Raw genomic sequence first — 288,358 nt, forward strand, 5'->3', positions numbered from 1 at the left:
ATCCTTATAGGACACAGCTATCTCCCAGCCTGCCATTGCATCCAGGCTGATGATCCATCCTGTGGCTCCCTCCAAATGCATCTCAGCACTCCCCCATTTTGTTAAGGCACGTTGCTGCGGTTCCAATAGAGAACTATAAGTTGTTTTTGTTCAACGTCTGCCTCCGTCTGGTCCCTGCTACTACGGCTGTCACCATCACGGGCACCCTGTCCACCACACAGAGACTCATACTCTAGATACAAAAGGGTTGCCCCAGGGAGATTCGCTATAGCAGCCTCTCCCTCATCATTTCCAACACCACCCTGCTGGAGACCTGCCAGGCTGTAGGACAGCCCTCCGGTTCCCCATACCAAGCACCGTGACAATAGCCTGCCTACGCCGCAACCGCCAGCCACTCAGGTACTGCGGGCCCCGTCTGTCTCTAGGCCCCAAAGAAAAAGGCTAGGCCCCGGTGGGGGATGTTGCAAGTGGCGTCACGAACACAGGATCATTACTTCTGTGCCTTATTCTGGCACTAGAGACTATCCTTTATTGAAAAACTACTGTGCTGCCTAACCCTGCTGCCCTTCGGGTATAGGCCCAAGTGATTTTGTGCTATATTTCACATTGACTTTTTACTGCTGCCAAGCGCTGTCAAGCATCGCTCCAGCAATCAGTTGGTTAATCCCTGCCAACGGACTCTGTTAGCTCAACTACAGTTGGTGCAGAGCGGTTGAAGCATTTACCTCACAAGGCTGTGGCGCAGCAAGTATTTCCAGCCTGCCAAATCCTCACTGGCGGGAACTCCAGAGTCGTCACCAGGCTCCACCCCCTGCGCGAGTGGCGCGAAGTACTGTGGAGGAGGAGCTGGAGCGTGTGCGGCCGGCAACGAAGAGGGGTAATCGGCCATCTTGGATTTCGACGCAGGCCACGCCTGAAGCCTGCCAGCAGCGTGCGCCTCATCCGGAGTTCCGGCGCACGTGTCCTGCGACTGGAGGAGAGCACCGCTAAGCATCACCGAGCCCCTGCTACCTGCCGGACATCGGGAACGGAATCCTTCGTGCACCGGAGCTGTCCTGTCACCGCGGCTGATCCTGCGTGAGTACCGCTGGGGAAGTTAAAGGGGGGTAGAGATTGTTTCCGATGCTAGGTTATTGGCTCACCTCCCAGTGAATAGTGACTGTGACTTAAAGTGCCCACGTCCCATTCTAGCCATCGCCCATAGCAACGGATATTGTGTAACCCTGCAGACTTCCCTCAGCTAGGCCAGTCATGTCCTTCCAGGACGAAGATACTGGACTGGGGCAGGTCCCGTCCCCTGGTCCCTCCTCAGGGTACCGGAGCATGTTAAGCCCACCAGAGAGTTCCTTCAGCCCTGCTACAGCCAGTGTCCCCGGGACTCCCATCGTTATGCCTCTGACTATGCCATACTATCTGGGGGCCCCCTGGTTACCCCACTACGAGGGAGAATTGCACACTCTCCCTGAATTCAGAGCCAAGTTGTTAGCTACCTTCGCCCTGTATCGGCTCACAGAGGAACAGAAAGTGGGCATCCTAACCGGGCAGTTGAAAGGACCCGCTCTCCGGGAAGTCAAGTCTTGGCCCCGAGAACAGCGCCAGAATGTGGCCCAAGTTCTTGATAGGCTGCGCAACACCTTTGACAAGTGTACTGCCTCAGAGTTGAAGCAGCAATTCTTCGGGAAAAGACAGAAGCCCCAAGAGTCCCTCCGAGACTTTGCCCTCTCCCTACAGGAGACGTGGAAGGCCATAACCCGTCTTGAGCCCAAAGACGCTGAAACCTCTGATCAGACCCTGAGGGAACAATTCATTAATGGACTTGTTGATAGAAATCTAAGGTGTCAACCAAAGATCATCTCTTCTCAACATGCCCAGACCTCCTTTCTTGAGTTTAAGGAAATTGCCATTGACATATTAGGGGACCAACCGCCTACTGGACCGCAGAAAGAGCCTGAATCCGTGGAAATAGAAGACTCTGCTCTAGCTTGCCGTCCAACGCAGCCAACATCACCTACTCCTACGGCTACGGAAGTTGCTGGCTTAGCAGGACAGGTCCCTAATCTGGCAGACACCCAGCATAGAATACTCGACCGGTTGACCCAATTGGAAGTGACTGTCTCCGCTATGAGGAGGAAACCTCCAGAGAACTCTGTACGGTCAGCTACCCCTTGTGATTCCCCGGAAAACAGCGCTCAAGGGAAGCGAAGTCGTTAAGCACCTGGAGTCAGAAGGAACCCCGCCAGCGGTGCAGCTACTGCCGTAAATACGGGCATGAAGAGGATGGATGTCGTCAGTTAAACGACAAACCCTTGGAGCTAAGGGACGACCCCCAAGGGAAGAACCTCTAAGTCCCCGAGATACCAACTGGATGCCCAGGTTCGTGGGGACTCGCCCCATGGTTCATGTAACCATCAACGGAGTTACCCTACCGGCCTTAATTGATACCAACTCTCAAGTGACCACCCTCCGGAGTGCTACCTTCAAGAAATGCCGAGGAGGAGCATCCTTAGTCCAGCCTCCCAGGGCTTATTTGAACATTATTGCTACGAACGGAAAACCCGTACCCATCCGCGGCTACTGGGAGCCCACACTAACCATTGGAGACACTGGTGGTCATTTACTAAGGGGCCGATTCGCGTTTTCCCGACGTGTTACCCGAATATTTCCGATTTGCGCCGATTGTACCTGAATTGCCCCGGGATTTTGGCGCACGCGATCGGATTGTGGCGCATCGGCGGCGGCATGCACGCGACGGAAATCGGGGGGCGTGGCCGAGCGAAAACCCAACGGATTCGGAAAAACCGCCGCATTTAAAAAAAAATTGTGTCGCGAAAATTTCACTCACCTTCATCCAGGATAGGCCGGTGTATTTCGAGGCATTCCAGCGGACTTCAGCGCAGCAGCGCCACCTGGTGGACGGCGGAGGAACTACCATCATAAATCCCGGCCGGACCCGAATCCAGCGCAGAGAACGCGCCGCTGGATCGCGAACGGACCGGGTAAGTAAATCTGCCCCACTGAGTTAACCAGACAGGGCGTAGTGGTGACACGAGTGCCCAAAAACGGTAACTTCCCCCTGGTACTGGGTACCAATGTCCTCCGCAACTGCTACCCTGAAGTGCTGAAGGCTCTCCACGGCTCTCTGCCAACAGTGCCCAACAGTTCCCGAAAGGTAATTCAGGAGACTATGCAGGTTCTAGCGGCGCAACAGAAGTTTGCTGGCCCTAATGGAGAAATCTGCAGAGCCCGGATCAAAGATCCCCAACCTGTCCGCCTTCAACCTGGGACCGAGACGTTAGTATGGTGCCGAGCCTGCATGGGCGTCCAAGGTCAAGACTACCAGGCTATGGTAGAACCTCTACCAGCTGACGAAGACCTGCCCATTTTAGCCGCCAGGAGCCTAGTCACTGTATCCCGAGGACAAGTACCCATTCGACTACTAAATGTGGGAGACTCCCCAGTAGATCTGAGAAAATACCAAGCTGTAGCCACTCTCTTCAGAGTCCATCCTGAAGACTTAGTGGAAACCTCTCTGTCTGCCTCCCAACAGTTGGAAGTGAAGCAAAGTGCTGAAGGTGAGCCTGCCGAGCAATCCTGGTGGCTTGAGCTCAATATTGGAGACGACGATTTTACTCCTGCAGACCAAGTACAAGGTGTCCTGGATGTCGATATGAAGCACCACCAGGCCTTCAGCAAGCACCCACTGGATTTTGGACAGACTACTCTGATCCAACATACCATTCCTACTGGCTCTCATCCTCCTATCAAAGAGCGATACCGGCCCATACCTCCAGCCCGCTACCAAGAGGTGAAGAAGCTGGTACAAGAGATGAAGACAGCCAATGTTATCCGGGAGAGCCACAGCCCATGGGCTGCCCCACTGGTCCTTGTGAAAAAGAAGGATGGAACCCTTAGATTCTGTGTTGACTATAGGAAGATCAACAATATCACCCACAAGGATGCCTATCCGCTGCCTCGAATCAAGGAATCCCTCGCAGCCCTAGGGTCAGCTGCCTACTTCTCCACCCTGGATCTGACCAGTGGCTACTGGCAAGTGGCCATGGCGCTGGAAGACAGAGAGAAGACGGCTTTCACCACCCCAATTGGCCTGTTCGAGTTCAACAACATGCCGTTCGGGCTATGCAACGCCCCGGGCACATTTCAACGGCTGATAGAGAGATGTTTGGGTCATCAAAACTTCGAGACAGTCCTGCTATACTTGGACGACATCATCATCTACTCCAAGACTTATGAAGACCACCTCCACCATCTGGCTGAAGTCTTCCAAATCCTGACCCAACATGGGTTGAAGGTTAAGCCATCCAAGTGCCACCTGCTACAACCTAGCGTCAAGTACCTGGGACATGTGGTGAGCACTCATGGAATTGAGCCAGATCCAGAGAAGATTGCAGCTGTCCATGACTGGCCTACCCCGTCAACCATACGGGACATCAAAAGCTTCCTGGGATTTGCCAGTTATTACAGGCGTTTCATCCCGAAGTTTGCCCAGCTGGCGGCTCCCCTGCAAGAAATTCTAAGGGGCCTGCCAAAAGAGAGCCAACGTTCCCGAGTATCCATTGAGTGGACAGCTGAACGAGAAGCTGCCTTCCAGATGCTCAAGCAACGGTTGACTGAGCCTCCGGTGTTGGGATATCCAGACTACAGTCTGCCTTTCACCCTCTACACCGATGCCAGCAAGCAAGGCCTAGGGGCTGTACTATCCCAGCTCCAGAATGGAACTGAAAGGGTCATAGCCTATGCCAGTCGTTCCCTACGAGAACCGGAGCAAAACGACCAGAACCACAGTTCCTTCAAGTTGGAGTTTCTGGCGTTAGTCTGGGCTGTGACCGAAAAGTTCAAGGACTACCTGGCTGCATCCTTCTTCACTGTCTTCACAGACAATAATCCCTTGGCGCATCTGAACACCGCTCGTCTTGGAGCACTGGAACAACGGTGGGCCTCCAGACTTGCCAACTTCAACTTTACCATCAAGTATCGGGCTGGCAAGACCAATGACAACGCCGACACTCTGTCCCGTCTCCCTGACCAGTGGGAGGGACCCTCCACGGATGCTCAATGGGAAGATGTGGAGATGCCAGCGTTCTATGCCCGGTTTGTGCGCCAAGATGCCCAAAGAGTTTACTCCTTACCGACAGAGGCAGCACCAGCTACTCCTCAAGAAGAGTCAGAGCGGAAAAGGAACTCTGGATGAATCTTCAGGCTGATAGCCGCGCTATAGGGGAAGTGATGGACTATCTCTCGTGGGCGAGTGCCTGAAAGAATCCGCCGGAGAAGAGCTGATGGAGAATTGTCTCAATTGTGGCGCCAGAGAAAGACTCTGAACATGCATCAGGGCCTGGTGAAGAGAAGAACTCTGGACCCTATCACTTATGACCGGCTGTACCAGATTGTGATTCCCAGGAGGGACGCCAAGATAGTACTGGATATGTACCATGACCAGTCCGGACACTTTGGTGCTCAGAAGACTGAAGCCACCCTCCGAAGGCGCTTCTACTGGGTCAACATGAAGCCCGACATCGAAGCCTGGTGTCGGAAATGCCCAGCCGGCGCTATTGCTCGAGGAGAGCGGCACAATCAAAGGGCCCCTCTACATTCCATTGTGAGCCAATGTCCCTTAGAGATCCTGGCCTTGGATCATGTGAAGTTGGAGCCCAGCAGATCCGGTCACACTTATGCTCTCATGATCATCGACCACTATACCAAATTTGTGGTTGCAGTACCTGTCAGAGACCTATCTGCAAGGACCACCGCAACGGCCCTGTGGAAGAGCTTCATCCTCCCCTATGGCTGTCCGGACCAGATCCTTACGGACCAAGGAACAGCATTTGAGTCCCCAGTCTTTCAAGAACTGTGCACTCTATATGGCTGTAAAAAGCTGAGGACCACAGCCTATCATCCCCAAGGCAACGGGCTTTGCGAAAAGATGAATCAGACTCTAATCAACATGCTGAGGACTCTGACCCCTGCAAAAAGGGCTGACTGGCCAAAACTGTTACCCGAATTAGTGTACCTGTACAACAACACTACTCCACAGGATACACCCCGTATTATCTGATGTTCGGGAGGCACGGCCATCTCCCTGCTGATATGACCTGGGACATGGAGTCCCCTGATTCCCAGTCTTTGCTCCCTCAGACTGACTGGGTTCACGAACACCAGAGGCGCCTGGCGGATGCCAGAGAAGTTGTGGATCTGCGGTTGGAAGAGGCCCGGGAGAAACAAAAAAGGGACTTTGATCGTAATGCCTGTGCTGAGCCTTTTGCCCCAGGAGATCGATTGTGGCTGCGCAACAACCATCCTACCAGTAAGCTAGATGGGCGTTGGGAGCGTGAGCCATACATAGTTAGGGACAGTCTCTCCCCTGAAGTCTACGAGATTTCGAGAGGAGACCGTCCACTACTCTGGGTACATAGGAACCGCCTGAAGAGATGTCTTTGTCCTTTTGCCCCTATGTCCGCACCTCTCACCTCGACCCCCAACTTACAGACCTCATTGTGTTCACCTACCCCCAGTTTCTTAGAACTTGTGACTGTGCCTCAACTCTGTTTTGTTGTTTCCACTCCAGTAAGAGGTACCCCGGAGAGACCATCATCCCCACCGCAGTCTCCAATACTGCTACCTGTGGAGGATGATCCGGCTCCAGAGTCTGCAGCCCCTGAGGCATCAGAGGCCGCTGAGACTCCGACTCCAGCGCCTGACTCAGAGGAGGACGATGAGGAGGTTGTTATCTTCTCCCAACCGGAACTTCGAAGGTCTCAAAGGGAGACGAAAGGTAAAGCTCCTGCGTACCTGCAGGAGTACCAACTGGTGTCACACAGACGGAGGAGGCAGGTACACTTTTCTGACCTCACCACCGAAGAAGATACTGAGTAACCCCTGATGGGCTGAAAGCCTTCTTCAGGTACTGTGTATATTGTACATATGCTTATTTCTGCTATCCCAGTTGGGCTGAATACCCACCTATCCTATAGAGCCAGAAACTTTCCTGGGACTCTCCCCCCATATTTATCTCAGTCAAGAGACATACCTTGAACTGCCCACTATCATGTGCACCTCTTCCTCTGCCACAGCAGAGATTCCTACAAAGGACTCTGTCCCTCTACATAGAGGAGACCCTTTCTTCTTGTATTGCACTTTTCCTCACCTCAAGGGCTGTACCCAGAAGATGGACTTTGCTATTAAAGACCTTCTGTGAGACTTTTGCCAGATACTCCAAGGAAAAGTTGCTACTTTATTGACTATTATATTGCACTTAATGCCTTGCTTTTTAGGTACGGATATTGTGCCTGCATTTTCCTATGCCTTTTCTTTTCCAGGTTAAGAGACATTTTCTTCTGCTACCTTGAGTAGCCTACCTCTGTAACGTTTGTAGCGTTCAAGATGTGTACCCATTGGGCTCCTAAGCCACTGAGAGTTAACCAAAATGTTTGCACCCTTTTAATGTTATGCCAGTAGTTTGCACTAACCTTTTATAGGCTTTTCAGATTGTAGTGTGGCTGTGTCGGACAGTTTTCATGTAAAGCCTGACCGCTATCTTATGCCTCAAACCGAAGCTTCGTAAGTGAGGGTAGTCCATAAACTGTGGGTCCTTAGGGGACCGGGGGTGTTAAAGATGTAGCACCTGGATACCACTCATACAGGGGTAAGAATGTCAGTCGGCAGGTACTTGTACCTTGTACAGTGTCTTATTGTGTCACATATGCTAATGTAATGCATATTTACTAGAGATGAGCGAACATACTCGTCCGAGCTTGATGCTCGTTCGAGCATTAGCGTACTCGAAACTGCTCGTTGCTCGGACGAATACTTCGCCCGCTCGAGAAAATGGCAGCTCCCGCCGTTTTGCTTTTTGGCGGCCAGAAACAGAGGCAATCACAAGCCAGGAGACTCTGCACTCCACCCAGCATGACGTGGTACCCTTACACGTCGATAGCAGTGGTTGGCTGGCCAGATCAGGTGACCCTGGGATAGACTAGCCGCTGCCCGCGCTGCTCGGATCATTCTGTGTCTGGATGCCGCTAGGGAGAGAGCTGCTGCTGGTCAGGGTTAGCGTTAGTGTGCAGGTAGATTACTGTTAGGCAGGAGTGATTCTCCAAGAACCCAACAGCCCTTCTTAGGGCTACAATAACGTTATACTTTTTTTTTTTTTGTTTGCTTGTGGCTGGGCTTGCTGGCATTAGTAGTGCAGCTAGTACCATATTGTGAGGAATTTGCAGGGGGACTTGCTACCGTTGTGTTTAGCTCTTAGTGACACACATATCCACCTCAAACACCAAAGTGGGAAAATTTATTAGGGGTTTGATTTCAATTAGGCACAGTCTGCCATTTCCTTTTTATTTTACGTTTATTTTTTCATAACTCAGCGTCATCTCATCAGTGTGCTTTCATACTTGGCTAGAAAATAGCCAAAGGAGAATCCAAACGGCTTACTTACGCCTACAATAGCGTTATATATATTTTATTTCTGGTTGATCTGCTGGTGGCTGTCCTTGCTGCAGTGCATATACTAGCCAATTGTGAGGAATTTGGAGTGAGACTTGCGACCGCTGTGTTTAGCGCTTAGTGACGCACATATCCATCGCAAAGACCGAAGTGGGATAATTTATTAGGGGTTGGATTTCAATTAGGCACAGTCTGCCTGTGAAGGAAACCGCAACGTTCCGGACCCCTGGAGGGTACGTAAGGTCACTCAGTTATCCTTTTACAGACACTCCCAGAACGCACGGGTTCTGAGAGGCGCAGGAAGTAATTTAAAGTTGTCCACACAACTTCCGGATATGGCACAACCCTAAAGCAAATCCCTGAATGGCTATAAGATCCCTCTCACTAGCCGCAGCGAGACGGAATATTATCAGCCTTATGCTGCCACCAGTTCTCCTTTAATATAAGCCCGGTCCGTAACGGGATTATATAGGGTGAGGAACCAACCCGGTAGCATGTATATAAGAGAGAAACCCGGACGTAAGATTCGTGATCGAGATAAAAGAGCAACACAGATTAGATTTTATATTTAATTGCCTTAAGGGCACACTAGACAATACAGTACACACAATAGATATATACAGTAAACAGAGTACAAATTACACAGGTAGCACCACAAGTCTAAGCAGTTTAGTTAGTTACCTTTGTGTGTGGCCTAATGGGGACGGATAGTCCACACCTTTAGATCCTCCCTGCGCTTAGTTGATGTAAGTTTCCCCCAGGGCAAAGACAACCTGCCCCTTCAATGGTGCCCGATTATATCAGGTGTGGACACACTTCTGTCCACCCTAAGGGTGTGGTCAATGGTCACTCCTACCTGATATTACATCCAGAGCCCTGGAGAAGCCACAGCTACCCCAGGGGAGGTCCTGGGGTCATGGTTCTGATATCATTGGATCCGGTAGAATCCCAGGATCGCATTGATACCAAACCTGACCCATTTGCTATGGTCCTATCCAGAGATATTGATATCTCAGGATCTGAGTATCCTAGAGCAATGAACAATGGGTTGTTATGATTTATGGAGAATAACCAATCCAAAAATGTATTTGGCGTTCTGGTGAGACGGACCATAACTTCATAACTGTCTCTATTCAACCTGGTGATGTGAAAGTTTTAATGGCTCTTTGTTTGAGACTGGGGAGACGAGGGGGGGTTAGGCCTGGAGTCGGTTTGTCTGTATAGGTCTTTGAAGCCCAGCCACATGCTGGTTTTGTCAACAAACTGGCTCAATTAGGTAAATTTATGGTGGTGAATACCAGCAGGCCTCCCCTCCCCCTGGTCCCATCATCACACCTCCCTCCTATAGAGGGCGCTAAGGGGTAATACCTTTGTGTTTCCCCATGCGCCCACTCACTACCTCTCTATGCCTGAGAGATACCCAGCTTCAGCATCACGTCAGTCACCCAGCTGTGGCACTGTTGCACCTCAGGAGGGACCCGGTATGCTGAAAACTGGGATGGGGTTTGGTCCCCGGGGTCCATGTGATAGACTCCCAACGGGTTCCTCCCAGGTTGGTTGCTGAGCAACTCCCGGAAGGGGTGAAGGGTTGCCCGCAGCTGGGAACTTTGGTCCACCCGGAGCTGCGGGCAAGCCTCTACATCCGCAACGGGTTCCTCTGCCCAAACTGGACAGAGTACCATTGCAGGTGGGTCACTGGGCCATACCTCTGATGTACCCTGCTGAATTGTCCTCTGGTACAGTCGCCCTTGCTCCCAGGCCCGCTTGGAGTCGGAGTCCAAGGGAGACTCTACCACCTGCTTCTCCTTAATTTTCAGGCAAGCGTCAGCGTCTAACGCTGCCGGAAACTCCTGGCTGGACGTGGCAAGAATTGGTGCAGCTGCCCCATCTTCTGCTGACTTCCCAGGATCGATCTCCTGGCCTCTGTCTGACTTGGCAGCCAATTGGTCGGAAGGGAGGAAGGCAGTGGACCTCCAAAGGGCCTCGACGCTACGCCTGCACGTCACCGCGGCGATGGTCGCCGTGACCGCAGGTAGTGTCTGCTTCCTCTCAGCTTCCCACCCAGTCTCCAAGGCAGACAGACTGACCTGGTGCTGTGACATTCCAGTTGGGGATGGGTCATGTAGCGAGTCCTTGCCGTGAAGACCTACCTCTACCGGCACTTTCCCGTCCTCGCTGACAGGCCCTCCCTCCTGAGACCACTGACTCGACGTGGTGAGAGTAGAAGAAACCCCCACGCCTTCTGCCAGTTCCCCCGGATCTGTCTCCTGGCCTCCATCTGACCTGGCAGCCACTTGATCAGAAGGGAGGAAGTCGGCGAGCCCCCGAGGGGCTACAATGCTCCAGCTGCGCGGCCCAGCGGCGATGGTCGCGGTGACCGCAGGTAGCGTCCGATTCCTCACTGCCTCTGACCCAGTCGCCAGGGCAGACAGGTGGGCCCTGTCCTGAGACAGTTCAGTTGGGGATGGGCCATGTAGCGAGTCCTTGCCGTGAATACCTACCTCTCCCGGCACTTTCCCGTCCTCGCTGTCAGGCCCTCCTTCCTGAGACCACTGGCTCGATGTGGGGAGAGTAGAAGAAACCCCCACATCTTCTGCCAGCTTCCCCGGATCTGTCTCCTGGCCTCCATCTGACCTGGCAGCCACTTGATCAGAAGGGAGGAAGTCGGCGAGCCCCTGAGGGGCTACAACGCTCCGACTGCGTGTCCCAGCGGCAACAGTCGCTGTGACCGCAGGTAGCGTCTGCTTCCTCTCCACCTCTGACCCAGTCGCCAGGGCAGACAGGTGGGCCCTGTCCTGAGACAGTCCGGTTGGGGATGGGCCTTGTAGCGAGTCTTTGCCGTGAAGACCTACCTCTCCCGGCACTTTCCCGTCCTCGCTGACAGGCCCTCCTTCCTGAGACCACTGACTCGACGTGGTGAGAGTAGAAGAAACCCCCACGTCTTCTGCCAGTTCCCCCGGATCTGTCTCCTGGCCTCCATCTGACCTGGCAGCCACTTGATCAGAAGGGAGGAAGTCGGCGAACCCCCGAGGGGCTACAACGCTACGACCGCATGTCCCAGCAGCGATGGTTGCTGTGACCGTCCACTTCCTCTCCACCTCTGACCCAGTTGCCAAGGCAGACGGACAGGCCCGGTCCCGAGACAGTCCGGTTGGGGATAAGCTCTGCACAGAGTCCTTACCTGGGCACTTCACTAGTCCCGGTATTTTCCCGTTCTCCCCTGCAAGCTTTTTCCCCGCAGCTGTTAGCCCCCTGTCTCCCCCTACTCTAGGAGTGTCAGAGGACAACAGGTATCCAGAGAATGACAGGCCACTTCCCATAGTAGCCTGACCCTCTGCTTGGATGGTCCCCTCCCCCGAGGGCAAAGTGGGACCCATGACCCTACCCACCCCCACATTCCTGGCAGTAGGTAGGTCACACACATCAGTATTATCATTGACAATATCAACATCAGAGTCATAACAATCAATCTCAATAACAGTTACAGCGGCCGGCTGCATATTGCTGTCTGAACGATCAGTCCCTGATGATTCTGGGGTCACATACTGTGACACTAGTCGGCCCAAGTCTGTTCCCAGCAGAACACTCACAGGAAGGTCAGGTGACACGCCCACCTCCCTCATGCCCCTCCCCGCACCCCAGTCCAAATACACCTTGGCAATGGGCAGTGCCGGTTCTGTTCCTCCAATTCCAAAAACCGTGAGGGTTTTCCCAGGTATCAAATCCTGTGGTGACACCAGTTCAGGCCGTACAAGGGTCAATCCAGCACCAGTGTCTCTCAGTCCCATGGCCCTAGCCTGGCCTATGGTGACGGGCTGCAAATTATCAGGTGACCTTTACAAGGCTTTTGCCAGCTTTATGTCACCCCAGCAAGACACTGTCACCTGTCCCCAGTCTCGGCAGAGTAGGGCTGATCTTTACAGAAAGATGGTGAGGGAGTACGTAGCTGACCATACCATCGTCCTAAATGATCACACAGCTTCCTACAACTACTGGGTTTCAAAGCTGGACATGTGGCACGAACTGGCGCTGTACGCCTTGGAGGTTCTTGCCTGCCCTGCCGCTAGCGTGTTGTCCGAGCGGGTTTTCAGTGCAGCTGGTGGCATCATCACCGATAAGCGTACACGCCTGTCGACTGACAGCGCTGACAGGCTGACGCTTATTAAGATGAATAAAGCCTGGATTTCTCATAATTTCCAATCTCCACCAGGAGAAGGAAGCTCAACCTGAATAATTTATGCACTCCTCCTCCTCCTCATTTTCATCCTTCTCCTCCTCTTTGTACACTAAAGCAGAGGAAACTGGCTATTTTTTGACAGGGCCCACTGGCTCTAGCTATAGTACTTTATGCATTTAATTTTTCTGGAGGGCCACCTACCCGGTCCTCTGTTTTAAACAATTTTTGGGAGTGCTACATACAGGCACTCAATCTATTCAATTTTTCTGGAGGGCCACCTACCTGCTCCTCTGGTTTGAAAACTTTTTTGGACTGCCACATACAGGCACTCAATCTATTCCATTTTTCTGGAGGGCCACCTACCTGCTCCTCTGGTTTGAAAACTTTTTTGGACTGCCACATACAGGCACTCAATCTATTTCATTTTTCTGGAGGGCCACCTACCTGCTCCTCTGGTTTGAAAACTTTTTTGGACTGCCACATACAGGCACTCAATCTATTCAATTTTTCTGGAGGGCCACCTACCTGCTCCTCTGGTTTGAAAACTTTTTTGGACTGCCACATACAGGCACTCAATCTATTCGATTTTTCTGGAGGGCCACCTACCTGCTCCTCTGGTTTGAAAACTTTTTTGGACTGCCACATACAGGCACTCAATCTATTCAATTTTTCTAGAGGGCCACCTACCTGCTCCTCTGGTTTGAAAACTTTTTTGGACTGCCACATACAGGCACTCAATCTATTCAATTTTTCTGGAGGGCCACCTACCTGCTCCTCTGGTTTGAAAACTTTTTTGGACTGCCACATACAGGCACTATCCAAATTAAATTGTCTCCATAGCAGCCTCCACACGTTGTCTCCATTGCTACCTCCAAAAGTCGTCCATATAGCTGCCTCCATACATCGTCCCCTTATCAAACGAGGTGTGTCACTTGATCTTATACAAAAGGTTCTTAGAAGTGCTGTTTGGGGAGTAGCCTAGAGACAGGGGCTTGGATTGGCGAAAGCTCGCCTGGCAGCGGAGCGCCAGCTCCATGCCAAGATTCAACTAACATAGTTTTAACTGCAGCACCTTTAATCTACTACTAGTTCACTGCCTCCACACATGGTCCCCTTATCAAACGAGCTGTGTCAGGCAGAATTTTGGGTTGTTTTCATGGCTTCCACATCAAACTTGTTAACTTTGTCGCCACCCTGCTGTGTTATCCACAAAATATACTGGCAAACTTTTATCATTTACCGATATTATTTCAGCGCTTCTTGCGCATCTGTTTACATTCCCCTCACCCGCCATATCCCAAACTTATAAGAACGCTACTACACTTGATCTTATACAAAAGGTTCTTAGAAGTGCTGTTTGGGGAGTAGCCTAGAGACAGGGGCTTGGATTGGCGAAAGCTCGCCTGGCAGCGGAGCGCCAGCTCCATCCCAAGATCCAACTAACATAGTTTTAACTGCAGCACCTTTAATCTACTACTAGTTCACTGCCTCCATAATAATAATAATAATAATCTTTATTTATATAGCGCCATCATATTCCGTAGCGCTTTACAAATCATAGGAAACAAATACAAATGTAATGTAACAGAGCACAACATTTGTATGGAACAACAGGAGTGAGGTCCCTGCTCGCCAGAGCTTACGGTTTATGAAGATGATGGGGTAACACGAGGTAAAAGAATATTTAATGGTCAAGCCATTCTTCTTAGGGAATAGAACAAAATATAATAAATGGAATTGCTGTCGCTTGAACCACTCAGCCGTCATCTTATATACCAGGTCCAGGGTGAATGGGACTGCAGAGAAGTCTGGTGCCTGTTGGTTGCTGGATAACAGATGGGAGGACGACACAGGACGGGTTAGTAGAAGAGTTAAAACTTCATGCAGTTAATGAGTGTTATAGGCTTGCCTAAAGAAATGGGTTTTAAGACCACGTTTGAAACTTTGGAGGTTAGGTATTAGTCTGATAGTCCGGGGCAGAGCATTCCATAGAATTGGTGCAGCTCTAGAGAAGTCTTGGAGACGCGAGAGGGAGGTCCGCACTAGGGTAGAGGTTAATCTAAGATCACTGGCGGATCGAAGAGCACGGGTTGGGCGATAGACTGAGATAAGAGAGGAGAGGTAGGGGGGTGCAGCATTATACAGAGCTTTATGGATGAGGGTTATTATTATTTTAAACTATTCGAAAGGAGACTGGCAGCCAGTGCAGCGACTGGCATGAACTGTAAGCATACATGGTCCCCTTATCAAACGAGCTGTGTCAGGCAGAATTTTGGGTTGTTTTCATGGCTTCCACAACAAACTTGTTAACTTTGTTGCCACCCTGCTGTGTAATCCACAAAAAATACTGGCAAACTTTTATCATGTACCGATATTATTTGAGCGCTTCTTGCTCACCTCCTTTGGTTCCTCTCTGCCACCCATTGGTTTGAAGCCTGAGTCCATTTAGGGTATGTCGCCATGCCACTCTCTAGCCTGCTGCCGCTGCCTCTGCATGCCGTCCCCTATAGTGTCAGGGTCAATTATTGGATGTTTTAGATGCTATCTAGCTTCATTCTGTCACTCTGTCATGGCCATGCTGTTGCCCATAATTTTGGCATAATGGTACGTTTAAGCAGCCTCAGAGGCATCCATGCATGCTGCCCCTGCTGTTTCCTGTCCATTTCCGTGGTGTTTCCATCCTTTTCTGAGGTTCCCAGGTGTTTGGCCAAGCTTCCCTGTGCAGAGCCTTGGTCCCCTTGAAAAATGCTTGAGTCTCCCATTGACTTCAATGGGGCTCGTTATTCGAGACGAGCACTCGAGCATCGGGAAAAGTTCGTCTCGAATAACGAGTACCCGAGCATTTTAGTGCTCGCTCATCTCTAATATTTACTATATATTTGTCGCCAGGGAAGAAGTGTTTATATAACAAATATACAGGCCCCGGTGCAAGGAGTAGATTACAGTACATGACACCACACCTTTCCTACTGTACAGTTTGGTTTAATGACGTCAGCAACCAACTGTCACACATGTCCTTGTCTTAGTCCGACACCAACCCAGGTGCCTGTCTCCAGGACCATGGGCGGTTTGTCCCTACAGATCATGTAGCCTGCACTTCACCAGTTATATCTACCTCTACCAAACAGTCCGTAGTCGAGCCGAGGGCGGCTCTTTCAATTGCCCCGGGGGTATGCAACACCCTCGCCGATGCAAGGCAGAGGAGTGGTTGTGAATACGTCCCACCATGTAGCTTGCAACCTGTGTTGAGTCTGATCAACCCCACAGCAGGTCACTACACAACACAGGGAACACTGCAGTGGTAGGTTCTGCCTGGAAAGGCAGGAGTTAATTGTTTTAATGTGATGTCTTTCCATCAGCCAACCACACCTGTTCTTATGTATTGTATTGTATTGTAAGCTGGGATGTAATTGGAGGAGTAACCACCACCTGACCAAGAGCTGAGGAGAAGTGACGGTTGGAGATTTCCAACGGTCAGTTCAGTCAGAGTAGTGAGGAGGGACAGACAGTTCAGTCAGAGAAGCGAGTCTGACAGGATTTTAGTCAGAAAGACTAGCCAGAAAGACCAAGCTGTGAGACAGTAGAGTGTAGTGAGTTAGACAGAGAGAGGAAAGGGGTATCATCCTACCTTCAAGGGTGATATCTGAAGCAATCCAGGATAAAGCTGAAGCATCCTTATAGGACACAGCTATCTCCCAGCCTGCCATTGCATCCAGGCTGATGATCCATCCTGTGGCTCCCTCCAAATGCATCTCAGCACTCCCCCATTTTGTTAAGGCACGTTGCTGCGGTTCCAATAAAGAACTGTAAGTTGTTTTTGTTCAACGTCTGCCTCCGTCTGGTCCCTGCTACTACGGCTGTCACCATCACGGGCACCCTGTCCACCACACAGAGACTCATACGCTAGATACAAAAGGGTTGCCCCAGGGAGATGCGCTATAGCAGCCTCTCCCTCATCATTTCTTGCCAACACCACCCTGCTGGAGACCTGCCGGTTCCCCATACCAAGCACCGTGACAATAGCCTGCCTAGGCCGCAACCGCCAGCCACTCAGGTACTGCGGGCCCCGGCTGTCTCTAGGCCCCAAAGAAAAAGGCTAGGCCCCGGTGGGGGATGCTGCACATATATCTAGGAGCCACCATTGTCATGTGCTTGTTGTTTGGGGCCATGTACTATCCATTGTTTCAGTGCCTAACACACACTGGGGGTCATTTACTAAGGGCCCAATTCGCGTTTTCCCGACGTGTTGCCCGAATATTTCCGTTTTTGCGCCGATTGTACCTGAATTGCCCCGGGTTTTTGGCACACGCGATCGGATTGTGGCTCATCGGCGCCGGCATGCGCGCGACGGAAATCGGGGGGCGTGGCCGAACGTATTCGGAAAAACCGCCGCATTTAATAACCGAAAATGTGTCGCTTGGGACGCACTTACCTTCACTTGATCCGAGCCGGTGAACTCCAGAGCGTTCAGATGCTTTTCACCGCAGCAGCGCCACCTGGTGGACGGCGGAGGAACTACCTTCATAAATCCCGGCCGGACCCGAATCCACCACAGAGAATGCGCCGCTGGATCACGAATGGGCCGGGTAAGTAAATTTGCCCCACTGCCTGTCTACTTCGATGGGTTCATGACCACAGTGGTGAGATCCATGGCCCAATGCATGAGCAGAGTACCCAGGCCACACAAATTCTGGAGCAGGACCTCTCCCTGCCTGAGTTTATGACCCAGGCAGTCATCTTCTATTGTCATCGACGTCTAATCGGTGCTACTCTGGTGACGCTGCCCCTTTAACTAAATACCTGGCTACAACGTGAGTGATCAGTTACTATCAGGTTGATTTACTTTTAAGTTATTTAAGGGTAAACGAGGGTTGTGTGAGGACGTGTTAACTACCGGTTGTTTTCTCTACCTTTTGATAATTTCACTAAATCATTAAAGTCCTTAAGTGAGAAATGGTCCTTAAATGAACAAGACCCTCTCCTAGTGATAGATGATTTCAGACCACTTAAGTATGGCTACATTCACACTGCCGTATGGGGGACATATATAAGTCCCTATAGATGGCAATGGGCGCACTTAAGGCACTGGACCGTTCTGTAGCCATGGAAAACATAGGACTTGTCCTATCTTTCCATGTAATACGGTGCCATGTGCCATACATCGATGTGGAGGGGGCGGGGGTGAGCAGCGCTCAACCCTCCTCCTCTTCCAGGTGTCGACGTGTGCCCGCTGTGCTACGGTATGGCGGGCACATCGTCATGTGAATGTAGCCTAAGATGGTGATACGGTAAAGAAGTACTACATATATACTTGCAGGGGCGTAACTTGAGAGGGTGTGGTCACAACCGGGTCCAGAAGTCTAGGGGGCACATATGGTGTATGTGTCCTCAATAAGAAGACTGTACTATAAACAGCACTTTGGACCTGGCGCACATTTTGCACTGGGGCACATCAGCTTCAGGTTACACCACTGGATATATGTAAATAACCAGAGAACAAGTAGAAGCCACAGTCTAGTGTTATCAAGGTAGGAAATTCCGTCAATTTTGTTCTTTCCACCCTGTATATTCCCGCACCTCACTTTCTTTTCTATCAGGTACAGTGTTGGGGTACTGGGGTAAAAGTAAGGAGCTTATAGATTAGTAGATAAAATAATCCATGAAACTTTTTTTTTACTAAATTGAACACTTATTAGTAGAGATGAGCGAGCACTAAAATGCTCGGGTACTCGTTATTCAAGACGAACTTTTCCCGATGCTCGAGTGCTCGTCTCGAATAACGAGCCCCATTGAAGTCAATGGGAGACTCGAGCATTTTTCAAGGGGACCAAGGCTCTGCACAGGGAAGCTTGGCCAAACACCTGGGAACCTCAGAAAAGGATGGAAACACCACGGAAATGGACAGGAAACAGCAGGGGCAGCATGCATGGATGCCTCTGAGGCTGCTTAATCACACCATTATGCCAAAATTATGGGCAACAGCATGGCTATGACAGAGTGACCGAATGAGGCTAGATAGCATCTAAAACATGCAATAATTGACCCTGACACTATAGGGGACAGCATGCAGAGGCAGCGGCAGCAGTGGCAGGCTAGAGAGTGGCATGGCGACATACCCTAAATGGACTCAGGTTTCACCAAAGGAGGTGAGCAAGAAGCGCTGAAATGATTTCCTATGTGAACAAAAGGTTGACGGTATATTTAGTCGATAACACAGCATGGTGGCGACATAGTGACCAAGTTCCATAATGTATCTGGTGAAACACCCGAAAAATGAGCCTGACACAGCTCTTTTGATAAGGGGACGACATGTGGAGGCAGCCATGGAGACGACTTCCATGATTAAGAGCGACAGTATTGGGCATTTATAATGCGCTGCTATGATTGCAACTTCAGGTCTCCAGCATGGCGGCGACAGATGGGCCGATTTCCACTATGTATCTGGTGAAACACCTGAAAATTCTGCCTGACACAGCTCGTTTGATAAGGGGATGATGTGCTGCATATCCTCTCGTGCTCCAGCGTCTGGTGTATAGACAGTTGAAAGTTGCACATGGAGACATTGGTGGACGCTGTGGAGGATCGTGGAGGCGAAATGGACAGGATACAGCAGGATGCATGGATGCCTCTGAGGCTGCCTAATCTTGGGATGGAGCTGGCGGTCCGCTGCCAGGCGAGCTTTCGCCTGTCCAAGCCCCTGTCTCTCGGCTCCTCCCCACTCAAAATGAGCCTGGGGGCCAGAAGCGTTTACTTTGAAAAAATTATAATTTTCAAAGCAGGCGGGGTCATTTGAATATTTCACCTAGGAATAATGGAATAGCATAGTGGTTCTATTTTTAATAGTTTTTCGGAAATGGTTCCATGATTAAGAGCGACAGTATGGGGCATCCATATTGCGCTGCTATGATTGCAACTTCAGGTCGCCAGCATGGCGGCGACAGATGGGCCGAGTTCCACTATGTATCTGGTGAAACACCTGAAATTTCTGCCTGACACAGCTCGTTTGATAAGGGGACGATGTATGGAGGCAGTGAACTAGTAGTAGATTAAAGGTGCTGCAGTTAAAACTATGTTAGTTGGATCTTGGGATGGAGCTGGCGCTCCGCTGCCAGGCGAGCTTTCGCCAATCCAAGCCCCTGTCTCTAGGCTACTCCCCAAACAGCGCTTCTAAGAACCTTTTGTATAAGATCAAGTGTAGTAGCGTTCTTATAAGTTTGGGATATGGCGGGTGAGGGGAATGTAAACAGATGTGCAAGAAGCGCTGAAATAATATCGGTAAATGGTAAAAGTTTGGCAGTATATTTTGTGGATTACACAGCAGGGTGGCGACAAAGTTAACAAGTTTGATGTGGAATGCCCTGTAATAGCACTTGGGCGGTGTGCCTTTTATCGCCTAGGCTCAGCAGTTTGAGCACCGCCTGCTGTCGCTTAGCGACGGCACTGCTGCTGTGCCTAGAGCTACCGACTGATGGCGCCATGCCCACGGATGGTAATTCGGAGGAGGAGGAGGTGGAGGAGGGGTGGGAGGTGGAGGAGGTATAGTAGGCCTTTGAGACCTGGACCGAGGTAGGCCCCGCAATCATCGGCGTCGGCAGTATCTGACCAGCCCCAGGGTCAGACTCGGTCCCAGCCTCCACCAAGTTAAGTGTAGTAGCGTTCTTATAAGTTTGGGATATGGCGGGTGAGGGGAATGTCAACAGATGCGCAAGAAGCGCTGAAATAATATCGGTAAATGGTAAAAGTTTGGCAGTATATTTTGTGGATTACACAGCAGGGTGGCGACAACGTTAACAAGTTTGATGTGGAAGCCATGAAAACAACCCAAAATGCTGCCTGACACACCTCGTTTGATAAGGGGACGATGTATAGAGGCAGCTATATGGACGACTTTTGGAGGCAGCTATGGAGATGACATGTGGAGGTAGCAATGGAGACAACGTGTGGAGGCTGCTATGGAGACAATTTAATTTGGATAGTGCCTGTATGTGGCAGTCCAAAAAAGTTTTCAAACCAGAGGAGCAGGTAGGTGGCCCTCCAGAAAAATGAAATAGATTGAGTGCCTGTATGTGGCAGTCCAAAAAAGTTTTCAAACCAGAGGAGCAGGTAGGTGGCCCTCCAGAAAAATTGAATAGATTGAGTACCTGTATGTGGCAGTCCTAAAAATTGTTTAAAACAGAGGACCGGGTAGGTGGCCCTCCAGAAAAATTAAATGCATAGAGTACTATAGCTAGAGCCAGTGGGCCCTGTCAAAAAATAGCCAGTTTCCTCTGCTTTAGTGTACAAAGAGGAGGAGAAGGAGGAAAATGAGGAGGAGGAGTGCATAAATTATTCAGGTTGAGCTTCCTTCACCTGGTGGAGATTGGAAATTATGAGAAATCCAGGCTTTATTCATCTTAATAAGCGTCAGCCTGTCAGCGCTGTCAGTCGACAGGCGTGTACGCTTATCGGTGATGATGCCACCAGCTGCACTGAAAACCCGCTCGGACAACACGCTAGCGGCAGGGCAGGCAAGAACCTCCAAGGCGTACAGCGCCAGTTCGTGCCACATGTCCAGCTTTGAAACCCAGTAGTTGTAGGGAGCTGTGTGATCATTTAGGACGATGGTATGGTCAGCTACGTACTTCCTCACCATCTTTTTGTAAAGATCAGCCCTACTCTGCCGAGACTGGGGACAGGTGACAGTGTCTTGCTGGGGTGACATAAAGCTGGCAAAAGCCTTGTAAAGCGTACCCTTGCCAGTGCTGGACAAGCTGCCTGCTCGCCTACTCTCCCTCGCTACTTGTCCCGCAGAACTACGCACTCTGCCGCTAGCGCTGTCAGAAGGGAAATACTGTTTCAGCTTGTGCACCAGGGCCTGCTGGTATTCATGCATTCTCACACTCCTTTCCTCTCCAGGGATGAGAGTGGAAAGATTTTGCTTGTACCGTGGGTCCAGGAGAGTGAATACCCAGTAATCGGTGCTGGAATAAATTCTTTGAACGCGAGGGTCACGGGATAGGCAGCCTAGCATGAAATCTGCCATATGCGCCAGAGTACCAACGCGCAAGAATTCACTCCCCTCACTGGCCTGACTCTCCATTTCCTCCTCCTCCAACTCCTCCAACTCCTCTTCTTCTGCCCATACACGCTGAACAGTAAAGGACTCAACAATGGTCCCCTCTTGTGTCTCGCCAACATTCTCCTCCTCTTCCTCCTCATCCTCCTCCACCTCCTCCGATATGCGCTGAGAAACAGACCTGAGGGTGCTTTGGCTATCAACAAGGGAATCTTCTTCCCCCGTCTCTTGTGACGAGCGCAAAGCTTCCGACTTCATGCTGATCAGAGAGTTTTTCAACAAGCCAAGCAGCGGGATGGTGAGGCTGATGATGGCGGCATCGCCACTGACCATCTGTGTTGACTCCTCAAAGTTACTCAGCACCTGACAGATATCAGACATCCACGTCCACTCCTCATTGTAGACTTGAGGAAGGTGACTGACCTGACTACCAGTTCTGGTGGAAGTTGACATCTGGCAGTCTACAATCGCTCTGCGCTGCTGGTAAACTCTGGATAACATGGTTAATGTTGAATTCCACCTCGTAGGCACGTCGCACAACAGTCGGTGAGCGGGCAGTTGGAGGCGGCGCTGCGCTGCCCTGAGAGTGGCAGCATCTGTGCTGGACTTCCTGAAATGCGCACAGATGCGGCGCACCTTCGTGAGCAAATCAGACAGATTGGGGTATGTCTTGAGGAACCGCTGAACTATCAGATTTAACACATGGGCCAGGCATGGCACATGTGTCAGTCTGCCGAGTTGCAGAGCCGCCACCAGGTTACGGCCGTTGTCACACACAACCATGCCTGGCTTCAGGTTCAGCGGTGCCAGCCACAGATCAGTCTGCGCCGTGATGCCCTGTAATAGTTCTTGGGCGGTGTGCCTTTTATCGCCTAGGCTCAGCAGTTTGAGCACCGCCTGCTGTCGCTTAGCGACGGCACTGCTGCTGTGCCTAGAGCTAGCGACTGATGGCGCCATGCCCACGGATGGTAGTTCGGAGGAGGAGGTGGAGGAGGGCTGGGAGGAGGAGGAGGCATAGTAGGCCTGAAAGACCTGGATCGAGGTAGGCCCCGCAATCCTCGGCGCCGGCAGTATATGACCAGCCGCAGGGTCAGACTCGGACCCAGCCTCCACCAAGTTAACCCAATGTGCCGTCAGCGATATATAGTGGCCCTGCCCGGCAGCACTCGTCCACGTGTCCGTGGTCAGGTGGACCTTGTCAGAAACGGCGTTGTTCAGGGCACGGATGATGTTGTCTGACACGTGCTGGTGCAGGGCTGGGACGGCACATTGGGAAAAGTAGTGGCGGCTGGGGAACGAATACCGAGGGGCGGCTGCCGCCATGAGGTTGCGAAAGGCCTCGGTCTCTACCAGCCTATAGGGCAGCATCTCCAGGCTAAGCAATCTGGAGATGTGGACATTGAGGGCTTGGGCGTGCGGGTGGGTTGCACTATATTTCCTTTTCCGCTCCAGTGTCTGGGGTATGGAGAGCTGAACGCTGGTGGATGCTGTGGAGGATCGTGGAGGCGACGATGGGGTTTTTGGGCCAGGGTCCTGGGCAGGGGGCTGACTATCAGCTGACACAGGGGAAGGAGCAGTGGTGTGCACGGCCGGAGGTGAACGGGCTTGGTGCCACTGAGTGGGGTGTTTAGCATTCATATGCCTGCGCATACTGGTGGTAGTTAAGCTAGTAGTGGTGGAACCCCTGCTGATCCTGGTTTGGCAAATGTTGCACACCACAGTCCGTCGGTCATCCGGTGTTTCCTTAAAGAACCTCCAGACTTCTGAAAATCTAGCCCTCGCCGCGGGAGCCCTCGCCACGGGAGCTTCACTACGTGACACATTTGGCGCTGATGCACCAGCTCTGGCCCTGCCTCTCCGTCTGGCCCCACCACTGTCTCTTCCAACCTGTTCTGGTCGAGGACTCTCCTCCGTCTCAGGAGCACTGTGTTCACCCGGCCTCTCAACCCAGCTTGGGTCTGTCACCTCATCATCCTCCGATCCCTCAGTCTGCTCCCCCCTCGGACTTCCTGCCCTGACAACGACTTCACCACTGTCTGACAACCGTGTCTCCTCATCGTCGGACACCTCTTTACACACTTCTTCCACTACGTCAAGAAGGTCATCATCACCCACAGACTGCGACCGGTGGAAAACCTGGGCATCGGAAAAGAGCTCAGCAGCAACCGGACAAGTGGTTTGTGACTGTGGGAAGGGTCCAGAAAACAGTTCCTCAGAGTATGCCGGTTCAAATGCCAAATTTTCCTGGGAGGGGGCAGACTGGGGGGGAGGAGGCTGAGGTGCAGGAGCTGGAGGAGTGCCGATTTCGGTGACATGGGTGGACTGCGTGGAAGACTGACTGGTGGACAAATTGCTTGAAGCATTGTCGGCAATCCACGACATCACCTGTTCGCACTGTTCTGGCCTCAACAGTGCTCTACCACGAGTCCCAGTAACTTCCGACATGAACCTAGGGAGTGTAGCTCTGCGGCGTTCCCCTGCTCCCTCATCAGCAGGTGGTGTCTCACCCCGCCCAGGACCACGGCCTCTGACCCCTGCAGTAGTTGGACGCCCACGTCCCCGCCCTCGTCCTCTACCCCTAGCCCTCGGGTTAAACATTTTGAAAATGAAAGTTATAACTTTAATTTTTTTTTTACTTTTTTTTTGTGTTTTTTTGTTTTTAAAACCAAACGATGCTATCCTATTGCTATGGCTATTTTCTAGCCAGCTATGAAAGCACACTGCTATGCCAGATGAGATGACGCTGAGTTATGAAAAAATAAACGTAAAATAAAAAGTAAATGGCAGACTGTGCCTAATTTCAATCAAACCCCTAATAAATTGTCCCACTTCGGTCTTTGAGATGGATATGTGCGTCACTAAGCGCTAAACACAGCGGTCGCAAGTCTAACTCCAAATTCCTCACAATTGGCTAGTATATGCACTGCAGAAAGTACAGCCACCAGCAGATCAACCAGAAATCAAATATATACAACTCTATTGTAGGCGTAAGTAAGCCGTTTGGATTCTCCTTTGGCTATTTTCTAGCCAAGTATGAAAGCACACTGATGAGATGACGCTGAGTTATGAAAAAATAAACGTAAAATAAAAAGAAACTGGCAGACTGTGCCTAATTGAAATCAAACCCCTAATAAATTTTCCCACTTCGGTCTTTGCGATGGATATGTGCGTCACTAAGCGCTAAACACAACGGTCCCAAGTCTCACTGCAAATTCCTCACAATATGGTAGTAGATGCACTACAGCAAGGCCAGCCACCAGCAAATCAACCAAAAATCAACTATATAACGCTATTGTAGGCCTAAGTAAGCCGTTTGGTTTCTCCTATGGCTATTATATAGCCAAGTATGAAAGTACACTGCTATGCCAGATGAGATGACGCTGAGTTATCAAAAAATAAACGTTAAATAAAAAAAAACTGGCAGACTGTGCCTAATTTCAATCAAACCCCTAATAAATTGTCCCACTTCGGTCTTTGCGATGGATATGTGCGTCACTAAGCGCTAAACACAACGGTCCCAAGTCTCCCTGCAAATTCCTCACAATATGGTAGTAGATGCACTACAGCAAGGCCAGCCACCAGCAAATCAACCAAAAATCAACTATATAACGCTATTGTAGGCCTAAGTAAGCCGTTTGGTTTCTCCTATGGCTATTATATAGCCAAGTATGAAAGCACACTGCTATGCCAGATGAGATGACGCTGAGTTATCAAAAAATAAACGTTAAATTAAAAAAAACTGGCAGACTGTGCCTAATTTCAATCAAACCCCTAATAAATTGTCCCACTTTGGTGTTTGAGATGGATATGTGCGTCACTAAGAGCTAAACACAACGGTAGCAAGTCTCACTGCAAATTCCTCACAATATGGTACAAGCTGCACTACTAGTGGCAGCAAGCCCAGCCACAAGCAAACAAAAAAAATGAAATATATAACGCTATTGTAGCCCTAAGAAGGGCTGTTGGGTTCTTGGAGAATCACTCCTGCCTAACAGTAAGCTAATAGAACACCCTAACGCTATCCCTGCAGCAGCAGCAGCTCTCTCCCTAGCGGCATCCAGACAGAGAATGATCCGAGCAGCACGGGCAGGGGCTAGTATATCCCAGGGTCACCTGATCAGGCCAGCCAACCACTGCTATCGACGTGTAAGGGTACCACGTCATGCTGGATGGAGTGCAGAGTCTCCTGGCTTGTGATTGGCTCTGTTTCTGGCCGCCAAAAAGCAAAACGGCGGGAGATGCCATTTTCTCGAGCGGGCGAAATACTCGTCCGAGCAACGAGCAGTTACGAGTACGCTAATGCTCGAACGAGCATCAAGCTCGGATGAGTGCGTTCGCTCATCTCTACTTATTAGCATATTATTTTTTGACCGTATTAGTAAAAAAGCTTTTCATCAGCCCCAAAAAAATACATAACTACTGATGAGCTGACCAGAACCGCAATGTTCAGCGAGAAGTTCGGGTTTGGTGTTTGGATTACCCACCCTGCTGGTAATCAATGCCAACTGTATGATCATCTCTCCCAGAAGACATCACATGGAGCAATGATCCTAGATGACCCCAGAGAAAATTGTGGTGCATGCAGTAGGGTAACACCCTCAATTTGGGCCAGCAGCAATTAAGGATGTTAGCACTGGAGGTTCAAATTCAGGTTTGAGTCCAGTACCTGGACCTGAACCCAGACTAAACTTGAATGGATCGGCTTATCCTTATACATAACTGAAATAAATCAATACAATACTTACCTCTCCTTAGACTACTTTAGGTTTAGATCACATGTCATACGTTTCTACAGGTCACCCAGGCCACCAAATCTAAACCAGCCAATAACAGATTTTGACATGTGGTTTAATTTTTGGGAGATTCGTAGTTCCTATCAGACAGAAATGTTTTTTAAATAATTTTAGAAAATGGGGTCTAAATTACAGTAGATGAACAACACCTCAGAAGAAAGGTCAGAACTCCAACGTCAAGTGATCACTATGATTTAGGACCTTGTCGGTCGGGAACACATCGGTTGCTTGTACTGCTTTGTCTATGTGATGAAAAAAGTTGGATGTTGAGTTTGCGTTGGAGACGTTGGAGTTGCCGACCTTTTTTCTGTGGTGTTTTTTCATCTATTATTGGGGGAAAAGAGGGGACTGTCCCTTTGGTGATTTTGGTCTGAATTGCACTTGTACAATAATAATTATAATAATATAAACCATCACAGTCAGGAGCTTCATCCTATTCTACAGGATTAAGAAAACAAAGACAATACATGTTACAGGTAACAAACTTGTTTGAAGTAAGATTTGTTTTTTTATTTCATTTGCGTAAATTTGACTACAATACATGAAAAATGTATCTAATGCAAAAAAATAGCATAACTGATAAAGATAAATGCTGCGTCATCTTATTATGTGTATCGTTACATTATCAAGTATCATCAGTAACATAAAGATAATTGATAATTACTAATATAATTTCATATGTCTTATACTCAGGGCCGGATTATAGGCGGGGCTCTTGGGGCTCGAGCCCCGGGGCCCCCACCATCTTGCTCCAAGAGGGGCCCCCACCAGATGACAATGACTGACACTGTCAGTCAGACATTTGTATACTTAAAGCGCGCCGTGCGCTGTTAGTAATGTGGCAGAGTGGGGCACATCGTTCTGAGGGAGTAGGGAGGGGCTTGCAGTGAGCTCCCTGGGTGCGCAGCGCTGGCTGCTCTGCTGCGAGTCCTATACAGATACAGTCAGCTGATAGCTGACTCTGTAGCTGGAGCAATGCTCAGCAGCGCTGCTGCAGGGCATTGCTCCACCTCAGAGACAGTCAGCGCAAAGGCAAGTCTGAAGTGAAGAGCATGTGATGCCGTGATGTCACGGGAGGGGGCGGAGCCTCGCGGGAAAAGCAGGAAGTAGCAGGAAGAAGCTGCCATGTGTGACTACAGGAGAAGAGAAACCTCCAATGAACTGTGTTATCCATGTGTATGGAGGTGAGGGCCTGACAGGACAGGAACAAGACTTGTATATGTCATGGAGCTCTATGGCTGGTGAAGACTGTGGTGTATAGGACTGTGTGTCTGGGGGTGAGTGAGGTGTATATTACATGGGACTGTGTGTCTGGGGGTGAGTGAGGTGTATGTTACATGGGGCTGCGTGTCTGGGGTGAGTGAGGTGTATATTACATGGGACTGTGTGTCTGGGGGTGAGTGAGGTGTATGTTACATGGGGCTGCGTGTCTGGGGGTGAGTGAGGTGTATGTTACATGGGGCTGCGTGTCTGGGGGTGAGTGAGGTGTATATTACATGGGACTGTGTGTCTGGGGGTGAGTGAGGTGTATGTTACATGGGGCTGCGTGTCTGGGGGTGAGTGAGGTGTATGTTACATGGGGCTGCGTGTCTGGGGGTGATTGAGGTGTATGTTACATGGGGCTGCGTGTCTGGGGGTGAGTGAGGTGTATGTTACATGGGGCTGCGTGTCTGGGGTGAGTGAGGTGTATATTACATGGGACTGTGTGTCTGGGGGTGAGTGAGGTGTATGTTGCATGGGGCTGCGTGTCTGGGGGCGAGTGAGGTGTATGTTGCATGGGGCTGCGTGTCTGGGGGCGAGTGAGGTGTATGTTGCATGGGGCTGCGTGTCTGGGGGCGAGTGAGGTGTATGTTGCATGGGGCTGCGTGTTTGGGGGCGAGTGAGGTGTATGTTGCATGGGGCTGCGTGTCTGGGGGCGAGTGAGGTGTATGTTGCATGGGGCTGCGTGTCTGGGGGCGAGTGAGGTGTATGTTGCATGGGGCTGCGTGTCTGGGGGCGAGTGAGGTGTATGTTGCATGGGGCTGTGTGTCTGGGGGCGAGTGAGGTGTATGTTGCATGGGGCTGCGTGTCTGGGGGCGAGTGAGGTGTATGTTGCATGGGGCTGCATGTCTGGGGGCTAGTGAGGTGTATGTTGCATGGGGCTGCGTGTCTGGGGGCGAGTGAGGTGTATGTTGCATGGGGCTGCGTGTTTTGTGCGGACTGAAGTGTATGAGGATGTGGTACTGGGGATAGTCGATAGTGAGCAGGACGATGTGTATGTCACATTAAGTGGGGGCCTCCACCATACTTTGCGCCCAGGGGCCCCCACCAACCTTAATCCGGCCCTGCTTACACTGTCAAGCGGATCTGCTGCTCAGCACATAGGATTTAGTGTTTAATTCAGGTCTACAAAAAATTATATAACATTTTGGGAGGAATATACATCCCAGCAGCCCAGCGCTAGAGGTCAGGATGGCAAATATCTCCACGGCCACCATGTATTTCCCTCTGGTGCTGAGATAAGCCGGGATCATGGCGATCCAGACACTGCAGAACACCAGCATGCTGAAGGTGATGTACTTGGCCTCATTAAAACTGTCCGGTAATGTCCTGGCTAAGAAAGCTGTAATAAAACTAACCGCAGCCAGAACCCCCATATAACCCAGGACAGAGTAGAACCAAAGATCTGACCCTTCATTACACTGAACTACGACCTTCTCCTTATAAGAGTGTGTGTCCAGCTCCTGGAAGGGAGGAGAGAGGGTCACCCAACTCATACAGAGGACAACCTGGACCGAGGGGCAGATCAGGAGCACACAATTAGGGAGTCTCACTCCAGTCCATGTTCTCCACACACTACCAGGCCTGGTGGCTTTGAAGGCGATGTAAACCATGATGGTCTTGGCCAACAATGAGGAGATGGACACTGAGAGGAATATTCCAGTAGAGATCTGACGTAACATGCAGGTTATATCCACAGGACGACCGAGGAACAAGAAGACACAGAGGAAGCTCAGCATGATGGAGACCAGGAGAACAAAGCTCAGGTTCTTGTTATTGGCTCTCACTATTGGGGTGTCACGATTAAAAATAAACATTGACAGGGTTAAAATTGTTATAATAAAAAAGAAAAATGTAAAACAATTCAAAAATATTGATATCACATCCTCAGTATAAGATAAATATTCCATCTTTCTAAAGATACAAGATGTTCTGTTCTCATTGGGCCACGTATCTTCTGGACACTTCATACAATATTCGCTGTCTGCAAAACACAATATATAGAGAACCAATTGTTACTGGAGGTTACATTTGTTAATTTGTTTTCCTTTCATTATGAAATTCTGTCTAAAAATATAATTGACACCAATTAAAAATTTCCTTTGGTCACACAGAAGCACAGACACATTTCCATGTCGTCCCCCATGACGGCACCTGGAGGTTGCACCTTGACCTTTGGTAGGGACAGGATGTTGCGAAGGCTATAAGGCCCCTCCTCTGCTGCTGTTCCCCAGTGTATTCCTGTCCCTACCAAGGGTCAGGGTTGCGAGACCTCGTCTCTCCCCTTTGGGGGGGGGGGGGAGGGATAGAGTTAGACCCCCCCCAGGACTGGTCGCGAGCGGGGGTCCTACCTCCCTTCCTGGCCTGGTGTCCTACAGGACGCGGTCCTGGCCCCCCTCCTCCTGCGGCCTAGAGCTAAAGCCAAGGGGGGCATAGGTCTCCGGACCATGGACGAGGTGCCTCCCGGCCTCCGGGGGCTACCTCCCACAGCTATTCCCCCTCAGCTGTATCGCGGGCCGGTCGCGCGCGGTGCGCGAGACTTCCGGGTTCGGGCCACGTGACCGCTAAAGAAGCCATCTGATTGGCTTAGGGGGTGGCGGGAGGCTTAAAAGTGCTTCCTGCTTAGCGTCAGCCTCTATACCACCAACGAGTTCACCGCTGAAGCTGTGGAATAGTCCTTTACTATGGCGGACGACTCCGTTTCTTCCCCCATGGTCCCGGGTACCGTGAGTACAAAAAAAAAAAAAAAAAAAAAAATCTTGTTGTGCATTATTCTGTGGATTTTAATGTACTCTGTCTCCTTGTCCTAGGATACCCCTTCAGGACCTAAGGACAAGGAGAGGAAAGACAAGGACCCCAAAAAAGGAAAATGTCTTACTAAATCAAAAAGATGCCTTTCTTGTAACATAAGATTGTCAGATCAATATCCAAAATCACTATGCTCTGAATGCCTAGCCAGGGCCTTACAAGAAGAAAAAGCGTCAATGTTAAACGAGCTTAAAGCGGCCATGCGGGAGGAATTCCAAGCCTCCCTCATGATGTTCGCTAACCTAAACTGTCCAGCACCGGGACCAGGTCCTGAGCCAGATCCTGAACCGGAGCTAGACCAGGATCCGGAATCATATCTAGAGCCAGCTCCTAAAAAACTCAGATCTCTAGATACTGATTCCGACTATGATAGACACTCTGCGGCTCCCACCTATTCTTGGAAGGACTCGCTTGAAGACGTTTCCCTGGTATCTGAGGACAAAGGAACCTCAGAATACCTCTTTTCTAATGATGAACTGGATAACCTCCTTAAAGCCGTACGCAATACGCTTAATGTGGAAGAGGTGGTAGAGCCTAAGTCCATTCAAGACGAACTTTTTGGAGGGTTAAAATCCAAAAGGAAAAGGGTTTTTCCCATAAACCAAACCCTAAAGGATATCATCCAAGAAGAATGGAAGAATCCCGAGGGGCGAGCGAACATCACTAAAGAGTTCAGAAACAGGTTACTCTTTGACCCCAAAGAGACAGAAACCTGGGACAGCCCCCCCAAGGTAGACATCCAGGTGTCTAAGGTTGTGAAAAAAACGGACCTGCCATTTGAGGACTCTTCCCAATTAAGAGACCCTATGGACAGGAAGGCTGATGGCCTACTCCGCAGAGTCTGGGAATCTTCCATGCTTAGCCTCAAGTCTAATATAGCTGCTACTTCGGTAGCAAGGACTCTGTTTTTCTGGCTAGGGGAATTGGTAGACCACCTGCAAACAGATGCGGATAAGAATCTCCTTCTGCAAACGATACCGTTGCTGCGTTCAGCGACAGGATTTCTCGCCGATGCTTCAGCGGAAAACATCAGACTGTCAGCAAAAGAAGGGGCGCTATCTAATTCAGTCCGCAGGGCTATTTGGCTTAGACAGTGGGGCGGGGATGTAAAGTCCAAAACGAAGCTCTGCAACATCCCGTTCACAGGGTGCCGAACTAGATACTCTTCTGGAAAAAGCCTCTGATAAAAAGAAAGGGTTTCCTGAAATTAAAAAACCTCAGAAAAACTTTTCCTTTCGGAATCCCAAGGACCCTAAGGACTCTAGAGGCAGAGGAAAACAGGGCCGCTGGTCCTTCAACAAAGGTGGAAGAGGCCGAGGATACCTATTCTCCAACCTTCCACATCAATCAAAAAAACTGTGACTACCAGGTAGGGGGGCGTCTTCTTTTCTTCCTCCACAGATGGAAGACGATCACATCAAACAAGTGGATCCTGAGTATCATCAAATCAGGTTACCAGTTAGAATTCAGCTCCCCTCCACAACAAAAATTTCTTGTCTCCAACCCAACATCTCGGAGAATGACAACACAGTTATGGAAAAATCTTCAAGAACTGTTAACAATGAAGGTAATTGTTACAGTTCCCAAAGAAGAAGAAAAGAAGGGCTTCTACTCCCCCTTATTTCTTGTGAAAAAGCCAAATGGGACCCTTCGACTTATTATAAACCTCAGGCGGCTAAACAAGAACATAAAATACAAATATTTCAAAATGGAATCGGTGAAGACAGCCACCCCACTAATTCCTCCAGGCGCACAAATGTGCACTATCGACCTAAAGGACGCCTACTATCACGTCCCCATACACAAAGACCATCAGAAATTCCTAAGATTCGCGGTAGAATCGCCACAAGGGAAGGTCTGCCACTTTCAATTCAGAGCCTTGCCCTTCGGAATTTCATCAGCCCCAAGAACTTTCACAAAGGTCATGGCGGAAGTGACGGCATTCTTGAGGAAAGAAGGAATCTCCATTATTCCATATCTGGATGACCTCCTCATAGTGGCAGACTCGACCCCGACTCTTCTCAACCACAGAGATCGGACAATCAGAACCCTGGAAAATCTGGGCTGGATTATAAATCTCCAAAAGTCTCATCTAGACCCTCAGAGGGAGACAAAATTCTTAGGGGTGATATTAGATTCCAGGCGCCAAGCCTCTTTTCTCCCACAAGACAAGAGAGAATCCCTCATCTCTTCCATAGACAAATTCCAAAAGAAAAAATCATGCAGCGTCCGTTCTACCATGAGACTGCTGGGTCGCTTAACAGCCTGCCTAAACTGCGTATCATGGAGCCAATTCCATACAAGAACACTACAGGCGTGGACATTAAAAATCTGGGACAAGAACTTGGAACATTTAGACTTCAAGAAGGTCATTCCTCTGGAAGTCAAAAATTCTCTAAACTGGTGGAAACACCAGCAACATCTAGAAAAGGGAATACTATGGAACCCGATTCCAGTCCTGACCATCCAAACGGACGCCAGCTCCTCAGGATGGGGAGCCGTACTACCAGACCGTTACCTTCAGGGGTCATGGTCCCCTTGGATGAGAAGACAATCTTCAAATCTAAGGGAATTATCGGCAGTGTGGGAAACACTAAAAAGGTTTCCCAAAACACAGGTAAAAAATATCAGGATCCTGTCAGACAACGTGACTACAGTGGCCTATCTACGCCGTCAAGGGGGCACAAGATCCTCGGACCTGATGGAGGTCACCAAGAAGATCTTTTCCTGGGCGGAGAATCACCTAGAATCCCTAACAGCGGTGTTCCTAAAAGGGGCAGAGAATCAGTCGGCGGACTTCTTGAGCAGAGAAAAGATGGACCCACACGAATGGTCCCTAAACAGAGAAGTCTTCCTTTCTCTAACCCAGAAATGGGGCTTCCCGTCAATAGACCTGTTCGCTTCAAAAAAGAACACTCAAATAGAGGTATTTTTTTCCATCTCACCCAAGGACAATCCTCTAGGTCTAGATGCCTTAAGTCAGTCATGGAAGACAAATCTAGCATATGCTTTCCCTCCATTTCCCCTAATCTCCAGAACCCGAAGTTTCTGAACCTAGCGGCCTGGCTCCTGAAAGGGAATTGCTCCTAGCTAAGGGTATTTCTTACCAGGTCATACAGACCCTAACAGCAAGCAGAAAACCAATCACCAACAAGATATACTACAAAATCTGGGGAAAGTATATATCTTGGTGTGGGGACTTTCCCCCAATTCCAGACAAACCGAATATCGCTAGAATTCTCGATTTCTTACAGGATGGGTTCTCTAAAGGGTTAAGACCTAATACCCTTAAGGTCCAAATATCGGCCCTAAGTGCCTGTTTCGACTTCCCCCTGGCAGAACACAGGTGGGTGAAGAAGTTCATGAAAGCAGTCCTAAGACTGCGACCTACAATCAGATCAGACATCCCTAAGTGGAACTTATCACTAGTCCTAAACTCCCTTATGAAGCCTCCGTTCGAACCACTCTCGGAATGCAGCCTGAAGGACCTATCTCTCAAAACTTCCTTTTTTGTGGCCATAACATCTGCCAGGAGAATTGGAGAACTTCAGGCCCTATCCTCCAAAGAACCCTTCCTGATCATCTCGGAAGACAAAATAGTACTGAAATTAGATATGTCCTTTCTTCCAAAGGTAGTCTCAGACTTCCATAGAAGTCAGGAAATCGTCCTACCATCCTTTTGTAACAACCCAAGGAACGAGAAAGAAGCACTCTGGCATACGCTTGACGTCAGAAGAGCCGTCATAACTTATCTGGACAGAACCAAATCCTTCAGAAAGTGCAGAAACTTGTTTATTCAGTTTGGAGGAAGAAATAAGGGAGAAAAATCATCCAGTTCCACCATTGCCAGGTGGATAAAACAGACTATCTCTAAATCCTACCAGCTGCAAAATGCCAGTCTTTCAGAAAGTATAACAGCCCACTCTACTAGAGCTATGTCTACCTCCTGGGCAGAGAAACGGGGAGCATCCATCTCCCAGATCTGCAAAGCAGCTACGTGGTCAAGTACATCGACATTTCCAAAACACTACCGCCTGGATCTACCCTCTAGCCATGACTTGAGCTTTGGACGGAAAGTTCTCCAGGCCGTGGTCCCTCCCTAATCTATTTATCTGGTAAGTCTCCAGGTGCCGTCATGGGGGACGACATGGAAAAAGTGAATTAGTCTCACCGGTAATTCTGTTTCCATGAGTCCACCATGACGGCTATATATACCCTGCCCTGTGTTATTAATGATGTCCGGCTAATATCTTCTAGTACTCTACCGGAACCTCCGGCGGTCATTTGGAAGACACTGGGGAACAGCAGCAGAGGAGGGGCCTTATAGCCTTCGCAACATCCTGTCCCTACCAAAGGTCAAGGTGCAACCTCCAGGTGCCGTCATGGTGGACTCATGGAAACAGAATTACCGGTGAGACTAATTCACTTTTACTGCTACATCCATTTATTCCCACACAGCTCTGCTTCATGCATTCAATAATTCACACACACACACACAGCTCTGCTTCATGCATTCAATAATTCACACACACACACACACAGCTCTGCTTCATACGCAGTTCCATCCACAACTTCTTCTCATGCCCGATTCCCTGGCAGCATGAAAGAACACATAAAATATACCTATGGCAATAGAAATTTCCCCCGCTGAACATGGGGCACAATCATAACAGCACCTGTGGATACTATTAGTCATCACTTTCCTCTCCCCAGGTACACAGCTCGTAGAGCACTGCGATCGCGGGATCTGTGGGAATAAATGATTTTGGGTTATAACGGGACTTTACTTTGGAAAAATTTTAGTTAATAAAACGTAAATAAACTAAAAGTTAAATTATTGTGTAATCTGTGAACAGACTATGGACAAAGACGAGGTCGGTGAGTCCTAAATCATCCCCCACCAGAACGGCCCTAGCACATTGTTCCCTCCCTGCGCCAAAATGCAAACACAAACAAAACAACGTGCAGAAAAGAATTGTCATCTGAGCCGGGTCACAACAGCCAAAGCGAGTAAAGTGCCAAAAATGTCTGGAGATCAGACATAAGCAGATTACAAGCAGGTGGAGGTATCGGAGTCCTGACACACTGCTTATAGGACACGGACTCTCTCCATCACAGCAGGTTAAGCATTAGTCAAATGGTGCGAGGGTGGTGGGTGAGGGAAAAGGAAAAAAAAAGTAAATAATTTAAGAAATACAATTGGAGCTTTACATAAAAGATCTGTTTTAGATAACTATGTGTCCTGTGTAGTGTGCAGTATATACTATGTGCAGGGTGTACTATGTGCAGGGGGTGTACTATGTGCAGTGTCCTGTGTACTATGTGCAGTGTGTACTATGTGCAGTGTCCTGTGTAGTGTGCAGGGGGTGAACTATGTGCAGTGTCCTGTGTACTACGTGCAGTGTGTAATATGTGCAGTGTGTACTATGTCTAGGGTGTGTACTATGTGCAGTTTGTACTATGTGTAGTGTTTACTATGTCTAGGGTGTGTACTATGTGCAGTATGTACTATGTGCAGTATGTACTATGTGCAGTATGTACTATGTGCAGTGTGTGCTATGTGCAGTGTCCTGTGTACTATGTGCAGTGTCCTGTGTACTATGTGCAGTGTTCTGTGTAGTGTGCACGGGGTGTACTATGTGCAGTGTCCTGTGTACTATGTGCAGTGTGTACTATGTGCAGTGTAGTGTGCAGGGGGTGAACTATGTTCAGTGTCCTGTGTACTATGTGCAGTGTGTACTATGTGTAGGGTGTGTACTATGTATAGGGTGTGTACTATGTGCAGTGTCCTGTGTAGTGTGTACTATGTGCAGTGTGTACTATGTGTAGGGTGTGTACTATGTGCAGTGTCCTGTGTAATATGCAGGGTGTACTATGTGCAGTGTGTATTATGTGTAGTGTGTACTATGTCTAGGATGTGTACTATGTGCAGTGTGTACTATGTGCAGTGTGTACCATGTGCAGTGTGTACCATGTGCAGTGTGTACCATGTGCAGGGTGTGCACTATGTGCAGGGTGTGCACTATGTGCAGGGTGTGCACTATGTGCAGGGTGTACTATGTGCAGGGTGTGTACTATGTGCAGGGTGTGTACTATGTGCAGGGTGTGTACTATGTGCAGGGTGTGTACTATGTGCAGGGTGTGTACTATGTGCAGGGTGTGTACTATGTGCAGTGTTTACAATGTGCAGTGTATACTATGTGCAGTGTATACTATGTGCAGTGTATACTATGTGCAGTGTGTACTATGTGCAGTATGCACTATGTGCAGTGTGTGCTATGTGCAGTGTCCTGTGTACTATGTGCAGTGTCCTGTGTACTATGTGCAGTGTTCTGTGTAGTGTGCACGGGGTGTACTATGTGCAGTGTCCTGTGTACTATGTGCAGTGTGTACTATGTGCAGTGTAGTGTGCAGGGGGTGAACTATGTTCAGTGTCCTGTGTACTATGTGCAGTGTGTACTATGTGTAGGGTGTGTACTATGTATAGGGTGTGTACTATGTGCAGTGTCCTGTGTAGTGTGTACTATGTGCAGTGTGTACTATGTGTAGGGTGTGTACTATGTGCAGTGTCCTGTGTAATATGCAGGGTGTACTATGTGCAGTGTGTATTATGTGTAGTGTGTACTATGTCTAGGATGTGTACTATGTGCAGTGTGTACCATGTGCAGTGTGTACCATGTGTAGTGTGTACCATGTGCAGTGTGTACTATGTGCAGGGTGTGCACTATGTGCAGGGTGTGCACTATGTGCAGGGTGTGTACTATGTGCAGGGTGTGCACTATGTGCAGGGTGTGCACTATGTGCAGGGTGTGCACTATGTGCAGGGTGTGTACTATGTGCAGGGTGTGTACTATGTGCAGGGTGTGTACTATGTGTAGTGTGTGTACTATGTGCAGTGTGTACTATGTGCAGTGTGTACTATGTGCAGTGTGTACTATGTGTAGGGTGTGTACTATGTGCAGTGTCCTGTGTAATATGCAGGGTGTACTATGTGCAGTGTGTATTATGTGTAGTGTGTACTATGTCTAGGATGTGTACTATGTGCAGTGTGTACCATGTGCAGTGTGTACCATGTGCAGTGTGTACCATGTGCAGGGTGTGCACTATGTGCAGGGTGTGCACTATGTGCAGGGTGTGTACTATGTGCAGGGTGTGCACTATGTGCAGGGTGTGTACTATGTGCAGGGTGTGTACTATGTGCAGGGTGTGTACTATGTGCAGGGTGTGTACTATGTGCAGTGTATACTATGTGCAGTGTGTACTATGTGCAGTGTGTACTATGTGCAGTGTGTACTATGTGCAGTGTGTACTATGTGTAGTGTGTACTATGTGCCATGTATACTATGTGCAGTGTGTACTATGTGCAGTGTGTACTATGTGCAGTGTGTACTATGTGCAGTGTGTACTATGTGCCATGTATACTATGTGCAGTGTGTACTATATGTGGGGTGTATTATGTGCAGTGTGTAGTATGTGTAGTGTGTACTATGTGCAGGGTGTGCACTATGTGCAGTCTATACTATGTGCAGTCTATACTATGTGCAGTCTATACTATGTGCAGTCTGTACTATGTGCAGTCTGTACTATGTGCAGTCTGTACTATGTGCCGGGTGTACTATGTGCAGTCTGTACTATGTGCCGGGTGTACTATGTGCAGTGTGTACGATGTGCAGTGTGTACTATGTGCAGTGTGTACTATGTGCAGTGTGTACTATGTGCAGTGTCCTGTGTATTATGTGCAGTGTGTACTATGTGTATGGTGTGTACTATGTGCAGTGTCCTGTGTAGTGTGTACTATGTGCAGTGTCCTGTGTAATATGCAGGGTGTACTATGTGCAGTGTGTATTATGTGTAGTGTGTACTATGTCTAGGGTGTGTATTATGTGCAGTGTGTATTATGTGTAGTGTGTACTATGTCTAGGGTGTGTACTATGTGCAGTGTGTACTATGTGCAGTGTGTACTATGTACATTGTGTACGATGTGCAGTGTGTACTATGTGCAGTGTGTACTATGTGCAGTGTGTACTATGTGCAGTCTGTACTATGTGCCGGGTGTACTATGTGCAGTGTGTACGATGTGCAGTGTGTACTATGTGCAGTCTGTACTATGTGCAGTCTGTACTATGTGCAGTCTGTACTATGTGCCGGGTGTACTATGTGCAGTCTGTACTATGTGCCGGGTGTACTATGTGCAGTGTGTACGATGTGCAGTGTGTACTATGTGCAGTGTGTACTATGTGCAGTGTCCTGTGTATTATGTGCAGTGTGTACTATGTGTATGGTGTGTACTATGTGCAGTGTCCTGTGTAGTGTGTACTATGTGCAGTGTCCTGTGTAATATGCAGGGTGTACTATGTGCAGTGTGTATTATGTGTAGTGTGTACTATGTCTAGGGTGTGTATTATGTGCAGTGTGTATTATGTGTAGTGTGTACTATGTCTAGGGTGTGTACTATGTGCAGTGTGTACTATGTGCAGTGTGTACTATGTACATTGTGTACTATGTGCAGTGTGTACTATGTGCAGTGTGTACTATGTGCAGTGTGTACTATGTGCAGTGTGCACTATGTTCAGGGTGTGCACTATGTGCAGGGTGTGTACTATGTGCAGGGTGTGTGTACTATGTGCAGGGTGTGTGTACTATGTGCAGGGGGTGTGTACTATGTGCAGGGGGTGTGTACTATGTGCAGGGGGTGTGTACTATGTGCAGGGGGTCTGTACTATGTGCAGGGGGTCTGTACTATGTGCAGGGGGTCTGTACTATGTGCAGGGGGTGTGTACTATGTGCAGGGGGTCTGTACTATGTGCAGGGTGCATTAAGTGCAATGTCCTGTGTAGTGTGCAGGGGGCGCCAGATTCAGGATTTCTGGTGCACATTCTTCATGAATCTAGCACCCCCTGCACTGCTCCGACAGAGGGCAGGGACTTTATTTTGGTGCAGCTTTTACATGGGGCGTGTTACACAGTTCTGTTGGGTACAGTGCAGCCGCTCCACATATTCTTAAAGGTTGAACTTAATAGTCTTGCATCTTTATCCAGCCTTATATGCTATGATACGACGTGTCTCGGACACTCCTTAAATACATGTGCAAGCAGTTTGCACATGAAAGAACGTGTAAAGTCCGACAGAAAACTGGCAAAAGGTCCGTCGTAAATGTGGAATACAATCACTAAGATGTTCATGTTAAAATTTATCTAAATAACTTTATTATAATTCCAATACACAAAAGTTCATAATCATATATCACATAGGTGGGGTAATCTAAACAAGGGGCAGAATGGCCCCGGATGGAATAGGGCAACCACAAGATACATAGTACATGGGGTGTACTACTGGCTCCCCTGGATCGCCCATAGACCACCCATCACTATGCTTTCGGGGGAGGATATTGCAGACAATATGGATATTTTGAACCCGGAAGGTACCTCCGTTTTTTTTTTTTTACATATATTGAGCAACAATCATTATATCCTCGATAGCTTTACTTTTTATGACATGAGATGTATTTACATATATTGGATATTTTTGGTTTTTGGGCCTACAAGGGGTGGCCTATGTATCTTGTGGTTGCCCTATTCCATCCTGGGCCAGTCTGTCCCTTGTTTAGATTACCCCACCTATGTGATATATGATTATTAACTTTTGTGTATTGGAATTATAATACAGTGAACATTTTTATTGTTAATTTTGCAGCTCTTTTCTTATGTATTTTGGCTGTTGTTGTTTAGGAGGGCCACATGATGCACTACAGAATAAATAAATAGCTTCCTCCAAGCCCAGATATTAATGCGATGGGTAACCCAAGTAAGACATGAGGTATAAAATAATGTAGATAAGAACTCACTTTTTTCATGTTGTTTTTCCATCTTATGTCTTTTGTAGCTATTGAGAATTCCAGGTCATTTCTGGAGCTGAGATTGTAAGATCCGACCCTGTGTACTCCCACATCTTCCTTCTTTAGATAGAGGTCATTGTAAATCACATACCTAGACTCTCTATTTCCTTTGTCATTAAAACATTTGTCTTCAGACCCAATTTTTGTTTGACACATCATTACTTTTAAGTAATACTGTAACTTAGATAGAGATGAGATTACATCAATAATATGGACATATAGGGGGGACTTCAGCATTAGAGTGGCTCTTTACAACAGTTCTTTGTCTGTCTTTAGAGTTCTGTTGCAGTCAGATTCATTAAAGTGGCTTTGATTGTTGATCATTTTGACTAGTGAGCTGGACTACTTCTACAGATATTGAGAACAAGACTAGTGAGCTGGACTACTTCTACAGATATTGAGAACAAGACTAGTGAGCTGGACTACTTCTACCGATATTGAGCGCCAGACTAGTGAGCTAGACTACTTGTACCGATATTGAACACAAAACTAGTGAGCTGGACTACTTTTACCGATATTGAACACAAAACTAGTGAGCTGGACTACTTTTACCGATATTGAGCACAAGACTAGTGAGCTGGAATTCTTCTGCCGATATTGAGCACAAGAATAGTCAGCTGGACTAGTACTACCAATATTGCAAACAAGACTAGTGAGCTGGACTACTTCTACCAATATTGAGAACAAGACTAGTGAGCTGGACTTCTACCAATATTGAGCACAAGAATAGTGAGCTGGACTACTACCGATATTGAGCACAAGACTAGTGAGCTGGACTACTTCTACCGATATTGAGCACAACACTAGTGAGTTGGACTACTTCTACCAATATTGAGCACAAGACTAGTGAGCTGGACTTCTTCTACCGATATTGAGCACAACGCTAGTGAGCTGGACTACTTCTGCTGACATTGAGCAGAAGCCTAGTGAGCCAGACCACTTCTACCAATATTGAGTACAAGACTAGTGAGCTGGACTACATCTACTGATATTGAGCACAAGACTAGTGAGCTGGACTACTTCCACCGATATTGAGCACAAGCCTAAAGAGCTGGACTATTTCTGCTGATCTTGAACTCAATCCTAGTGAGCTGGACTAGTTCTACAGATATTGAGCTCAAGCCTAGTGAGCTGGACTACTTATATCGACATTGAGCACAATACTAGTGAGCTGGACAAGACTTGTGAGCTGGACTAGTTCTACCTATATTGAACACAAGGCTAGTGAGTTGGACTACTTCTACTGATATGCAACACAAGACTAGTGAGTTGGAGTACTTCTACCGATATGGAGCTCAAGACTAGTGAGCTGGACTACTTCTGCTGACATTGAGCACAACCCTAGTGAGCCAGACCACTTCTACTAATATTGAGCACAAGACTAGTGAGCTGGACTACTTCGACCAATATTACGCACAAGACTTGTGAGCTGGACTAATTCTAACACTATAAAGCACAAGACTAGTGAGCTGGACTACTTCTGCTTACATTGAGCACAAGCCTAGTGAGCCACACTACTTCTACCGATATTGAGCACAAGACTAGTGAGCTGGACTACTTCGACCAATATTAAGCACAAGACTTGTGAGCTGGACTAATTCTACTAATATTAAGCACAAGACTTGTGAGCTGGACTACTTCTACCGATATTGAGCACAAGGCTAGTGAGCTGGACTACTTCTACTGATATTGAGCACAAGCCTAGTAAGCTGGACTACTTCTGCTGACCTTGAGCTCAAGCCTAGTGAGCTGGACTAGTTCTACTGATATTGAGCACAAGACTAGTGAGCTGGAATGCTTCTACCGATATTGAGAACAAGACTAGTGAGCTGGACTACTTTTACCAATATTGAGCACAACACTAGTGAGCTGGACTCCTGCTACCGATATTGAGAACAAGACTTGTGAGCTGGACTACTTCTACCGATATAGTGAACAAGATTTGTGAGCTGGACTTCTTCTACCGATATTGAGCACAACACTAGTGAGCTGGACTACTTCTACCAAGATTGAGAACAAGACTTGTGAGCTGGACTACTTCTACTGATATTGAGAACAATACTCGTGAGCTAGACTACTTCTACCGATATTGAGAGCAAGACTAGTGAGCTCGACTACTTCTACCGATATTGAGCACAACACTAGTGAGCTGGACTACTTCTACCAAGATTGAGAACAAGACTTGTGAGCTGGACTACTTCTACTGATATTGAGAACAATACTCGTGAGCTAGACTACTTCTACCGATATTGAGAGCAAGACTAGTGAGCTCGACTACTTCTACCGATATTGAGCACAAGACTAGTGAGCTGGAATGCTTCTACCAAAATTGAGCAGAAGCCTAGTAAGCTGGACTACTTCTACTGATATAGAGAACAAAATTTGTGAGCTGGACTAATTCTACTGACATTTAGCACGAGCCTAGTGTTGTCCAGCTCTGTCAGAACCCCCATTGTCTCTATAGATTCACCTTGTTGGCCGGTTGATATATCTGCTGGTCTATAGACTGATGGGCATGAAACATATGATGTAAGGCCACAGACAAGGACTGGACGGCCTCATACATCTGGAATGTGTTTCCTTGAGATAAAAACATGTGAAAATCATCCAACCGCTCTGTTCCGTTACAATTAATCAAAGATATATTTAGAATTTGTGAAAACAATTGATCCTTGGCTATTTTTCCTGATGAGCATCTAAACATTACAATCCAAAGATCTTCGAGGATCATGTCTGTTGGATATTTTGAAGGATGGAAACTTGTGATGTAATTTTCCATTCCTGTGATTTGTTCTTGGTGAAAATAAAATAATAAGCTAAGATTGAATATCTTGTGATAACCATTTATGTTAACAATATGAGGGGAGAAGGTGGGATTAACAATTAGGATCCTGTCATGTATCACATGTTGTACATGTTCCAAAAAAGTTTCCATTAAAATAGAAAAAATTCCACAAATGACAATGACCCGAGCAGAGGACTTCTTTATCACCTCACTGCTTTCATCCCTATAATTTTCCTCCAGATACCTCTGTAGTTCAGCTTTTAAGACAAAGGCCACACAGATGCCATGACTGGTGAGAAGATCTGTCAGTAATCTTGTATCTCTGTCTCCGTCATCATCATCAGAGGCTATGATTCCGACCCAGGTCCATCCAAAGGAACTCAAAAAATGAGAAATAATAAAATAAGTTGTGTAGTCATCAGGGACGGTCCGGAAAAATGATGGGAACAGATTCCTGTCACTTAGAAATGTGTCTGTAGCTCCATAACTGATCTGCGCACAAGAAAGTGATGATATTATAGAATGGACAGAGGCTCATGTATTCAGATAATCGATGCAGCAGATGTCAGTGTCTAACATGTGAGTTTTTCACACCCAGCACAGAAAACTCAGTTCAAGGTACAGATCCACATAAAGGTGTTGTCCAGAAAGTTAGGCCCAATTCAAAGGATAGCAGCTAACTTGCTGATCAGTGGGAGTCTCAGTCATGTGTGAAGTGAAAATCTGTTTCCCCAATTCATACCTTTGAGAAGCTGAATGTAAGGATAACCATTTAATAATGCATATAGTAAGTGTTTTCACACTAAACAGCTTAATTAACAGATTACAGGGGTTGGCTGGACATAACTTGTAAGGCCCTAACCACAGTAGTGGGAACCAAATGGATCATGAGAAGAGGGGGCTGTCAAGGCTTGAGTTAGTGAGCCCCCTGGACCACTGCAGACGATGACACAAGTCGACACCTGGGACCGAAATCTAAGTTACACCCGGTTTTCTCCAGAGCCCGCCACCAAGTTGGTTGGACTTGCTGCGGCGTGATGCCACCAGGTCATTCCACGGGTAGATGCGACTCAACACCTCGAAGGGACCCAGGAAACGAGGACCAAGCTTGTGGCCAGGGATCTTCAGCCGGACATACCTGGAGGACAACCAGACTTTGTCACCTGGAAAGAAGATAGGAGGAGGCCTGCATTTTTTATCACTCTGGGGCTTGGTTCGGGCAGAAGCCTGTAACAAGGAAAGGCGAGTCTGCTCCCAGATGGACTTCATGTCCCTTACCAACTCCTCAACTGCAGGTATGTCCGAGGACACAGGTAGAGGAAGAGGAGGGTGTGGGTGCAGTCCATAATAAATAAAAAATGGAGTGGAGCCTACGGATGCTGATTTCAAGGAGTTGTTAGAAAAGTCTGCCCATGGCAACAGAGTGGACCAGTCATCCTGATGGCAAAAATATTGCCAGAATTTAGAGACAAACTGAACTCCCCGGTCAGAGACAATCTGCTGGGGGAGTCCATGAGTCGGAAAATGTGATGGAAGAACTGGCTGGCAAGACGTGGGACATTTTTGTAAAACAGACGGTTACCACCCAGATGATGGCATTGTCTGATGAAGGCGGCAGGTCCGTGATGAAGTCCTTAGCCACGTGAGTCCACGGGCAGCTGGGTATCTGCAACGGCAGCAGAAGACCAGCAGGTTTGAGACATGATGGCTTATTCCAGGCACAGAAAGCACAGGAACTCACAAAGTCCACAACATCCTTGGCAAGATCTGGCCACCAATAGAATTGGGAAATGAGGGCGACAGAGGCTGCACCCCAGAGTGCCCAGCAATGAGTGGGCAATGTCCCCAAGTCAGAATTTTCCTCTGGAGAGCAGGTTGTATGGAGGTCGTGCCAGGAGGTAGTTGTTGAAAATCGAAAGGAGTGGCCAGTACCAGTCGCTCAGGAAGGAAGACATGCCAAGGAGCCTGTTCTTTCCAAATTACATGCGAGGTACGAGAGAGGGCATCAGCCTTTATGTTCTCGTAAATGGATAAGGAAATTAAAACGGGAAAAGAAAAGTGACAATCGAGGCTTGACGTGGATTGAGTTACTGTGCAGTCTGGAGATAGTCTGGAGGTTCTTGTGATCTGTGTTTATGCAGACTGGAAAATGAGCTCCCTCCAGAAGGTGACTCCACTCTTTTAAGGCAAGTTTTATCGCCAATAGTTCCTGATCTCCTATGGAGTAATTCCTCTCTTCAGAGGAGAAGGTCTTAGAAAAGAAACCGCATGTGGGCCTTTCTGGGTAAGCACTGCTTCTGCTCCTACTGACGAGGCATCAACCTCTACATGGAAGGGCTTCTCTGTATCTGGCTGAGTGAGTATTGGTGCCGAGGCAAATGCAGTCTTTAATTTTGAGAAGGCCTCGTCAGCAACCTGTGGCCAGAGTTGTGGGTTGGGGCCCTTCTTGGTGAGTGCCGTGATAAGAGATACCAGGGAGGAGAAATGCGGAATAAACTGGCGGTAGTAATTTGCGAAGCCCAGAAACCTCTGTATTGCACACAGTCCTACCAGAGAAGGCCATTGAAGAACAGCAGACAACTTAGCAGGATCCATCTGTAGACGAATTGGCCCTTTAACAACTAAGTACTTGCCGTACGTGAAACTGGTGGGTTGTGGGTTGGGGCCCTTCTTGGTGAGTGCTGTGATAAGAGATACCAGGGAGGAGAAATGCGGAATAAACTGGCGGTAGTAATTTGCGAAGCCCAGAAACCTCTGTATTGCACACAGTCCTACCAGAGAAGGCCATTGAAGAACAGCAGACAACTTAGCAGGATCCATCTGTAGACGAATTGGCCCTTTAACAACTAAGTACTTGCCGTACGTGAAACTGGTGGGACTCAATGGGGGTCATATACTAAGGGCTCCGCAGCCACACTTTCTTCGGGTTTCCCGTTTTGCGCTGAATATCGTCGGGATCTTGGCGCACGTGATCGGATTTCGGCACAATCATGCTGGCTTTCACGCGACAGAAATGGGGGGGCGTGGCCGACGGAAAGCCCGACGGATTCGGAAAAAACGCAGAATTTAAAAAACAAAGTGTGTCACAAAATCAAGCACTCACATGCAACGAGAAGAACCAGGTAAACTCCAGCGGACCACGGCACAGCAGCAACACCTGGTGGACATGGGCACCCGACCTTAGTGAATTGTCGGAAGACCCGAATCCTCGTCGGAGAATGCACCGCAGGATCACGACAGGACTGGGTAAGCAAATCTGCCCCAATGTCCGGAGAGAATACCAGAATGTCCACAACAGACCACTACACAGGCATATAGCAAGTCTCTAAAGATGTCATTAATGAATTCCAGGAACACTGCTGGTGCGTTACAACGTGAGAGTCCAAACAGCATTACCAGGTACTTGAAGTGTCCGTCACGGGTATTAAAAGCGGTCTTCCATTCATCTCACTTGTGGATACGAATGATGTTGTAGGCCCCTTGAAGATCCAGTTTGGAGAAGATCTTGGCCCCACGAAGACGGTCAAACAGTCCCGTGATCAACGGCAATGGATATCGGTTCTTAAGATCGCGTTAGTCAATGCATGGATTAAGTGAGCCATCCTTTTTGGTCACAAAGAAGAAGCCTGCACCAGCTGGAGAAGATAACCTATGTATGAACCCCCTCTGTAGGTTCTCTTTGACATATGACATTGCTGCATTTTCTGGCACAGAGAATGGGTACACCCGGCCCCGAGGAGGAGACGTACCAGGCAACAGTTCCACAAGACAGTTGTAGGGACGGTGAGGCGGCAAAGTCTCGGCTTGCTTCTTTGAAAAGACGTCAACAAAGTCCTGATAGCAAGCTGGAAGACCCTCCAGGGGCTTGGGAGTCACAGAAGAAACCAAGACTGACACTGGATAAGGAATCTCCATACAGCGAAAATGGCAATCAGGACCCCAACGAAGAATCTCCCCCGTCTTCCAGTTAAGAACCCTAGGTGCTGGCCTATCCCGGAAGTTGGGGACAGACAGAACAGGCCCCCATGAAATGTTCCAGTCTGGCAAAATACAGGGAGAGGTCCTCCTGACGTCATCTGGAACGTTCCTGGAGTGAGAGTTCTGTCCACCTGCATAGGTTCCTCTACAGACGGTACGGCCCGAAGCTGGTGCGGCCTTTGGAAGGCAGGTGCCAAGCAAGGTAAACGTTGAACCCAGGCTTGCGGGTGCTTGAGACGTAACTCCTCAGTGCACTACTTAAACCGCAAATCAATCCAAGTGGCCAGTGTGATGAGACCACTCAGGGTAGATGGCAGGTCACGTGCAGCCAATGCGTCTTTGATATGAGCAGAAAGTCCTTTTTTAAAGGTGTCAGTAAGGGCTGCACCATTCCAGAAAAGTTCAGAGGATATGATATGGAACTGAACTCCATAGTCTCCCACGGATGAGTTCCCTTGGTGCAAATTAAGCAGCACGGTCTCAGCTGAGGAGGCTTGTGCAGGTTCCTAAAATGGACCAGATTTCCGCAAGGAAAGTTGTGAGAATAGCCGTGACCGGATCGTGTTTGTCCCCGGGAGGGAGGAGCAAAGTCGGGAACAGGTCTGGGGTCACAACGGGAGGTCAATACACAGGTCACAGATAACAGTTTTCTCAAAGGCATAAAGCACATAGTTGAGGGTGTGTGGGGAGAGGCTGGGTTATATAGAATTCTGGGTAGGGCCAGCACCAATTTCCCGGCACATTTGCCTTTTAAATCTTGCAAAGCCGGGCGAGAACCCAGAAGCAGGAGTAAGGCCCACGGGGGGCAGGGGTGAGCCTGCAACCCAAGACATGGGTCACAGGACCACCCGTGACAGGGGCTTTGTACCGTGGTATTGACTGCTCCATTCATCCCTATGGTTCTCCCTCAGTGAGATCCACAGAGATGAACAGAGCAGCCGGCCCATGCTCTGGTCATCTTGGGTGCAACAGGGTACAACAGACTCCGTTCTTATCAACCAAGGGGGTCGAAAATTTTGCATAAGGCCTTGCTATGACCCACAATCCCTTGAATCCCTTGAATCTGTTAATTTAACTAGTGTTTAGTGCTAAAACACAAACTACAGACATTATTGATGGATGATTATCCTCACATTCAGCTTCTCAAAGACATGAATTTGAGAGTTCATACATGAGAGACAGTTTTCCAATCCTGTGACCCAAACAGGGAACAGACTGAGAAGAATCCACTATTCTTACAACCGTCTCCAGCTCTTCTCTCATGCTTCGCCCATACTCTGGAACTCTCTACCAAAATGTGTCAGATATAACCTGAAAACCCATCTGTTTAGGATTACCTACAACGTGCAATAACTACTCTGCTCCCTCACCATGTGTCTCTATCTAGCCCTCCCATAAAGATTGTGATCCTTCACAGCCAGGGTCCTCCCATTTGTTCCAGATTAAATGCCAAGAGAAAATGCAAAACAGCATTTTCTCCTGGTCCATTGGTCCCCAATGACATCACAAGGAGCAATGATCCTAAGGAAAATGGCGGCATGAATGCAACATTTAAAGGGTTAACACTAGAGATGAGCGAACATACTCGTCCGAGCTTGATGCTCGTTCGAGCATTAGCGTACTCGAAACTGCTCGTTGCTCGGACGAGTATTTCGCCCGCTCGAGAAAATGGCATCTCCCGCCGTTTTGCTTTTTGGCGGCCAGAAACAGAGCCAATCACAAGCCAGGAGACTCTGCACTCCATCCAGCATGACGTGGTACCCTTACACGTCGATAGCAGTGGTTGGCTGGCCTGATCAGGTGACCCTGGGATATACTAGCCCCTGCCCGCGCTGCTCGGATCATTCTATGTCTGGATGCCGTTAGGGAGAGAGTTGCTGCTGCTGCAGGGATAGCGTTAGGGTGTTCTATTAGCTTACTGTTAGGCAGGAGTGAGTCTACAAGAACCCAACAGCCCTTCTTAGGGCTACAATAGCGTTATATATTTAATTTTTTTTGTTTGCTTGTGGCTGGGCTTGCTGCCACTAGTAGTGCAGCTAGTACCCTATTGTGAGGAATTTGCAGGGAGACTTGGGACCGTTGTGTTTAGCGCTTAGTGACGCACATATCCATCTCAAACACCAAAGTGGGACAATTTATTAGGGGTTTGATTTCAATTAGGCAAAGTCTGCCAGTTTCTTTTTATTTTACGTTTATTTTTTGATAACTCAGCGTCATCTCATCTGGCATAGCAGTGTGCTTTCATACTTGGCTAGAAAATAGCCATAGGAGAATCCAAACGGCTTACTTAGGCCTACAATAGCGTTATATAGTTGATTTTTGGTTGATTTGCTGGTGGCTGGCCTTGCTGTAGTGCATCTATTACCATATTGTGAGGAATTTGCAGGGAGACTTGGGACCGTTGTGTTTAGCGCTTAGTGACACACATATCCATCTCAAACACCAAAGTGGGACAATTTATTAGGGGTTTGAATTCAATTAGGCACAGTCTGCCAGTTTCTTTTTATTTAACGTTTATTTTTTGATAACTCAGCGTCATCTCATCTGGCATAGCAGTGTGCTTTCATAGTTGGCTAGAAAATAGCCATAGCAATAGGATAGCATCGTTTGGTTTTAAAAACTAAAAAACACAAAAAAAAACAAAAAAAAAAAGGAAAAAAAAAATTAAAGTTATAACTTTCATTTTCAAAATGTTTAACCCGAGGGCTAGGGGTAGAGGACGAGGGCGGGGACGTGGGCGTCCAACTACTGCAGGGGTCAGAGGCCGTGGTCCTGGGTGGGGTGAGACACCACCTGCTGATGGGGGAGCAGGGGAACGCCGCAGAGGTACACTCCCTAGGTTCATCATTAGAGATGAGCGAACATGCTCGTCCGAGCTTGATGCTCGGTCGAGCATTAGGGTACTCGAAACTGCTCGTTACTCGGACGAATACTTCGCCCGCTCGAGAAAATGGCAGCTCCCGCCGTTTTGCTTTTTGGCGGCCAGAAACAGAGCCAATCACAAGCCAGGAGACTCTGCACTCCACCCAGCATGACGTGGTACCCTTACACGTCGATAGCAGTGGTTGGCTGGCCTGATCAGGTGACCCTGGGATAGACTAGCCGCTGGCCGCGCTGCTCGGATCATTCTGTCTCTGGATGCCACTAGGGAGAGAGCTGCTGCTGGTCAGGGAAAGCGTTAGGGTGTTCTATTAGCTTACTGTTAGGCAGGAGTGATTCTCAAAGAACCCAACAGCCCTTCTTAGGGCTACAATAACGTTCTACTTTTTTTATTTTAATTTGCATCTATTACCATTTTGTGAGGAATTAGCAGGGGGACTTGCTACCGTTGTGTTTAGCTCTTAGTGGCACACATATCCATAGCAAAGACCGAAGTGGGAAAATTCAGTAGGGGTTGGATTTCTATTAGGCAATAACTCAGTGTCATCTCATCTGGCATAGTAGTGTGCTTCCTTTGATACTTGGCTAGAAAATAGCCATAGGAGAATACAAACAGCTTCTTGAAGCCTACAGTAGCGTTCTATATATTTGATTTCTGGTTGATCTGCTGGTGGCTGTAGTTTCTGCAGTGCATGTACTTGCCAATTCTGAGCAATTTGTAGTGAGACTTGCGACCGCTGTGTTCTGCGCTTAGTGGCGCACATATCCATAGCAAAGGCCGAAGTGGGAAAATTCAGTAGGGGTTGGATTTCTATTAGGCAATAACTCAGTGTCATCTCATCTGGCATAGTAGTGTGCTTCCTTTGATACTTGGCTAGAAAATAGCCATAGGAGAATACAAACAGCTTCTTGAAGCCTACAGTAGCGTTCTATATATTTGATTTCTGGTTGATCTGCTGGTGGCTGTAGTTTCTGCAGTGCATGTACTTGCCAATTCTGAGCAATTTGTAGTGAGACTTGCGACCGCTGTGTTCTGCGCTTAGTGGCGCACATATCCATAGCAAAGGCCGAAGTGGCAAAATTCAGTAGGGGTTGGATTTCTATTAGGCAATAACTCAGTGTCATCTCATCTGGCATAGTAGTGTGCTTCCTTTGATACTTGGCTAGAAAATAGCCATAGGAGAATACAAACAGCTTCTTGAAGCCTACAGTAGCGTTCTATATATTTGATTTCTGGTTGATCTGCTGGTGGCTGTAGTTTCTGCAGTGCATGTACTTGCCAATTCTGAGCAATTTGTAGTGAGACTTGCGACCGCTGTGTTCTGCGCTTAGTGGCGCACATATCCATAGCAAAGGCCGAAGTGGGAAAATTCAGTAGGGGTTGGATTTCTATTAGGCAATAACTCAGTGTCATCTCATCTGGCATAGTAGTGTGCTTCCTTTGATACTTGGCTAGAAAATAGCCATAGGAGAATACAAACAGCTTCTTGAAGCCTACAGTAGCGTTCTATATATTTGATTTCTGGTTGATCTGCTGGTGGCTGTAGTTTCTGCAGTGCATGTACTTGCCAATTCTGAGCAATTTGTAGTGAGACTTGCGACCGCTGTGTTCTGCGCTTAGTGGCGCACATATCCATAGCAAAGGCCGAAGTGGGAAAATTCAGTAGGGGTTGGATTTCTATTAGGCAATAACTCAGTGTCATCTCATCTGGCATAGTAGTGTGCTTCCTTTGATACTTGGCTAGAAAATAGCCATAGGAGAATACAAACAGCTTCTTGAAGCCTACAGTAGCGTTCTATATATTTGATTTCTGGTTGATCTGCTGGTGGCTGTAGTTTCTGCAGTGCATGTACTTGCCAATTCTGAGCAATTTGTAGTGAGACTTGCGACCGCTGTGTTCTGCGCTTAGTGGCGCACATATCCATAGCAAAGGCCGAAGTGGGAAAATTCAGTAGGGGTTGGATTTCTATTAGGCAATAACTCAGTGTCATCTCATCTGGCATAGTAGTGTGCTTCCTTTGATACTTGGCTAGAAAATAGCCATAGGAGAATACAAACAGCTTCTTGAAGCCTACAGTAGCGTTCTATATATTTGATTTCTGGTTGATCTGCTGGTGGCTGTAGTTTCTGCAGTGCATGTACTTGCCAATTCTGAGCAATTTGTAGTGAGACTTGCGACCGCTGTGTTCTGCGCTTAGTGGCGCACATATCCATAGCAAAGGCCGAAGTGGGAAAATTCAGTAGGGGTTGGATTTCTATTAGGCAATAACTCAGTGTCATCTCATCTGGCATAGTAGTGTGCTTCCTTTGATACTTGGCTAGAAAATAGCCATAGGAGAATACAAATAGCTTCTTGAAGCCTACAGTAGCGTTCTATATATTTGATTTCTGGTTGATCTGCTGGTGGCTGTAGTTTCTGCAGTGCATGTACTTGCCAATTCTGAGCAATTTGTAGTGAGACTTGCGACCGCTGTGTTCTGCGCTTAGTGGCGCACATATCCATAGCAAAGGCCGAAGTGGGAAAATTCAGTAGGGGTTGGATTTCTATTAGGCAATAACTCAGTGTCATCTCATCTGGCATAGTAGTGTGCTTCCTTTGATACTTGGCTAGAAAATAGCCATAGGAGAATACAAACAGCTTCTTGAAGCCTACAGTAGCGTTCTATATATTTGATTTCTGGTTGATCTGCTGGTGGCTGTAGTTTCTGCAGTGCATGTACTTGCCAATTCTGAGCAATTTGTAGTGAGACTTGCGACCGCTGTGTTCTGCGCTTAGTGGCGCACATATCCATAGCAAAGGCCGAAGTGGCAAAATTCAGTAGGGGTTGGATTTCTATTAGGCACTAACTCAGTGTCATCTCATCTGGCATAGTAGTGTGCTTCCTTTGATACTTGGCTAGAAAATAGCCATAGCAATAGGATAGGATTGTTTGGTTTTAAAAACTAAAAAAAAAAAAAAAAAACACAAAAAAAAAAAAAAAACACAAAAAAACACAAAAAAAAACAAAAAGAAGTAAAAAAAAAAAAAAGTTATAACTCTCATTTTAAAAATGTTTAACCCGAGGGCTAGGGGTAGAGGACGAGGGCGGGGACGTGGGCGTCCAACTACTGCAGGGGTCAGAGGCCGTGGTCCTGGGCGGGGTGAGACACCACCTGCTGATGAGGGAGCAGGGGAACGCCGCAGAGCTACACTCCCTAGGTTCATGTCTGAAGTTACTGGGACTCGTGGTAGAGCACTGTTGAGGCCAGAACAGTGCGAACAGGTGATGTCGTGGATTGCTGACAATGCTTCGAGCAATTTGTCCACCACCAGTCAGTCTTCCACGCAGTCCACCCATGTCACCGAAATCCCCACTCCTCCAGCTCCTGCACCTCAGCCTCCTCCCCCCCAGTCTGCCCCCTCCCAGGAAAATTTGCCATTTGAACCGGCATACTCTGAGGAACTGTTTTCTGGACCCTTCCCACAAACCACTTGTCCGGTTGCTGCTGAGCAATTTTCCGATGCCCAGGTTTTCCACCAGTCACAGTCTGTGGGTGATGATGACCTTCTTGACGTAGTGGAAGTGTGTAAAGAGGTGTCCGACGATGAGGAGACACGGTTGTCAGACAGTGGGGAAGTTGTTGTCAGGGCAGGAAGTCCGAGGGGGGAGCAGACTGAGGGATCGGAGGATGATGAGGTGACAGACCCAAGCTGGGTTGAGAGGCCGGGTGAACACAGTGCTTCTGAGACGGAGGAGAGTCCTCGACCTGAACAGGTTTTAAGAGGCAGTGGTGGGGCCAGACGGAGAGGCAGGGCCAGAGCTGGTGCATCAGCGCCACTGTCAACTAGTGAAGCTCCCGTGGTGAGGGCTCTTGCGGCGAGGGCTAGATCTTCAGAAGTGTGGAGGTTCTTTAAGGAAACACCGGATGACCGACGGACTGTGGTGTGCAACATTTGCCAAACCAGGCTCAGCAGGGGTTCCACCACTACTAGCTTAACTACCACCAGTATGCGCAGGCATATGAATGCTAAGCACCCCACTCAGTGGCAACAAGCCCGTTCACCTCCGGCCGTGCACACCACTGCTCCTTCCCCTGTGTCAGCTGCTAGTCAGCCCCCTGCCCAGGACCCTGGCACAAAAACCCCATCGTCGCCTCCACGATCCTCCACAGCATCCACCAGCGTTCAGCTCTCCATACCCCAGACGCTGGAGCGGAAACGCAAATATAGTGCAACCCACCCGCACGCCCAAGCCCTTAATGTGCACATCTCCAGATTGCTTAGCCTGGAGATGCTGCCCTATAGGCTAGTAGAGACCGAGGCCTTTCGCAACCTCATGGCGGCGGCCGCCCCTCGGTATTCGGTCCCCAGCCGCCACTACTTTTCCCGATGTGCCGTCCCAGCCCTGCACCAGCACGTGTCAGACAACATCATCCGTGCCCTGACCAACGCCGTTTCTGACAAGGTCCACCTGACCACGGACACGTGGACGAGTGCTGCCGGGCAGGGCCACTATATATCGCTGACGGCACATTGGGTTAACTTGGTGGAGGCTGGGACCGAGTCTGACCCTGGGGCTGCTCATATACTGCCGACGCCGAGGATTGCGGGGCCTACCTCGGTCCAGGTGTTTCAGGCCTACTATGCCTCCTCCTCCTCCCACCCCTCCTCCACCTCCTCCTCCGAACTACCATCCGTGGGCACGGCGCCATCAGTCGGTAGCTCTAGGCACAGCAGCAGTGCCGTCGCTAAGCGACAGCAGGCGGTGCTCAAACTGCTGAGCCTAGGCGACAAAAGGCACACCGCCCAAGAGCTATTACAGGGCATCACGGCGCAGACTGATCTGTGGCTGGCACCGCTGAACCTCAAGCCGGGAATGGTTGTGTGTGACAACGGCCGTAACCTGGTGGCGGCTCTGCAACTCGGCAGACTGACACATGTGCCATGCCTGGCCCATGTGTTAAATCTGATAGTGCAGCGTTTCCTCAAGACATACCCCAATCTGTCTGATTTGCTCACGAAGGTGCGCCGCATCTGTGCGCATTTCAGGAAGTCCAGCCCAGATGCTGCCACTCTCAGGGCAGCGCAGCGCCGCCTCCAACTGCCCGCTCACCGACTGTTGTGCGACGTGCCCACGAGGTGGAATTCAACACTGACCATGTTATCCAGAGTTTACCAGCAGCGCAGAGCGATTGTAGACTGCCAGATGTCAACTTCCACCAGAACTGGTAGTCAGGTCAGTCAGCTTCCTCAAGTCTACAATGAGGAGTGGACGTGGATGTCTGATATCTGTCAGGTGCTGAGTAACTTTGAGGAGTCAACACAGATGGTCAGTGGCGATGCCGCCATCATCAGCCTCACCATCCCGCTGCTTGGCCTGTTGAAAAACTCTCTGGTCAGCATGAAGTCGGAAGCTTTGCGCTCGTCACAAGAGACGGGGGAAGAATATTCCCTTGTTGATAGCCAAAGCACCCTGAGGTCTGTTTCTCAGCGCATATCGGAGGAGGTGGAGGTGGAGGAGGATGAGGAGGAAGAGGAGGAGAATGTTGGCGAGACACAAGAGGGGACCATTGTTGAGTCCTTCACTGTTCAGCGTGTATGGGCAGAAGAAGAGGAGTTGGAGGAGTTGGAGGAGGAGGAAATGGACAGTCAGGCCAGTGAGGGGAGTGAATTCTTACGCGTTGGTACTCTGGCGCATATGGCAGATTTCATGCTAGGCTGCCTATCCCGTGACCCTCGCGTTCAAAGAATTTATTCCAGCACCGATTACTGGGTGTTCACTCTCCTGGACCCACGGTACAAGCAAAATCTTTCCACTCTCATCCCTGCAGAGGAAAGGAGTGTGAGAATGCATGAATACCAGCAGGCCCTGGTGCACAAGCTGAAACAGTATTTCCCTTCTGACAGCGCTAGCGGCAGAGTGCGTAGTTCTGCGGGACAAGTAGCGAGGGAGAGTAGGCGAGCAGGCAGCTTGTCCAGCACTGGCAAGGGTACGCTTTACAAGGCTTTTGCCAGCTTTATGTCACCCCAGCAAGACACTGTCACCTGTCCCCAGTCTCGGCAGAGTAGGGCTGATCTTTACAGAAAGATGGTGAGGGAGTACGTAGCTGACCATACCATCGTCCTAAATGATCACACAGCTCCCTACAACTACTGGGTTTCAAAGCTGGACATGTGGCACGAACTGGCGCTGTACGCCTTGGAGGTTCTTGCCTGCCCTGCCGCTAGCGTCTTGTCCGAGCGGGTTTTCAGTGCAGCTGGTGGCATCATCACCGATAAGCGTACACGCCTGTCGACTGACAGCGCTGACAGGCTGACGCTTATTAAAATGAATAAAGGCTGGATTTCTCAGAATTTCCAATCTCCACCAGGTGAAGGAAGCTCAACCTGAATAATTGATCCACTCCTCCTCCTCCTCCTCATTTTCCTCCTTCTCCTCCTCTTTGTACAGTAAAGCAGAGGAAAATGGCTATTTTTTGACAGGGCCCACTGGCTCTTGCTATAGTACTTCATGCATTTAATTTTTCTGGAGGGCCACCTACCCGGTCCTCTGTTTGAAACAATTTTTGTGAGTGCCACATACAGGCACTCAATCTATTCCATTTTTCTGGAGGGCCACCTACCCGGTCCTCTGTTTTAAAAAATTTTTGGGACTGCCACATACAGGCACTCAATCTATTCCATTTTACTGGAGGGCCACCTACCTGCTCCTCTGGTTTGAAACATTTTTGGGACTGCCACATACAGGCACTCAATCTATTCCATTTTACTGCAGGGCCACCTACCTGCTCCTCTGGTTTGAACAATTTTTGGGACTGCCACATACAGGCACTCAATCTATTCCATTTTACTGGAGGGCCACCTACCTGCTCCTCTGGTTTGAAACATTTTTGGGACTGCCACATACAGGCACTCAATCTATTCCATTTTACTGCAGGGCCACCTACCTGCTCCTCTGGTTTGAACAATTTTTGGGACTGCCACATACAGGCACTCAATCTATTCCATTTTACTGGAGGGCCACCTACCTGCTCCTCTGGTTTGAAGAATTTTTGGGACTGCCACATACAGGCACTCAATCTATTCCATTTTACTGGAGGGCCACCTACCTGCTCCTCTGGTTTGAAACATTTTTGGGACTGCCACATACAGGCACTCAATCTATTCCATTTTACTGGAGGGCCACCTACCTGCTCCTCTGGTTTGAAAAATGTTTGGGACTGCCACATACAGGCACTATCCAAATTAAATTGTCTCCATAGCAGCCTCCACACGTTGTCTCCATTGCTACCTCCAAAAGTCGTCCATATAGCTGCCTCCATACATCGTCCCTTTATCAAACGAGGTGTGTCAGGCAGAAATTTGGGTTGTTTTCATGGATTCCACATCAAAGTTGTTAACTTTGTCGCCACCCTGCTGTGTTATCCACAAAATATACTGGCAAACTTTTACCATTTAGGGATATTATTTCAGCGCTTCTTGCGCATCTGTTTACATTCCCCTCACCCGGCATATCCTAAACTTATAAGAACGCTACTACACTTGATCTTATACAAAAGGTTCTTAGAAGTGCTGTTTGGGGAGTAGCCTAGAGACAGGGGCTTGGATTGGCGAAAGCTCGCCTGGCAGCGGAGCGCCAGCTCCATGCGCATCATGCGCTTCTTGCGCATCTGTTTACATTCCCCTCACCCGCCATATCCCAAACTTATAAGAACGCTACTACACTTAACTTGGTGCAGGCTGGGACCGAGTCTGACCCTGGGGCTGCTCATATACTGGCGACGCAGAGAATTGCGGGGCCTACCTCGGTCCAGGTCTCAAAGGCCTACTATACCTCCTCCCACCCCTCCTCCACCTCCTCCTCCTCCGAATTACCATCCGTGGGCATGGCGCCATCAGTCGGTAGCTCTAGGCACAGCAGCAGTGCCGTCGCTAAGCGACAGCAGGCGGTGCTGAAACTGCTGAGCCTAGGCGATAAAAGGCACACCGCCCAAGAGCTATTACAGGGCATTCCACATCAAAGTTGTTAACTTTGTCGCCACCCTGCTGTGTAATCCACAAAATATACTGGCAAACTTTTACCATTTAGGGATATTATTTCAGCGCTTCTTGCGCATCTGTTTACATTCCCCTCACCCGGCATATCCTAAACTTATAAGAACGCTACTACACTTGATCTTATACAAAAGGTTCTTAGAAGTGCTGTTTGGGGAGTAGCCTAGAAACAGGGGCTTGGATTGGCGAAAGCTCGCCTGGCTGCAGAGCGCCAGCTCCATCACAAGATCCAACTAACATAGTTGCAGCACCTTTAATCTACTACTAGTTCACTGCCTCCATAATAATAATAATCTTTATTTATATAGCGTCATCATATTCTGCAGCGCTTTACAAATCATAGGAAACAAATACAAATGTAATGTAACAGAGCACAACATTTGTATGGAACAACAGGAGTGAGGTCCCTGCTCGCCAGAGCTTACGGTTTATGAAGATGATGGGGTAACACGAGGTAAAAGAATATTTAATGGTCAAGCCATTCTTCTTAGGGAATAGAAAAAAATATAATAAATGGAATTGCTGTCGCTTGAAACACTCAGCCGTCATCTTATATACCAGGTCCAGGGTGAATGGGACTGCAGAGAAGTCTGGTGCCTGTTGGTTGCTGGATAACAGATGGGAGGACGACACAGGACGGGTTAGTAGAAGAGTTAAAACTTCATGCAGTTAATGAGTGTTATAGGCTTGCCTAAAGAAATGGGTTTTAAGAGCACGTTTGAAACTTTGGAGGTTAGGTATTAGTCTGATAGTCCGGGGCAGAGCATTCCATAGAATTGGTGCAGCTCTAGAGAAGTCTTGGAGACGCGAGTGGGAGGTCCGCACTAGGGTAGAGGTTAATCTAAGATCACTGGCGGATCTAAGAGCACGGGTTGGGCGATAGACTGAGATAAGAGAGGAGAGGTAGGGGGGTGCAGCATTATACAGAGCTTTATGGATGAGGGTTATAGGAGACTGAAAGGAGACTGGCAGCAAGTGCAGCGACTGGCATGAACTGTAAGCATACATGGTCCCCTTATCAAACGAGCTGTGTCAGGCAGAATTTGGGGTTGTTTTCATGGCTTCCATATTAACTTTGTCGCCACCCTGCTGTGTAATCCACAAAATATACTGGCAAACTTTTATCATGTAGCGATATTATTTGAGCGCTTCTTGCTCACCTCCTTTGGTTCCTCTCTGCCACCCATTGGTTTGAAGCCTGAGTCCATTTAGGGTATGTCGCCATGCCACTCTCTAGCCTGCCGCTGCTGCCGCTGCCTCTGCATGCCGTCCCCTATAGTGTCAGGGTCAATTATTGGATGTTTTAGATGCTATCTAGCTTCATTCTGTCACTCTGTCATGGCCATGCTGTTGCCCATAATTTTGGCATAATGGTGCGATTAGGCAGCCTCAGAGGCATCCATGCATGCTGCCCCTGCTGTTTCCTGTCCATTTCCGTGGTGTTTCCATCCTTTTCTGAGGTTCCCAGGTGTTTGGCCAAGCTTCCCTGTGCAGAGCCTTGGTCCCCTTGAAAAATGCTCGAGTCTCCCATTGACTTCAATGGGGTTCGTTATTCGAGACGAGCACTCGAGCATCGGGAAAAGTTCGTCTCGAATAACGAGTACCCGAGCATTTTAGTGTTCGCTCATCTCTATTCACGATGTATTCCTCTCAGGCTTGAAGCGTTGGGACCAAACAACATGACCTTCTTGAAGCCTATGTCTCCGGACACGCCGACATCCAGGATAGCTCTCCAACCACGCCGCCTCGGCAGCGATCTCAGAGCGCCCACCTCCGGGTCAGCGCGCCTCCGGCACCAGACTTCATCCAATCGTAGACTCCCAACTCGAACTCACAGCCCAGCCAGCTCTACCTGCGGCACCATGCGTTTTCGGCGCCTGAGCGCCCAAGCGCCAGAAAATGCGCCAGAGAGCGGAGGGCACAAAAAACCACGCGGCCGGTAGTACCGCTACCGCCGCAGAGCAGGATGACCGCGCCAGACCCAGGACCTTTCTTCTCCTCCCGGTCCGGGTCCCCCTGTGCAGGTCAGGTCAGCGTGGGGAACGGGAGGTAAGGAGGACGACTGTGCAGCGCGACGTGCACGAACTACGTCATGCCGTCATGCCGTTACGCCCCCACTCTCTCGTCAATGGAGGAAAATAGAATAACAGCTATTAAAAATAATTTTGGGGACATAACTATGAAGGCCGAGGAGATTAGAGACACATTTTTAAAATTCTTCCAAGGTATATACACCTCAGATTTGGAGGTCTCAATAGATGATATAAGACTTTTCTTAGATAATATCCAAATTCCGTCTCTTTCCAGGGAAAGAGCAGAGGTGCTATCGCGCCTGATTACGAGTGCAGAGCTTGAGGAGTCCCTTGGTTCCTCCAAACGTAACTCGGCTCCGGGTTTGGACGGGCTCCCTTTAGAAATTTACAGTAGATTTGGTGCTATTCTTCTTCCTGTTATGGTGGAAATTTGGGAATATGCGCAAAGGGAGGGAAGGTTGCCTGATTCATGGTACGAAGCAAGTATAGTTTTGATTCAGAAAAAAAATAAAGACCCTCTGGATGCGGAATCCTATAGACCGATTTCGCTTATTAATGCAGATGCAAAGCTGATGGCCAAGTTAATCTCAAATAGATTGAAAGAGTTTGCTCCAGTACTTATACATGAAGACCAATGCGGCTTTGTGACTGGTCGTCAGAGTAAGACTAATATAAGACGGCTCTTTGCGGGTCTCCAGATGGGACGGGGGGGGTCTCGCTCCATCCTGTCATTGGATGCCTCTAAGGCCTTCGATAGGGTGGAGTGGGACTTCCTCTGGGAGGTGATGTATAGATTCGGGCTGGGCGCCCCGTTTGTGGATTGGGTTAGACTTTTTTATAAATCCCCGAGGGTCTGCATCAGGGTTAATAGAGATTTCTCCCCTTTCTTTACACTGTCCAGAGGTACCAGGCAGGGCTGCCCCCTGTCCCCGTTGTTATTTGCGTTCTTTATAGAACCTTTGGCAATAAAATTGAGGGCAGACAGGGAGATAGAGGGGGGAGGAATAGCCGGCTCTGAGGATAAGATAATGTTATACGCTGATGATGTCCTCCTGTTCCTCAAAGACTCCGAAATATCGGCCCCAAAAGCCCTTAAGGTCATTCAGGAGTTCGGCAGGTTCTCAGGATTTGAGATAAACACCCATAAGTCGATTCTGGTCCCCTTGGATGATGACCCTCACCCTAATTATTTGCAGTTTGATCTTAAGGTCTCCACATTATGTGAGTATCTCGGTTTAAAGATTACGGCCAAGGTTGATGATTATATCACTTTGAATCTTGCTCCCTTATTAATAAAAATAAAAAACAAGGTGAATACATGGAATACGCTACCGCTAAATCGTGCTGAGAGAGTTATACTCATAAAGAGCGTATTGCTCCCTCAAATCTTATATGTACTATCTAATGCTCCCTGCTGGATAGGGAAGAGATGGTTTGGGCTGATTCGGGCGGTAATAAACAAATTACTGTGGGGGAGAAAAAGGGTCCGCATTAAACAAGAAACTTTAATGCTTAATAAGGAAAGGGGCGGGTTGTCGCTTCCTTCCTTTTATCATTATTTTTTGGCAGCCCAGACCCAGTTTATCGTGGAAAATAGACAGTCTAATATTTTTTATGCGCTCACTTCGCTGGTGGAGCGTAGATTTGATTCAATTTTGGCGCTATTAGAGTCAGGCCAACTGAAGCGTCTGAACGTTAAGAGATTCCCTCTGGTTCGGTTATTGGAATATACCTGGAGGGATCTTAGGAGTCTATTTGGTATTAAGGGAGGTTTTAAATTTACCCCGCTGTGGGGGAATCTTAACTTTCCAGAGCTAGCTAAAATGGAAGACGTCGGGTTTTGGGAAAGAAAGGGAATTAGGTCCTTGGAGCAGTTGGAAGATGATGGGTCACTGCCCTCCTTTCAGGATTGGTGTCTTAGGGATATGTTGGAGGAAAGGGATTGTTTTAGGAATTGTCAAATTGAGCACGCATATAGGAAAGAATTACACCGCGATAAGTTTAAGATACACTTAGGGGGTAAATTCACGGATTTATTAGATTTAGATGTATCACGGATTAACTTATCAAGTATTTATTGTCTTCTTAGGTGTACTATAGACCAAAAGTTTAGCCACGTAACGCAATTGAAATGGGCAAACCAAGTTGGTTTTATCACTGTGGCACAATGGCGTGATATTTATAAGAATGTGGTAAGATCAACGATTAATTTGAATCACAGATGCACACAATTATACATATTATATAGAATATATTTTTCACCAGATTTAATGTTTAAAATAGGGTTAAGGGAAAATTCGAACTGTAGGAGGTGTAACTGTCCCCAAGCCGATATTCTACATGTTCTATGGGAATGTCCGAAGATCAACTCTTATTGGGAGGAGATATTTATGAGACTAGAGGATCAATTCCAATGTTCTTTCCCGCGAGTCGCTACCTTTGGGGTGTTGGGCTTGCTCCCGATTTCTTTAGATGATAGTTTAAAAAGTGACCTGGCCCTGAAGACTAGTTTCCTCGCAAGATTAGTATTAGTGAAACATTGGTTAGATGATAAACCCCCTTCTGTGAATGAATGGAGCAATCTAGTTAAGCGTATAAAATCATACGAATGTGCGTTTGAGAAACGTTATAGGAAGGGCAACAGACTTAAGGATATTTGGAATCAGTGGAGATTATAGAGGGTTATCTGTAATCCACTGTATACCTATTGGGTCCGGTCAGCACCGCCAGCATCGGTAGAGGGTGGGGAGGGAGGGGGGATTGGGTGGGGATTATCCGTTTTGATATTTAGACATGTTTTGTTTTGCGATACGATGGTAGCTTCTGGTAGTAGGAAGTTTATGTATAGGATGTTGTTAACAATAGGATATGTAATATGTTAATGTGTTAATGTGTTAGTGTGATAACGTACTATGGATTTTGTATCGCAAACGATGTCTTGTAATATTATATGGAAAAATAAAATATTTAAGATAAAAAAAAAAAAAAAAAAAAAAAAAAGAAGACGAGGCAGATGACCCAGTATACTGTGGATATGGAGGCCGTGAATCCCTCAGAGTCACTTGCGCAGATTACCCGCAGCATGCTGCTTTGCCTAACTAGTGACAGCCGAATAGTCAACATCCAGCATAGGGATGTCTTTTGGCTCTCCACCCTCTTGGACCCTCGCTACCGGTCCAAAATGGGTGACTTTTTTCCTGCTGCTGAGAGGAAGGAACAACTGGCATACTATAGAGAAATACTGAGCACACAGTTGGCCGCTGCCTATATGCACCATTGTCCATCCTCTGTCAGGTCTGACCGGGGGATTCCTGGCAGTCATTGCTCACGTACTACTACTTCGGCTGCTGTGAGGAGCTGGGGGGTAGGAGCAGTAGCAGTTCCATCAACAGTCGCTTAAGTCTGGATTCCTTAATGAGGAATTTCCTTCACCCGCCTAGTGAGGTCGGGTAGCCGCCACTGGCAGCAGCAGCAGGACATGAAGCAGACCCTGCACCAGCAGGTGGTGGCCTACTTTAACAGCACTTTACCACTTTAGGTAGAGGATCCCATGGACTAATGGGCAGCCAAACTTGATGTGTGGCCGCAACTTGCGGAGTTTGCAGTAGAGAAGCTGTCCTGCCCGGCCAGTAGTGTGGCATCAGAGCGGGTGTTCAGTGCAGCGGGGGCCATCTTTACCCCCAGGAGAACCCGCTTGTCCACCCGTAATGTGGAGAGACTGACCTTTGTCAAGATGAATCAGGCTTGGATCGGGCAGGATTTCAACTCACCAATGCCTAATGCTTCAGATTAGATGAGCCATGACGCCTCCTCCAAACGTTGAGAAATGAGTCTGGGTTCTAACTAACTGCCTCAGCTACTATTCTTATGCTGCCACCCGCCTGATGCCACACATCTGCTGCTAGTTGCACCATCTGCCTCCTACCATCTTTACCAGGGACTGGAATTGTCCGACACCTCCACCCTATGTCATGGTGCCACTCTGCAGGCTCCTGCTGCTTCTGATGCCACCTTTCCATTATATCATTGTGCCAATCTGCGGGCTCCTGCTGCTGCTGCATCTGATGCCGCCTTCACACTATATCATTGTGCCAATCTTTGATGTTATAGTGGGATCTTGGCCCTCGGTCCTTTCGAGCTGGCACAGACGTTACCTTGTCAGGCTGCGTTCCCGATTCGCTTATTTGGGGAAGTTGGCCAATGTAAGTGCACATGGAAGTGAAGAGTGAAGCGATTCTAAGAGCCGCGGCTGTCATGTGCGTGTCATACTAAAACACAGCATTGTTTGAAGACCAAACCACGCTCCCTATGCATATTTAGGCATGACACAACATCATATAACACCCTACAGGCTCTCTGCAGCCAGGAAATGCCTGTTTTTTAACGTGATCCATTTTGATTTGATTCGGGTCGAATCTAATTTTTTCGAAAAATTCGGCGAATCGGGACTAAACAAATTTTACCAAATTCGCCCATCTCTAGAGATGACCAGTAAATGGGATACTTGCATGTGTGTTCTGTATCCCCTCCTGCTTTTTTTATCAATCCTGAAGCTTTTCATCCTTCTGACAGATGACATGAAGGGGAAAACCAAACGGTGACAACGTCATAGAGTGGTGGAGGGTGAAAACAGCATTATGGAAATCACAGGGTGTTCCAGGGAGACAGCAGTAAGTTGGCAGCAGCATGAGTAGGCTGCAGAGTGGCACTATGAAAAATTATGGAGGTGGCAGAAACATGTTAGGTCACAAAATGGCACAATGATAAGAGTGTGAAGGTGGCGGCAGCAGACGTAGGAGCCCACAGGTGGCAGAAACATGGTGGCAGCAACATGGAAAGCCACAGATTGGCACAATTATATAATGTGGAGGTGGCATCAGCAACAGCAAAAGGAGGCCACAACGTGCACAATGATAAAAGTGGGAAGGTGGCGACAGCAGAAGCAGCAGCAGCAATAAGAGGCCACAAAGTGGCAGAATGATAAGAGTGTGGGGGTGGCGGCAGAAGTAGCAGCAGCAGGAGCTAACAGGTGTCAGCAACATGGTGGCAGCAACAAGGAAAGCCACAGAGTGGCACAATGATATAGTGTGGAGGTGGCATCAGTAGCAGCAGCAGGAGTTCGCAGAGTGGCACAATGATATAGTGTGGAGATGGCGGACAATTCCAGTCCCTAGTAAAGATGCTAGGAGGCAGATGGAGCAACTGGCAGCAGATGTGTGGCATCAGGCGGGTGGCAACATCAGAATAGTGGCTGAGGCAGGCATTTCTCAACGTTTGGGGGAGGCATCATGGCTGATCTAATCTGATGCATTAGGCATTGGTGAGTTGAAATCCTGGCCGATCCAAGCCTGATTCATCTTGACAAAGGTCAATCTCTCCACATTACGGGTGGACAATCGGGTTCTCCTTGGGGTAACGATGGCCCCCGCCACAGTGAACACCCGCTCTGATGCCACACTACTGGCTAGGCAGGACAGCTTCTCTACTGCAAAATCCGCAAGTTGCAGCTATGCATCAAGTTTGGCTGCCCAGTAGTCCATGGGATCCTCTAACTGAGGTGTTAAAGTGCTTTCCAAGTAGGCCACCACCTACCACCACCGGCTACCCTCCTCATTGGGTGGGTGAAGGAAGTTGCTTAATAAGGAATCCAGACTTAAGCTGCTGCTGATGGAGCTGCTACTGCTCCTACCACCCCAGCTCCCCACAGCAGCCATGGCAGTAGTATGTGAGCAATGACTGCTAAGAATCCCCCGGTCAAACCTGACAGAGGATGGACAATGGCGCACATAGGCAGCGGCCAATTGTGTGCACAGTATTTCTCTAAGGTATGCCAGTTGTTTCTCCCTCTCAGCAGCTGGAGAAAAGTCACCCATTTTCAGTGGGTGACTTAGGGTAGCTGGACGCATAGAGTTGTCTCTTTGTAATCGCCTCACTCAACGACTGCTGGCGCCATGCGTAGCGAGGAGCAGGAGCATCTAGACTGGGAGATGATGTCAAAGACAAACAGCTTCCTTCGGCAGAGGTGCTGGAGCCTTGCTGAAACAGCATGTGTGCCACTAGGTCATGCTTCTTTTGCTGCGCCTGCAGGATAGACCAGATCTGACACCCGTTTCTCCTAGGCCATTGAATGGTGACGCTGCACTTGTTGGCGCAGGGCCGTGGTGCCAAGGTTAGCTCCCTGGCCACGCTTCACTTTTTGCCCGCAGATACGAAATATAGCCACGGTAGGCTTCTCTGGTGTCTTTACAAAAAACTGCCACACCGCTGAGGTGGTAATTTTACGGCCAACACTGCTTACTTGGACCTGTGAATTGGGATTTTTACCCCACGGACATTTGTTTCCAGTCCTCACACTGCTGCCATCCTGCTGACTCACAGCCACAGTAGCAACTTGTTGCCTGCTCTGCTGCCTGACGCACAAGCTCCCAAGTGCGATCAGCTTCATCATCGTCAATTTGCGTTTCCCGTTCACTGTTACTCTCCTTACCGGTGTCACAGCCTGCCTACTGACTGGGGTTGTCAGATGTTATATTTGAGGAATTGGATGACCTAGTCAACCATTCAACAACCTTTGGGTTATTGATCAACACACTGCCACTAGATGACAACGGCAGTCCTGGCCTCACATAGTAACCCCTGCTGCGATGTCCCCTTACTGTGCTGCCGCCTCTGCCTGCTCCCCCTGCCACCTTTCTGTCGGACATAGTGGTTTATAAACTACGTGGATTTGACACGTTAATCTGGCTGTAAACTATAGCCCAAAAAGGTATGGCAATGTGCGTTATACAGATACCCCACAACTGACACCCAGTGAGAGGTCCACAAATCACTACTGCAGATGCATGAATGTGAAACAGATTTCTTCCTATTCAATTTTGTCACTAAATAGAACTACTATTTGGGGTATACAGATCCCCCTTAAAGAACATCCAGGGATTGCAGCAAGAATCGTTACTATACAGAACAGTAGCAGCAGCTAGATGCTACAGACAGCACATCCAGTGTAAAATGCAGAGATTGAAAATGACTGGGTTTTATAGGGCTGTATAACATCACATAAGCCTGCCGGTCGCTGATTGGCTTACAGGTCTGCAGATGTCATTGGGGGTGTTCTTTTCTCCTTCCCAGAGTTCTCTGCCCCATGTAACACATTTTGCTCACGCCAATTTAGCTGAAAAAAGAGGGGAAAAAAAACTTTGTTCCCTTAAATCAGCATAAACTTCAGCTTCATGACAAATCAAATTTTTCCTGAAATTCTAACCTAAGTTAGAATCGTTAGAATCGATTCACACATCTCTACCAACCACCGCCTCATATGTGATGTACCAACCAGGTGGAATTCAACTTAACCTATGCTGTAAATAGTATCAGCAGCCACAGGCAATTGTGGAATTCTAGCTCCAGAACACCCAGGTGAGTCAACGTAGTGACCCGCAGCACTTCACCACTGACCATTTGCTCAATCATGCCCTGCTTCCAATATTCTATCGATATGGTCTGCACTGACGACACCATTGTCAGCTCTACAGGTACAAGAGTAGAAAGAGCTGCCAAGCCAGTCCTCACAAGCTTACAGGGGGGTTTCTTAGACTGGTTTTGGAGAAGGAGGACTGCAGCATGGCTGGGGAGATGCAGAGGAAGTGGAGGAGATACCTTCCACATTGGTCAGTTTGTCTTTGCCTCAGGGCAGCCTGGTCCATATGGGCCAATAAATGTTCCAGTGCCTGACACCCAAGTTGTGTGGTTACTCAAAATTGCTGAATAATGAGCAGACACCCTGCTGGATCTGTGTAATGTTAGGAAGCAGAATGTTACTCACAGGGTGGAGGATTATCTGTCCAAATGTCTACTGGTACTGAAAGATGTTCAAAATTGGAAACCTGGTCACAGTTTGAACTCTATGGGGCTTATTTACTAAAGGTCCGCAGATTGCATTTCCATCAGGTTTTCCAACATATTCGGGGATCGCGTTGCTGGCACTGGTATTTAGCAGCCGATTGTGTCGCAAGCGATCAGATCAAGCAAGACAAATCGGGGACTGGGCCGTCGGAAGATCCGACGGATTGAGGCAAACTACGGGATTTAACTTAAAAATTGTGTCTCAAGACAATGCACTTACGTACACCGGGAAGAAGAAGGTAAACTCTGTCGAACCTGATCGGGGAAGTACAATCGGGCGAACGATCTTATTGAATTGTGGCACAGGGCATTGTCTTCTGAACTCCTCCAGGCCGGGTAGGTAAATGTGCCCCAATGCCTTGTAGTTGATTTTCGGCCCTGCGGCGTGTGTACTGTCAGAGAGTGTTTTCAGGACAACCGATGGGGACATCACCAACAAGAGGTTCCACATTTCTACATTCAAAGTCGACATCCTAACATTAGAAAGATGAACTAAGCCTAGATCTCGTGCAACTTGGTTTTGCCAGTGGTTGAATAAGTTTTGATTCTTAGAAAATGAATTTGAAATTTTTCAATTCTCCATTCCCAGAATTTAAAATTATTTTTTTTTTCAATTCTGCATTTATTCAACTTTTAATACTGTGTCTGAATACCCAGAGCTCCTTCATCCACAGTGAGAGGCTTGTGGCACTCCCATTGCTTCTTTTACCGCAGAGAGTATAACTTGGTCTGAACACCCAGAGTGCATTATAATGTTACATCATTTTTTTAAATTATATATATTTTTTTACAATTTATTTGTTTATTTTTTTTTAAATGTTATTATTTCAACTTCTTTCTCTAGTCCATTATGGGCAGCACAACGTCCCAGCTATTCCTACCACTTTTCAGCCCTCTAGCCCATACTTATCCCATCTTACAGACATCTTTGTTGTAAACGTTCATGTTCAGGTGAAAGTTTGTCCTATTGGATAAGAAATTTGTACTTAACCTAAATTTCAACCAACTTGCTCATCGAGTGGAGAATATTAACACCTACACAATAATGTATATTTCCAGGTCCAGTGTGGTGGCTTCAACAAGAAAATCAACTTTGAAGTGAGATATAAATTAGTTGTATAAAGTCATGGAGGTTTAAAATTTAGTGCTGAAGTCCAGTTCTCCCTGCCTCAGAATACTCACAAAGAACCAACTCGCTGTAATTAATATCCCTGCATCCAGGGACTTTGGGAATCTCCTCTCCTGTAGAAACTTTACTTTATTGGTAAACTCTCCACATACATGACTATTAGAGATGAGCGAACATGCTCGTCCGAGCTTGATGCTCGGTCGAGCATTAGCGTACTCGAAACTGCTCGTTGCTCGGACGAATACTTCGCCCGCTCGAGAAAATGGCAGCTCCCGCCGTTTTGCTTTTTGGCGGCCAGAAACAGAGCCAATCACAAGCCAGGAGACTCTGCACTCCACCCAGCATGACGTGGTACCCTTACACGTCGATAGCAGTGGTTGGCTGGCCAGATCAGGTGACCCTGGGATAGACTAGCCGCTGCCCGCGCTGCTCGGATCATTCTGTGTCTGGATGCCGCTAGGGAGAGAGCTGCTGCTGGTCAGGGAAAGCGTTAGGGTGTTCTATTAGCTTACTGTTAGGCAGGAGTGATTCTCCAAGAACCCAACAGCCCTTCTTAGGGCTACAATAACGTTCTACTTTTTTTTTTTTTATTTGCATCTAGTACCATTTTGTGAGGAATTAGCAGGGGGACTTGCTACCGTTGTGTTTAGCTCTTAGTGGCACACATATCCACCTCAAAGACCGAAGTGGGAAAATTTAGTAGGGGTTGGATTTCAATTAGGCACTAACTCAGTGTCATCTCATCTGGCATAGTAGTGTGCTTTGATACTTGGCTAGAAAATAGCCATAGGAGAATCCAAACGGCTTACTTGCGCCTACAGTAGCGTTATATATTTGATTTCTGGTTGATCTGCTGGTGGCTGTACTTGCTGCAGTGCATCTACTAGCCAATTGTGAGCAATTTGTAGTGAGACTTGCGACCGCTGTGTTTTGCGCTTAGTGACGCACATATCCATTGCAAAGACCGAAGTGGGAAAATTTAGTAGGGGTTGGATTTCAATTAGGCACAGTCTGCCATTTGTCCTTTTTTATTTTACGTTTATTTTGTTTAATAACTCAGTGTCATCTCATCTGGCATAGTAGTGTGCTTTCATACTTGGCTAGAAAATAGCCATAGGAGAATCCAAACAGCTTACTTGCGCCTACAGTAGCGTTATATATTTGATTTCTGGTTGATCTGCTGGTGGCTGTACTTGCTGCAGTGCATCTACTAGCCAATTGTGAGCAATTTGTAGTGAGACTTGCGACCGCTTTGTTTTGCGCTTAGTGACGCACATATCCATAGCAAAGACCGAAGTGGGAAAATTTAGTAGGGGTTGGATTTCAATTAGGCACTAACTCAGTGTCATCTCATCTGGCATAGTAGTGTGCTTTGATACTTGGCTAGAAAATAGCCATAGGAGAATCCAAACAGCTTACTTACGCCTACAGTAGCGTTCTATATATTTGATTTCTGGTTGATCTGCTGGTGGCTGTACTTGCTGCAGTGCATGTACTAGCCAATTCTGAGCAATTTGTAGTGAGACTTGCGACCGCTGTGTTTTGCGCTTAGTGACGCACATATCCATAGCAAAGACCGAAGTGGGAAAATTTAGTAGGGGTTGGATTTCAATTAGGCACTAACTCAGTGTCATCTCATCTGGCATAGTAGTGTGCTTTGATACTTGGCTAGAAAATAGCCATAGGAGAATCCAAACAGCTTACTTACGCCTACAGTAGCGTTCTATATATTTGATTTCTGGTTGATCTGCTGGTGGCTGTACTTGCTGCAGTGCATGTACTAGCCAATTCTGAGCAATTTGTAGTGAGACTTGCGACCGCTGTGTTTTGCGCTTAGTGACGCACATATCCATAGCAAAGACCGAAGTGGGAAAATTTAGTAGGGGTTGGATTTCAATTAGGCACAGTCTGCCATTTGTCCTTTTTTATTTTACGTTTATTTTGTTTAATAACTCAGTGTCATCTCATCTGGCATAGTAGTGTGCTTTCATACTTGGCTAGAAAATAGCCATAGCAATAGGATAGCATCGTTTGGTTTTAAAAACTCAAAAACACAAAAAAAAACAAAAAAAACAAAAAAAAACAAAAAACACAAAAAAAAACAAAAAACACAAAAAAAAGTTAAAAAAAAATTAAAGTTAGAACTCTCATTTTAAAAATGTTTAACCCGAGGGCTAGGGGTAGAGGACGAGGGCGGGGACGTGGGCGTCCAACTACTGCAGGGGTCAGAGGCCGTGGTCCTGGGCGGGGTGAGACACCACCTGCTTATGAGGGAGCAGGGGAACGCCGCAGAGCTACACTCCCTAGGTTCATGTCTGAAGTTACTGGGACTCGTGGTAGAGCACTGTTGAGGCCAGAACAGTGCGAACAGGTGATGTCGTGGATTGCTGACAATGCTTCGAGCAATTTGTCCACCAGTCAGTCTTCCACGCAGTCCACCCATGTCACCGAAATCGCCACTCCTCCAGCTCCTGCACCTCAGCCTCCTCCCCCCCAGTCTGCCCCCTCCCAGGAAAATTTGGCATTTGAACCGGCATACTCTGAGGAACTGTTTTCTGGACCCTTCCCACAGTCACAAACCACTTGTCCGGTTGCTGCTGAGCAATTTTCCGATGCCCAGGTTTTCCACCAGTCACAGTCTGTGGGTGATGATGACCTTCTTGACGTAGTGGAAGAAGTGTGTAAAGAGGTGTCCGACGATGAGGAGACACGGTTGTCAGACAGTGGGGAAGTTGTTGTCAGGGCAGGAAGTCCGAGGGGGGAGCAGACTGAGGGATCGGAGGATGATGAGGTGACAGACCCAAGCTGGGTTGAGAGGCCGGGTGAACACAGTGCTTCTGAGACGGAGGAGAGTCCTCGACCAGAACAGGTTGGAAGAGGCAGTGGTGGGGCCAGACGGAGAGGCAGGGCCAGAGCTGGTGCATCAGCGCCAAATGTGTCAACTAGTGAAGCTCCCGTGGTGAGGGCTCTTGCAGCGAGGGCTAGATCTTCAGAAGTCTGGAGGTTCTTTAAGGAAACACCGGATGACCGACGGACTGTGGTGTGCAACATTTGCCAAACCAGGCTCAGCAGGGGTTCCACCACTACTAGCTTAACTACCACCAGTATGCGCAGGCATATGAATGCTAAACACCCCACTCAGTGGCAAGAAGCCCGTTCACCTCCGGCCGTGCACACCACTGCTCCTTCCCCTGTGTCAGCTGATAGTCAGCCCCCTGCCCAGGACCCTGCCACAAAAACCCCATCGTCGCCTCCACGATCCTCCACAGCATCCACCAGCGTTCAGCTCTCCATACCCCAGACGCTGGAGCGGAAACGCAAATATAGTGCAACCCACCCGCACGCCCAAGCCCTTAATGTGCACATCTCCAGATTGCTTAGCCTGGAGATGCTGCCCTATAGGCTAGTAGAGACCGAGGCCTTTCGCAACCTCATGGCGGCGGCCGCCCCTCGGTATTCGGTCCCCAGCCGCCACTACTTTTCCCGATGTGCCGTCCCAGCCCTGCACCAGCATGTGTCAGACAACATCACCCGTGCCCTGAACAACGCCGTTTCTGACAAGGTCCACCTGACCACGGACACGTGGACGAGTGCTGCCGGGCAGGGCCACTATATATCGCTGACGGCACATTGGGTTAACTTGGTGGAGGCTGGGACCGAGTCTGACCCTGGGGCTGGTCATATACTGCCGACGCCGAGGATTGCGGGGCCTACCTCGGTCCAGGTGTTTCAGGCCTACTATGCCTCCTCCTCCTCCCACCCCTCCTCCACCTCCTCCTCCGAACTACCATCCGTGGGCACGGCGCCATCAGTCGGTAGCTCTAGGCACAGCAGCAGTGCCGTCGCTAAGCGACAGCAGGCGGTGCTCAAACTGCTGAGCCTAGGCGACAAAAGGCACACCGCCCAAGAGCTATTACAGGGCATCACGGCGCAGACTGATCTGTGGCTGGCACCGCTGAACCTGAAGCCAGGCATGGTTGTGTGTGACAACGGCCGTAACCTGGTGGCGGCTCTGCAACTCGGCAGACTGACACATGTGCCATGCCTGGCCCATGTGTTAAATCTGATAGTTCAGCGTTTCCTCAAGACATACCCCAATCTGTCAGATTTGCTCACGAAGGTGCGCCGCATCTGTGCGCATTTCAGGAAGTCCAGCACAGATGCTGCCACTCTCAGGGCAGCGCAGCGCCGCCTCCAACTGCCCGCCCACCGACTGTTGTGCGACGTGCCCACGAGGTGGAATTCAACACTGACCATGTTATCCAGAGTTTACCAGCAGCGCCGAGCGATTGTAGACTGCCAGATGTCAACTTCCACCAGAACTGGTAGTCAGGTCAGTCAGCTTCCTCAAGTCTACAATGAGGAGTGGACGTGGATGTCTGATATCTGTCAGGTGCTGAGTAACTTTGAGGAGTCAACACAGATGGTCAGTGGCGATGCCGCCATCATCAGCCTCACCATCCCGCTGCTTGGCCTGTTGAAAAACTCTCTGGTCAGCATGAAGTCGGAAGCTTTGCGCTCGTCACAAGAGACGGGGGAAGAAGATTCCCTTGTTGATAGCCAAAGCACCCTCAGGTCTGTTTCTCAGCGCATATCGGAGGAGGTGGAGGTGGAGGAGGATGAGGAGGAAGAGGAGGAGAATGTTGGCGAGACACAAGAGGGGACCATTGTTGAGTCCTTCACTGTTCAGCGTGTATGGGCAGAAGAAGAGGAGTTGGAGGAGTTGGAGGAGGAGGAAATGGACAGTCAGGCTTGTGAGGGGAGTGAATTCTTACACGTTGGTACTCTGGCGCATATGGCAGATTTCATGCTAGGCTGCCTATCCCGTGACCCTCGCGTTCAAAGAATTTATTCCAGCACCGATTACTGGGTGTTCACTCTCCTGGACCCACGGTACAAGCAAAATCTTTCCACTCTCATCCCTGCAGAGGAAAGGAGTGTGAGAATGCATGAATACCAGCAGGCCCTGGTGCACAAGCTGAAACAGTATTTCCCTTCTGACAGCGCTAGCGGCAGAGTGCGTAGTTCTGCGGGACAAGTAGCGAGGGAGAGTAGGCGAGCAGGCAGCTTGTCCAGCACTGGCAAGGGTACGCTTTACAAGGCTTTTGCCAGCTTTATGTCACCCCAGCAAGACACTGTCACCTGTCCCCAGTCTCGGCAGAGTAGGGCTGATCTTTACAGAAAGATGGTGAGGGAGTACGTAGCTGACCATACCATCGTCCTAAATGATCACACAGCTCCCTACAACTACTGGGTTTCAAAGCTGGACATGTGGCACGAACTGGCGCTGTACGCCTTGGAGGTTCTTGCCTGCCCTGCCGCTAGCGTCTTGTCCGAGCGGGTTTTCAGTGCAGCTGGTGGCATCATCACCGATAAGCGTACACGCCTGTCGACTGACAGCGCTGACAGGCTGACGCTTATTAAAATGAATAAAGGCTGGATTTCTCAGAATTTCCAATCTCCACCAGGTGAAGGAAGCTCAACCTGAATAATTGATCCACTCCTCCTCCTCCTCATTTTCCTCCTTCTCCTCCTCTTTGTACAGTAAAGCAGAGGAAACTGGCTATTTTTTGACAGGGCCCACTGGCTCTTGCTATAGTACTTTATGCATTTAATTTTTCTGGAGGGCCACCTACCCGGTCCTCTGTTTTAAACAATTTTTGGGAGTGCCACATACAGGCACTCAATGTATTCCATTTTTCTGGAGGGCCACCTACCCGGTCCTCTGTTTTAAACAATTTTTGGGAGTGCCACATACAGGCACTCAATCTATTCCATTTTACTGGAGGGCCACCTACCTGCTACTCTGGTTTGAAAAATTTTTGGGACTGCCACATACAGGCACTCAATCTATTCCATTTTACTGGAGGGCCACCTACCTGCTCCTCTGGTTTGAAAACTTTTTGGGAGTGCCACATACAGGCACTCAATCTATTCCATTTTACTGGAGGGCCACCTACCTGCTCCTCTGGTTTGAAAACTTTTTGGGACTGCCACATACAGGCACTCAATCTATTCCATTTTTCTGGAGGGCCACCTACCTGCTCCTCTGGTTTGAAAAATTTTTGGGACTGCCACATACAGGCACTATCCAAATTAAATTGTCTCCATAGCAGCCTCCACACGTTGTCTCCATTGCTACCTCCAAAAGTTGTCCATATAGCTGCCTCCATACATCGTCCCTTTATCAAAAGAGGTGTGTCAGGCACAAATTTGGGTTGTTTTCATGGATTCCACATCAAAGTTGTTAACTTTGTCGCCACCCTGCTGTGTAATCCACAAAATATACTGGCAAACTTTTATCATGTACCGATATTATTTGAGCGCTTCTTGCTCACCTCCTTTGGTTCCTCTCTGCCACCCATTGGTTTGAAGCCTGAGTCCATTTAGGGTATGTCGCCATGCCACTCTCTAGCCTGCTGCCGCTGCCTCTGCATGCCGTCCCCTATAGTGTCAGGGTCAATTATTGCATGTTTTAGATGCTATCTAGCTTCATTCTGTCACTCTGTCATGGCCATGCTGTTGCCCATAATTTTGGCATAATGGTGCGATTATGCAGCCTCAGAGGCATCCATGCATGCTGCCCCTGCTGTTTCCTGTCCATTTCCGTGGTGTTTCCATCCTTTTCTGAGGTTTCCAGGTGTTTGGCCAAGCTTCCCTGTGCAGAGCCTTGGTCCCCTTGAAAAATGCTCGAGTCTCCCATTGACTTCAATGGGGTTCGTTATTCGAGATGAGCACTCGAGCATCGGGAAAAGTTCGTCTCGAATAACGAGTACCCGAGCATTTTAGTGTTCGCTCATCTCTATTCATCATGTCTCAAGTTACTGGGACTCGTGGTAGAGCAGTGCGAAGAGGTGATGTCGTGGATTGCGGACAATGCTTCTAGCCATTTGTCCACCAGTCAGTCTTCCACGCAGTCCACCCATGTCACCGAAATCGGCACTCCTCCAGCTCCTGCACCTCAGCCTCCTCCCCCCCAGTCTGCCCCCTCCCAGGAAAATTTGGCATTTGAACCGGCATACTCTGAGGAACTGTTTTCTGGACCCTTCCCAGAGTCACAAACCACTTGTCCGGTTGCTGCTGAGCTCTTTTCCGATGCCCAGGTTTTACACCGGTCGCAGTCTGTGGGTGATGATGACCTTCTTGACGTAGTGGAAGAAGTGTGTAAAGAGGTGTCCGACGATGAGGAGACACGGTTGTCAGACAGTGGTGAAGTTGTTGTCAGGGCAGGAAGTCCAGGGGGGGAGCAGACTGAGGGATCGGAGGATGATGAGGTGACAGACCCAAGCTGGGTTGAGAGGCCGGGTGAACACAGTGCTTCTGAGACGGAGGAGAGTCCTCGACCAGAACAGGTTGGAAGAGGCAGTGGTGGGGCCAGACGGAGAGGCAGGGCCAGAGCTGGTGCATCAGTGCCAAATGTGTCACGTAGTGAAGCTCCCGTGGCGAGGGCTCCCGCGGCGAGGGCTAGATTTTCAGAAGTCTGGAGGTTCTTTAAGGAAACACCGGATGACCGACGGAGTGTGGTGTGCAACCTTTGCCAAACCAGGATCAGCAGGGGTTCCACCACTACTAGCTTAACTACCACCAGTATACGCAGGCATATGAATGCTAAACACCCCACTCAGTGGCACCAAGCCCGTTCATCTCCGGCCGTGCACACCACTGCTCCTTCCCCTGTGTCAGCTGATAGTCAGCCCCCTGCCCAGGACCCTGGCCCAAAAACCCCATCGTCGCCTCCAAGAACCTCCACAGCATCCACCAGCGTTCAGCTCTCCATACCCCAGACGCTGGAGCGGAAAAGGAAATATAGTGCAACCCACCCGCACGCCCAAGCCCCCAATGTCCACATCTCCAGATTGCTTAGCCTGGAGATGCTGCCCTATAGGCTGGTAGAGACCGACGCCTTTCGCAACCTCATGGCGGCGGCCGCCCCTCGGTATTTGGTCCCCAGCCGCCACTACTTTTCCCGATGTGCCGTCCCAGCCCTGCACCAGCACGTGTCAGACGACATAATCCGTGCCCTGACCAATGCCGTTTCTGACAAGGTCCATCTGACGAGTGCTGCCGGGCAGGGCCACTATATATCGCTGACGGCACATTGGGTTAACTTGGTGGAGGCTGGGACCGAGTCTGACCCTGGGGCTGGTCATATACTGCCGACGCCGAGGATTGCGGGGCCTACCTCGATCCAGGTCTTTCAGGCCTACTATGCCTCCTCCTCCTCCCACCCCTCCTCCACCTCCTCCTCCGAACTACCATCCGTGGGCACGGCGCCATCAGTCGCTAGCTCTAGGCACAGCAGCAGTGCCGTCGCTAAGCGACAGCAGGCGGTGCTCAAACTGCTGAGCCTAGGCGATAAAAGGCACACCGCCCAAGAACTATTACAGGGCATCACGGCGCAGACTGATCTGTGGCTGGCACCGCTGAACCTGAAGCCAGGCATGGTTGTGTGTGACAACGGCCGTAACCTGGTGGCGGCTCTGCAACTCGGCAGACTGACACATGTGCCATGCCTGGCCCATGTGTTAAATCTGATAGTTCAGCGGTTCCTCAAGACATACCCCAATCTGTCTGATTTGCTCACGAAGGTGCGCCTCATCTGTGCGCATTTCAGGAAGTCCAGAACAGATGCTGCCACTCTCAGGGCAGCGCCGCCTCCAACTGCCCGCTCACCGACTGTTGTGCGACGTGCCCACGAGGTGGAATTCAACATTAACCATGTTATCCAGAGTTTACCAGCAGCGCAGAGTGATTGTAGACCGCCAGATGTCAACTTCCACCAGAACTGGTAGTCAGGTCAGTCAGCTTCCTCAAGTCTACAATGAGGAGTGGATGTGGATGTCTGATATCTGTCAGGTGCTGAGTAACTTAGAGGAGTCAACACAGATGGTCAGTGGCGATGCCGCCATCATCAGCCTCACCATCCCGCTGCTTGGCCTGTTGAAAAACTCTCTGGTCAGCATGAAGTCGGAAGCTTTGCGCTCATCACAAGAGACGGGGGAAGAAGATTCCCTTGTTGATAGCCAAAGCACCCTCAGGTCTGTTTCTCAGCGCATATCGGAGGAGGTGGAGGAGGATGAGGAGGAAGAGGAGGAGAATGTTGGCGAGACACAAGAGGGGACCAATGTTCAGTCCTTCACTGTTCAGCGTGTATGGGCAGAAGAAGAGGAGTTGGAGGAGGAGGAAATGGACAGTCATGTCAGTGAGGGGAGTGAATTCTTGCGCGTTGGGACTCTGGCGCATATGGCAGATTTCATGCTAGGCTGCCTATCCCGTGACCCTCGCGTTCAAAGAATTTATTCCAGCACCGATTACTGGGTATTCACTCTCCTGGACCCACGGTACAAGCAAAATCTTTACACTCTCATCCCTGGAGAGGAAAGGAGTGTGAGAATGCATGAATACCAGCAGGCCCTGGTGCACAAGCTGAAACAGTATTTCCCTTCTGACAGCGCTAGCGGCAGAGTGCGTAGTTCTGCGGGACAAGTAGCGAGGGAGAGTAGGCGAGCAGGCAGCTTGTCCAGCACTGGCAAGGCTTTTGCCAGCTTTATGTCACCCCAGCAAGACACTGTCACTTGTCCCCAGTCTCGACAGAGTAGGGCTGATCTTTACAGAAAGGTGGTGAAGGAGTACGTAGCTGACCATATCATCGTCCTAAATGATCACACAGCTCCCTACAACTACTGGGTTTCAAAGCTGGACATGTGGCACGAACTGGCGCTGTACGCCTTGGAGGTTCTCGCCTGCCCTGCCACTAGCGTGTTGTCCGAGCGGGTTTTCAGTGCAGCTGGTGGCATCATCACCGATAAGCGTACACGCCTGTCGACTGACAGCGCTGACAGGCTGACGCTTATTAAGATGAATAAAGCCTGGATTTCTCATAATTTCCAATCTCCACCAGGTGAAGGAAGCTCAACCTGAATAATTTATGCACTCCTCCTCCTCATTTTCCTCCTTCTCCTCCTCTTTGTACACTAAAGCAGAGGAAACTGGCTATTTTTTGACAGGGCCCACTGGCTCTAGCTATAGTACTCTATGCATTTAATTTTTCTGGAGGGCCACCTACCCGGTCCTCTGTTTTAAACAATTTTTGGGACTGCCACATACAGGCACTCAATCTATTCAATTTTTCTGGAGGGCCACCTACCTGCTCCTCTGGTTTGAAAACTTTTTTGGACTGCCACATACAGGCACTCAATCTATTTCATTTTTCTGGAGGGCCACCTACCTGCTCCTCTGGTTTGAAAACTTTTTTGGACTGCCACATACAGGCACTATCCAAATTAAATTGTCTCCATAGCAGCCTCCACATGTCGTCTCCATTGCTACCTCCAAAAGTCGTCCATATAGCTGCCTCGATACATCGTCCCCTTATCAAACAAGGTGTGTCAGGCAGAAATTTGGGTTGTTTTCATGGAATCCACATCAAAGTTGTTAACTTTGTCGCCACCCTGCTGTGTTATCCACAAAATATACTGGCAAACTTTTATGATTAACCGATATTATTTCAGCGCTTCTTGCGCATCTGTTGACATTCCCCTCAACCGCCATATCCCAAACTTATAAGAACACTACTACACTTAACTTGGTGGAGGCTGGGACCGAGTCGGACCCTGGGGCTGGTCATATACTGCCGACGCCGAGGATTGCGGGGCCTACCTCGGTCCAGGTCTCAAAGGCCTACTATACCTCCTCCTCCTCCCACCCCTCCTCCACCTCCTCCTCCTCTGAATTACCATCCGTGGGCATGGCGCCATCAGTCGGTAGCTCTAGGCACAGCAGCAGTGCCGTCGCTAAGCGACAGCAGGCGGTGCTCAAACTGCTGAGCCTAGGCGATAAAAGGCACACCGCCCAAGAGCTAATACAGGGCATTCCACATCAAACTTGTTAACTTTGTCGCCACCCTGCTGTGTAATCCACAAAATATACTGGCAAACTTTTATCATTTACCGATATTATTTCAGCGCTTCTTGCGCATCTGTTTACATTCCCCTCACCCGCCATATCCCAAACTTATAAGAACGCTACTACACTTGATCTTATACAAAAGGTTCTTAGAAGTGCTGTTTGGGGAGTAGCCTAGAGACAGGGGCTTGGATTGGCGAAAGCTCGCCTGGCAGCGGAGCGCCAGCTCCATCCCAAGATCCAACTAACATAGTTTTAACTGCAGCACCTTTAATCTACTACTAGTTCACTGCCTCCATACATGGTCCCCTTATCAAACGAGCTGTGTCAGTCAGGAAGTTGCAATCATAGCAGCGCAATATGGATGCCCCATACTGTCGCTCTTAATCATGGAACCATTTCCGTAAAAACAATTAAAAATAGAACCAGTATGCTATTCCATTATTCCTAGGTGAAATATTCAAACGACCCCGCCTGCTTTGAAAATTATAATTTTTTCAAAGTAAACGCTTCTGGCCCCCAGGCCCATTTTGGGTGGGGAGGAGCCAAGAGACAGGGGCTTGGACAGGCGAAAGCTCGCCTGGCAGCGGACCGCCAGCTCCATCCCAAGATTAGGCAGCCTCAGAGACATCCATGCATGCTGCCCCTGCTGTTTCCCGTCCATTTCGCCTCCACAGCGTCCACCAATGTCTCCATGCGCAACTTTCAACTGTCTATACCCCAGACGCTGGAGCACGAGAGGATATGCAGCACATCATCCCCTTATCAAATGAGCTGTGTCAGGCAGAATTTTCAGGTGTTTCACCAGATACATAGTGGAACTCGGCGCGTCTGTCGCCGCCATGCTGGAGACCTGCAGTTGCAATCATAGAAGCGCAATATGGATGCCCCATGCTGTCGCTCTTAATCATGGAAGTCCTCTCCATGGCTGCCTCCAAATGTCGTCCCCTTATCAAACGAGCTGTGTCAGGCTCATTTTTCGGGTGTTTCACCAGATACGTTATGGAACTTGGTCACTATGTCGCCACCATGCTGCGTTATCGACTAAATATACCGTCAACCTTTTGTTCACAGAGGAAATCATTTCAGCGCTTCTTGCACCCCTCCTTTGGTTCCTCTCTGCCACCCATTGGTTTGAAGCCTGGGTCCATTTAGGGTATGTCGCCATGCCACTCTCTAGCCTGCCGCTGCTGCCGCTGCCTCTGCATGCCGTCCCCTATAGTGTCAGGGTCAATTATTGGATGCTTTAGATGCTATCTAGCTTCATTCTGTCACTCTGTCATGGCGATGCTGTTGCCCATAATTTTGGCATAATGGTGCGTTTAAGCAGCCTCAGAGGCATCCATGCATGCTGCCCCTGCTGTTTCCTGTCCATTTCTGTGGTGTTTCCATCCTTTTCTGAGGTTTCCAGGTGTTTGGCCAAGCTTCCCTGTGCAGAGCCTTGGTCCCCTTGAAAAATGCTCGAGTCTCCCATTGACTTCAATGGGGCTCGTTATTCGAGACGAGCACTCGAGCATCGGGAAAAGTTCGTCTTGAATAACGAGTACCCGAGCATTTTAGTGCTCGCTCATCTCTAGTTAACACCTGTGATTGATGCCAGCACCAGTGGATGTTCACATTTGGGTGTGGTTTTGGGCTTAGGTACCCAAAGTAAACTTTTCAAACCTGAAAAGGTGAACTCGTTAATAATGGTTATCAGTCACAGAAAAGTATGAAAATTTATTTGGGGTGAGTCTTTAACCCCTTAACGATGCATGCCGTAATAGTACGGCGCATGTCAGGTGCGGGTGTAGTTGCTTGGAGAGGGCTTACCTGCTGAGCCCTTTCCATAGCCAATAATTATTTGCTGCATATCACCGTTTGTCGATCACCGCCAACAAAGCTTGGAGACTTCATCAGGATCAGAAATCAGGGGGCAGGCCTTCGGACAACCCGACGGATTCGGACAAACCGCGGAATTTACAAACGCGGTTGTGACGCAAGATCAAGCACTCACATGTGCCGGGAAGAGGCAGGTGAACTCCGGCACACCTCGGGCAGAAGCGACGGATGCAGGAACTCAGGCACAAGATCTTCATGAATTGCGCCGAGCCCGAATCATTTTCATTTTTGTAAATTTATGAAAATTTGAAATTTGGTATCTCCATGATCGCACCGACCCAAAGAATAAAGTAGCCATGTTATTTTAGGTGCAAAGTAAAATCCAAGCTCACAAGAAAACATTGAAACGTAATTTGTTACACATAAAACAAGCTCTCACACAGCTCCTTACGTGTAAAAATAAAAAGTTATAGAATTTTGAAGGTGGGAGGGAAAAATGGAAGTGAAAAAAAAAACAAAAAAGGGCGAGTTCATTAAGGGGTTAAAGGAAACATGCACAGGTTTTGCCAGAAATCCTGGAGAAATTGTATACAAATTGTATTTCTAGTTTAGTGACTGACCTGTGTGTAGGGATATATCCCCAGGAGCTGAGCTATCGGTAAAGTGGTGGATGAGAAATGATCTCCGATAAATCCCACAACCTTCTTCTTCCGGGTGCAGGAATAATTAGGGACAAGGTATCCGGGTCCGGATAATATTAGTAAGATGCTCTTTATCGCCTTCCTGGGGTCTGTACACGAGTCATAGATGTGATATCCCAGAGTCAGGTTTGGGAGAATTAAAGGATTTCTATTGATTTCATCAACAGCGTAAAAGAAAGCCAAGAGATTCTTGTAGTAATAAATACATGGGCTAAAAAATGAGAAAAAAATGTGATAATGAAGGTAAAATGTATCTTCTCTCTCCGATCCCAAACCAAAAAATGAACTGTCAGGGAACTCGGCTTCCTGTGATAAAAACTGTTTAATGGGCAGGATAAGTATTGTACACTGAAAAAAAACAGAATTTTTTTCATCTGAGGCATTGTCCGAGAGGATGAACATATATCAGGTGCTGGGACATGGTGACGGGTGAGCACGTCCTGCTGCCCAGTGGTTGTCCAAGCAGAGCTTGCGTGCCCCTAGAAACATACATGGCTTAGGCCTCTTGCACACTAGCGTTGCGTTTCACGTCAGGGTGCAATGCGTGAAAAACTGACGTTTTGGCTGCGTTTTTGTTCCATTTTTCCTTGGAGTAATTTGCGTTTTTTTTGCGTTTTCGGCGCATTTTTGACGCGCGATTCAATGGGAGACTCGAGCATTTTTCAAAGGGACCATGGTTTGGGATTAAAATGTGTTATTTAATTGAAAAATAATGTCTTCTGATAATTTGCAAACATCTGCGATCTATTCTTCACTGTTCCGCGCGTATATTATCTCCCGACAATTTAGCAGATGTGAAGAACAGTGAAGAATAGAATAAAATCATTGTACACAGTGAACACAGTGAACACAGGATCATTTAAGATAAAAACACAGTGCAGAACACAGTGCAGAATAGATTACAGATGTTCGGCACATCTGCTTACTTGTCGGGAGATACGCGCGGAACGGCGCGAACAAAATAGCATGTGAAGAACAATATATATGTGTGTGAAGAACACATTGCAGATGTTTAAATACATCTGCAATGTGTTCTTCACACATATATATTGTTCTTCACATGCTATTTTGTTCGCGCCGTTCCGCGCGTATCTCCCGACAAGTAAGCAGATGTGCCGAACATCTGTAATCTATTCTGCAATGTGTTCTGCACTGTGTTTTTATCTTAAATGATCCTGTGTTCACTGTGTTCACTGGTTTTATTCTATTCTTCACTGTTCTTCACTGTGTTTTTTTAATTAAATGATCGTTCGCGAGCAGGGGAAATAATGTTATTCTGGTCACCTAGCAACCCTTACGTTTAAAACGCATTGCACTCGCATTGCACTTGCAATGATTGCGAGTGCAATGCGTTCTTGATGCATCTCCATAGACTTGAATGGGGCGTGAAAATTGCGCGTGACTCGCAAAAATAGAGCATGCTGCGATTTTGACGCGCGTGCAAACGAACGCAAGCACGCGCGTCAAAAACAACGCTAATGGAGAAAGACCCATTGAATACAATGGGACAGAGTGCAATGCGAGTTCTGAGCGTCAAATGCACGCGCAGAACTCGCGCGTGAAAAACGCCAGTGGAGAAGGGGCCTTAGAGGGACCGCAGCTGGAACACCGGGGACACCGGACAAGGTAAGTACAAATTTATTTTTTATGCAACCACTCCCTGATCACATTCCCTGATTTTGGACAGCCCCTTTAACTAGATCCCGATTGCCTGCTGATGAAAAAAATCAGTGTGCGGGGGTCCTGAGCCTGTTCAATAGACAGCCGAGACCCTATGGAGATCCTATGGAGTAGGCAGTTTATTATTGCTATTACCGCTCCCTTTTCTTGACTGCATAGTGCTGAAGTACTGTATAGCAGAACCGGCACTGCATATTGGCTTTATAGACCTTGTGGTCATGTGTTCGCCAGGTCTGTAGAGGTTAATCAGAGATCCCTGGTCCTATTAGACCCAGTACAGCCTTGAACAAATATCAACTCTTATGTTACAGGTGAAAAATGTGAAAGTGAAAAAAAAATAAAAAATAAAATGATACATTTTAAAAAAGTAAAAATGTGAAAATGTCTTTTATGACTCATACACTCAAAATATTAACAATAACCAAAAAAAACAAAAATTCATATTTCCCAATGAAATAAAAAATGTACACTATAAAAACATTGCCATAGTTGCCCTTTTTGCCTGAGCCTATATATATTTCTCCAAATTTTTTAAATTTTTTGGTTGCCCCTAAACACGACCCTGTAACTTCTGACTTAAGGGTTGGGGCTGTCATCTTCCCTGAGGCTTCACAGAGCTTGTCTCTCTGTCTCTGCTTTCTGCACTTTAGCCCCGCCCCCTGCAGTCCAGAAACAGAGCTCACTCACGGATGCACACAGAGACACAGAGGGGGTCATTTACTAAGGGCCCGATTCGCATTTTCCCGACGTGTTACCCGAATATTTAAGATTTGCGCTGATTTTCCCTGTATTGCCCCGGGTTTTTGGCGCACGCGATCGGATTTTGGCGCATCGGCGCTGGTATGCACGCGACGGATATCGGGGGGTGTGGCCAAATGAAAACCCGACGGATTCGGAAAAACCTCCGCATTTAAAAAACCGAAAGTGTCGCGGAGCTTGCACTTACCTTCATCCAGGATAGGCCCGAATCCACCGCAGAGAACGCGCCGCTGGATCGCGAACGGACCGGGTAAGTAAATCTGCCCCAGAATCTGAGTTCCTGCTGGCAGCAGCAGTATGGGGACAGCTACAAGCTACATACAGATAAGTTGTTTATCTGGGGAGACACAGCAGGTCTAGTGTGTAGACACTACTAGAATTGTATTCAATTGGCCCACTAGTAGTTTTTTTTCTTTTTTTTGTTTTGTTTCTTACACTATTTAATATCTATAATAAATGACTTCATGACATAATTGTCTTTTTGTTACTCTTAATTGATAGTTTTCTTGAGGTCTTTGAGATCCCTATTACTACAAAAATCACCTGCTTTACAGAGAAAATCTCCCCCAAGACGTCCATAGCCGAAAGAACAAAAAACGAACAGTATCATACTGTAGGGAACAAGCGCTCCCCCTCATCTACAATCCTAAAAGCTTTCAAAATTGGACAGAAATTTTGAAATGTAGATACTTTCGGCTTTATTCACAATTTTTTCAAAAACATTCTGAAAAATCAATTTTGTGGTTCAAATTCTAGATGTCTGAGAAATGAGTGAGATTTGTGCCTTGTTTGTGCTTGAACGTTGTGATACTTACAAGAGACAAGACATCTGCATGTGACCCATTTCAGTCACATAACTGTTGACGCTGACAACTCCCCCGATCATGATGTCCCCATCCAGTACATATTCATAATCTTCAAAGATCTTCCATGTCTGGAGGTTACAGGCTGCAGCCGAGGTCCGAGGTGTGAAGATACAGGGGGTCACACACAGGAATAACACACATAGTAACGCTTTCAGGGCCGAGGAAAGTGATGAGAAATATAAAGTAATGTATCCTACAATAAGGAGTAACCCCGGGGTCTCAGCATCCAGGAGCATAGTGACCGGCAGTAACATCAACATCTCAGGGACAAAGGAGCTGAAGGAAATCTTCTCATTTTATAGAGGAGCTCCTTACTGTAATACAGTGTCTCCTAAATTTACACACACGACTGACTTCTTATTCTGGTAAATTTATTCTTTACTTACTTCAAAGTAGTCAAGAAAAAATTGTCCGTTTCTTAAGTTGTCTTTATAAATAAGAGCACTTTGATATATGTAAAAATTAAGATAAATTACCCAAAGTTAAAAATTTCAGGAAATCCAAAAAACATTTAGAATTTGTCCAACATTTATAGCCATTGATCAGGATATGTCCCGAGTCCAGACAACCCAAATAGGACAATGCTTTCTACAACAATGGTAGGTTGCGCAGGTCTTGTTCTTCTTACTTTTAGTGTTTGTTATTGTCACCTCTCCTGTATAGAGTTGACTAGTGGGGGTTTAGAGAAATCAAAAAACTCCAGCGCAGGCTCCCGGGTCTTCTAAACTTCCTTTTTTTAATTTGTGATACAGCATAATGGTATATCGGGTAAAACACAGAGTTACGATCGACACGTTTTGGCTGAGAGACTTAGTCCCAATCTGATCGACGCGTTTCGGCTGAGAGCCTTAGTCCCGATCTGATCAACGCATTTTGGCTGAGATCCTTAGTCCTGATCTGATTGACATGTTTTGGCTGAGAGCCTTAGTCCTGATCTGATCGACGCGTTTCGGCTGAGAGCCTTAGTTCTGATCTGATCAACGCATTTTGGCTGAGAGCCTTAGTCCTGATCTGATTGACATGTTTTGGCTGAGAGCCTTAGTCCTGATCTGATCGACGCGTTTCGGCTGAGAGCCTTAGTCCTGATCTAATGAGGGCTCTGTTTTACCCGATGTACCATTATGCTGTATCACAAATAAAGAATTGGATTTTAGAAGACCCAGGAGTCTGCGCTGGAGTTTTTTGCTTTCTATGTTATCTGGTGTCTTTGCCTTGGGCACTCCGAGTGCAGCTCATCGGTCTCCGATCAGGTGAGGGAAGTTTGAGATGACTAATTATATGAGTTTGTGTCTGGGGTGTTTGGTGTAACAGGGGAAAATAATTTATGAAGATTATACACCACCAACTGATACTAATGAATAGGGGGTAAGCCAACCCCCTTGGAGCCTTGCAGCCATGTATGCGTCCCCACAATGGCAGTGTGAATGCACCCTGTGTCCAATCATCACTGGGAAAACATCTTATAATGTTACTGTGTACTGCGGCTGTAGCTCCATGTATGGCTGTGTTCTGGGGCAGTAGTTCCATGTATGGCTGTGTACTGAGGCTGTAGCTCCATGTATGGCTGTGTACTGTGGATGTAGCTCCATGTATGGCTGTGTACTGTGGATGTAGCTCCATGTATGGCTGTGTACTGTGGATGTAGCTCCATGTATGGCTGTGTACTGTGGATGTAGCTCCATGTATGGCTGTGTACTGCTCCTGTAGCTTCATGTATGGCTGTGTACTGTGGCTGTAGCTCCATGTATAGCTGTGTACTGTGGCTGTAGCTCCATGTATGGCTGTGTACTGTGGCTGTAGCTCCATGTATGGCTGTGTACTGTGGCTGTAGCTCCATGTATGGCTGTGTACTGTGGCTGTAGCTCCATGTATGGCTGTGTACTGTGGATGTAGCTCCATGTATGGCTGTGTACTGTGGCTGTAGATCCATGTATGGCTGTGTACTGTGGATGTAGCTTCATGTATGGCTGTGTACTGCGGCTGTTGCTCCATGTATGGCTGTGTACTGTGGCTGTAGCCCCCTGTGTGGCTGTGTCCTGTGGCTGTAGCTCAATTGATAGCTGTGTACTGTGGCTGTAGCCAAATGTATGGCTATGTACTCCGGCTGTATTCTCATGTATGACTGTGTACTTCGGCTTTAGCACCATGTATGGCTGGATATTGTAGCTATAGCTCAATATATGGCTGTTTACTGTGGCTGTAGCTTCATATATTGCTGTGTTTTGTGGCTGTAGCTCCATGTATGGCTGTGTAATGTGGCTGTAGCTCCATGTATGGCTGTGTACTGTGTCTTTAGCTCCATGTATGGCTGTGTACTGTGGCTGTAGCTCCATGTATGGCTGTGTACTGCTCCTGCAGGTCCATGTGTAGCTGTGTACTGTGGCTGTAGCTCCATTTATGGCCGCATGCTGCGGCTGTAGCCTAATGTATGACTGTGTACTTCGGCTGTAGCACCATGTATGGCTGTGTACTGTGACTGTAGCTCCATGTATGGCTGTGTACTGTGGCTGTAGCTTCATGTATGGCTGTGTACTGCAGCCGTAGCTTCATGTATGGCTGTGTACTGCGGCTGTAGCTCCATGTATGGCCGTGATCTGTGGCTGTACCTCCATGTATGGCTGTTTACTGTGGCTGTACCTCCGTGTATGGTTGAATATAGCTTCCAGTAGCCAGTGTATCCACAGTCCCTCCAGTAGCTAGTGTAGTCACAGGGCCACCCCCCAGTATCTAGTATAGTCACAGCCCTTCCTGTAGCCAGTGTAGTCCCAGCGCTTCCAGTGGGCAGTATACTCACAAGGCTTCCCCCCAGTAGCCTGTATAGTCATAGTCCCTCCAGTAGCCAGTGTAGTCACAGGGCCACCCCCCAGTATCCAGAATAGTCACAGTCCCTCCAGTAGCCAGTTTAGTCACAATCCCTCCAGTAGCAAGTATAGTCACAGCCCCTCCAGTAACCAGTATAGTCACAGTCCCTCCAGTAGCCAGTATAGTCACAGCTCCACCAATAACCGGTATAGTCACAGTCCCTCCAGTAGCCTGTATAGTCACAGCTCCACCAATAACCGGTATAGTCACAGTCCCTCCAGTAGCCTGTATAGTCACAGCTCCTCCAATAACCGGTATAGTCATAGTCCCTCCAGTAGCCAGTGTAGTCACATTGCCTTCCCCCAGTATACAGTATAGTCATAGTCCCTCCAGTAGCCATTGTAGTCACAGGGCCTCCCTGCAGTAGCCAGTATAGTCACAGCCCCTCCAGTAACCAGTATAGTCACAGTCCCTTCAGTAGCCAGTATAGTCACAACCCCACCAGTAACCACTATAATCACAGCCCCTCCAGTAGCCAGTATAGTCACATTGCCTCCCCCAGTATCCAGTATAGTCACAGTCCCTCCAGGAGCCATTATAGTCACAGGGCCTCCCCGCAGTAGCCAGTATAGACACAGGGCCTCCCCCTAGTAGCCAGTATAGTCACAGGACCTCCCCCTACCCTGGTATAGTCACAGGGCCTCCCCCTACCCCAGTATAGTCACAGGGCCTCCCCTCACTCCAGTATAATCACAGGGCCTTCCCTCACCACAATATTGTCACAGGGCCTCCCCTCACCCCATTATAGTCACAGGGCCTCCCCTCACCCCATTATATTCACAGGGCCTCCCCTTACCCCATTATGGTCACAGGGCCTCCCCTCACCCCATTATAGGGCCTCCCCTTACCCCATTATGGTCACAGGGCCTCCCCTCACCCCATCACAGGGCCTCCCCTCATGCTAGTATAGTCACAGGGCCTTCCCTCACCCCAGTAGAGATATAGGGCCTCCCCTCACCCCATTATAGTCACAGGGCCTCCCCTCACCCCATTATATTCACAGGGCCTCTCCTAACCCCATTATAGTCACAGGGCCTCCCCTCACCCCATTATAGTCACAGGGCCTCCCCTCACCCCATTATAGTCACAGGGCCTCCCCTTACCCCATTATAGTCACAGGGCCACCCCTCGCGCTAGTATAGATGCAGTGTCTTCCCTCACCCCAGTATAGATATAGGGCCTCCCATCATTCCATTATAGATACAGGGCCTCACCCCACTGCACTTACCGTACCGCTCCAACACATAGAAGACCCAGTGCCTGCTGGGCCCCGGCGCCTGCTAGGCTCTGGTGTCCGGTGCCTGCTAGACCCTCAGGTCTTCTACATTGTATGATCAGTAAAATCCCCATATACTGCCATATACTGTGGTGCAAAATGACAAAATGACAAAAATGGCACATCACACAGCTCCAGCCACTGAAATATGAAATAGTTATTAGCACCAAAAGATGGCAAAGAAAGAAAGATGAAGAATTAATTTTTTTGCACAGGAGGTTTTAGTTTTTGCAAATGTATGAACACATTATGAAACCTGTCCGGTTTCGCGGACAAGTGCTCGCAGCTCCTCGTAGCTGCACGCAGAAGCTATCTGCTAGGAGGATCAAAGAGGCTACTGGGGCGTGGAGTAGCCGCAACGTGTAGCCTCAGCTCCGGCTACTCCACGCCCCAGTAGCCTCTTTAGAAAATTTGCATATTCCCCGATTAAAGATTAGCAAAGACAGAGGGGAGTAAAGGATTGGCCCTGTGATTAGGGCTATCCTTACATACATTAGATGCAGCTACCACCGGATCTACCTTAATAGATAGATCCTGGGTGTCAGGTTTCCTTTAAGTACATCCCATATGGTCTCCACTATTTGTCTGTGATTATTGTACGGCCGTTCTCTGGATATTATACACCGATTTGTGATTTGTGGCCATAGACTGGCGTCATGTCTCTGGAAGTGTTAATGAAATTGTTTCTCTTTCAGGATTTGAGTGAAGAATACATTTACCATAATAATATGTTAGACTTGTGTGTGTAAATTTAAGTCCTGCTGTATTATAGTATTAGCTCTGGCTATAAAACTTGGATGTGATGCTTGGGTTATCACTAAGATGCTGCGGTTACTGCCGGTCACTATGTTACTGAATGCGGAGACCTCGGGATTGCTCCTCGTTATTGTGGGCGGCCTAACGTTATACTTTTCATCACTTTCTTCTCTGCTCTCACCTTCTTTTGCCCTTAAATCCTTATTATGTGTGTTATTCCTGTGTGTGACCCCCTGTATGTCCACAGCTCCAGCCTGTAGGCTCCATGTCCAGGAGATGTATGAAGACTTTGACTATGTAAAGGACGGAGACATCATGTTTGGAGGAGTCGTCACTGTCAACAATGAAATCAGCGTAATGAGAGGAACATACTACGTGTGTCTCTTGTAAGTATCACGGCCGGTATCACACATACAAGGGGATTGTCCAATATCACACAATATCAGGCTACAATATTACAGAATTTCAACCACAAAGTGATTTAGTTTTTGTACAGCGGGTCCCTCAAGTGTATCATTTCATGAACGTCTGAGCTCAGTAACCAAACTGTGACCTTCTCCGAGGGATACAAGTAATTGGATGCCATCAAAACAACTTTTCTGGATTTCTCACCTATAGGAATGTAAAAATTATTTAAGAAAAAAAGAAAGAACGTAGAGTTGCAAAGTTCTTTTATCAGTTTTACCCATAGCAAGTGTCATGGCAATGTTTTTAGTTGTCTTTAGTTGGTTTTTGGAACAAAATAGTGAAGTCACAGTTTGCTTAATGTGAGTCTGTCACCACAAATGTCATATTTATCTGGTAGCCTATGTAGATTTTTAAAAGCCATTGTCAGCCTTCTGAACAATTTCTGTATTATGCTGGCCTCATGTCACCTGCTAGAGATGAGTTTCGGGGAAGGGGCAGCTGTGGCAGCCTATGTGCCGCAGTCACCTCAATGCATTCTTCCTCTCCTCCAAACCATCCTCCGCTGACTGCTCAATGCACATGACAGGAAGTGGGGAAGAGAGGAAAGCCAGGTAATATAAAATAAAGTTTTATAATGTACTGAAACGATTCAGAATGCTGCCAAAGTTATTTTTGAAATCAGCATAGCAGAGCCTATAGGAACCTTTCACTTTCTAATAATTACATTCCTGGTGACAGCTTTGCTTTAAATGTGTGATTAACATAAGACAATCCTTCTGACAACTCACTCTTTGGCCTTCTCTCCGCTCTACTGGACATACATCTGAGCTGGCATCACCATGACCAAATAGAATGAGCTTGGGCTTCATGAGGATCAATGATTTTTTAAATATTTTTATTAGTGGTATCAATGTCCTCTCCTCTGGTCCAACACATCTAGTAACCACATGCCTATAGGAGCCTGAGATCACAACGTGAACCCCCTACAGCTTGATGTCTATGATTTTAACAATATTGTTGGGTTGAGCAGTGTTCAGTCTTAGGGCTCATGCACACGGCCGTTAGGGGGACGTATGGCTTGCGGCCATACATACATCCCACATAGACAGCTATGGTGCACGGGCTTGGTATGTTAAGGGCAACAAGAGCTCACCGTTCCAAACCGTAGCCACAAAAAGATAGAGCCTGCTCTACCTATGGCCGTATCGATGGCCGTGCAGCTAGAATTTTCTATGGAGAGGTCTAGGGGCGAGAAACACTCAGCACGTCCTCCTCTCCCCAGCGCTGACGTATGCCCGACGGGCTATGGCACAGGGGGGCATACCTTTGTGTGCATGAGCCCTTAGGCATCAGCAGCCAATGTAGGCAGTAACCAATAGAGTTGAGAGCTGATAGAGCCCTCATTACATGGTTTCCACTTCATTTTCCAGATAAGATTTGCTAAATCTGTTCTTCTCCCAATTTCCGTCTCTCACAGTCCACATATTTATCACTACAAGAATCTCTTGGCTTTCTTTTACGCTGTTGATGAAATCAATAAAAATCCTTCTATTCTCCCAAACCTGACTCTGGGATATCACATCTATGACTCGTGTTCAGATCCTGCAAAAGCAGTCAAAAGCATTTTACAAATATTATCCGGACCCGGATACCTTGTCCCTAATTATTCCTGCACCCGGAAGAAGAAGGTTGTGGGATTTATCGGAGATCATTTCTCATCCACCACTTTACCGATAGCTCAGCTCCTGGGGATATATCCCTACTAGAGATGAGCGAGCACTAAAATGCTCGGGTGCTCGTTACTCGAGCCGAACATTTCCAGATGCTCGAGTGCTCGTTTCGAGTAACGAGCCCCATTGAAGTCAATGGGAGACCCGAGCATTTTTCAAAGGGACCATGGTTCAGGAATAAAATGTGTTATTTAATTGAAAAAGAATGTCTTCTGATAATTTGCAAACATCTGCGATCTATTCTTCACTGTTCCGCGCGTATATTATCTCCCGACAAGTTAGCAGATGTAAAGAACAGTGAAGAATAGAATAAAAACAGTGAACACAGTGAACACAGTGAACACAGGATCATTTAAGATAAAAACACAGTGCAGAACACAGTGCAGAATAGATTACAGATGTTCGGCACATCTGCTTACTTGTCGGGAGATACGCGCGGAACGGCGCGAACAAAATAGCATGTGAAGAACAATATATATGTGTGTGAAGAACACATTGCAGATGTTTAAATACATCTGCAATGTGTTCTTCACACATATATATTGTTCTTCACATGCTATTTTGTTCGCGCCGTTCCGCGCGTATCTCCCGACAAGTAAGCAGATGTGCCGAACATCTGTAATCTATTCTGCACTGTGTTCTGCACTGTGTTTTTATCTTAAATGATCCTGTGTTCACTGTTTTTATTCTATTCTTCATTGTTCTTCACTGTGTTTTTTTTAATTAAATGCTCGATCTCGAGCAGGGGAAATACTCGTCCGAGCAACGAGCCGTCTCGAGTACCCTAATGCTCGACCGAGCATCAAGCTCGGACGAGCATGTTCGCTCATCTCTAATCCCTACACACAGGTCAGTCACGTTACTACCACATGTTACTGTGAGTTACTCTAGAGCTGTGATTTTTAGTAACAACTGCTTGTTTTTCCTAATTCCTCTAGGTAGACAGAGTGTCGGAACACCATGTCAGACTATCAGACTATATTTCCTGTATGCAAATAAAAGACATCATACTCAAACTTAATAAAATGTGTAATAACTAACACCACAAACTTCAAAAAGCACGTAAAAAATTTAATAGAAACCCACCACCATGTATCTACCTTTGAAGGTAGATCGGGCGGTGGGTGCCTCTATTGTATGTGAGGATACCCAGAACACAAGCTTGGAGGAAGAGGGGCGAGCAGCTCCTCCTAGCCACGTGGCAAATATATGCTGGTAGGAGGTTCAAAGAGGCTACTCCACGCCCCAGTAGCCTCTTCAGAAAATTAGCATATTAGGGCAATAAAAATTTGAAAAAGATACAGGGGACGTGAGGATTAGCCCTTAAAAGGGCTATCCTCACGTCCAATTGAGGCGCTACTACCTGATCTACCTTAATTGGTCGATCCGTTGTGGTAGGTTTCCTTTAAATTTTATTGCACCAGATAAAATAATTTGATCAATGTAAAGTTAACTCCTTCACCCCTGCCGTACAGCTATATAAGTACCAGCTGTACCTGACCCTAGTAGTAGGCACATATATAGGCATAGGGTACTATTTAATGAAGCTGCTAGTTGAGGACCTGTGAGGTGGTTTCTCAAACTAGAGACTGTAATATACTTGCCATGTTGCTTAGTTGTGCAGCGGGGCCTCCTGCTTCTCTTTCTACCCTGGTTAGAGCCTGTTTGTGCTCTCCTCTGAAGGGAGTAGTACACACTCAGTTTCTTGGAAATTTGGCGCAATGAATGGCTTTCATTTCTAAGAACAAGAATAGATTGTGGAGTTTCATGTGAAACTTCTTTTTTTCTGGCCATTGTGAAAGTTTCATAGAACAAACAAAGGTAATGCTTCAGATTCTCAACCAGTTCAAAGGAAGGTTAGTTTTATAGCTTCTCTAATCAGCCAAACTGTTTTCAGGTGTGCTAACATAAGGTTTTCAAGGGTTTCCTAAACATCCATTTTCATTCTTACTCAGTTAGCAAACTCAATGGGGCCGATTTACTTACCCGGTCCTGTCACGATCCAGCGGCGCATTCTCTGCGGTGGATTCGGGTCTTCCGGCGATTCACTAAGGTACTGTGCCCGATGTCCACCAGGTGTTGCTGCTGCACTGAAGTCCGTCGGAGTGCACTGAAGTTCACCAAGCCAGGCCGGGTGCAGGTAAGCGCGTGTCAAGCAACACTTTTTTTTAAAAAAATGCAGCAGTTTTTCCGAATCCGTCGGGTTTCCTTCCGGCCACGCTCACCAATTTTGTGTGCAACACGGCGCCAATGTGACACAATCCGATTGCGTGCGCCAAAATCCTGGGGCAATTCAGGGAAAATCGTCGCAAATCGGAAATATTTGTGTAACGCGGAAGAAAAACGCGATTCGGGCCCTTAATAAATTACCCCCAATGTACCATTAAACCACTGGAGTGGTGGTTGTCGCAAATAGGCATAGGCCCTTAGGGCTGAGTGGGCTACAGTGGGGAAAGTTCATACGCTGCAGAATATTTCTATGCCAGACAGGAACCGGCATAGAAATAGATGCTGACAGCCAGACGGGCAGATACCAGAGCCAGCGCATGAGTGCCAGCTTATGATAAATAACTCCTTGTCATTTTTCTAGACAGGTAAAGTATTTTCATATACATTTGCATTTTGAGAATGAGGGCATTCTTATACACAGTGGTGGGAATGTATTAATCTGTGGGGCTAGGACTGTTTCCTACTGACCTACCATCTCTGTTCCGTACACATCAATCATTAAACCTACCATCACGGATCTACATAATTAGGAGGATCCGGTGGCAGGTTCCTGTAATCTATGGCAGCCCTGTCCTTGTATTTATGAAACTTTTAGTGCCCCAGAACTTAATAAAAATCTTTTATATATTAAAATTTTCTAGAGGCTACTGGAGCGGGGAGTAGCCACACTTTGGGGCGTAAGCTATGGCTACCCCATGCTGCAGTAGCCTCTTTCATTCCCTCCTACCCTCCAGTCTTCATCATGCATCTCGCTGTAGCTGTGCGCATACGTCTGTGAAGTCGGAGTTCTGTGCATGCGCAGTAGCTCTGGCTTCAGAGACGAGGTGGCATCGCTGTAGCTGTGCAAAGTTGTCTGCAAAGCCGGAGTTTCTGCATGGACTGAGTGAATTTACTATCTGACTTTCTCTATTGGCCACATTTTAGTTTTTCTTCTATTTGATTTGGCTCTTATCTTACTTGTTGTAGATAGTCACCAGTGCTGGTATTACAGAAAGCCTGTAGACCTAAGTGTTTTGTAAGAATGTTGATTAAAATTTTAGGAAAGCGCTCAGTACTCTGAATTTTGACTTTGTGATAGGCCAGTGACACTTCAACGAGTCATGAAGATACTGTGACAACATAACCTCCATTAAACCAGAAACTGACCCTAGTAGCCTCCAAACTGGTTTGTGTTCCTGGGTTCATCACGAGTTAGACTCTAGGCCCTCTGGAGGATCCCCTAGTACTCTCTCTAACACTGCATATCATTCGGTCAGTAAGACACTACATAAATATGTGCCGATTCATTAAAGATTTGTGATGTATGTGACCTAATCTGTTTTCAATGAACATGGAAGGTAAAGGTCATGATCTGATGATCTCAACATCTTCTACACAGATCAGTTATGGAGCTACAGACACATTGCTAAGTGATAGAAATTGGTTTCCATCTTTTTTCCGAACTGTCCCCAATGACAACACAACTTATTCCATCATCTGTCATTTTTTGAGCTACTTTGGATGGACCTGGGTCGGAATTATAGCCTCTGATCATGATGATGGAGACAGAGATACAAGATTACTGACAGATCTTCTCACCAGTCATGGCATCTGTGTGGCCTTTGTCTTAAAAGCTGAAATACAGAGGTATCTGGAGAGAAATTATAGGGATAAAAGCAGTGAGGTGATAAAGAAGTCCTCTGCCCAAGTTATTGTTATATGCGGAACTTTTTTTACTTTGATGCAGCATTTCTTACAACGTCTTAAGTTGGCCATAGATGACCGGATCTTAATTATAACTCCTACCTTCGCTCCCCAGATTGTAAATGCAGATAATTACCATACCATATTCAATCTTAGTTTATTATTTGAACTTCATCAAGAAGAAATGCCAGACATAGAAACCTATTACAGCAGTTTCTATCCTTTGAAATATCCTAAAGACAAAATCCTTGAAGATCTCTGGATTGTAATGTTCAGATGCTCAACAGGAAATATAGCAAAGGACCAATGGTTTTCAGAATATTTTAAAATATCTCTGCACAGATGTAAAGGAACAGAGCGATTGGATGATTTTCTCTTATTTTTATCTCATGGCAACACTTTCCAGATGTATCGGGCTGTCCGGTCCCTGGCTACTGCCTTAGATGATATGTCCTTCTCTCATGGTCATCAACCTACGGGCCAAAAATATCATCCTACACAAAAAGTGCGTCTATGCAGATGATATAACCTGCGTTACATACATAACTGATTGATTTATGTTATAGATCCTGCCAAATTACATGCCCTGGAATTCCTCAAGGGAAAGCAGATCCCACAAACAATGTTATCCTCCTATATTACAGTGGTTACTAAATCTGGTAAAAATCCAATAGAATGCTCTAACTTTAGGTGGAAATTAATCTAAGATCACTGGTGCATCGAAGAGCATGGATTGGGCGGTAGACTGAGATGAGAGAGGAGAGGTACCGAGGTGCAACATGATGCAAAGCTTTGTGGATGAGGGTGATTATTTTAAACTGTATTGGGAAGGAGATGGGCAACTGGTGCAGTGCCGGCGCAGACCGAAGGTACCTGTGTAGCATTTGGTCTGAAAGTAAGGCAGGGCTGATGTTACTTGCAGAAGTATATAGCTGGGTTTCATCAGCAGAGAGATTATACTGGAAACCAAATCTTCTGATGCTATTTCCAATGGGACAGTATAGAGGGAAAAGAGGAGAGGACACTGAGGAACCCCAACACTGAGAGGAAGATGAGAAGAGAAAGATTTAGAAAAGGAGACAATGAAAGTGCAGTCAGAGAGATAGGAAGAAAACCAAGAGAGTGCAGCGTCCATCAGGCCAATGGAGTCAAACCTCCCGAGGAGGAGCTGGTGGTCCACAGTATTAAATGCTGCCGAAAGATCCAGAAGAACAAGGAGAGAATAGTCACCTTTGGATTTAGCAGTGAGGTGAGATCATTGGAGACTTTAGAAAGAACGGTTTCAGTGGAGAGCATAGAGCAGATTGTAGGGGGTCAAGTATGGAGTTAGCAAAAAGATAGTGGGTCAATCGAGAAAAGAACTTTGGAGTTTGTAGATGAAAGGAAATTGGAGACTGGTCGGCAGTTAACTGCATTGGTTGGGTCCAGGGAAGGTTTCTTTAGTAATGGTGTAGTGCTTGAAAGAAGAGGGAATGGCACTACAGGAGAGGTTGAAGATGTTGAGGTGAGAAGTGGCTGCTGGGGAGAGAGACTGTACCAGATGTGAGGGGATGGGGTCACTGATGCAGGTAGTGGGGTGAGGGGATGGGGTCACTGATGCAGGTAGTGGGGCGAGGGGATGGGGTCACGGATACAGGTAGGGGGGCGAGCAGAGGAGAGGAGCCTGGACACTTCTTCCTCTGTGAGCGTCTCAAAATAAGAGAGTGATCAGGGTGAGGAACAGGAGGGATATTACTGCATTAGTTTGCACTTTGAACTTGGCTCTCACACATGTAGAGAAGTTGTAAAATGTTATGATATATTAAATCTATCATTTTAAAGTATCAAAAAACATGTTCCTTTCCGTATTATTGATATAATCTTAATCCGCATCAAAGGTGCATCATTATTTAAAGGCAATGACTTGCTCAACAAAATCTGGGTCTGAAAGCAAATGTTTTAACACAAATGGAGACATAGAGGCCGGATATGGGATTTATAATGACATTTTCCTAAGGAAAGAACGTGTGGCTGTACGGAGGGTCGGGTCTTACAATCTGAGCTCTAGAGAGGATCTACAGTTCTCCATAGCTACTAAAGATATAATATGGAAAAACAACAAGAGAGAAGTGAGTTATTTTTCTTGTTATTTTACAGCTTGGAGGCTACTGAGATTCGCTAACTCCAAGTCCAAATGTGTCATGATGTCCTATATGTTCCTGCTAGTCCATTAAAAGATAGAGAAGAAGAATTATGTCAATGGTTCAAGTCCCCCCATATTTAAGGTGCAAGCCTCGTCACACCTAACTCTCAGGTAAATAGAAGATAGTATAAAAAAATCACAGAGAAGAAGCAGTCCTGGTGAATGATAATATTTATTCATACAACATGGAAATGTCCTTTTTTTCTATATTTCTGACTATGAAAGAGATTCATGGGGAAAGTTCTCCATTACTGTCTGTGTAAAGTGTATTGGAGACATCATGGCACCTAATCTCAAACCACCAGTGCTAGGACTACTGAGAATGATAGAAAAAGCTACATAACTATAAACTTCTGTAGTTTACAAATCAAATATTGTGAAATTTTAAAAACTTAAAATGGTAATTTATTTTTCTACAGATCCCAAGATCCCAATGTTCAGTAAGCTGTGTCCCCGGCCAAAGGAAACTGATATCATCTGGAAACCACCGGTGCTGTTATGATTGTGCCCCATGTTCTGCCGGAGAAATATCTAATATCACAGGTAGATTGTATACAAGAGTTTCATGATATAATCAAAATACTGTAATGTGGATGAAATGCTGACTCATTTTCCTATAATTGAAATGAGACTTGAAAAGGAAGGTGTTTTTCACTTAAAGGAAACCTACCACCACGGATCTACCTATTAAGCTAGATCCGGTGGCAGGTTCCTCTGATGTATAGTCGTAGAGCCCTTTTTAGGGCTAATTCTTTCGTGGACCAGAACTTTTATTAATTTTAATTCCCCGAATATGCAAATTTCCTAAAGAGGCTATTGGGGTGTGGAGTAGCCGGAGTTGAGGCTACACGAAATGGCTACTCCACGCCCCAGTAGCCTCTTGCGTTCCGCCTACCAATCCATCTTCAGCATGCAGCAGCAAGGATCTGTGCGTACTCGTCTCTGCGCAGAATGCAGGCCGCCAGCTGCGCATTCTCGTCTTTGAAGCTGGAGCCACTGCGCATGCGCAAAACCCAGCTGCGGGCTAAAGATGGATTGGTAGGCGGAACGCAAGAGGCTACTGGGGCGTGGAGGAGCTGTGCCATGTAGCCTCAGCTCCAGCTATTCCACACCCCAGTAGCCTCTTTAGGAAATTTGCATATTGGGGGAATTAAAATTTATAAAAGTTCTGGGCCATGAAAGAATTAGCCCTAAAAAGGGCTATACACCTCTACATTAGAGGAACCTGTCACCGGATATACCTATTAAGGTGGTGGTAGGTTTTCTTTAAAGTCAAAGTTCTCAAAATTGTGTTAGACCCGCTAAGTTTACCCAGTTCAGAGATTCTAATATCCTAGTCCACAAGCAAACACGAGAGCAGGTCATTGGCAGGAGAAAAGAGCTCTGGTCACTTGAAGCTTGAAAGAAAATTCTATATGGAGGTAGATAAAAGAAACAAGTGACAAATTCTTGCATTTCCTAACTAATGAGCGTCTCGCTATACACATTGTTTTGCAGACAGTGAAAATTGCATGAAGTGTGCAGAAGATGCCTGGTCCAATGAAAACAGAACATTTTGCGTTTTGAAGGAGATTGAATATTTATCTTATACTGTGGACATCATTACAATAGTGTTTTCCTGTTTATCACTTTTCTTTTGTATTCTGACAATTTTATCTTTAGCCAATTACAAGAACCTGAGCTTTGTTCTCCTGGTCTCCATCATGCTGAGCTTCCTCTGTGTCTTCTTGTTCCTCGGTCGTCCTGTGGATATAACCTGCATGTTACGTCAGATCTCTACTGGAATATTCCTCTCAGTGTCCATCTCTTCATTGTTGGCCAAGACCATCATGGTTTACATTGCCTTCAAAGCCACCAGACCTGGAAGTGTGTGGAGAACATGGACTGGAGTGAAACTCCCTAATTGTGTGCTCCTGATCTGCTCCTCGGTCCAGGTTGTCCTCTGTATGAGTTGGGTGACCCTCTCTCCTCCCTTCCAGGAGCTGGACACACACTCTTATAAGGAGAAGGTCGTAGTTCAGTGTAATGAAGGGTCAGATCTTTGGTTCTACTATGTCCTGGGTTATATGGGGGTTCTGGCTGCGGTTAGTTTTATTACAGCTTTCTTAGCCAGGACATTACCGGACAGTTTTAATGAGGCCAAGTACATCACCTTCAGCATGCTGGTGTTCTGCAGTGTCTGGATCGCCATGATCCCGGCTTATCTCAGCACCAGAGGGAAATACATGGTGGCCGTGGAGATATTTGCCATCCTGACCTCTAACGCTGGGCTGCTGGGATGTATATTCCTCCCAAAATGTTATAAAATTATATTTAGACCTGAAATAAATACTAAAGCTTATATATTAAGGAACCAAATTATGTAATATTGTATAAAATATGGAAACTTTTACATCAAACATGTTTTGTATACATATACATTTGCAATTATGTTACCAAAAATATCAGGTTCTAATCAGAAAGACATAATGGGGCACATTTACTTACCTGGTCCTATCGCGATCCCCGATCCGGAGGGTCCGACGAAGATGAATTCCGGCACGATTCAAGTAGCTCGTGCCCCCGATTTCCTTCATCCGTCACTTCCCCCCCGAGGTCCACCAAAGTTCACCTTCTTCTTCCCGGTGCTTGTAAGTGTGTCTTGCAACACAATTAGAAATGTTAAATCCTGCGAGTAATCCGAATCCTTCGGGTTGTTCGCCGGCCCGCCCCCCCCCCCCCCCCAATTTCTGTCGCGTGCAAGCCTGCGCCGATGTGCCAAAATCCGATCGCGTGCGCCAAAATCCCCTGTTAAATGCGGCGCAACTCGTAAATCGCCGGGAAACCCTTAGTAAATGAGCCCCAATATGTTTTTGTATTCTAGTATCACAGCTTCTGTGGAAGTCCATACCATATTTGAGACTGCCGACACAATTGATCTGGAACATGACTATGGACTCTTAGGTGGTTGGATCACATTGGTTATGCACTCATTTCACCGTGTTTCCCTTTATATAGTGACCTTTATTGTAATAAAGTGTCCTAATTATATTCGGATAATTGGGTGCTGTAGTTCCTTTACGCTAATATATAGGATAGCAATAGCAATAGTCCAATACTTCCACTATCAAAAATAGTGGGGAGAAACTTCTTCCTCCATATATCAGATTTTAGAAACCAAGACTGTTTCAGAAAATGTAACCCCTTCAAGGTCTGCGGGCTGAGCCCTCTTTCATACAGAGGTGAGTGCTTGCTGCATCTTGCAGCAAACACCCACCGCTAATACCAGCAGTCAGTGCTAGCACCGATCCCAGGTATTAACTCTGCTGATGGCACTGGCAGAGACGCCAGTGTCATTTTAAAGACGACTGCGCATGGGCGTCATCATCATGGTTCTGATCACCGCTCCCAAGAAAGTCATCAGGGGCGGCGACTGGTTGCCATGACAGCCTCGGGTCTTTGTCAGACTGGAGTTCTGTCTGGTTTCTGCAGATGAAATGAATACTGTGTAGTGAGACATGAGCAAAAAAAGTAAGCACTGCAGAATTTGCTAGCAAGCTCCAGATTGCTCCAGCATTCACTAGGGAGAGGGCAAAAGAACTTCATATGTGATATCAGTCCTGCTTTAGATGTGATTGGGCCAGTTACCCCCGACATCTCACCCAAACAGAAAACCGACCAGCAGGGAAGGAATGTAAATAGAGAAAGCATTTGTCCATCACTACGAGCTGAACCATCTGCAGCCATGAAGAAAACCAGCAGGAGACAGACAGGTGCGGTGGAATTTAATTTAGACGTTCAGTGGTGAAAAAATAGGGCAGTGCTCAGACTTGTGCAAGACAGAATGCAAAATAAGTTTAAAATTGCAGTCAACATCCCATCCTCAGCCATTTTTGGAATGGTGTGGAAGACGGAACGGATTTATGGGGGTCCCAATTGTTAAACCCCCCCTCCCTGTTCTTATATTGGTATACTCCCTGTGTAAAGGTCAAAAAAATTAGATGCCTAGAATATATCTTTAAATGGGTTGTAAAACATCTTATACGTGACTTGGGGTGGGGGGGTTAAGGTAATAAAAATGAACATCTTTTACTCACCTCCTCCGGTGATCCCATTCACCTGTGGTGCCATCCTACACTGCCAGATCTACAGAGGCCGGGGGTACCCCCCAAACACTTCTGCTCTTGCCTTAAACTCATGCTGTAGCAGGTAAGGGGGTGTGATTGGGACGGCCCTGGCGTTAGGTGAATGGGAGCTCCATAGGAGGTGAGTAGAGGTGGTATAGTTTTTCTACTCCTCTCAGCCATATATGAATTTTTTTTTTAATTCTGGGCAACTCCTATAAGAAGGAGCAGTTAGAAATATGTTGTCTCTGCAAGAGTTAATGAAATCTTTCTTCCTCTTATCTATATTTTTATAATCTACTTTTAAATAAACAAAGAATAAATCTACTACCAGGAGACGTGAGACCTGAGTGTAAGTTTAGTGCACATTGTGTTACAGTATCAGCTCCGTCTATAAAATATGAGAGGATTTTCTCCGGCTTCAGTGTCACATGAGATGCTGCAGAAGTTGCTGCTCGTCTTTACATTACTGAATGCTGGGAGCTCGGGATTATCCCTCCTTATCACACGATGTATTACTTTGTTTCTTTCACCATTTCTTACGTTACTGTTTTCTTCTCTTGGTGTTTTTTCCTGTGTGTGACTCTGTGTATATGCTCACGTCACATTCCAGCTCCGGCCTGTAGGCTAAAGATGCAGCAAATACTCCAAGAGTATGAGTATGTACAGGACGGGGACATCATGATCGGAGGAGTCGTCAGTGTCAACCGCCAAATAAATGCAAAGTCTGTGGGTAGTAATGTCCTGGAAGCCATGTTGTGTTCCTAGTAAGTGCAAGGACTTACTGTATACAAGAAAATAATACAACATTCACGGGCCCAAGGTGTCAGGGGGGCCCGGCTGCCAAGACTGGTAGACATACATAGTACTAAAGGCAGTCCTGAGGTTACGTACAGGATAGATTCCTTGGGGTTGTACTTATGTTGGATTTGTAAGTCAGAACTGTAAATTTTTTAATTGTAGCTCCAGACATATTTTTGTCCCAGTGACAATTGGATTTTCTAAATATTTTGCTGTAATGGGAAGAAGTATTATCAATAAACCTCATTACAGACACCTTACAGCCAATCATTGCAGCCTGGTACTAATGTAAAGTATCCAGAGAGCTTCACTAAAAGTCACAGTGGGCAGAGGGGTCGTAACTATGGGTCTGTAGGTCAGGTGTCCATAAGTAGGGGATCGCCTGTAATTGGAATATATGCAGAATTTATTCCTCTTCTTCCAGCATAAATATCCATTAGGCACATGATGATACTTATACGTGATGTGTCCTTGTAGAGGTAATCACATGGGAATCCAAGACTACACTACACCTCTGACATTAGTGAGTCCGAAAATTGTTCTCGGAATAGTCAGTACATTGTGTATTTGAGGTTCTCCATATGTGAAGGAGGGGTGCACTGGCAGATGTGGTCACAGCCCGGAGCCATCGAGAAGCTCATTTGTATTTTTTTCTGAACTGACTTGTATTTTGTGAAGGCAAACAGGAAAGGTAAAGTAAAGGTTCATGTATAAAGTTTTGCTTGTGATTTAGTGGTCGTCAGATTCTCTCTAAGCTGCTCCAATATCGAAAGACAAATGAGATACAACAAAACAGTGAAATATATTTCCATCTGTCATAGTTAAACAATTTATTGCACTTGTAATATCTCATTTATTTTTCTTTGCTTCCTGTTTGTGAGATATTTTCTAATGCAATCCCAGCATGCTCTGGGACTGATAACCCTAAATGCAATGCAAAAATGTCATAAAATAATAAACATTCGGAGCGGAGCTCTACAATAACATGTTCCTGTCTCTTAACCCTTTGCCGTTTCAATTGCTGCTTTTCAATTTTTTCCTCCTCTCCTATCAAAAACACCTTGTTTATTTTTCAATGTACAGAGCAGTGCGAGGGCTTGTTTTTTGTGTGATAATTTGTAATTCCAACTGGCAGTATTTAATACCACAGGCCATATACGGGGAAACTGGAGGTAAATTCCAAATCATCATTGTACTGATTTATTGTGGGCGTTGTTTCGACATCTTTGACCATTGGTACAATTAATCAGATGCTAATTTTATAAAGGTTTAATTATGTTTTAATACATTTTTTAAAAATTCAATCTTCTGTAAAAAATAATTGGGCAGATTTACAGTTGCACTGCTTTCATGTGACAGAAATTGGGGGGCGGCCCGTCAGATGATCCAACGGATTCGGACTGAGCGCGGGAGTTAACATTCAAATTGTGTCGCAAGACAATGCACTTACACCAGGAAGAAGAAGGTGAACTCCGGGGACCTGAGTGGGGCACGATCTTAGTTACTCCACGCATAGCGCAATGTGTTGGAAAAAATGTTTTTTTTAAAAACCTGATAAAAAATTATTTATAAAGTGAGACATAAATATGACAAAATGTAATTTATGCTGAGTTTATGTTTACATTCTACCTGAAAAATTGAAAAAAAGGAAGGTTTAGTTTGTTTGGTATTTTCAGGTAGTAAAGCATAAATTATAAACAAAAATTAGAAAAAAAATGGAATGTATTTTTTAAGTAATAATAGTAATGTTGCATAATTTTATCATAAATACTATAATCACTCATTCTCCTTATTTTACAGTCCTGAGATTTATCAGTACAAGAATCTCATGTCTTTCTTTTACGCTGTTGATGAAATCAATAAAAATCCTTTAATCCTCCCAAACCTGACTCTGGGATATCACATCTATGACTCGTGTACAGACCCCAGGAAGGCGATAAGGAGCATCTTACTAATATTATCCGGACCCGGATACCTTGTTCCTAATTATTCCTGCACTCGGAAGAAGAAGGTTGTGGGTTTTATCGGAGATCATTTCTCATCCACCACTTTACCGATAGCTCAGCTCCTGGGGATATATCCGTACACACAGGTCAGTCACCCCAAAGCCACAAAAAGTCTACTGTATCAAGTCATTTGCATTGATTTTAGACCACAGTATATGGATGAATGTGGTGGATTTTACCTGCAGATTTTGCATGGTTTTTGCACAATGTATTTCTGACTTTCCACTTAAAACTCACAACTGTGTAATGAGGTGCTGAGTAGATATAAGTAGGTCTGAACTGCCAAATTTTGATCCGTACTGAATTTGGCAGATTTGGCACCCATGGAACCCTGACCCAAAAAGACACAGCTGTTCTTATTTGGGAAAAACACAGTAAATTGGTTTAATGACTGCTATGCAGCCAACCAACCATTTAGCAGCCCCATAGTAAGCACAGGCATGTCTTTTGTGGGCATGGCTGTGATTGCCCAGGCGGGTCATGTGACTTCAGTTTAAGAGTCACTTGTCCACTTCACACCAGAGATAGGGAGTGTTTGCTGCTGTTCTATAGTCAAATAGGGAGCAACTTTGCAAAGACCAATGACTGTCCTTTTCAGGGCACTTGCATAGGAGCAGGATGCTTCTGTGATTAGGGACAAGTGAAAGTCTGAATTAATTGCCCTTTTTGGACACTATAAGAACTGAAATGAGTTACTGATAATACCAAGTCCTGCACTATAGCAACATATCAGCATTTACAGCATCAGACCGTACAATAAAAATTACATTTATATATTAAAAATTTATAAAACTAAAAAAACTAATAAAAACACTATAATAATTTTATAAAAGTGTCATAAGTCCGGGGAGGAGGAGTAGTAGTTGGAGAATGATCTGTTTGTGTAGAAGAAGACCCGAAGGAGAAGGTAGCCATCAAGTGATGGCGTAGACGATTCCTGTAGGATCCATGTCTGAGTCTGATCCTCTTGTCAGTAATGAAATCACAATCTGATAGGACACTTGCAGCAGTGTAGGCCTCCACCTGGGTGATCTTGTAATCATTTTCTATCACAATACAGGCAGTCTCCGGGTTACATACAAAATAGGGTCTATAGGTTTGTTCTTAAGTTGAATTTGTATGTAAGTCAGAACTGTATATTTTATCATTGTAATCCCAGCCAGAACCTTTTTGGTCTCTGTGACAATTGGATTTTAAAAATGTTGGGTTGTCATAAGAACCAAGATTAACAATAAAGCTTCATTGCAGACGCCTGTGATAACTGTTATAGCTCTTTATTGTAGCCTAGGACTAAAGTACAATAAATTAGGGGTCGTATGTAAGTCGAGTGTTCTTAAGTAGGGGACCGCCTGTATATCTGAAAACTAGATCATTTTAAATTTTGACAATGGCAAATTTTTAGATTTTTTTTTTTTAATAAATAGACGCATAACTGATCAGCCAAAATGTACCACTAATGTGAAGTACAACATGTGACAAATAAAATCTCAAAACTCAAAAGTTATAACCATATAAAGCGACACATATCAGATTACATAGAATAGGGCTGAACCTTAAGCTAAAAACTGGCTGCATCCCAGATGGGTTAACAGAAAAATAATACAGTTATGCCTATGTAAAGATGGCGATACTAAAGCCATCAAATTTTTACTTTTGTTTTTTTTTGTTTTTTTTAAGTACAATTGGGCAAATATAAAAATTTCAACTATATAAATAAGGTATTGCCGGAATCATAGTTACCCAGAGAACAAAGATATATTAAAGATATATTATTTTCAAGATATGGTGAATAGACCCCACTGCCAAAAAATTCTAATAATTCAAAATAAGAATTCTGATTTCTTCCACCAAGAAAGAGTTAATAAAATATCATCAATAATTTGAAGAAGTCCCCAAAATTGCCAAAAAATTATTTTTTTATAGCCTTTACAAAGAGATGGTAACAATTTGCTCTGCAATGATGATGATTCCGCCACATTATGTTTCCATGCAGCTGTTCAAACCCCCCCCCCCCCCCCAAAATTTCTAAATTGCACCTCCAAGTTGAGAGGTTTATTTGCTATTATGGGGTTTTACTAGTATTTAGGCCTCTCAAGTTCAGCAGATCCCTTAAAAACATGAGTCTGATGATGTTCTCAAATAATTGAAAAATCACATCTAAAGTTCTAAGCTTCAGAACATCTTCAAAAAATGAAAGGATGCATAAAAACCAAGCCAACATAATAAATTCAGACATTTAGGAAATGTTATCCATCAAGTTATTTGGCGGTATGACCATCTCCCTGAAAACAGAACATTTTAATTTTAGAAAAAAGCGATTTTTTTCAGATTTATCAATTAATTTAAAGAACATGAAGTGTAATGTGTCATGAGTTTACAAACTCAAATTCACTTGGATATGTTAAAACGTTACATAGTTGTAACCAATTCTAGTGACACATTTTCAATTAGAAGAAAAGGGCCATGTCAGGAAAGTGCAAAATGGCCAAGTCATTAAGGGGTTAAATAACTTCATTTATGAACAGTTGGAAATTCCTTTTGGACCACAGTATTAGAGGGGATAGTTTTTCTCCCACTAAATCAAAGTCTCAGGATAATACAGTAGGTGGAAGTGAATAGTTTAATTGTGCCCTTTATAGTTACATTTCTATGGGGCTCTTTTGAGTGGTGTCTCAATTAAAAAACTGATTCATTCTTATTGACCTTCAAAATATAAGTTAAGAGGGGGTCATTAACAAGTAAGTAGATGCATTCAGAGAACACAGGATGAGCGGGTCCGATGATGACCAGGAGAAATGGCAATCAATCTATTTGGTCACCTGAATAAAGCTGTGACTCGAACTTTTTTTTTTAAATCATTTCAGTAAATGATTTAAAGTTTTCTTTTCTTGGTTAATATAAAAACCTCCACCTTTCTGCTAACAAATTCATCTAAAACCATGGAAAAAAATTTTATCCACTTTTACCATATATTTTATAGTATTTGGAGGCTTCTGACTAATTCTCTCATTATTTATCACACAGATCAGTTACGGAGCTACAGACACATTGCTGAGTGACAGGAAGCTGTTCCCATCTTTCTTCCGGACCGTCCCCAATGACTTCACAACTTATTCCATTATATCGCACTTTGTGAGTTCCTTTGGATGGACCTGGGTTGGAATTATATCCTCTGATGATGACGCTGGGGATAGAGAGACAAAATTACTGATGGATCTTCTCGGCAGTCGTGGCATCTGTGTGGCCTTTGTCCTAAGATGTGAAAGAAAGTTTCTCCAGAGAGAAGATGAGGCAGTTTTGGATAATTATTTGAATAGAATCCGTGAGGAGATAAAGGAATCATCTGCCCAAATAATTATAATATGCGGAACTTTTCATTACTTCATGAATGCTATTTTTAATGAAATAGTAAGCGCCCTCCATGACAGGACCTTTATCATCAATCCCACCTTCACCTCTCAGATTGTGACAATATATAATTACCAGCAGATATTCAATCTGAGTTTTCTTTTTGGTCAGTACCTAGAAGAAAGGACAGAAATGAATCTTTACATGAGAAGTTTTCATCCCTTGACTAAACCAAATGACCAAATCCTTGAAGACCTCTGGATTACGTTGCTTCACTGCGCATCAGGAAAAGGAGGAAAGGACGGATGGTTCTCTGCATTTTATGGAATAAACCTTCATAAATGTAATGGATCGGAAAAATTGGACATCTTATTATTTTTGTCTAATGGAAACACTTACCAAATGCATCTCGCTGTCCATTCCCTGGCTACTGCCCTACATAACACTTATATTTATTATGACCAAAAATGTACAGAACATCAGATGTATCAACGTACACATAAGGTACATGTAAGGAAGCAAAAGGGGATGGTTGAGTTATTTTTTGAGTTAATCTATTGTGGGAGATTTGGCCCAGTAGAGACCGTGGTAGCGGGGTGCTGTGATGCAGTTCACGACAGTGACACCAAAGTACAGTCCAAAACAGGTCTAGCCTGTGTTTATTTCAGCAGGAACAAAATAATACAGCCTTCACATTCAGGCATCAAAAACAAAATAATATCCTACCCGTCAGGGTGCTAACTAAACAATGGTTCTCTGACTCACCACTAACAAAAACTCTTTTGCTGCTCCAGGCAGAGAGGTCAAGGCTGCGTGCTCTCCAGCCTCCTTCCAGAGAGACAACACTCTCAGCTCTGCTGAGCGGCTTTATTAGGCTGATTGGGGCTGTTCCCACCACCTGTGTCCAAGGTGCTGGACAACACAACCTCAGCACTAAGGCCTTGCAAAATAGCAAAACCTAGGGGAAACATACCGCCCATCCACAGTTAACCCCTTCAGTGTCTCACATACCCTCCCCCTCTGTTTGACCCTGTGGGGGCGAACACTTTTGGCCATCAGACAGTGGGTATGAGACAGGGCATCAGCATTCCCATGCAGCTTTCCTGCTCGATGTTCCACCGTGAATTTGAAATTCTGCAACATTAGGAACCACCTTGTGACCCTGGCGTTCCTCTCTTTGGCCTGACTCATCCAGGTGAGGGGAGAGTGATCGGTCACCAGTGTAAACTGTCGCCCTACCAAGTAATACCTCAGGGATTCCAGAGCCCATTTTATCGCCAAGCACTCCCTCTCAACTATGCTATAGTTCTTTTCAGGAGGTGTGAGCTTGCGGCTCAGGAATGTCACGGGATGTTCCTCACCCTCCACTACTTGGGACAGGACAGCCCCTAAGCCCACGTCAGAAGCGTCAGTCTGCACAATAAAGGTCTTGGTGAAGTTAGGGGTGATCAGTACCGGTCCCTCACACAAAACCGTCTTAAGTCGCTGAAACGCCCCCTCAGCCTCTTCACTCCACTTTACCATCACCGCCCTGCTACCCTTGGTCAGGTCAGTCAGGGGTGCCGCTATGGTAGCAAAATCGGGGATAAATCGGCGATAATAGCCCAATATGCCTAGGAAAGCCCTCACTTGCTTCTTGCTCATAGGTCGTGGCCACTGCTGGATCGCCTCCACTTTATTTACTTGGGGTTTGATGACACCTCGCCCAATACGGTACCTCAGGTAACGGGCCTCTTCCAGACCCAGTGCACATTTTTGGGGTTTCGCTGTCAACCCTGCTGCCCTCAGGGAGTCTACCACTGCTTGAACCTTGGCCAGGTGACTCTCCCAATCGTTACTATAAACTATGATGTCATCCAGGTAGGCCGAGGCATATCTCCGGTGAGGTTTTAGTACGAGATCCATTAACCTCTGGAATGTGGCGGGAGCCCCATGTAGCCCAAAGGGGAGTACCACGTACTGAAATAGCCCATCAGGAGTAACAAAAGCGGTCTTCTCTTTGGCCCTGTCAGTAAGGGGTACCTGCCAATACCCTTTCGTCAGGTCAAGGGTGGAGAAGAACCTAGCCTGTCCAAGTCGTTCTATCAACTCGTCAACCCTGGGCATGGGATAAGAATCAAATTTGGACACCTCGTTCAACTTCCTAAAGTCATTGCAGAACCGTAGGGAACCATCAGGTTTGGGAACCAACACAATAGGACTCGACCAGTCACTTTTAGACTCCTCGATAACTCCCAGGTCTAACATCTGCCTGACTTCTTCGGATATGGCAAGCCGGCGCGCTTCAGGGACCCGGTAGGGTTTTTGGTGTACCCGGATGTGGGGTTCGGTTATCATGTCATGCTTGATGACTGAAGTACGTCCCGGTAACTTAGAGAACACATCCACGTTTCGGAGCACAAACTCCTTCGCTTCCTGAATCTGGGCCCATCGGGTACACCTACCTCGGGTGTCACCTTCTTGGGGACAGACGCTTTTTCTACTCCCACGGCCATCAGGGACTCTCTTTCCCTCCATGGCTTTAGGAGGTTCACGTGGTATAGCTGTTCGGGTTTCCTCCTCCCCGGCTGAGATACCTTGTAGTTTACCTCCCCCACTTTCTCCATGACCTCATATGGTCCTTGCCATTTTGCCAAGAACTTGCTCTCAACGGTGGGCACCAGAACTAGCACTCTGTCGCCTGGGTTAAAGGTCCTGAGTCTGGCTGACCTATTGTAGACCCTAGACTGAGCCTCTTGTGCCCTTGTCATGTGCTCCTTTACAAGGGGCATTACCGCCGCTATGCGGTCCTGCATAAGGGAGACGTGTTCTATCACACTACGGTGGGGGGTCCTCTCCTGTTCCCAGGTCTCCTTGGCTACATCCAAAAGCCCACGTGGGGAACGTCCATATAACAGCTCAAAGGGTGAGAAACCCGTGGAGGACTGGGGAACTTCACGTATGGCAAACATCAAATAGGGCAACAAACAATCCCAGTCCTTCCCATCTTTGCTGACCACCCTCTTTAGCATCCCCTTCAAGGTCTTGTTAAACCTCTCGACCAGGCCATCTGTCTGAGGATGATACACAGAGGTGCGGAGCTGTTTAACCTGGAGTAATTTACACGTCTCCTTCATTACTCTAGACATGAATGGGGTTCCCTGGTCAGTCAAGATTTCCTTGGGGAGGCCTGTACAGGAGAATACCTGGAACAGCTCCCTAGCAATGTTTTTGGAGGAGGTATTCCTTAACGGGATTGCCTCCGGGATAACGAGGATGTACTGGTGCCCCCTTGTGGACTTGACTATGGGGCCAACCAAATCCATTGCAACCCGTTCAAACGGTACCTCTATGATTGGTAACGGTACCAGAGGACTCCTAAAGTGGGACACCGGGGCAGTAAGTTGGCACTCAGGGCAGGAGCTACAATACCGGCTTACCTCCTCCCACACCCCGGGCCAGAAAAATCTCTGCAGGATCCTCTCTCGGGTCTTCTCAGCACCTAAGTGCCCTCCCAGCACATGTTTATGTGCCAAATCTAGCACCAGCCTACGGTGAGATTGGGGTACTACAAGTTGCTCAAGCTCCTCACCCTGTACCTGGTCAACCCTGTACAACAGTTCCCCAACAATCACCATTCGGGGGTATATTTTGTCAGCCCCTGGTATTTGGAGTACCCCATTTATCACCTTAACATTCTCCCGTGCTTTAAATAAGGTAGGGTCCTGTAGCTGTGCAGCCTCAAAATTTTCACGGGAAACCTCAAGGTCCGGCATGTCGGCCACCTCCTTGTGGCCCTCGACCTCACCAACTAGGACCTCTAGGGGAGAGAATTCATCACATGGGGTCACCCTTACTGCTGGTGTGGGTACATCGGCCTCAAAGGGTTCAGGGACCAGGGCCGGACATACCTGATGTCCATTATCTTCAACAGCACCTGAGGTGGGTCTTCGTCTCCAGAGGTCCCAAAACTCCGGTAAGTCTCTGCCGATAATAGCCTCATGAAACAGGGTCCCCACCACCCCCACTTTATGGGCAATAGTACCACAAGGGGTATGTAGGTTGATGACAGCAGTGGGATATTCGCGAGTGTCCCCATGTATACACAACACTCCCACTCTCCGCCCACTGTATAGTCCAGGATTAACCAAAGTTCCCCGCACCAGGGTGACCAGACTCCCTGAGTCTAGCAAGGCTTCCACTGTGTGACCACCGATTGTGACCGTTCACACTTGGGGTTCTGCATCCGTGACTGACTCGGCCGACAGAACCGGCCGGGCAAACAGTGACACTCGCCGGGTCTGGTTGCAGTCCATTGGCTCCACTGACAGTGGACAGTTGGCAGCAATATGGCCCATTTCATGGCACCGCCAGCACTGGATACGGCCATGACCTCTGTTACGAGCCTCAATAGGTTTCTGGGTATCCATTCCACCCCAATGAACCCCCTCCCAGCCTGACATGTCTCCCCTTTTCCGCAGTAGCAGTCTTACCAGATGGTTTGGTGACCCTGTCACTGGCACTGCTTCGTGTGGGAGAGGTAAGTAGAAGGTCCTCTGTAGCCCGATACCTCTCTACTAGGGACACGAGTTCCTCAGCTTTTGTGAGACCGGCCTGTCCAACCCACCGCTGGAGCCGAGAGGGCAGAGAACGGGTGAACTTGTCGAGAACCACTCTCTCTACCATCTGTGCTGGGGTGCAGTCCTCTGGTTGTAGCCACTTCCGGACAAGATGGATCAGGTCATGCATTTGGGAGCGTGGGGGTAGTTTTTCTGAGTAAGCCCACTGGTGGACCCGGCTGGAGCGAACTTGAACGGTGACCCCAAGACGAGCCAGAATCTCTGCCTTTAGCTGGGGGTACACACGGGCCTCCGTTTTACTCAGGTCGTAGTAAGCCTTCTGCGGCTCGCCGGTCAGGAACGGTGCCAGGACATCTGCCCACTGCTCAGCCGGTAACTCCTCTTGCTCAGCTACTCGCTCGAACACAGTGAGATACGCCTCCACGTCGTCGGTCGTCGTCATTTTTTGTAAAGCCTTTTGTACTGCAGCCCGTGCGGAACGCTGGACAACCGTGTACCCTTGCAGACCAGTATGGGACCCCTCAGTAGTCGTCGCTTGCGGTGCTGCCATAATGCCGGAAAACTTTTCCATCATCAGCTGGAACATGGCTCGGGACTCTTCCTGCTGCTGGCGGGACCTCTCCTCCTGCTGCTGGAGCATGGCTTGCTGCAGCTGTCGATTAGCTCGGGACTCTTCCTGTTGTTGCTGGAGCATGGCTTGCTGCTGGCGGGATCTCTCCTCCTGTTGCTGGAGCATGGCTTGCTGCTGGCGGGATCTCTCCTCCTGCTGCTGGAGCATGGCTTTAATAAAGTCCTCCATCTTGGCTTTATCCTGCAATTCGCCTGCTGCTTTCACCCAGGCCATGCAATGTTGCAGGATGTAGCAAGCCTTTCAGGTGTGTGTCTTTTGAACTGCCCGCAATCCGAAGCACCATATGTGGGAGATTTGGCCCAGTAGAGACCGTGGTAGCGGGGTGCTGTGATGCAGTTCACGACAGTGACACCAAAGTACAGTCCAAAACAGGTCTAGCCTGTGTTTATTTCAGCAGGAACAAAATAATACAGCCTTCACATTCAGGCATCAAAAACAAAATAATATCCTACCCGTCAGGGTGCTAACTAAACAATGGTTCTCTGACTCACCACTAACAAAAACTCTTTTGCTGCTCCAGGCAGAGAGGTCAAGGCTGCGTGCTCTCCAGCCTCCTTCCAGAGAGACAACACTCTCAGCTCTGCTGAGCGGCTTTATTAGGCTGATTGGGGCTGTTCCCACCACCTGTGTCCAAGGTGCTGGACAACACAACCTCAGCACTAAGGCCTTGCATAATAGCAAAACCTAGGGGAAACATACCGCCCATCCACAGTTAACCCCTTCAGTGTCTCACACTATACTTTCTGCCCATATGATGTTCGAAATCTCTGCTTTAGTAATGTCTTGTATATCATCATAGTTTCATAGTTGGTAAGGGTGAAAAAAGACAAAGGTCAATGAAGAATAACCTATAAATCGTATATTGTAGATGTTATTGATGAAGGCAAATAAAGGCTAAATGGAGAAAGTAGAAGTCTAGGTGTACAGGACAGCCCTTGTTTATGATGATAGTAGAGCCATCTCTACTTGAGGTGTAGAGAATGTACCCTGTCTATGGTTATGGTAGAGCTGCCTCTCCTCTAAGCAAGCAAGTCGATAAGTAACAAAATTAAAACAAGTAAAGAATGATACTCAACCAGCTAGTTTCTTAGCGCTTTCCAAGTACAATAGATGTTCAGTAATCGCTGTGACTCTGCGTTTGGCCACCTCAAGGAAGTGTCTCCATCTCTCAAACATCCTTTTAATGTCTAAGAGTTTACGGTTTCCCACATTGTAGTTGCTTTCTTAGGGGTGAACTACTTTGAAAAGAAGGCCACAAGCTTCAGATTAGTAAATTAGTCTAAACCATGAGACAAGATGGCCCCAACCCTACCTCAGAGGCATGAACCTCCAGAATAAATGGACAATTCAAATAATAATAGTAATCTTTATTTATATAGCGCGATCAAATTCCGCAGTGCTTTACAGATTAAAAGGGACATGTACATATAAAATACTACATTATAAAGTACAAATAGTCATATGCAAAAGTACAAATGAGTGCCCTGCGCACTAGAGCTTACAATCTATAAGGGTCAAGGGAGGACACAAGAGTTTACAGTCTATGAGGATGAGGCGGTGACACAAGAGCAATAAGAGCTTGTACAATGGTCCAGCCATTCTTTATATGGTAACAGAATAACATAATTTAAAAAATAAAGATGCTGCTGCTTGAGCCAGCCTTCAGCCTCCATCTCATGTACAAAGTCCAAGGTCAATGGGACTTCAGAGAAGCCTGGAGCTTGGTATATGGGTCTGCCGGATAACAGATGGGAGGAGGACACAGGGTGGTTAGTAAAGAGAGAATCAAAATTTCATGCATTAGTGACAGTGATAGGCTTTCTTATAGAAATGAGTTTTAAGTGCACCTTTGATACTTTGGAGGTTGGGTATTAGTTTGATAGTCCAGGGAAGGGCATTCCTGATAAATGGTGCAGCTCAGGAGAACTCCTAAAGACATGCATGAGAAGTTCAAATTAAAGTAGAGGTTAATCTAAGATCCTTGGCAATCGTTGGGCAATAAAGATGAAAGATGAGAGTGGTTAGGAAGGGAGGTGCAGCATTATGCAGAGCTTTGTGGATGAGGGTTATTATTTTAAACTGTAGTCAAAAGGGGACAGGTAACCAATGCAGTAACTGGCACAGACTGGAGGCATCCATGTAGCGTTTGGTCTTAAAGACTAGACTGGCTGCTGAATTAAAAATAGATTTGAGAGGAGACAGTTAAGTGAGTAGAAGACCAATTAGTATGGAGTTACAGTAGTTTAGTCAGGAGTGGATTAGAGCAACAATTAGCATTTTAGAAGTTTCAAATCTGAGAAATGGACAGATTCTAAAGATGTTACTGAGATGCAAGCGGCAAGAGCAAGCAATAGATTGAATATACAGTGCAAAGCACATCTCCACGACAGCAGGCCTGCTGCCTCGTGGTTATGATGACATCACAGACTGAGATGGAGAGGTCGGGGTTGGGTTGGATAATAGATGGTGAAAGGACATGAAGTTCAGTCTTAGAAAGATTAAGTTTGAAGAAGAGAGAGGACAAGATGTGAGAGACAGCAGAGTGACAATCTCTGGTGTTCTGAAGTATGGCAGGGGTGATGTTTTGTGCAGAAGTTTATAGATGTGTATCATCAGCATAGACATGATACTGGAAATCAAATCTGCTAAAGGTTTGTCCAATGGGGGCAGTATAAAGGGAAAAGGACCTAGAACTGAGCACTGAGGAACCCCAGAACCCCAGAGAGATATAGAAAAGTAGACACTGAAAGTACAATAGAGTCCAGTGTCCTACAGGCCAATTTACTGAAGCCTCCTGAGGAGGAGCTGGTGGACCACAGTATCAAATGCTGCTGAGAGATCCAGAAGAATGAGGAGAGAATAGTCACCTCAGGATTTAGGAGTGAGGAGATCATTGGTCATTGGAGACTTTAAAAAAGAATGGTTACAGTCAAATGCATAGCATGAGAAGCAGATTGTAAGTGGTGAAGAAGGGAGTCGGCAGAGAGATAACAGGTAAGTGGAGAATAGACCAGGCATTCCAAGAGTTTTGAGATGTAATGAGATAATAAACTGGTCTGTAGTTACCAGCATTGGATGGGTCCAGGGAAGGTTACTTTAGTAACGGGGTAGTATCTGCAGGCTTGGAAGAAGAGGGAACAACACCAGAAGTAAGAGAAAGATGAACATTTCAGTGAGGTGAGAAGTGACCACTGTGGAGAGGGACTGTACGAGGTGTGAAGGGATGGGGTCACTGATACAAGTAATGAGTCGATCAGAGGAATGGAGCCTGGACACTTCCTCTTCTGGGACTGGCTCAAAGGAAGAGAGTGAACAGGGAAGGGAATTAATGGAGTTAGTGGATTTAAAACTTTATTTTGGATCCAGTGATTTTTATTTTTAAAGTAGGTGGCCAGATCTTCAGTCCCAAGACATGTGACAGATGTCTGCATCTTCTGTGTGCACTGTTGTGTGCAGAGTATTGAAGAGGCTTTTGGGATTCCTAGAGAGAAAGGATAATCTTGTTAAGTCATAACTGTTACATTTCTAGAGCTTATTTTATGTATAAACATGAGTTTAGCTTTTGGAATCCAATTGGTTATATCGGCACCTTTCCTAGTAGATGACTTGGCTAAAACAGAAATATTAAATTTATGTCAGTAGCGTAAGAAGCCCAAAAAACATTGACAGGCTTTAAGACTGGTTCCCAGATCTCAATAGTCATGACATGGAGCTGATCCATAAAAAGAGATTCAGTGATGATGTAACCCAGGGAGGAGATTTTTTGGACTCCATGAAGGTGGGTGATGGGTGTGGTGCTAATTAATGCTAATAGCAAGCAAGGCTACACCCGTGTTCACACTGGCAGTGTTCAAGAAAGACACATATTTATGTGTACAGTTTAGTGATAGCAGTGCGATATATTTATATATGTTATATATAGGGGAGAGTTATATGATTGAGATACCTTCATGGCTAATCTATCAAAAGTCTAGCTGCATTAAAACACAGCCAATTACAGAACACCCCTACTGTTAGGCCTAGAAACCCCAAGTTTGGTATGGGGTGTTGGGTAGCGAGGTACCCTGATGATTGGAAGAAATGGCACAGTTGTGACTTCTTCCAATCAAAGGTTATGGGGTTTTAATACAACCCCACATATTAATGTGTACAGTATATAATGACTACAGGGATATATTTATGTTTACAGTATAGTGACTGTAGAGATATATTAATGTGCACAGTATAGTGACTGTAGGGATATATTAATGTGCACAGTATAGTGACTGCAGGGATATAGTTATGTATACAGTATAGTGAATGCAGGGATATATTTTTGTGTACAGTATAGTGGCTGCAGGGATATATTTATATGTATAGTATATAGTGACTGTAGGGATATTTTTATGTGTACAGTACAGTGACTGCAGGGATATATTTATGTGTACAGTATAGTGACTGCAAAGATATAATTGTGTGTATAGTATATAGTGAATTCAGGGTTATATTTCTGTGTACGGTATAGTGACTGCAGGGATATATTTATGTGTACAGTATAGTGACTGCAGGGATATATTTATGTGTACAGTATAGTTACTGCAAAGATATATTTATGTGTATAGTATATAGTGACTGTAGGGATATAGTTATGTGTACAGTATATAGTCAATGCAGGGATATATTTATGTGTACAGTATAGTGACTGCAGGGATATATTTATGTATACAGTATATAGTGACTGTAGGAATATAGTTATGTGTACAGTATATAGTGAATGCAGGGATATATTTATGTGTACAGTATAGTGACTGCAGGGACATTTTTATGTATACAGTATAAAGTGACTGTAGGAATATAGTTATGTGTACAGTATAGTTACTGCAGGGATATATTTATGTGTACAGTATAGTGACTGCAGGATATATTTATGTATACCGTATAAAGTGACTGTAGGAATATAGCTATGTGTACAGTATAGTTACTGCAGGGATATATTTATGTGTACAGTATATAGTGACTGTAGGAATATAGTTATGTGTACGGTATATAGTGACTGTAGGAATATAGTTATGTGTGCAGTATAGTGACTGCAGGATATATTTATGTATACAGTATATAGTGACTGTAGGAATATAGTTATGTGTACAGTATAGTTACTGCAGGGATATATTTATGTGTACGGTATATAGTGACTGTAGGAATATAGTTATGTGTACGGTATATAGTGAATGCAGGGATATATTTATGTGTGCAGTATAGTGACTGCAGGATATATTTATGTATACAGTATATAGTGAATGTAGGAATATAGTTATGTGTACAGTATAGTGACTGCAGGGAAATATTTATGTGTAATATATTTCAATGTAGGTACATACTATTGTGCACATTATAAAGACTAAGTATATTTTTATGTCTTTGGTACAGTAACTGTGAGTACATATTTATGTGTAAAGTGTAATAAATAGACGGGTATATTATTGTGTGCAGTACATTAATTACAGAGATATATTTTTACTTGTTCTACAGGAAACACAAATGCTTAGAATTAAGGTCCCCGCAGTCTATAACAGACGAAAGAAACAGAGAGTCAATGATTATTTACTCCATTACATACTGGTGACAGGTGAACACCTGAGGCCCTTTGCCTGAGTTGTGCAGAACCCTCACAATACATCGTAGACATATTATTCAGCATACAGCATTTCAAACAACCTATAATACTATGTGTAGACTATCTAGCAAACTCCTCAGTGTATTTTTACATCATGTAGATGTATTGGACATCAGAGTACATATATAAATGCAATTTCTGGCCAACCACTATCCTTAGAGAGGTCTTAGACCACAAGACTTATACTGGCCTAAAAAGGTCATAAGAGACAGGAGTAGCTGAAGCTAAAGTAGCAACCACCAGCGTGATAATATGTCACCAGCTTTACATTTTTTATTTTTATTACTTACTATAGTACACTACAGGCACGAGACTGCATTTTGCATGTTATGTACTCTTTACAACCTGACAGCTGAGGCCCGACCACCCCAGGACGTCTCATTGTGACCAAAGATTGGGAGGAAACCTGTTGTGTGTGAGCATTCACACCTTTGCCAGTTCATCTCTTGAGAAGGGGAGATCAAAGGAATAGTAGACCTATGTGTTGTTTTCTCACCAAAAAGCTAGGACTGACAATAGAGATGTCATAGCTGTCCTATAATTGGGACATAATTCATAATTATGGGTTCTCAGTTATAGGATCAAGATACCCTCATGGCTAACGTATCAAAATTCTAGCTGCAAGGAAATCCAGCCAATTACATAACACCCCTACTGTTAGGCCTAGACACCTCAAGTTTGGTATGGGGTGTTAGGTAGCGAGGTACCCTGATGATTGGAAGCTATGGCACAGTTGTGACATCTTCCAATCAAAAGTTATGGGGTTTGAATATAATCCCAGACACAGAAAGTGCCTCTCTGGAGGGAGGATCAAATTCAGACTTCCCCCTCTCAGTGACATCACAGCCAAGGGGGTGGGGGTCAAACCCACTGGGTTTAAATCAGTGAATCTGAAAATAGGCTTTGTCAGTCTAGGAACTCCTATCATCAGAATGCGAGTCGATCTCTCTATAATGTGTTCCTCAGTTATGATACTTCTCTCTATCTCATAGTAAGGGTATTTTGTTTCATTTACCCTTTTACTATTTGTATATATTGTATGTAAATTGTTTTGTTCCTTCTTTCTTATTTTAATCTGACAAGTTTATGTCTTAAGTGTATTGTAACTTTATGAACATTAAAGTGTTAACTTTAATAAGCCTCTGCCGGTAGCCTTAAATGGCATCTACCACCAGGATGAAGGAATATAAACCAAGCACACTGACATCATGCTGTGTGCCCCCTCTGGCAGGGTCTGCTCTTCTTTTAGCTTCATATGCCCTGGGCTTTACAAAAACATATGCTTTTAAAATTATGCAAATGAGCTTGAGGGGTTCCAGGCCTTATTAATACCTATGGAGCCTGGATCCCCTCAGGCTCATTTGCATGATTTTTAAAGCCTTTTTTTCTTAAAAACAAGGGCATAGGAAGCTTAAAGAACAACAGATCCTGCCAGAGGTGGCACATACCAGCATGTAAGTGTGATTGGTTTACAATCCTTCATCCGGGTGGTAGATGTCCTTTAAAGAATTTTCCGAAGGAATTACGTTACCAGGTTGATGCTTCAGATTCAGGATTACATGTTCTGTGTGAATCATCAGTGGGCATTGTCTGTGTGGTTGAGGTGTCTACGGCCTTCTGAGTATAAGTAATTTATGGGTGATGGCAGTGAGTTGGTCTGGGTGCTGGGTGCTTGGTGGTAAATTTAGCGTGAGTATGCCATTTTGTGTAAGTGGGCGGAGCTTAAGGGTTATATTCAGGGACTCCATAGAGTAGGTGCACCCTATGGTTGGACTCAAGAGGGCAGTTCATCACAACCAGTAATACAGCAGCAATCAGAATGTGGCTCAATCCCTTTCACGGTGATATTCCGAAGGGAGTCCATATGGAGGATCTCCTTTAAGCTTTCCGACTTATCTCCTTGGTGAGTGAAATCTTGGATGAGGCATCAAGCCAGACAATGAAATTATCAGCATTTGATGTAACTTTTCTCTTTATGAAAGGTCCATAAATATGTAAAATCTTTGGAGACTTGGACAAAGACCGGGACTAGTACAAAGTCATTTACTGACAAAGGAGATCTGGACACCTACATACTGGTTTATAATGATATTTTACAAAAAGGACAACGGATGCCTATACACAAGATTGGATTTTATGCGCAGACATCTGAGGGGCGTCTAGATTTCACGATTAATAAAAAAAATGTACGATGGAAGAACAAAGAAAATATTGTGAGTTCTCATTTTCATGGTGGTTATTGAACAGGGAATAAAGGGGTAAATACAATGATAGTATTTGGTCTGGTACATAATGGTAAACTTTCTACCATGAAAAGGTTATTGACTCGGCCTCATTTTTGTTCTTCCGAAATGTATTTTTGAAATTTTGGGATTTTTTTGGTCATAGACAGTATTCAAACATATTGGGGGTCAATTACTAAGGGCCCGATTCGCGTTTTTGCGACTGGTTAACCAAATGCTTCCGTTTTGCGCCGATTTTACCTGTATTGCCCCAGGATTTCGGCGCGCACGCGATCGGATTGTGGCGCATCAGTGCTGGCATGCACGCAACGGAAATCGGGGGGGCATGGCCGTAAAAAAAAACTGATGGATTCGGTGAACTTCAGTGCATTCCGATGGTTTTCAGCGCAGCAGTGACACCTGGTAGACGTTGGAGGAACTGCCTTAGTGAATCCCGGACAGACCCGAATCCTCCGCAGAGAACGCGCCGCTGGATCGTGAATGGACCGGGTAAGTAAATCTGCCCCATTCTCTTATATGATTAAACTGCAATAATCAAGCTCTGTAGGCAGGAGATGTAAGGAGATGTATGCTTTCCCCTGCATCAGATTCCTTTCCTATGACTAGGATTGTTTTATTTATTTAACCCCTATACAAACATTCCAGCAAGCAAGGAGTCTCATGGGTGTTTAGACAAACAGAACAAAAAGTCATACAGCACAGACAGAAGACACAGAAGCACACTGCTGTACACGCTTATCCTGATAGACCTATGCAAATGGTTAGTAACAGTTGTAGCATATCTCAGTAAATCGCAAACATAGTATGATATGATATGGCCATGTGCAAAACTTCAGAGACATAGCCCAAAAATCAAAATCAAGGAAAGGGACAGAAAACCAATATCACCAAAAGCCAAGGAAAAAGAAACATTATCACCAAACCTTCCCCTCAAAAAAAATGTTATATCAAAAATCAATGATCAGATAAAGAGATAAAAATTAACTACAATCTACCTGCGATGATGCCTGGAGCCTGCAATCTGGACTGATCCACCAGCACCCCTTAGCTCAGGAAAGCAGTGAGTCAAGGGCTCACATACTTAGGATTAGCGTTCCTTAACTGAGGGACTGCTCTTCCCTTTCAGTCTCTAGAGGGTTCAGGATCTCGCTGGGGCCTCCAAATTGTAATAGAAGTCCAATATCAACCAGGCAGAGAGTAATTAATTAAATAATAAATTGGCCACATAACGTAGACACAAGCAAGTTGTATCCAAGGAGATCTGATAAAACCTTTGTGCATCTTTATTTTATACCCTTGAAATATAGGAGGACTTATAGGTTATACGTAAATAACTAAAGACTAAATAACTAATAAGAACATTGCAGAATCATGTAAATAGTCCATAAACAGAATAACTGCCAAATACGTAAAATGTCCTAACATAGCGGACAAAGGAGACAAAGGTGATCATATTGTTATTAGACATATAGTTATACTCCTAGATCCTTTCCCACAGAAATTGTGGTTAGCTCAAGGCCAACCATTGTTTAACTAAGAATTCAATTCCCTGTGTCATATACTTCTACCTTCACTCTCACAAATAGTGAAGAAGTTGATAATCTATTGCATATAAAAGTAATGAAACCATAACTAACTCTCTATTCGGCAATATTTAATCTAAGTAAAAATGAATTACTTTAACAGTCTATGATAATTTGTTTCATTTTTTAATTAATTGCCTTCTTTCTACAGGTCCCAAAATCCCAATGTTCTCCAAGCTGTTTACCTGGACAGAGGAAAGTGCCGTCTCCTAGTATCCACCTGTGCTGTCATGACTGTGCCCCATGTTCAGAGGGAGAAATCTCTAATGTGTCAGGTATTCTATGTAACATCTCTGTAATCCAATTATACAAATATAACACCATAAGGCCGCATTCACACGACGGTAACCCCGACGTGTGCTGTCCCGGCCATAGCCCAGGCAAGCAGAGAGTGCCGGAGGGTAAGTACTGAGTTTCTCTATTTATACTTTTACTGGTCTTTTTTACTTTTTACTGCTGGCGTCCACAAGGTCTGGTAAAAGAAAAGGACCTGGTCACAGTTCCCCAACAGTAGCTTATATAGTCACAGAGAACTCACAGTAGCCAATATAGTCACAATTAGAGATGGGCAAATCGATTTTAACAAAGGGGAATTTGGTCTGAATTTCAGGGAAAATTTGATTTGTCATGAATCCAAAGTTAAGGTGGTTCGTGTGAACAAAGTTTTTTTTTTCTCCTTTTTTACCAAAATGGGTGCGAGCACAACGTGTTACATGGGGCAGAGAACTCTGGGAAGGAGAAAGGAACACCCTCAATCACATGTGCAGACCTGTAAGCCAATCAGCGACCGGCAGGTTTATGTGATGTCACACAGACTATAAAAAGAGGCAACCATTTTCAATCTCGCAATATCGGTATTTCACACTGAATGTGCTGTCTGTAGCGTCCAGCTGTTTCTACTGTTCTGTAGCAATTTTTGCTCCAAGGGTGTCCATTTTGGGTGATCTGTATACCCCAAATAGCAGTTTTTTTTTGTTTTTGTTGGTAAAGTGAATAGGAAGAAATCATTGTTAAATCCACATACTTTCTGTAGTGATTTCTGCTCCAATATCGGGTTGACCGATTTGGATGATCTGTATACCGCAAATTTCAATATTTTTTGTTGCTAAAGTTGATAGCAAGAAATACGTGTCAAATCCACGTAGCTTCTGGAGTGATTTTTGCTCCAATTACAGGGTGTCCGTTTTGGGGGGTCTGTATAACCCAGCTCTTTTGCAGCTCTTTTTTGTTGCTAAAGTTAATAGCAAGAAATCCGTGTAATATCCACATAGTTGCTTGGAGTGATTCTTGCTCCAAGTCCAGGGTGTCCATTTTGGGAGAGCCATATACCCCAAATTTCTGTCCTTTTTTTGGCAAAAACATAATCTTTTTAGGGAAATTATAATGAATGATGCATGTGGCATCTCTATTCTTCAAATTCAAATTGAAATTAAAAATTTCAAACTTCAAATTCATTTCAAACTTCAAACTCTGTCATTGGGGCACATTTACTAAGGGTCCGAATTGCGGTTTTCGGACGGTTTTCCCGAATTTTTCCGATTTGCGCCGAGTTCCCCCGGGACTTTGGCGCATCGGCGATGGCTTTCATGCAACAAAAATCAGGGGGTTTGTCCGGCGGAAAACCCGACGGATTCGGAAAATCTGTGGAATTTAAAAAAACATGTGTCGCAAAAATAGCACTCACATACACTGAGACGGAGGCAGTGAATTCCGGCGGACTTCAGCGCAACAGCGACACCTAGTAGAATTCGGGCGCACAACCTTAGTGAATCCCGGCAGAACCCGAATCAGCGTCGAAGAACGTGGGCCGGGTAAGTAAATCTGCCCCATTGTGCCACTCTCTGACCTCCTGCTGCTGACATCACCTCCACACTCTATCATTGTGCCACTCTGTGGCTTACCATGTAGCTGCCACCTCCACACTCTGTCATTGTGCCACTGTGTGGGCTACCATCTTGCTGCCACCCAAAGAATTTGTCATCGTGCCACTCTCTGACCTCATGCTGCTGCTTCTGCCATCTACACACTTTGCCATTGTGCCACTCTGTGGCCCACTAGGTTGCTGCCACATCCACACTCTGTCATTGTGCCACTCTATGGGCTGTTGCTGCTGCTGACGCCATCTCCACACTCTATCGTGCCACTCTTTGGCTTACCATGTTGCTACCACCTCCACACTCTGTCATTGTGCCACTGTGTGGCCTACCATGTTGCTGCCACCTAAAGAATTTGTCATTGTGCCACTCGCTGACCTCATGCTGCTGCTGCCACCTCCACACTTTGTCATGTGCCACTCTGTGGCCTTCCATATTTCGGCCACCTCCATAATTTGTCATTAAGCCACTCTGCGGCCTACTCATGCTGCTGCCAGCTGCACGCTGTCTCCCTAGAATAAACAGAAATAACAGACCTCATCTCACCCCGGAGCTGGTCTTTACACTTGCTGAACTATGCCTGATTTTTCCCAACATTAAAGCAACTTTATAAACATATGATCTTCCAGGAGGTGTACTTAAGAATTCCAAAGGGGTATAATGAGGAGTATGAAATTCTAGGAGTATAAAATTGTTGATCTTACAAACCATGTAAAGAGAAAATATGGAACAGAATCTAAAAATGTAATAAACCGAATCTATTATAACCGTATATCAGGATTATAGGCAGAGGTAAGAAGGGAAGCATTGCCTAAATGGGTGCAAGCTATTTCTATAGTGGAAACCCTTTAATATTATAAGCAGCTGCAATTAAAGCTAAGAATCTCTCTATATTAGGTAGCATGGAGCACTGTACTCACCTTTCCCTAGTCCCCCATAGGTCCTCTTCTGCATCCGATGCTCCAGTGCCCCCTTGGGTCCTTTTGTATCCTCTTCGGGTTCTTTGGTTCCTCTTTGGAAAATTCTGCTCCTCTTTGGGTCCCCTCGCGATGATGGTGGCTCACAAACAATGACGTCGGCAAAGCGCTGACACCATTTTATGTGCCGGCCGAGCATGAAGACCCGAAGAGGAGCAGAACATCCCAAAGAGGAGCGGAAGAACCCGGAGAGGACTGAAGGACTCAAGGCAGCATTGGAAGCAGAAGAGGAATTACGGGGACATTGGAAAGGTGAGTACAGTGTTAATTTTTTTTTTACTACAGGGGCTGGCAGGCTGTAAACTACAGGGGCTGGCAGGCTATATACTACAGGGGTCTGGATTGCTATATACTACAGGCGGCTGGATGGCTATATACTAGAGGGACTGGCAGGCTATATACTACATGAGGCTGGATGCCTATATACTACAGGGGGCTGGATGGCTATTTACTACAGGGGGCTTGCTGGCTATATACTACTGGGGCTGGGTGGATATATACTACAGGGCTGCAGGCTATATACTACAGGGGCTGCAGGCTATATACTACATGGGGGCTGGCTGTATGTTACAGAGGGCTGGCTGGCAATATATTACAGGGGCTGGCGGCTGTATATTACAGGGGGCTGGCAGGCTGTATTCTACAGGGCTGGTAGGCTATATACTACAGGGGCTGGCAGGCTGTATATACAGGGGCTGGCATGCTACATACTACAGGGGTATAGTTGGCTGTATACTATAATGGACAGGCTATATACTACAGGGGGCTGGCTGGCTATATACTGGGAGGCTGTGACCAAGGCATTTTACACCCTTGGCTTATACTTGAGTCAATAGGTTTTCCCAGTTTTTTGTGTTAAAATTGGGTGCCTCGGCTTATACTCGGGTATAAACAATACCTCAGTGTCCAGCAGCTCCCATGTCTCCTACAGGATACAGCATAGGACGGCCCACTTGGCTCTTATCATTCTTCAATAACTGGTAGATGAATCAGAAAAGAGAATTATGTGTCCACATGAAGGTATATAACAGAAACAATTAATAAATAATAAAAAGTAATGAGTGTCTCAATATACACTTTTTGTTTTGTAGATAGTGAAAACTGCATGAAATGTCCAGAAGATGCGTGGCCCAATGAGAACAGAACATTTTGTGTCGTAAAGGAGATGGAATATTTATCCTATAATGATGACATTACAATAGCTTTTATTTGTTCATCACTTTCTTTTTGTATTCTCACTATTATGTTTTTTGCAGTTTTTGTCTTAAATCGTGAAACCCCAATAGTGAGAGCCAATAACAAGCACCTGAGCTTTGTTCTCCTGGTCTCCATCATGCTGAGCTTCCTCTGTGTCTTCTTGTTCCTCGGTCGTCCTGTGGATATAACCTGCATGTTACGTCAGATCTCTACTGGAATATTCCTCTCAGTGTCCATCTCCTCATTGTTGGCCAAGACCATCATGGTTTACATCGCCTTCAAAGCCACCAGGCCTGGAAGTGTGTGGAGAACATGGACTGGAGGGAGACTCCCTAATTGTGTGCTCCTGATCTGCTCCTCGGTCCAGGTTGTCCTCTGTATGAGTTGGGTGACCCTCTCTCCTCCCTTCCAGGAGCTGGACACACACTCTTATAAGGAGAAGGTCGTAGTTCAGTGTAATGAAGGGTCAGATCTTTGGTTCTACTCTGTCCTGGGTTATATGGGGGTTCTGGCTGCGGTTAGTTTTATTACAGCTTTCTTAGCCAGGACATTACCGGACAGTTTTAATGAGGCCAAGTACATCACCTTCAGCATGCTGGTGTTCTGCAGTGTCTGGATCGCCATGATCCCGGCTTATCTCAGCACCAGAGGGAAATACATGGTGGCCGTGGAGATATTTGCCATCCTGACCTCTAACGCTGGGCTGCTGGGATGTATATTCCTCCCAAAATGTTATAAAATTATATTTATGCCAGAAATAAATACAAGAAAACACCTGCTGGATAGATAATTTACATGTTTGTGTCTGTTCCATATATATAAATATTATTCATGAAAACAAAAGTTATTTTAGTTATTGTAATAAAGATTAGGATTTTCCGTCTTTGTTTTCCAGGCTCATCTTATTATTTTGTTCTTTGATCTGGTATATGAGGCGGCTCAGTTGTGGAAGTAAGAGATGAATTTTCCAATTGCTTCATTTTAGGGTAGAATTAAGATAATGGGGCACATTTACTTACCCGGTCCATTCGCGTTCCAGCGGCGGCTTCTCTGACGAGATTTCGGGTCTTCCGGCGATTCATGAAGGTCCTGTGCCCGATGTCCACCAGGTGGCACTGCTGCGCCGAGGTCCGCCGAGATGGCCCGGAGTTCATCGTCTTCATCGTGGTGCATGTGAGTATGGCCCGTGCGACCAATTTTTTTTTTTTAAATGCGGCGGTTTTTCCGAATCCGTTGGGTTACCGTTCGGCCACGCCCCCCAATTTCCGTGGCGATGAGCCACAATCCGATCGCGTGCGCCAAAATCCCGGGGCAATTCAGGTAAAATCGGCGCAAATCGGAAATATTCGGGTAACACGTCGGGAAAACGCGAATCGGGCCCTTAGTAAATGACCCCCAATGTGAAAATAAATCAGCTCTTAAGGGATTAGAAAGAAAATGGTTATTCTGACAATACGTTTTTTTCACAGTATATAAAGCATGAAAAATTGGATGTTAGATCTGGTGAATATTTCCGCCTCCTGTAGAATCTATATCAGAGCCAATCGATCTATGGCCATGAATATGACTATGGGCACTCAGATGGATGGTTATACATTATTTTACCATATTTAAACTTTTTTTTTTCAAAAAAGGTGTTCTAATTGTATCAGAATAAGTGTTTGCTACAGTTCTTATATACTAACATGTAGGATTGGAGAATAATTCAATTGAGTCATCTAATCAAAAAATTGTGGCCCCCAACCAGATTTTTGATGCCTAGAAAGCATTATAAATGGAAAACTAGATGGCAACATATACAATGTCTCAATATAATAGCAGTCTTAAGCAGCTACTCTCTTCACAGGACGTGCTCCCTGTATCATGTGGCTCTTTTTACACTTTTCCACTTCTATATATGGTTTTTGTACCAATTTTGTGTCTGTTTCATAAAATAATTGCATTCATAACCATTTATTTTATTGTCAAACTTCTAATTTGATATTCCATTATCTGTTTTAATTCCAGTCGTTAGGTACTGGCGACCCTATAGAATGGTCTTTTCTGGCCTCTGCCCCTTGGTCTCCATGCCACGTAATGATTCACTGGCATTTTACGAGCAGTTCAATTTCTATTCTGTTGTGTCTCCTGTTTCTCCGTAGACTGAGAAGGAGTTATAGTTGGACTTCCAAAGAAAAGCAATATTCCAGACTTATGTCCAAAAAAGAAAAAATGTCTGGTACTCACCCTTCTAGTTGGGTGCCCCATGGTTAAGAGTCTTGCTGGATATCCAGAACGCTTGGGTCCAAGGTGCATATTGAAGCAAAATACATTAAAAATCTGCACTGGCGGAGGAAAAAAGTAGTAAACACTACATTATACATAGTCTACACTTTTTGGAAATGAAAGATTTGTATAGCCGAACATGTAGTGGTGATATGCCAAACATATCCTTTCAATATTGTAAGCACTCGCAATGCTGAGCCGCCAAACACTTTCGTGACTTCCATGCAAGGTCCACACACCTCATGACAGTCACTGCTATAGAACAGGTCCCCACAGTAAACGTGGTGGAGACCGCACAAGAAGCTGCACATGCATGAAGCTTTCTGGATTATGGTGTTGGAAATGCGCCACCCGAAGGGTTTGAACATTGGAAATGACTCGAAGTCCATGTATTGATGAGCTCCCTCTTTTCCCCTTCATACAGTGTTCATTTGGTACAGCGAGTAATCCAGGATTACATATTTTACCTTCTACATTCTCATAGTTCTCAGCTTTTTCTCTCTTACATCTACTCTAGCATCTGTTAATACCACCACATGCTTACCTTACGTTATCTAATGGGATCCTACTATTATATACATGTTATGCCTAAGTCATTCTTACAGCACAGAGATATATTGTCCTCTCCTTCAAATTATGTAATCAGAATATGTATGTGGTTTCTCATCATTACTATATGTCTGATCATCCATGAACTCCTTTATTTATCTACCTTATTCAATTAAACCTTGCTGCTTCCACTAGTCTCCTCATACCTTTTCCTGATTACTGTTCACTATCACTTTGCTTTTCTGTGTATACAACCTCTGCTACATTTGCTCAACCTCTCTCTTGTTCGCTTTGATTCTGTTACATTGTTACATAGTTTATATGGTTTAAAAAAGACACATGTCCATCAAGTTCAACCAAGGAAGGGAAGGAATTGGATGAGGTAGGGATTTGGGGAAACAATTCTATATAACATAACCTACAATGTTATTAATGTGTAAAAAGGCATCTATACTCTTCTTGAAGCTCCCTGCTGTCTGAGGCAGGCGATTCCACAGATTGACAGTTCACGCCTCCGACGATTACACCTTGTTTTTTCCAGTTTTTTTACACCACGCTCTTGTCTTTTGATTTAATTTAACCTGGAACTAATTTAATTTTACTGATGCCATCCCAGTTTGTCACCGAATGCTCCAAGGTGGCATTGATTGTCAGTTTGCTCTCTGGGAAGTCCCTGGCCTGGGCTCGAAATCCAGTCATGGCCCCCCATACTGCATACCTGGCTGAATTCTGGTCCGCGTTCGAGGAAACAGGACGAGCCTCCTCAGCTGAAATGCCGCTGCTGAACCTACGCCAAGGAGACTCATCTGTGGGTGATTATGCTGTCAAGTTCCGCACCCTGGCTTCTGAGTTCTCCTGGAAAGACGTGACCTTGTCAGCAACTTTCAAAAGGTGACTGTCTTCAAAGGTCAAAAAACGCACTGGCCGCCCATGCCGGCTACTCTGAGTGGTCTCATCACCCTGGCCAGTCGGATAGACATGCAGTTGCTGAAGAGTTGCATCACCAGTAACCAAAAGTCTGCCTCGCTTGGCTCCGGTTTTCTATAAGCTGCTCCTGCCTCCAGCCATACCGTCTGCAGTGGAACCAATGCAAGTCAACAGGGCACTTCATCGGGGCTTGTCCAGTCAGTACCCAATGTTCGGGAATCGCCAGCACCTAGGGCTTCTGGGAGAAGTGTCCCTAGGTGTGAATACAGCTTCTCCAAGTCTGACAGTTCCTGTGCTCCTCAGTGTCGGTACCAGCACCACTGTGCAAGTCTCAGCATTCTTGGACTCTGGTTCCGTGGGGAACTTTGTGGATGCCACTCTTGGTTCCCCTCAAGCAACTCCTTGGCATTTCCTAGGTCAGCTAACAGCTTCTCTCTGATCCGGTCCGGTACCGCACTGAGCCTATATGTCTTCAAATTGGAGATTTGCACAAAGAAAGACTGTTCTTCTATTTCCTGCGATACTCCACATCATCTTTTCTCCTTGGTCTTCAATGGCTGTAACTCCATGCTCCGGTCCTCAACTGGAACACTGGTGAGATCCTGCGTTGGGGCCCTGAATGCTATTACCACTACCTGACTTCCTTGGTGTCTCCCAAGTCTCTGGAGGGTCTGCCAGCTTGCTACCAGGACTTTGTGAATGTTTTCTCCAAAAATCAAGCAAAAACTTTGCAACCACACCATCCCTATGATTGTCCTCGTGGATCTCCTGTCTGGTGCCATCTACCCCCTTTCTGTTCCTGAGGTGGCTGCCATGTCCGAGTACATCAAGGAGAACCTGCAAAGATGTTTCACACGCAAGTTCTCCTTTCCAGCTGGCGCAGGGTTCTTCTTTGTCACAAAGAAGGACCATTCCCTACATTCCTGTATTGAATATTGTGGGCTGAAAAAGGTCACAGTTAAAAACCATTACCCCCTGCTGTTGATTACAGAACTTGATCACCTGCGTGGTTCCAGGGTGTTCTCCAAACTGAATGCTGGAGGTGCTGGACATGAAGATCGTGAGGGGTAACTGGTTCTTCCTTGTAGACTGGAAGGGGTTCAAGGAGAGGTCCTGGGAGCCAGAGGAGAATATTCTGAATCACACCCTACTCCACAGGTTTCTTGGGAAGAGGGGGAGGCTGAAGGGGGGGGGGGTTACTATCACGGATCACGGGCACACCCTTGCCCCTCTCTGTGGCGCTTCCCTGTCCCCCTCTCTGAAAGCCCCTCGGTGTCCATGGTTTTCCATTTCTGCATTCCAGCATTTCTGTGTTCCCACTCCTGTGTTCCCGTGTTCCTGCTCCAGTGTTAGCGTGTTCCTGCTCCAGTGTTCCTGTGTTCCTGTTCCAGTGTTCCCGTTTTCCTGCTCCAATGTTCCTGTGTTTTTGTGTTCCCGTGTTCCTGCGTTCCAGTGCTCCAGTGCGTTTCCATGTCCCAGTGTTCCTGTCCCCTCCTGCCTTACCTCCCGTGGCTGATTCCAGCCTTTGACCTTACACCTCTGTTGCCTGCCCTGACTCTCCACTTGAGCCTGACTATGAGACTGTCACCGCCCAAGGTATCACTACCTGTGGAACGACCTGGTGGCACCCCACCGCAGCAAGACCATCCTGCTTTGTAGCAGACTCTGGTGAAGATCTGGTGCCACTTAGACTTCCGGTCCCAGGTGTTGGCTAGTACCATCTCCCACGGTGGTCCAGAGGGTCCACAGACCCAGAACCCTGACATATAGTATTGGACAAGACAAGTAGAAGGTCAGAATAGTCACATTAGCTCAATAGATATTGACATGACCATTGCAAAGACCAGCTGAACGTAATAGTTTCTTCTCTGTTTCTTCTCTACAAAATTCTTGGAAAATTGCCAAGTAGTAAAAATGTACTTATCTCTTTTATTGTGTTTCAAAACTCAAGGACCTATAACTTTAAATGCATTATTGTAGTTGTGCTGCAGTCTCTAATTTTGGCCACTGCTAGAAAACAGAACTGGACTTGGCTTTGTTGTCCATAGGTAATGCTGCTGATAAGGGATCTACAGTTAAAGAAAGAAACAGCCCTGTTGGTAAAACCACCCAGCTGTCCCTACCTACTTGCCGATCTTCTCCTAGACATTAGGTATCAACTGAGCGATGTCCCCTTCCTGCACCAAAATTAGACACAGACAAAAACCGGACAAAACACAGTAAGGAGGTTATACAAATATGGAAAAACTGAAGAAGACTTTTCAGAAAGTTAAACAAAATTTATGGTGGTGAGCAAGATCAGAAAACAAAAGTAAAAAAGGGAAGTAGAGCAATGCAGAATACAATAAGCTCCTAAGAAGGCTTATAGCAATTACTAGGAAAAGGGCAAATTAACCTCTTATAGAATATCTGAGTCCTTGTCCAGATGTAATTGTGCCAGCCCCCTGACATCTCACCCAGACTAAGAGGAGGATTGTGAATGGAGAAAACATCTGTCCATCACTACTATATTAACCATCGGCAGCCCACAAGAAAATAAGCAGGTGCCAAACGGGTATGGTGGAACTCAGTTACGACAGCCATAGTTTACTGTAAAGGGACAGCACAGGAGCCCAAACAGAAGGGTTATCACCCCCCCCACACACACACACACCTTATTTTTCACCCCCTACCTGATCGAACTTTGATGTACTATCTTCTGTAAAGTTCTTCAATATCAGATACCTGGATTATAAATTCAAAGGGGGGGGGGGGATGTAAAATAATTGTATGGGTGGTGGGGGCTAGAAAAACAATAAACATCTAATTTTTCGGGGGGCGGAGCCAAGCCACGCTACGAGATGGCCGCTTGATTCTGGAGCTCCCGGCACTCATCACCCGAAGCAAGCTAAAATAGCATCTAGCGCTGACCGGATGGTTAAATACGGGAACCCCAACGCCCAAGACCCGAAAGGGTACAGCAAGGCCGGGAAACAACAACAGGATTTAGACAAATTCCTGAAAAAGAGGATGAAGACGCCGCCGAGCAAGCTATCCAAGATGGCGCCTGCACTACCCGAGCGAGATGACGCAGAGGACTCAGAGCAAGATAGCGGGGGTGAGTGCTCGGATGCTTATGGGGAGTCCTCAGCAGGCCCAATCTCCAGAGACTTTATTAAACAGGCCTTGCAACAAGCTCTGAACCCTCTAGCCAAAGATTTGGCGGACATAAAGGCTGACATTAAGCAAATAGGAGCGAGGGTAGAAGAGCTGGAAGGAGCTCAGTCAGCATTGCTGCAATTTGGAGAAGCGGTGCGGGGCGCCATGAATACTCAGAAGGAGCAACTAAACTCTGCTTTATTATGGGTAGAGGATCAAGAGAACCGCAGCAGGCGCAGAAATGTGCGGATAAGGGGCCTGCCTGAAGATATAGGGCATGATGATCTCCCTAAAGCTGCAGGTGACATATTTGCAATTATTCTAGGTCAAGAAAGAGCAGATCTGGTACATATAGAGAGGATCCATAGAGCCCTGCGGCCTAAGCCACGTGCGGGGGAGCCGCCGAGAGATGTTATATGTGGTCTGCTAAAGTACACTGATGCGGCAGATATTTTAAAAGGTGCTAGAGACCGTAAAGAGCTACAATACCAGGCAGGTGCCATCACCATTTACCAGGACATTGCACCTTCTACGCTAGTAAAAAGAAGGCTTCTTAAACCCCTTTTAGACGATCTGAGGGAGAAGAACATACCTTTCCGATGGCTGTTTCCTTTTGGTTTGGCGATCTCCAAGAATGGCAAACACATCATCATCCGTACACCAGAGGATCTAAAAAACGCGTGGAGCGTTCTGGATATTCCGGCCCGCGATATTCCATCATGGCTACCTATCGGAGAAGATGGTGAACTACCCGCGCTACCTGAGGCGACAGTATGGCACCCTGCAAAAAGCCCGCGGAGTAGAAAGAAGAAGCTGCCATATACCTGAGCGAGACTGTCGGGGTTGGGTAAAAATTTCTTGACACGTTCAGCACATTTTAAGTTTTGTTTTTCTTTGACATATGTTTGCAGTAGTATTGCATCCTGTATTTTACAGTAAAGAGGGGAAACTGTACCCCCTGGTCGGTATTAGGCCCGGTATGTAAGATATGTGCATTTTGTATAGAAAGAGGTTTATTCTTGTTAAGACATACTGTGGCACAACTTAATTGTTTAATATAACATATCAGTAACAGTTAAATTCGGGTGATAGTGTTAATTGGTTGTACAGGTGTCGCATAAAAATGAAACTCCCCCTACCAGATTCACCGTTGTCTGCCTGTCTGTTAGTAGTCCCCGACACTACTCGGGGTGGCGTCCCCAGGTGGGATGCGGTACAGTCTTGGCTACAGCAGAGACACCGGGCTGTATCTGTAACGGTTTACATATGCAAAAAACGGCACCTTTATGGTTTATGTTTGTACTTTTCCCTTCCCTACCCCCTCTTACCTGCCTTTTCTTCTCTCATCTCCTGCCCTTACCCTGTAGTGATTCAAAAGACAAAAAAACTTACAGTCCTAGATATGCTTTCTTTTAGTGCATTAGAAAATGGGGGACATTAAAATTATCTCTCTAAATGCCAAGGGTTTGAACGAGCCATGTAAGAGACACCAGATCCTGCGACAAATGAAAAAAGAGAGAGCAGATATCATACTATTGCAAGAAACCCACTTTAAAGTTAACAAAATACCTCAGTTACCGAAAAGGGAATATTCCCTATGGTACCATAGCGCATTTATATCAGCGGCTAGAGGAGCCTCAGTGGCAATAAGCAAACATACTCCTTTTAAACTCCTAGCAGAACTAAATGACTCTGAAGGCCGTTACCTTTTTATAAAAGGAACCATAAATGGTCAACAGGTGACTTTTGGAAATATATATGATCCGAATTCTGGTCAGGTCCAGTGGCTCGTTGATACCTTAAAATTATTTTCAGACTTTTGTGAAGGAATTGTTATTTTAGGCGGTGATTTTAATCTTGCTTTTGACCCCAATTTGGATACGACGAGTCTTAGACACCACTCATATAGAGAGTTGGCAGCCCTAAAAAAGGCACTGGAGAGTAAGGGCCTCATAGATACCTGGAGGTTAATGAACCCCAGTACAAGGGACTACACATTTTTCTCACAGCCCCATCAAAGTTACCATAGGCTGGACTATATACTGATTTCGCAAGCACATGTCACACTAATAAAAGAAACTGAGATTGGCAGTGTTTTACTTTCAGATCATGCTCCAGTTTCCCTGTCTGTTAGGATACCAGCCCTGCCTAGTAGAGAATGGAACTGGAGGTTAAATATTACTCTTATGGAAGAGGAAGAGCATTGTCAGGAAATATTAGGAAAAATCAAAAAGTTCTTTTCCACTAACACCTCAGATGACCAGGCCTTCCCCATCACTTGGGATGCACATAAGATGGCTATTAGAGGGGAGTTTATATCCTTAGGGACATTCATTAAAAAAAGACGCACCCGTCTCCTTAATTCCATGCTATCACAAATCACTAAATTAGAGAAACAGCACAAACAAAGTAAGGCACTGTCAATATTAGACGAATTGACGGATCTCAGGAATAAAGTTCGGAATTTGCTTAATGTAAAGTCAGCTAAACTCCTGCAGTATTGCAGATTTAAGCAATATATGCATGGTGACAGGGGGAATAAGATGATGTCCCTTTTATTAAGAAAGCAGAAAGAGAAGTCGTTCATTCACTCTATCAAAACCACGGACGGCACTGTAACCTCAGACACACAGAAGATAGCCAAGGAATTTATGTCCTTCTATTCTGCACTTTATAATATTACACCGCATCAGATGCAGACAGAACATAACATCAGGTCTTTTTTAGATAAACTCAATCTTCCGGTACTTACAGATGCAGAAAAATCTTCCCTCCTCGCCCCGTTTACTGTAGAAGAGCTTAGGAAGGTCCTACATACTATCCCATCGGGAAAATGTCCGGGACCAGACGGGCTCCCAGTGGCGTATTACAAGAAATATGAAGATTGCCTTTTGCCACATTTCACTACTGTATGCAATGGATTGCTAGCTGGGGGAGCATTACACTCGCAAGCGTTAGCGGCAAATATAACCATAATACACAAGGAAGGGAAGGATCCCACACATTGTGGGAGTTACCGTCCCATTTCCCTCCTTAATACAGACGTGAAGTGGTGGGCAAAGGCACTAGCTAACCGCATATGCGGCTTATTGGCGAGACTGATATCCCCTGAGCAATCAGGGTTCGTTATGGGAAGACAGGGTAAAGATAATACCTGCAGAGTAATAAGAATTATTGAATATGCTAAAACCAATAAGATCCCGCTAGTCCTTCTCGGCACAGACGCCGAGAAGGCATTTGATAGGGTTAGTTGGCTTTTTATGCATAATACATTGACAAGATTTGGCTTTCCCGCAAATTTCGTTTCGGCTATCTTCTCCCTGTATTCATCACCAAGTGCCAAAGTCCGAGTGAACGGCATACTCTCCCCGTCCTTCTCAATAGCAAATGGCACAAGACAAGGGTGCCCTTTATCCCCATATCTATATATTTTATTCATGGAAACCCTGTCACAAGCAATTAGACAAAATCCACAGATACAAGGCGTTAAAGTCAAAGACTATACACACACCACAGCTGCTTTTGCAGATGATCTTCTAGTCCTTACTACTAACCCTAAAGAGTCTATCCCCACACTCACACAACTGTTTCTAGATTTTGGAAATTTATCTAATTTTAAAGTTAACTTTGGAAAATCGGAGATTCTTAACATTACCTTAACCGCACAAACAGCATCCAAATTAAAAGTTAATTCGGAATTTAATTGGCCGCAGAAGTCAATTAAATACCTAGGTATTCAACTTACAAAAGATCCAGCAGATTTATTTAGGCTCAATTACACTCCTCTCCTAAACACTATTGAAAACCAACTCAAGCAACTTACTATACCCTTCGTGTCTTGGATAGGTAGAGTCAACCTTCTTAAAACATATATTCTACCCAAATTCACATACTTGATAAACACGGTCCCGATTACACTCCCCAGATCATATATTTTGAAAATTCGCAGACTATTCTCCTCCTTTGTTTGGTCATTTAAAAAGTCTAGATTGCATTACTTGCAACAAATCCAAAATAAGAAGAAAGGAGGGCTAGGTCTTCCAGACCTTATTAATACATACTGGGCAACACATGTTCAGCGCTGGATATCTCTAGTAAAAAACCCGGCTCCCTCCTTATGTGCCTCATTAGAACAAAGCTTACTCACGGATTCCGACCGCCTCCAGCTTTGGGGGATACCACATAAACACGCAGTTTTTAGCAAAAGTTACTTGCTATCCTCCACAATCAAAATATGGCAGTATATTCAAAAACGCTGGAACCCATTACCTCAGATATTAGATGAGCTACCGGCATGTCTTTTGCCACAAATAGTAGACCCAAATCTTCCATTAGACTCTCCATTTAGCAAGCGATTAAAGGATCTAACTGTTAAAGAATTAAAGACAGAAGTTTCAGAATCTGCGGAATTAGTTAGATTAATAGCAGATAAGGGGCCTCCACTTGATTTTCTCCATAAACATAGATTAAACACATTGGGCACACGCCTATATGCTAAACTTACTCAAACGCATAAAGAAACTTGGTTAACAGAAATACTTTCAAAGCCATATAGTGGAAAGGGGCTGTGCTCAATTATAGGGCACAAGCTTTTGGAGTATCGAGCTGGAAGTCCGCTCACATCGCTAACAAAATGGCAAGAGGATATGGGGATACTGCTGACGCCTGCAGAATGTAAGAGTATCTTAGAAAACTCCCACGGTTTTTCTAGATGTATCAGAGTGCAGGAAAACTCTTATAAGCTCTTCACTAGATGGTATAGGACACCCCACATGTTAAATTTAATTGACAGTAAAATACCTAACACGTGCTGGAGGTGCAAAGGAGATAGGGGTGATATATATCACATTTGGTGGACATGTCCGAAAATAGCACCCTTTTGGAAATCAATTATAGATAGGGTAAACACTATATGTAATGTAAAGATAGAATTAGACCCAAGCACTATTCTATTATGGAAAGGGAGCACGATTTTCACTCCGAAAAAGAATGACTTAGCCACAATCCTAATTACAGCAGCAAAATTGTTAATACCGAAGATGTGGCTAGCTGAAAACTCTCCTACAATAGACATGTGGATAGACAAGGTGAATGAACTATATAGGATGGAAGAATTATCCCACTGGGAGCTGGGAAATAGGAAAAGATTTGTAGAAGTCTGGAAAAATTGGAAAGTACGAGAAAGGTCCTAAATCTTGCTCATTAGAAAACCTTCCACTTAAAGGGTAACCTTACCCCCCCCCCTAAACTCCCCCCCCCCCTTCTTTTCCCCCCCCTTTTTTCCCTACTGGTCTTTACCCCTCCCCCATTTTTCTCGGTTTAATGTTTTGATTGTCTATATGTTTTTTATGTATGTTGTGTAGTTGTTACAAAAGGCCCATTGTACATATAAGTATTGTATAAGAGAGTTTGCTTGGACGCGGTAGTCCGACTTATGTGTGGGAAACAGGTTTCATCCCCACACAGGCGAACTAATATGCTAGGAGCCGGGTACATGGGTGGATGAGCGGCTCCTTGGGAGGGGTCCACTCAAGCTTGCTCTGGTTCCCAATATTATGTCACATGTACAAGTAACAAAATTGTTATTTTTGCTATGTATTGTTTACTTAAAAAGTTTTAATAAAAAGAGTTTTAAAACAAAAACAAACATCTAATTTTTCGCTTAGCTTTCCTCCAAGTCGGAGTGGTCTCTGACCTGGATCCAAGCTTTTTGCTATTTTTTAAACTTTGGTTCTGTAATTTTTGAATAAACATCTTCTAATTACCTCTTCCGGTGCTCCTGGTCACTCTTGGCACTGCCCAACACTGCCAGGTGTTTGCTTACAGAGGCTAGTGATGCCACCCATCCATTCCAATGTGGCCTGAAGCTCATGCTGTAGTAGGCAGAAAGCTGTGGTTGGGAGGCACCACTGGCCTTGCTAAGCATAGACCTGGAAGTGTTGGGGCGGCGTCATGGGTGTACAGGAGCACTGGAGGAGTTAGATATAAGATGTTTATTTTTTTGCTAACCACTCCTCCAACCATATATAATATTTTTTTAGAACCTGGACAACCCCTTTAAGAAACATACTCTTATACATATACTGCATTTATGTCTCTGCAAGAGTTAATGAAATCCTTCTTCTTCTTATCTATATTTTTACAATCTACTTTTAAATAAGTGAAGAATAAATCTACTACCAGGAGACGTGAGGCCTGAGTGTAAGTTTAGTGCCCATTGTGTTACAGTATCAGCTCCGTCTATAAAATATGAGAGGATTTTCTCCGGCTTCAGTGTCACATGAGATGCTGCAGAAGTTGCTGCTCGTCTCTACATTACTGAATGCTGAGAGCCCAGGATTATCCCTCCTTATCACACAATGTATTTTATTCCTTTCATCATTTCTTACGTTTCTGTTTTCTTTTCTTCCACTGAAAACTCTGCAAGGTGTTTTATTCCTGTGTGTGACTCTGTGTATATGTTCATGTCACACTGCACCTCCGGCCTGTAGGCTAAAGATGCAGCAAATACTCCAAGAGTATGAGTATGTACAGGATGGGGACATCATGATCGGAGGAGTCGTCAGTGTCAACCGCCAAATAAATGAAAAATTTGAGGATAGTAATGTTCTGGAAGCCATGGTGTGTTCCTAGTAAGTGCAAGGGCGTAATACAACATTCAAGGGAGTAACTATGGGGCCCAGAGTGTCCGGGGGGCCTGGATTTCCACATTAGACAACATAGAATAGTAGTAATTGCAGTGTGTACCGCATGACTGTATTCAGTCCTCTTCTTCCAGCATAAACATCTGGGGCTTATACATGATCTGTCCACGTGGAGGTAAATTACCACGAGGTGTAGGAGAACCCAATGACTATTTTCTCATGGGGTCCATCCTCTCCAAGGCTACCGTACACCACTAACATTACTAATGCAGGAAATAACTGTGTCAGTAGTGATTGCATCATGTAAAAAATATATGAGGTTCTCTATATGTGCCGGAGGGTAAGTATTGGGGTGCACCTGCCGGTACAGCCACAGCCCGAGGCCATCGAGATGCTCATGTGGATTCCCTTTACAATAACTTGTATTTCCTGTAGACTCTGGAAAATCGAAAAAGGTAAAACTTCAGATTTATAAAAGTTGCTTTTACTTCAGCCGGGATCTGGAGGCCGACAGATCAAATGTAACCTGCACCGAGAAAGAGAAATGCGACACAACAGAAGAGGAAAATATACATCAATCTGTAATAGCAAAACAATGGCACAATATTCAGTATAAATCCATGAAAATCTATAAACATCAATTTTTATACTTTTTAAAAGAAATGTCACATATGGAAAAAACATAATAATGTGTAACGGATACAAACAAGGAAGTGTTTCGACTATGGCTTTACCTTGTGTTACAGAACATAGTTATGGGGGGTCCGGTATCTTATTGTACATAGAATTTAACCAGAAGTTCCTATTGTTCAAAATGTTGGTTATTATGTATGATATGTGCAATTATTTCCATATTTATAATTTATACATTGGGGAGCAGTGGGATTTTTCCAATATTCTGCAATCGTTTTGTTGGCAGCTATTGCGTTGCTTTTGAAGCTTGACCCCACTCTAAAATCTCAAAAATGAATAGCTTGTTGGCATGGAGCTCTACAATGCAGTTTCTGTAAGTAAATAATAGGTGTCTGTCTCTTAAAAGGAATCGGTCACCAGATTTTACCCTATTAACTACCAGCCCGATCAGGTCAGAGATGAAATGTCATTTCTAGAAGCCTCGTTATTCTGTGAAATCTCAAATGTTACCTCCGAAGTCATGTGACCATGAGCTGAGAAGAGTCAGATTTTGCCTGATATGCGTCCACTGTAGAGGCTGCAGGGGGAGGTTACCTCACGCGCCTCTATCTCCAGATGTATAGAACTAATCTAATCTTTTAGATGGCATCAGGGTTGTTGTTCTGTGACCTCCCGGAGATACAACAAGTTAAAGACAAAGGGAGATAAGGAATTCTGAAGTGACACGTCCCCTGCAGCCTCTAATCTTAAAGAGAACCTATCAGCTGAATGTGGAACACAATTGTGCTGTATGGTAGATATCCGTGCGTGCATTGAAAAATAACAAAACTTTAGAGGTAAAATAAAGATATTTCACATGAAAGAGGGAATTCTGGGAAGACATTTTGTCCCCATCGGATGGGCTGGTAGTTGAACGTGGTCAAACCTGGTGACAGGTTCCCTGTCCATAACTTCCTATGACCTTATTATGCTTGGAGATTTAGTTTATGAACAGGTAACTCTTTCTTCTCCACGTTTAGGTTGGTCACATTGTACAGAATATGTGAGTAGATTGTTATATTGCATCTTATTGTATCAGCGATCGAATGATCTTATGTTCAAGAGAATCGTAGAAATAAAATAATGGTTATAAGGGTCATAAGAGAGAGATGATCAGAAAAAGGTGACATTCAGGTTGTTGGTATTTTAGGTCTTATTAAGCAACAATACATAAAAATAAACCAAAATTAGAATAAATTTTGATTGTAACCCCCCCAACAAACTATGTATGGAGGAAATGGAATGTTACATAATAATAATAATAAGGCACAAATTTATCATAAATACTATAATCACTCATTCTCCTTATTTTACAGTCCTGAGATTTATCACTACAAGAATCTTTTGGCTTTATTTTACGCTGTCGATGAAATCAATAAAAATCCTTTACTTCTCAAAAACCTGACTCTGGGATATCACATCTATGACTCGTGTACAGACCCCAGGAAGGCCATAAGGAGCATCTTACTGATATTATCCGGACCTGGATACCTTGTCCCTAATTATTCCTGCACTCGGAAGAAGAAGGTTGTGGGTTTTATCGGAGATCATTTCTCATTCACCACTTTACCGATAGCTCAGCTCCTGGGGATATATCCGTACACACAGGTCAGTCACCCCAAAGCCACAAAAGTCAATGGTATAAAGTCATTTGCTTTTATTTTTTATCTACAGCATATGGATCTACAGTGTGGATTTTACCTGTCGATTTTGAGTGGACATTCTATTCTTGGGTTTCCAACCTTTAGGTCGTGGTCCATATATATATTTGTCATAATAAAATGCAGAAACAATTACCCTTCACCGATAGAGGTGAAATAATAAAAAACTGGAACCCGGGGGAAGCAACTTTGGGCAATTTTGAACACCAACTGTCTTGGTGGAAAAGTGGTGCTGCTACACCTTTGTTACATGCATATTTTGGCTTTTACGTGGACATTAGTGTTTAGGAGTTTGTTTAGGAGTTTGGTGTCATTTTCTTTGGCTCCTCAATTCACATCCTCATTTGTTTCTAAATTCTCAACAAAAGGAAGTTGCAACCCCTAAAATACACTCACCGGCCACTTTATTAGGTACACCTGTCCAACTGCTCGTTAACACTTAATTTCTAATCAGCCAATCACATGGCGGCAACTCAGTTCATTTAGGCATGTAGACATGGTCAAGACAATCTTCTGCAATTCAAACCGAGCATCAGTATGGGAAAGAAAGGTGATTTGAGGCCTTTAAACGTGGCATGGTTGTTGGTGCCAGAAGGGCTGGTCTGAGTATTTCAGAAACACGCACAACCATCTCTAGGGTTTACAGAGAATGGTCCGAAAAAGAAAAAACATCCAGTGAGCGGCAGTTCTGTGGGCGGAAATGCCTTGTTGATGCCAGAGGTCAGAGGAGAATGGGCAGACTGGTTAAAGCTGATAGAAAGGCAACAGTGACTCAAATCGCCACCCGTTACAACCAAGGTAGGCAGAAGAGCATCTCTGAACGCTCAGTACGTCGAACTTTGAGGCAGATGGGCTACAGCAGCAGAAGACCACACCGGGTGCCACTCCTTTCAGCTAAGAACAGGAAACTGAGGCTACAATTTGCACAAGCTCATCGAAATTGGACAGTAGAAGATTGGAAAAACGTTGCCTGGTCTGATGAGTCTCGATTTCTGCTGCGACATTCGGATGGTAGGGTCAGAATTTGGCGTCAACAACATGAAAGCATGGATCCATCCTGCCTTGTATCAACGGTTCAGGCTGGTGGAACTAATGTGGAATGGTGGAACTAATGGTGGAACTAATGTCTAATATCCTGTGCTACTATCATTTCCCTTTCAGGAATAATGGAACTATCTACACTCACCGGCCACTTTATTAGGTACACCATGCTAGTAACGGGTTGGACCCCCTTTTGCCTTCAGAACTGCCTCAATTCTTCAAGGCATAGATTCAAAAAGGTGCTGGAAGCATTCCTCAGAGATTTTGGTCCATATTGACATGATGGCATCACACAGTTGCCGCAGATTTGTCGGCTGCACATCCATGATGCGAATCTCCCGTTCCACCACATCCCAAAGATGCTCTATTGGATTGAGATCTGGTGACTGTGGAGGCCATTTGTGTCCAGTGACCTCATTGTCATGTTCAAGAAACCAGTCTGAGATGCTTCCAGCTTTATGACATGGCGCATTATCCTGCTGAAAGTAGCCATCAGATGTTACAGGGTACATTGTGCTCATAAAGGGATGGACATGGGCAGCAACAATACTCAGGTAGGCTGTGCCGTTGCAATGATGCTCAATTGGTACCAAGGGGCCCAAAGAGTGCCAAGAAAATATTCCCCACACCATGACACCACCACCACCAGCCTGAACCGTTGATACAAGGCAGGATGGATCCATGCTTTCATGTTGTTGACGCCAAATTCTGACCCTGCTATCCGAATGTCGCAGCAGAAATCGAGACTCATCAGACCAGGCAACGTTTTTCCAATCTTCTACTGTCCAATTTCGATGAGCTTGTGCAAATTGTAGCCTCAGTTTCCTGTTCTTAGCTGAAAGGAGTGGCACCCGGTGTGGTCTTCTGCTGCTGTAGCCCATCTGCCTCAGAGTTGGACGTACTGTGTGTTCAGAGATGCTGTTCTGCCTACCTTGGTTGTAACGGGTGGCGATTTGAGTCACTGTTGCCTTTCTATCAGCTCGAACCAGTCTGCCCATTCTCCTCTGACCTCTGGCATCCACAAGGCATTTCCGCCCACAGAACTGCCGCTCACTGGATGTTTTTTCTTTTTCGGACCATTCTCTGTAAACCCTAGAGATGGTTGTGTGTGAAAATCCCAGTAGATCAGCAGCTTCTGAAATACTCAGACCAGCCCTTCTGGCACCAACAACCATGCCACGTTCAAAGGCCACAAATCACCTTTTTTCCCCATACTGATGCTCGGGAGAACTGCAGTAGATTGTCTTGACCATGTCTACATGCCTAAATGCACTGAGTTGCTGCCATGTGATTGGCTGATTAGAAATTAAGTGTTAACGAGCAGTTGGACAGGTGTACCTAATAAAGTGGCCGGTGAGTGTATAATACAATTATAAACTGATCTCCCCAGCAAATGTGGATTTATAAACAGCTTTTTCGCAGAATACTTGATCTGGAGGCGTCATAGTAAAATATATCTCTCGCGACACTCATTACAGGACAACAATCATTTTGGAAGTTCTTATTCTGTTGCAAAATCTTCCTGGGTGTTTTTACAGTTTTCTCTTAATCTGTGTCTCCAATCCGAATGACTGTGTGTAGCTAATTAGTTGGACTCCTCTATAACAACCAGGGTGCTATTTATTTAACCCTGCTGTGCTCTGCTCCTGAGCTCGGCTATTCTGCAGATTTACAGTATTCATTGTGAAAAAAAAACCTGTCGCCTCTGGTGATTAAACCTTGTTTTTTCCAGATGCAGACAGTTCCCTCTTGTCTATTGATTTGATTTAACCTGAAACAACTATCCACCATATATTTTTTATGGACCATTTAAATATTTATATACATTATTCCTGTCCCCTCTTAGTTGTCTAGTTAATTTATTGAGACCCTCCATATCCCTCTTTGTTGTCCCCTCTACAAGGCCTTCTTTCTCATTACTGATGCCCAGAACTGGACGGCATATTCCAGGTGAGGCTGAACCGATGTGTTGAGGTTTCCCAGATGAGCCCCCCAAACTAGAGCAATGCTTAAGAGGTAAATTAAACTATGTAATGCCCGACAACAAAGACACAGACATTGTTTGCTGCCGTTTCTTAGGGAGGTCTCTAAAGATCTCTTGTGCCCCCCCCCCTCATCCTCATAGACTGTAAGCTCTTGTGCCCCCCATCATCCTCATAGACTGTAGGCTCTTGTGTCCCCCCTCATCCTCATAGACTGTAAGATCTTGTGTTACCCCCTCATTCTCATAGACTGTAAGCTCTTGTGTCACCCCCTCATCCTCATAGACTGTAAGCTCTTGTGTCACCCCTCATCCTCATAGACTGTAAGCTCTTTTATCACTCCTCATCCTCATAGACTGTAAGCTCTTGTGTCCCCGTCATCCTCATAGATTGTAAGCTCTTGTGTCACCCCCTCATCCTCATTGACTGTAAACTCGTGTCACCCCCTCATCCTCATAGACTGTAAACTCGTGTCACCCCCTCATCCTCATAGACTGTAAGCTCTTGTGTCAACCCCTCATCCTCATAGACTGTAAGCTCTTGTGTCACCCCCTTATCCTCATGGACTGTAAGCTCTTGTGTCCCCCCCTCATCCTCATAGACTGTAAGCTCTTGTGTCACCTCCTCATCCTCATAGACTGTAAGCTCTTGTGTCACCCCCTTATCCTCATGGACTGTAAGCTCTTGTGTCCCCCCTCATCCTCATGGACTGTAAGCTCTTGTGTCACCCCCTCATCCTCATAGACTGTAAGCTCTTGTGAGCAGAGCTCTTATTCCTACTGTTCCATATGACTGTTATGTCCTATTATATTTTTATCTGTCCCCTATATTGTGTAAACACTATGGAATATAAATAAAGATTATTATTGTTACTATCACTTTCCTAGTTTGGGTCGTGGAGGAAAACTTGGTGGCAAAAGTTTTTCTAATACACTATGGCGTATACCAGCGACAAAGTAGTTGTGGTAGAATTTCCTTGAAACAGCTTTTCATTAATAGAACAGGGTTTCCCAAAGTCCCACACTGTGCGTCCTTCTTTTTGCTAGTGAGATATGTCCCCCCCCCCCCATATATTTTATAGTATTTGGAGGCTTCTGACTAATTCTCTCATTATTTATCACACAGATCAGTTACGGAGCTACAGACACATTGCTGAGTGACAGGAAGCTGTTCCCATCTTTCTTCCGGACCGTCCCCAATGACTTCACAACTTATTCCATTATATCGCACTTTGTGAGTTCCTTTGGATGGACCTGGGTTGGAATTATATCCTCTGATGATGACGCTGGGGATAGAGAGACAAAATTACTGATGGATCTTCTCGGCAGTCGTGGCATCTGTGTGGCCTTTGTCCTAAGATGTGAAAGAAAGTTTCTCCAGAGAGGAGATGAGACAGTTTTGGATAATTACTTAAATAGAATCCGTGAGGAGATAAAGGAATCATCTGCCCGAATAATTATAATATGCGGAACGTTTCATTACTTCATGAATGTTATTTTTAACGAAATAGTAAGCGTCCTCCATGACAGGACCTTTATCATCAATCCCACCTTCTCCTCTCAGATTGTGACGATACATAATCACAACCAGATATTCAATCTCAGCTTCTATTTTCAGCAGCACTTACAGGAAAAGCCTGAGATCAATCGTTACATGAGAAGTTTCCATCCTTTGACTAAACCAAATGACCAACTCCTTGAAGACCTCTGGATAATATATTTTCATTGCGCATCAGGAAAAAGAGGAAAGGACGGATGGTTCTCTGCATTTTACAAGATTCCACTTCATAAATGTAACGGATCAGAGAGATTGGATTATATTCCACTATATTTATTTCCTGGAAACATGTACCAAGTGTATTACGCTGCCCACGCCCTGGCCGCCTCGTTACATAACTATATTTATTATGGCCATAAATTCACAGAACATCAGATGTATCAACGCACACACAAGGTGAATCAGTTAAAGGGGATGTTTGAGTTATTTATTGTATCTACTTAATCTATACTTGTTATCCATTTGATGTCCAGGATCTGCGCCTCAGTGGTGTCTTGTTTATCATCATAGTTTCATAGAAGTTTAGGATGAAAAAGTCCATAAATTCCTACATATAAATCATAAAATGCTGATGTAGAGGAAGGTTAAAAAGATTCATGCCAATTGTCACATGGTATCAAAACATTCCTGCTCGACCTCATATATGACAGTCAGAGAAACTCCATGGATCAACATCAGCTATGAACAAAATGTTTTGTTCCCATAATCTTTTGCTCCCCGGAAAGGAACCCAGGTCCTTTATGAACACTTCGAAATTCCTGTTATAGTAGACTTGACATCTCTTTTAGAGATAAATAAGCGCTGGTTTCAAAACTGAAGTTAGTTTTCTTCTTTCCTTTATAATACTTTCGTAGGAATCAAAAATTTGTACATGTTAACTCGTCAGGGACGAGAAGTCAGCGGGCGCAGGTCCCGAGTCTGCAGCATCTTTAGATGTTGCAACAGTTTTCTACTTCTCACAGTCTAACCACGGAAGCAGGACCAGGTCTCCGGGTATCAGAGGCACCTGGAGACCCTAGGGAGAAGGGAGTTGTGGGTTACCAATGCTTCTCCCTCCTCTGCTCTTAACATCATTGCGCCGAAGGAGCGCGATGCACAATGGAGCAGAGCCGCCAGCTCTATAGACACGGCAGTCTGCTCGTGACTGCTCACGTGATGGTAGGCAAGTTCATGGTCGGGGACAGGCAGGAGGTCAAGACAGGCAGCAGAGGTTCAGGGTCAGAGGCAAAGCAGAAGGTCATGGCTAGAAGCGGAGGAGCATAAAGGAGAACAGGTCTGGGGTCACAACGGGGAATCAAATCACAGGCAAAATACAAAGGACAAAGCTTTCTTAATGGCATAGACCACGAAGATCTGGCAGGGAATGCTGGGAGACGCCAGCTTTTATCCATTTCCTGAAAAGGACCAGTACCAATCAGCGGTGCGCTGGCCCTATAAATCTTCTAAAGCCGAAGCACGTGCCCTAGGAGACAGTAATGTGTGCTCACAGCCGCAGCAGGATGTAGTAAAAAATCTGCCTGATAGAAGGCTGTACAGCATCCAAGAAGGGTGTCAGAGTTGGGCAGAAGATATGGTGAAATTTGCCATCCTCCTGTCCACACCTCTAGCAAGTCAGGTAAGCCTCTTGGAATATACAATGGAGTCGGATTGGAATGCAGTACCATCTAGAGAGTAGTTTATAGATACCTTCTTGCAAAGGGAAGCTGATAGATGATTTGTGGGCTAAGGAGAATATTCGCTCCTTTTGCTCTGGCGTCAATGTCATCAGAAGGTCAAGTTCCAACTGTGAGAGAAATCAAGGATGTGGCTTAGCCTCTGGTCTTTGAATGGTATTATTGATAATAGAAAGACCTTGTTGTAACGGTACAGAGCCCTGTCAGGCTCCAGGGGAAGTGGACCCACTGGACCACCGCAGACGATGACAGAAGCCGACACCTGGGACCGGAGTCTAAGTGGCATCCATTCTTCACCAGAGCCCGCCAAAAAGCGGGTCGGAATTACCACCAGGTCGTTCCACAGGTGTGACTTTGTACGCAGCGGCAGCCAAGGCACGGTACAAAGTCGGTAGGCAAGTTTGTGGTTGGGGACAGGCAGGAGGTCAAGACAGGCAGCAGAGGTTCAGGGTCTGAGGCAGAGTAGAAGGTCAGGCCTGGCAGTGGAGGAGCATAAACGAGAACAGGTCCGGGGTCACAATGCGGAATCAAATCACAGGCAAAGGACAAAACTTTATAAATGGCATAGAGCACGAAGATCTGGCAGGGTATGCTGGGATACGCCGGCTTTTATCCACTTTCTCCAAAGGGCCAGCACCAATCAGTGGTTTGATGGCCCTTTAAATCTTCTGAAGTTGAAGCGTGCGCCCTAGGAGACAGGAAGGCGCCCCCATGGCTGGCGGATGGGAGGGAGTCAGGAATGTGGAGAGGTGAGATAGAGCAGCAGGGCACTGGGGCACATAGAGTATCACGGGTGAGCCCGCAATGCGAGACGTGGGTTGCGGGATCACCCGTTACAGTGCCCCCCTCGGATTCCCCTTTTTCTTTGGCTGAAAAAAACTCTGGAGGAGACTGCGGTTCAGAAAGTTATCCCTTGAGTTTGCTCAAAAATAGACTTTAGAACAGAGTCTAAGGAGTTATAGGAAAACTCTGCCCATGACGGGCCCAAACAAAATGGTGGAGATAGCAGCAGAGTCTGGTTAACTCTTTCCACCTGACCATTAGACTGTGGGTGATAGACGGAAAAAAAATCCAACTTTACTTGTAGTTGGCAACACAGAGAACGCCAGAATTTGGAGACGAACTGAACCCCTCTATCAGAAACAATGTGCTGGGGAAGTCCGTGGAGCCTCGAGATACAATTGAAGAAGAGACTGGCAAGATGCATTGCAGATAGCAGACTTGGAAGAGGGACAAAATCGGACATTTTGGAAAAGTTACCACCCAGATGGCGGTATTGCCTGAGGAAGGTGGAAGATCCGTGATGAAGTCCATAGCCACGTGAGACCATGGGCAGCTGGGTATCGGCAACGGCAGAAGGAGACCAGCAGGCCTGAGACGAGACTGCTTATTCCAGGTACAGGAAGCCACAAAGTCCCAAACATTCTTGAACAGATCTGGCCACCCGTAGAATCAGGACACAAGGGCAACAGAGCGCTAAACCCCAGGGTGCCCAGCCACACCTGAGCAATGTCCCAAAGTCAGAATTTTCCAACGTGGAGCCGGTCTGATAGGTTGTAGTTGTTAAAGGTCCACTGGAGTGCTTAAGCAACTGAGGACCTGCCATACGTGGGAATGGTGGGACACTAGATCAAGAGAGAACTACAGAATGTCATCAAGATAGACCACTACACATGTATATAGTAGATCCCTGAAGATGTTATTGACAAATTCCTGGAAAACGGCAGGCACATTGCAAAGTCCAAATGGCATCATCAAATAGTCGAAGTGTCCATCACGAGTGTTAAAGGGAATCTGTCATCAGGAGACCCATTTTTAGCGCTTCCCCAGTCCCCACCGAGCATAGTACATGCACTGCTCAAGAGTTTTTGTATAAAAAATAGGTTTTACAGAAAAAAAATGTTATATAGTACCTTTCAATACCAAGTGCTATGTGACTAGGCACTAGGCACCTGGGAGTGGCTGTAAAGGAGCAGTTTTACCCCCACCCCACTGCTTCTTCATGTGTCCTTTTCAAATAAATGAATAACTCCCATCACTCGGGATTGGCTTTAGAGGAGCAGGGGGACGTTGCTAAGCCAAGTGATGGACGTTTTCGTATATATATGAAAAGATCCAGAGAAGAAAAACAGCGGATGTGTAGAAAATATCAATTTATTAATTCATAAACAAGACAATAAAAACATTTAAAAACCCAATGAAGGGAATGACAAACATAAAGGACTCTCCTCAATAAGGCATTGCTCACGTAAATGACAAAACAAAAATAGAAAAAATAAACAAGGCTGTCAATTAGATATATATATACACATCATCCCAATAATGGGGTCCAAATAATGCTTAAGAAAAGATTATATACAAATAAAGTGCATCTCCTCTTTGTTTACTTGTTCCAATTTTTGTTACAGAGCTCTATCGATACTCTGTATTTCCGGGGATTTCACATCATCTTATCATTGTTTGGGTCACATTTATTTGTTTTTATATATCTTTTCTTTAGACAACAGGATTGGCAACAAGTTTTACGGGAATGGATTTACAGGCACGAGAGATGGCTTGAAACAGCCAGTTCACAAGCATCTTTAGTGACTCGAGTGATCCAGTCGCCAACAACGATTTTTCTAAATTATCCAATGAACTAATGAACGCACACAAATCCATCACCAGACTCTGGTGGAATATCCGGAGTCTTGAGGAATACCTCAGGTTGAAGATCATTCCCAGGGGCCTTAGAACGCAGATTTTCCCTTCTTGGGAAGTGGATTTGGAAGAAAAAAATAATTGGGAAAGAGGTCTCTCCCAATGTTCATTCATTTTGGTTAACATGCTTCTTGATCATGACCGTGGCCTACTAAATCAACAACGCAAATTAATTAAACAACTGGAAACCCGCCTAACCTCCTTCGACACTGTTTCCTTAGTAGAACCCTTCCGTAAAAAATTAAAGGAGACGATTGAGGGATACGAGAAAAACATCATACTTACGAAACAACATAAATTACAAAGGGATAAGAAGGATTATGAACGAGGAAGGGCTTATCATTGGACTCACAGGGGCAACAAAAGACGCTCCTACCCCCAAGTATCTCGTACACCCCCACATCAAACAACAATGCTAGAAAGAGAGGCCCCAGACATCGTGACTGGTCCCCCAGTTACAAACGTGAGAAGACACGACGAGGGAAGAAGGATTTCAAAGAGGGTGAGTCTACCAGCCTACAAATTATTAACTTGTCTTCATACAAACTTTCTGATACCGAGCTCATGGTCCTGCAAAAGGGCCTATCTTTCTCGCCTATGAACAAATTAAATAAGTTTGAGGTCACTAAGGATGTCTATTTGTTTTGCAGGCAATTAGCCTTTAAGCTTTTATATCATCAACCGGATTTAGTAGACACTCTTTACTGAATGAGGCATCAAACGATTCAGGTAAGAGAAAATTCACCGCACGTACCCCTTCGCAGAGTACCCCCAGCTTTCGATTGTTTCCCGCATTGAAGATTTTCTATGAACATACCTTGCGTGATATCAAGGCATTACACATTGATAACCGCAAAGGAGAAAATCTTTCTCTGGCAGAACGTTCCGCCCTTTCGAACCTGAAAAAAACAGAAGGAATTCTTGATCAAGGAGGCGGACAAGGGGGGCAACATTGTGATTTGGCCGGTGGAGCTCTACCTTGAGGAGACAAGGAGACAGCTGAGCAACCCGAATTTCTACACCACCCTACCTTCGGACCCCACCCAGATTTTCAAAGACAAAATAGATTGCCTTCTGTCAGCAGCCCTTCGGGTGGGTATCATCAACAAGGGTGAGAAAAAATTCCTGACCACAGATAAACCCACGACCCCTACTTTCTATATGCTTCCCAAAGTACACAAGTCTTTGGAGAAGCCACCGGGGCGACCCATTGTCTCGGGGATTGGTGGTTTAAACGAGAAATTGTGCTCCTACCCGGATTTTTACTTGCAACCTTTAGTTTTCAGGTTGGGTTCCTATGTCCGAGACACGACACACCTAATCCAACAATTGGAAAATTTCAGGTCCTCCACCCCTATTCTGCTTGTCACATTGGATGTAGAAGCCCTATATACGAGCATAGACCATAAGGTAGGTCTGGAGGCGGTCACCTTTTTTCTTAATAAACAATGGTCCTCGGACAGAAGACACGTCTCTTTTCTGCTAGATCTCCTGCACTTGGTTCTACATCAGAACTACTTTGTATTTGATCGTACATATTTTAAACAAGTGTCAGGCACGGCTATGGGGGCAAAATGTGCCCCTTCATACGCCAACTTGTTTTTAGGATGGTGGGAGGAGAATGTCGTCTATCGACTGGACTCTTTCAAGACCAGGGTATCCGGCTGGTTCCGGTATATAGACGACATTCTCCTCCTTTGGACTGGTTTTGTGGAGGAATGCGGGGAATTCATTTCAGGCTTGAATGACAACCCTTGGAACATCAAGTTGACGCCTACAATGTCAACCAGAGCAGTGGATTTTTTAGATATCTCTATCACCTATAATCATCCAACTCTGACCACTACTCTGTTTCGCAAAGAAACATCAACTAATAACTTGTTGCATTTCTCTAGTTTTCATCCTCGTCATCTGAAAAACGGAATCCCCACTGGACAATTCCTGAGACTTAAACGGAACTGCAGTGACCACCTGGACTTTAGAAGGCATGCATGGGATCTGACCTCTCGCTTTAAGGATCGGGGATATCCTCGGAAAATAATCTCCGGAGCCTTCACCAAAGCTAAGCTTAGCGATCGGAAAGATCTTCTTCAAGTTAAACCGCGGATAACGGAACCCAGACGAAGGTTAGTCACCACCTTTAATAATCAGTGGAGTGATCTCTATGACATCCTAAACAAAAATTGGGGAATTCTCAGAAGTGATGCCAGATTGACCCCATTTCTCACGGAGAAACCAACACTTACAGCACGGCGTGCCCAAAACCTAAAAGATGCCCTCACCAGCAGCCATTTTCAGCGCCCCTCAACCACCTTGGGAAGGGGAATTCGCCTGACAGGATCATTCCCGTGTGGTAGTTGTTCGGTATGTCCACATGTATTACAAACTTCTGAATTCCAAGATCCAACCCACCATGGGAACTTTAAAATCCGTGATTATATACATTGCAAAACCAAAGGAGTCATCTATGTATTGCTTTGCCCATGCCCGAAACTCTATGTGGGTCAAACCACACAAGAGTTACGCAAACGATGCCAACAACATCTATCAACGATTAATACAGCAACATCGGATTTACAGAAAGGAAAGACCCTTACCTCGGTAGCGTCCCATTTTCTTCATTTTCACAGATGCCGCACACTGGATCTTCGCATATTAGGCCTGGAAACGATCACACAAAATTTTCGGGGTGGAAGCCCAGTGCCACAACTTCTTCGTAGTGAATCAAGATGGATCTACACCTTGGACACGGTTGCCCCAAACGGCCTAAACGAGGAGCTACTCTTTACAGGTCACTATAAAAAATAATCTGTATTAGACCTTTATTTATTATATTCCCTTCAGATTTGTATCCCTTTCTCTCTTTTTAGTTTGGTTCCACTTTTTGGTGGACCGCTAGACCCTTAGTCCTTTATTTCCGTGTCTTCTGGCTCACATTTATGTGCTAATCCCAATGGGTTCACACATTCGTATTTTCAATCACGTCATTATCTTTGTACCCTATATTGATATTATAAGCACTTCACTATTTATCACAGACAGGTTCACTCTTTTGGACCCCTTATATTGAGTTTGCATTCCCGGGCCCCCTAATTTCTCACCACTACATTCAATTTTTTTAACTAGTTGTTTGTTTGAATTTTTTTCACACACAGGTGCACTCCTTTTCTTCACCACAGACACGAAGAGACGAAAAATTTCTCATCTTGTGGCTATACATTCTTGCTGACCCTATTGAAGAGTAAACATCAACCTCGTTTCCAAGATATCTCTTTGTTATATGCGTGAGAGTCCCCGACTGTTCCCATTTGATTGATGGATGGATCTGATACTCATTCTTTAATGTTATTTCTATCCCTCATGGCCTTTGTTTTCAATTGATTTATATAAAGATTTCCATGTGGCCATTCCTGTTCCACAGCCTTCCTTGTTGTCGTATAACATCGAGTGACCCCTATACATTATTGTTATTTGCTTAGATACTATTACTCCACTTTTATATACTTACCCTGCTCAACATCTCCGCCCCCCCTTTCTCTCCCGGGGTTTGTGATTGCGCCGTGCCGCCCCCTGCTGCCTTCTTTAACTGCAATTTTCACCTTTCTATTCTTAATTTTCACTTACCTGTATGCAGCATTAATCACTTTTCATCACTTTATTGTATATATTTTTAAGATATTTAGGTACATGTGTACATTCCGTGTTTACAGTGCCACTTGCACTAGGTCTTTGTCCACTGCTCTACAAACTACCGGATGGTATATCCATCTTTGGGCTATTGCACATTAAGTGTCAGTACACACCTTTTCGGTCAGACCAGATATTTGACTCTGGTATAGCCGCAATATGCATTTTCTTCAGGGCGTTAGGCTGTTTCATATATGCCCTTAGGATATGTCGCCCTATATGGACTTATACACTGTATCAATAAGTGACACAATTGTTACAACAAGCCGTTTTTAATATGGGTTTGAATTTAGTCCAGTTGTATCTTTTTCGTATCTGCATTATGCGTTATCTATGGCTTAATTATGCGCCGCTATACTTGCACTCTATATATGCCTCTATATTCTGCGCCGATGTATACTTTGTGTGCCACTGCATCGGCACCTTTATATATATTACGCCTTATCCATGGTTTCTTTTTGCGCCGTTATACTTGCATTCTATATATGCCTCCATACTTTGCGCCGATATATACTTTGTGTGCTGCCGTACCAAAACCTGGATGTATATATACTTCTGCGCCGACAGCCTTATTTATGTTTTTTTTTTGTTTTTGTTTTTTTTGCGACGTTATACTTGCATTCTATATATGCCTCCATACTGTGCGCCGATATATACTTTGTGTGCCGCCGTACCAATACCTGGATGTATAAATACTTTTGCGCCGACAGCGACAATACACATTTAGTTTGCGGTAAGAACAACTACAATTAGATGTTTACATAGGTCAGGTGCTGTGTTTGCGGGCATGCAACTGTAGCTGATAGCTCGACTATTCAAGGAGATACACAATGATTTGAGCTGCATTTATTACTAGCATCTTGCACAACAACGTTGATATTCATACTTTTTTTCTTTACCATGCAGCAAGCCAGGCATCTACATTATGTTGCTGGCCCGCCTCTGTTGCTTAGCAACACTTGTGTGAAACTTGTGTGAGCTGCTCCCATAGGTGACCCGGAAGTAGTTCACACCGTATTAAAACTACTCAAGGAGAAACACAATGATTTGAGCTGCATTCATTACTATTATCTTGCACAACAACATTGATATCCTTATTCTTTTTCTTATCATGCAGCAAGCCAGGCATTTATATTATGTTGCTGGCCCGCCTCCGTTGCTTAGCAACACTTGTATGAGCTGCTCCTAAATGTGACCCGGAAGTAGTTCACATCGTATTAAAACTTACTGATCACATTTCTGTTTTATGTTCTGTGAAATCTGTAGATACTCTAGAGCGCCATATTGCACTCTCTATTTGGCACTATTTGATATGAATTCACTATGCGGGAGGCGGCGCGGCGCGGCAACCAGGGGCGGACTGGGAATTTAAAGTGGCCCTGGAAAAAACTGTTAAGGTGGCCCCATTCTGTGGGCGGGGTCAAAACAAGTAGGCGTGGCCATGTGATGTGGGTGGAGTTACAAACTGTTTATAAATGGTCTAAATAAACATGTACAGCACAGAGAAAGAAATTCATACTACCTCCCTTATACAGGAATAAAGCTTCTTTTTTTAAGAGAACACAACTTAATACTACACTACCTTTTCCGATAAACAACTACTTTCCAATGTAACTACTATAATACTGCCCCCTATGTACAAGAATATACCTACTATAATACTGCCCCCTATGTACAAGGATATAACTACTATAATACTGCCCCCTATGTACAAGAATATAACTACTATAATACTGCCCCCTATGTACAAGAATATAACTACTATAATACTGCCCCCTATGTACAGGAATATAACTACTATAATAATGCCCCCTATGTACAAGGATATAACTACTATAATACTGCCCCCTATGTACAAGAATATAACTACTATAATACTGCCCCCTATGTACAGGAATATAACTACTATAATACTGTCCCCTATGTACAGGAATATAACTACTATAATACTGCCCCCTATGTACAGGAATATAACTACTATAATACTGCCCCCTATGTACAAGAATATAACTACTATAATACTGCCCCCTATGTACAGGAATATAACTACTATAATACTGCCCCTATGTACAGGAATATAACTACTATAATACTGCCCCCTATGTACAAGAATATAACTACTATAATACTGCCCCCTATGTACAGGAATATAACTACTATAATACTGCCTCCTATGTACAGGAATATAACTACTATAATACTGCCCCCTATGTACAGGAATATAACTACTATAATACTGCCCCCTATGTACAGGAATATAACTACTATAATACTGCCCCCTATGTACAAGAATATAACTACTATAATACTGCCCCCTATGTACAAGAATATAACTATTATAAACTACTATACAACACAGCTACATACAGCCGCCTCACCCCAGTTTCGCATGTAACATACACCTCAGTCACACCAGCCACGCAGTCCCATGCAACATACACACCAGCCATACATTCCCATGTAACATACAGACCAGCCATACGGTCCCACGTAGCATTTACACCAGACATATGGTCCCACGTAGCATACACACCAGCCATACATTCCCATGTAACATACAGACCAGCCATATGGTCCCACGGAGCATACACACCAGCCAAACATTCCCACGTAGCATACACACCAGCCATACATTCCCACGTAGCATACACACCAGCCATACATTCCCACGTAGCATACACACAAGCCATACATTCCCACGGAGCATACACACCAGCCATACATTCCAACGTAGCATACACACCAGCCATACATTCCCATGTAACATACAGACCAGCCATACGGTCCCACGTAGCATTTACACCAGACATATGGTCCCACATAGCATACACACCAGCCATACATTCCCATGTAACATACAGACCAGCCATATGGTCCCACGGAGCATACACACCAGCCAAACATTCCCACGTAGCATACACACCAGCCATACATTCCCACGTAGCGTACACTCCAGCCATACATTCCCACGTAGCGTACACACCAGCCATACATTCCCACGTAGCGTACACACCAGCCATACATTCCCACGTAGCGTACACACCAGCCATACATTCCCACGTAGCATACAAACCAGCCATACATTCCCACGTAGCATACGCACCAGCCATACATTCCCACGTAGCATACGCACCAGCCATACATTCCCACGTAACATACGCACCAGCCATATATTCCCACGTAGCATACGCACCAGCCATATATTCCCACGTAGCATATACACCAGCCATACATTCCCACGTAGCGTACACACCAGCCATATATTCCCACGTAGCATATACACCAGCCATACATTCCCACGTAGCATACACACCAGCCATACATTCCCACGTAGCATACACACCAGCCATACATTCCCACGTAGCATACACACCAGCCATACATTCCCACGTAGCATACACACCAGCCATACATTCCCACGTAGCATACACACCAGCCATACATTCCCCCGTAGCATACACACCAGCCATACATTCCCACTTAGCATACACACCAGCCATACATTCCCACGTAGCATACACACCAGCCATACATTCCCACGTAGCATACACACCAGCCATACATTCCCACTTAGCATACACACCAGCCATACATTCCCACGGAGCATACACACCAGCCATACATTCCCACGTAGCATACACACCAGCCATACATTCCCACGTAGCATACACACCAGCCATACATTCCCACGTAGCATACACACCAGCCATTCATTCCCATGTATACAGTCACTTACCCTGTAAGTTCTCTTCTCATTGCCATCTTCATCCTGCATCCTTCTCCTTCTTGCAAACCAGGGAAAGGGGGGAGGGGGGGCGATCGCGGGGGGGGGGGGCGGTGGGCTGTGTGGTGTCTGTGAGCTGACTCCTCACAGCAGTGCTCAGGCCTCCAAATCTAGCAGGGGGCCCGCGCGGGGGACGTCATGAGGCGGGTCACGTGATGACACTGGCATCAGACAGCAGAAGCACAGCAGGGGGAAGTCCCTGCAGCGCTGCGCCCGGCCTCCCATTCCTGTGGTCCTCAGCGCGGTGTCCGTCCATCCTTACCAAGGTGAGTTAATGTTTTTTTTTTTTTTCTCCGGCCCCACAGATGTCAGACCGGCCCTGGACCGGCCCCAAACGAGTCGGCCCACCGGGATTTCTAAGAGACCAGGGCAGGATCCACAAAATTTTGTGCAGACTCGGAGTCCAAGAAGGCGCACACTTTAAACTGGCAACCTATGCCAACGCTGAGGAGCACGGGAATGTTCAGACGTGGAGAAGCTTTATTCACACCTAGGGACGCATCTCCCAAGAACCCTAGGTGTGAGAGTTTCCAGGACACTGAGGATAGAGTGGACAGGCATGAAGAAAATGTACTGGACTGGCACAGCAAAGGCAGAGATCCTCCTGACATCGTCTGGAGCGTTCCTAGGGAGAAAGTCGGGCTCTGTCCACCTGCATTGGTTCCGCGGCAGCAGGCATGGCAGGAGGCTGAAGCGGCCTTTGGAAGACAGGTGCCAAGTGAGGCAAACATTGAACTTGGGCTTGTGGTTGCTCAAGATGTAGCTCTTCGGTGTGCTCCTTAAAACGAAGATCAATCTGAGTGGCCAGAGTGATGAGACCACTCAGAGTAGACAGCAGGTCTCTTGCAGACAGTGGGGCACATTTACTTACCCGGTCCAGTTGCGATCCAGCGGCGGGTTCTCCGATGGTGATTCAGGTCTTCCGGCGATTCACATCAGAGAGAAAAGAGCTAGACAAGTCATTGCTTAGAAAAAATACATATATTTTTATTCTTAATGTTCCAAGTCAAACACAAATGTACAGATCATATTAAAAGTATACCAGGGGAACCGGGTGTCCCAGATGGCAATTGGGACCACACAGAATACCAAAACGGCCCCCCTCCTTCTAAAGCCCCATAGGTAAAGTCATGCCAAGTATAGGTAGAAATGCTAGTAACAGTGCCCAACAATAGGGCCAGTGAGATCGGAAAGGGAAAATAGCAATACAGTTCCAGCCTATTCAATACCCCGGAGGTACCTTCCGGTGTATGCAGTTATTGGCTATATATATTGCACTTACCCGTAGGCATAGTAACGGCAAGCAAAGGGCAGTCAAGAGGAAGGCCGAGCAGATTCACTAAGGTTTCTGCCCCGATATCCACTAGGTGTCGCTGCTGCTCCGAGGTCCGCTGGAGTTCACCGGAGTTCACCTTCTTTCCGAATCTGTCGGGTTTTCCGACGGCCACGGCCCCCGATTTCTGCCGCATGCAAGCCGCCGCAATTGCGGCGAAATCCGATTGCGTGCAACAAAATCCCATCGGAATTCGGTGCAAATTGGAAATTGTCGGGATACCCGACTGAATCGCGTGATTCGGGCCCTTAGTAAATGACCCCCAGTGCATCTTTAACTTGTTCCGAAAGTCCCTTTTTTAAGGTCGCAGAACAGACCGGAATTCTGCAAGGAATGCTGAAAGGCTAACCGTGACGAAATTTTCTCTTTTCCAGAGAGGAGTTGCCCAGGCCATGGCCTTCCCGGAGAGGAGGCTGATGATGAATGTCACTTTAGACCATTCTGTGACAAATTGAGATGGAATAAGTTCAATGCGCAGGGAGCACTGAGAAGGATGTCGAGACAGGCAGCAGAAGTTCAGGGTCAGTGAATGCTGGGAGACGCTGGCTTTTATCCATTTCCTGAAAAGGGCCAGCACCAATCAGCGATGCGCTGGTCCTTTAAATTTTCGGAAGCCGGCGCGCCCTAGGAGGCGGGAACGCACATGCATGGCCGCCAGACTGGAGTCAGGAACAGGGAGAGGTAAGATAGAGCAGCGGGGCGCAGGGACACACATAGGATCATGGGTGAGTCCGCGACTCAAGACGTGGGTTGCAGGAGCACACGTTACAAGCCCAAGCAAAACGAATCAAAGGAGGTAAGGTTTTTGTCAAAAGAATCAGGAGGCAGCAGGGTTTGCAGGAATGGAAAGGAAGGCCAGGAATTTAGAGCCGGGACCCTTGAGAAGTCTGATATGTCAGAGAGAGGCCGCCAGGAAAAGCCAGATAGGAAATGGGACACATTGTTAATGCTTGAGGAATGCTAGCACCGAAATCCTCTTCGGACAACGCACCGCGGGACACCGATAGGCCCGGGTAAGTAAATGTGCCCCATTGTCTCTTATTGGGTGGTGTGATTTGTCTCTAAGCTCCGGAGAGAAATTTGTGACTGATTGGAAATCTCTCATCCCTTTCTTCTGTATTACATCCTGAGGCTGATGGGCAGACAGAGAGATTCAATCAAACGCTAAAGCAGTTCTTAAGGTTTTTTATTTCTTTAACCCAGGAAAACTGGAAGTCAATGCTGCTTCTCGCTGAATTTGTCCTAAACAGCAGGGTTAGCAGGGTTGCCGTTTTTCTGTAGTTATGGATTTAACCTCAAATTCTCATCTTACAGGGACAGTGAGTGGGTTAACCCTGCCCCAAAGGCTTAAATGCATTGCACACATGATTTTGTTTAAAACCTGTTGGTGCAGGGCAGAGAATGCCTACTAGGAAAAGTAGTGGCGGCTCGGAACTATATACTATGGGACAGCCGCCAACAGATCTTTAAAGCCGTTTATCTCCATAAATCTGAAAGGTTTCAAATACCAGCAATTTGGAAATGCTCCTATTAAGGATCAGGGCTTGTACGTGGGATGTGCCAAACGTGCGCTTTCTCCATTACATTGGGGACGGAGAGCTGGACAGACATGGTCATGGTCTGGGTGGTGCCGCTGTTGGTGGTTGTGGCATCACGTATTTTCTTGTGACAGGTGTCCTTGTGGCTTGGGAGGTGGTGGAACAGGCTGGGCCATCTGAAGCAGCAGGGGGAGCCCAAGCTGTTTTTAGGTTTCTTTGGTGCATGAGCAGCTCATGTTTACTCTGTAGGTGCCTGGTCCTAATGGGGTGTTCAGATTTTTAAGGCTTTGGCCATGATTTATGGACTGGAGGCACAGAGGGCAAATGTGTTCTGTTTACTAAATTCTGTGAGAGAAAATGCGACCTGTCCCATGATTTTGCATTATCTATCAATGTCAGAAGGGGCCGGGTTATGTGGAGGATGATCGTAAAAGGAGACGTGGTAATTTAGATGTAAGGTATAAACGCTCCACTACTACCCTAAGCTAAACCTCATAAGGATGTACCTGAGGCAAGAATTATACAACTTCTCTTTACAAATTCTGTAGTAAGACTGAGTCTAGGGAAATTTGGTGATGCCTTTACTAGCACCGTAAAATATTTTCTTGTTTTAATCGTTCACAAAATTGTGAGGATTAATTTAGCGTTATCTAATGAATTGAGAGATATTAAAATGTTGAAATATAAAGCACATTCAGTTTCTGACCATTCTGCTTCTGGTTCTAATGGTTGGAAGAGAAATATTTGAATCATTCCCCGTTTTATGGGTAAAACCCCATTAGTTGTCTTTACAGGATGAGAAGGATCAGATTGGGCCAGAAATTGACTGTATTTCAGTACTTCGTATAACCTGATGGTAGATGTTTATACTCACCTCCCTGTCCATCCCGAACAGCAATAACCCTCTTTTGAGAGGGGAGAGGAAAAGACAGATGCTTTCTGATGCAGGTAAACTGAGGCAAGTGGGTGTTCTGAATTCATAACAAAGCGTCCAATAGGTTGACACAAAACGCATTCTCTTTTAACAATTTTTCATTTGTTTTATTGTTTTTCACTCTTTGTTATCTTAATAAATCGGCATCTTGTTCTAGTATGGTGCAAGCCGGGTCCCGGTGCATGGAGAGGGCTCGCGGGCACATGGGTCGCTACACGTGACGGCATCGGGGAGCGGCAATCCATCGCCATTAGAGATGAGCGAGTATACTCGTCCGAGCTTGATGCTCGTTCGAGTATTAAGGTACTCGAAACGGCTCGTTGCTCGGACGAGTATTTCCCCTGCTCGAGATCGAGCATTTAATTAAAAAAACACAGTGAAGAACAATGAAGAATAGAATAAAAACAGTGAACACAGTGAACACAGGATCATTTAAGTGAAAAACACAGTGAAAAACACAGTGAAGAATAGATTACAGATGTTCGGCACATCTGCTTACCTGTTCGAAGATACGCGCGGAACGGTGCGAACAAAATAGCATGTGAAGAACAATATATATGTGTGAAGAACACATTGAAGAACACAGGGAGCAGCACAGAGACATCGGGGAGCGGCACGGAGACATTGGGGAGTGGCACGGAGACATTGGGGAGCGGCAGGGAGACATCGGGGAGCGGCGGCACGGAGACATGGGGCAGCGGCGCCACGGAGACATGGGGCAGCAAAGGCACGGAGACATGGGGCAGCAAAGGCACGGAGACATGGGGTAGCGGCGCCACGGAGACATGTGGCAGCGGCGGCACGGGGACATGGGGCAGCGGATGCACGGAGACATGTGGCAGCGGCGGCACAGAGACATGTGGCAGCGGCGGCACGGGGACATGGGGCAGCGGAGTCACGGTGACATGGGGCAGCAAAGGCACGGAGATATGGGGTAGCGGCGCCACGGAGACATGGGGCAGCGGCGGCACGGAGACATGGGGCAGCGGAGGCACGGAGACATGGGGCAGCGGCGGCACGGAGACATGTGGCAGCGGAGTCACGGTGACATGGGGCAGTGGCGGCACGGGGACATGGGGCAGCGGAGTCACGGAGACATGGGGCAGCGGCAGCACGGAGAGATCGGGGAGACTTCAGTGGAAGAAGAGCAGCAGATCCCGGGACAGCGTATCTCCCGACAAGTAAGCAGATGTGCCGAACATCTGCAATCTATTCTTCACTGTGTTTTTCACTTAAATGATCCTGTGTTCACTGTTTTTATTCTATTCTTCACTGTTCTTCACATCTGATAACTTGTCGGGAGATAATATACAGGCGGAACAGTGAAGAATAGATTGCAGAAGTTTGTATACATCTACTAACTTATCAGAAGACATTCTTTTTCAGTTAATTAACACATTTTATTCCCGAACCATGGTCCCCTTGAAAAATGCTCGAGTCTCCCATTGACTTCAATGGGGCTCGTTATTCGAGACGAGCACTCGAGCATCTGGAAAAGTTTGTCTCGAATAACGAGCACTCGAGCATTTTAGTGCTCGCTCATCTCTAATCGCCATGGTAGCCTCGGGTCTCCGGAAGACCCGAGGCTACTACGTTTTAACTCATTCATTACAATGTGCTATCAGCACATTGTAATGAATGGGGAGTAAAATCCACATATACTGCCATACTGTAGTTTTGGTCTCTGGTCTGGAAATTAATAAACAGAAATCTACACAGAATTTAGATGTCAAAACAATATTTTCTACCCCTAATGATATGTAAATAGAGCTCTATATGGTCCCTAAGTACAAGTGAGACCTGTCAATAAGAAACAAGGCAGAAGGGCAATACAAATAAAATGTAATAAGCAGGACTCCATTAACATCATTGGACTATATAAGTTTATGTCAGGCTCCAGGGGTAGTGGACCCACTGGACCACCATGGACGAGGACGTAGGCCGAGACCTGGGACCGGAATCTAAGTGGTACCTGGTTTTCACCAGGGCCCGCTGCAAAGTGGGTTGGACTTGCTGCGGCGTGGTACACAGGTCGTTACACAGGTGCGACTTTGTTCGTGGTGGCAGCCAAGGTGAGATACAAAGTTTGGTCGGGGACAGGAGGTCGAGGCAGGCAGCACAGGATCAACGTCAGGAACAAAGCAGGAGGTCAGGGCAGGCGGGACAGGATCAAAGTCAAGAACAGAACCAGGATAACAACGAGAAATCCAGACACAGACAAAAGGCAGGGACACAAGCTTTCTAAAAAGCATAAGAACGAAGATCTGGCGGGGAATGCTGGGAAAGATTGGCTTTTATGCAATTTCCTGGGGACGACCAACACATCTGCGGTGCATAGGCACTTTAAATCTTGGAGCTCGGAGCAAGGACAAGTAAGTGGCACAAGCCGGCGGGCAGCAAGAGGCACGGTGATCCCGCGATATGGGTAGTAATGGGAGCACCCGTGACAGTTTACATACAGATTTTTTAAACATTGCTGCCATGGAAAGCATTTTTTCTTTACTTGGTCCAGGTAGAGAGGTTGGGTGGGATAGGAGGAGATTCTTTTGAAGTTTTTATATGTGAACTTTCTATTAGCATTAGCATGCTCGCAACTGCTCGGTGCTCGGACGAGTATTTCGCCCGTTCGAGAAAATGTCATCTCACGGCGTTTAGATTTTTGGCGGCCAGAAACAGAGACAATCACAAGCCAGGAGACTCTGTAGTACACCCAGCATCACGTGGTACACTTACATGTCGATAGCAGTGGTTGGCTGGCATGATCAGGTGACCCTGGAATAGACTAGCCCCTGACCGCGCTGCTCGGATCATTCTCTGTCTGGATGCCATTAGGGAGAGAGCTGCTGCTGGTCAGGGATAGCGTTAGGGTGCTAGTAGATTACTGTTAGGCAGGAGTGATTCTCCAAGAACCCAAAAGCCCTTGTTAGGGCTACATTAGCGTTTTTCAAAATCCTTTTGTGTGCTGTCAGTGTAGGTTAGAAACTAGCCATAGCAATCATCTTCTGTGGTTGCTGTCTGATTTCTTCTGCATGTTTTGTTCTATTAAAAAAAAAACACAAAAAAATTATTTAAAAAACACAAAAAAACAAAAATAAAGAAATAATTAAAAAACACACAAAAAAATTACAGTTTATTTTTCTGTTTTGTCTATATAATAGACTTTAATTTTGAAAATGTTGAACCCGAGGGCTAAGGGTAGAGGACGAGGGCGTGGGCATGGGCGCCCAATTACTGCAGGGGTCAAAGGCCGTGGTCCTGGGCGGGGTGAGACTCCACCTGCTGATGAGGGAGCAGGGGAACGCCGCAGAGCTACACTCCCTAGCTTCATGTCTTCAAGTTACTGGGACCCGTAGTAGAACACTGTTGAGGCCAGAACAGTGCAAACAGGTGATATCGTGGATTGCGGACAATGCTTCTAGCCATTTGTCCACCAGTCAGTCTTCCACGCAGTCCACCCAAGTGAGCACTCCTCCAGCTCCTCAACCACCTTCCCCCCAGTCTGCCCCCTCCCAGGAAAATTTGCCATTTGAGGCGGCATGCTCTGAGGAACTGTTTTCTGGACCCTTCCCAGAGACACAAACCACTTGTCAGGTTGCTGCTGAGCTCTTTCCCGATGCCCAGGTTTTCCACCGGTCGCAGTCTGTGGGTCATGATGACATTATTGACGTAGTGGAAGAAGTGTGTAAAGAGGTGTCAGACGATGAGGAGACATGGTTGTCATACAGTGGGGAAGTTGACGTCAGGGCAGGAAGTCCGAGGGGGGAGCAGACTGAGGGATCAGAGGATGATGAGGTGACAGACCCAAGCTGGGTTGATAGGCCGGGTGAACACAGTGCTTGTGAGATGGAGGCGAGTTCTATACGAGAACAGGTTGTAAGAGGCAGTGGTGGGGCCAGACGGAGAGGCAGGGCCAGAGCTGGTGCATCAGCGCCAAATGTTTCACGTAGTGAAGCTCCCGGGGCGAGGCCTAGATTTTCTGAAGTCTGGAGGTTCTTTAAAGAAACACCGGATGACCGACGGACTGTGGTGTGCAACCTGTGCCACACCAGGATCAGCAGGGGTTCCACCACTACTAGCTTAACCACCACCAGTATGCGCAGGCATATGAATGCTAAACACCCCACTCAATGGAACCAAGGCCATTCACCTCCGGCCAGGCACACCACTGCTCCTTCCCCTGTGTCATCTGCTGCCTCTTCTAGTCAGCCCCCTGCCCAGGACCCGGCCAAAACAACTCCCATGCGAAAACCACACCTCCGCCTCCACGATCCTCCACATCGTCCACCAATGTTTCCATGCGCAGTGTCCAGCTGTCCAGCAGTGTCCAGCTGTCCAGCAGTGAACTTGGTGGAGGCTGGGACTGAGTCTCAACCTGGGGCCGCTCATATATTGCCGATGCCGGGGATTGCGGGGCCTACCTCGGTCCAGGTCTCTCAGGCCTACTATGCCTCCTGCTCCTCCCACCCCTCCTCCTCCTCCGAATTAACATCCGTGGGCATGGCGCCATCAGTCGGTAGCTCTAGGCACAGCAGCAGTGCCGTCGCTAAGCGACAGCAGGCGGTGCTCAAACTGCTGAGCCTAGGCGATAAAAGGCACACCGCCCAAGAGCTATTACAGGGCATCACGGCACAGACCGATCTGTGGCTGGCACCGCTGAACCTCAAGCCAGGCATGGTTGTGTGTGACAACGGCCGTAACCTGGTGGCGGCTCTGCAACTCGGCAGACTGACACATGTGCCATGCCTGGCCCATGTGTTAAATCTCATAGTTCAGCGGTTCCTCAAGACATACCCCAATCTGTCTGATTTGCTCACGAAGGTGCGCCGCATCTGTGCACATTTCAGGAAGTCCAGCACAGATGCTGCCACTCTCAGGGCAGCGCAGCGCCGCCTCCAACTGCCCGCTCACCGACTGTTGTGCGACGTGCCCACAAGGTGGAATTCAACATTAACCATGTTATCCAGAGTTTACCAGCAGCGCAGATCGATTGTAGACTGCCAGATGTCAACTTCCACCAGAACTGGTAGTCAGGTCAGTCAGCTTCCTCAAGTCTACAATGAGGAGTGGACGTGGATGTCTGATATCTGTCAGGTGCTGAGTAACTTTGAGGAGTCAACAGAGATGGTCAGTGGCGATGCCGCCATCATCAGCCTCACCATCCCGCTGCTTGACCTGTTGAAAAACTCTCTGGTCAGCATGAAATCAGAAGCTTTGCACTCGTCACAAGAGATGGGGAAAGAGGATTCCCTTGTTGATAGCCAAAGCACCCTCCGGTCAGTTTCTCAGCACGTATCGGAGGAGGTGGAGGAGGAAGAGGGGGAGAATGTTGGCGAGACAGAAGACGGGAGCATTGCTCAGTCCTTAACTGTTCAGCGTGTATGGGCAGAAGAAGAGGAGTTTGAGGAGTTGAAGGAGGAGGAAATGGACAGTCAGGCCAGTAAGGGGAGTGAATTCTTGTGCGTTGGTACTGTGGCGCATATGGCAGATTTCATGCTAGGCTGCCTATGCCGTGACCCTCGCATTCAAAGAATTTATTCCAGCACCGATTACTGGGTATTCACTCTCCTGGACCCACGGTACAAGCAAAATCTTTCCACTCTCATCCCTGGAGAGGAAAAGAGTGTGAGAATGCATGAATACCAGCAGGCCCTGGTGCACAAGCTGAAACAGTATTTCCCTTCTGACAGCACTAGTGGCAGAGGGCGTACTTCTGCGGGACAAATAGCGAGGGAGAGTAGGCGAGCAGGCAGCTTGTCCAGCACTGGCAGGGGTACGCTTTACAAGGCCTTTGCCAGTTTTATGTCACCCCAGCAAGACACTGTCACCTGTCCCCAGTCTCGGCAGAGTAGGGCTGATCTTTACAGAAAGATGGTGAGGGAGTACGTAGCTGACCATACCATCGTCCTAAATGATCACACAGCTCCCTACAACTACTGGGTTTCAAAGCTGGACATGTGGCCCGAACTGGCGCTGTACGCCTTGGAGGTTCTTGCCTGCCCTGCCGCTAGTGTGTTGTCAGAGCGGGTTTTCAGTGCAGCTGGTGGCATCATCACCGATAAGCGTACACGCCTGTCGACTGACAGCGCTGACAGGCTGACGCTTGTCAAGATGAATAAAGCCTGGATTGCTCAGGATTTCCATTCTCCACCAGGAAAAAAAAGCAGCTCAACCTGAATAATTTATGCACTCCTCCTCCTCATCATTTTCCTCCTTCTCCTCCTCTTTGTACACTAAAGCAGAGGAAACTGGCTATTTTTTGCCAGGGCCAACTGGCTCTAGCTATAGTACTCTATGTATTTAATTTTTCTGGAGGGCCACCTACCCGGTCCTCTGTTTTAAACAATTTTTGGGACTGCCACATACAGGCACACTATCTATTTAATTTTTCTGGAGGGCCACCTACCCGCTCCTCTGTTTTGAAAACTTTTTTGGACTGCCACATACAAGCACTATCCAAATTTAATTGTCTCCATAGCAGCCTCCACACGTCATCTTTATAGCTGCCTCCACACGTTGTCTCCATTGCTACCTCCACACATCATCTCCATAGCTGCCTCCAAAAATCGTCCACATAGCTGCCTCCATACATCGTCCCCTTATCAAACGAGCTGTGTCAGGCAGAATTTTGGGTTGTTTAACCGGCTTCCACATCAAACTTGTTAACTTTGTCGCCACCCCTCTGTGTTATCCACAAAATATACTGGCAAACTTTTGTCATTGACCGATATTATTTCAGCGCTACTAGCGCATCTGTTTACGTTTTCCTCCCCCGCCATTACCAGGCCAATTACTAATAAGAACACTACTACACTTGATCTTATACAAAAGGTTCTTAGAAGTGCTGTTTCTAGCCCCCGCCTGCTTTGAAAATTATAATTTATTTCAAAGTAAACGCTTCTGGCCCCCAGGCCCATTTTGGGTGGAGAGGAGCCGAAAGGCAGGGGCTTGGACAGGCGAAAGCTCGTTTGGCAGGGGACCGCCAGCTCCATCCCAAGATCCAACTAACATAGTTTTAACTGCAGCACCTTTAATCTACTACTACCTTACTGCCTCCATACATCGTCCTCTTAGCAACCAGCTGTGTCAGGCAGAATTTTCAGGTGTTTCACCAGATACATAATGGAACTCGGCCCATCTGTCACTGCCATGCTGGAGACCTGAAGTTTCAATCATAGCAGCGCAATATGGATGCCCCATACTGTCGCTCTTAATCATGGAACCATTTCCGAAAAAAAAAAAAATAGAACCGCTATGCTATTCCATTATTCCTAGATGAAATATTCAAACGACCCCGCCTGCTTTGAAAATTATAATTTTTTCAAAGTAAACACTTCTGGCCCCCAGGCCCATTTTTGGTGGGGAGGAGCCGAGAGACAGGGGCTTGGACAGGCAAAAGCTCGCCTGGCAGCGGACCGCCAGCTCCATTCCAAGATCCAACTAACATCGTTTGAACTGCAGCAACCTTCAACCCACAACCTATAACCTTTTACCTCTAAAATCTATCTTTTCACTCCTCTTTTCTCACCTCCTTACGTTCACCTCGGGTGCCATAACCGTCCCCATTGCCTCCACACGTCGTCTCCATAGCAGCCTCCAGATGCCGTCTCTACAGCTGCCTCCACACGCCATCTCCATAGCTGCCTCCACACGTTGTCTCCATAGCAGCCTTCAGACGTCATCTCCATAGCTGCCTCCAAAAGTTGTCTCTGTAGTTGCCTCCCCTAAGCAAACAAGCTGTGCCAGGCTCATTTTTGGGTGTTTCACCAGATACGTTATGGAACTTGGTCACTCTGTCGCTGCCATGCTGTGTTATCGACTAAATATACGGTCAACCTTTTGTTCACATAGGAAATCATTTCAGCGCTTCTTGCTCACCTCCTTTGGTTCCTCTCTGCCGCCATAACCAGGCCAAATACTGATACATACAGTGCTACACGTTATCCTCGCCAAAAGGAATTTTTTTAATTGGTTTGAAGACTGAGTCCATTTGGGGTATGTCACCATGCCACCCTCTAGCCTGCCGCTGTCTCCGCATGCCGTCCCCTATAGTGTCAGGGTCAATTATTGGGTGTTTTAGATGCTATCTCGCCTCACTCCATCACTCTGTCATCGCCATGCTGTTGCCCTAAAATGGTGCGATTAAGCAGCCTCAGAGGCATCCATGCATACTGCCCCTGCTGTTTCCTGTCCATTTCCGTGGTGTTTCCATCATTTTCTGAGGTTTCCAGGTGTTTGGCAAAGCTTCCCTGTGCAGAGCCTTGGTCCCCTTGAAAAATGCTCGAGTCTCCCATTGACTTCAATGGGGTTTGTTATTCGAAACGAGCACTCAAGCATCGGAAAAAGTTTGACTCGAATAATGAGCACTCGAGCATTTTAGTGCTCGCTCATCTCTAGTGATGTGCACTTTGTGATGAACAATGTTTTAATTAAAGTTGTATATCAAAACGTAAACATTATGTAAACCAAATTAACCAAATTAACTTGTATCCCTATAAAAGGTCTATAAATATGTTAAATCATTGGCGACTGGACCGGAATTTGGGTTTGGGAAGAAAACTTTTACTGACAAAGGAGATTTAGACGCCCGTTTTGTGATCTATAATGATATTCTGAAAGAAAGGCGTCAGATTTATGTGCGCAGTATTGGATATTACAATGTGACCTCTGAGGAGGGTCTGGATTTTACCATTTCTAAAGAAAACATAATATGGAAAAACAAAGAAAATAAAGTAAGTAATCGTTCTTGTGTGCAGTTAGATTATGGTGAACTTTCTACCATGAATTGGTGAGGGTTGCGATGGGGAGGAGGCTGTGATGCAGAAGGCAGTCATGTGGGAGGAGGCTATGATGCAGAAGGCAGTCATGTGGGAGGAGGCTGTGATGTGGAAGGAGGCTGTGATGCAGAAGGCAGTCATGTTTGAGGAGGCTGTGATGCAGAAGGCAGTCATGTGGGAGTAGGCTGTGATGCGGAAGGCAGTCATGTGGGAGGAGGCTGTGATGTGGGAGGAGGCTGTGATGCAGAAGGCAGTCATGTGGGAGAAGGCTGTGATGTGGAAGGAGGCTGTGATGCAGAAGGCAGTCATGTGGGAGAAGGCTGTGATGTGGGAGGAGGCTGTGATGCAGAAGGCAGTCATGTTTGAGGAGGCTGTGAAGCAGAAGGCAGTCATGTAGGAGAAGGCTGTGAAGTGGAAGGAGGCTGTGATGCAGAAGGCAGCCATGTGGGAGTAGGCTGTGATGTGGAAGGAGGCTGTGATGCAGAAGGCAGTCATGTGGGAGAAGGCTGTGATGTGGAAGGAGGCTGTGATGCAGAAGGCAGTCATGTGGGAGAAGGCTGTGATGTGGGAGGAGGTTGTGATGCAGAAGGCAGTCATGTGGGAGAAGGCAGTCATGTTTGAGGAGGCTGTGATGCAGAAGGCAGTCATGTGGGAGTAGGCTGTGATGCAGAAGGCAGTCATGTGGGAGGAGGCTGTGATGTGGGAGGAGGCTGTGATGTGGGAGGAGGCTGTGATGCAGAAGGCAGTCATGTGGGAGGAGGCTGTGATGCAGAAGGCAGTCATGTGGGAGGAGGCTGTGATGCAGAAGGCAGTCATGTGGGAGGAGGCTGTGATGCAGAAGGCAGTCATGTGGGAGGAGGCTGTGATGCAGAAGGCAGTCATGTGGGAGGAGGCTGTGATGTGGGAGGAGGCTGTGATGTGGGAGGAGGCTGTGATGCAGAAGGCAGTCATGTGGGAGGAGGCTGTGATGCAGAAGGCAGTCATGTGGGAGGAGGCTGTGATGCAGAAGGCAGTCATGTGGGAGGAGGCTGTGATGCAGAAGGCAGTCATGTGGGAGGAGGCTGTGATGCAGAAGGCAGTCATGTGGGAGGAGGCTGTGATGTGGGAGGAGGCTGTGATGCAGACGTCAGTCATGTGGGAGGAGGCTTTGATGTGGAAGGAGGCTGTGATGAAGAAGGCAGTCATGTGGGAGGAGGCTGTGATGCAGAAGGCAGTCGTGTGGGAGGAGACTGTGAGGTGAAAGTTGGCTGTATAATTTTCTCCCTGGGAGCAGGAGATGGCAGGAAATTTCTTTCTCCCTCTCTCTGTTATCTTCTTCTACATCTCAGCTTTTTTCCTAAGATTCATCTATTTTGGTTAGTACATGTGTATCTCAGCACCTTTATCTGCTCCTGATACTGCAGCCTCACAAATTGTCGCCTTTCTATAGGATTTTTTGAAACTTACATTTAATTTTCCTGATTTTAAATGATAGAAATCTCTTGGGTAATTATTTGGCACTAAAATGATTGCACATTTTTCTCTAATAATTAGTGTTTATTTGTCATTTTCTATGTGACACTGATACAAAATTTTAGAACATTCTTGGAACCTTTCTTCTTTCTACAGGTCCCAAAATCCCAATGTTCTCCAAGCTGTTTACCTGGACAGAGGAAAGTGCCGTCTCCTAGTATCCACCTGTGCTGTCATGACTGTGCCCCATGTTCAGAGGGAGAAATCTCTAATGTGTCAGGTAGATTCTATGTAACATCTCTGTAATCCAGTGATACAAATATAACACCATAAGGATGAGATCAGCAGTGATGTACACACAGGAGCACATTTACTTACCTGTCCGGAGGAGTTCACGAAGTACAGAGTGTCCAAGGATAATGCCCTCTGGCACGATTCACTAACATTGTACGCCCGATATCCTACAGGTTATGGGCACAGGAAGCAGCAGGAACTCACAAAATCTCGAATGTCCATCACCAGATCTGGCCACCAGTAGCAACGAGATATGAGAGCGGCAGACCTCTGCATCCCAGGGTGCCCAGCCACATGAGAGCAATGTCCCCAAGTTAGTATCTTCTTTCGGAGAGCAGGTTGAACATAAGTCTTGCCAGGAGGAAGCTGCCGCAGATCCACGGGAGTGGCCACAGCCAGTCGTTCTAGAGGAACAATATGACGAGGAGCCGATTTTTCCCCAACAGCATTGGAGGCACGAGACAGAGCATCGGCCTTAACATTCTTCTCTGCTGGATGGAAGTGTATCATAAAATTGAAACAGGAGAAGAAGAGGGAGTAACGAGCCTGTCGAGGATCGAGACGCTGAGTGGTCTGGAGGTATAGAAGGTTCTTTTTCTCCGTGAAGATACAGACCAGATGAAGAGCTCCCTCCGGCAGATACTGCCACTCCTCCAAGCCATGTTTCGTGGCCAAAAGCTACCGATCACCTATGGAGTAGTTCCTCCCCGCAGCAGAAAAAGTCTTTGAGAAGAAACCACAGGTGAGCATTCGACCATTGGGCCCTTTCTGGAGGACGGCTCCAGTTCCTACAGAGGAAGCCTCAATCTCAACCTGGAACAGTTTCTCTGCATCAGGCCACGTGAAAATAGGAGCGGAGGCAAAGGCAGACTTCAATTTAGAAAATGTTTCTTCAGCCCCCGGAGACCAGAGCTTAGGGTCAGCATTTTTCTTTGTTAATGCCACAATAGGTAACACGAGGGAGAAGAAATGTGGTATGAACTGCCGGTAGTGGTTAGCAAAGCCTAGGAATCTCTGTATAGCTCGTAGTCCAACTGGGCAAGGCCAGTGGAGAACAGCAGACAACTTGGAGGGATCCATCTGTAGACCCTTGTCAGAAATTATGTACCCGAGGAACGGAAGACTTTTCTGGTGGAACTGGCACTTCCCGAGTTTTGCATACAGGCGATTGGCCCTTAGACACCTGAGAACCTGTCGCCCGTGGGCCTGATGGGATTCGAGTAGAGAACACCAGGATATCGTCCAAATAGACCACGACACAGGTATATAACAAGTCTCTGAAAATGTCATTGACAAATTCTTGAAAGACAGCAGGTGCTGAGTCCAAAAGGCATGACCAATTACTAAACATGCCCATTTTGAGTGTTCACGGATGCGGATAAGATTATATGCCCCCCGAAGGTCCAACTTAGTGAAGACCTAGCTCCAGAGAGACGGTCAAAGAGTTCCGTGAGTAAGGGTAGTGGGTTGCGGTTCTTCACCGTAACTTTATTAAGCCCACGATAGTCTATGCAGGGGCGGTGAGAACTATCTTCCTTGGCCACAAAAAAAGAATCCAGCATCAGCAGGAGACGAAGACTTGTGGATGAACCCTTTCTGTAGATTCTCTTTGATATAGGCTGACATAGTCGTGGTCTTGGTTACGGACAATGGGTATACGCGACCTTGTGGCAGAGACCTGCCCGGCAGCAACACTATAAGGCAGTCATAAGGACGGTGTGGTGGCAGAGTCTCTGATTGCTTCTCTGAGAAGACATCAGCAAAGTCAATATAAGCAGATGGAAGACCCACCAGAGGCTTGGAGGACACTGAGGCGGGCATGGTGGACACTGGGCAAAGAACTGAGAGACAGCAAGACTGGCACTCTAGACCCCAGCGAAGAACCTCCCCAATCTGCCTGTCGAGTACTGGAGTGTGTTGCTGTAACCACGGGCCAGCGGCACTTAGCATCCAATACTTGCTGCAGAATGGCAGCGACTTGTCCGAGTTGCTGACCTTGCGCGGCAATCTGCCAGGACTGCTGGACCACAATGGTGGTAAGATTGACGTGAACAGGTAGCGGAACCTCAGCGGGGATCCATGGCCGGATCTTACAGTTACGAACAGAGGTAGTGGATCCTCTATACCATCGCGGGCGATGACATAAGCCGGATTGTAAGTGATACCCGGTTTTCACCAGAGCCCGCCACAAAGCAGGTTGGACTTGTTGCTGCGTGGTACCACCACGTGCGACTTTGCCTGCGGTGGCGGCCAAGGGATAGTGCAGAATCGTGACGCAAACACCTGGTCAGGGACAGACAGGAGGTCAAGACAGGCAGCACAAGTTCAGACGTATTTGATAATAAGATACAGAGGTATTTTAGTGAATCTTAGGTCTAGGGCTTCGGGGATCTCCTGGTCCACCAAATAAACTCATCTATAAATAGTGCCCTATAAATCAACCATTTGAAACCATTTTTTTGTTTCATCAAGTTTTACTTCTTTCAAATATATACATGTATTTACATCAATTCATTTTCATTTTCTTAAATATTACAACATTTTTTCGGCTAGTGTACGTACGTCCTAGTGAGTGTGCTATCACATGAATTTTAGAGATATAAAGAAATTCACCTCATTTGGCGTTCTAGTAGTTTTTTTCTTCGCAACACTCACATGTTTGGAGGCCCCAGGGCTGAGACTGCCTTGTCTCTGACTGTTGGACAGAGTGGTATCGTCCACCTGCTGTGACATTTCGAGGGACACGCCCCCTTCCTCAGACGTCTTATAGAGCACAAGTTCAGAGTCAGGAACGTAGCAATAGGTCAGGACAGGCAGCATGGAATCAGAGTCAGGAACGGATTCAAGGACACAACGGGAAATGTGAATAAAGGCAGTTGGCTTGGAATACAGCTTTCTCTCATACGTGGCAGCATAAAGCGCCAATAGGCAGAGCTCTGGCCCTTTAAATTTTACAGAGCCGGCGCACACGCCCGAGGACACGGGAGCACATGTGCGCCGGAGCACAGACGGGAGCACATGTGCGCTGGAGTTCAGAAGCTGGAGCACATGTTCGTACACCTGTGCAGGGGCACCCGTGACATCAATATAGGTACAGTGCACTCTGCAATAACCAAAACAGTGCCCATTCAGCTGAGATTACTCTGAGACAGAAAATATAAATAAGCAAAATATAAGCACCCAATTTTACATTGTGGGTTTGGCATTTTCTCAAGCAAATCTATTCCTACAGAATCATAAGTAAAGAAGGAAGCAGCTAATTCTATAGTGGAATGTTCTGTATTTAACTGGTAGATGAATCTGAAACAAGAAATATGTGTCCTCATGAAGGTAGATAAAAGAAACAAGTAATAAATAATCACATGTGACCACAAGTAATGAGCGTCTCTCTATACACTTTGTTTTGTAGACAGTGAAAACTGCATGAAATGTCCAGAAGACGCGTGGCCCAATGAGAACAGAACATTTTGTGTCATAAAAGAGATGGAATATGTATCTTATATTGAGGACATTACAATAGCGTCTTCTTGTTTATCACTTTTCTTATGTATTCTGACTATTTTAATTTTTTCTATTTTTATGTTATATCGTGACACCCCCATAGTGATAGCCAATAACAAGAACCTGAGCTTTGTTCTCCTGGTCTCCATCATGCTGAGCTTCCTCTGTGTCTTCTTGTTCCTCGGTCGTCCTGTGGATATAACCTGCATGTTACGTCAGATCTCTACTGGAATATTCCTCTCAGTGTCCATCTCCTCATTGTTGGCCAAGACCATCATGGTTTACATTGCCTTCAAAGCCACCAGGCCTGGTAGTGTGTGGAGAACATGGACTGGAGTGAGACTCCCTAATTGTGTGCTCCTGATCTGCTCCTCGGTCCAGGTTGTCCTCTGTATGAGTTGGGTGATCCTCTCTCCTCCCTTCCAGGAGCTGGACACACACTCTTATAAGGAGAAGGTCGTAGTTCAGTGTAATGAAGGGTCAGATCTTTGGTTCTACTCTGTCCTGGGTTATATGGGGGTTCTGGCTGCGGTTAGTTTTATTACAGCTTTCTTAGCCAGGACATTACCGGACAGTTTTAATGAAGCCAAGTACATCACCTTCAGCATGCTGGTGTTCTGCAGTGTCTGGATCGCCATGATCCCGGCTTATCTCAGCACCAGAGGGAAATACATGGTGGCCGTGGAGATATTTGCCATCCTGACCTCTAACGCTGGGCTGCTGGGATGTATATTCCTCCCAAAATGTTATATAATTCTGTTCAAGCCTGAGCTAAATACAAGAAAACACCTGCTGGATAGATAATTTGACATTTTTCTTTGGCTTCCTTTTTTAGGTTAAATTTAACATAGTGAAAAAAATATATTAACTCATTTGGGGCAAGGGATTAAAATGGTTTTTCTATGTTAGATCAGCTATTCCCACTTCCAATGGAATCCATATGAGAGCCGCGCTATGTGTGGGCACAATTACGCTGGATTGTGTCCACAGGAATATGACTATGGACAGTGTTGTAACCAGACAGCAGAGGGGCCCAATGGAACTTTGGATTTTGGCCCCCAAATACTGTATATACTTGAGTATAAGCCAAGTTTTTTAGCACAAAAAAGTGCTAAAAATACCTTTACTCAGCTTATACTCGAGTCTATGAAATAAAAAACAGACTGTTCTAACCCTTCCGACCACTGCATGTACATGTATTAATAAAGTGTCTGTGCCAGTTTTGTGTCGCGGCTGCTCTGTGTCCCTAAAGTGGTTATTACTTGTGACATGCGCCACAATTCTGCAGCAAGAACAAAGTGCAGCCAAAAAAAATTGTGCCCACTTTCCGAACAGTGCAGGAGGTGCCAGATTCATGAAGACCGGGCGCCATTTTTGATGAATCTGCCACCCCCTGCACACTCCACAGGACACTACACATAGTACAGACTGCACTAGTTCTGATAAATGTGGACCGAGGTATCCAGGAGCAGAGAGATATACAATGGGCCACATTTAGCAGAACTAGTGCAGACTGTTGAACACAAACCCTATTGAAGTCAATTTGAATCCATATTTTAACAGCCAAAAATGACTGTAAAATGGGGGTAGTAAAGGGTACAGGCCTGAAAAATGGTTGGTAACATGGCAATTGCCCTGCCCAAAATGGGTTAGGGAAAGTACTTAAAATGATAACAAAACATCCAAAAATAAATTATTACAAAGATTAATTAAACCAAATAATGTAACAGCGGTTGAAGGTGCTCGGGGTGTTCAGACCCAGTTACTCTCCCTGCGGTAAAAACACACACACAAACCCTTGCTTTCACTACGGTTTATGGCGCTCTGGGTGTTCAGACCCAGTTATTTACATACATGGGATTTAAGTGGTGTTAGCAGAAGATTATACAGATCATTCTCCAGTAGTGGAATAGTAAAAGGAACTTTATTTGTGAACAGAACTCACAGAATTTCTCAGCATACAGGATAACATGTCTGTACCGCTCTCAGTCCATCTGCAGCAAGGAAAGATGTCTGTGCCGTCTCTTTCTGTCTTAGAGAGTATTTTTTTTCTTTGACAGCCTAACTTTATTGACATTTACAATGTCCCTAGGCAAAGGCTCATACATGCAATACATACAAAAGTAGTTGTTGCATACAGTATTATTATTCCAACAAGTGGACATGGAGAAACCAGACTCTCTTCTTTGTGCAGATTGTCAAAATTTCAATTTCAAGTTTGGAAAAAGATATTGTCAAATTTTCAACTAAAAATTCTGGCAATACAAGTTCCTGGAAAATAGAAATTCAAAAGTTCAAGAAAGAGTTCTGGGAAAGCCAAGTTGAACCAAGTGTGGCGTATGAAACAGAAAAATATGGGTATCTGTAGGCGCGCCATCCACGGGATTCCTGAGCCTTGTACTTGTATGGTTCAGGCTTTATTTTATATATAAAATGGACAGATATAACACCTTATTAGATCTCAGGCTGGGCTAAAAAAGGGCACAAATGGCTGTCATGGTTACACCCGCGATCCTCGGTACGGATCGCGGGTGCACTCGTACCTGCTGCCACAGTCCCTGCTCCCCCAGCCCTCACTTACCTCTCCTGGCTCCGGCCTGCACTCTGGCTCCCAGCGTGTAGGCCGCATGCTTCTTCCCTGCAGTCATGCGCTCCCGCCACTAGGGGGGGCGCGCGGGGACTTCTCCCAGCCTTAAAGGGCCAGCGTCCTCTTTATTGGCTCTTGCATTCCTGGCTCGGCTGTATAGCCTGGCGACTCCTAGCATCCCCGGCCGGATATTCATGTTTTGTTGCTGAAGAGAAAGCCCTCTGTGTTCTTGAGCGTTTCCAGACGCCTCTGTGTATTCTGTGATTCCTGTGTATTCTGTGATTCCCATGTTCCTGTGGTGATTCCCGTGTTCCCGTGTTCCTGAATCCTGTTGCGGTCCTGTTATCCTGTGGCGGTCCTGTTATCCTGTGGCGCTCCTGTTATCCTGTGGCAGTCCTGTATTCCTGTGACGGTCCTGCAATCCTGTGGCGGTCCTGCAATCCTGTGGCGGTCCTGCAATCCTGTGGCGGTCCGGTATCCTAGTGGTCTTCCGAGGTCCTGCCAATCGTTCTTCCGAGGTCCTGCCAGCCGTCCTTCCAAGGTCCTGCCAGCTGTCCTTCTGAGGTCCTGCCAACCGTCCTTCCAACGTCCTGCCTTCCCATGGTCCTGTCCTTCTCTGGTCCTGCTTTCCCGTGGTCCTGCCTTCCCGTGGTCCTGCCTTCCCATGGTCCTGCCTTCCCATGGTCCTGCCTGCCCCGTGTCCCTACCTTGGCTGCCACCGCGGGCCTAGTCGCACCCGTGGAGCGACCTGGTGTCTCCCCGCCACAGAATGTCCATCCTGCTTTGCGGCGGGCTCTGGCGAAGACCAGGAGTGCACTTAGACTCCACTCCCGGGTTTGGCTGGCATCGTTATCTTCCACGGTGGTCCAGGGAGTCCGCAAGACTTTAGTCCTAAGGGACTATTCATATAGACTGTGACAGTAAGATCCGGCCATGGACTCTGCCAAGGTCATGATCTCTGCAAAAGCCATGGACAGTGTCAAGCATCTGTATCAGCTTCTGGGTGACCTTCCCAGCACTATTGCCCAGCAGTCCCAAGAGATTGCTGCGCAAAAAGAACTCTTGGACAAACTCACTGCCCCCCTGCGAATTATTGCCTCCCAGCAGCAGGCTCCTGCGACTCCTCCTGTTGCTTCTGTCCCCCAGCCATGTTTTTCGGCAGCAAACTCTGGATCAGATTTTTTGATGCCAAACAAATTTGATGGCAACCCCAATTTTTGCAGGAGTTTTGTTGTCCAATGCTCGTTGTACATCAAACTGACATCCTCCCAGTCCACCCCTGAATGCACTAAGTTGGCATGTGTTTTTTCTTTGCTCACTGGAGAGGCTCTGCACCGGGCTACTCCTCTGTGGGATAGTGGTGACCCTGACATGGTTACCCATACCAAGTTCCTGGCAAAAATCCAGTCCAGGTTTCAACCACCTCAAGTTCAGATACCTCGCCTGTCCTGCTTGGTCCCGATGTCCCCAGTGTCTCCTCTGCAGCTTCCCAGAGCTGCTCCAGCGGTGCCTCAGACTCTGCAGCTTCCCAGAGCTACTCCAGTGGCGCCTCAGCCTCCGCAGCTTCCCAGGGCTGCTCCAGCGGCGCCCAAGCCTCCGCAGCTTCCTAGAGCTGCTCCAGCGGCGCCCAAGCCTCTGCAGCTTCCCAGAGCTGCTCCAGTGTCTCCACAGCTTCCCACAGCTGTTCCAGTGTCTCCGCAGCTTCGCGCAGCTGCTCCAAAGGCTCTGCTGCTTCCCAGAACTGCCCCAAAGACTCTGTAGCTTCACAGAGCTGATCCAGAGACTCTGCAGCTTCCCGGAGCTGTACCTGTGAGTCCGCAGCTTCCCAGAGCTGCTCCAAAGACTCTGCAGCTTCCCAGAACTGCTCCAAAGACTCTGCAGCTTCCCAGAGATGCTCCAGAGACTCTGCAGCCTCTGCAGCCTGCCAGAGCTCCACCGGCTCTCCAGAAGTCATCTCGGCCTCTGCAGCTTGCTAGTGCTGCTCCGGTGACTCCGCAGCTTCCCACGGCTGCTCCGGACTCCCCTGAGGCCGCTCCAAAGTCTACACCGGTCTTCCCTGAAGCCGCTCCGGTGTGCCTAGAGCCGACTCAGCCTGCGGCTTCCCAAGTATTCCCAGTGCCTGCTCTCCTCCTAAGGTGTCTCATCACCAAGAAGAATTGGAGGAGCCGAAGAAAGAAGAACAGTGGTCCTGTTATCCTGTAGCGGTCCTGCAATCCTGTGGCGGTCCTGTAATCCTGTGGCGGTCCTGCAATCCTGTGGCAGTCCTGCAATCCTGTGGCCGTCCTGCAATCCTGTGGTGGTCCTGCAATCCTGTGGCGGTCCGGTATCCTAGTGGTCTTCCGAGGTCCTGCCAGCCGTCCTTCCGAGGTCCTGCCAGCCGTCCTTTCGAGGTCCTGCCAGCCATCCTTCCGAGGCCCTGCCAGCCGTCCTTCCGAGGTCCTGCTAGCTGTCCTTCCGAAGTCCTGCCAGCCGTCCTTCCGAAGTCCTGCCAGCCGTCCTTCCGAGGCCCTGCCGCTTTGCGGCGGGCTCTGGTGAAGACCAGGAGTCCACTTAGACTCCGCTCCCGGGTTGCGGCAGGCATCTTTATCTCCTGCGGTGGTCCAGGGAGTCCACAAGACTTTAGTCCTAAGGGACTATTCCTATAGACTGTGACAATGGCACTATAAGTGCACATCTGTGCCTTTGATAAAAATAAAAATATAATTATGTACCATGGGGTTTGCTCCTGCATGCAGGTGGATTGCTCATGTATACCGGTGGGTTATTGTTAAATAATTATTAATCACAAATTCATCAGTATTAGACAATGAAGAGTTAAACTGATAGCCATACACAAGCTGTGACATACACAATTAGGGATGTACATTACATCCAGCCTAAATATATATGAATACCATATATAGGGACACAGAACGTCCAACACTACAAGACTCACCTCTACTATGACGATATATGACAGACAGACAGTGTCATGGCGACTGGTACCGAGAGGCTGTGACATCGAAGCTATGACAGCTGTACATCTCTCACTACTGAAACTCTCACATCGCGGTCGTCTCTGACAGACACATGAAGAAGACAACAGGTGGATAACGATATATGAAGAGCTACGGGAAAAGATGGAAACCTCCCGGCCATTACACAACATACTCTCACTGATATACTGACTGACATGGACACGTGACTGATAACTAGAGATGAGCGAGCACTAAAATGCTCGGGTACTCGTTATTCGAGACGAACTTTTCCCGATGCTCGAGTGCTCGTCTCGAATAACGAGCCCCATTGAAGTCAATGGGAGACTCGAGCATTTTTCAAGGGGACCAAGGCTCTGCACAGGGAAGCTTGGCCAAACACCTGGGAACCTCAGAAAAGGATGGAAACACCACGGAAATGGACAGGAAACAGCAGGGGCAGCATGCATGGATGCCTCTGAGGCTGCTTAATCGCACCATTATGCCAAAATTATGGGCAACAGCATGGCCATGACAGAGTGACAGAATGAAGCTAGATAGCATCTAAAACATCCAATAATTGACCCTGACACTATAGGGGACGGCATGCAGAGGCAGCGGCAGCAGGCTAGAGAGTGTCATGGCGACATACCCTAAATGGACTCAGGCTTCAAACCAATGGGTGGCAGAGAGGAACCAAAGGAGGTGAGCAAGAAGCGCTCAAATAATATCGGTACATGATAAAAGTTTGCCAGTATATTTTGTGGATTACACAGCAGGGTGGCGACAAAGTTAACATGGAAGCCATGAAAACAACCCAAAATTCTGCCTGACACAGCTCGTTTGATAAGGGGACCATGTATGGAGGCAGTGAACTAGTAGTAGATTAAAGGTGCTGCAGTTAAAACTATGTTAGTTGGATCTTGGCATGGAGCTGGCGCTCCGCTGCCAGGCGAGCTTTCGCCAATCCAAGCCCCTGTCTCTAGGCTACTCCCCAAACAGCACTTCTAAGAACCTTTTGTATAAGATCAAGTGTAGTAGCGTTCTTATAAGTTTGGGATATGGCGGGTGAGGGGAATGTAAACAGATGCGCAAGAAGCGCTGAAATAATATCGGTAAATGATAAAAGTTTGCCAGTATATTTTGGGGATTACACAGCAGGGTGGCGACAAAGTTAACAAGTTTGATGTGGAAGCCATGAAAACAACCCAAAATTCTGCCTGACACAGCTCGTTTGATAAGGGGACCATGTATGGAGGCAGTGAACTAGTAGTAGATTAAAGGTGCTGCAGTTAAAACTATGTTAGTTGGATCTTGGCATGGAGCTGGCGCTCCGCTGCCAGGCGAGCTTTCGCCAATCCAAGCCCCTGTCTCTAGGCTACTCCCCAAACAGCACTTCTAAGAACCTTTTGTATAAGATCAAGTGTAGTAGCGTTCTTATAAGTTTGGGATATGGCGGGTGAGGGGAATGTAAACAGATGCGCAAGAAGCGCTGAAATAATATCGGTAAATGATAAAAGTTTGCCAGTATATTTTGGGGATTACACAGCAGGGTGGCGACAAAGTTAACAAGTTTGATGTGGAAGCCATGAAAACAACCCAAAATTCTGCCTGACACAGCTCGTTTGATAAGGGGACCATGTATGGAGGCAGTGAACTAGTAGTAGATTAAAGGTGCTGCAGTTAAAACTATGTTAGTTGGATCTTGGCATGGAGCTGGCGCTCCGCTGCCAGGCGAGCTTTCGCCAATCCAAGCCCCTGTCTCTAGGCTACTCCCCAAACACCACTTCTAAGAACCTTTTGTATAAGATCAAGTGTAGTAGCGTTCTTATAAGTTTGGGATATGGCGGGTGAGGGGAATGTAAACAGATGCGCAAGAAGCGCTGAAATAATATTGGTAAATGATAAAAGTTTGCCAGTATATTTTGGGGATTACACAGCAGGGTGGCGACAAAGTTAACAAGTTTGATGTGGAATGCCCTGTAATAGCTCTTGGGCAGTGTGCCTTTTATCGTCTAGGCTCAGCAGTTTGAGCACCGCCTGCTGTCGCTTAGCGACGGCACTGCTGCTGTGCCTAGAGCTACCGACTGATGGCGCCATGGCCACGGATGGTAATTCGGAGGTGGAGGAGGGGTGGGAGGAGGAGGAGGTATAGTAGGCCTTTGAGACCTGGACCGAGGTAGGCCCCGCAATCCTCGGCGTCGGCAGTATATGACCAGCCCCAGGGTCAGACTCGGTCCCAGCCTGCACCAAGTTAAGTGTAGTAGCGTTCTTATAAGTTTGGGATATGGCGGATGAGGGGAATGTAAACAGATGCGCAAGAAGCGCTGAAATAATATCCCTAAATGGTAAAAGTTTGCCAGTATATTTTGTGGATAACACAGCAGGGTGGCGACAAAGTTAACAACTTTGATGTGGAATCCATGAAAACAACCCAAATTTGTGCCTGACACACCTCGTTTGATAAGGGGACGATGTATGGAGGCAGCTATATGGATGACTTTTGGAGGTAGCAATGGAGACAACGTGTGGAGGCTGCTATGGAGACAATTTAATTTGGATAGTGCCTGTATGTGGCAGTCCAAAAAAGTTTTCAAACCAGAGGAGCAGGTAGGTGGCCCTCCAGAAAAATGGAATAGATTGAGTGCCTGTATGTGGCAGTCCAAAAAAGTTTTCAAACCAGAGGAGCAGGTAGGGGGCCCTCCAGAAAAATGAAATAGATTGAGTGCCTGTATGTGGCAGTCCAAAAAAGTTTTCAAACCAGAGGAGCAGGTAGGTGGCCCTCCAGAAAAATGAAATAAATTGAGTGCCTGTATGTGGCAGTCCAAAAAAGTTTTCAAACCAGAGAAGCAGGTAGGTGGCCCTCCAGAAAAATTGAATAGATTGAGTGCCTGTATGTGGCACTCCCAAAAATTGTTTAAAACAGAGGACCGGGTAGGTGGCCCTCCAGAAAAATTAAATGCATAAAGTACTATAGCTAGAGCCAGTGGGCCCTGTCAAAAAATAGCCAGTTTCCTCTGCTTTAGTGTACAAAGAGGAGGAGAAGGAGGAAAATGAGGAGGAGGAGGAGTGCATAAATTATTCAGGTTGAGCTTCCTTCACCTGGTGGAGATTGGAAATTATGAGAAATCCAGGCTTTATTCATCTTAATAAGTGTCAGCCTGTCAGCGCTGTCAGTACGCTTATCGGTGATGATGCCACCAGCTGCACTGAAAACCCGCTCGGACAAGACGCTAGCGGCAGGGCAGGCAAGAACCTCCAAGGCGTACAGCGCCAGTTCGTGCCACATGTCCAGCTTTGAAACCCAGTAGTTGTAGGGAGCGGTGTGATCATTTAGGACGATGGTATGGTCAGCTACGTACTCCCTCACCATCTTTCTGTAAAGATCAGCCCTACTCTGCCGAGACTGGGGACAGGTGACAGTGTCTTGCTGGGGTGACATAAAGCTGGCAAAGGCCTTGTAAAGCGTACCCTTGCCAGTGCTGGACAAGCTGCCTGCTCGCCTACTCTCCCTCGCTACTTGTCCCGCAGAACTACGCACTCTGCCGCTAGCGCTGTCAGAAGGGAAATACTGTTTCAGCTTGTGCACCAGGGCCTGCTGGTATTCATGCATTCTCACACTCCTTTCCTCTCCAGGGATGAGAGTGGAAAGATTTTGCTTGTACCGTGGGTCCAGGAGAGTGAATACCCAGTAATCGGTGCTGGAATAAATTCTTTGAACGCGAGGGTCACGGGATAGGCAGCCTAGCATGAAATCTGCCATATGCGCCAGAGTCCCAACGCGCAAGAATTCACTCCCCTCACTGGCCTGACTGTCCATTTCCTCCTCCTCCAACTCCTCCAACTCCTCTTCTTCTGCCCATACACGCTGAACAGTGAAGGTCTGAGCAATGCTCCCCTCTTGTGTCTCGCCAACATTCTCCTCCTCTTCCTCCTCATCCTCCTCCACCTCCTCCGATATGCGCTGAGAAACAGACCTGAGGGTGCTTTGGCTATCAACAAGGGAATCTTCTTCCCCCGTCTCTTGTGACGAGCGCAAAGCTTCCGACTTCATGCTGATCAAAGAGTTTTTCAACAGGCCAAGCAGCGGGATGGTGAGGCTGATGATGGCGGCATCGCCACTGACCATCTGTGTTGACTCCTCAAAGTTACTCAGCACCTGACAGATATCAGACATCCACGTCCACTCCTCATTGTAGACTTGAGGAAGCTGACTGACCTGACTACCAGTTCTGGTGGAAGTTGACATCTGGCAGTCTACAATCGCTCTGCGCTGCTGGTAAACTCTGGATAACATGGTTAATGTTGAATTCCACCTCGTGGGCACGTCGCTCAACAGTCGGTGAGCGGGCAGTTGGAGGCGGCGCTGCGCTGCCCTGAGAGTTGCAGCATCTGTGCTGGACTTCCTGAAATGCGCACAGATGCGGCGCACCTTCGTGAGCAAATCTGACAGATTAGGGTATGTCTTGAGGAAACGCTGAACTATCAGATTTAACACATGGGTCAGGCATGGCACATGTGTCAGTCTGCGGAGTTGCAGAGCCGCCACCAGGTTACGGCCGTTGTCACACACAACCATGCCTGGCTTCAGGTTCAGCGGTGCCAGCCACAGATCAGTCTGCGCCGTGATGCCCTGTAATAGTTCTTGGGCGGTGTGCCTTTTATCGCCTAGGCTCAGCAGTTTGAGCACCGCCTGCTGTCGCTTAGCGACAGCACTGCTGCTGTGCCTAGAGCTAGTGACTGATGGCGCCATGCCCACGGATGGTAGTTCGGAGGAGGAGGTGGAGGAGGGGTGGGAGGAGGAGGAGGCATAGTAGGCCTTTGAGACCTGGACCGAGGTAGGCCCCGCAATCCTCGGCGTCGGCAGTATATGACCAGCCCCAGGGTCAGACTCGGTCCCAGCCTCCACCAAGTTAACCCAATGTGCCATCAGCGATATATAGTGGCCCTGCCCGGCAGCACTCGTCCACGTGTCCGTGGTCAGGTGGACCCTGTCAGAAACGGCGTTGGTCAGGGCACGGATGATGTTGTCTGACACGTGCTGGTGCAGGGTTGGGACGGCACATCGGGAAAAGTAGTGGCGGCTGGGGACCGAATACCGAGGGGCGGCCGCCGCCATGAGGTTGCGAAAGGCCTCGGTCTCTACTAGCCTATAGGGCAGCATTTCCAGGCTAAGCAATCTGGAGATGTGGACATTAAGGGCTTGGGCGTGCGGGTGGGTTGCACTATATTTTCTTTTCCGCTCCAGCGTCTGGGGTATGGAGAGCTGAATGCTGGTGGATGCTGTGGAGGATCGTGGAGGCGACGATGGGGTTTTTGTGCCAGGGTCCTGGGCAGGGGGCTGACTATCAGCTGACACAGGGGAAGGAGCAGTGGTGTGCACGGCCGGAGGTGAACGGGCTTGGTGCCACTGATTCGGGTGTTTAGCATTCATATGCCTGCGCATACTGGTGGTAGTTAAGCTAGTAGTGGTGGAACCCCTGCTGATCCTGGTTTGGCAAAGGTTGCACACCACAGTCCGTCGGTCATCCGGTGTTTCCTTAAAGAACCTCCACACTTCTGAAAATCTAGCCCTCGCCGCGGGAGCCCTCGCCACGGGAGCTTCACTACGTGACACATTTGGCGCTGATGCACCTGCTCTGGCCCTGCCTCTCCGTCTGGCCCCACCACTGCCTCTTCCAACCTGTTCTGCTATAGGACTCTCCTCCGTCTCAGAAGCACTGTGTTCACCCGACCTCTCAACCCAGCTTGGGTCTGTCACCTCATCATCCTCCGATCCCTCAGTCTGCTCCCCCCTCGGACTTCCTGCCCTGACAACAACTTCACCACTGTCTGACAACCGTGTCTCCTCATCGTCGGACACCTCTTTACACACTTCTTCCACTACGTCAAGAAGGTCATCATCACCCACAGACTGCGACTGGTGGAAAACCTGGGCATCCGAAAATTGCTCAGCAGCAACCGGACAACTGGTTTGTGACTGTGGGAAGGGTCCAGAAAACAGTTCCTCAGAGTATGCCGGTTCAAATGCCAAATTTTCCTGGGAGGGGGCAGACTGGGAGGGAGGAGGCTGAGGTGCAGGAGCTGGAGGAGTGCCGATTTCGGTGACATGGGTGGACTGCGTGGAAGACTGACTGGTGGACAAATTGCTCGAAGCATTGTCGGCAATCCACGACATCACCTGTTCGCACTGTTCTGGCCTCAACAGTGCTCTACCACGAGTCCCAGTAACTTGAGACATGATGAACCTAGGGAGTGTAGCTCTGCGGCGTTCCCCTGCTCCCTCATCAGCAGGTGGTGTCTCACCCCACCCAGGACCACAGCCTCTGACCCCTGCAGTAGATGGACGCCCACGTCCCCGCCCTCGTCCTCGTCCTCTACCCCTAGCCCTCGGGTTAAACATTTTGAAAATGAAAGTTATATAACTTTAATTTTTTTTTAAACTTTTTTTTGTGTTTTTTTGTGTTTTTTAGTTTTTTTTTGTGTTTTTTAGTTTATAAAACCAAACAATGCTATCCTATTGCTATGGCTATTTTCTAGCCAAGTATGAAAGCACACTATACCAGATGAGATGACGCTGAGTTATGAAAAAATAAACGTAAAATAAAAAGGAAATGGCTGACTGTGCCTAATTGAAATCCAACCCCTAATAAATTATCCCACTTCAATCTTTGCGATGGATATGTGCGTCACTAAGCGCTAAACACAGCGGTCGCAAGTCTCACTCCAAATTCCTCACAATTGGCTAGTATATGCACTGCAGCAAGGACAGCCACCAGCAGATCAACCAGAAATAAAATATATATAACGCTATTGTAGGCGTCAGTAAGCCGTTTGGATTCTCCTTTGGCTATTTTCTAGCCAAGTATGAAAGCACACTATACCAGATGAGATGATGCTGAGTTATGAAAAAATAAACGTAAAATAAAAAGGAAATGGCTGACTGTGCCTAATTGAAATCCAACCCCTAATAAATTATCCCACTTCAATCTTTGCGATGGATATGTGCGTCACTAAGCGCTAAACACAGCGGTCGCAAGTCTCACTCCAAATTCCTCACAATTGGCTAGTATATGCACTGCAGCAAGGACAGCCACCAGCAGATCAACCAGAAATAAAATATATGTAACGCTATTGTAGGCGTAAGTAAGCCGTTTGGATTCTCCTTTGGCTATTTTCTAACCAAGTATAAAAAAGCACACTGATGAGATGACGCTGAGTTGTGAAAAAATAAACGTAAAATAAAAAGAAACTGCCAGACTGTGCCTAATTGAAATCCAACCCCTAATAAATTATCCCACTTCGGTCTTTGCGATGGATATGTGCGTCACTAAGCGCTAAACACAGCGGTCGCAAGTCTCACTCCAAATTCCTCACAATTGGCTAGTATATGCACTGCAGCAAGGACAGCCACCAGCAGATCAACCAGAAATAAAATATATATAACGCTATTGAAGGCGTAAGTAAGCCGTTTGGATTCTCCTTTGGCTATTTTCTAACCAAGTATGAAAGCACACTGAGGAGATGACGCTAAGTTATGAAAAATAAACGTAAAATAAAAAGAAACTGCCAGACTGTGCCTAATTGAAATCCAACCCCTAATAAATTATCCCACTTCGGTCTTTGCGATGGATATGTGCGTCACTAAGCGCTAAACACAGCGGTCGCAAGTCTCACTCCAAATTCCTCACAATTGGCTAGTATATGCACTGCAGCAAGGACAGCCACCAGCAGATCAACCAGAAATAAAATATATATAACGCTATTGTAGGTGTAAGTAAGCCGTTTGGATTCTCCTTTGGCTATTTTCTAGCCAAGTATGAAAGCACACTGATGAGATGACGCTGAGTTATGAAAAAATAAACGTAAAATAAAAAGAAACTGGCAGACTGTGCCTAATTGAAATCAAACCCCTAATAAATTTTCCCACTTTGGTGTTTGAGGTGGATATGTGTGTCACTAAGAGCTAAACACAACGGTAGCAAGTCCCCCTGCAAATTCCTCACAATATGGTACTAGCTGCACTACTAGTGCCAGCAAGCCCAGCCACAAGCAAACAAAAAAAAAAAAAGTATAACGTTATTGTAGCCCTAACAAGGGCTGTTGGGTTCTTGTTGAATCACTCCTGCCTAACACTATTCTAATAGAACACCCTAACGCTTTCCCTGACCAGCAGCAGCTCTCTCCCTAGCGGCATCCAGACACAGAATGATCCGAGCAGCGCGGGCAGCGGCTATTCTATCCCAGGGTCACCTGATCTGGCCAGCCAACCACTGCTATCGACGTGTAAGGGTACCACGTCATGCTGGGTGGAGTGCAGAGTCTCCTGGCTTGTGATTGGCTCTGTTTCTGGCCGCCAAAAAGCAAAACGGCGGGAGCTGCCATTTTCTCGAGCGGGCGAAGTATTCATCCGAGCAACGAGCAGTTTCGAGTACGCTAATGCTCGAACGAGCATCAAGCTCGGACGAGTATGTTCGCTCATCTCTACTGATAACCTGTGCAAGTATCTTGTATCCTGGATTCTGCAACCTGGATGACGCCAATAAAGGAGACTTTTTATAAGTATCATCAAGTCCTTCTTGTGTCCCCTGAGTGACGTATTTGGGGAATAATCACTTTGACACCAGGTATAGTTATTTGTATCAAATTACATTTAACAATACACAGAACAATAGAGACAATGGGGCACATTTACTTACCCGGTCCATTCGCGTTCCAGCGGCGGCTTCTCTGACGAGCGTTCGGGTCTTCCGGCGATTCATGAAGGTCCTGCGCCCGATGTCCACCAGGTGGCGCTGCTGCGCCGAGGTCCGCCGAGATGCCCCGGAGTTCATCGTCTTCATCGTGGTGCATGTGAGTATGGCCCGTGCAACCAAATTTTTTTTTTAAATGCGGCGGTTTTTGCGAATCCGTCGGGTTACCATTCAGCCACGCCCCCCGATTTCCGTTGCGTGCATGCCAGCGCCGATGCGCCACAATCCGATCGCTTGCACCAAAATCCCGGGGCAATTCAGGGAAAATTGGCGCAAATCGGAAATATTCGGGTAACACGTCGGGAAACCGCAAATCGGGCCCTTAGTAAATGACCCCCATTATTAATACTTTACAATGGCGAGCCTAGCGGATATACGATTGCTCCAGTCTGAAGAGGGGGAGAAGGAATAGTCCCATAAAGACATTTCAAACTGTCACGATCGTAGAAACTGAGAATCTTCTGACGAAGGACAACAGGTGCCAGGATCCAAGGTTGTAAGTATGGAAATCATTGATTCTTTTACTAAGAAATGTAACTTAGAGTTTAAGTTTGTGCCTAGTGATCAGTCAGTTCTAGAAACTGTGTGGTTAAGTTTATATGATGAATGCCAACAGGAGAATAGGAAGATAGAGAGGAAACGTGTTACAGTCAGAAAAGACAAAGAGAAATTGAGGAACATTGTGCATATGGTAAAAGTCTATCATCAGGTTGTGCTAGACAGAACTAAGAGAACTACTGCTATTTCTAAGACAGATAATGGGGCAGATTTACTTACCCGGCCCATTCGCGATCCAGCGGCGCGTTCTCTGCTCTGGATTCGGGTCCGGCCGGGATTTATGATGGTAGTTCTTCCGCCGTCCACCAGGTGGCGCTGCTGCGCTGAAAATCATCTCATCGCGCCGGAATGCACCGAGCTGGACCAGGTGAAGGTAAGCGCTCCCCAAGCGACACTTTTTCGGTTTTTAAATGCGTCGGGTTTTCCGAATACGTCGGGTTTTCGTTCGGCCACGCCCCCCGATTTCCGTCGCGCGCATGCCGGCGCCGATGCGCCACAATCCGATCGCGTGCGCCACAATCCCGGGGCAATTCAGGTACAATCAGCGCAAATCGGAAATATTCGGGTAACACGTCGGGAAAACGCGAATCGGGCCCTTAGTAAATGACCCCCACTGTGATCTGTAAGGAGAGAGATAGTGACAGTAAGACGTGTAATGATGTAACTCAGCAGAATGACCAGGGACAGGTCTGTGTCCCCTCTGCTGGAGGGGACTCTGTGTCTTTTCAGAAACAGGCATTGGAGATGAAAGAATCCAGCCTGAAGTTAAAAATGTAGAAGCATTTACTTAATCTGAGAAAAGAGGTTCCCACATATGATGCTAAAATCCATGTGTGCAGGAATCATGAAATCTTTGAGAGCTTTATGGAGAAATTTGATTTATCTAATGAACAGAAAAATCAAATGTGGCTTCCTCTAGAGTTTTCCAGAAGATTAGAATTAGAAAATCCACTTGTTGACGAGTCTAGTGAGTGGTCACATGACAGTGATGTAGACAGATTGAAGAAGTTACTCTGGTGCACTACAAGTGACAGCATGCCCACATATGAGATTTTACGTGAGCTGAAAATTGGTAGAAAGGAATGTACATTCTCATTCCTGTCAATGTTTGAAAGGACGTGCAATGCAATTAGAATTTCTAATCCTCGCTTAATAGTGAGAGAATTCATTAAGAAATTTACATTCCTTACTGCTGTCGCACTTGTTATTGCCTCAGATCAACCTTCTTTATTCAAAGTTGCAAAATTTTTAGATACTGTCAGAAAAAATGAAAGCAAGAACGAATCACAGATTCATAGACAGAGGGAAGTCAGAAAAAAGACAGATAGTTACTCAAATAGGAAAAATCTCAAAGTATCTATACCCAGAAGACAATGGGGGTCATTTACTAAGGGCCCGATTCGCGTTTTCCCGATGTGTTACCCGAATATTTCCGATTTGTGCCGATTGTACCTGAATTGCCCCGGGATTGTGGCGCACGCGATCAGATTGTGGCGCATCGGCGCCGGCATGCGCGTGACGGAAATCGGGGGGGGCGTGGCCGAACGAAAACCCAACGTATTCGGAAAAACCGCCGCATTTAAAAACCGAAAAAGTGTCGCTTGCGAAGCGCTTACCTTCACCTGGTCCGAGCTGGTGCATTCCGGCACGTTGAGAAAATTTTCAGCGCAGCAGCGCCACCTGGTGGACGGCGGAAGAACTACCTTCATAAATCCCGGCCGGAACCGAATCCAGAGCAGAGAACGCGCCGCTGGATCGCGAAAGGGCCGGGTAAGTAAATCTGCCCCAGTGTAACAATATCTATCAAGAACGCCGCAAATTGCACGTACAACGTACACTGTACAAGGAAATTATGAAATCTGTACCAAGTAGTAATTTATCTTTACCTTTAATTGTGAAGAAAGAGCCCTCTAAATGTCAATCTATTTTTGAATATAAAGACATTGATGTGCCTCATGCAGAGCAAAGATCTCCTGACACGAGGGTAAAAATAGTCAGAGGGCTTTCTGTAAATATGATATCCCCTCAGTCATTGGGGGATAATAATCATACGCTGGCGCTCGTGCACCAGCGTATGATAGCCCCGCCGCTGCAAATTCGAAGCCCGATATATCAAGAGGCTTCTGCCTCTTGATGTATCGGGCTGCCAGCAGTATGAAAAGTCGCCGGCAGCAGCGAGTGCGCAGGCGCGGGGACAGTAACGCCTGTACGGCTGCGCCCTACGCTCGGCCGTCCGCGCCCCCCCCCTTCACGTCCCACTGGCGTGAAGGTGGCGGATTGGGGAAAATAATCGCAAAAGCTAGCAATAAGCTAGCATTTGCGATTATTTCAGGGCCTCTGCGCCACTGGCGGTGCGCAGAGGTCCTGATAAATATCCCCCATTGAATCTATGAATAAAGCCACTGCTCTTGTCTATCATAGGAAAGATACATTGAAAAAGATATTCAATGACAGTTGGATGGAAGGAGATATAGACATGGATTAGGTATTGGCTAAGTACAGACCTAGATTTACACAAATACAATAGGTGAAAGTGAATAGTATTGATTGTGCCCTTTATTTTTATGGGGCTCTTTTGAATGGTGTCTCATTTAAGAAATTGATTCATCCTTATTGACCTTCAAAATCTAAGTTAAGAGGGGGTAGATATAAGTAGGTCTGAACTGCCAAATTTTGATCCGTACTGAATTTGGCAGATTTGGCACCCATGGAACCCTGACCCCAAAAGACACAGCTGTTCATATTTGGGGGGAAAAAAAGTAAATAGTTTGAATGACTGCTGTGCAGCCAACCAACCATTTAGAAGCCCCATAGTAACCACATGCATGTCTTTTGTGGGTATGGCTGTGATTGGTCAGGTGGGTCATGTGACTTCAGTTTAAGAGTCACTTGTCCAATTCACAACAGAGATAGGGAGTGTTTGCTGCTGTTCTATAGTCAAATAGGTAGCAACTTTGCAAAGACCAAAAACTGTCCTTTTCAGGCACTTGCATAGGAGCAGGATGCTTCTGTGATTAGGGACAAGTGAAAGTCTGAATTAATTGCCCTTTTTAGGACACTGTAAAGAACTGCAATGAGTTACTGATAGTACCAAGTCTGGTCCTGCTCTATAACAACCTATCAGCATTTACAGCATCATCCAGCAAAATTTTAAAGGCACAATCTCTGTATGGGTTGCCGTTCCAGCAAAATCTTACGGGGCTGTTATAGTTTAGTTTGCAGTTGTAGCAAAATCTTGAAGGCACTTTCCTAGTGTAATTTTCACGTCCATAAAACTAGAGCAGAGACAGCAGCTACATTTTTACTGCAATATTCTGCAATATACTGCAAAATACTGGAATTATGCAATATTAGATCCCAGTCAAAATGTACAAATCCTTAAATGTTCACTTTCTTTGAGGCATTTTAACTGCAAGGTCATTTAAAAACTGCTTGGTTTCCACGTCTTCCTTGTGGGATTGTACTTCATGGTTTCTCCGGTGCCCCTGCTGCATTGGTGACTTCTTGCTCTTCTGCCTTGTGCTTTTACTTGAGGCCTCAATATCAGATAGAAAATTCTCCTCCAATGCATTCTCTCATTTTTTTTTATCAGTGGTGGAATCAAAGTTATATCTTTATAGCATGGATCCAGCAGGGTGGCCACCCAGTCAACAGAACTGGTGGCTATAGCCTTTACAAACGGACAGTGACAATTTGCTCTGCAATGATGATTCTGCCCTATTATGTACCCATGCAGCTGTTCAGCCCCCCAGAATTTTTTAAATTTCACCACCAAGTTGAGGGGTTTATTTTTTCTATTATGGGGTTTTACTAGTATGTAGGCCTCTCAAGTTAAGCAGATCCCTTAAAAACATGAGACTGATAATGTTCTCAAATAATTGAAAAATCACATCTAAAGTTCTAAGCTTCAGAACATCTGCAAAAAATGAAGGCCGCATAAAAACCAAGTCAACATAACACATTCAGACATTCAGGAAATGTTAGTCATCAAGTTATTTGGTGGTATCACCATCTCCCTGAAAAGCAGAACATTTTAAATTTAGAAAATAGAGAATTTTTTCAGAATTTTTACCAAAATTCAGTTTTTAAAGCTCAAAACCTATCAAATATTTTAAATAACATGAAATACAATGTGTCATGAGATCACAAACTCGAATTCACTTGAATATGTTAAAATGTCACAAAGCTGTAATCAATTCTAGTGACACATTTTCTATTAGAAGAAAAGGGCCATGTCAGGATAGCACAAAATGGGCAAGACATTTAGGGGTTAAATAACTTCATTTGTGAACAGTTGGAAATTCCTTTTGGACCACAGTATAAGCTGGGATAACTTTTCTCCCTCTAAATAAAAGTCTCAGGAAAATACAATAGGTGAAAGTGAATAGTATTGATTGTGCCCTTTTTAGTTACATTTTTATGGGGCTCTTTTGAGTGGTGCCTCAATTAAGAAATTGATTCATCCTTATTGACCTTCAAAATCTAAGTTAAGAGGGGGTAGATATAAGTAGGTCTGAACTGGCAAATTTTGGTCCGTACTGAATTTGGCAGATTTGGCACCCGTGGAACCCTGACCCCAAAAGACACAGCTGTTCATATTTGTGGGACAAAACTCAGTAAATTGTTTGAATGACTGCTGTGCAGCCAACCAACCGTTTTGCAGCCCCATAGTAACCATAGGCATGTCTTTTGTGGGCATGGCTGTGATTGGTCAGGTGGGTCATGTGACTTCAGTTTAAGAGTCACTTGTCCAATTCACACCAGAGATAGGGAGTGTTTGTTGCTGTTCTAAAGTCAAATAGGGAGCAACTTTGCAAAGACCAAAAACTGTCCTTTTCAGGCACTTGCATAGGAGCAGGATGCTTCTGTAATTAGGGACAAGTGAAAGTCTGAATTAATTGCCCTTTTTAAGACACTGTAAAGAACTGCAATGAGTTACTGATAGTACCAAGTCTGGTCCTGCTCTATAGCAACTTATCAACATTTACAGCATCATCCAGCAAAATTTTAGAGGCACAATCTCTGCATGGGTTGCCGTTCCAGCAAAATCTTACGGGGCTGTTATAGTTTATTTTGCAGTTTTAGCAAAATCTTGAAGGCACTTTCCTAGTGTAATTTTCACATCCATAAAAATAGAGCAGAGACAGCAGCTACATTTTTACTGCAATATACTGCAATATACTGCAAAATACTGGAATTATGCAATATTAGATCCCAGTCAAAATGTACAAATCCTTAAATGTTCACTTTCTTTGAGGCATTTTAACTGCAAGGTCATTTAAAAACTGCTTGGTTTCTACGTCTTCCTTGAGGGATTGTACTTCATGGTTTCTTCATGGTGATTTCTTGCTCTTCTGCCTTGTGCTTTTACTTGAGGCCTCAATATCAGATAGAAAATTCCCCTCCAATGCATTCTCTCATTTTTTTATCAGTGGTGGAATCAAAGTTATATCTTTATAGCATGGATCCAGCAGGGTGGCCACCCAGTCAACAGAACTGGTGGCTATAGCCTTTACAAACAGACAGTGACAATTTGCTCTGCAATGATGATTCTGCGCTACTATGTACCCAAGCAGCTGTTCAGCCCCTGTTAGATTATGAATATTAAAGTATATACTGAGATTCGTATAATATGGACACTCACATAACTTGCCACCAGATGGACAATGCCTGAAGCCTTGGAGTGGTGCCATAAAAGACTTGGTGATTGATCATGTGTCACCTATGTGCTCTTTCTCAAGGAATATCCTGTGGAATCTCCACAGGAAGGGTTTATCCATTACCTTGGGGCATAGATCAAAGGCATCAATTTCCTGGTGCTCAGGAAAGCTGTGTTGTTGCAGGCCTAATTCTATTGACTCTGGAGGGCAATAAACAAACATCTGTTGTGGAGAGGTAATACAAGGACACTTTCCCAGGGGAAGCCCTATTGTGTCAGGTGGGCAATAAATACCATCCCTGGGAGGTCACCCAAGCCATTTGGGACAAAGGCCTGAGGAAAAGATACCAATTCCAAGTATGAGAGCGCCATCCTGAGGAAGGAGTTAATAACGACACCAAGAGGCCAATATCCTATTACCGGAAGCTGATTGGCGACAAGTAATCATGAAGGCCGGAAGATATCTGAATAGGGGTGGAGTCATGGGCGTCTGTTGGTGTGATTGTAGTAACAGTTGAGCTATATATGTATAGTCAAGGAGTAGAGAACTAACTTAGTAATGATAGACTAATTATATAGTCTTGTGTCTGTTAGTCATGTAGTCTTAAGTTTGTATGTATTTTTAATCCTAGAATAGAACATTGAGGAGGCATTTTATCTTGTATTATTTTCTTATACTTTGTCATCTAATATACCTTTTTAATTAAATAAGCCTTTCTCCAAGTTTGGACTCTGCATTTCCAAGGAACAATTCTTAGTTAGAGCAGGTAGAAGGAAAACCCACTTATTACAGCCCCCCAAAATTTTTTAAATTTCACCACCAAGTTGAGGGGTTTATTTTTTCTATTATGGGGTTTTACTAGTATGTAGGCCTCTCAAGTTAAGCAGATCCCTTAAAAACATGAGATTGATAATGTTCTCAAATAATTGAAAAATCACATCTAAAGTTCTAAGCTTCAGAACATCTGCAGAAAATGAAGGTCGCTTAAAAACCAGGTCAACATAACACATTCAGACATTCAGGAAATGTTAGTCATCAAGTTATTTGGTGGTATCACCATCTCCCTGAAAAGCAGAACATTTTAAATTTAGAAAATAGAGAATTTTTTCAGAATTTTTACCAAAATTCAGTTTTTAAAGCTCAATACCTATCAAATATTTTAAATAACATGAAATACAATGTGTCATGAGATCACAAACTCGAATTCACTTGAATATGTTAAAATGTCACAAAGCTGTAACCAATTCTAGTGACACATTTTCTATTAGAAGAAAAGGGCCATGTCAGGATAGCACAAAATGGCCAAGTCATTTAGGGATTAAATAACTTCATTTGTGAACAGTTGGAAATTCCTTTTGGACCACAGTATTAGATAGGATAGTTTTTCTCCCTCTAAATAAAAGTCTCAGGAAAATACAGTAGGTGAAAGTGAATAGTATTAATTGTGCCCTTTTTAGTTACATTTTTATGGGGCTCTTTTGAGTGGTGCCTCAATTAAGAAATTGATTCATCCTTATTGACCTTCAAAATCTAAGTTAAGAGGGGGTAGATATAAGTAGGTCTGAACTGGCAAATTTTGGTCCGTTCTGAATTTGGCAGATTTGGCACCCATGGAACCCTCACCCCAAAAGACACAGCTGTTCATATTTGTGGGAAAAAACTCAGTAAATTGTTTGAATGACTGCTGTGCAGCCAACCAACCGTTTCGCAGCCCCATAGTAACCATAGGCATGTCTTTTGTGGGCATGGCTGTGATTGGTCAGGTGGGTCATGTGACTTCAGTTTAAGAGTCACTTGTCCAATTCACACCAGAGATAGGGAGTGTTTGCTGCTGTTCTAAAGTCAAATAGGGAGCAACTTTGCAAAGACCAAAAACTGTCCGTTTCAGGCACTTGCATAGGAGCAGGATGCTTCTGTGATTAGGGACAAGTGAAAGTCTGAATTAATTGCCCTTTTTAGGACACTGTAAAGAACTGCAATGAGTTACTGATAGTAACAAGTCTGGTCCTGCTCTATAACAACCTATCAGCATTTACAGCATCATCCAGCAAAATTTTAAAGGCACAATCTCTGTATGGGTTGCAGTTCCAGCAAAATCTTACGGGGCTGTTATAGTTTAGTTTGCAGTTGTAGCAAAATCTTGAAGGCACTTTCCTAGTGTAATTTTCACGTCCATAAAACTAGAGCAGAGACAGCAGCTACATTTTTACTGCAATATTCTGCAATATACTGCAAAATACTGGAATTATGCAATATTAGATCCCAGTCAAAGTGTACAAATCCTTAAATGTTCACTTTCTTTAAGGCATGTTAACTACAACATAATTTAAAAACTGCTTGGTTTATTCGTCTTCCTTGTGGGATTGTACTTCATGGTTTCTCTGGTGCCCCTGCTGAATTGGTGACTTCTTGCTCTTCTGCCTTGTGCTTTTACTTGAGGCCTCAATATCAGATATAAAATTCTCCTCCAATGCATTCTCTCATTTTTTTTATCAGTGGTGGAATCAAAGTTATATCTTTATAGCATGGATCCAGCAGGGTGGCCACCCAGTCAACAGAACTGGTGGCTATAGCCTTTACAAACAGACAGTGACAATTTGCTCTGCAATGAGGATTCTGCCCTATTATGTACCCATGCAGCTGTTCAGCCCCCCAAAATTTTTTAAATTTCACCACCAAGTTGAGGGGTTTATTTTTTCTATTATGGGGTTTTACTAGTATGTAGGCCTCTCAAGTTAAGCAGATCCCTTAAAAACATGAGATTGATAATGTTCTCAAATAATTGAAAAATCACATCTAAAGTTCTAAGCTTCAGAACATCTGCAGAAAATGAAGGTCGCTTAAAAACCAGGTCAACATAACACATTCAGACATTCAGGAAATGTTAGTCATCAAGTTATTTGGTGGTATCACCATCTCCCTGAAAAGCAGAACATTTTAAATTTAGAAAATAGAGAATTTTTTCAGAATTTTTACCAAAATTCAGTTTTTAAAGCTCAATACCTATCAAATATTTTAAATAACATGAAATACAATGTGTCATGAGATCACAAACTCGAATTCACTTGAATATGTTAAAATGTCACAAAGCTGTAACCAATTCTAGTGACACATTTTCTATTAGAAGAAAAGGGCCATGTCAGGATAGCACAAAATGGCCAAGTCATTTAGGGATTAAATAACTTCATTTGTGAACAGTTGGAAATTCCTTTTGGACCACAGTATTAGATAGGATAGTTTTTCTCCCTCTAAATAAAAGTCTCAGGAAAATACAGTAGGTGAAAGTGAATAGTATTAATTGTGCCCTTTTTAGTTACATTTTTATGGGGCTCTTTTGAGTGGTGCCTCAATTAAGAAATTGATTCATCCTTATTGACCTTCAAAATCTAAGTTAAGAGGGGGTAGATATAAGTAGGTCTGAACTGGCAAATTTTGGTCCGTTCTGAATTTGGCAGATTTGGCACCCATGGAACCCTCACCCCAAAAGACACAGCTGTTCATATTTGTGGGAAAAAACTCAGTAAATTGTTTGAATGACTGCTGTGCAGCCAACCAACCGTTTCGCAGCCCCATAGTAACCATAGGCATGTCTTTTGTGGGCATGGCTGTGATTGGTCAGGTGGGTCATGTGACTTCAGTTTAAGAGTCACTTGTCCAATTCACACCAGAGATAGGGAGTGTTTGCTGCTGTTCTAAAGTCAAATAGGGAGCAACTTTGCAAAGACCAAAAACTGTCCGTTTCAGGCACTTGCATAGGAGCAGGATGCTTCTGTGATTAGGGACAAGTGAAAGTCTGAATTAATTGCCCTTTTTAGGACACTGTAAAGAACTGCAATGAGTTACTGATAGTAACAAGTCTGGTCCTGCTCTATAACAACCTATCAGCATTTACAGCATCATCCAGCAAAATTTTAAAGGCACAATCTCTGTATGGGTTGCAGTTCCAGCAAAATCTTACGGGGCTGTTATAGTTTAGTTTGCAGTTATAGCAAAATCTTGAAGGCACTTTCCTAGTGTAATTTTCACGTCCATAAAACTAGAGCAGAGACAGCAGCTACATTTTTACTGCAATATTCTGCAATATACTGCAAAATACTGGAATTATGCAATATTAGATCCCAGTCAAAATGTACAAATCCTTAAATGTTCACTTTCTTTGAGGCATTTTAACTGCAAGGTCATTTAAAAACTGCTTGGTTTCTACGTCTTCCTTGTGGGATTGTACTTCATGGTTTCTCTGGTGCCCCTGCTGCATTGGTGACTTCTTGCTCTTCTGCCTTGTGCTTTTACTTGAGGCCTCAATATTAGATAGAAAATTCTCCTCCAATGCATTCTCTCATTTTTTTTTTATCAGTGGTGGAATCAAAGTTATATCTTTATAGCATGGATCCAGCAGGGTGGCCACCCAGTCAACAGAACTGGTGGCTATTGCCTTTACAAACAGACAGTGACAATTTGCTCTGCAATGAGGATTCTGCCCTATTATGTACCCATGCAGCTGTTCAGCCCCCCAAAATTTTTTACATTTCACCACCAAGTTGAGGGGTTTATTTTTTTCTATTATGGGGTTTTACTAGTATGTAGGCCTCTCAAGTTAAGCAGATCCCTTAAAAACATGAGACTGATAATGTTCTCAAATAATTGAAAAATCACATCTAAAGTTCTAAGCTTCAGAACATCTGCAGAAAATGAAGGTCGCATAAAAACCAGGTCAACATAACACATTCAGACATTCAGGAAATGTTAGTCATCAAGTTATTTGGTGGTATCACCATCTCCCTGAAAAGCAGAACATTTTAAATTTAGAAAATAGAGAATTTTTTCAGAATTTTTACCAAAATTCAGTTTTTAAAGCTCAATACCTATCAAATATTTTAAATAACATGAAATACAATGTGTCATGAGATCAAAAACTCGAATTCACTTGAATATGTTAAAATGTCACAAAGCTGTAACCAATTCTAGTGACACATTTTCTATTAGAAGAAAAGGGCCATGTCAGGATAGCACAAAATGGCCAAGTCATTTAGGGGTTAAATAACTTCATTTGTGAACAGTTGGAAATTCCTTTTGGACCACAGTATTAGATAGGATAGTTTTTCTCCCTCTAAATAAAAGTCTCAGGAAAATACAGTAGGTGAAAGGGAATAGTATTAATTGTGCCCTTTTTAGTTACATTTTTATGGGGCTCTTTTGAGTGGTGCCTCAATTAAGAAATTGATTCATCCTTATTGACCTTCAAAATCTAAGTTAAGAGGGGGTAGATATAAGTAGGTCTGAACTGGCAAATTTTGGTCCGTTCTGAATTTGGCAGATTTGGCACCCATGGAACCCTCACCCCAAAAGACACAGCTGTTCATATTTGTGGGAAAAAACTCAGTAAATTGCTTGAATGACTGCTGTGCAGCCAACCAACCGTTTCGCAGCCCCATAGTAACCATAGGCATGTCTTTTGTGGGCATGGCTGTGATTGGTCAGGTGGGTCATGTGACTTCAGTTTAAGAGTCACTTGTCCAATTCACACCAGAGATAGGGAGTGTTTGCTGCTGTTCTAAAGTCAAATAGGGAGCAACTTTGCAAAGACCAAAAACTGTCCGTTTCAGGCACTTGCATATGAGCAGGATGCTTCTGTGATTAGGGACAAGTGAAAGTCTGAATTAATTGCCCTTTTTAGGACACTGTAAAGAACTGCAATGAGTTACTGATAGTACCAAGTCTGGTCCTGCTCTATAACAACCTATCAGCATTTACAGCATCATCCAGCAAAATTTTAAAGGCACAATCTCTGTATGGGTTGCAGTTCCAGCAAAATCTTACGGGGCTGTTATAGTTTAGTTTGCAGTTTTAGCAAAATCTTGAAGGCACTTTCCTAGTGTAATTTTCACGTCCATAAAACTAGAGCAGAGACAGCAGCTACATTTTTACTGCAATATTCTGCAATATACTGCAAAATACTGGAATTATGCAATATTAGATCCCAGTCAAAATGTACAAATCCTTAAATGTTCACTTTCTTTGAGGCAAGGTCATTTAAAAACTGCTTGGTTTCTACGTCTTCCTTGTGGGATTGTACTTCATGGTTTCTCTGGTGCCCCTGCTGCATTGGTGACTTCTTGCTCTTCTGCCTTGTGCTTTTACTTGAGGCCTCAATATCAGATAGAAAATTCTCCTCCAATGCATTCTCTCATTTTTTTTTATCAGTGGTGGAATCAAAGTTATATCTTTATAGCATGGATCCAGCAGGGTGGCGACCCAGTCAACAGAACTGGTGGCTATAGCCTTTACAAACAGACAGTGACAATTTGCTCTGCAATGAGGATTCTGCCCTATTATGTACCCATGCAGCTGTTCAGCCCCCCAAAATTTTTTACATTTCACCACCAAGTTGAGGGGTTTATTTTTTCTATTATGGGGTTTTACTATTATTTAGGCCTCTCAAGTTAAGCAGATCCCTTAAAAACATGAGACTGACAATGTTCTCAAATAATTGAAAAATCACATCTAAAGTTCTAAGCTTCAGAACATCTGCAAAAAATGAAGGTCGCATAAAAACCAAGTTAACATAACACATTCAGACATTCAGGAAATGTTAGTCATCAAGTTATTTGGTGGTATCACCATCTCTCTGAAAAGCAGAACATTTTAAATTTAGAAAATAGAGAATTTTTTCAGAATTTTTACCAAAATTCAGTTTTTAAAGCTCAAAACCTATCAAATATTTTAAATAACATGAAATACAATGTGTCATGAGATCACAAACTCGAATTCACTTGAATATGTTAAAATGTCACAAAGCTGTAACCAATTATAGTGACACATTTTCTATTAGAAGAAAAGGGCCATGTCAGGATAGTACAAAATGGGCAAGTCATTTAGGGGTTAAATAACTTCATTTGTGAACAGTTGGAAATTCCTTTTGGATCACAGTATAAGCTGGGATAACTTTTCTCCCTCATAATAAAAGTCTCAGGAAAATACAGTAGGTGAAAGTGAATAGTATTAATTGTGCCCTTTTTAGTTACATTTTTATGGGGCTCTTTTGAGTGGTGCCTCAATTAAGAAATTGATTCATCCTTATTGACCTTCAAAATCTAAGTTAAGAGGGGGTAGATATAAGTAGGTCTGAACTGGCAAATTTTGATCCGTACTGAATTTGGCAGATTTGGCACCCATGGAACCCTGACCCCAAAAGACACAGCTGTTCATATTTGGGAAAAAAAGCTCAGTAAATTGTTTGAATGACTGCTGTGCAGCCAACCAACCATTTAGAAGCCCCATAGTAACCACATGCATGTCTTTTGTGGGCATGGCTGTGATTGGTCAGGTGGGTCATGTGACTTCAGTTTAAGAGTCACTTGTCAAATTCACACCAGAGATAGGAAGCGTTTGCTGCTGTTCTAAAGTCAAATAGGGAGCAACTTTGCAAAGACCAAAAACTGTCCTTTTCAGGCACTTGCATAGGAGCAGGATGCTTCTGTGATTAGGGATAAGTGAAAGTCTGAATTAATTGCCCTTTTTAGGACACTGTAAAGAACTGCAATGAGTTACTGATAGTACCAAGTCTGGTCCTGCTCTATAGCAACCTATTAGCATTTACAGCATCATCCAGCAAAATTTTAAAGGCACAGTCACTGTATGGGTTGCAGTTCCAGCAAAATCTTACGGGACAGTTATAGTTTAGTTTGCAGTTTTAACAAAATCTTGAAGGCACTTTCCTAGTGTCATTTTCACGTCCATAAAAATAGAGCAGAGACAGCAGCTACATTTTTACTGCAATATTCTGCAATATACTGCAAAATACTGGAATTATGCAATATTAGATCCCAGTCAAAATGTACAAATCCTTAAATGTTCACTTTCTTTGAGGCATTTTAACTGTAAGGTCATTTAAAAACTACTTGGTTTCTACGTCTTTCTTGAGGGATTGTACTTCATGGTTTCTTCATGGGGATTTCTTGCTCTTCTGCCTTGTGCTTTTACTTGAGGCCTCAATATCAGATAGAAAATTCCCCTCCAATGCATTCTCTCATTTTTTTTATCAGTGGTGGAATCAAAGTTATATCTTTATAGCATGGATCCAGCAGGGTGGCCACCCAGTCAACAGAACTGGTGGCTATTGCCTTTACAAACAGACAGTGACAATTTGCTCTGCAATGATGATTCTGCCCTATTATGTACCCATGCAGCTGTTCAGCCCCCCAAAATTTTTTAATTTTCACCTCCAAGTTGAGGGGTTTATTTTTTTCTATTATGGGGTTTTACTAGTATTTAGGCCTCTCAAGTTAAGCAGATCCCTTAAAAACATGAGACTGATAATGTTCTCAAATAATTGAAAAATCACATCTAAAGTTCTAAGCTTCAGAACATCTGCAAAAAATGAAGGTCGCATAAAAACCAAGTCAACATAACACATTCAGACATTTAGGAAATGTTAGTCATCAAGTAATTTGGTGGTATGACCATCTCCCTGAAAAGCAGAACATTTTAAATTTAGAAAATAGAGAATTTTTTACCAAAATTCAGTTTTTATAACTCAATACTAGAGTTGAGCGAACACACTCGTCCGAGCTTGATGCTCGTTCGAGCATTAGCGTACTCGAAACTGCTCTTTGCTCGGACGAGTATTTCGCCAGCTCGGGAAAATGGCATCTCCCACGGTTTTGATTTTTGGCGGCCAGAAACAAGGCCAATCACAAGCTAGGAGACTCTGCACTCCACCCAGCATGATGTGGTACACTTACACGTCGATAGCAGTGGTTGGCTGGCCTGATCAGGTGACCCTGGAATAGACTGGTCCCTTCCCACGCTGCTCGCATCATTCACTGTCTGGATGCCGTAAGGGAGAGAGCTGCTGCTGCTGCAGAGATAGCGTTAGGGTGTTATATTAGCTTACTGTTAGGCAGGAGTGAGTCTACAAGAACCCAACAGCCCTTGTTAGGGTTAGAATAGCGTTATATTTTATTTTTTTGCTTGTGGTTGGGCTTGCTGGCACTAGTAGTGCAGCTTGCAGGGAGACTTGCGACCGTTGTGTTTAGCTCTTAGTGACACACATATCCACCTCAAACACCGAAGTGGGACAATTTATTAGGGGTTTGATTTGAATTAGGCAGAGTCTGCTGATTTATTTTTTTTACGTTTATATTTTTTATAACTCAAAGTCATCAGTCACAGCACAAAATCCAGTTGTATGCTGTCAGTGTAGGTTAGAAACTAGCCATAGCAATAGGATAGCATCGTTTTGTTTAAAAAAAAAAAATTTACAGTTTACACTTTAATTTTGAAAATGTTTAACCCAAGGGCTAGGGGTAGAGGACGAGGGCGTGGGCGTCTAACTACTGCAGTGGTCAGAGGCCGTGGTCCTGGGCGGGGTGAGACACCACCTGCTGATGAGGGAGCAGGGCAACGCCGCAGAGCTACACTCCCTAGGTCAGTGATGGCTAACCTATGACACGCGTGTCAGTGCTGACACACTTAGCCATTTTCACTGACACACGGCTGCCTGAGAGTTAAGTTTAAACCTACATGACCAGGTGCAGGCTGAGAGATTGCACTGAGCTTCCGGCACTCCTCCCTCCTCCTCCTCCCCCGGGCCGGCCCCTCCCCATGTGTGAGCTTTGCCTAGTGTCTCCAGTCAGCACAGGTATCAGCATGGGGCACAGCAGGAGAGGTGACCCGGCCATACACCCAGGAGGCTCCTCTGCAGCTCCTGATAGTTGTGGTGGGGGGAAGATGGCATCACAGTCAGAGGTCACATCGCTGCTGCCTTGTGTGATGTCCCAGCAGCTGCCACCTCTACACTGACCATCTCCACAGCATGGGCAAGGGAGGACAACCACTCTCATCATATAGTAAGTAAGGTCAGTGCACTGTATGATAGAAGACAGTCATCAGGGCTTGTGTGTCAGTTTTGTGATGTACAAACCCAGACATTGCGATTCTTTTGCTCCTCACACCTTCTCCATGCCAAGCGGGCATGAGGGAGATGCTGACAGCGGCGCTTGCGCCCTCGCTATAACCTGTGAACTTTCATGACAGAAAGTTCACAGGTTACTAAGCATTTCCACGCCTGTCTGATTGTAACCGATCTATTACAATGTGCGATTTGCACATAGTAATAGATGATTGGGAAAATCCCCATATACTGCCATAATGTAGTATGGCAGTACATGGTAGGATCAATCAGACAACCTACGGTTAAAGTACCCTAGAAGTTAAATAGTATACATATTTGTTATTTAAACTATAAATATCACAAAATTATGTTTTTTTTGTCAAGGTGACACACCACCCGAGTTATGCTCGGTTTTTTGGCGAATTTTGACACACCAAGCTCAAAAGGTTGCCCATCACTGCCCTAGGTTCATGTCTCAAGTTACTGGGACTCGTGGTAGAGCACTGTTGAGGCCAGAACAGTGCGAACAGGTGATGTTGTGGATTGCGGACAATGCTTCTAGCCATTTGTCCACCAGTCAGTCTTCCACGCAGTCCACCCATGTCACCGAAATCAGCACTCCTCCAGCTCCTCCACCTCAGCCTCCTTCCCCCCAGTCTGCCCCCTCCCAGGAAAATTTGGCATTTGAACCGGCATACTCTGAGGAACTGTTTTCTGGACCCTTCCCACAGTCACAAACCACTTGTCCGGTTGCTGCTGAGCTCTTTTCCGATGCCCAGGTTTTCCACCGGATGCAGTCTGTGGGTGATGATGACATTATTGACGTAGTGGAAGAAGTGTGTAAAGAGGTGTCGGACGATGAGGAGACACGGTTGTCAGACAGTGGTGAAGTTGTTGTCAGGGCAGGAAGTCCGAGGGGGGAGCAGACTGAGGGATCGGAGGATGATGAGGTGACAGACCCAAGCTGGGTTGATAGGCCGGGTGAACACAGTGCTTCTGAGACGGAGGCGAGTCCTATACCAGAACAGGTTGGAAGAGGCAGTGGTGGGGCCAGACGGAGAGGCAGGGCCAGAGCTGGTGCATCAGCGCCAAATGTTTCACGTAGTCAAGCTCCCGTGGCAAGGGCTAGATTTTCAGAAGTCTGGAGATTCTTTAAAGAAACACCGGATGACCGACGGACTGTGGTGTGCAACCTGTGCCAAACCAGGATCCGCAGGGGTTCTACAACTACTAGCTTAACTACCACCAGTATGCGCAGGCATATGAATGCTAAACACCCCACTCAATGGCACCAAGCCCGTTCACCTCCGGCCGGGCACACCGCTGCTCAGTCCCCTGTGTCATCTGCTAGTCAGCCCCCTGCCCAGGACCCCGGCCCAAACACCTCCCGTGCGAAAACCCCATCTTCGCCTCCACAGCATCCACCAGCGTTCAGCACAAGCTGAAACAGTATTTCCCTTCTGGCAGCGCTAGCGGCAGAGGGCGTACTTCTGCGGGACAAGTAGCGAGGGAGAGTAGGCGAGCAGGCAGCTTGTCCAGCACTGGCAGGGGTACGCTTTACAAGGCCTTTGCCAGTTTTATGTAACACGAACTGGCTCTGTACGCCTTGGAGGTTCTTGCCTACCCTGCTGCTAGCGTGTTGTCCGAGCGGGTTTTTTAGTGCAGCTGGTGGCATCAGCACCGTTATCGTACACGCCTGTCGACTGACAGCGCTGACAGGCTGACGCTTATCAAGATGAATAAAGCCTGGATTTCTCAGGATTTCCATTCTCCACCAGGTGAAGGAAGCTCAACCTGAATAATTTATGCACTCCTTCTCCTCATTTTCCTCCTTCTCCTCCTCTTTGTACACTAAAGCAGAGGAAACTGGCTATTTTTTGCCAGGGCCAACTGGCTCTAGCTATAGTACTCTATGTATTTAATTTTTCTGGAGGGCCACCTACCCGGTCCTCTGTTTTAAACAATTTTTGGGAGAGCCACATACAGGCACTCAATCTATTTAATTTTTCTGAAGGACCACCTACCTGCTCCTCTGGTTTGAAAACTTTTTTGGACTGCCACATACAGGCACTCAATCTATTTAATTTTTCTAGAGGACCACCTACCTGCTCCTCTGGTTTGAAAATTTTTTTGGACTGCCACATACAGGCACTATCCAAATTAAATTGTCTTCATAGCAGCCTCCACACGTCGTCTTTTTAGCTGCCTCCACACGTTGTCTCCATTGCTACCTCCACACGTCATCTCCATAGCTGGTGGAGGCTGGGACTGAGTCCGACGCCGAGGACTGCGGGGACTACCTCGGTCCAGGTCTCTCAGGCCTACTATGCCTCCTCCTCCTCCTCTGAATTACCATCCGTGGGCATGGCGCCATCAGTCGGTAGCTCTAGGCACAGCAGCAGTGCCGTCGCTAAGCGACAGCAGGCGGTGCTCAAACTGCTGAGCCTAGGCGATAAAAGGCACACCTCCCAAGAGCTATTACAGGGTATAACGGCGCAGACTGATCTGTGGCTGGCACCGCTGTACCTGAAGCCAGGCATGGTTGTGTGTGACAACGGCCGTAACCTGGTGGCGGCTCTGCAACTCGGCAGACTGACACATGTGCCATGCCTGGCCAACTGCCCGCTCACCGACTGTTGTGCGACGTGCCCACGAGGTGGAATTCGACATTAACCATGTTATCCAGAGTTTACCAGCAGCGCAGAGCGATTGTAGACTGCCAGATGTCAACTTCCACCAGAACTGGTAGTCTGGTCAGTCAGCTTCCTCAAGTCTACAATGAGGAGTGGACGTGGATATCTATCAGGTGCTGAGTAACTTTGAGGAGTCAACACAGATGGTCAGTGGCGATGCCGCCATCATCAGCCTCACCATCCCGCTGCTTGGCCTGTTGAAAAACTCTCTGATCAGCATGAAGTCGGAAGCTTTGCGCTCGTCACAAGAGATGGGGGAAGAAGATTCCCTTGTTGATAGCCAGAGCACCCTCAGGCCTGTTTCTCAGCACATATGGGAGGAGGTGGAGGAGGATGAGGAGGAAGAGGAAGAGAATGTTGGCGAGACAGAAGAGGGGACCATTGTTCAGTCCTTCACTGTTCAGCGTGTATGGGCAGAAGAAGAGGAGTTGGAGGAGGAGGAAATGGAGAGTCAGGCCAGTGAGGGGAGTGAATTCTTGTGCGTTGGTACTCTGGCGCATATGGCAGATTTCATGCTAGGCTGCCTATCCCGTGACCCTCGCGTTCAAAGAATTTATTCCAGCACCGATTACTGGGTATTCACTCTCCTGGACCCACGGTACAAGCAAAATCTTCCCACTCTCATCCCTGGAGAGGAAAGGAGTGTGACAATGCATGAATACCAGCAGGCCCTGGTGCACAAGCTGAAACAGTATTTCCCTTCTGGCAGCGCTAGCGGCAGAGGGCGTACTTCTGCGGGACAAGTAGCGAGGGAGAGTAGGCGAGCAGGCAGCTTGTCCAGCACTGGCAGGGGTACGCTTTACAAGGCCTTTGCCAGTTTTATGTCACACGAACTGGCGCTGTACGCCTTGGAGGTTCTTGCCTACCCTGCTGCTAGCGTGTTGTCTGAGCAGGTTTTTTAGTGCAGCTGGTGGCATCAGCACCGTTATCGTACACGCCTGTCGACTGACATCGCTGACAGGCTGACGCTTATCAAGATGAATAAAGCCTGGATTTCTCAGGATTTCCATTCTCCACCAGGTGAAGGAAGCTCAACCTGAATAATTTATGCACTCCTTCTCCTCATTTTCCTCCTTCTCCTCCTCTTTGTACACTAAAGCAGAGGAAACTGGCTATTTTTTGCCAGGGCCAACTGGCTCTAGCTATAGTACTCTATGTATTTAATTTTTCTGGAGGGCCACCTACCCGGTCCTCTGTTTTAAACAATTTTTGGGAGAGCCACATACAGGCACTCAATCTATTTAATTTTTCTGAAGGACCACCTACCTGCTCCTCTGGTTTGAAAACTTTTTTGGACTGCCACATACAGGCACTCAATCTATTTAATTTTTCTAGAGGACCACCTACCTGCTCCTCTGGTTTGAAAATTTTTTTGGACTGCCACATACAGGCACTATCCAAATTAAATTGTCTTCATAGCAGCCTCCACACGTCGTCTTTTTAGCTGCCTCCACACGTTGTCTCCATTGCTACCTCCACACGTCATCTCCATAGCTGCCTCCAAAAGTCGTCCATATAGCTGCCTCTATATATCGTCCCCTTATCAAACGAGCTGTGTCAGGCAGAATTTTGGGTTGTTTTCATGGCTTCCACATCAAACTTGTTAACTTTGTCGCCACCCTGCTGTGTTATCCACAAAATATACTGGCAAACTTTTATCATTTACCGATGTTATTTCAACGCTTCTTGCGCATCTGTTTACATTCCCCTCACCCGCCATAACCCAAACTTATAAGAACACTACTACACTTGATCTTATACAAAAGGTTCTTAGAAGTGCTGTTTGGGGAGTAGCCGAGAGACAGGGGCTTGGACAGGCGAATGCTCAATTGGCAGCGGAGTGCCAGCTCCATCCCAAGATCCAACTAACATAGTTTTAACTGCAGCACCTTTAATCTACTATTACTTCACTGCCTCCATACATCGTCCCCTTATCAAACAAGCTGTGTCAGGCAGAATTTTCAGGTGTTTCACCAGATACATAATGGAACTCGGCCCATCTGTCGCCGCCATGCTGGAGACCTGAAGTTGCAATCATAGCAGCGCAATATGGATGCCCCATACTGTCGCTCTTAATCGTGGAACCATTTCCGAAAAAACAATTAAAAATAGAACCACTATGCTATTCCATTATTCCTAGGTGAAATATTCAAACGACCCGGCCTGCTTTGAAAATTATAATTTTTTCAAAGTAAACGCTTCTGGCCCCCAGGCCCATTTTGGGTGGGGAGGAGCCGAGAGACAGGGGCTTGGAGAGGCAAAAGCTCGCCTGGCAGTGGACCGCCAGCTCCATCCCAAGATTAGGCAGCCTCAGAGGCATCCATGCATGCTGCCCCTGCTGTTTCCTGTCCATTTTGCCTCCACGATCCTCCACAGCGTCCACCAATGTCTCCATGCGCAACTTTCAACTCTCTATACCCCAGACACTGGAGCACGAGAGGCTATGCAGCACATCATCCCCTTATCAAACGAGCTGTGTCAGGCAGAATTTTCAGGTGTTTCACCAGATACATAGTGGAACTCAGCCCATCTGTCGCCGCCATGCTGGAGACCTGAAGTTTCAATCATAGAAGCAATATGGTTGCCCCAGTAGTCACTCTTAATCATGGAAGTCGTCTCCATGGCTGCCTCCACATGTCGTCCCCTTATCAAACGAGCTGTGTCAGGCTCATTTTTCGGGTGTTTCACCAGATACGTTATGGAACTTGGTCACTATGTCGCCACCATGCTGTTTTATAGACTAAATATACCGTCAACCTTTTCTTCACAGAGGAAATCATTTCAGCGCTTCTTGCTCACCGCCTTTGGTTCCTCTCTGCCGCCTTAACCAGGCAAAATACTGATACATACAGTGCTACACGTTTTACTCGCCAAAAGGAATTTTTTTAATCGTTTTGAAGCCTGAGTCCATTTGGGGTATGTCGCCATGCCACTCTCTAGCCTGCAGCTGCTGCCGCTGCCTCTGCATGCCGTCCCCTATAGTGTCAGGGTCAATTATTGCATGTTTTAGATGCTATCTAGCCTCATTCGGTCACTCTGTCATGGCCATGCTGTTGCTCATAATTTTGACATAATGGTACGATTAAGCAGCCTCAGAGGCATCCATGCATGCTGCCCCTGCTGTTTCCTGTCCATTTCCGTGGTGTTTCCATCATTTTCTGAGGTTTCCAGGTGTTTGGCCAAGCTTTTCTGTGCAGAGCCTTGGTCCCCTTGAAAAATGCTCGAGTCTCCCATTGACTTCAATGGGGCTCGTTATTCGAGACGAGCACTCGAGTATCGGGAAAAGTTTGTCTCGAATAACGAGCGCCCGAGCATTTTAGTGCTCGCTCATCTCTAGTGAACAACCCAGACGGGAGAAGGAGGCCCCGTGGTTCGTAGCAGGCCGCTCGAAGGACAGCCCCCAGGTCCAACATAACCGGACGACGGGCCAAGTCCACTGCTTCGACCGTCAGAGAGGTTTTTGCTTTGCCACCGAGGAGTTCACTAGACGGGAGGTCTTCATTCCCCGACGTCCGTCAAGAGGCCTGATGGAGCAACTCCACAACCTGAGGGCCGGGGAGTCCGGACAACCGGACCATGGGCCAAGTCCACTGCTTGGACCATCAGCGAGGTTTTGGCTTTGCCACCGAGGACTTCACCAGATGGGAGGTCTTCATTCCCCGCCGTCCGTCAAGAGGCCTATTGGAGCGACTCCACAACCTGAGGGCCGGGGAGTAGATCAGGTTCTACGTGCAGGAGGGCCCCCGAGGACCCTGAGCCACTGGTGTTATCGCTAAGTGACAGCAGGCGGTGCTCAAACTGCTGAGCCTAGGCGATAAAAGGCACACCGCCCAAGAGCTATTACAGGGTATAACGGCGCAGACTGATCTGTGGCTGGCACCGCTGTACCTCAAGCCAGGCATGGTTGTGTGTGACAACGGCCGTAACCTGGTGGCGGCTCTGCAACTCGGCAGACTGACACATGTGCCATGCCTGGCCAACTGCCCGCTCACCGACTGTTGTGCGACGTGCCCACGAGGTGGAATTCGACATTAACCATGTTATCCAGAGTTTACCAGCAGCGCAGAGCGATTGTAGACTGCCAGATGTCAACTTCCACCAGAACTGGTAGTCTGGTCAGTCAGCTTCCTCAAGTCTACAATGAGGAGTGGACGTGGATATCTGTCAGGTGCTGAGTAACTTTGAGGAGTCAACACAGATGGTCAGTGGCGATGCCGCCATCATCAGCCTCACCATCCCGCTGCTTGGCCTGTTGAAAAACTCTCTGGTCAGCATGAAGTCGGAAGCTTTGCGCTCGTCACAAGAGATGGGGGAAGAAGATTCCCTTGTTGATAGCCAAAGCACCCTCAGGCCTGTTTCTCAGCACATATGGGAGGAGGTGGAGGAGGATGAGGAGGAAGAGGAAGAGAATGTTGGCAACAGAAGAGGGGACCATTGTTCAGTCCTTCACTGTTCAGCGTGTATGGGCAGAAGAAGAGGAGTTGGAGGAGTTGGAGGAGGAGGAAATGGAGTCAGGCCAGTGAGGGGAGTGAATTCTTGTGCGTTGGTACTCTGGCGCATATGGCAGATTTCATGCTAGGCTGCCTATCCCGTGACCCTCGCGTTCAAAGAATTTATTCCAGCACCAATTACTGGGTATTCACTCTCCTGGACCCACGGTACAAGCAAAATCTTTCCACTCTCATCCCTGGAGAGGAAAGGAGTGTGACAATGCATGAATACCAGCAGGCCCTGGTGCACAAGCTGAAACAGTATTTCCCTTCTGGCAGCGCTAGCGGCAGAGGGCGTACTTCTGCGGGACAAGTAGCGAGGGAGAGTAGGCGAGCAGGCAGCTTGTCCAGCACTGGCAGGGGTACGCTTTACAAGGCCTTCGCCAGTTTTATGTCACACGAACTGGCGCTGTACGCCTTGGAGGTTCTTGCCTACCCTGCTGCTAGCGTGTTGTCTGAGCAGGTTTTTTAGTGCAGCTGGTGGCATCAGCACCGTTATCGTACACGCCTGTCGACTGACAGCGCTGACAGGCTGACGCTTATCAAGATGAATAAAGCCTGGATTTCTCAGGATTTCCATTCTCCACCAGGTGAAGGAAGCTCAACCTGAATAATTTATGCACTCCTTCTCCTCATTTTCCTCCTTCTCCTCCTCTTTGTACACTAAAGCAGAGGAAACTGGCTATTTTTTGCCAGGGCCAACTGGCTCTAGCTATAGTACTCTATGTATTTAATTTTTCTGGAGGGCCACCTACCCGGTCCTCTGTTTTAAACAATTTTTGGGAGAGCCACATACAGGCACTCAATCTATTTAATTTTTCTAGAGGACCACCTACCTGCTCCTCTGGTTTGAAAATTTTTTTGGACTGCCACATACAGGCACTATCCAAATTAAATTGTCTTCATAGCAGCCTCCACACGTCGTCTTTTTAGCTGCCTCCACACGTTGTCTCCATTGCTACCTCCACACGTCATCTCTATAGCTGCCTCCTAAAGTCGTCCATATAGCTGCCTCTATATATCGTCCCCTTATCAAACGAGCTGTGCAACCTGAAGTTGCAATCATAGCAGCGCAATATGGATGCCCCATACTGTCGCTCTTAATCATGGAACCATTTCCGAAAAAACAATTAAAAATAGAACCACTATGCTATTCCATTATTCCAAGGTGAAATATTCAAACGACCCGGCCTGCTTTGAAAATTATAATTTTTTCAAAGTAAACGCTTCTGGCCCCCAGGCCCATTTTGGGTGGGGAGGAGCCGAGAGACAGGGGCTTGGAGAGGCAAAAGCTCGCCTGGCAGTGGACCGCCAGCTCCATCCCAAGATTAGGCAGCCTCAGAGGCATCCATGCGTGCTGCCCCTGCTGTTTCCTGTCCATTTTGCCTCCACGATCCTCCACAGCGTCCACCAATGTCTCCATGCGCAACTTTCAACTCTCTATACCCCAGACACTGGAGCACGAGAGGCTATGCAGCACATCATCCCCTTATCAAACGAGCTGTGTCAGGCAGAATTTTCAGGTGTTTCACCAGATACATAGTGGAACTCAGCCCATCTGTCGCCGCCATGCTGGAGACCTGAAGTTTCAATCATAGAAGCAATATGGTTGCCCCAGTAGTCACTCTTAATCATGGAAGTCGTCTCCATGGCTGCCTCCACATGTCGTCCCCTTATCAAACGAGCTGTGTCAGGCTCATTTTTCGGGTGTTTCACCAGATACGTTATGGAACTTGGTCACTATGTCGCCACCATGCTGTGTTATAGACTAAATATACCGTCAACCTTTTCTTCACAGAGGAAATCATTTCAGCGCTTCTTGCTCACCGCCTTTGGTTCCTCTCTGCCGCCTTAACCAGGCAAAATACTGATACATACAGTGCTACACGTTTTACTCGCCAAAAGGAATTTTTTTAATCGTTTTGAAGCCTGAGTCCATTTGGGGTATGTCGCCATGCCACTCTGTAGCCTGCAGCTGCTGCCGCTGCCTCTGCATGCCGTCCCCTATAGTGTCAGGGTCAATTATTGCATGTTTTAGATGCTATCTAGCCTCATTCGGTCACTCTGTCATGGCCATGCTGTTGCCCATAATTTTGGCATAATGGTACGATTAAGCAGCCATCCATGCATGCTGCCCCTGCTGTTTCCTGTCCATTTCCGTGGTGTTTCCATCATTTTCTGAGGTTTCCAGGTGTTTGGCCTAGCTTCCCTGTGCAGAGCCTTGGTCCCCTTGAAAAATGCTCGAGTCTCCCATTGACTTCAATGGGGCTCGTTATTCGAGACGAGCACTCGAGTATCGGGAAAAGTTTGTCTCGAATAACGAGCGCCCGAGCATTTTAGTGCTCGCTCATCTCTAGTGAACAACCCAGACGGGAGAAGGAGGCCCCGTGGTTCGTAGCAGGCCGCTCGAAGGACAGCCCCCGGGTCCAACATAACCGGACGACGGGCCAAGTCCACTGCTTCGACCGTCAGAGAGGTTTTTGCTTTGCCACCGAGGAGTTCACTAGACGGGAGGTCTTCATTCCCCGACGTCCGTCAAGAGGCCTGATGGAGCAACTCCACAACCTGAGGGCCGGGGAGTCCGGATAACCGGACCATGGGCCAAGTCCACTGCTTCGACCATCAGCGAGGTTTTGGCTTTGCCACCGAGGACTTCACCAGATGGGAGGTCTTCATTCCCCGCCGTCCGTCAAGAGGCCTATTGGAGCGACTCCACAACCTGAGGGCCGGGGAGTAGATCAGGTTCTACGTGCAGGAGGGCCCCCGAGGACCCTGAGCCACTGGTGTTATCAAGATTCCTGATACTGAGAAGGAGTCCTACGAGGCCTATGAGGACTTTGTGAGGTTGATTACTGGCCGGAGGCTCTCGCTTCTTCCCGGGCTGCAACTCCCTAGGCATGTGAGTCCCCCATCTACTGTGATTGGCAGCGTGGGTCCCATCCATGGGCCGGGCCTCGTCCAGGGGAGTACCCGGCCATCTCTCCAGCCGCAACTGGGAACAGATTCCAAGTGTCCTCCATGGCGGGAGATGGTCTGGCGGATGAGCCCCATCCGGTGGCTTCAACGAAAGGCCTTCCCCTGACAGCTGCCTACTGGTGTAGTGATGACCCGGCCCCCTAAGATTTGGAGGTGGAGGGAGCTGCAGTGCTGCTGCAGACTCCCATTTGTTTGTTCCTGGACCCATCCATGGTCCCGGGCTTTGCTGAGCAACCGGCTGAAGAGGCAGGTATCCCGGAGGACAGTGCCATTCCCCCTAACATCAGGAACCCCGCGGGGGTGCTGAGAAAACTACAGTTCCTGGAACTGCCACCGGGTGTCCACAGACATGTGCTGTTTCCCCACAGGATCCTGATCTGGTCCCAGATCTTAATATTGCCTTAGAGCAGCAAGAATGATTCCCTGATGGGCTGCAGCCCCTAACAGGTACATTGTATATATGTCTTTGCTTTGATTTTTATATTCCCAGTTGGGCTGTGCCCACATACCCTGACCAAGAACCAGAGACTATCCTGGGACTCTCCCCTACTTATTTATTAAAAGTCAGAAACTGTCCTGAACTCTCTCCCGTTGTGCTATGCTAGCATCCACCTCTGCTGATGCAGAGATGCCTCACCAAAAAGCTCTGTCCCCCACCTTTGCTGTACTGCACTATTTCCCCACATCAAGGGCTGTGCCCAGAAAATGGAATCTCCCTGCAGGAGCTCTCTGAGAGACTTTAGTTTAAAAGGGAAAAGTTGCTATTTACTATGTTGCACGTAATGCATTTCATTTTCAGAAATGGACATTCTGTTTGCATTATACCTGCCTTTTTCTCCATAGGAAAATGGAAATTGTTTATTTGCTACCAAGAGTAGTCATGCTTTTGTAATGTTATGTAACGTTTAAGCAATTTACCCATTGGGCTGCCAAAGCCAATGTGAATTATCTGTTTGCAAAACTATGGTATTTATCCCATATGTCAGTTTGCATGTAACCTTTGTTTGCCAGGCTTTGCAGGAGTTTAACCAAGACTGTGTCGGACCGTCTTTTGTACTTTGTCTTTGTGAAATCCTGACTGCAGGCTTACGCCTAAAACCTAAGCTCAGTTATTGTGGGGCCTCTGTAAACTGCGGGTCCCTAGGGGACTGGGGGTGTTCGAATAAGTAACACCTAGATGTCATACAAAAGGAAAAGACCGTTAGACGGAAGGTATATTATGTATCATGGGTACTGCATGTGCCATGTACCGTATGTGTATCATATTGTCACCCAGGTGAAGTGTTTTCGACCAAATTTTCAGGCCTTGGTGCAAGAAGTGGATTACAGGACATACCTTTCCCTAAAAAAACAGTTGGTTTAAGGGCATTAGCTACCATCTGTACAGTTTTCATGTTTGTATACCCAGTCCGATACCAACCCCGGTGCCTGTCTCCAGGACCTTGGGCGGTTTGTCTTCCCCTACACTGCACATAGTCAGCACTTCCCTGCAAGTTCCACTTTACCACTACATGCTGTAGTGTGCATGGACCCTCTGGAGGCCATATGCTGCTGGCCAGCTTCGGGTGTCCCTTTCCCATCCGGTCCATAGCTGAGCCGTGGGCGGCTCTTTCAATTACCCTAGGGGCTATGCAACACCCCTGCCAATGTATAGGCAAGGGGGTAGTTGCAAATAGGGCCCTCTATCTGTCTCTACCCAGCAGGTGAGCTTGTGCAACTCACCTAAGGGGTAGTGCAGTAAGTCTGAGGTAATTAGCAGCTGTAGATCCTGCCCGAACAGGCAATGGTTAAGTGGGTGTAATTGTTTGACCAACTGTGAGTTATTTTGTACAACGTTGCCTCCATCTGATCCCTGGATATGGCTGTTACCACCAAGGGCTCCCTATCCATTACCCAGGGACTCATCTTACAGACAATCAGGGGTTGCCACAAGGAGAACCAGTACACCAGCCTCTCCCTCCATATTTCTTGCACACACCACCTGCTGGAGAGCTGCCAGGCTGTAGGACAACCCTCCGGTCCCCATACCAAGCAACGTGACATCAGCGTGCCCTAGGCCCCAACCACCAGCCACTCTGGTATTCTGGGCCCCGGCTGCCTCCAGGCCCCAAGAAAAGGCCCCGGTGTTGCAGTTGTATATTAGATTGATAGTCCGGGGAAAGATAGAAAACAGACCAGTATTGGAAGAATTTAAATGGAGAAAGCTTCTATTCAACACTACTAGCTTAACCGTCTGAACCCCAAAGGAAAATCAACAGGAGAGGTGTGGAGGAATTCAGTTAAGAAAACCAGGGGTGGATTAGGGTAGAACACAATGAACATGTTATACTTTCCTCCCGTACACTGCCAAGTCTTTGTTAACAGAGGCCGTTGGTGTTGCCCTGGCAGAGTAGGGCGGGGCCACTGCAGTAAGAAAGTAAAAGATGTTTACTGTTTTTTCTAGCCCCTCCCACCCAGCCATATGCATAATTTTTTTCTTCGTCCTGGACAACCCCTATAAGAAACATAGTCTTAGCCATTTACTGTATTCATGTCTCTGCAAGTGTTAATGAAATCCTTCTTCTTATTATTATCTATATTTTTATAATCTACTTTTAAATAAGCGAAGAATAAATCTACTACCAGGAGACGTGAGACCTGAGTGTAAGTTTAGTGCACATTGTGTTACAGTATCAGCTCCGTCTATAAAATAAGAGAGGATTTTCTACGGCTTCAGTGTCACATGAGATGCTGCAGAAGTTGCTGCTCGTCTTTACACTACTGAATGCTGGGAGCTCGGGATTATCCCTCCTTACCACACAATGTATTTTATTCCTTTCATCATTTCTTACGTCACTATTTTCTTTTCTTCCACTGAAAACTCTGCAAGGTGTTTTATTCCTGTGTGTGACTCTGTGTATATGTTCATGTCACACTGCACCTCCGGCCTGTAGGCTAAAGATGCAGCAAATACTCCAAGAGTATGAGTATGTACAGGATGGGGACATCATGATCGGAGGAGTCGTCAGTGTCAACCGCCAATTAAATGCAAAGTCTGTGGGTAGTAATGTCCTGGAAGCCATGTTGTGTTCCTAGTAAGTGCAAGGGCTTACTGTATACAAGAAAATAATACAACATTCAAGTGTGTAACTATGGGGCCCTTAGGTGTCAGGGGGGCCTGGATTTCCACATTAGATAATATAGAATAGTAGTAATTGCAGTGTGTACCGCATGACTGTATTCAGTCCTCTTCTTCCAGCATAAACATCTGGGGCTTATTCATGATCTGTCCATGTGGAGGTAAATTACCATGAGGTGTAGGAGAACCCAACGACTATTTTCTCATGGGGTCCAACCTCTCCAAGGCCACCGTACACCACTAACATTGGTAATTCAGGAAATAATTGTGTCAGTGGTGATTGTATCATGTAACAAATATATGAGGTTCTCTATATGTGCCTGAGGGTAAGTAATGGGGTGCACCTGCCGGTACGGCCACAGCCCGAGGCCATTTTCTTTATACTAACTTGTATTTGCTGTAGACTTTTACTTCAGCCGGGATCTAGAGGCCGACAGATCAAATGTAACCTGCACCGAGAAAGAGAAATGCGACAGAAGAGGAAAATATACATCAATCTGTAATAGCTAAACAATGGCACAATATTCAGTATAAATCCATGAAAACTAAACATCAATTTTTATACTTTTTAAAAAGAAATTCAATAATAATGTGTAACAGGTAACGGATACAAACAAGGAAGTGTTTCTGCTATGGCTTTACCTTGTGTTACAGAACATAGTTATGGGGGGTCCGGTATCTTATTGTACATAGAATTTAATCAGAAGTTCCAATTGTTCAAAATGTTGGGTATTTTATGAATAATATGTGCAATTATTTTTCCATATCTATAAATTTATAGCACTTACTGGGGGTCATTTACTAACGGCCCGATTCGCGTTTTCCCGACGTGTTACCCGAATATTTCCGATTTGCGCCGCTTGTACATGAATTGCCCCGGGTTTTTGGCGCACGCGATCGGATTGTGGCGCATCGGGGCCGGCATGCGCGCGACAGAAATCGGGGGGCGTGGCCGAACGAAAACCCGACGTATTCGGAAAAACCGCCGCATTTAAAAACCGAAATGTGTCGCTTGGGAAGCGCTCACCTTCACCTGCTATGGGATGGTGCATTCCGGGGCGTTAAGATTATTTTCGGCGCAGCAGCGCCACCTGGTGGACGGCGGAGGAACTACCTTCTTAAATCCCAGCCGGACCCGAATCCTGTGCAGAGAACGCGCCGCTGGATCGCGAATGGGCCGGGTAAGTAAATCTGCCCCACTATCTCCGGGATTGGGGAGCGGTGGGATTTTTCCAATACTCTGCAATCTTTATTTTGGCTGCCCTTAGAACAATGGGGCAGATTTACTTACCCGGTCCATTCGCGATCCAGCGGCGCGTTCTGTGCAGTGGATTCGGGTCCGGCCAGGATTCACTAAGCATTTTAGTTGCTTGTTGACCTCACTCTAAAATCTCAAAAATCAATAGCTAGTTGGCATGGAGCTCTGGAATACAGTTTCTGTAAAGACATAATAGGTGTCTGTCTTTTAAAGGGAACCTGTCACCAAAATTTACCCTATTAACCCCTTTGTGACCAAGTTCATTTGCTCCTTGATGGCCACGGCCTATTTTTCGAAACCAGAATGTGTCACTTCATCTGGTTATTACTTTAGAACGCAAGTGTTTTTGGGTTAGTTTTTTTGTGACACTTTGGACTTCAAGTTTGTAAAAAATTTTGGATAATATATTAAGAATTTATTTATGAAATAAATAAACTCCTTCATTTAGCCCTAAAATGTATCCACATGAACTGAATAAAAGTAGAAAATGCATCTACGAATATATTTGTAGTAAGAGACAGTGGAAGCTGTAGTTTTGAGTGTTACAGCATATATATATATATATATATATATATATATATATATATATATATATATATATATATGTCAAAACTTTATTAATATTTGGTGAAAATTTCAACCTAATGAAAGATAGGAAAGAGGGTGCCCATATCTTCAAGTACTTATCATGTGTTTTTTTGTTTTCTGCTGTAAGTTCTTCCATTTTTTGTAGATGGAGGATTTCCTTGAACCAGTCGATGGTGTTTGGGGCTCTGGGGGTTTTCCATAATCTTGGGATCAGTGTAAGCGACGCTGTTAGCATGAAGCCTACAAAGGGGCATTTATTGTCTCCTATTTGTGTGGGGGAGATAGAAGCCGCATAGAAGGATCGTTGATGACATTGGATGATAGGGCTTTCCTAACATATGTCTTTCATTTTATCTGTTGCACGTCGGCATCTCCAGCCCTCGTTTGGGCATGTGGGATATGACATATGGAGTTTTGCAGGAACCTAATACCACTTTGACACAATGGGGCAGATTTATCAAGCAGTCTGAAAGTCAGAATATTTCCAATTGCCCATGGCAACCAATCACAGCCCCCCTTTAAAATATTCATGAGCACTGGTGAAATGAAAGCTGAGCTGTGATTGGTTGCCATGGGCAACTGGAAATATTCTGACTTTCAGACTGCTTGATAAATCTGCCCCAATGTTATAGTTTGTCTCTTGGGATTTTACCAATATTTTGTTTGTGTTTTTCTTTGAATGCCATGAGACATTCCTCTTTAGTGTAAGTTTTCCAAAAATTACAAAAAAGAGGTGACGGTTGAATAGACCCCCAGCCCTGTCAACCCTGAGTTCCTAAAATCAACAAACCAGCAAGAGAGAAAACTGTCTGACCAGCAGCACAGTCAACCCGATGCTGCATCAGCTAATCACCAGTAAGAACACATACCTGGTGGGCTTCCAATGAGAACACATACCTGGTGGGCTATGTCCAACAATGCCCATGAAGGTTCAGGAGGCCAGGAGTGCAGGTGTATGGCAATACTCCAAGGTCAGGTGCAAAGAGGGTAGGAGAGACAGGATGGTGGGGTGCATAGCATGTAAGCTCCGGGGTGCATAGAAACAAATAATGTTGGGCATAAATCTGAACAGACCCTAAAGTAGTGGCTGGGGCCTAGGTTGCCCTAAAAGTCCTGACCTTGGAGCCGCGGCCCTAATCGGCCGCAACCTGTCCCTTGAATCGGGCAAACTATCACAAGGCTATAGCACCAAGAGAGACAGAGATAATAGTGTGCCCATATAGGGATCAGAGATTCTAAAATTCGGGGTCAGATATGCCCAGAAATCTTAGCACGAGGTCAGTATGGACCCTACATGCCATGTTTCGCCTACAAAGGCTCATCAGGGGTATGATAAATGACCACTGAATCTCATAGCAATCATGAGAGTAGAATGTAACAGATCGCGACTGTGTCCATGCAATCCAAACATGGGGTTCTTAGAGCATCACAGATTCAGCCCTGCGTGCCCTACTTGATGAGGGCAATCGATGAGCGGCACAATCGCCCGGTGGGCATTGCTTGCCGGTCAGTGTAAGTTTTATTTAACTCTTCCCAGACCTTAGTGAATTGCAAAGGTAGATCTGTCCATTTGTCAAGCAGAAGATTGAATATGGTTGAGATTGTGTGAGAGATTGTTGAGGGTGAGAGGGAGATCTCTTCAAAAGGGGTTAATTTTCTGTGGAGATTTAGTTTAGCTTTATGTCTGGAGTAAAAGTTTGACAATTGCCTATATTCCCATTGGGTTCTTGGGGGGCAGGTGGTATTTTTACTGAGTGTGTCATAGGGTGTTAGTGGAGAGATTTCTAGGAAGGTTTTAAACCTCAGGGGCTTATGGTGTTCCCTCAAAGGTCCTCTTGGTCACAATCTGCTCAATGTTTTATTAAATAAAGAAAATGGCTTTGCCGCCTGTGCTCTGTGTAACTGCTGCGCCGGCACCGTGTCATTGCTGCACACACCTGGGCACGTACCATGTGCTGTATATTGTGCCGTGTTATTTCCCAGTGGTAAGTATGGGTTATCTGAGATTGGTGTGAGGGGTGCATTGTTCTCATATAGTCTTGTTGTTTCAGGGGGCTTATGTAGCGTTTTCAGCGTTTGGCTGCTATGAAGGGGAAGTTGTTCAACCGATGTGGTAAATAAGACCTGTCAAGGGAATCGGGGATAGTTATTCTTCAAATTTTACCCATAATTTAGTACTATGGTGAAACCAATCCATTATTCTGGCTAGAGTAGAAGCAGCCTTTGAAATCTGGTAGATTTAGCCCACCCCCTGTAATTTTCTTGTCAGCATGTTTTAACTATTTAGGCCATCGAAGGAGACCATATGAAACAATTTGTTAAAAACATTAGTTAATTGAAAAAGATTTTGGGTATTGAAAGGAGTAGAGTATTTTTGGTAGAATAGTCATTTTTATGCAATTTATTCTACCCAACCCAAAAATGTTTAGACCCTCCATTGGTTCTGATTGTAGGATTTGGAGAAAGTTTTTTATGATTCTGTAAATATATAGTTTCTGTGTTTGTTGTTATTTGAACTCCTGTGAATACATCTTTTTTCCATGTGAAGGGGGATTTATTTTGTAGAGATTTGATTCTTGGATCGCTTAGCCCAATTCCCATTGCTGTGCATTTTTATAAATTAATTTTATGATTACTGAAATATCTAAATGTTTGCAGCGATTTATCTGGTTTGGTGAGATATTACACTCACCGGCCACTTTATTAGGTACACCATGCTAGTAACGGGTTGGACCCCCTTTTGCCTTCAGAACTGCCTCAATTCTTCATGGCATAGATTCAACAAGGTGCTGGAAGAATTCCTCAGAGATTTTGGTCCATATTGACATGATGGCATCACACAGTTGCCGCAGATTTGTCGGCTGCACATCCATAATGCGAATCTCCCGTTCCACCACATCCCAAAGATGCTCTATTGGATTGAGATCTGGTGACTGTGGAGGCCATTTGAGTCCAGTGAACTCATTGTCATGTTCAAGAAACCAGTCTAAGATGATTCCAGCTTTATGACATGGCGCATTATCCTGCTGAAAGTAGCCATCAGATGTTGGGTACATTGTGGTCATAAAGGGATGGACATGGTAAGCAACAATACTCAGGTAGGCTGTGGCGTTGCAACGATGCTCAATTGGTACCAAGGGGCCCAAAGAGTGCCAAGAAAATATTCCCCAAACCATGACACCCCCACCACCAGCCTGAACCGTTGATACAAGGCAGGATGGATCTATGCTTTCATGTTGTTGATGCCAAATTCTGACCCTACCATTCAAATGTTGCAGCAGAAATCGAGACTCATCAGACCAGGCAACGTTTTTCCAATCTTCTACTGTCCAATTTCGATGAGCTTGTGCAAATTGTATCCTCAGTTTCCTGTTCTTAGCTGAAAAGAGTGGCACCCGGTGTGGTCTTCTGCTACTGTAGCCCATCTGCCTCAAAGTTCGACGTACTGTGAGTTCAGAGATGCTCTTCTGCCTACCTTGGTTGTAACGGGTGGCGATTTGAGTCACTGTTGCCTTTCTATCAGCTCGAACCAGTCTGCCCATTTTCCTCTGACCTCTGGCATCAGCAAGGCATTTCCGCCCACAGAACTGCCGCTCACTGGATGTTTTTTCTTTTTCGGACCATTCTCTGTAAACCCTAGAGATGGTTGTGCGTGAAAATCCCATTAGATCAGCAGTTTCTGAAATACTCAGACCAGCCCTTCTGGCACCAACAACCATGCCAAGTTCAAAGGCATCAAATCACCTTTCTTCCCCAAACTGATGCTCGGTTTGAACTGCAGGAGATTGTCTTGACCATGTCTACATGCCTAAATGCACTGAGTTGCCGCCATGTGATTGGCTGATTAGAAATTAAGTGTTAACGAGCAGTTGGACAGGTGTACCTAATAAAGTGGCCGGTGAGTGTATATCAGAACATTGGGGGTCATTTACTAAGGGCCCGGTTCGCGTTTTCCCGACGTGTTACACAAATATTTCCGATTTGCGCCGATTTCCCCGGGTTTTTGGTGCATGCGATCGGATTGTGGCGCATCGGCGCTGGCATGCATGCGATGAAAATGGGGGGGCATGGCCGAACGGAAACCCAACGGATTCAGAAAAACCGCTGCATTTACAAAAAAAAATTGTCGCTCGGCACGCGCTTACCTTCACTCAGCCCGGCTCTGTGTACTCCAGTGCGTTCCGATGCTCTTCAGCGCAACAGCGACATCTGGTGGACGGCGGAGGAACTGCCTTAGTGAATCGCCGGAAGACCCGAATCCACTGCAGAGAACGCGCGGCTGGATCGCGAATGGGTAAATTGTTTGCAAATGCCGAGCAGGTGGAGGAGTTTGGTCCTATTTTTACTCCCGGAATTTTTGGACGGGCTCTTGTGGCTACTGGAAGGTATTCAATAACCAATGCGTATAATAATGGGGAGAGGGGAGATCCCTGCCTAGTGCCATTATTTATTGTGAATGGAGGGGAGTAAGTGCCATTGATTTTGATTTGGGCTTTGGGTGACATACACAAGGCTTGTATCTTTGACATCATGTTGTGTCCCATTCCTATTTGTTTTAGCGTCATGTCCAAGAATCCCCAGTCCACCCAGTCGAAGACCTTCTCTGCGACAGTGCGAGGGATGGAGTGGATGATTTATTTGCATGGTGGATAAGTGAGAAGGTTTTAAGAGTATTGTCTCTTGCTTCTCTATTTGGTATGAAACCTACTTGGTCCGGTTGGACTTGGGACGCATGGAGGCGAGACAAGCGCTTGGCTATAAGTTTGGCAAATATTTTTGCATCTGAATTTATTCGTGAGATGGGTCTGTAACTTTGACAAAGTTGGGTTTTTTTCCCTTCCTTGGGTATTACGGTGACATAATGCAGAAAGGAGGGAATTGTACAAAATCTGAGACCTCGTTGAAAGTTTGTAGAAGGGGTGGTGTTAACTCTTTTATTAAGGTTTTATAAAATATAGCTGTGTAGCCGTCAGGCCCCGGACCTTTACCATTTGGCAGGGAGTGTATGACTTGTTGTAATTCCTCTGCTCTGAAGGGTTCTTCTAGCTGGTCCATGTCTTCCTGGGATATCGCGAGTTTTGAGGTTTATTGAATAATGTTTTAGGTAGTGGTGGGGCCGTAAAGGTTGTGGAAGGAGGAGGGAGGTTGTAAAGGTCTGAGTAGTAGTCGGTGTAAGATTTGGCTATTTCTTCCGTCTTGTGTACAGTGGAGCCTATGTTTGTTTTTAGTGGGGATGAAAGAAGCAGCTTTTTTTTATGTCTCTAGCAACATATTTACCTGTCTTGTTGCCCCATTCATAGAATGTGTGGTAAAATGTCTGGTGGAGTCTTCTCTGTTTAGATGTTTAGCTAGTATCATAGTTTATAGTTTATATGGTTGAAAAAAGACACATGTCCATCAAGTTCAAACAAGGAAGCTCATGTCTAACGTTGCCAGTTGTAGAGATTGCTTGTGTTTATTTTCGAGGGTTTGCAGCTTTGTTAGGCCCATGAAATTGATTTTTACATAATAATATAAGAAACAAATTTATCACAAATACTATAATCACTCATTCTCCTTATTTTACAGTCCGGAGATTTATCAGTACAAGAATCTCATGTCTTTCTTTTACACTGTTGATGAAATCAATAAAAATCCTTTCATTTTCCCAAACCTGACTCTGGGATATCACATCTATGACTCGTGTACAGACCCCAGGAAGGCGATAAAGAGCATCTTACTAATATTATCCGGACCCAGATACCTTGTCCCTAATTATTGCTGCACTCGGAAGAAGAAAGTTGTGGGTTTTATCGGAGATCATTTCTCATCCACCACTTTACCGATAGCTCAGCTCCTGGGGATATATCCGTACACACAGGTCAGTCACCCCAAAGCCACAAAAAGTCTATGGTATCAAGTCATTTTCTTTTATTTTAAAATACAGTATAAGGATGTACAGTGTGGATTTTACCTGCAGATTTTGGGTGGACATTCTCTCCTTGGGTTTCCAGCCTTTAGGCCATCTTGGAGCATCCATAAAAATTTCACAATCAATTTGTACAAAAATAAACTTGTATAAATACATCAAATAAACAACAATCTTATATTCACTATAATTTAATAAAAATACAAAATCTGCAAATTGTCTATATTTGATTTGCAGTAACTTCCAATCCAAGAAAGAAATCCAAAGATCTAAAACAGACTGCAAATCTGAGCCACAGTCAAATTTCCATAATGATTTCCCTCTCATGATTATTGTCCCAATTCAGCATGGACTTCCCCTGCACTCTTACTCCCTCTAGTGGCAAGTATGCAGCTCCCTCTGGTGGCTGGTGCTCAGCATTGCAGTCATATCCAGGAACTTCCTCTTGTGGTCACATGATCTTCTCTCTGGGATGGGCTCTAAATCTGTTTCCTGAACTATTGCACCTTGCTAGAGTGTTAGGTCTCTTCTGGGTGCTCCAGCCCCCTGTGTACTATGTGCTATTGTATATCCCAGATCCTTTGTTGGTTACCTCAACTCTACACCTTATTTTTGATCGTCTCTGACTTCGAACTCTGCTCTGTCATCTGCTAAGTCCTGTCCTAGGCCTCGTACTAGTCACTATCACTACCTGTTGAAGCTTCTCACCAGCTTCCTGCTTTCCTACGGGCTAAGTGCTCTGCAAGTACCTGGCAGCAAAAACCATTCTGTCTTGCGGAGGGCTCCTGTGAAGACCCGGGCTTGTAGGCTCCACATGCCAGTACTTATAATACTTAATGAAGCTAGAGAAGCGAAGTGTCATCTGACCAGCCAGGGTAGTGACTGCCGGGACAATTATTCACAACATGTAGATGCATTTTTGTAAATTGTTCACTTTGCTGCTGCAGAGTGCCTAACTTTATAAACAAATAGGTCAAGTATCCCCAATGTAAGTCAAGGGTGGTGGGAAAATCAAGGCAAATAAAGGTTCACATCTGTAGTCCCTTGTCAGAGAAGATATACCCGAGGAAAGGAAGACTCTTTCGGTGGAAAAGGCACTTCTCGAGCTTGGCATACAGATAATTGGCCCTTTAGCATCTGGGAAATAGCTGTACATGATCCTGATGAGACTCAAGGTCAGCAGAGAACACCAGTATATCGTCCAAGTAAACCAAGACCCAAGTATATAGCAGGTCTCTGAAGATGTCTGTCAGAGTTCTGGGTTAGTGGACCCCCTGGACCACCGCGGGAGATGGTACTAGCCAACACCTGGTCTTCACCAGAACCCGCCGCAAATCGGGTTGGTCTTGCTGCGGCAGGCTGCCACCAGGTTGTTCCGCAGGTGTGACTAGTAATCCAGGCTCAACAGTGTCAGGGCAGGCAGCAGGGATGCAGAGGTCAGAGGTCAGGTCCGAGGTCACAAGAGAAGGGAAAAGGAACAACTCAGGGAACACAGGAACACACTGGAGGCTTTCTCTAAGGCAAAAAAGCGCAAAGATCTGGCAGGGAATCCTGGGAACAGCCAGCCTTTAAGGAAACTCAGGAGTGCCAGCGCCAATCAGAGGTGCGACTAGCCTGTAGTGGCAGCCAAGGTTTCAGTACAGAAATGTAATCCAGGCTCAACGTCTGGAACAGGCACAGAGTCAGGGCAGGCGGCAGGGATGCAGAGGTCAGAGGTCAGGTCCGAGGTACAAGAGAACAGGAACAACAGGTAACATAGGAACAGCTTTCTCTAAGGCAAAAGAGCGCAAAGATCCATCAGGGAATCCTGGGAACAGCCGGCCTTCAAGGAAACCCGGGAGTTCCAGTGCCAATCAGAGGTGTGCTGACCCTATATATCCATGAGTGCCGATGCGCAAGCATCCCCGCATCCGTGGGTCAGGCCGGACGGTAGCAGGAGCTTGGAGAGTTTGGCGCTGGGACCGGGGGCAGCGCCACGAAGAGGGGCACGGGTGTGCCACGTGATCTGAGAAATGGTGCACCCGTGAAAATGTCGTTGTCAAACTCCTGGAATACGGCTCAAGACGGACCAGGACCAGGAATATGATGCTGGGAGACCAGGGTAGAATCTAAGAAGTTTCTTTCAGTGCCGTGAATCCTGGAAAGCAGTAATTTCAAACTAGCTGAGTGCGACAGGTATGCTCACACGTGAAGAAACTTTGCTCTCACCTACGATCGCTTCTCCCAGAAACCCTAGGTGCGCACGTTTCCAGAATGCTGTGGACGGAGTGGACAAGTTCTGAGGAAATGCTCCTGACTGACACAAAAGAGACACAGATTATCCTGTTGATGCCTGGAGCACTCCTGGGGTTTCATATGAGCTTCATTCACCTGCATGGCCTCCTCTGGAGCAGGCAAGGAGGGGGGGAAGATGATGGGTCCTGATCTGCATATTTTCGAGGCGCTGCTCCTCCAGATGCTCTGTGAACCGTATGTCTATCCGACATAGGACACTAACCAGGGAGATGAGGACACTAACAGAAGATGCGAGATCCCATGCAGACAGAGCATCTTTGATGTTGTTACTCGAAGACGACCCAGAATTAAGTGAGGTACGCGGTGATGTTGGCAGTGACTTAGTCATTCCTGTCCCAGAGGGTGTTGGCTGATGCCAGGGCTTTGCTGAAGTGTAGGCTGATCACGGTTGCCACCCTAAACCTCTCTGTTGCAAACTAAGTTATCATCAGCTCGATGTGCAGTGAGCACTGGATGATGAAGCCCCTGCATGATACTTGGTGTCTCCGTCATATTTGAATGGCATAAACAAACACAGTTTGGTTTCTGAAGAAGTTGCTGTAGCCGAAGGTGCTGCAGGGACTAATCGCTACTGCTAAACCACGATGGTGGCGAGGTTGGCTTCTTCAGGTAGAGGTTCTTGCTGTAAGGATTGGTGGTGGTGGACCCACTGAACCGCCGCGAGCAATGATGTTAGACAATACCTGGTAGCGAGCGGTACCCGGTGTTAAAGATATTACACTGGACTCAGACGCCATTTTACATATTGTCGGACATTTTAAAGACTCAGCATTCATTTCACATAACTTTGTGTAGTGATAACTGAAGTTTGGGTGTGCCCCTCAGCACACAAAGACTTAGTGCTCGCTAGCACCACCTAGTGGAAGGTATCCAGGTGAACATCTGGACAATTGGTTTATGTGAAGACAGCCAATGGTTCTACATTCCTTTGTGTGCTTACATCCAATAGTGTTACATTTCCTGGGTGAGAACACCCAATTATAGTTGCTGCTTTCCTACTTACACGCCTTATGTAAAGTGCCTTATGGTTTTCTATAAATGTGTCAGTCCCACAATAAAGTAACAGTCTTGTCTTGAGGTAATTCTTCAGAAAAGAACAATGTGTCTTTCCTGGTTTACTCCATTCCAAGCTGGAATACAAAGACTCTATAATTTGAAAGTCACCTTACAATGATTAGGGGTTTGAGCCCCAGATAAAAATCTATAAGAATTGGCGTCCCTTGGGTGGCCATACTTTTATGGACATCTAACCATCGAGGTGACCTCCGCAAGAGTCCAGGCGGCCAGTGACCAGAACTGACAATGAGCGCTCATCGGGGTAAGTCAAGTCTATTTTTGTCTACCTTGACTGTAGTTCTGTTTCACTGGCTGAAAGGGACTGGGTAAGGTCATCTCCTTGTGTGATATTATGTACTTTGCCTTACATGTCCATATATAATAGTATGTTCACTATAAATTGTGACAAAGGATCTCTTGTAAGGTGATTGACAGAGACTGGACGTGACTATGTATGTTGTAGAAAAAGGTCTGCAGTGCCCTCTTGTGAATTGTTGAAGTAGTTCAGAAAGTTTGTGATGGTGTTGAGATTTTTGTTCATGTAAGCGCTGATAGAATCTGGAAGTTTGCAGAGACAAATTCTGGCCAAATTTACGTATCTTTCCTTCGGGATTGGGATCGGCCCCGTGATGCATTAAGGACAGTAGAGACAAGAGGGACACTGACGGGAATTTTACAGTTGAGCGGTATCTCCTTGATTTCTGAAATATTGTGTGAGGGTCTCTAATTTGTACTTACTGATAGTTAGCGGGGTAGTCTGGAGCTGTATCTACGGAGGATATCTATAGCCTTTGAACAAAATCAGGTATTCCACAGATTCCACAAAATGGGTAGTGAGCAAAGTAAGACTGTAGCTGGACACTGCAGACCTAAAAAGGCAACTGACATAGTGTAACACAGGAAAGGTAAAGAGTGGGCAAAAGGAAGTTATGAGGTATTGAAGTTTCTGGGTATGTTAGATGATCCCCTGAGTGTGCAAAGGTGGGAGACAGTACTTGATGAAAATGGTGGCTGGATCAAAGACAAAAAGTGGCACACCCAGGCAGAAGGTTTTTTTGATGTAAGTAGAGAGTTAATGACAAAGGAAAGTGGATGGGGTTGATTACTGGAGACTTAGACCAGTGACTACGGACGGACCAGGACAGAGGGACAGGAATCCTAGAGAGTGCTCATTAAAAAAAAAAAAAAAAGAAAAGAAAAATCTTTTGGAATGCAGACCAGCACCCTCTTAGACTCTACCCCCGTATCTGGGGGTTAGAGAAAATGACACGCCCTACCATTTTTCAGTGGCGGCCATCTTAAGACAGTATATTTCCTTCAAGTCCCTGAAAGTTAATTGCCTATGATTCTACACTGTAGGCAGCCATAATGGCTGGTTGTAGGATAGCAGCTTCACCCTTGAGGCATCCTGGCGGATGTTTGAGATAAAATGCCGGCAGGTGAATATATTTCCTGCCGGCATTTCCTTCAAGTCCCTGAAAGTTAATTGCCTATGATTCTACACTGTAGGCAGCCATAATGGCTGGTTGTAGGATAGCAGCTTCACCCTTGAGGCATCCTGGCGGATGTTTGAGATAAAATGCCGGCAGGTGAATATTTTCACCAATTTCAAACATTTGCTAAGGGTCTTGAGTGTGCAATGCTGTTTGTTTATTTTATTTTTATTTGATCTTGACAATTGCAGAAAAATTACTAGAAAAAGTGTTGCAATGTCTCTGGTACCTGCTTTCTGGAGTTGAAAGAGTTAATCAGGGTCAGATCTGTGGGCAGGTGTGTAGCTGGGCTTTGCTTTGCCTTATCTGTGTCTGTGAGAAATGGCCTTGAAGCACACAGAAAGCATCTGTGTTGAGTGGGGGAGACAGAGCTGACAATCTAAAAAGACTTAAAGGAATTTGCTTGTGATAAGAATACAAAAAGACAGTATGATGTGACGTCCTCCTGTGTACCCCACGAACAGACTAAGCAAGAACAAGCCTCCCAACTGTATTACAGAGCCTACGACTGACTTTTATGGGAAAAAAAAAACAACAAGTGTACCTGACTTCTGTTTGAGACTTGGAGTCTGGCCAGAACTTTATAGAGAGCACAAAACACTGAACTAGAGATGGTTGAGAGAATCCTATATGTCTACATGAGATAAAGCGGAGACCGGTGTTAGCAGACTAGAGACGAGAGTCCAGTTTCACAGACCACGCCAAAGTGAGACTGAGAGAAAGTTGGGTTCCGCCGACACCCCGACCCAAGTGGGCGTTACGGGGAGGAGACATTACTGAAGTGACTTCCCACACTCTAGGAAACGTAGACGGCCCCAACAGGGCGGGACACGGGGGGTGGTAATAGACAAGGATGTCAGCAATAACAGTTCCCCTCTTCTGAAAGCCCCCCCCCCAAATAGAGTTAGTGCCTTTCATTGTAGAACTCTTCCCTGTTGGCAAATGTTTTCCTCTCTGTGCCCCTACATGAGGATTACCAGTACCTATTTGCCTTTACCAGTGTAGTATTCCAGTATATCTGATGCAGATTCCCACAAGGGGGGTAAAACTCCCCCAGCCAGTACTCCATACTACACGGCCCTATAGGGAGTAGACTGGCAGACTAGCCCCTTACTGGATGTTCTCCTTTTCAGTATGCGGAGGACCTACTGTTTTTGTTTGCCAGGATGCATTTATTGACCTTATGTGTTTTCTGTTCCAGAAGGGTTGCAAAATTTCCTGAGACAAACTCCAGTACTGCCAGGAGAAGGTGGTCTTCCTAGGCCACTGCTTCTCAGCCACAGGCAGATACCTGGCAGAGGGAAGAAAGCTGGCAGTCCAGAATGTGCCCCTCCCCCGAGGCCCTAAGCCTCTTTACATGTTTCTAGGACTGGCCAGCTCCTGCAGCCTGGGATAAGGTCTGCTGCCCCCAGCCTGATGTTGCCCCTTTCTGACTGCATTGCCTTTTCCCCATTTGCCCTTAGTCAAGAGGCAATTAATGCATTTCATAGCCTTAAGCTGAGAAATCCTGTCTGCCCCGGCCCTAGGCACATCCTATTGGATAAGACCTTTTGTTTTATTTTGCACTGAGTATCTAGGCCTCGCCACAGGTGTCTAATCCAGGAACGTGGTGGTCTCCCCAGTGGCCCACTATTAGGCCCGGTTAGACTCAGTCGTGAGGGGAGCCCTTCATGTGTCAGTAGCTGCAGCCAGCAATCTGCTCAGCAAGCCCAGTGAGTTGATCCCAGATCCTAGATCACTCAGTTGCTGTGCAAACCCCACATACCTTGCACAGTGTCCTCACCCAAGTACAGCACAAGCATCTGAGCAAAGGCCAGACAGCTCAGACTCCAGTGTGCACTCCTGATCCCCCGTCACACTGATAAGGTGCACAGCTCTAAATCCTTCATTCTATCGCCAGTCTTCCAGGATTCAGAGAGGGGGGAGAGAAGGGTGATTAACCCAGATGTTGAGGTTTTTTTCTCATAGATGGCTCCAGGTCTGCAGGAGAAGACAGATGGTTCTACACTGGATATGCAGTGGTCAGTGGCGCACATGAGGTAGTACAAGCAGAACCACTCCCTCCACACAGGTCAGCGCAGGAGGTGAAGTGACGGCACTCAGGGAAGTGCTACAGCTGGTGGAAGGTAAAAGGGTGAACATCTATACTCAAGGTATAGTCCTGGGGTCTAAACACGACTATGAACCCATATGGAAGGCCAGAGATTTCCTCACCTCTGCAGGGACCCCCTTTAAGCATGGCAAGCTGGTTAAAGAGCTCATGGATGCTCTCCTACTTCCACAAGAGGTGGGGAAAGTAAAAGTAAAAGCACACACTAAATTGGCAACCCCACAAGCCAAAGGCAATGACGCAGCCGACAGGGCAGCCAAGGCAGCTGCACAGATGGAGCCCAGAGACTGTCTTGAAGTCTCAGCGGTGAGTTCTGAGCTAAAAGTTTCATCCACAGGTGTTCCAGTCCCTGGTGGCCCGAGAGTCATCAGAAGTGAAGGGAGTGTGGAGGAAAGCTGGAGCCCAGATGCCTATGGGACCTGGATGCTGGGAGAGAGGGTGTGCCTGCCCAGAGCCCTGCACCCGACAGTAAGTCAAGTAGCCTACGGACACATACACATCCAAAATGGCCATGCTAGTGCTCATAAACCATAAGTGGTTTGCCCCGGGCTTTACTACCCCCGTCACTAGACTAGTGAAAGCCTGTATAGTCTGTGCCCGCCACAACCCGGGTAAGGTGGTAAAGACCCCACAGAAGGTGACACCCAAGCTGCTGTATCCCTTCCAAAGACTGCAGATGGATTTTATCCAGCTACCAAAAAGTGGTACGTAGGAGTACGTGCGTGTGCATTGATCTCTTTCCAGGGTGGCCAGAAGCTTCTCCCATGACCAAGGCTACTGCCAGAGCTGCAGCCAAGAAGGTGGTGAGTGAGATTTTTCTGCAGGTTTGGACTTCCAGAGACCATAGAGTCCGGTCGCAGAACCCGCTTCACTGGACAGGTAAAGACCTGAAACCTTGTCCCTCCTGGGTGTAGAACAGGCCCTGCACACCCCTTACCCTTCCCGAATTAGTTGTGGGTTTGAGAGAATAAATGGCACTCTTAAGTTAGAGATCCAGAAGGCCATGGAAGTAATAGGGAAACCATGGCGTGAGTGCTTTCCTGCTGCCCACCATTCAGTTAGGAACACCCCCAACAGAAAGATGGGATTGTCCCCCTTTGAAGTACTTTTTGGCTGTGCACCAAGACTAGGCCCCTACTTCCCACAGACCCTATAGCTGATGGCAGGAAACCAGGTGGAACATGCCATACAGTTGAGCCATGCCTTGGAAAAGGTCCGCAAAGTGTTTCTGATTCCTTTTTCAGATCCAGACAGAGACCTCAGGACGCATAACCTGAAGCCCGGAGACTATGTGGTGGTAAAGAGACGCACCAGAGAGAGAGTCTGGAGCCTCACTAAGATGGTCCTTTCCAAGTCCTGCTGACCAGTGCCACGTCTGTGAAGCTAGAGGGAAGTCGGCATGCTTCCCACACTTACTGTTGCAAACTTACTTATTCTTTTTGCTAGCTGGTCTCTTCTGACTGACTGTATGCTCAGGGACACCCCAACCATGACTATCACTGCTCAGGGACACCCCAACCATGACTATCACTGCTCAGGGACACCCCAACCATGACTATCACTGCTCAGGGACACCCCAACCATGACTATCACTGTAACTATAGGGCTGACCAGGATGCCCCCAGGGTAGGAGACTTTACCTTCGGTTGGTGCAACAAGACAATGACCTTCTTTGACATTGACAGCACAGGTAGCCCTGTATTAGCCGTGTCTGATGTGTACAGGATTTGTGGGGATAGGAGAGTCAGGTCAGGCCTAGAGGCTGGGAAGGTGTATGTACTATGATAAGGTTTGTGCATTCCTTCCTCGTGATCCCCAGGGATAAGGTTGATCAGACACATAAGAAAAGGTAGAGAATCCCAAAGGATTCTGGAGGTCTGAGAGAAGCCCCTAGATGACAACGTTTATATAGATACAGTGGGAGCACCAGGGTGGGTCCCAGATGAGTACAAGCCCACAATCAGATATGGGCAGGTCTAGAGTCCATTATTCCCCAGATAGCTATGAGTAAAGATGTTGGTTGGGTTAACTGGTTTTATTGTAATCAACAGAGATTTGTGATTATATCCGAGATGCTTCCCAGAACCGCACGGCTTTGGACATGATCCTTGCTGAGAAGGGAGGAGTCTGTAAGATGGTGGGAGCGGCTTGTCGCGTATACATCCCGGATGACATCGCCCCCTATGGATCCATTACCCATGCACTTGAAGAGATTGAAGGACTGTCCAGGGAACTCAAGAGAAACTCTGGGGTGGACACTTTGTCCTTCACTTTGTGGTTGGGGGATTGGAAGGGTTTCCTTTAAGTGGGTGTGATATTGGGGATTGTGATTTTGCTCTCGTCACTTATTACGTGTTGTGTGGTCCCCCTCAACAAGTCCACCATGTCCCAGATGGCTGTCCAGGTGGTAAGAACCACGACAGGAGAAGTGCCCGGAGCGGAGGATACCGTCTTGTTGAAGAACCAGCCTGTTAATAAACCCATAAACTATGGAAACACAATTATGTAATTTGAGTATGCAGGCCTGTAACCCCCAAGTGACTGGCCTCCAGGGGATCTGGTGAAGAGTTAACAAGTCCAGCAGGTAAGGGTTTAGCCTACCTGTGGGTACCTGGAGTTTGAGGAGGTCACCCTGGACAAAAGTTACAGGCCATGCAAAGCTCAAAAGGGGGGAAATGTTAAAGATATTACACTGGACTCAGACGCCATTTTACATATTGTCGGACATTTTAAAGACTCAGCATTCATTTCACATAACTTTGTGTAGTGATAACTGAAGTTTGGGTGTGCCCCTCAGCACACAAAGACTTAGTGCTCGCTAGCACCACCTAGTGGAAGGTATCCAGGTGAACATCTGGACAATTGGTTTATGTGAAGACAGCCAATGGTTCTACATTCCTTTGTGTGCTTACATCCAATAGTGTTACATTTCCTGGGTGAGAACACCCAATTATAGTTGCTGCTTTCCTACTTACACGCCTTATGTAAAGTGCCTTATGGTTTTCTATAAATGTGTCAGTCCCACAATAAAGTAACAGTCTTGTCTTGAGGTAATTCTTCAGAAAAGAACAATGGGGCAGATTTACTTACCCAGTCCTTTCGCGATCCAGCGGCGCGTTCTCTGCGCTGGATGCGGGTCCGGCTGGGATTCACTAAGGTAGTTCCTCCGCCATCCACCAGGTGGCGCTGCTGCGCTGAAGTTCCCCGGAGGCGCGCTGGAATGCCCTGAAATTCACCGGCCTATACCTGGTGAAGGTAAGTGTAATTTTCGCAACACATTTTTTTTCTCAAATGCGGCGGTTTTTCCAAATCCGTCGGGTTTTCGTTCGGCCACGCCCCCCGATTTCTGTCGCGTGCATGCCAGCGCCGATGCGCCACAATCCGATCGCGTGCGCCAAAATCCCGGGGCAATTCAGGGAGAATCGGCGCAAATCGGAAATATTCGAGTAACACGTCGGGAAAACGCGAATCGGGCCCTTAGTAAATGACCCCCAATGTGTCTTTCCTGGTTTACTCCATTCCAAGCTGGAATACAAAGACTCTATAATTTGAAAGTCACCTTACAATGATTAGGGGTTTGAGCCCCAGATAAAAATCTATAAGACCGGTATTCACCAGAGCCCCCCCCCCCCCCTCCCAGCAAAGTGGGTTGGAATTGCTGCGGTGGGATACCACCAGGTCACTCCACAGACGCGACTTTACTTGCGGTAGTGGCCAAGGTGAGGTACAAAAATGGCAGGCAGAATCACAGCCACAGTCAGGGACATAGCAGAAGGACAAGTCAGGTGGTAGGGAATTAAGGTCACAGAGACTGGCGTCATAGGAAAAGACAGGCAATATATCATGGCAGCGATTGGCTGCCGCCAATTAGCGGCACACTGGTACTTTAAATTTCACTGAGTAAGCATGCATGCGCTCTAGGGTTCCGTGCCGTGTGTGGCGGACCACATGAGCCATCGCTGGAGCGCAAATAGGTAAGAGTGCCTATCGCGCTGGGGTGCCTCTGCACAGGGGGACACAGGTGCGCCTGTGACCCAAGACGTGGGTCGCAGGAGCACCCATGACAATATATAAAGTTTGTTATTATTGTTACTATTCCTTTCCTAGTTTCTCTTAGTATAACATCATAGTCTTTGCTACTGAGCAAGCAAGCAGGAATTGTGGAGGAAGTTTCCTGAATACACTATGACTTATACCGGTGACAAAATAGCTTGCAGTAGAATTTCCTTAAAACAGCTTTACATGAATGAAACAGTGTTTCCCGGATTCCCCACATTCCTGCACTGCATCCTTCCTGGTGCTCAGTTAGCCATGCCCCCCCTCTGATTGGACTAATTCTCTCATTATTTATCACACAGATCAGTTACGGAGCTACAGACACATTGCTGAGTGACAGGAAGTTGTTCCCATCTTTCTTCCGGACCGTCCCCAATGACTTCACAACTTATTCCATTATATCTCACTTTGTGAGTTCCTTTGGATGGACCTGGGTTGGAATCATATCCTCTGATGATGACGCTGGGGATAGAGAGACAAAATTACTGACAGATCTTCTCGGCAGTCGTGGCATCTGTGTGGCCTTTGTCCTAAGATGTGAAAGAAAGTTTCTCCAGGGAGGAGATGAGGCAGTTTTGGATAATTATTTAAATAGAATCCGTGAGGAGATAAAGGAATCATCTGCCCGAATAATAATAATATGCGGAATGTTTCATTACTTCATGAATGTTATTTTTAATGCAATAATAAGCGTCCTCCATGATAGGACCTTTATTATCAATCCCACCTTCTCCTCTCAGATTGTGACGATACATAATTACCAGGAGATATTCAATCTGAGTTTATGTTTTGAGCAGTACTTAGGAGAAAAGGAAGAAATGAATCTTTACATGAGAAGTTTCCATCCTTTGACTAAACCAAATGACCAAATCCTTGAAGACCTCTGGATTCTACATTTTCATTGCGCATCAGGTAAAAGAGGAAAGGACGGATGGTTTTCTCATTTTTATGGGTTACCACTTCATAAATGTAACGGATCACAAAGATTGGATGACATTTCCCTATTTTTAACTCCTGGAAACATGTACCAAATGTATCACGCTGTCCACGCCCTGGCCGCCTCCTTACATAACACTTATGGCCAAAAATTCACAGAACATCAAATCTATCAACGCACAAACAAGGTGAATCAGTTAAAGGGGATGTTTCAAGAATTTATAACGGAGGCTTTAGTTATTTGCATATCTAGTTAATCTATACTTGTTGCCCATTTGATCTCCAAGATCTGCGCCTCAGTGATGTCTTGTTTATCTTCATAGTCTTATAAAAGATATGGTTTAGAAAAGAGATAAATTCCAATATCTAGAGGAAATTGTATCCCTGGGTCCATCACTGTGGCAGGCACCCATCCACACTCCAGCAACGACTCCATGGAATTTAAAGGACCGGCTCGCCACTAATTGATGCTGGTCGGTTGCTGCCCTGATATATAGCCTGCATCTTCCTTTGTCCCCTGATGGATCTTTGTGCCCTGTTGCCTGGGAGAAAGCGTTACAATGAGACAACTGCAATCTTTCCTTTGTGACTTCTGCTTTATTTCCTGACCTTGATTCTCTGTAGCCTGTCTTCATCTTGTGCTATGTACCTCGCCATAGCCACTGCTGCAAGCAAGTTGCGTCTGTGGAGTGACCTTTGCGGCGGGCTCTGGTGAATACTGGGTGCTACTTAGACTCCGCTCCCAGGTGTTGGCTTACATCATCGCTCACAGTGCATCAGTGGGTCCACCACCTTCGATCCTGACAGTCCAGCACCAATCCTGACAGTAAGATCCCGCCATGGATCCCGCCAAGGTACTTCTGCCTGAAGAAGCTGACCTTGCCACCATTGTGGCTCAGAAGTCCCAGCAGATTGCTATGCATGGCCAGCAGCTTAACCAGCTTACTGCCAGCAGTTATTGGCCACCCAGCAGCAGCGACCAGGTGGCATTCATGGTCAGCCTACTCTCCAGGAAAGCCCTGGCATGGGCTACCCCTCTTTAGGACAGGAACAACCCAGTCACTGCCAACATCACTGCGTTACTCACTGAAATTCGGTCCATCTTTGAGGAACCAGCCTGGGCATCTTCTGCTGAGGCGGCCCTGTTGAATTTATGTCAAGGGGACTTGTCAGTTGGCGACTACGCGGTTCACTTCCGCACTCTTGCCTCCAAGCTCTTTAGGAATGAAGCAGCCTTTAAGAAAGGACTGGCTAGTCGTATCAAAGACATTGGGGCTTATTTACTAAGGGTCCGCGGATAGTATTTCTGTTGGACTGTTCATGTTTTTCAGGATTTGGGCCGCTGGGACAGGGATTTGAATTTTATTCAAATTGTGTCACAACCAATGTACTTACATACACCGGGAAGAAGATGGTGAACTCTGGCGGACCTGAGCAGGAACGCGACACATGCAGGATATCGGGCGCACAATCTTCGTCTGCAGGGGACCTGCAGTCTTCACTGAATGACCTCATCACCCTGGCCACTCGGATTGACATTCAATTCTCGGAGCATCTGGAGGAGCAGAGCCTTGAACAAATGCAGATCAGGACCTGTCTTATGCCCCGCTTGGCTCCAGTCTTCCAAAGGCCACCACAGCCGCCCTTCTTGTCTGCTGCATGCAGGTGGATAAGGCTCGCATGACACCCCAAAAGCTCTCCAGACAATGACAGCGTACACAAAATGAACACGCCTAGGATTCCTGGGAGAAGCGTCCCTAGGTGAGAGCAAAGATTCTCCATGTCTGAACATACCTGTCCTACTCAGCTCTGGAACAGGTAGCCAGTTTAAAGTTTCTGCCATCATGAATTCCAGCTCTGCAGGAAACTTCTTGGATGCTGTCCTGGTCTCCCAGCATCATCTTCCTGTGGTCTGTCTCGAGAAGCCGTTATTCTTCTCATCCACCAGTGGGGAGATTCTCTGCAATCCAGTATGGTACCGCACTGAGCCTCTGTGTCTGCAAGGTGGGGCATTGTACGAAGAAAACTTCTCCAGTGTCTTCTAAGCCCATGGTGGGTCCTCCAGCTTCTTATATGGACTTTGCTGATGTCTTCTTGGAGAAGCAAGCAGAGACTCTACCACCACACGACTGCCTTATAGAACTTTTGCTGGGCAAGTCCTCCACACGGGGTCGGGTGTACCCACTTTCTATGCCTGAAACTGTGGCTATGTCAACCTATGTGAAGGAGAATCTGCAGAAGGGATTCATACGCAAGTCCTCTTCTCATGCCAGTGCTGGGTTCTTCTTCATGGCCAAGAAGGATGGCTCACTCTGTTAATGCATAGGTTATAGAGGTCTGAACAAAATCACATTGAAGAACCACTACCCATTGCCAATGATCACGGAACTCTTCTACTGCCTAAATAGCGCTAAGGTCTGCACCAAATTATACCTTCATGGGGCGTATAATCTCATCCGCATTTGCAAAAGCAACGAATGAAAGACCGCCTTCAATATGCATGATGGACACATGGAGTACCCCGTCATGCCGTTTGGACTGTGTAATGCTCCAGCCTTATTCCAGGAGTTTGTTAATGACATTTTCTGAGACCTGCTATATTTACCTGCTGTGATTTACCTGGTGCTATATACCAGTGTCGTGATTTATCTGAAGGATATCCTAGTGTTCTCTGCTGTCCTCGGATCCATCAGGTTCATGTACGTCTAGTCCTCAGGCGCATAAGGGCCAACCGCTTGTATGCCAAGTTCAAGAAGTGCCTATTCCACCAAAAGAGTCTTCCTTTCCTCGGGCATATCATCTCTGACAAGGGACTACAGATGGATCCCACCAAACTGTCTGGGTACTTCAGTGGCCTCACCCAGTGGGACTTTGTGCTATCCAGCGATTCCTGGGTTTCGCTAATTATTACCGGCAGTGCATACCACATATGTCCCTCGTGTCTCCCATTGTGGCACTGACGAAGAAAAACTCTGGCCTCCGGTGGCTAAAGAATCTTTCTCTAAGCTGAAGTCTGCCTTTGCCTGTGCTCCGGTACTCTCTTGGCCTGCTACAGAGAAACTGTTCCTGCTAGAAGTTGAAGTCTCCTCAGTAGGACCTGGAGCTGTTCTCACCCAGAAAGGGCGCAAAGGCTCATCAGCGGCTTCTTCTCGAAAACTTTCTAAGCTGCAGAGAGGAACTACTCCTCAAGCTATGACAGGCTTGTCGGTCCCTCTTCTTCTCTCGCTTTAACTTCCTAATCCATTTCACTCCAGCAGAGAAGAATGTCGAAGCCCATGCACTCACTCATGCCTCCGATGTAATTCCTCTGTCCCCTCTATCATCCGCAGTCTAATGGGCAAGTAGCTAGAGTCAATCAGACTTTAGGCTGCTATCTATGGCACTTTGTTTTTGCTTGACAGGACAACTGGTCCTCCCTGTTACCTTGAGTGAAATTCTCTTATACTTCTCTGGACTCTGACGCTCCCAGTGCGGCTACCTTCTTTTGTTGTTTATGGACGACATCCACACCCAACTCTTCTTCTCTCCATGCCTTCTCATGTCCCTGCCGTCTTGGAGCAGACTCGCCAGAAACACAGACCTCCTCAAGTCTTATTTCCGGGTGATAAAGTGTGGCTGTCCTCCAAATATGTCTGGCTGAAGATTTCCAACTACAAATTCAGTCCTTGTTTCCTGGGTCCATTTGAGGTGCTGAAGCTCATTAACCCTGCTACTTACAAGCTTCGTCTTCCTCCCAATATGCGCATCCCAAACTCTTTCCACGTCTCCCTTCTAAAGCCTGTCATCCTGAATCGCTTCTCCCGACAAATAGCTCTCCCGTCTCCTGAGGCTGATTCCACCAATGTCTTTGGAGTAAAGGAGATCCTGGACATGAAGTCGGTTAGATTTAAGCCATTCTTTCTTATCAACCGGAAGGGGTTCTGGCCAGAGGAGAGAGCTTGGGAACCTGAAGACAACACTCTGGACAGCAGTGTTCTTCGAAGGTTTCTTTAGGCCAAGAAGAGGGGGAGGCTATAGAGGGGGGCACTGTAAGGGGTGCTCCTGCAACCCATTTCCCGGGTTGCAGGCCTACCCATGTTTGCCTGAGGCAACCACACTCCAGCGATGGCTCCTGTGTTTCTGCGCGTGTCCCCGCACAACAGTGTGTGCGCGCATCGGCTTTGTGAAATTTAAAGGGCTGGAGTGCTGCTAATTGGTGATGATCGCTTGCCGCCCTGATATATAGCCTGCTTCTTCCTTTGTCCCCTGCCGGATTTTTGTTTCCCGTTGCCTGACAGAAAGGGTTATATTAAGAGTACTGTGATCTATCGATTGTGACCCCCTCTTCAATTCCTGACCTTGATTCTCTGCTGCCTGTCTTGACCTTCTGCCATGTCCCCCACTCCAATCCTGTGCCGCCTGTCCTGATCTCCTGCCTTGGCCACTACCGCAAGCAATTCACACCTGTGGAGCGACCTGGTGGTTTCCCACCGCAACAAGTCTAACCCGATTGGGTCATAAGTTGACTATTTTTGGGAACTTAATAAGAATTCTATAACTAGGATTTTTGGGGTGCTTGGGTTATTAAACCCAACAAGGTTATCAGACTATAAGTACAAATTGAACACAACATGGATGGGTATCAAGGGACTATTCGAGAATAGTTTGTAAGGCTATTTAAATATGCTGAGCATAGCCCCCTCATCAATAAATATGCCTAGAAGAGCCCCCTATAATAAAATGCCCAACAAAGCCACCTTAATAATAATGCACCCATGACAGTATGCCCCCTCCCCCCCTCTTTTAGGTCAGAAGGAACCTTTGAAGGAGAGTATGGTCCAGGATCTTATCCCCAGGCTCCCCTGATCTCTCCTCTGGCCTGAACCCCTTCCAGATAACAAGGAAGAACCGCTTCCCCCAAACCGTCGTCATATCCAGGACCTCTATTACCTCAAAGACATTGGTGGAGTCAGGAGCAGGAGGAGGCACTTGGGAGAAGCAGTTCAGGATGAATGGCTTCAGAAGAGAGACATGGAAGGAGTTTGGGATGCGCATGATGGGAGGAAGACAGAGTTTATAGGCCACTGGGTTGATGTACTTCACCCCCTCAAATGGACTCAGGAAACGCGGGCCAAGTTTGTAGCTAGTAATCTTCAGCTGAACCTATCTACAAGACAGCCACACTTTATCACCTGGAGAGAAGACTGGAGGAGACCTGCGTTTCTTGTCAGCCTGGGTCTTGGTGCGGGTGGATGCTCGGAGTAGAGACTGGCACGTTTGCTCCCAGATGAATCTGAGATCTCGGACCAATTCTTCCACAGCAGGAACATCAGAGCACTCAGCAAGAGGGAAAGATGGATGAGGATGTTGTCCATAAACAATGAAAGACTCCAATGAATTATAGGAAAATTCCACTCAAGGCAACAGGGTCCACCAGTCGTTCTGTTGGGTGGAGACAAAATGGCAGAGATAGCAGCCTAGAGTCTGATTAACTCTCTCCACTTGTCCATTAGACCGTGCATGGCATGCAGAGGAAAACTCCAGTTTGACTTGAAGTTGGCTGCACAGAGTGCGCCAGAACCTGGAAACAAATTGAACCCCACGGTCAGAAACGATGTGCTGAGGAAGTTCATGAAGCCGGAAGATGTGGTGGATGAACATTCTGGGAAGGCGTGGAGCTGATGGCAGACCTGGCAGAGGAACAAAGTGGAACATCTTGGAGAACCGGTTAGTTACCACCCAGACATTCACATAACCACTGCTGTATTGATATCCCTCTGTGTCCCTCTGCTCTTAACCTTATGTGACTGAAAAAAACTACCATCTGTACAAATTTGCATATTTTGCATCTTTTAAAGGGGAAGGGGGGCCCCATGCTGAAATCGGCTACGGGGCCCAGATTCTCCTAGTTACGCCCTCCACCCAGATGATGGTATTACCCAAGAAAAGTAGAAGATCCGTGATAAAGCCCACAGGCAGCTTGGTATCGGTAACGGCAGAAGAAGACCAGCTAGTTGGAGATGAGATGGCTTGTTTTGGTCACAGCAAGTGCAGAAGCCCGAACTTCCATGACCAGATCTGGCCACCAGTATAAACGGGAAATGAGGATGAAAGAGTGGTGCACCCCAGAGTGCCCACAAAAGCAATGTCCCCAAGTCAGTATCCTCTTCCGAAGAGCTGGACAAACATAGGTTTTGCCAGGAGGAAGCTACCACAGATCCACAGGAGTAGAGAGAACCAGGGACCAACAAACCTGTCTTAGGTTGAGACGCTGGGCAGTCTGGAGGTACAGGAGGTTTTTGTGATTAGTATAGATACTGACTGGATGACGAGTTCGCTCCAGAAGAATAGGACCACTCTTCCATGGCTAGTTTTATGGCCCGGAGCTCCCGATCACCAATAGAGTAGTTCCTCTTTGTGGATGAAAAGGTCTTAGAGATATGCGTCATTTGAGGGTTTGACCTTTGGGCCTTTTCTGGGTAAGAATGTCTCCAGCAGCAAACGAGGAGGTGTCATCCTTGAGTAAGAGTGGTTTCTCAGGTTTCTCAGGCAGGGTGAGAACAGGAGCAGAGGCAAAGGTAGACTTCAGCTTGGAGAAAGCTTCTTCAGCCACCAGAGGCCAGAGCTTAAGATAGGCATTTTTCCTTGTCAGTGCCACATTGGGAAACACGAGGGAGGACAAATGCGGAATAGACTGCCAGTCCTACTGGACGAGGCAACGGAAGTAACGTAGGATCCATCTGAAGTCCCTTGTCAGAGATGATGTATTCAAAGAATGGTAGACTCTTCAGGTGGAACTGGCACTTCTCGAGTTTGGCATATAAGCGATTAGCCCTTAGGCACCTCAGAGACTCTAGGTCAGAAGAGAACACGAAGATATCGTCCAAATAGACAATGACACAAGTTTAAAGCAAATCTCTAAAAATGTTGTTAACAAATTCTTGAAATACTGCAGGTGCATTGCACAGTCCAAAGGGCATTAACAGATACTCGAAGTGGCCATCCCAAAGTGTTAAAGGCGGTCTTCCACTCATCACCCTCACGGATACGGATAAGATTACATGCCCCCGAAGGTCCAATTTAGTGAAGATCTTGGCTCCATGGAGGTTAAAGAGTTCAGGGGTAGGGGATACCAATTCTTCACCATGACTTTTTTAAGACTGCGATAGTCTATGCAAGGTCGGAAAGAACCGTTTTCTTGGCCACAAAGAAGAAACCAGCACCGGCAGGAGAAATCTCTTCTGTAAATTCTCCTTAATGTAGGCCGACATGGCTGCGGTTTCTTGCATTGAGAATGGGTAAACTCGACACAGCAGGGACGATGCGTAAGCGGGGTCTCTGCTTGTTTCTCTTAGAAGATATCAGCGTCAGCATATAAGCAGCGGAAAGACCCACCAAAGGCTTGGACGACAATGAGGAGACCGGGTGGAGAGACATGAGGCAGTGAGACTGGCACCCGAGACCCCAGCGAAGAACCTCCCCACTTAAGTGCAGGTACGTGTTGCTGCAATCATGGGAGGCCTAATAATACAGAAGAACTGGAACGGGGAAGCACATAGAAGGACAGTCTCTCTTTATGTAATGCCCCGATTTGCAAAAAGAGGGACTCGGTGCAATACCGGACCGTATCGCTGAGGATCTGCTCACTGATGGATGAGATAACTGGTGGGTTGTTCCAATATGAAAGAAGGTCACGGTCCAGCCAAGACTCTCCAACTTGACAATTCTTTATTTCAAATACATCATAAAAGGTTCCAATGTATCTTTAACGTCTACGTGTTTCGAGCGGAGACCCCGCTCTTAATCATGACAAACATATACTGACACATATTTAAATATTTAAAACTCCCTCCCGGTGACATAACCCCACCCTCCCCGTTTACATCACTTCTGGTCAATCCATAAATATGCATAACTAGTGGGTTCTCAAGACGGACTACAGGAAAGTTATACTGGGAGATCAGGGCAGCATCCACGATGTTCACTGCAGAGCCGGAGTGTAGGAAGGCAGCAGCATGAAACTGACTACCTGTCCCAGAGTAGGACAGGTATGTTTAGGTGTGGAGAAGCTTTATTCTCACCTAGGAATGCTTCTCCCAAGAACCGAGATGCGTGCATTTCCCGGACGCTGAGGACAAACTGGACAAGTTTGGGGAAAGTGTTCCGGGCTGGCGCAATAAATGCAGAGGTTCTCCTGTCTTAGTCTAGAGTGCTCTCGGGGTGTTAGCCAGGTTTTATCCACCTGCATGATTTCCACGGTAACAGACACAGAGGATGGCAGACGTGGTAGTCTTCGGACTCTAGCTTGCTTTAGTTCAGCTCGCAGTTCCTCCGAGCGTTCAGAGAAGCGGATGTCAATCTGAGCAGCCAGAGAGATGAGGCCGCTCAAGGAAGACGGCAGGTCCCGTGCAGACAGGGCATCTTTGATCTGACCAGGGTGGTCGCAGCAGAAGATGCCCAGGCTGGTTCCTCGAAGACGGAGCAGAATTCTGCGAGGAATGCGGTGACATTGGCCGTTACCAGGTCATTCCCGTCCCAGAGGGGCGTAGCCCATGCCAGAGCCTTCCTGGAAAGTAGTCTGATTATGAAGGCCACCTTAGACTATGCTGTGACAAACTGCGTCGGCATAAGTTCAATGTACAAGGAGCACTGGGTAATAAAGCCCCTGCACAACTTGGGATCCCCATCATACTTATCATGGAGATTCCCAGCTTGGGTTCTGCGGAAAGTAGACAAACCGGAGTAGCAGGGGGATAGCAGTAATTTGACACTGCTGCTGAGTAGTCATCAAATGCTGCAAAATGGTGGTGACTTGTCCAAGTTGCTGACCATGCACAGCAATCTGCTGGGACTGTTGAGCCACGATGGTGATAAGACCAGCCAGGTCAGGTAGCTGATCTTGGTGGGATCCATGGCCATACCTTATTGTCAGGATTCAGTGATAGTACCAAGACTTTGCTTGGAGTGGTGGCAAAGACGGAGTGCAGAACATGAGACAGAATTGTGGTTGGGGACAGGCTGGACAGGCTGCATTTATACTTACCATTCTATCTTAAAACTTGTACTGATTGATACCCCGAAAGCAGCACTGAAAAAATCCCCTCCCAGAGGCAGGACCAACCTTTGGGCACCGCCTTTCCCTTGTTGTGAAGCCGTGACCTAATATGCTAATACACAAGCGCCGTCATCATCTTGGAGGAGGTAAAATATGAACACGCTCTTTTCCTGTCCCTCCGGGATCCTGGGTTAGCACAACGTTGTTGTGTCTCCAGATGTAAAAATGTGATAATGGAGGATAAGTGAATATCAGTTTAGTGTGTATAGTTATGTCTTTTTATATGCAAGTTGGTAGAAATTATGGCTCAAGTAAATATCCGCTTCCTGTTCACATTCATTACATATCATCGATATTTAATGAGGGAGTATGTCCAATGAGCATATGAAGGACCTGGAGGGAGGGGAATAGCCTAGTACACCTGTCTTATATACCTTCATGCACAAATAAAGCAGAAGGAGAGTCCATTGTTTGTTTCAAGATGTCCTGTGAGTTCTTCCTTCCACTTGTATTGTGCTAGCCTTGGATTCGACCTGTCTTGGTGAGTGCCACTCCATCTCTCTAAACAATTTTTGGTTAGACGGGATTCTTTTGATGTGAAGTCTACTTTATGATGAACAATGATTTAACCCTAATTGTATTTCTGAAAATGTAAACATTATTTAAAAAAAATGAAAACTAACCAAATTAATTTGTATCCCTTTTAAAAGATCCATGAATATGTAAAATTATTGACAGGTGAATATAACCCCGGGTCCATAACGAAAACTTTTACTGACAAAGGAGATCTAGACGCCCATTTCATGATCTACAATGATATTTTGAAAGGAAGGCGTCAGATGTCTCTACGCAGTGTTGGATATTACAGTCTGACCTCTGAGGGGAGTCTGAATTTTAACATTTTTAAAAACAAGATAATATGGAAAAACAAAGAAAATAAGGTAGGTTCTGATTTTTATCGTATTTACAGATCAGATATTATAGGGTCAATACCTGTAAGGTGGATGAGGCAATGAAGAAGAGAAGGCTGTGATATAGGAAGATGTAATAAAGGAGTTTGTTATGGAGGCGAGAGCTGTGATGGTAATAAGGCTGTGATGGAGGAGGAGGCTGTGATGGAGGAGGAAGCTGTGATGGAGGAGGAAGCTGTGATGGAGGAGGAGGCTGTGATGGGGGAGGAAGCTGTGATGGAGGAGGAGGCTGTGATGGAGGAGGAGGCTGTGATGGAGGAGGAGGCTGTGATGGGGAGGAGGCTGTGATGGGGAGGAGGCTGTGATGAAGAAGGAGGCTGTGATGGAGGAGGAGGCTGTGATGGAGGAGGAGGCTGTGATGGAGGAGGAAGCTGTGCTGGAGGAGGAAGCTGTGATGGAGGAGGCGGCTGTGATGGGGGAGGAGGCTGTGATGGAGGAGGAGGCTGTGATGAAGAAGGAGGCTGTGATGGAGGAGGAGGCTGTGATGGAGGAGGAGGCTGTGATGAAGAAGGAGGCTGTGATGAAGGAGGAGGCTGTGATAGAGGTGGAGGCTGTGATGTAAGGGAGGCTGTGATAGATGAGGAGGCTGTGATGGGGAGGACGCTATGATGGAAGGGGAGGCTGTGATGGGAAGGAGGCTGTGATGGGGAGGAGGCTGTGATGGGGAGGAGGCTGTGATGGGGGAGGAGGCTGTGATGGAGGAGGAGGCTATGATGTAGGATGAGGCTATAATGGAGGAGGAGTCTGTGATGGGGGAGGAGGCTGTGATGGTGAGGAGGCTGTGATGGGGAGGAGGCTGTGATGGAGAAGGACATTGTGATGGGGAGGGGGCTGTGATGGGGGAGGAGGCTGTGATGGGGGGGGGCTGTGATGGAGGAGGAGGCTGTGATGGGGAGGAGGCTGTAAAGGGGGAGGCTGTGATGGAGGAGGAGGCTGTGATGGAGGAGGAGGCTGTGATGGGGAGGAGGCTGTGATGGGGAGGAGGCTGTGATGGAGGAGGAGGCTGTGATGGGGGAGGAAGCTGTGATGGAGGAGAAGGCTGTGATGGTGGAGGAGGCTGTGATGGTGGAGGAGGCTGTGAGGGAGGAGAAGGATGTGATGGTGGAGGAGGCTTTGATGGAGAGGAGGTTGTGATGGGGAGGAGGCTGTAATAGGGGAGGAGGCTGTGATGGAGGAGGGGACTGTGGTGGTGGAGTAGGCTGTGATGGAGAAAAAGGCTATTATGGAGGAGGAGGCTGTGAGGAAGGAAGAGGCTGTGATGGGGGAGGAGGCTGTGAAGGGGAGGAGGCTGTGAGGAAGAGTTGGCTGTGATGGGGGAGGAGGCTTTGATGGGGAGGATACAGTGCTGAGGGAGGAGGCTGCGATGTGGGAGGAGGCTGCAATGGAGGAGGAGACTGTGATGGGGGAGGAGGCTGTGATGCGGAGGAGGCTGTGATGGTGGAGAAGGCTGTAATGGTGGAGGAGGCTGTGATGGAGGAAGCTGTGATGGAGGAGGAAGCTGTGATGGAGGAGGAGGCTGTAATGGGGTGGAGGCTATGATGGGGAGGAGGCTGTAATGGTGGAGGAGGATGTGAAGGAAGAGGAGGATGTGAAGGAGGATGAGGCTGTAATGGAGGAGGAGGCTGTGATGGAGAAGGAGGCTGTAATGGGGGAGGAGGCTGTGGTGGAGGAGGAGGCTGTGATGGGGGAGGAGGCTGTGATGGGGAGGAGGCTGTGATGGTGGAGGAGGCTGTGATGGTGGAGGAAGCTGTGATGGTGGAGGAGGCTGTGATGGGTAGGAGGCTGTGATGGGTAGGAGGCTGTGATTGGGGAGAAGGCTGTGATTGGGGAGGAGGCTGTGAGGGAGAAGAAGGCTGTGGTGGTGGAGGAGGCTGTGATGGAGGACAAAGATGTGATGGAGGAGGGGGCTGTGATGGAAGAGGAGGCTGTGATGGAGAGGATGTTGTGATGGTGGAGGAGGCTATGATGGAGGGGGAGGCTGTGATGGGAGGGAGGCTGTGATGGAGGAGGAGGCTGAGATGGGGGAGGAGGCTGCGATGGGGGAGGAAGTTGTGATGGAGGAGGAGGCTGTGATGTGGGAGGAGGCTGTGATGGGGAGGAGGCTGTGATTTGGGAGGAGTCTGTGATGGAGGAGGAGGCTGTGATGAGGAGGAGGCTGTGATGGGGAGGAGGCTGTGATGGGGAGGAGGCTGTGATGGGGAAGGAGGCTGTGATGGGGAAGGAGGCTGTGATGGGGAAGAGGTTGTGATGGGGAGGAGGCTGTGATGCGGAGGAGGCTGTGATGGAGGAGGAGGCTGTGATGGAGGCTTTGCTGGAGGAGGAGGCTGTGATGGGGAGGAGGCTGTGATGGGGAAGAGGTTGTGATGGGGAGGAGGCTGTGATGGAGGAGGAGGCTGTGATGGAGGCTTTGGTGGAGGAGGAGGCTGTGATGGGGGAGAAGGCTGTGATGGGGAGGAGGCTGTGAGGGAGAAAAAGGCTGTGATGGTGGAGGAGGCTGTGATGGAGGACAAGGATGTGATGGAGGAGGAGGCTGTGATGGAAGAGGAGGCTGTGATGGGGATTGGGCTGTGATGGGGGAGGAGGCTGTAAAAGGGGAGGAAGCTGTGATGAGGAGGAGGCTGTGATGGAGGAGGAGGCTGTGATGGAGGAAGAGGCTGTGATGGGGGAGGAGTCTGTGATGGCGGAGGAGGCTGTGATGGGGGGGAGGTTGTGATGGGGGGGAGGCTGTGATGGGGAAGGAGGCTGTGATGTGGAGGAGGCTGTGATGGTGGAGGGGGCTGTGATGGAGGCTGTGATGGAGGAGGAGGCTGTGATGGGCAGAAGGATTTGATGGGGAGGAGGCTGTGATGCGGAGGAGAGGCTGTGATGGGGAGGAGGCTGTGAAAAGTGAGGAGGCTGTGATGGGGGAGCAAGCTGTGATGGAGGTGAAGGCTGTGATGGGGGAGGAGGCAGTGATGGAGGAGGAGGCTATGATGGAGGCTGTGATGGTGGAGGAGGCTGTGATGGGGAGAAGGCTTTGATGGGGAGGAGGCTGTGATGCGGAGGAGAGGCTGTGATGGGGGAGGAGGCTGTGAAAAGTGAGGAGGCTGTGATGGGGAGGAGGCTGTGATGGGGGAGCAAGCTGTGATGGAGGAGAAGGCTGTGATGGGGGAGGAGGCAGTGATGGAGGAGGAGGCTATGATGGAGAATGAGGCTATGATGGAGGAGGAGGCTGTGACGGAGGGGGAGGCTGTGATGGAGTATGAGGTTATGATGGAAGATGCTGTGATGGGGGAGGAGGCTGTGATGGGGAGGAGGCTGTGATGGGGAGGATGCTGTGAAGGGGGAGGAAGATGTGATGGAGAAAAAGGCTGTGATGGTGGAGGAGGCTGTGATGGAGGAGTAGGTTGTGATGGAGGAGGAGGCTGTGATGGTGGAGGAGGCTGTGATGGAGAGGAGGTTGTGATGGTGGAGGAGGCTGTGATGGAGAGGAGGTTGTGATGAGGGAGGAGGCTGTGATGGGGAGGAGGCTGTGATAGAGGAGGCTGTGATGGTGAAGGAGACTGTGATGGAGGAGAAGGCTGTGATGGAGGAGGAGGCTGTGATGGGGGAGGAGGCTTTGATGGGGAGGAGGCTGTGATAGGGAGGAGGCTGTGATGGAGGAGGAGGCTGTGATGGGGAGGAGGCTGTGTTGGGGGAGGAGGCTGTGATGGAGGAGAAGGCCGTTATGGGGAGGAGGCTGTGATGTAGGAGGAGGCTGTGTTGGGGAGGAGGCCGTGATGGGGAGGAGGCTGTGATGGGGGAGGAGGCTGTGATGGGGGAGGAAACTGTGATGGAGGAGGAGGCTGTGATGGGGAGGAGGCTGTGATGGGGGAGGAGGCTGTGATGGGGAGGAGGCTGTGATGGAGAGGAGGCTGTGATGGAGAGGAGTCTGTGATGGAGGAGGAGGCTGTGATGGGGGAGGAGGCTGTGATGAGGGAGAGGCTGTAATGGTGGAGGAGGCTGTGATGGGGAGGAGGCTGTGATGGGGAGGAGGCTTTGATGGGGGAGGAGTCTGTGATGGGGAGGGAGGCTGTGATGTGGAGGAGGCTGTGATGGGGGGAGGCTGTGATGGTGAAGGAGGGTGTGATGGCGGCTGTGAAGGAGGAGGAGGCTGTGATGGTGGAGGAGGCTGTGATGGAGGCTGTGGTGGTGGAGGAGGCTGTGATGGGGAGGAGGCTTTGATGGGTAGGAGGCTGTGACGGGGTTGAGAGGCTGTGATGAGGGAGGATGCTGTGATGATTGAGGAGGCTAAGATGGGGAGGAGGCTGTGATGGGGAGGAGGCTGTGATGGTGGAGGAGGCTGTGATGGTGGAGGAAGCTGTGATGGTGGAGGAGGCTGTGATGGGTAGGAGGCTGTGATGGGTAGGAGGCTGTGATTGGGGAGGAGGCTGTGATTGGGGAGGAGGCTGTGAGGGAGAAGAAGGCTGTGGTGGTGGAGGAGGCTGTGATGGAGAACAAGGATGTGATGGAGGAAGGGGCTGTGATGGAAGAGGAGGCTGTGATGGAGAGGATGTTGTGATGGTGGAGGAGGCTATGATGGAGGGGGAGGCTGTGATGGGAGGGAGGCTGTGATGGAGGAGGAGGCTGAGATGGGGGAGGAGGCTGCGATGGGGGAGGAAGTTGTGATGGAGGAGGAGGCTGTGATGTGGGAGGAGGCTGTGATGGGGAGGAGGCTGTGATTTGGGAGGAGTCTGTGATGGAGGAGGAGGCTGTGATGAGGAGGAGGCTGTGATGGGGAGGAGGCTGTGATGGGGAGGAGGCTGTGATGGGGAAGGAGGCTGTGATGGGGAAGGAGGCTGTGATGGGGAAGAGGTTGTGATGGGGAGGAGGCTGTGATGCGGAGGAGGCTGTGATGGAGGAGGAGGCTGTGATGGAGGCTTTGCTGGAGGAGGAGGCTGTGATGGGGAGGAGGCTGTGATGGGGAAGAGGTTGTGATGGGGAGGAGGCTGTGATGGAGGAGGAGGCTGTGATGGAGGCTTTGGTGGAGGAGGAGGCTGTGATGGGGGAGAAGGCTGTGATGGGGAGGAGGCTGTGAGGGAGAAAAAGGCTGTGATGGTGGAGGAGGCTGTGATGGAGGACAAGGATGTGATGGAGGAGGAGGCTGTGATGGAAGAGGAGGCTGTGATGGGGATTGGGCTGTGATGGGGGAGGAGGCTGTAAAAGGGGAGGAAGCTGTGATGAGGAGGAGGCTGTGATGGAGGAGGAGGCTGTGATGGAGGAAGAGGCTGTGATGGGGGAGGAGTCTGTGATGGCGGAGGAGGCTGTGATGGGGGGGAGGTTGTGATGGGGGGGAGGCTGTGATGGGGAAGGAGGCTGTGATGTGGAGGAGGCTGTGATGGTGGAGGGGGCTGTGATGGAGGCTGTGATGGAGGAGGAGGCTGTGATGGGCAGAAGGATTTGATGGGGAGGAGGCTGTGATGCGGAGGAGAGGCTGTGATGGGGAGGAGGCTGTGAAAAGTGAGGAGGCTGTGATGGGGGAGCAAGCTGTGATGGAGGTGAAGGCTGTGATGGGGGAGGAGGCAGTGATGGAGGAGGAGGCTATGATGGAGGCTGTGATGGTGGAGGAGGCTGTGATGGGGAGAAGGCTTTGATGGGGAGGAGGCTGTGATGCGGAGGAGAGGCTGTGATGGGGGAGGAGGCTGTGAAAAGTGAGGAGGCTGTGATGGGGAGGAGGCTGTGATGGGGGAGCAAGCTGTGATGGAGGAGAAGGCTGTGATGGGGGAGGAGGCAGTGATGGAGGAGGAGGCTATGATGGAGAATGAGGCTATGATGGAGGAGGAGGCTGTGACGGAGGGGGAGGCTGTGATGGAGTATGAGGTTATGATGGAAGATGCTGTGATGGGGGAGGAGGCTGTGATGGGGAGGAGGCTGTGATGGGGAGGATGCTGTGAAGGGGGAGGAAGATGTGATGGAGGAAAAGGCTGTGATGGTGGAGGAGGCTGTGATGGAGGAGTAGGTTGTGATGGAGGAGGAGGCTGTGATGGTGGAGGAGGCTGTGATGGAGAGGAGGTTGTGATGGTGGAGGAGGCTGTGATGGAGAGGAGGTTGTGATGAGGGAGGAGGCTGTGATGGGGAGGAGGCTGTGATAGAGGAGGCTGTGATGGTGAAGGAGACTGTGATGGAGGAGAAGGCTGTGATGGAGGAGGAGGCTGTGATGGGGGAGGAGGCTTTGATGGGGAGGAGGCTGTGATAGGGAGGAGGCTGTGATGGAGGAGGAGGCTGTGATGGGGAGGAGGCTGTGTTGGGGGAGGAGGCTGTGATGGAGGAGAAGGCCGTTATGGGGAGGAGGCTGTGATGTAGGAGGAGGCTGTGTTGGGGAGGAGGCCGTGATGGGGAGGAGGCTGTGATGGGGGAGGAGGCTGTGATGGGGGAGGAAACTGTGATGGAGGAGGAGGCTGTGATGGGGAGGAGGCTGTGATGGGGGAGGAGGCTGTGATGGAGGAGAAGGCCGTGATGGAGAAGGAGGCTGTGATGGGGGAGGAGGCTGTGATGGGGAGGAGGCTGTGATGGAGAGGAGGCTGTGATGGAGAGGAGTCTGTGATGGAGGAGGAGGCTGTGATGGGGGAGGAGGCTGTGATGAGGGAGAGGCTGTAATGGTGGAGGAGGCTGTGATGGGGAGGAGGCTGTGATGGGGAGGAGGCTTTGATGGGGGAGGAGTCTGTGATGGGGAGGGAGGCTGTGATGTGGAGGAGGCTGTGATGGGGGGAGGCTGTGATGGTGAAGGAGGGTGTGATGGCGGCTGTGAAGGAGGAGGAGGCTGTGATGGTGGAGGAGGCTGTGATGGAGGCTGTGGTGGTGGAGGAGGCTGTGATGGGGAGGAGGCTTTGATGGGTAGGAGGCTGTGACGGGGTTGAGAGGCTGTGATGAGGGAGGATGCTGTGATGATTGAGGAGGCTAAGATGGGGAGGAGGCTGTGATGGGGAGGAGGCTGTGATGGGGGAGGAGGCTGTGATGAAGGATGAGGCTATGATGGAGGATGAGTCTATGATGGAGGAGGAGGCTGTGTTGGGGGAGGAGGCTGTGATGGGGAGGAGGCTGTGATGGGGAGGAGGCTTTGATGGGGAGGATTCTGTGATGGTGGAGGGAGCTGTGATGGAGAGGAGGTTGTGATGGTGGAGGAGGCTGTGATGGAGAGGAGGTTGTGATGAGGGAGGAGGCTGTGATGGGGAGGAGGCTGTAATAGGGGAGGAAGCTGTGATGGAGGAGGAGGCTGTGATGGAGGAGGAGGCTGTGATAGAGGAGGCTGTAATGGGGAGGAAGCTGTGATGGAAGTGAAGGCTGTGATGAGGGAGGAGGCTGCGATGGGATGAAGATTTGATGGGGAGGAGGCTTTGATGGGGAGGAGGCTTTGATGGGGGAGTAGGCTTTGCTGGAGGAGGAGGCTATGATGGGGAGGAGGCTGTGATGGGGGAGGAGGCTGTGATGGTGGAGAAGGCTGTGATGGAGGAGGAGGCTGTGATGGGGGAGGAGGCTTTGATGGGGAGGAGGCTGTGATAGGGATGAGGCTTTGATGGAGGAGGAGGCTGTGATGGGGGAGGAGGCTGTGATGGAGGAGAAGGCCGTTATGGAGGGGAGGCTGTGATGTAGGAGGAGGCTGTGTTGGGGAGGAGGCTGTGATGGGGGAGGAGGCTTTGATGGGGAGGAGGCTGTGCTGTAGGAGGAGGCTGTGTGGGGGAGGAGGCCGTGATGGGGAGTAGGCTGTGATGGGGAGTAGGCTGTGATGGGGAGGAGGCTGTGATGGGGAGGAGGCTGTGATGGTGGAGGAGGCTGTGATGGAGGAGAAGGCCGTGAAGGAGGAGGAGGCTGTGATGGGGGAGGAGGCTGTGATAGGGAGGAGGCTGTGATGGGGAGGAGGCTGTGATGGAGGAGGAGGCTGCGATGGGGGAGGAGGCTGCGATGGGGGAGGAGGCTGTGATGGAGGAGAAGGCTGTGATGGGGAGGAGGCTGTGATGGGGAGGAGGCTGTGATGGAGGTGAAGGCCGTGATGGAGGAGGAGGCTGTGATGGGGGAGGAGGCTGTGATGGGGAGGAGGCTGTGATGGGGAGGAGGATTTGATGGAGGAGGAGACTGTGATGGGGAGGAGGCTGTGATGGGGGAGGAGGCTGTGATGGAGGAGGAGGCTGTGATGAGGAAGAGGCTGTAATGGTGGAGAAGGCTGTGATGGGGAGGAGGCTGTGATGGGGAGGAGGATTTGATGGAGGAGGAGGCTGTGATGGGGAGGAGGCTGTGATGGGGGAGGAGGCTGTGATGGAGGAGGAGGCTGTGATGAAGAAGAGGCTGTAGTGGTGGAGGAGGCTGTGATGGGGAGGAGGCTGTGATGGGGAGGAGTCTGTGATGGGGGAGGAGTCTGTGATGGAGGAGGAGGCTGTGATGGGGAGGGAGGCTGTGATGTGGAGGAGGCTGTGATGGTGGAGGAGGGTGTGATGGCGGCTGCGAAGGTGGAGGAGGCTGTGATGGAGGCTGTGGTGGTGGAGGAGGCTGTGATGGGGAGGAGGCTGTGATGGGGAGGAGAGGCTGTGATGGGGGAGGAGGCTGTGATGAGTGAGGAGGCTGAGATGGGGAGGAGGCTGTGATGAGGAGGAGGCTGTGATGGGGAGGAGGCTGTGATGGAGGAGGAGGCTGTGATGGAGGATGAGGCTATGATGGAGGAGGAGGCTATGATGGAGGAGGAGGCTGTGATGGGGGAGGAGGCTGTGATGGGGAGGAGGCTGTGATTGGGAGGATGCTGTGATGGGGAGGATGCTGTGATGGGGAGGGAGCTGTGATGGTGGAGGGAGCTGTGATGGAGAGGAGGTTGTGATGGTGGAGGAGGCTGTGATGGAGAGGAGGTTGTGATGAGGAGGAGGCTGTAATAGGGGAGGAAGCTGTGATGGAGGAGGAGGCTGTGATGGAGGAGGAGGCTGTGATAGAGGAGGAGGCTGTGATGGGGAGGAAGCTGTGATGGAGGAGAAGGCTGTGATGAGGGAGGAGGCTGTGATGAGGGAGGAGGCTGTGATCGAGAGGAGGCTGTGATGGGATGAAGCTTTGATGGGGAGGAGGCTTTGATGGGGGAGGAGGCTTTGATGGAGGAGGCTGTGATGGGGAGGAGGCTGTGATGGAGGAGGAGGCTGTGATGGGGGAGGAGGCTGTGATGGAGGAGAAGGCCGTTATGGGGAGGAGGCTATGATGTAGGAGGAGGCTGTGTTGGGGAGGAGGCTGTGATGGGGGAGGAGGCTTTGATGGGGAGGAGGCTGTGTTGGGGGAGGAGGCTGTGATGGAGGAGAAGGCCGTTATGGGGAGGAGGCTGTGATGGAGGAGAAGGCCGTTATGGGGAGGAGGCTGTGATGTAGGAGGAGGCCGTGATGGGGAGGAGGCTGTGATGGAGGAGGAGGCTGTGATGGAGGAGGAGGCTGTGATGGGGAGGAGGCTGTGATGGGGAGGAGGCTGTGATGGAGGAGGAGGCTGTGATGGGGGAGGAGGCTGTGATGGAGGAGAAGGCCGTTATGGGGAGGAAGCTGTGATGTAGTAGGAGGCTGTGATGGAGGAGAAGGCCGTTATGGGGAGGAGGCTGTGATGGGGGAGGAGGCTGTGATGGAGGAGGAGGCTGCGATGGGGGAGGAGGCTGCGATGGGGGAGGAGGCTGTGATGGAGGAGAAGGCTGTGATGGGGAGGAGGCTGTGATGGGGAGGAGGCTGTGATGGAGGTGAAGGCCGTGATGGAGGAGGAGGCTGTGATGGGGGAGGAGGCTGTGATGGGGAGGAGGCTGTGATGGGGAGGAGGATTTGATGGAGGAGGAGACTGTGATGGGGAGGAGGCTGTGATGGGGGAGGAGGCTGTGATGGAGGAGGAGGCTGTGATGAGGAAGAGGCTGTAATGGTGGAGAAGGCTGTGATGGGGAGGAGGCTGTGATGGGGAGGAGGATTTGATGGAGGAGGAGGCTGTGATGGGGAGGAGGCTGTGATGGGGGAGGAGGCTGTGATGGAGGAGGAGGCTGTGATGAAGAAGAGGCTGTAGTGGTGGAGGAGGCTGTGATGGGGAGGAGGCTGTGATGGGGAGGAGTCTGTGATGGGGGAGGAGTCTGTGATGGAGGAGGAGGCTGTGATGGGGAGGGAGGCTGTGATGTGGAGGAGGCTGTGATGGTGGAGGAGGGTGTGATGGCGGCTGCGAAGGTGGAGGAGGCTGTGATGGAGGCTGTGGTGGTGGAGGAGGCTGTGATGGGGAGGAGGCTGTGATGGGGAAGAGAGGCTGTGATGGGGGAGGAGGCTGTGATGAGTGAGGAGGCTGAGATGGGGAGGAGGCTGTGATGAGGAGGAGGCTGTGATGGGGAGGAGGCTGTGATGGAGGAGGAGGCTGTGATGGAGGATGAGGCTATGATGGAGGAGGAGGCTATGATGGAGGAGGAGGCTGTGATGGGGGAGGAGGCTGTGATGGGGAGGAGGCTGTGATGGGGAGGATGCTGTGATGGGGAGGATGCTGTGATGGGGAGGGAGCTGTGATGGTGGAGGGAGCTGTGATGGAGAGGAGGTTGTGATGGTGGAGGAGGCTGTGATGGAGAGGAGGTTGTGATGAGGAGGAGGCTGTAATAGGGGAGGAAGCTGTGATGGAGGAGGAGGCTGTGATGGAGGAGGAGGCTGTGATAGAGGAGGAGGCTGTGATGGGGAGGAAGCTGTGATGGAGGAGAAGGCTGTGATGAGGGAGGAGGCTGTGATGAGGGAGGAGGCTGTGATCGAGAGGAGGCTGTGATGGGATGAAGCTTTGATGGGGAGGAGGCTTTGATGGGGGAGGAGGCTTTGATGGAGGAGGCTGTGATGGGGAGGAGGCTGTGATGGAGGAGGAGGCTGTGATGGGGGAGGAGGCTGTGATGGAGGAGAAGGCCGTTATGGGGAGGAGGCTATGATGTAGGAGGAGGCTGTGTTGGGGAGGAGGCTGTGATGGGGGAGGAGGCTTTGATGGGGAGGAGGCTGTGTTGGGGGAGGAGGCTGTGATGGAGGAGAAGGCCGTTATGGGGAGGAGGCTGTGATGGAGGAGAAGGCCGTTATGGGGAGGAGGCTGTGATGTAGGAGGAGGCCGTGATGGGGAGGAGGCTGTGATGGAGGAGGAGGCTGTGATGGGGAGGAGGCTGTGATGGGGAGGAGGCTGTGATGGAGGAGGAGGCTGTGATGGGGGAGGAGGCTGTGATGGAGGAGAAGGCCGTTATGGGGAGGAAGCTGTGATGTAGTAGGAGGCTGTGATGGAGGAGAAGGCCGTTATGGGGAGGAGGCTGTGATGGGGGAGGAGGCTGTGATGGAGGAGGAGGCTGCGATGGGGGAGGAGGCTGCGATGGGGGAGGAGGCTGTGATGGAGGAGAAGGCTGTGATGGGGAGGAGGCTGTGATGGGGAGGAGGCTGTGATGGAGGTGAAGGCCGTGATGGAGGAGGAGGCTGTGATGGGGGAGGAGGCTGTGATGGGGAGGAGGCTGTGATGGGGAGGAGGATTTGATGGAGGAGGAGACTGTGATGGGGAGGAGGCTGTGATGGGGGAGGAGGCTGTGATGGAGGAGGAGGCTGTGATGAGGAAGAGGCTGTAATGGTGGAGAAGGCTGTGATGGGGAGGAGGCTGTGATGGGGAGGAGGATTTGATGGAGGAGGAGGCTGTGATGGGGAGGAGGCTGTGATGGGGGAGGAGGCTGTGATGGAGGAGGAGGCTGTGATGAAGAAGAGGCTGTAGTGGTGGAGGAGGCTGTGATGGGGAGGAGGCTGTGATGGGGAGGAGTCTGTGATGGGGGAGGTGTCTGTGATGGAGGAGGAGGCTGTGATGGGGAGGGAGGCTGTGATGTGGAGGAGGCTGTGATGGTGGAGGAGGGTGTGATGGCGGCTGCGAAGGTGGAGGAGGCTGTGATGGAGGCTGTGGTGGTGGAGGAGGCTGTGATGGGGAGGAGGCTGTGATGGGGAGGAGAGGCTGTGATGGGGGAGGAGGCTGTGATGAGTGAGGAGGCTGAGATGGGGAGGAGGCTGTGATGAGGAGGAGGCTGTGATGGGGAGGAGGCTGTGATGGAGGAGGAGGCTGTGATGGAGGATGAGGCTATGATGGAGGAGGAGGCTATGATGGAGGAGGAGGCTGTGATGGGGGAGGAGGCTGTGATGGGGAGGAGGCTGTGATGGGGAGGATGCTGTGATGGGGAGGATGCTGTGATGGGGAGGGAGCTGTGATGGTGGAGGGAGCTGTGATGGAGAGGAGGTTGTGATGGTGGAGGAGGCTGTGATGGAGAGGAGGTTGTGATGAGGAGGAGGCTGTAATAGGGGAGGAAGCTGTGATGGAGGAGGAGGCTGTGATGGAGGAGGAGGCTGTGATAGAGGAGGAGGCTGTGATGGGGAGGAAGCTGTGATGGAGGAGAAGGCTGTGATGAGGGAGGAGGCTGTGATGAGGGAGGAGGCTGTGATCGAGAGGAGGCTGTGATGGGATGAAGCTTTGATGGGGAGGAGGCTTTGATGGGGGAGGAGGCTTTGATGGAGGAGGCTGTGATGGGGAGGAGGCTGTGATGGAGGAGGAGGCTGTGATGGGGGAGGAGGCTGTGATGGAGGAGAAGGCCGTTATGGGGAGGAGGCTATGATGTAGGAGGAGGCTGTGTTGGGGAGGAGGCTGTGATGGGGGAGGAGGCTTTGATGGGGAGGAGGCTGTGTTGGGGTAGGAGGCTGTGATGGAGGAGAAGGCCGTTATGGGGAGGAGGCTGTGATGGAGGAGAAGGCCGTTATGGGGAGGAGGCTGTGATGTAGGAGGAGGCCGTGATGGGGAGGAGGCTGTGATGGAGGAGGAGGCTGTGATGGAGGAGGAGGCTGTGATGGGGAGGAGGCTGTGATGGGGAGGAGGCTGTGATGGAGGAGGAGGCTGTGATGGGGGAGGAGGCTGTGATGGAGGAGAAGGCCGTTATGGGGAGGAAGCTGTGATGTAGTAGGAGGCTGTGATGGAGGAGAAGGCCGTTATGGGGAGGAGGCTGTGATGGGGGAGGAGGCTGTGATGGAGGAGAAGGCAGTTATGGGTAGGAGGCTGTGATGGGGAGGAGGCTGTGTTGGGGAAGGAGGATGTGATGGAGAAGGCCGTTATGGGGAGGAGGCTGTGATGTAGGAGGAGGCTGTGTGGGGGAGGAGGCCGTGATGGGGAGGAGGCTGTGATGGGGAGGAGGCTGTGATGGGGGAGGAGGCTGTGATGGGGGAGGAGGCTGTGATGGGGGAGGAGGCTGTGATGGGGGAGGAGGCTGTGATGGTGGAGGAGGCTGTGATGGAGGAGAAGGCCGTGATGAAGGAGGAGGCTGTGATGGTGGAGGAGGCTTTGATGGGGAGGAGGCTGTGATGGGGAGGAGGCTGTGATGGAGGAGGAGGCTGTGATGGGGGAGGAGGCTGTGATGGAGGAGAAGGCCGTTATGGGGAGGAGGCTGTAATGTAGTAGGAGGCTGTGTTGGGGAGGAGGCTGTGATGGAGGAGAAGGCCGTTATGGGGAGGAGGCTGTGATGGGGGAGGAGGCTGTGATGGGGGAGGAGGCTGTGATGGAGGAGAAGGCCGTTATGGGGAGGAGGCTGTGATGTAGGAGGAGGCTGTGTTGGGGAGGAGGCTGTGATGGGGGAGGAGGCTGTGATGGGGAGGGGGCTGTGATGGAGGAGGAGGCTGTGATGGTGGAGGAGGCTGTGATGGGTAGGAGGCTGTGATGGGGAGGGGGCTGTGATGGAGGAGGAGGCTGTGATGGGGAGGGGGCTGTGATGGAGGAGGAGGCTGTGGTGGTGGAGGAGGCTGTGATGGGGAGGAGGATGTGATGGGGAGGGGGCTGTGATGGAGACGGAGGCTGTGATGGGGAGGGGGCTGTGATGGAGGAGGAGGCTGTGATGGTGGAGGAGGCTGTGATGGGTAGGTGGCTGTGATGCGGAGGGGGCTGTGATGGAGGAGGAGGCTGTAATGGAGGAGGGGGCTGTGATGGAGGAGGAGGCTGTGATGGAGGAGGAGGCTGTGATGGGGGAGGAGGCTGTGATGGGGAGGAGGCTGTGATGGGGGAGGAGGCTGTGATGGTGGAGGGGGCTGTGATGGTGGAGGAGGCTGTGATGGGGGAGGAGGCTGTGATGGAGGAGGAGGCTGTGATGGAGGAGGAGGCTGTGATGGGGGAGGAGGCTGTGATGGTGAAGTAGGCTGTGATGGGGAGGAGGCTGTGATGGTGGAGGGGGCTGTGATGGTGGAGGAGGCTGTGATGGGGGAGGAATCTCTTTTGTGGATGCACTAGAGCCCTCCCTGGACATTTCATTCACTCTCTGCTTGGCTACTGAATGTGCAGCAGTCTCTATTCTATAACATACACTGGGATGTATAATTTTTTAAGTAACTTTAGTTCTCATGAAAATTCTCTGTCGGCCATGGATCCAGGCTTATTCTGTTGCCGGATGAAATATGCAATCTCCGGGAGCAGAAGATGGTGATATTGCTGCTTCCTTCTGTTATATGTTTATTTCTTCTCTGCTCTCGTAATTAAAAAAATAATGTGGCCCACTCTCCGAGCAGCACAGGGGGGCGCCAGATTCATGAAGGCCGTCCACAGGACACTACACATAGTACAGACTGGTTTCTAGTTTTCATAAATGGGGACCATTGTATCTAGCTGTGTATCTCAGCACCTTTATCTGCTCCTCATTCCACTGCCTCACATGAAAACATCCTCCAGTCTCCTTTCTATATGATTTTCTTGACGATTTGCCACAATTTTGCTTTATTTGATAGAAAATGGTAAATTACAAAAGCCTCTGAGATAATTAAAAGGCTTTAAAATAATTGAACATTTTTCTCCAGTAATTTGTAATTTTCTGCGACACTTTTAATAAATTCTGGAAACCTTTCTTCTTTCTACAGGTCCCAAAGTCCCAATGTTCTCCGAGCTGTTTACCTGGACAGAGGAAAGTGCCGTCTCCTAGTATCCACCTGTGCTGTCATGACTGTGCCCCATGTTCAGAGGGAGAAATCTCTAATGTGTCAGGTAGATTCTATGTAACATCTCTGTGATCCAGTGATACAAATATAACACCATAAGGATGAGACCAGCTGTGGTGCATGTAAGTTCATTGTCTTGCAACACAATTTGAATCTTAAATCCCGCGCTCAGTCCGAATCAGTTGGATCGTCCGACGGCCCTCCCCTCAATTTCTGATCGCGCCACAACCTGATCGCGCGTGACACAATCCCCAGTTAAATACTTGTCACATCGGCGCAAATCCCGAAAATTTCGATCCAACAAAATTGCGATCTGCCCCATAGTATTAGTGACTGAATCACCTCCAGAAGATGAAGCAATTAGTACTGAAGAGAATTGTCATAATTCATTATTTTGGCATCTGGTATGAAAAGAAAACTTACACTTGATTTTAGAGATGAGAAGACCCAAAATGTTGCTTCAGGTTCGGTGTTCGGGAATGTTCCTTTCGACCCCAACATAATGGGGCTTATTTACTAAGGGTCTGCGCTCCGCATTTTCGTTGGGTTTCCCGAAGATTTCCGTGTTGCGATGCATTTAACAGGGGTTTATGGGATTTTGGCACAATCGTGACGACTTTCATGCGGCGCAAAGTGGGGAGCGTGGCCGTCGGACAACCTGACGGATTCGGAATACGCGCAGGATTTAAAAATCAAATTATGTCGCAAGACAAGCACTTACAAGCACCGGGAAGAAGAAAGTGAACTCCGGCGGACCTGAGCGGAGAAGCGACACATGCAGGAAATCGGGCGCACAAGCTACGTGAACCGCCACAGATCCGAATCCTTGTCGGACAAACCCCCTTGGGGATCGCGGCGGGACGGGTAGGTAAATGTGCCCCATTGCCGGATTGGCTGCTGCAAAAGCCAATCTGTTAATAATTTATTGTCTCTCACAACCACCCATGGCTAGCGGGACATCATATCATATCCATGGCTAGTTGTTAGGGGCATTAATTGGCAAAAGTCAATCTGACAATATGTCCTGGTCAAGAGGAACAAGCCTGAATGCCGAACCTGAACCAAAACTTCCGATTTGCTCATCTCTAAATATAGCTTAATATTAAATAAGGTGCATAGAAAATTGGGTTTTACAGCAAGTCTAAGTTTTTCTTTTTACACTAGCTGCAAAAATAATGAATTATGAAAAAGTAGGTGAGAGGCTTCTTGTCAGGCACCAGGGGTAGGGGGCCCTCTGGACCACCTAAGACAATGACGTAAGCCGACACCTGGGTGCAGACTCTAAGAGGCACCCGGTTTTCACCAGAGCCTGATGCAAAGTTGTTTGGACTTGCTGCGGCGTGGTACCAACAAGTCATTCCACAGGTGCGACTTTGTACTAGGCCTTGGCCGCCACCGTGGACATAGTCGTGAGGCAGAAGTGTAATCGGGGACAGGCAGAATGTCCCGGGAGGTGGGTAGCTGGAGCACCCGTAACACTCTCTTTGCCTTGGGGTGATCTGCTTGGATTATGAGGAATTATGTCCAATGCTCACGACAATTATCCCCTAACTGTCTCTGAGGAGGAAGTATAGTCACAGTACTTTCATATTAGCTCAGTGAAACGGCAATTCTAATTTACCATTTTTGCTAAATTCTGGATTTTCTGGATTCTGGACTTCTGCTGTTCATCTGTATATGTATGAATACATTTTAGTAACAGTACCCCCACAGTATCCATGTAGTAATGGTGTCCCGAAAGTAGTCAATAAACCCACACAGTAGCAAATATAGTCACAGTGTCCAATAAAGTAACATTGCCCTTGAAGTAGCCAATATATTAATGGTTCCCCAACAGTAGCCAATATAGTCATAGTCCCATCAGTGTAGCCTATATAGTCACAGACCTCCCAAAGTAGAAAATATAGTCACAGTCCCCCCACAGTACTTTAAATAGTTACACTACACTGTCCCCACAGAAGCCAATATGGTTACAGTGCCCCTGCAGTAGTTAATGTTGTCACAATGGGGCACATTTACTTACTCGGTCCAGTCGCGATCCCCAATCTGCTCGGTCCGACGAAAATGAAGTCCGGCGTGGTTCACCAACATCGTGCGCCCGAGATCCTGCATCTGTCGCTTCCCCGCTGAGGTCCGCCAGAGTTCACCTTCTTCTTCCCGGGGGAATTCGAGTGCATGTCTTGCGATACAATTTGCAATGCTAAATCCCGCACATTGTCCGATGGCCCGCCCCCCGATTTGTGTTGCGTGAAAGCCGGCACCGATGCAGAGCAACATGGAAATTGTCGGGAAACCAGACAAAATAGTGGTCCGTGGACCCTTAGTAAATGAGCCCCAATGTTCTTACGGTAGCCAATATTGTCACAGTGCCCCCACAGTAGTCATTTTGACCACAGTGTCCCACCAGTAGACAATTTTCAGTGTCTTCAAAGTAGCCAATTCTCACGATCAGAGGTAGTGGATCCTCTGTACCACCGCGGGCGATAATGTAAGCCGACACCTGGGACCCCTAACTGGGTATCGGCAACGGCAGAAGCAGACCTGCTGGCTTGAGACTTGTTGACTTGTTACAGGCACAGGAAGCGCAGGAACTGACAAAATCTCAAACGTCCTTGACCAGATCTGGCCACCAGTAGTAACGAGATATGAGAGCGGCAGACCTCTGCATCCCAGGGTGCCCAGCCACACGAGAGCAATGTTCCCAAGTTAGTATCTTCTTCCGGAGAGCAGGTCCGACATAAGTCTTGCCAGGAGGAAGCTGCCGCAGATCCACAGGAGTGGCCACAACCAGTCGTTCTAGAGGAACAGTATGACGAGGAGCCGATTTTTCCCCAATGGCATTGGAGGCCAGCATTGGCTTTAACATTCTTCTCTGCTGGATGGAAGTGTATCATAAAATTGAAACAGGAGAAGAAGAGGGACCAGCGGGCCTGTCGAGGATTGAGACGCTGGGCGGTCTGGAAGTATAGGAGGTTCTTTTTCTCCATGAAGATACAGACCGGATGAAGAGCTCCTTCCAGCAGATAACGCCACTCCTCCAAGGCATGTTTTATGGCCAGAAGCTCCAGATCACCTATGGAGTAGTTCCTATCCACAGCAGAAAAAGTTTTTGAGTAGAAAAAAAAAAAAGTGTGTTCGACCATTGGGCCCTTTCTGGGTGAGAACGTCTCCAGCTGCTACAGAGGAAGCATCAACCTCAAGCTGGAACAGTTTCTCTGTATCAGGCCGCATGAGAACAGGAGCAGAGGCAAAGGCAGACTTCAATTTAGAAAATGCTTCCTCAGCCCCCGGAGGCTATAGCATTTTTCTTTGTTAATGCCACAATAGGTGACACGAGGGAGGAGAAATGTGGTATGAACTGCCGGTAGTAGTTAGCAAAGCCTAGGAATCTCTGTATAGCTCGTAGTCCAACTGGGCGAGGCCAGTGGAGAACCGCAGACAACTTGGAGGGATCCATCTGTAGACCCTTGTCAGAAATGAAATACCCGAGGAACTAAAGACTTTTCTGGTGGAACTGGCACTTCCCGAGTTTTGCATACAGGCGATTGGCCCTTAGATGCCTGAGCACCTGTCGCTTGTGGGTCTGATGGGATTCCAGGTCAGTAGAGGACACCAGAATATCGTCCAAATAGACCACGACACAGGTATATAACAAGTCTCTAAAAATGTTGTTGACAAATTTTTGAAAGACAGCAGGCGCATCAAAGTGCCCATCTCCAGTGTTGAAGGCAGTCTTCCATTCAGCCCCTTCACGGATGCTGATAAGATTATTTTCCCCCCGAATGTCCAACTTAGTAAAGACCTTAGCTCCACAGAGGCGGTCAAAGAGTTCCGTGATTAGCGGTAGTGGGTAGCTGTTCTTCACGGTAACTTTATTAATCCCACGATAGTCTATGCAGGGGCGGTGAGAACCATCTTTCTTGGCCACAAAAAAAGAATCCAGTATTGGCAGGAGACGACGACTTGCGGATGAACCATTTCTGTAGATTCTCTTTGATATAGGGTGACATAGTCATGGTCTTGAGTATGGACAATGAGTATACCCGACCTTGTGGCGGAGATGTGCCCAGCAGCAACACTATAAGGAAGTCATAAGGGCGGTGTGATGGCAGAGTCTCTGATTGCTTCTCCGAGAAGACACCGGCAAAGTCCGTATAAGCAGAGGGAAGACCCACCAGCGTCTTGGAGGACACTGAGGAAGACATGGTGGAAATCGGGCAAAGAACTGGCACTCTGGACCCCAGCGAAGAACCTCCCCAATCTGCCTGTCGAGTACCGGAGCATGTTGCTGTAACCATGGGCCAGCGCCACTTAGCAGCCAATACTTGCTGCAGAATGGCGGTGACTTGACCGAGCTGACCTTGCGCGGCAATCTGCCGGGACTGCTGCACCACTATGGTGGTAAGATTGACCTCAACTAGTAGGGAATCCATGGCCGGATCTTACTGCCATTAACAGAGGTAGTGGATCCCCGCTGCAAAGCAGGTTGGCCTTGTTGCTGTGTGGTACCACCAGGTCATTCCACAGGCACGACTTTGCCTGCGGTGGAGGCCAAGGCATAGTGCAGAATCGTGTGGCAAACACGTTATCAGGGACAGACAGGAGGTCAAGACTGGTAGCACAGGTTCGGGGTCGGGGACGTAGCAATAGGTCAGGACAAGCAGCACTGAATCAGTGTCAGGAACGGATTCGGGGACACAACGGAAAATCTGAATAAACGCAGAGGGCTTGGGGCACAAGGTGACAGCAATGTAGGTACAGTGCACCCTGAGACAGAAAATATAAATAAGCAAAATATAAGCACCCAATTTTAAATTGTGGGTTTGGCAATTTCTCAAGCAAATCTATTCCTACAGGATCATAAGTAAAGAAGGAAGCAGCTGCTTCTATAGTGGAATGTTCTGTATTTAACTGGTAGATGAATCTGAAACAAGAAATATGTGTCCTCATGAAGGTAGATAAAAGAAACAAGTAATAAATAATCACATGTGACCACAAGTAATGAGTGTCTCTCTATACACTTTGTTTTGTAGACAGTGAAAACTGCATGAAATGTCCAGAAGACGCGTGGCCCAATGAGAACAGAACATTTTGTGTCATAAAAGAGATGGAATATTTATCTTATATTGAGGACATTACAATAGCGTCTTCTTGTTTATCACTTTTCTTATGTATTCTGACTATTTTAATTTTTTCTATTTTTATGTCATATCGTGACACCCCCATAGTGATAGCCAATAACAAGAACCTGAGCTTTGTTCTCCTGGTCTCCATCATGCTGAGCTTCCTCTGTGTTTTCTTGTTCCTCGGTCGTCCTGTGGATATAACCTGCATGTTACGTCAGATCTCTACTGGAATATTCCTCTCAGTGTCCATCTCCTCATTGTTGGCCAAGACCATCATGGTTTACATTGCCTTCAAAGCCACCAGGCCTGGAAGTGTGTGGAGAACATGGACTGGAGTGAGACTCCCTAATTGTGTGCTCCTGATCTGCTCCTCGGTCCAGGTTGTCCTCTGTATGAGTTGGGTGACCCTCTCTCCTCCCTTCCAGGAGCTGGACACTCACTCTTATAAGGAGAAGGTCGTAGTTCAGTGTAATGAAGGGTCAGATCTTTGGTTCTACTATGTCCTGGGTTATATGGGGGTTCTGGCTGCGATTAGTTTTATTACAGCTTTCTTAGCCAGGACATTACCGGACAGTTTTAATGAGGCCAAGTACATCACCTTCAGCATGCTGGTGTTCTGCAGTGTCTGGATCGCCATGATCCCGGCTTATCTCAGCACCAGAGGGAAATACATGGTGGCCGTGGAGATATTTGCCATCCTGACCTCTAATGCTGGGCTGCTGGGATGTATATTCCTCCCAAAATGTTATACAATTATATTTATGCCAGAAATAAATACAAGAAAGCACCTGCTGGATAGATAATTTACATTTTTTTTCTTTAACTTCCTTTTTTAGGTTAAATTTAATAGTGAAAAAAATATATTAGCTCTTTCCTTTGGGGCAAGGGATTAAAATGGTTATTCTGCCGCTTTGTTCCCCTCAAGTATAAGAGCATGAGGAAATTCTATGTTAGCTATCAGCTATTCCCACCTCCAATGGAATCCATATGGAAGATGACTAGGAACAGTGTCGTAACTAGACAGCAGAGGGGCCCGATGGAACTTTGGATTTTGGCCCCCAAATACTGTATATCCTTGAGTATAAGCCAAGTTTTTCAGCGCAAAAAATGTGCTAAAAATACCTTAACTCAGCTTATACTCGAGTCTATGAAATAAAAAACAAACTGTTCTAACCCTTCCGACCACTGCATGTACATGTATTAATAAAGTGTCTGTGCCAGTTTTGTGTCGCGGCTGCTCTGTGTCCCTAAAGTGGTTGTTACTTGTGACATGCGCCACAATTCTGCAGCAAGAACAAAGTGAACCCAAAAAAAAATGGTGCCCACTTTCCGAACAGTGCAGGAGGCGCGAGATTCATGAAGAGCGGGCGCCAGTTTTGATGAATCTGCCGCCCCCTGCACACTCCACAGGACACTACACACAGTACAGACTGCACTAGTTCTGATAAATGTGGACCGAGGTATCCAGGAGCAGAGAGATATACAATGGGCCACATTTAGCAGAACTAGTGCCGACTGTTGAACACAAACCCTATTGAAGTCAATTTGAATCCATATTTTAACACCCAAAAATGACTGTAAATGGGGGTAGTAAAGGGTACAGGGATGAAAAATGGTTGGTAACAGGGCAATTGCCCTGCCCAAAATGGGTTAGGGAAAGTACTTAAAATGATAACAAAATATCAAAAAATAAATTATTACAAAGATTAATTAAACCAAATAATGTAACAGCGGTTGAAGGTGCTCGGGGTGTTCAGACCCAGTTACTCTCCCTGCGGTAAAAACACACACACAAACCCTTGCTTTCACTACGGTTTATGGCGCTCTGGGTGTTCAGACCCAGTTATTTACATACATGGGATTTAAGTGGTGTTAGCAGCAGATTATACAGATCATTCTCCAGTAGTGGAATAGTAAAAGGAACTTTATTTATGAACAGAACTCACAGAATTTCTCAGCATCCAGGAGGATAACATGTCTGTCCTGCTACCAGTCCATCTGCAGCAAGGAAAGATGTCTGTGCCGTCTCTTCCTGTCTCAGAGAGTTTTTTTTTTTCTTTGACAGCCTAACTTTATTGACATTTACATTGTCCCTTGGCCAAAGGCTCATACATGCAATACATGCAAAAGTAGTTGTTGCATACAGTATTATTATTCCAACAAGTGGACATGGACAAACCAGACTCTCTTCTTTGTGCAGATTGTCAAAATTTCAATTTCAAGTTTGGAAAAAGATATTGTCAAATTTTCAAGTAAAAATTCTGGCAATACAAGTTCCTGGAAAATAGAAATTCAAAAGTTCAAGAAAGAGTTCTGGGAAAGCCAAGTTGAAAAATTTGTAATTCTTGGAATACAGAACTCAAAAATTTTAAGTTGAAGTTCCGAAAATGCAGAACTTCAGACAAACCCAGTTGTGTGGGATCCATTCCTAATTCATCTTAAAGAACATGAAGAAGTCCACATGTGGTGTATAATACAGAAAAATACGGGTATCTGTAGGCGCGCCATCCACGGAATTCCTGAGCCTTGTACTTATATGGTTCAGGCTTTATTTAGTATATAAATTGGACAACGAGTTTCGGGGGTGGACCACCCCCTTCGCCAGGTCGCCAGAGTTAGAACTTTATAAAAAGATGACAAACACATGCTCTTTGATGTTTACAGATAATAAAATCAATCTGTAGGAGACAGTATGGTATATGTATAAAAGTCATTGGTAAGGTCTTAATTGAAAGAGCCGCCCTCGGCTCGACTACGGACTGATTGGGGCGCAGAGGTAGATAGGGGCACTTCTATGAAGTGCAGGCTACATGATCTGTAGGGACAAACCGCCCATGGTCCTGGAGACAGGCACCTGGGTTGGTGTCCGACTAAGACACAGATATGTAAATAAGTATGACAGTTGGTCGCTAACGCCATTAAACCAAACTGTACAGTAGGAAAGGTGTGGTGTCATGTACTGTAATCCACTCCTTGCACCAGGGCCTGTATATTTGTTATATAAACACTTCTTCCCTAGCGACAAATATATAGGGTGTATATGCATTACATTAGCATATGTGACACAATTAAACATTATACTACATAGAGACGGTCCGACACAGCCACACTACAATCTGAAAAGCCTATCAAAGGTTAGTGCAATATAAAAATAAATAAAGCAACAACTTTTCCTTGAGGTTGGCAAAAGTCTCACAGAAGGTCTCTAAGATCAAAGTCCATCTTCTGGGTACAGCCCTTGAGGTGGGGAAAAGTGCAAGAAAGATGCAAAGGGTCTCCTCTTTGTGTAGAGGGACCGAGTCCTTTGTAGGAATCTCTGCTGTGGCAGAGAAAGGGGTGCTATCATAGCACATTACAATGGGCAGTTCAAGGAATGTCTCTTGACTGAAATAAATAAGGGTGAGAGTCCCAGGAAAGTCTCTGGCTCTATAGGGTTAGCGGGCACTCAGCCCAAATGGGATAGCAATAATAAATATACATATGTACAAGATACACAATACCTGGTAAGGCTTTCAGCCCATCAGGGGTTACTCAGAATCTTCCTCGGTGGTAAGTACTTCGGTGTCAGAAAAGCGTACCTGCCTCCTCCTTCTGTGTGACACCAGTTGATACTCCTGCAGGTACGCAGGAGCTTTACCTTTCGTCTCCCTTTGAGACCTCCGAAGTTCCGGCTGGGAGAAGATAACAACCTCCTCATCGTCCTCCTCTGAGTCAGGCGCTGGAGTCGGAGTCTCAGCTGCCTCTGATGCTTCAGGGGTTGCAGACTCTGGAGCCGGATCATCCTCCACAGGCAGCAGTATTGGAGACTGCGGTGGAGATGATGGTCTCTCCGGGGTACCTCTTACTGGAGTGGAAACAACAAAACAGAGTTGAGGCACAGTCACAAGTTCTAAGAAACTGGGGGTAGGTGAACACAAGGAGGTCTGTAAGTTGGGGGTCGAGGTGAGAGGTGTGGACATAGGGGCAAAAGGACGAAGACATCTCTTCAGCCGGTTCCTATTTACCCGGAGTGGTGGACGGTCTCCTCTTGAAATCTCGTAGACTTCAGGGGAGAGACTGTCCCTAACTAGGTATGGCTCATGCTTCCAACGCCCATCTAGCTTACTGGTAGGATGGTTGTTGCGCAGCCACACTCGATCTCCTGGGGCAAAAGGCTCAGCACAGGCATTACGATCGAAGTCCCTTTTTTGTTTCTCCCGGGCCTCTTCCAACCGCAGATCCACAACTTCTCTGGCATCCGCCAGGCGCCTCTGGTGTTCGTGAACCCAGTCAGTCTGGGGAAGTAAAGACTGGGAATCAGGGGACTCCATGTCCCAGGTCATATCCGCAGGGAGATGGTCGTGCCTCCCGAAACATCAGATAATACGGGGTGTATCCTGTGGAGCAATGAGTGGTATTGTTGTACAGGTACACTAATTCGGGCAACAGTTTTGGCCAGTCAGCCCTTTTTGCAGGGGTCAGAACCCTCAGCATATTGAATAGAGTCTGATTCATCTTTTCACAAAGCCCGTTGCCTTGGGGATGATAGGCTGTGGTCCGCAGCTTTTTGCAGCCATATAGAGCGCACAGCTCCTGGAAGACTTGGGACTCAAATGCTGTTCCTTGGTCCGTAAGGATCTGGTCCGGACAGCCATAGGGGAGGATGAAGCTCTTCCACAGGGCCGCTGCGGTGGTCCTTGCAGACAGATCTCTGACAGGTACTGCAACCACAAATTTGGTATAGTGGTCGATGATCGTGAGAGCATAACTGTGACCGGATCTGCTGGGCTCCAACTTCACATGATCCAATGCCAGGATCTCTAAGGGCCGTTGGCTCACAATGGGATGTAGAGGGGCCCTTTGATTGTGTCGCTCTCCTCGAGCGATGGCACAGGCTGGGCATTCTCGACACCAGGCTTCGATGTCGGGCTTCATGTTGACCCAGTAGAAGCGCTTTCGGAGGGTGGCTTCCGTCTTCTAAGCGCCAAAGTGTCCGGACTGGTCATGGTACATATCCAGTACTATCTTGGCGTCCCTCCTGGGAATCACAATCTGGTACAGCCGGTCATAAGTGATAGGGTCCAGAGTTCTTCTCTTTAGCAGACCCTGATGCATGTTCAGAGTCTTTCTCTGGCGCCACAATTGAGACAGTTCTCCATCAGCTCTTCTGCGGCGGATTATTTCAGGCCCCCGCCCACTAGAGAGATAGTCCATTACTTCTCCTATGGCGCGGCTATCCGCCTGAAGACTTATCCAGAGGTCCTTTTCCGCAGGGGGCTCTGACTCTTCTTGGGGAGTAGCTGGCGCTGCCTCTGACGGTAAGGAGTAAACTCTCTGGGCATCTTGACGCACAAACCGGGCATAGAACGCTGGCATCTCGACATCTTCCCACTGAGCATCCGTGGAGGGTCCCTCCCACTGGTCAGGGAGACGGGACAGAGCGTCGGCGTTGTCATTGGTCTTACCAGCCCGGTACTTGATGGTAAAGTTGAAGTTGGCAAGTCTGGAGGCCCACCGTTGTTCCAGTGCTCCAAGACGAGCGGTGTTCAGATGCGCCAAGGGATTATTGTCTGTGAAGACAGTGAAGAAGGATGCAGCCAGGTAGTCCTTGAACTTTTCGGTCACAGCCCAGACTAACGCCAGAAACTCCAACTTGAAGGAACTGTAGTTCTGGTCGTTTTGCTCCGGTTCTCGGAGGGAATGGCTGGCGTAGGCTATGACCCTTTCAGTTCCGTTTTGGAGCTGGGATAGTACAGCCCCTAGGCCTTGCTTGCTGGCATCCGTGTATAGGGTGAAAGGCAGACTGTAGTCTGGATATCCCAACACCGGAGGCTCAGTCAACCGTTGCTTGAGCATCTGGAAGGCAGCTTCTCGTTCGGCTGTCCACTCAATGGATACTCGGGAACGTTGGCTCTCTTTTGGGAGGCCCCTTAGAAGTTCTTGCAGGGGAGCCGCCAGCTGGGCAAACTTTGGGATGAAACGCCTGTAATAACTGGCAAATCCCAGGAAGCTTTTGATGTCCCGTATGGTTGATGGGGTAGGCCAGTCGTGGACAGCTGCAATCTTCTCTGGATCTGGCTCAATTCCATGAGCGCTCACCACATGTCCCAGGTACTTGACGCTAGGTTGTAGCAGGTGGCACTTGGATGGCTTGACCTTCAACCCATGTTGGGTCAGGATTTGGAAGACTTCAGCCAGATGGTGGAGGTGGTCTTCATAAGTCTTGGAGTAGATGATGATGTTGTCCAAGTATAGTAGGACGGTCTCGAAGTTTCGATGACCCAAACAACTCTCCATCAGCCGTTGAAATGTGCCTGGGGCGTTGCATAGCCCGAACGGCATGTTGTTGAACTCGAACAGGCCCATTGGGGTGGTGAAAGCCGTCTTCTCTCTGTCTTCCGGCGCCATGGCCACTTGCCAGTAGCCACTGGTCAGGTCCAGGGTAGAGAAGTAGGCAGCTGACCCTAGGGCTGCGAGGGATTCCTCGATTCGAGGCAGAGGATAGGCATCCTTGTGGGTGATATTGTTGATCTTCCTATAGTCAACACAGAATCGAAGGGTTCCATCCTTCTTTTTCACAAGGACCAGCGGGGCAGCCCATGGGCTGTGACTCTCCCGGATAACGTTGGCTGTCTTCATCTCTTGTACCAGCTTTTTCACCTCTTGGTAGCGGGCTGGAGGTATGGGCCGGTATCGTTCCTTGATAGGAGGATGAGAGCCAGTAGGGATGCTATGTTGGATCAGGGTAGTCTGCCCAAAATCCAGTGGGTGTTTGCTGAAGGCCTGGTGGTGCTTCATAACGACATCCAGGACACCTTGTACTTGGTCTGCAGGAGTAAAATCGTCGTCTCCAATATTGAGCTCAAGCCACCAGGATTGCTCGGCAGGCTCACCTTCAGCACTTTGCTTCAGTTCCAACTGTTGGGAGGCAGACAGAGTGGTTTCCACCAAGTCTTCAGGATGCACGCTGAAGAGAGTGGCTACGGCTTGGTACTTTCTCAGATCCACTGGGGAGTCTCCCACATTTAGTAATCGAATGGGTACTTGTCCTCGGGATACAGTGACTAGGCTCCTGGCGGCTAGAATGGGCAGGTCTTCATCAGCTGGTAAAGGTTCTACTATCGCCTGGTAGTCTTGACCTTGGACGACCATGCAGGCTCGACACCATACTAACGTCTCAGTCCCAGGTTGAAGGTGGACAGGTTGGGGATCCTTGATCCGGGCTCTGCAGATTTCACCATTAGGGCCAGCAAACTTCTGTTGTGCCGCTAGAACCTGCATAGTCCCCTGAATTACCTTTCGGGAACCGTTGGGCACTGTTGGCAGAGTGTCGTGGAGAGCCTTCAGCACTTCAGGGTAGCAGTTGCGGAGGACATTGGTACCCAGTACCAGTGGGAAGTTACCGTTTTCGGGCACTCGTGTCACCACTACGCCCTGTCTGGTTAACTCAGTGTCTCCAATGGTTAGTGTGGGCTCCCAGTAGCCGCGGATGGGTACAGGTTTTCCGTTTGTAGCAATAATGTTCAAATAAGCCCTGGGAGGCTGGACTAAGGATGCTCCTCCTCTGCATTTCTCGAAGGTAGCACTCCGGAGGGTGGTCACTTGAGAGCCGGTATCAATTAAGGCAGGTAGGGTAACTCCGTTGATGGTTACATGAACCATGGGGCGAGTCCCCACGAACCTGGGCATCCAGTTGGCATCTCGGGGACTTAGAGGTTCTTCCCTTGGGGGTCGTCCCTTAGCTCCAAGGGTTTGTCGTTTAACTGACGACATACATCCTCTTCATGCCCATATTTATGGCAGTAGCTGCACCGCTGGCGGGGTTCCTTCTGACTCCAGGTGCTTAACGACTTCGCTTCTCTTGGGCGCCGTTTGGCCGGGGAGTCACGAGGGGTAGCTGACCGTACAGAGTTCTCTGGAGGTTTCCTCCTCATGGCGGAGACAGTCACTTCCAACTGGGTCAACCGATCGAGTATTTTATGCAGGGTGTCCGCCAGATTAGGGACCTGTCCTGCTAAGCCAGCAACTTCCGTAGCCGCAGGAGTAGGTGATGTCGACTGCGTTGGATGGCAAGCTAGAGCAGAGTCCTCCATTTCCACGGATTCAGGCTCTTTCTGCGGTTCAGTAGGCGGTCGGTCCCCTAATATGTCAATGGCAATTTCCTTAAACTCAAGAAAGGAGGCCTGGGCATGTTGAGAAGAGATGATCTTTAGTTGACACCTTTGATTTCTATCAACAAGTCCATTAATTAATTGTTCCCTCAGGGTTTGATCAGAGGTTTCAGCGTCTTTGGGATCAAGACGGGTTATGGCCTTCCATGTCCCCTGTAGGGAGAGGGCAAAGTCTCGGAGGGACTCTTGGGGCTTCTGTCTTTTCCCGAAGAATTGCTGCTTCAACTCTGAGGCAGTACACTTGTCAAAGGTGTTGCGCAGCCTATCAAGAATTTGGACCACATTCTGACACTGTTCTCGGGGCCAAGACTTGACTTCCCGGAGAGCGGGTCCTTTCAACTGCCCGGTTAGGATGCCCACTTTCTGTTCCTCTGTGAACGGGTACAGGGCGAAGGTGGCTAACAACTTGTCTGAATTCAGGGAGAGTGTGTGATTCTCCCTCATAGTGCATTAACCAGGGGGCCCCCGGATAGTATGTCATAGTCAGAGGCATAACGGTGGGAGTCCCAGGGACATTGGCTGTAGCAGGGCTGAAGGGACTCTCTGGAGGACTTAACATGCTCCGGTACCCTGAGGAGGGACCAGGGGACGGGACCTGCTCCAGCCCCGTATCTTCGTCCTGGGCGGACATGACTGGTCTAGCTGAGGGAAGTCTGCAGGGCACACAATATCCGTTGCTATGGGCGATGGCTAGAATGGGACGTGGGCACTTTAAGACACAGTCACTATTCCCTGGGAGGTGAGCCAATAACCTAGCATCGGAAACAATCTCTACCCCCCTTTAACTTCCCCAGCGGTACTCACTCAGGATCAGCCGCGGTGCACGAAGGACTCCGTTCCCGATGTCCGGCAGGCAGCAGGGGCACGGTGATGCTCAGCTGTGTTCTCCTCCAGTCGCAGGATACGTGCGCCGGAACTCCGGATGAGGCGCACGCTGCTGGCAGGCTTCAGACGCGGCCTGCGCCGAAATCCAAGATGGCCGATTAACCCTCTTCGTTGCCGGCCGCACACGCTCCAGCTCCTCCTCCACGGTACTTCGCGCCACTCGCGCAGGGGGCGGAGCCTAGTGACGACTCTGGAGTTCCCGCCAGTGAGGATTTGGCGGGCTGGAAATACTTGCTGCGCCACACGCCTCTGAGGTAAAATGCTTCAGGCGCAGCAGCGCCGGATGTAGCAGAGCTGACAAAGTTCTTTGCAGGGTTTAACCTCTTGAGTGCTGGAGCGGAGCTCGACAGCACGTGGCAGCAGTAATACAGTTCAATGTGAAACACACAAAGTCACTTGGGCCTATACCCGAATGGCAGCAGGGTTAGGCAGTACAATCGTTTCTTAATAAAGTACAGTCTTTATTGCCAGGCTAAGGCACAGAAGTATATATCCTGTTCGTGACGCCACTTGCAACATCCCCCACCGGGGCCTAGCCTTTTCTCGGGGCCTGGAGTCAGCCGGGGCCCGCAGTACCTGAGTGGCTGGCGGTTGCGGCCTAAGCACGCTTGTGTCACGGTGCTTGGTATGGGGAACCGGAGGGCTGTCCTACAGCCTGGCAGGTCTCCAGCAGGGTGGTGTTGGCAAGAAATGATGAGGGAGAGGCTGCTATAGCGGATCTCCCTGGGGCAACCCTTTGGTGTCTAGAGTATGAGTCTCTGTGTGGTGGACAGGGTGCCCGTGATGGTGACAGCCGGAGTAGCAGGGACCAGACGGAGGCAGAGGTTGAACAGAAACACTTACAGTTCTTTATTGGAACCGACAGGAACATCAGCAACGTGCCTTTAACAGAATGGTGGAGTGCTGGAGAGGTATTTGGAGGGAGCCACAGGATGTAGATCACCAGCCTGGATGCAATGGCAGGCTGGGAGGTAGCTGTGTCCTAGTAGGATGCTTCAGCTTTATCCTGGATTGCTTCAGGTATCACCCTTGAAGGTAGGATGATACCCCTTTCCTCTCTCTCTCTCTCTGTCTAACTTGTTCAGACTCCCTGATCTGACTGACTAGACTGTCTTTCAGACTCTCTGGTCTGACTGGAACTTCTCTCTAGAAGTTTGCTGCCAGGGGTTTTGTTACTCCCACTGGTCAGGTGGTGGCTGCTCCTCCAATTACCTCTCAGCTCACAGAGACAGAATGTAACACATGTGATTGGCTGACACATATGACATCACACAAAACACTTAACTCCTGCCTTACCAGGCAGGATCTACCACTGCAATGCTCCCCTGTGTCCTATAAGGACTATGTAGTGTGATGTAGTGACATGCTGTGGGGCTGACTAGACCCTACACAGGCTGCAAGCTACATGGTGGGACGTATTCGCAAACACAGCTCTGCCTTGCATCGGCGAGGGTGTTGCACATTGCTGGTGTGTGTGCTGCATCTGCTGACATGCTGCATCCTCCTAATACACAGGTGAGAGACACAGACATCAGCTACACATGAATCTGACATGTTCTGCTATAACATGGCTGCCTGGAGCTGTTGTATCTCTCCTATACACACACACAGGCTGCAGGGGGCGTGGCCACCAGCACCAGGAAGCACATCATTATACAGCCTCACACCATTATACAGGCTGTCAGTCATGCACTGGGGGTGTGGCTGTGCCTCCCACTCATGAATAGAGTGGACAGCTTGAATATGCTAATGCTTCATTGGACATTTCACAGGTCATCTGCATACAGCTTTAGGACCTCATTGCTTAGGTTTACAGGCGTGTAGAGGGACAATGAAGGGATAGAGGCAATGCTCTCTAATGGCAGTTTATGAAAATATATTTAGTTTAGGGGGGTTATTTTGCATGACGGGTTCTCTTTAAGTGCGCTACACAAATGTAGGGGGTCAGACAGTAGGTGTTCTCCTTATGGAGAGATTGCCAATTAAGGCCACCTTAAAGGCGTGTGGAGACTTAAAGCCATAGATGCTCCACTAGGGAATTCTGGGAAGAATGCAAATAAGTTTTCCAAGGTGTTAAATGGAAAACAATACCTCCTTTTGCTACCATGAAAGGCCGCCCCCTTAACATCAAGTATGACCTACAAGAAGTCTAAAGATACGGTGTGGGATTAAGCTAAACAGAAGGAACAGACTCCCAACTGTAGACAGCTCTGTACAATGTTTCGAGCTGGTTGGGTTTCCTCAGTACAGCGCAGGGAACTGGTTAGGCTTTGTGAGAGGCTATTGACAAGGGTCAGACAGTAGGTGTTATGGATCTCTGACAGACGGTGTCTCAGTGGTGGCTACATAAGCGTGCTGTAGGTATAAAAGTAGCTATACATACAGATAGATGAATGAATAAATAAATTGATGGATGAATAAAAACGGGTACCTGCATACATAAAATGAGAAGATAAATGTCAGGAACCAGGGGTAGTGGACCCACTGAACCACAGCGGACAATGGGGGTTATTTACTAAGGGCCCGATTCGCGGTTTCCCGACGTGTTACCCCAATATTTCCGATTTGCGCCGATTTCCCCTGAATTGCCCCGGGTTTTTGGCGCACGCGATCGGATCGTGGCGCATCGGCGCCGGCATGCGTGCAACGGAAATCGGGGGGCGTGGCCGCACTAAAACCCCACGTATTCGAAAAAAACGCCGCATTTAAAAACGGGAAATGTGACGCTTGGGACGCTCTTACCTTCACTCAGCCTGGCTCGGTGAATTTCAGGGCATTCGGATGCTTTTCAGCGCAGCAGCGCCACCTGGTGGACAGCAGAGGAACTACCTTAGTGAATCCCGGCCGGACCCGAATCCTGTGCCGAGAAGGCGCCGCTGGATCGCGAATGGACCGGGTAAGTAAATCTGCCCCAATGACGTAAGCCGACACCTGGGAGTGGAGTCTAAGTGGGACCCGGTTTTCACCAGAGTCCACCGCAAAGCGGGTTGGACTTGTTGCGGCGTGGTACCACAAGGTTGCTCCACTGGCATGACTTTGTTCTCTGTGGCAGCCAAGGTGTGGTACAGAATCGTCATGGAAACTTGTGGTCGGGGACAGGCAGGAGGTCAGGACAGGCAGCACAGGATCGGAGTCGGGAACAGAATAAAGGTCACAAGTGGAAATCAGGATAATCCCAGAGGGCATGGAACAAAGCTTTCTCTTAGAGAATTGCCAGCGCCAATTATTGGCCTAGAAGATGGGGATGAACTGGAGCCGCGGAGACCACCACTGGAGCCGGGAGAGGTGAGTTCTCCTGCAGACAGGCTCTGAGGGCACCGGCAGGCACATGGGTGCACCTGTGACCCGGAATATGGCTTGCAGGAGCACCCCGGACCACAAATATATATATATATTAGTTAATAAGGTGGCACATATATAAATAGATTCACAATTTAACTCACGAGGGCAGTTGATGGTAAATGATAATACAGATTAGGATAATAGGACGATGAAAAATTGGTTACCTTCAAGCTGGGGGTGATGGTGTATGGTAGGTTAGGAACTCCATAGGTTGGAGGCTGAATGTAAAATTTGGGACATGGATAATGAGATTTGTGGCTGGGATAACAGGATAAGTATGGTGGATTGTGGAAGAATATGATTAATCTATGGCCGGGGGACTTACTTGTTATTGTCCTGTTCTCTCAGCTAGGAGGGCCTTGGCGGGAGATCGGAGCACTTTGAGGCGCAATGCGTGCTGGTGCCGTCTGCCAGTGCTTGCCGCGCATGCGCAGTGACGGCGTGTTGATGAATGGATGAACATTGCGGTGTGGTGTCAGCCGAGAGATAGGAATGTAGTCGCGATGTGCTAAGGGGCTGTAGTAATGGGATACGATGAGAGGGGAATCGTGGAGTGATTAGTCATGTCTGTATGGGATCTTAGGGAATGATCGATCTTATAGAATGGTCAATGTATGGATTAGAGGTAATTTGATGGTATGAGATAATGAGCAGAATATGAAAACATTATAAAACCTGTACAAATTTGGTATCCCCGTGATTGCACCGACCCAAAGAATTAAGTAGATGCGTCATGTGGGGCACACAGTAAAATCCGTAAAAAACCAAGCCCACAAGAAAACAGTTCAAATGCATTTTTTTTTTACCAATTGCACGGCATTTGAATTTTTTTCCTGCTTCCCAGTACATGGCGTGGAATATTAAATATCATCAAGTGCAATTTGCTATGCAGAAAACAAGCTCTCACAAAGCTCTGTACATGGAAAAATAAAAAAGGTATCGATTTTGGAAGGTGGAGAGTGAAAAATGAAAACGCAAAAACGAAAATGGGCTGTGGAGGGAAGGGGTTAAAGATCTTGGTAGATGATACATTAAATGTTAATATCCCTGTCTGGTCTTTCCAAGTATTGCTGTATAATCCTCTACAAGCAGTAAGAATGTTCCTGCACTATAGCAGCCTACGAGTAGCCTAATGCAGGACTTCAAAGTGCCCTACAAAGGGCAATTATTTTAGATTTCCACCTGTTGCAAATAACAGAACCTTCCTCTCTAGATCTAAGTACCCTGAAAAGGGCAATTGCTGTTTTTTTGAGTAGTCCAGGTTTACCTGATTGACCCTATGAAGAGCAACAACCTCTGCCTCTGTATCCTGCATGGAATGGCTTTTATCTTGCAGAGTCACATGTCCAGCCGGGGTCAATCACAGGCATGACTATAGAGAGCATGCATGTGGTTGCTATGGGTCTGCATGCTGCTTAATCGCCTGCCTCTGCATTCAATCAAGCAGCTTGGCACTCTTTCCCAAACACAGACCCAGATCTTAAACAGCAGTGCTTCTTTGGTGTCTGGGTCCGTGGTTGCTGAACCCGCCAAATTTGATACATACCCAAATCATCACCATTACTGACCAACCTTGGACAGCTGTACAGGAGCACAAAGGTGGGGGCTGAGAGCTGAGGAGTGAGCAGCACAGACAAGTCACGTGTTGTTTCTTGAAATGCATCCAAACCAAAGCCCAACCCCTGGGGCTACACAGAGGGTGCTTTAAAGGTGCAGGGTAAGTTAAAACACACAATTATATTGTAATGCAAATGCTTAGAGAAAGCAGGAAGGCGGATGTCCACTGCAGGTGTAATGGGCTTCTCTAACATGTCTTTGGTGAAATTGAGGTCCCTGGTGACAGGTTCCCTTTAAATGAGCAAATTTATTTATCCCATCCCATGGCAGATCCTGGACTCACGAAGAATCACCCTTCAGCACTCAGGAGAGGAGAAACCCCCTGTGGAGGAAACCTCTAGTGAACCGATGGCTGAAGGATGGCACCAAGGTTGCCATGTGTCCAGGTTTCCATAAATCCATGGTTCAACACGTCTCGCCATTTTACCACCCAATGCCTGCCCCTAATGGCTGGCACCGGTATCTATACCCGAGCAAGATGGGTGGGGAAGCGTGATGTCTCCTGATTGGTCAGTTTAGGTGGGCAGGGCTTTGTGAACTTTCTTCTGATTGGTCAGTTTCATGGGTCTCTTTGTCATAAGTTGGAAGTATGACATCAACGCATCCATGATACTGTGGCTGCTCCAGGTGCTCCAGATTAGGTGCTCCATACTGCTGGCACCCTTCACCGGGACCTGCCAAGCACATGTGCATATTCTGAGTAACATGTTTCTCCATTAATAGTGATGACTTGACACCACACACGTCACTACATGGGGTGATGCATTTTGGCCAATGCAAAAAGCGCAATGGAAAGGCCTTGTGTGAATACAGTCTGAAGCCAGAACTAGCAGCGACCATTGGTGAGTCTGTATAGAGGACAGGAGGGTTCCTGATCTCTCCTATCCACCTCTGGATATAATAAATCCTGGATGTGTTTACCCTATTGCTGGATTGTAGGACATTTCACTACTTCCCATTACTCCAGTACCTACCTCCACCACCAGAGGTGTCATTGAGAGCCGTGTACAATCCACCACCTGACCATCCAGAAACGTGACAGTACTGGGGTGGTAATAGGCTGGTATTATTGGACTGGGAAAGCCCGAAACCTGTGGGATAACCCCCTCCAGTCGGGTCAGCCGGCAGCCGCTTTATTGTTTCCAGTTGGTTCTACAAAATGGGGGGAGACTCCATGTCATTTTACTGGTAAGAGGGTCCGTGTAAGTCTTTTTCACCAGCTAACACTACAAATACATACACACCTGTCTAAATACACATATATATATACATACAAGTTACATATACTTCTGCTGCTGATCGGAGTACAGGAGAACTTCATGTGGGTAGAGGGTTTGCACAGCCATGGGCTGGGGGATTATTCATTGTCCATGGAGCAGGTGGAGCCATTTGCCCCCTGCACCTGCCAACCCTCAACCCACCTTTTTCTCAGGGCATTGGTCGCGTCTTATGATCACCATTTATATTAAATGAATAAACTCCCTGCTTCCCGGCCGCCCTCCTCCGATGGCCGCCCGAGGCACTGTGTCCACATGGCAAAGTGGTAAATACGGCCCTGACACTGAAAAGTTTGTGGTTAGCATCTGGCCAGCAAAATGTTTGGAAATTAGTATCTACTAAACCAGTGAAAGGCAAATGAGGGCCACTGGTCTTATTAAAGTATCCTGTCAGCAGCAAGTCTGGAAAAACCCAATGGTCTCAGGTAAACATCCTGCTGGCAGAATATCTGTAAAAACTGAGGGGGGTAACTGGTCATTGCCACGTTACAAGATAATGGGGCTCAAGTAAGGATCCCAGAGGGTCTGTAGAAGCCCAAGTAGGTTTTTGTGGCAGGGATCGGCAGAGAGAGGGATGATGTTACCTTCTAAAGAAAAGTTTTGATACTATGGGCGGAGTTATGGGCGGAGTTAGACAGAAGGACGAGAATCATTGAGAAACCGATTTCTATTCCCCTCTAACCTTCCCCCTTTCGATCTCTATCCACACTATAGTCCTTCTCTATACGACCATATGTGCAGCTCATGACTCTATACTGTAATCACTCAACGTAAGATACAGAACTCTGCGGCCCGATCCCACAGGGACATCAGCGCTTTCTATGGAAACCACCGGCCCGGTAATTACAGTCACCGCCAGGATCAGTCAGTCCCGTTATTCTCCTCTGCCCTGAGGGACATCACATAATTATCAGTTACCTGATCGGATGAACTCACCTGAGCATGAAAAAAACAAGGGAAAAGGTTGTGCAAGGTAAATCCAGATTAACCCTTGAATAACAGGTTGTAAGATAGGGAAACATGAAAAATATATTAAAGGGATATTTGTTTATTGACGGACGATCATAAAGGGGTTAAGTAACACCAGATGGACAGCGGTCTGACCCCAGGCACTTCCAACGATGGGGAAACTGGCGACTTCTTCACAGTCTACAGAGCACAGCGCCAAACATTGTATGGTGGACGTGCTAAATATTGCACTCTGACCCTAACGCCTCTTATTGGGCCTAAAATCTTGTTTAATATTGTAGCTCCGCCCCATTCACTTGATTGAGATGAAGCTGAAAACAGACCAAGGACATGACCGTTAGTGGGGTCCCATGTGCCAGACCCGCACCACTGAGATAGACGGGGGTCAACATAAGAAGTCGCCCCTGGTCTCCGGTGATGGACCAACCACAAAAGAAACAAACGTTTTGTATAAATGAAACTTTATGTCAGAAGCCGCGACAGAACAAATCGTACAAATGTTACAATCGCTCATCATCGGAGATTTCATCGAAAAAAATC

At 47.2% G+C, this 288,358-nt stretch overlaps 5 protein-coding genes across 5 annotated transcripts in view; 3 read left to right on the top strand and 2 right to left on the bottom strand.

Moving 5' to 3' along the window:
• Positions 1–28,821: 28,821 nt before the first annotated feature.
• LOC140070303 (vomeronasal type-2 receptor 26-like) lies at positions 28,822–86,156 on the bottom strand. The gene is made up of 5 exons (XM_072116655.1): positions 85,870–86,156; positions 82,535–82,826; positions 42,919–43,725; positions 35,177–35,300; positions 28,822–29,729 (listed from the first exon to the last, which is right to left on the bottom strand). Exons 1-5 carry the CDS (start codon positions 86,154–86,156, stop codon positions 28,822–28,824), a joined length of 2,418 nt encoding a protein of 805 aa, XP_071972756.1.
• Positions 86,157–91,090: 4,934 nt separating this feature from the next.
• Positions 91,091–101,412, top strand: LOC140070304 (vomeronasal type-2 receptor 26-like). Its single transcript, XM_072116656.1, has 7 exons — positions 91,091–91,200; positions 92,700–92,986; positions 96,555–96,844; positions 96,980–97,129; positions 98,742–98,972; positions 99,466–99,589; positions 100,544–101,412. Exons 1-7 carry the CDS (start codon positions 91,091–91,093, stop codon positions 101,410–101,412), a joined length of 2,061 nt encoding a protein of 686 aa, XP_071972757.1.
• A 2,370-nt stretch (positions 101,413–103,782) lies between these two features.
• On the top strand, positions 103,783–137,828 carry LOC140070305 (vomeronasal type-2 receptor 26-like). The gene is made up of 7 exons (XM_072116657.1): positions 103,783–103,916; positions 105,751–106,042; positions 108,981–109,808; positions 122,130–122,360; positions 124,125–124,248; positions 127,916–128,798; positions 137,699–137,828. The coding sequence occupies exons 1-7, from the start codon at positions 103,783–103,785 to the stop codon at positions 137,826–137,828; spliced, it is 2,622 nt and encodes an 873-aa protein (XP_071972758.1).
• A 128,549-nt stretch (positions 137,829–266,377) lies between these two features.
• LOC140070306 (vomeronasal type-2 receptor 26-like) lies at positions 266,378–272,381 on the top strand. Its single transcript, XM_072116658.1, has 2 exons — positions 266,378–266,498; positions 271,486–272,381. The coding sequence occupies exon 2, from the start codon at positions 271,500–271,502 to the stop codon at positions 272,379–272,381; it is 882 nt and encodes a 293-aa protein (XP_071972759.1). The 5' UTR covers positions 266,378–266,498; positions 271,486–271,499.
• A 15,881-nt stretch (positions 272,382–288,262) lies between these two features.
• The window catches only part of SWAP70 (switching B cell complex subunit SWAP70), an 82,135-nt gene continuing 82,039 nt past the window's right edge, over positions 288,263–288,358 (bottom strand). Inside the window, exon 12 of the mRNA XM_072119131.1 lies at positions 288,263–288,358. This exon is cut by the window's right edge and continues 496 nt beyond it. The gene's annotated coding sequence lies outside the window, so the exon portion shown is untranslated.

Source organism: Engystomops pustulosus, chromosome 7 (genome assembly GCF_040894005.1).
Source record: "Engystomops pustulosus chromosome 7, aEngPut4.maternal, whole genome shotgun sequence".
NCBI classification, from domain to species: Eukaryota; Metazoa; Chordata; class Amphibia; order Anura; family Leptodactylidae; genus Engystomops; species Engystomops pustulosus.

Bases quoted from the DNA above. Each gene is read 5' to 3' on its own strand.
- LOC140070303 (XM_072116655.1), bottom strand. From the start codon at position 86,156: ATGCTCCTGGATGCTGAGACCCCGGGGTTACTCCTTATTGTAGGATAC. The intron at 35,301-42,918 runs GTGAATCTATAG...TTATTCCCACAG, and splicing joins TATATCAACCGGCCAACAAG to ATCCCGCGATCGCAGTGCTC. The intron at 29,730-35,176 runs GTATATTTTATG...TGTGTTTTGCAG, and splicing joins GGAAATTTCTATTGCCATAG to ACAGCGAATATTGTATGAAG.
- LOC140070304 (XM_072116656.1), top strand. From the start codon at position 91,091: ATGTATGAAGACTTTGACTATGTAAAGGACGGAGACATCATGTTTGGA. The intron at 92,987-96,554 runs AGAGATGAGCGA...CAACATCTTCTA, and splicing joins CCTGGGGATATATCCCTACT to CACAGATCAGTTATGGAGCT. The intron at 98,973-99,465 runs GTGAGTTATTTT...ATTTTTCTACAG, and splicing joins GGAAAAACAACAAGAGAGAA to ATCCCAAGATCCCAATGTTC.
- LOC140070305 (XM_072116657.1), top strand. From the start codon at position 103,783: ATGCAGCAAATACTCCAAGAGTATGAGTATGTACAGGACGGGGACATC. The intron at 103,917-105,750 runs GTAAGTGCAAGG...CTTATTTTACAG, and splicing joins GAAGCCATGTTGTGTTCCTA to TCCTGAGATTTATCAGTACA. The intron at 109,809-122,129 runs GTACATGTAAGG...TCTTTATGAAAG, and splicing joins TGTATCAACGTACACATAAG to GTCCATAAATATGTAAAATC.
- LOC140070306 (XM_072116658.1), top strand. From the start codon at position 271,500: ATGAAATGTCCAGAAGACGCGTGGCCCAATGAGAACAGAACATTTTGT.